Below are 288,358 nucleotides of genomic sequence, written 5' to 3' on the forward strand. Positions count from 1 at the left end.
CATTAGCATGAAACATGTTCAAAACCACAGGAGTATAAAAGTGTTTTGAATAGTTTGCTGCACCTGCTAAGTTGCTATCTTTGTCAACCTTGTGTTTGTCATGGTTATCGATAAAGTTTTTAGTGAAACATAAAGATGGATAAATTATTACATCCACGATGATTCAGCAGATCTTGTGAAGGTAAATCGTCATTATATCATCAATTCAAGCTTTAAAAAATATATATATATTTAACTGTTTATTTTTGCTCCATCTCACTTTTGAATACAACTTTATTGATCTCCTAAAGTAAGCATAACATACATTTTTGGTTAGAAACGTTAATTTCGAACTCCTTTTTTAATGTAGTAACACCAGCACAAACTGACTAAAGATACAAACAAAACGTTGATTTAAAAAAAGTGTTTTTGATGAGTGTGTTGCACCTGTTCCGCTGCCATTTTGCTGTCTTTGTCAACCTTTTGTTTTTAGATGAGTATTAATAAAGTTTTAAAAAGCGGAAGTTTACGTCCTCAACGATGCATCAGCTCTCGTGTGATGAAGGTAAATGATAAATAAAAAGCATTATATCTTAAAATCCAACGTCTCTTCATAAACATAAAGATAGAAAATATACTTTATTTTTGCTGTAGCTCACTTTTGAATAAAACTATTGACATATTAATACATAAAACTGGCTAAACATTCTCAAATATAGCATAAATATATGCTAAACAAAGTTAAAACAAACGTTGATTTCGATTCTAATTCAAATGTATTAACACCAGCACAACCTTATTGAATATATAAACAAAGCGTGTGAATATAAAAGTGTTTTTAGATGAGTCATCCTGTTAAGCTATTTTGTTATCTTTGTCCACTGTTTTTTTTGATAAAGTTTTATATAAAACATGAAAAGCGGAAGTTTACATCCTCAGTGATGCTCAGCTCTCGTGTGAAGAAGGTAAATGATGAATAAAAAGCATTATATCTTAAAATCCAGCGTCTCTTCTTAAACATAACCATAGAAAATATAGTTTATTTTTGCGGTATCTCACTTTTGAATAAAACTATTGACATATTAATACATATAACTGGCTAAACTTGCTCAAATATAGCATAAATTATTGGTAAACAACGTTAAAACAAACGTTGATTTCGATTCTAATTCAAATGTATTAACACCAGCACAAACTTATTGAATATACAAACAAAACGTGTGAATATAAAAGTGTTTTTAGATGAGTCATCCTGTTAAGCTATTTTGTTATCTTTGTCCACTGTTTGTTTTGATAAAGTTTTAAATAAAACATGAAAAGCGGAAGTTTACATCCTCAGTGATGCTCAGCTCTCGTGTGAAGAAGGTAAATGATGAATAAAAGCATTATATCTTAAAATCCAGCGTCTCTTCTTAAACATAACCATAGAAAATATAGTTTATTTTTGCTGTAGCTCACTTTTGAATAAAACTATTGACATCTTAATACATATAACTGGCTAAACTTGCTCAAATATAGCATAAATTATTGGTAAACAACGTTAAAACAAACGTTGATTTCGATTCTAATTCAAATGTATTAACACCAGCACAAACTTATTGAATATATAAACAAAGCGTGTGAATATAAAAGTGTTTTTAGATGAGTCATCCTGTTAAGCTATTTTGTTATCTTTGTCCACTGTTTGTTTTGATAAAGTTTTAAATAAAACATGAAAAGCGGAAGTTTACATCCTCAATGATGCGTCAGCTCTCGTGTGAAGAAGGTAAATGATGAATAAAAAGCATTATATCTTAAAATCCAGCGTCTCTTCTTAAACATAACCATAGAAAATATAGTTTATTTTTGCTGTAGCTCACTTTTGAATAAAACTATTGACATATTAATACATATAACTGGCTAAACTTGCTCAAATATAGCATAAATTATTGGTAAACAACGTTAAAACAAACGTTGATTTCGATTCTAATTCAAATGTATTAACACCAGCACAAACTTATTGAATATATAAACAAAGCGTGTTAATATAAAAGTGTTTTTAGATGAGTCATCCTGTTAAGCTATTTTGTTATCTTTGTCCACTGTTTGTTTTGATAAAGTTTTAAATAAAACATGAAAAGCGGAAGTTTACATCCTCAATGATGCATCAGCTCTCGTGTGAAGAAGGTAAATGATGAATAAAAGCATTATATCTTAAAATCCAGCGTCTCTTCTTAAACATAACCATAGAAAATATAGTTTATTTTTGCGGTATCTCACTTTTGAATAAAACTATTGACATCTTAATACATATAACTGGCTAAAGATGCTAAAGTATAGCATAAATATATGGTAAACAACGTTAAAACAAACTTTGATTTCGAACTTTAATTCAAATGTATTAACACCAGCACAAACTTGAATATACAAACAAAACTTGTGAGTATAAAAGTGTTTTTAGATGAGTCATCCTGTTAAGCTATTTTGTTATCTTTGTCCACTGTTTGTTTTGATAAAGTTTTAAATAAAACATGAAAAGCGGAAGTTTAGGTCCTCAATGATGCATCAGCTCTCGTGTGAAGAAGGTAAATGATGAATAAAAGCATTATATCTTAAAATCCTGTGTCTGGATTTAAACATAAAGATAGAAAATGAATGTCAATAAAACTATTGACATCTTAATACATATTACTGGCTAAACATGCTCAAATATAGCATAAATTATTGGTAAACAATGTTAAAACAAACGTTGATTTCGAACTTTAATTCAAATGTATTAACACCAGCACAAACTAATTCAATATACATACAAAAAATGTTATCCTGTTAAGCTATTTTGTTAATTTTGTTCACTTTCTTTTGTTTGTTTTGATAAAGTTTTGTTTAATATTACAGTAAAAATAAGTGGTTAATTGAAGATAATGGACCTAATTGCTGTCAAAAGTCCAACTTAATAAGGTAATGTTGAGGAAAAACATGTTGTTAAGAAGTAAATAACTTCAATCATTCAGAATATAAAGAGATGAAGAGGAAAGTGCAGTCATGGTGGAATGAAAAAAAAAGGTATGTTTTACAAACAGGAAGCAGAAGTCGATATCTGCGGTTGTCATGACAACCAGTCATGCCTCCCCTTCACATGTTGTTTACTTCCTTTATCTCCGCGAACGTTGATGGTTGTTTACACCTGAGGACAGGTGTGACTCTCTCTCTCTCTCTCTTCCTGCCCCGCGCACGCACAGGTGACGCGCGCACGCTTTTTTTTGCTCAAGAGCTCCTGGGAAAAGTTCCAGCTCTGGGGGTGAAGGCGGAGGGATCTGGTGTGCAGGCGCTGCGGTCCCAGCCAGGCTGACGCCGGCGAGGCTGCTGTTGTGTGACTGGAGGCTCCGAGGAACCTGCGTCAAGACCGTCTCCCAGGACCGGCGCCGGAACCAGAGCCGGACGCACCTCCACAATAAGAGGGTCGCGATCGATCCGTGTGGGTTTGTTACGAGTCTTACGAATGGTTAGGATTTACTTTTAAAGTAACACGTTTTTAAATGAACAACACGATAAGAAAATATTTTATTTGCGCGCGATAAATATAATGCAAAACAAGCCGAAAACAATGACGCCAGACTCGTATTGATTTTTATTTAATCTTATACGTTTTATCAAATCAAACATGATCATTAAATCAGTTTATAACCTCCTTGATCGATCGTTGTCTACGAAATACGATATCTTCCCCCCCCTCCGGGCTTTTATTTTGTAACTCAATTTCAGTCGCAGCCACCGGAAGTGATGCCGTACTGCCGCCGCCTTGACACCCGGGCCGACGGCACGCGTGGACACACACACACACTTGACACACACACACTTGACACACACCTCCAGCAACACACAGTTGACCTGTCGAACCTGCGACCCTCCACACACACACGCTTGTCAACACACAGGTGAGGAAAACACACTTTTTTATTAATACTTATGTTTATTTCTCGTGTTTTAAAAATAAGTGTTTTATTTTATTTACTTTCACGTTAAATAGCGTTTTTTTTTTAAATCCTGTTGTGACGTCACCGACGCAATAACATATAGATATATTTGTACTATTATTAAATATTCAGGGGGGTTTAATTTTGTGTTATTTTGATTTTATATTTGATAGTGTTGGTGTCGTCCAGGTGAGTGACAGGTGAGCCCTGTTTTGTTGTGAGTCCGTGCGTGCGTGCGTGTGCGCGTGAGTCCAAGAGGAGGCTGGTGTGTTTACGGTCTGTCGGGAAAGGGGCTGTCCTGGTGATAAAGCATTAGGTAATTAGCCTATCTGAGCCTGCAGACTGTGTGACGCCAGACTGGATGCTGCAGTGTGTGTGTGTGTGTGTGTGTGTGTGTGTCATTGTGGGTCATTGTGGGTCCCTCACTGTCACATGTGTAACCAAAAGTCATTCCTAATGAAATGTCAAGAGAGGATGAAACAGGGATTAGACTCACTTTCTGAGGTATAGATGGAGGTAGAGAACCGTCTCTCTCTCTCTCTCTCTCCCTCTCTCTCTCTCTCTCTCTCTCTCTCCCTCGCCCTCTCCCCCTCTCTCTCGCCCTCCCTCCCCGGCTCCCCCTCCTGTCCTGTGATGTGTTCTGGCCAGACAGTTCGGCTCCTGGGCGTCAGTGCAGCGATCCTAGGAACAGAGGACATTCCTTATTGTTGTGACTCCAGCATCTCATGTTTCCAGCAGCAGCAGCAGAATCTTCTCGTCTCATTCTTTCTTTTTTTTTTTTCCCTGACAGATGAACTGGACCTGAAGGTTCTGGACCACGTCCCCCCCGCCCCCCTGAACACGGGGATTTTTTTTCCAGGGGTTGGGAGGTCTCTTCCTTCCAGCCGTTGACCCCTCAAAAGTCCAGGATACTTATTATTTGACTTCCTGTTTCCTCCTGGGAGAAGTTTTTGAACCCCAGATTTCGTGAGCATCCCATCATGAACTCCTCCACCTCCATCACCTCCCTCTTCTCCTTCACCAGCCCGGCCGTGAAGCGCCTGCTGGGCTGGAAACAGGGGGATGAGGAGGAGAAGTGGGCGGAGAAGGCGGTGGACTCTCTGGTGAAGAAGTTGAAGAAGAAGAAGGGAGCGATGGAGGAGCTGGAGAGAGCGCTCAGCTGCCCGGGTCAGCCCAGTGAGTTCCTCTAGTGTGTGTGTGTGTGTGTGAGTGTGTGTGTGCGTGTGTGCCTGTGCTCGTGCATGTCTGTAAGTGTGTGTATGTGTGGGTGTGTGTGTGTGCGCTCACAGGTTTTTAGGCCAGAAGATTAAATATTTAATTAAATGTTACATTTGTGGCTCAACAACGAGTACACAATTACAACAGGTGTAAACATAATTCTAAAAATTGTACACACAATTACAACAGGTGTACACACAATTGAAAAAAAGTGTACACACATTTAAAAAAAAAGTGTACACACAATTTAAAAAAATGTACACACAATTACAACAGGTGTACACACAATTGAAAAAAAAAATGTATACACAATTACAACAGGTACACACACAATTTAAAAAAAAAGTGTACACACAATTTAAAAAAATTGTACACACAATTAAAAAAAAATGTACACACAATTACAACAGGTGTACACACAATTCTAAAATTATACACTTAAATTACAACAGCTGTACACAATTAAAAAATTGTACACATAATTACAAAAGGTGTACGAACAATTAAATCAATTGTACACACAATTAAAACAGGTGTATACATAATTCTAAAAATTGTACACACAATTACAGCATGTGTACACACATTTCTAAAATTGTACACATAATTACAACAGGTGTATACATAATTCAAAAAATTGTACACACAATTACAACAGTTGTAAACATAGTTCTTAAAATTGTAAAACAATTACAACAGGTGTGCACACAATTCTAAAAAGTGTACACACAATTACAACAGGTGTACACACAATTTTGAAAATGTTCACACAATAACAACAGGTGTACACACAATTTAAAACATGTTCACACAATTACAACAGGTGTACACACAATTTAAAACATGTTCACACAATTACAACAGGTGTACACACAATTTAAAACATGTTCACACAATTACAACAGGTGTACACACACTTCTAAAATTGTACACATATTACAACAGGTGTACACACAATTTAAAAAATGTTCACACAATTACAACAGGTGTACACACAATTTAAAAAATGTTCACACAATTTAAAAAATGTTCACACAATTACAACAGGTGTACACACAATTCTAAAATTGTTCACACAATTACAACAGGTGTATACACAATTCCAAGAATTGTACACACAATTACAGCAGGTGTATACACAATTAAATAAATTGTACACACAATTACAACAGGCGTACACAATTACAACAGGTGTATACACAATTCCAAAAAGTGTACACACAATTACAACAGGTGTACACACAATTACAACAGGTGTACACATAATTTTGAAAATGTTCACACAATAACAACATGTGTACACACAATTTAAAAAATGTTCACACAATTACAACAGGTGTACACACAATTAAAAAAAAATTCACACAATTACAACAGGTGTACACACAATTTAAAAAATATTCACATAATTACAACAGGTGTACACACAATTCTAAAATTGTTCACACAATTACAACAGGCGTACACAATTACAACAGGTGTATACACAATTCCAAGAATTGTACACACAATTACAGCAGGTGTATACACAATTAAATAAATTGTACACACAATTACAACAGGCGTACACAATAACAACAGGTGTACACACAATTCTAAAATTGTTCACACAGTTACAACAGGCGTACACAATTACAACAGGTGTACACACAATTCTAAAATTGTTCACACAATTACAACAGGCGTACACAATTACAACAGGTGTATACACAATTCCAAGAAGTGTAAACACAATTACAACAGGCGTACACAATTACAACAGGTGTATACACAATTCCAAAAAGTGTAAACACAATTACAGCAGGTGTAAACATTATTTAAAATATTGTACACATAATTACAACAGGATTAAATTAATGAAAAGCTCACAATAATTCAACATGATTTAAAATGGTGTAAAAACATGTCAATCAAAACCTTCAGTTTCTGCTGCTCGTGTCTTAAATCTCGCGTCGACGGTAACAGTTTGAAACTCGTCGCATCAAAGCCTCTGATCGGAAAAACCCTGCGTCGGGAAAATCCCGATCAAATCCCAGATGAAGACGAGTGTCGACGCTTCAGAGGTTTGAACTCGACGTGAACGTCTGAGACGCTCGTGTGACGGAAGTTTAACAAGTTTTCACAGCAGCAGCAGAAATAACATAGAAACCTTGTTTTTAATAGATTTATTTCATGAATGTTTCTACAAAATATTTACAATTCATTTGTTTTCTGTTTTATACTTTTAAATTAGTATAAAATATTCATTTTAAAACTATTATTATTAACTTCTACTATCTTTAACTTTGTATCAAAATGTTTATTTCAATTGTCTTATATACTTTTATTTTTCCATTATTGTTCCACATAATAACAACAGGTGTACGAACACTTAAATAAATTGTACACACAATTACAGCAGGTGTATACACAATTAAATAAATTGTACACACAATTACAACAGGTGTATACACAATTCCAAAAAGTGTAAACACAATTACAGCATGTGTAAACATTATTTAAAATATTGTACACACAATTACAGCAGGCGTACACAATTAAAACAGGTGTACACACAATTCTAAAAGTTGTACACACAATAACAGCATGTGTAAACATTATTTAAAATATTGTACACAAAATTACAACAGGTGTACACACAATACTAAAAAAATTAGACACAATTAAAACAGGTGTACACACAATTCTAAAAGTTGTACACACAATTACAGCATGTATAAACATTATTTAAAATATTGTACACACAATTACAACAGGTGTACACACACTACTAAAAAATGTTCACACAGTTACAACAGCTGTACACACAATTAAAAAAAATTGTACACACAATTACAACATGTGAACACACAATTACAACAGGCGTACACAATTAAAACAGGTGAATACACAATTCTAAAAGTTGTACACACAATTACAGCATGTGTAAACATTATTTAAAATATTGTACACACAATTACAACAGGTGTACACACAATACAAACAAATGTACACACAATTACAACAGGTGTACACACAATTAAACAAAATTGTACACACAAAAAAAACATGTGAACACACAATTAAAACAGGCGTACACAATTAAAACAGGTGTATACACAATTCTAAAAGTTGTACACACAATTACAGCATGTGTAAACAATATTTAGTATATTGTACACACAAAACAAACATGTGAACACACAATTAAAACAGGCGTACACAATTAAAACAGGTGTATACACAATTCTAAAAGTTGTACACACAATTACAGCATGTGTAAACAATATTTAGTATATTGTACACACAATTACAACATGTGAACACACAATTACAACAGGCGTACACAATTAAAACAGGTGTATACACAATTCTAAAAGTTGTACACACAATGACAGCATGTGTAAACATTATTAAAAATATTGTACACACAATTAAAACATGTGAACACACAATTACAACAGGCACACACAATTAAAACAGGTGTACACACAATTCTAAAAGTTGTACACACAATGACAGCATGTGTAAACATTATTAAAAATATTGTACACACAATTAAAACATGTGAACACACAATTACAACAGGCACACACAATTAAAACAGGTGTACACACAATTCTAAAAGTTGTACACACAATGACAGCATGTGTAAACATTATTAAAAATATTGTACACACAATTACAACAGGTGTACACACAATTAAAACAGGTGTACACACAACTCTAAAAGTTGTACAATTTTAATTATTTATCTTCTTCTCAATTCAATACATTTGTTCATGAATCCTTTAAATCTTCTGATATTTTCCAAGAATAGACAAAATAATCCTAATCTCGTCGTACCTAACAGCTGATCCCAGGTGTGTTCTCTCAGGTAAGTGCGTGACCATCCCTCGCTCCCTGGACGGGCGTCTGCAGGTGTCCCACAGGAAGGGTCTTCCTCACGTCATCTACTGCCGGGTCTGGCGCTGGCCGGACCTGCAGTCGCACCACGAGCTCAAGGCTCTGGAATGTTGCGAGTTTCCCTTCGGATCCAAACAGAAGGACATTTGCATCAATCCGTACCATTACAGACGCGTGGAGACCCCGGGTGAGTGTGACCCTGGCTCGGTTCTGACCCGTGTCTCAGGTCTGACCCGTTTCTTATTCTGACCCGTGACGTCGTGTCTCAGTTCTGACCCGTGTTGTTGTGTCTCACTTCTGACCCGTTTCTTAGTTCTGACCCGTGTCTCAGGTCTGACCCGTTTCTTATTCTGACCCGTGACGTTGTGTCTCAGTTCTGACCTGTGTTGTTGTGTCTCACTTCTGACCCGTTTCTTAGTTCTGACCCGTGTCTCAGGTCTGACCCGTTTCTTATTCTGACCCGTGACGTTGTGTCTCAGTTCTGACCCGTTTCTTAGTTCTGACCCGTGCCTCAGTTCTGACCCGTGTTGTTGTGTCTCAGTTCTGACCCGTTTCTTAGTTCTGACCCGTGTCTCAGTTCTGACCCGTTTCTTAGTTCTGACCCATGACCCAGTTCTGACCCGTTTCTTAGTTCTGACCTGTGTCTCAGTTCTGACCCGTGTCTCAGTTCTGACCCGTTTCTTAGTTCTGACCCGTTTCTTAGTTCTGACCCATGACCCAGTTCTGACCCGTTTCTTAGTTCTGACCTGTGTCTCAGTTCTGACCCGTTATTAGTTCTGACCCGTTTATTAGTTCTGACCCATGACCCAGTTCTGACCCGTTTCTTAGTTCTGACCCGTGTCTCAGTTCTGACCCGTTTCTTAGTTCTGACCCGTTTATTAGTTCTGACCCATGACCCAGTTCTGACCCGTTTCTTAGTTCTGACCCGTGTCTCAGTTCTGACCCGTTTCTTAGTTCTGACCCGTTTCTTAGTTCTGACCCATGACCCAGTTCTGACCCATTTCTCAGTTCTGACCCGTGTTGTTGTGTCTCAGTTCTGACCCGTGTCTCAGTTCTGACCCGTGTTGATGTGTCTCACTTCTGACCCGTGTCTCAGTTCTGACCCGTGTCTCAGTTCTGACCCGTGTCTCAGTTCTGACCCGTGTCTCAGTTCTGACCCGTGTTGTTGTGTCTCAGTTCTGACCCGTGTCTCAGTTCTGACCCGTGTTGATGTGTCTCAGTTCTGACCCGTGTCTCAGTTCTGACCCGTGTCTCAGTTCTGACCCGTGTTGATGTGTCTCACTTCTGACCCGTGTCTCAGTTCTGACCCGTGTCTCAGTTCTGACCCGTGTCTCAGTTCTGACCCGTGTTGTTGTGTCTCAGTTCTGACCCGTGTCTCAGTTCTGACCCGTGTCTCAGTTCTGACCCGTGTTGATGTGTCTCACTTCTGACCCGTGTCTCAGTTCTGACCCGTGTTGTTGTGTCTCAGTTCTGACCCGTGTCCCAGTTCTGACCCGTGTCTCAGTTCTGACCCGTGTCTCAGTTCTGACCCGTGTCCCAGTTCTGACCCGTGTCTCAGTTCTGACCCGTGTCTCAGTTCTGACCCGTGTCTCAGTTCTGACCCGTGTCGTCCTCCCTCAGTTCTGCCTCCGGTTCTGGTCCCGCGCCACAGTGAGTTCAACCCTCAGCACAGCCTCCTGGCTAAGTTCAGGAACACGTCTCTGCACAGCGAGCCTCTGATGCCACAGAACGCCACTTACCCAGAATCCTTTGCGGCGCTGCCCTGCGCCTCCTTCACCTCCTGCTCACCCGCCTCCTCCTCCCTCGCTCCCTCCCCCCCCTCCTCGCAGAGCTTTCCTGACTCCCCCAACAGCGCGGCCGAGCCCGGCAGCCCCTATCACATCACCGGTGAGTCCGAGCTTTTATTTTGAAAATCAAGGACCCTGAGGTCAAAGGTTGTGTTTTTTATTTCTATTAAATATAACTTTAGACTTTTATTTTGAAGATATTTGTCATGTTTACGATTCATTGACCTTCAGAAAGATTGAAGTGAAAAAATATATTTATATCTTATTACAAAAATATTTGAATATAATACAATTTGCATATTTTGTTTACATTTATTTTCACAAATTAGTTTTTTCTCTTTCTTATTTTTGCTTGATGATCTTATGCCTTAACCCTTGTGTTGTCTCTGGGTCAAGGTGACCCGAAAACAAATGTGTTTGTGGTATCCCATGTGTTGTCTCTGGGTCAGAGTGACCCGAAGGTCCGAAAACAAATGTGTCTGTGGTATCCCTTGTGTTGTCTCTGGGTCAAGGTGACCCGAAGGTCTGAAAACAAAGGTGTCTGTGGTATCCCTTGTGTTGCCTCTAGGTCAAGGTGACCCGAAGGTCTGAAAACAAATGTGTCTGTGGTATCCCTTGTGTTGCCTCTGGGTCAAGGTGACCCGAAGGTCTGAAAACAAAGGTGTCTGTGGTATCCCTTGTGTTGTCTCTGGGTCAAGGTGACCCGAAGGTCTGAAAACAAATGTGTTTGTGGTATCCCATGTGTTGTCTCTGGGTCAGAGTGACCCGAAGATCTGAAAACAAAGGTGTCTGTGGTATCCCTTGTGTTGCCTCTGGGTCAAGGTGACCCGAAAACAAATGTGTTTGTGGTATCCCTTGTGTTGTCTCTAGGTCAAGGTCAAACTCTTTTGTTTTCAAGCCTTCGGGTCAACTTGACCCATAATCCAAAGTTAATCTTAATACATTTTTTATTTTATTTTACGTTGGAATGTTTTTTCTATTTTGTAAGTTTTTATTTTTATGCATCAAAACCAACAAACAAATGTTTAGTTTAATGGTTTAATGATATTTATTATTGATAATTAATCAAGTAATATTATGGCTTAAGTAACAAAAATGAATGTAATCCATCAATTTATGATTTTTACTCAAAATATTTTGTTAATTTTTATTTTAACATAAATGTTTTATTCTGTAATTCTGCTTTTCTTGTTTATTGTTTATTTTTTCAACATTTATTTTCTCATATTTTAAGTTAACTAGATAAACAAAGTATTATCTATAGTTACTAATTCTATTTAATGTTAAGAACTATATATATTTATAGTTTTTCTTATATATTTTTGCCACAAACATATTATTAATGGAGTTAAATGTTTAAATAAATTAACTTAAACCTGTAAATCAAACACTTAATTATGGATTAATTGGACTTTTTTCATTCCATCATCACTTTTTTTGATGTTTTTTTTATGTTTTTATTATTTTAATTGCTGTCGTTTATGTTTCTTAAAAGACAGAAGTCAGAGTAACTTTAAAAAATACATTTAAAGAAATAACGTTAGCATTAGCATGTGATGCTACATGTTAAAAATATTTCAAACTGATCATTAAAAGTACATTTTAGAAAATAACCAAAATAAAACCCATAATAACTCTGATCGTTGGACGTGTGCAGCCGAGACTCCGCCTCCTCCCTACAGCATGATGGAGTCCAGTCCTCAAGACGACGTCAAGTCCAGAGAATCCACAGAAACTCCCAAACTCACCTTCTCAGCGCCGCACACAGGTACGTCGCGCTTTGATGATGTCACGCCGAGTTACCACAACAACTTCTGCGTCCAGACCTGCGGCCGGTGTGCTACGAGGAGCCCGAGTACTGGTGCTCCATCGCCTACTACGAGCTCAACAACCGGGTCGGCGAGACCTTCCACGCCTCGTCCCGCAGCGTCCTGGTGGACGGATTCACGGACCCGTCCAACAACAAGAACCGCTTCTGCCTCGGACTCTTGTCCAACGTCAACAGGAACTCCACCATCGAGCACACGAGACGACACATCGGCAAAGGTTCGCAGGGTTTCGGAATATTGAAGAACGTTTCAAATGTTAGTTATCGTGATATTACTTGGCGAGTCTCTGTAGTACTACTCCGCTAGTCTCTGTAGTAATACTCCGCTAGTCTCTGTAGTAATACTCCGCTAGTCTCTGTAGTAATATTCCGCCAGATATAGTAATATTACTTGGTGAGTCACCATAGTATTACTCTGCTGGTTACAGTAATGTTACTTGGTGAGTAACCATAGTATTACTCTGCTGGTTACAGTAATGTTACTTGGTGAGTCACCATAGTATTATTCCGCTAGTTATTGTAATATTACTTGGTGAGTCTCTGTTGTACTACTCCACTAGTCTCTGTAGTAATACTCCGCCATAAATAGTAATATTACTTGGTGAGTCACCATAGTATTACTCCGCTGGTTACAGTAATGTTACTTGGTGAGTCACCGTAGTATTACTATGCTAGTTATGGTAATATTTCTTGGTGAGTCTCTGTAGTACTACTCCGCTAGTCTTTGAAGTAATATTGCGCCAAATATAGTAATATCACCATAGTATTACTCCACTGGTTACAGTAATATTACTTGGTGAGTCACCATAGTATTACTCAGCTAGTTATCGTAATATTACTTGGTGAGTCACCGTAGTATTACTCCGCTAGTTATCGTAATATTACTTGGTGAGTCACCGTAGTATTACTCCGCTAGTAATCGTAATATTACTTGGTGAGTCACCATAGTATTACTCCGCTGGTTACAGTAATATTACTTGGTGAGTCACTGTAGTATTACTCCGCTAGTTATCATAATATTACTTGGTGAGTCACCATAGTATTAATCCGCTAGTTATCGTAATATTACTTGGTGAGTCACCGTAGTATTACTCCGCTAGTTATCGTAATATTACTTGGTGAGTCACCATAGTATTACTCCGCTGGTTACAGTAATATTACTTGGTGAGTCACTGTAGTATTACTCCGCTAGTTATCATAATATTACTTGGCGAGTCACCGTGGTATTACTCCGCAAGTTACAGTAATATTACTTGGTGAGTCACCATAGTATTACTCCGCCAGTTACAATAATATTACTTGGCGAGTCGCTATAGTATTACTCCCATGTTACCGTAGTATTACTTTGCTAGTCACCGTGGTATTACTCTGTAGTTACCGTAATATTACTGGTCAAGTCACTGTAATATTACTCTGTAGTTACTGTAGTATTACTCTGCGAGTCACTGTCTTATTTCTCTGCTAGTTAACATAATTTACTTGTCGAGTCACAGTAGTATTACTTGTTGAGTCACTGTAGTATTACTTCGCTAGTTACCGTAATATTACACGGAGGGTCACTATAATATTACTCCGCCGGCTACAGTAATTTTACTTGGCCAGTCACTGTAGTATTACTCCGCTAGTTAACATAATATATTTGTCGAGTCACTGTAGTATTACTTTTTGAGTCACTGTAATATTACTTTTTGAGTCATTGTAGTATTACTCCGCTAGTTAACATAATATATTTGTCGAGTCACTGTAGTATTACTTTTTGAGTCACTGTATTATTACCTGTTGAGTCTCTGTAGTATTACTTGTCGATTCACTGTAGTATTACTTTTTGAGTCACTGTAATATTACTTTTTGAGTCACTGTAATATTACTTTTTGAGTCACTGTAATATTACTTTTTGAGTCACTGTAGTATTACTTGTCGAGTCACTGTAGTATTACTTGTCGAGTCACTGTAGTATTACTTTTCGAGTCACTTTAGTATTACCTGTCGAGTCACTGTAGTATTACCTGTCGAGTCACTGTAGTATTACTTGTCGAGTCACTGTAGTATTACCTGTCGAGTCACTGTAGTATTACTTGTCGAGTCACTGTAGTATTACTTGTCGAGTCACTGTAGTATTACTTGTCGATTCACTGTAGTATTACTTTTTGAGTCACTGTAGTATTACTTGTCGAGTCACTGTAGTATTACTTGTCGATTCACTGTAGTATTACCTGTCGAGTCACTGTAGTATTACTTGTCGAGTCACTGTAGTATTACTTGTCGAGTCACTGTAGTATTACTTGTCGATTCACTGTAGTATTACTTTTTGAGTCACTGTAATATTACTTGTCGAGTCACTGTAGTATTACTTGTCGATTCACTGTAGTATTACCTGTCGAGTCACTGTAGTATTACTTGTCGATTCACTGTAGTATTACTTTTTGAGTCACTGTAATATTACTTTTTGAGTCACTGTAGTATTACTTGTCGATTCACTGTAGTATTACCTGTCGAGTCACTGTAGTATTACTTGTCGATTCACTGTAGTATTACTTTTTGAGTCACTGTAATATTACTTGTCGAGTCACTGTAGTATTACTTGTCGAGTCACTGTAGTATTACCTGTCGAGTCACTGTAGTATTACCTGTCGAGTCACTGTAGTATTACCTGTCGAGTCACTGTAGTATTACTTGTCGAGTCACTGTAGTATTACTTGTCGAGTCACTGTAGTATTACCTGTCGAGTCACTGTAGTATTACTTGTCGAGTCACTGTAGTATTACCTGTCGAGTCACTGTAGTATTACCTGTCGAGTCACTGTAGTATTACCTGTCGAGTCACTGTAGTATTACTTGTCGAGTCACTGTAGTATTACCTGTCGAGTCACTGTAGTATTACTTGTCGAGTCACTGTAGTATTACTTGTCGAGTCACTGTAGTATTACCTGTCGAGTCACTGTAGTATTACTTGCGTCCTCCCAGGCCTGCACCTGTACTACGTGGGCGGCGAGGTCTACGCCGAGTGCCTGAGCGACAGCAGCATCTTCGTTCAGAGCCGCAACTGTAACTTCCAGCACGGCTTCCACGCCACGACCGTCTGTAAGATCCCGTCCGGCTGCAGCCTGAAGATCTTCAACAACCAGCTGTTCGCGCAGCTGCTCGCGCAGTCCGTCAACCACGGCTTCGAGGTCGTGTACGAGCTCACCAAGATGTGCACCATACGCATGAGCTTCGTCAAGGTGCGACACACACCTGTCCTTTACCTGCACTGCTGTCTCTGACCACACACACCTGTCCTTTACCTGCACTCCTGTCTCTGACCACACACACCTGTCTCTGGTTTATACCTGCACTCCTGTCTCTGACCACACACACCTGTCCTTTACCTGCACTGCTGTCTCTGACCACACACACCTGTCCTTTACCTGCACTCCTGTCTCTGACCACACACACCTGTCTCTGGTTTATACCTGCACTCCTGTCTCTGACCACACACACCTGTCCTTTACCTGCACTCCTGTCTCTGACCACACACACCTGTCTCTGGTTTATACCTGCACTCCTGTCTCTGACCACACACACCTGTCCTTTACCTGCATAGTTTCTCTGACCACACACACCTGTCCTTTACCTGCACTCCTGTCTCTGACCACACACACCTGTCCTTTACCTTCACTCCTGTCTCTGACCACACACACCTGTCCTTTACCTGCACTCCTGTCTCTGACCACACACACCTGTCCTTTACCTGCACTCCTGTCTCTGACCACACACACCTGTCTTTATACCTGCACTCCTGTCTCTGACCACACACACCTGTCCTTCACCTGCACTCCTGTCTCTGACCACACACACCTGTCCTTTACCTGCACTCCTGTCTCTGACCACACACACCTGTCTCTGACCACACACACCTGTCCTTCACCTGCACTCCTGTCTCTGACCACACACACCTGTCCTTTACCTGCACTCCTGTCTCTGACCACACACACCTGTCCTTTACCTGCACTCCTGTCTCTGACCACACACACCTGTCCTTTACCTTCACTCCTGTCTCTGACCACACACACCTGTCCTTTACCTGCACTCCTGTCTCTGACCACACACACCTGTCCTTTACCTGCACTCCTGTCTCTGACCACACACACCTGTCCTTTACCTGCACTCCTGTCTCTGACCACACACACCTGTCCTTTACCTGCACTCCTGTCCCTGACCACACACACCTGTCCTTTACCTGCACTCCTGTCTCTGACCACACACACCTGTCCTTTACCTGCACTCCTGTCTCTGACCACACACACCTGTCCTTTACCTGCATAGTTTCTCTGACCACACACACCTGTCATTTACCTGCACTCGTGTCTCTGACCACACACACCTGTCCCTGCATCATTTATTATGATTCATAGAAAAAACTATTATTAACCACCTTTTATCCACTTAAATGATCTTATATTTACTTTATTCTTTAATCTGACCTTTTGTTTTATTCACTATATTTGTCATTGTATTTATATAAATTGTAAATGTATATTTAAATGTACAAATTTAAGCATTAAATGTATGATTTACACATAATTTATTTTATATTTATATGTCACATATTATTCTTATTTAGTTTACTCTACATTTTTTAATTTATTTATATATATTTATATAAATATACTTTAGAATGTAATTTTCGTGCCACTTATTTACATTTTTTCCTTTAAAAAAAGGATATTTTTCATTAAAAAGTCAAGAAAGTTATGGATTATTTTCATCCATCTTGGTTTAAACTAACCTTTTATATTTTTTTAATAATTTATATCTAGTTTAAAAATCCATTTCTTCCTCTCCCTCAGGGCTGGGGCGCAGAATACCACCGTCAGGACGTGACTAGCACCCCCTGCTGGATCGAGGTGCATCTACACGGGCCCCTGCAGTGGCTGGACAAGGTCCTCACCCAGATGGGCTCCCCGCACAACCCCATCTCCTCGGTGTCCTAACACCCGCCGCCACCTCCACTGGACTCGTTGTATTTTAAACCTTCTGTTCACCACCGACGCGAGTCAATCAAATGCCGCCCTCTAGTGGTCGTTTGTTCAGATGACGTCACCATCATCTCAGTTCAAATGTTCATTTGCATTAAAAATGTTTCCTGTTGGTTTGAACGTTTCAAACGAGTGTCTTTGTAGGTACGTGTGTGTTCAGTTGTGTAGAGTGTGTAACGTTTGCTTCCATTTGTGCGATTAAACTGGTTTTTGTTACGATCAATTGTCAACTTTTTTTATTTAAACCATTGAATGGACCAATCAGAGAAGAGCGTTGCTCGGGCGATCAAATAAATGATCCAATAGGAGAGCTTGTTTCAATCAGAAGATATTTGCTGATCATTTCATGTTTTATTGTTCTAAAAGTATTTTTACACACAACTTACTCACATCAGTGACATTAGAATAGTTAATGGTTTCATTTAAACATTTCAAATGTTGAATTATTTGATTTAAATGTTTCATGTTTTTTTGTTTGTTTTTTAATAATTGAATTCAATTAATTATGTATTGATGGATTAAATTTGTATTTATTGAATAAGTTACTTCAATAATTTGTTTTGATAAACTACCAGAGTAATTTTATGATAACTAGCGGAGTAATACTACGGTGACTACCGGAGTATTATTACAATAACTAGCAAAGTAATACTATGGAGACTACCAGAGTATTATTACGATAATTAGCAGAGTAATACTACAGTGACTACCGGAGTAATATTACAGTAACTAGCAGAGTAATTTTACAGTAACTAGCAGAGTAATACTACGGTGACTACCGGAGTATTATTATGATAACTAGCAAAGTAAAACTACGGAGACTACCAGAGTATTATTACGATAATTAGCGGAGTAATACTACGGTGACTACCGGAGTAATATTACAGTAATTATCGGAGTAATTTTACGGTAACTAGCGGAGTAATACTACGGTGACTACCGGAGTAATATTACAGTAACTAGCGGAGTAATACTACGGAGACTACCAGAGTATTATTACGATAATTAGCAGAGTAATACTACAGTGACTACCGGAGTAATATTACTGTAACTAGCGGAGTAATTTTACAGTAACTAGCAGAGTAATACTACGGTGACTACCGGAGTAATAGTACGGTAACTAGCGGAGTAATACTACGGTGACTACCGGAGTATTATTATGATAACTAGCAAAGTAAAACTACGGAGACTACCAGAGTATTATTACGATAATTAGCGGAGTAATACTACGGTGACTACCGGAGTAATATTACAGTAACTAGCGGAGTAATTTTACGGTAACTAGTGGAGTAATACTACAGTGACTACCGGAGTAATATTACAGTAACTAGCGGAGTAATACTACGGTGACTACAGGAGTAATATTACAGTAACTAGCAGAGTAATACTACGGTGACTACCGGAGTAATATTACAGTAACTAGCGGAGTAATTTATCAGTAACTAGGAGAGTAATACTACGGTGACTACCGGAGTAATAGTACGGTAACTAGCGGAGTAATACTACGGTGACTACCAGCGTAATAGTATAATACTATGGTGACTAGTAATTAAACTAATTCAAACAGTCAAACAGGAAGTCAAACAGTCAAACAGGAAGTCAAACAGTCAAACAGGAAGTCAAGAGTTTGTGCTTTTGTATTTAATAATGACGAGTAATAAACAAACATGTTGTAAACACAAATACATTCTCTGCTCTTGCAGCTCTGGCAGCTTCACTTCATGTCACAGTTGTTTTAGTGCAATGTTGAACAATAAATATAAAAACTTCAAATGCTACACGTTCTAGCGTCAAAAACACTTCACAACAATAATAATAAAAATCACATCAAGCGAATCAAATCTTTCTTCATAAGAAGATAAAGAGTCAACAGATGTCGTAACACGTCAGTAGCTCAAATGATTGACAGGTTCACTGGTTTCATGTGTTTGATGTCAGTGTCAGCAGAAGTTATTTAAATGGTTAAAGTTTACAATAAAAGTCAACATTTCAGTGAGAAATGTTTGCTTTGAATTACGTTGTTAAAAATAAATAAATGCCTAAAAACATATAAGATTTCAATTTAAAACATGTTTGAATGTAATATTCTGATGACACTGATATTTATTCCACATGTCAGAGACATTTTAAGGAGTTTTTCTTTCATCACGACCTGATGAAGCAACACTTCACTCAACATCCCTGGAACTGTTGCTGCGATAAACTGCGACTCTGACTCGCCAGCGCCTGTTGCTGTTGCTGCAGGAAACTGACGACCTCTGGACTCCTGAGCAGCGACTGAGGAAAACACAACATTTTACACAAGAAAAAAAATTAGAAATACTACAAATAGCAGAGTAATACTACGGTGACTTGGAGAGTAATATTACGGTAACTGGCGGAGTAATACTACGGTGACTACCAGTGTAATATTTCGGTAACTAGCAAAGTAATACTAAGATGACTAGCGTATTAATACTATGATGACTAGCGGAGTAATAGTACAGTAACTAGCAAAGTAATACTAAATTGACTAGCGGAGTAATACAACGTTGACTAGCAGAGTAATACTAAGGGGACTAGCGGAGTAATACTACGGAAACTAGCGGAGTAATATTACGGAAACTAGCGGAGTAATATTACGGAAACTAGCGGAGTAATACTCTGGTGACTACCAGAGTAACATCACAGTAACGAGCGGAGTAATACTATGGTGACTACCAGAGTAATATTACGGTAACTATCAAAGTAATACTATGATGACTAGCGGAGTAATACTACGATGACTAGCAGAGTAATACTACGATGACTAGCAGAGTAATAGTACAGTAACTAGCAAAGCAATACTTAAGTGACTACCGCAGTAATACTACGATGACCGGCGGAGTAATATTACGGTGACTAGCGGAGTAATAGTATGGTAACTAGCAAAGTAATACTACGGTGACTAGAGGAGTAATACTACGGTGATTTGCAGAGTAATATTACTGTGACTAGTGGAGTATTACTACGATAACTAGCGGATTAATAGTACAGTAACTAGCGGAGTATTACTACGATTACTAGCGTAGTAATAGTACAGTAACTAGCAAAGTAATACTGAGGTGACTAGCGGAGTAATACTGCGGTGACTCGCAGAGTAATATTACCGGGACTAGCGGAGTATTACTACGATTACTAGCAGAGTAATAGTATGTTAACTAGCAAAGTAATACTACGGTGACTAGAGAAGTAATACTACGGTGACAAGCGGAGTAATATTAAGGTGACTAGCGGAGTAATACTACAGTGACTCGCAGAGTAATTATACAGTGACTCGCAGAGTAAGTAAGTAAGTAAGTAATTTTTATTTGTATATCGCTTTTCCAGACCAGAGTAATACTACAATGACTCGCAGAGTAATACTACAATGACTTGCAGAGTAATATTGCAGAGTAATACTACAGTGACTCGCAGAGTAATATTACAGTTGATTCAGAACTCTGCCGCGAGAATTCTAACCCGCTCTAGTAGAAGAACTCACATTTCTCCGATCCTTAAAACCCTTCACTGGCTTCCAGTTTCTTTCAGGATCAACTTTAAAATTCTGGTTCTTACTTTCAGATCTATTCATGGTCAGACCTTCCATTAGTGATCTGATCCAGACTTACACCCCTGCTCGGGCTCTGAGGTCTGTGGATCAGAATCTACTGATGGATTTACCGACTCCTTTAAGAAACATCTTAAGACGTTTCTATTTGTTCAGGCTTTTCCTTGATTTTCTGGAACTCCTGTTGTGTTATCAGTTTTATCTTGATCTTTAAAGTATATACTTTATTGAGTATTGTTTTGATTGTTTAAGCGCTTTGTGACCCTGGTCTGGAAAAGCGCTATATAAATAAAAATTACTTACTTACTTACTTACATTGTCTCGCAGAGTAATACTGTGCACAGCAACGACGACGTCAACGACAACAATAATAATAATAATAATAATAATAATAATAATAATAATAATAATAATAATAATAATAATAATACTCTGGCCACACGTGTCACAATACTACTCACCAATCTCTTCTGGTTGAGAACTTGTTCTATGAGGGAGGGTCGAGCAGGTCGATCACCAACGGCTCCCAGACGCTGCTTGTTGACGGACACCGGCCTCTCCTCAGAGTTATCCTGACACGACCATCACAAACATCACATTATATAAATGTTTGACAACAAGTTTTCACTCCACAGAACTCCCTGCATTACATGGAAGGCGAGTCAAATGTAAAAACACGATATGTGATGAGAAAATCTACCAAAGTACAACCGTATTTATTATGAAAATGTACATTAAAAAAGCAGTAATAGAGGGATAGATAAAAACTTTATTGATGCCTCAGAAGATCTCCTTCGGGAAATTGTTTAATAGATGAAGGATTTCATTTTATTCTGTTGCTTGAAATTTCATCTTTAGAAAAATATTTATTGTCCTTGATCATTTTTGTTATCCTTATTTTTATCAATCGTTCCGTTTAATACTTTGGAACTTATTGATTAAAACCAACCATTTTTAAAAAAGAAAATGGGGTGTGCTTTCTCTTTATTTCTCTTTGTTCTTGTTCATATTTTATTTTGATTATTTATTATGAAAAATTGCTGTATTTGCTGTGGATAATTTGGAAAAAAAAACAATTTCCCGAAGGAGACCTGCTGAGGGTCAATAAAGTTCTAGCTCACCTAAATAGTAAACAAGTTTTGACATTTTAAAAGTCCATAACTTTCTTAATATGTGTCGCAGGGAAATGGTTCTTATATCCCTGTGATCGTATAAACATCATCTTCCTGATGACACTGGTGTCACAGGAATCGATCCCTCTTTAAAAGCGTCAAACACGGATCCACTCACGTCGAGCTTCCCGCTGGACATGGCCTGGTCGCTCTTCTTCTTCTTGTACTTGTCCTTGTACATCTTGTTGCGGTGCTTCTTGCACATCCACGGCTTCCTCTGCTTGGCCACCTGCGTGGTGGTCTCGGTGCAGCCGTCGTACGTGCACTGTTTGGGGGCGCTGTCGCCCTCCGAGGCCTCCTCGTCGTTCAGCTCCTCGGGGCTGGCGGCGCCGTCGCGGGGGTCGGACGCGTCCACCACATCGCTCTCCTCGTCCGCCTCGTCCGGGTCGTAGGAGGAGGCGATGGCGTCCGGGTCGTGCGGGGTCACCACGTTCCTGCTGTCCAGGACCCCGCTCTTGCTGACGTAGTACCGCTGGCCGTCTTTGGTGAGCAGCAGCGTGGACTCTCTGCCGGCGGAGGAAGAGTCTTCCTCGCTCATGATGGCGGATGCTAAGCTAGCTGACGGATGCTAGCCGCGGCTAACGCGAGCTCCTGCGGCCGCGGGACGAAAATAATGTGGACATTTTTAACGCACGTTCACTCCGTGGAACAAGATAAAAGTTTAGAACTGAAATAAAAATATATAATTCTATAAAATTACGTTATAAACATGAGCCGCTGTCGTACACTCCCCCCTTACCATTTCCGGCATACAAATGACGTCACATCCTACAATTTTATTTTTTTTATTTTTTATTAAATAACTTAAATTCAACAACACAATATGAGAAAACTTTGTACCCCCCTGTTAAATATTTATATATATATATTTTTTTTAAAGACAATCTTTGTCATTCGGATGATGTTTCAGGATTCTGTCACTTCCTGGTCTGACGACACACGTGACTTTCACCCCAAGTATTAAAAGCGTATTATTATCTGTTTTTTTTTGTATTATTCTATTATTACAAATCGTTTTTATATTTAAAAAAAAGAAGGCGGGGAACTGTTCTGTTGCTATGAATGTTATTATGAAAAGTTACGTATAATACGATCATGATTGGTGTTTTATCCTTTATTTATACACATCTACAAATATATAGAGAGGTGAATTGTATATTGCATGCATATCATATTGAGTTTCTTTAATTTAAAAAGCCCTTAAAAACATGAAGATCAAATGTGAAATAAATTTATTAAAGTTCTCTGGTGTTAATATTGTATTATATCTACAGTTTGATGCTTTTATTTTAGTTTTTCTGTATTAATGACTTGAATAAAAATAAAAAGACGTATCTTCGCCACTAGATGTCACTGTCCACACACTGTCCACACAAAGTTACTTATAATACGATCACCATTGTGTTCTATCATTTTCTTATTCACATCTACAAATATATAGTAGGGGTGAATTCTAGATTTCATGTCATAATGAGTTTATTTCATTTACAAAACCCTTAAAACCATGAAGATCAAATGTGAAATAAATTAATTAAAAATTCTCTGGTGTTGTTATTGTATTATATCTATATATATTTGATGCTTTTATTTTAGTTTTTATGTATTAAAGATTTGTGTTTGAGTAATAAAAAAAAAAACGTATCTTCGCCACTAGATGTCACTGTCCACACACATTAACCTGAGCTGTCTGACTCGCTTTATCGTTCCCACCTGTCTGACCCGCTCGATTAGTAATGCCTGCCGGTGAGTTCAGGAGCTCAGAAGAGTCACATTTCCAGGTGTGAGGTCGACATTGACATTAGTATTTAAAATCTTAAGACTATTTATTCGTTGCCCTTTTTAAAAAACACTTTTTTGGTCTGACACCATGTGGTGTGTCTATGTAGCCATGAGGCCTCCTGGAGTGAAGAGTACAGAGTATTTAAAAAGTATTATATATCCACGGTAATGAATGGCTGCTAACAACAGTCTAGATCTACCAAACATAATCGATAAGTGACTAAGAAAGATCGACATGCATTAATAATTTCTGTCTTGTTCGTCTGCTGGTGTTTTTTAAGATGTATCCTGGATCTAATAAAGTATTTCTTAAAAATAAATGTGTATTGCACTATTTGTTCTGTGTCTCAATTCTCTAAGTGCACTTACTTGTTCAGTGCACATATTTCAACATGTATTACTGTCTCAAATCAAACTCTGCTGCTACACACTAACAGGAAATGACTCGACAGCTTCTTCTTCTACTACTTTTTAACGATGATTGTAACCAGTCATTGAAACACAATCACTGACACTTGACAACACTTGTCTCCAATAGAAACAAGTGATTAAGTTGTGTTTCATTGTGTTATTATTGTTGTTTTGTGTTCAAATGAGTGTTTTCTCGAGACATTTACGTCGGTATCTGCTCAGAAGACATCAGTGACGTAGCTTCAGTTTAGCTTCAGTTTAGCTTCAGTTTAGCTTCAGTTTAGCTTCATCTACGTTAACAAGATGGAGGACGTTGATGGTAGAAAGTGCCCATCAATCCACACTCTAGTTTCTGACCAATAAGTGCTCATAGTGCACTACATTTTCGCACACTACTCATCAGGACGCACTTGTGCACTCAAAATATTAAGTGTAAGTGCAAAAGTGCGCGATTTTCGGAAACAACGCTACAGTTTTAAAGTGACATACAGTTACATTAAAACAAGTGCTGTGTCTCAAATCACATACTTCTCTTAGTGCACTGGTGGTTAGTATGCATCAGGATAGTGTACGTACTAACTAGTACACAAATTCTCAACAAAAATAAGTAAAGTTTGAGAAAGTTTGAACCTAAAAATGGCGCTAGCTTACCGCTACCTTGAATGACCAGGAAGTAGAAGTAGCACAACAAACATTAGGGAAATGCTAACGTGTATTTGCACAGTATCTGGCGAATATGTTCTACTAATATTTAACCATGATTTCAACCAGCTGTAGTGACGTAGCTTCAGTTTAGCTTCAGTTTAGCTTCATCTATGTCAACAAGATGGAGGACGTTGATGGTAGAAAGTGCCCATCGATCCACACTCTAGTTTCTGACCAATAAGTGCTCATAGTGCACTACATTTTCGCACACTACTCATCAGGACGCACTTGTGCACTCAAAATATTAAGTGTAAGTGCAAAAGTGCGCGATTTTCGGAAACAACGCTACAGTTTTAAAGTGACATACAGACATTAAAACAAGTGCTGTGTCTCAAATCACATACTTCTCTTAGTGCACTGGTGGTTAGTATGCATCAGGATAGTGTACGTACTAACTAGTAACTAATTCTCGACGAAAATAAGTCAAGTTTGAGAAAGTTTGAACCTAAAAATGGCGCTAGCTTACCGCTACCTTGAATGACCAGGAAGTAGAAGTAGCACAACAAACATTAGGGAAATGCTAACGTGTATTTGCATAGTATCTGGCGAATATGTTCTACTACTATTTAAGGATGATTTCAACCAGCTGTAGGAACACTATCGCCACCTGCTGGCAGCACGTTTGGATCAAGAAATATGAGAAACAAAATATTGGCGAGATATTTACGCCGGTATCAGCTGCAAAGATGTGTCGTCCTCGTACTGCTGATGAAAATACTCCTGTAAGTATATGAATATATATATATGTACATGTCGTAACTTCCGTTTACAACGTCAACGTCACTAAGATGGAGCAGTTTAATGTAGAAAGTGTCCATCGATCCATACTCAGTTTTGTGGACGTTTTAGTGACAATTTAGTGCGTATGCAGCACTACATTTCACATGCTAACAATTGAGACGCACTTATGCACTAAGAATACTAAGTTTAAGTACGCAAGTATGTGATTTGAGACACAGCTCAGGTAAAGACATTAAAAACAAGACACAAAGGCTTTAGTTTCCTATCTTGTTTCACTGCACTTACGTGAACAAATACACAAGTGTTATGTTTTTAAAACACATTTTAATACTCATTACCGACGATCGCTGAACAGAGGTACATGTATTTGTATTGCCACAGATCGTAGTGTGGAGCAGCTGAGTGTGATGGAGGAGCAGCACATCACTGTATTTGTACTACTGTCCACTCGAAGATGGCTCTAAATACAGAAGCTACTGACGTCTGTGATGGTTTTCAAAGCATTTTCTCTTCTTTTTTTTTTAATCTTCAGTCAGAATACGCTTTTGTTTTTTTGTTGTTTTTTTTGTATCTTGACCTTCGAAGAAGAAGTCGCATGAACAACGTCGCCTCAAACGTGTCTAATCTCTAGAAGCAGCCGGACCATAAAACAAACATGTGTGAAAGTGTTTTTTTGTTGTTTTCTTCTGTCCACTTGTGCACGTTTGGATAAAAGATCCGGATGAGAGTGAAATCGAGTAAAAAAAATGACCCAACTCTTGCTACACAAGCACCCAAGTATCTGCCGAGGAACCAAACAGAGTAAAAGGGGCACGAATGCACCATTTGTTGTATCTGCACGATGTAAACCGTAGTAAAACTGCAGTCCAACGATACAGGAAGGCAACACAGAATCCTTTTGTACAAGTGCGTTTGTTTTCTCTTTTTTTTCTGAACAATCTTTTTTTTAAACACATTTTCTAAGAAAAAAAAAACACGTCTTCAGACAGAGCGTTACTCGTGGAAAAGTTCCAGCTCTATTTCTACACACTTGTCCCCGTTATTTTTTTTAGTTTGTACCAGTTTAACAAAAACATGCCCTTGTTTCGAAGGGAAAAGACATATAAAAATGCGGTGACTAAACGATAAAAGGTTCAATAAAACATGAACGTTTTGGTCCATATTGCCTCGTTTGACTGCGGAAAAGGAAGCTTTTTTTTTCCATGTGGAGCCCGGATCATCACTGACGGGGCGTCTATTGCTGTCGCCCCGTTCTCGCTCCTTGAGCTCTGCAACATGATGAGTTAAAGTTCCCCCTCAACCCTGAACTTTCACCATCCCGACGTCACAGTTCGCCACCGAAATAAACGTTTTTTTTCCTCGACTGACTTCAGGGAAGAAGTCGGACCATCTTCCTTCTATGTCCCACTGGGGGGTGTGGAGGGGGGGCTGGGGGGGTGATGCTAGCGGAGCCGATGGAGGTCAGAGTCTGAGTGGGGGGGGGTCAGGGGTCAGCAGAGAGAGAGAGAGAGAGATGGTGAAAAGAGGGCAGGCTACAAGGAGGCTCCGCCCACACACGCGGGTTTTCGTGTCGAGATCAACGTCTGGCAGCGTTTTGCGAAGGCAGTGTCGTCACATCCGGGTGGCGTCCTCGTCTGAAAACCTGCCCCGTCGTATCAAGAGCGGAGGTCTGGAAGAAAGAGAGGATCCCATCAATGGATGGATGGATGGATGGATGGATGGATGGATGGATGGATGGATGGATGGATGGATGGATGGATGGATGGATGGATGGATGGATGGATGGATGGATGGATGGATGGATGGATGGATGGATGGATGGATGGATGGATGGATGGATGGATGGATGGACGGATGGAAAATAAAAATAAAAAGAACAAAGCACAAAAGATGACAAAGTGAAAATTAGAAAGAACAAATTGCAAAGGATGACAAAGTGCAAATTGAAAAGAACAAAGTGCAAAGGATGACAAAGTGCAAATTGAAAAGAACAAATATCAAAGGATGACAAAGTGCAAAGAATGACAAAGTGCAAATTAAAAAGGACAAATTGCAAAGGATGACAAAGTGCAAATTAAAAAGAACAAATAGCAAAGGATGACAAAGTGCAAAGAATGACAAAGTGCAAATTAAAAAGAACAAAGGGCAAAGGATGACAAAGTTCAAATGTAAAAGAACAAAGGGCAAAGGATGACAAAGTGCAAATTAAAAAGATCAAACATTACGATGTTAAGCTAGATGCTAACTATTAAGCTATATGCTAACTATTAAGCTAGATGCTAACTATTAAGCTAGGCGCTAATGATAATAATATTTAGAATTTTTGGGCTGTTTATTTTATCGTTGCTCGTAAGTCAACGTTTTTTAACCCGTTAATTGTTTTTGTTAATAGTTCAAGTATATATTTAGTAAATGAAAGTGTCTTAAACGTGTCGTACCGTATCCAGTACATGGCCGGGTGCTGGTAGAAATCCAAGGATCCAGATCTCTGCATAGAAAAGCTGTCGTCCAGCTGAGAGGAGGAACGAAGTCGTGAGAAAAGAAGAGAAAATAAAACATTTCTTTGGAAGATACTCACAGAGATGACTTCCTCGTTGTTGTCGCTGGTCTTGGTGTTGAAGTGCTTCTTTATCTTGCCTGCTACTGACAACTGGTGCTCGTTCTCGCTCAGACCCTCATCCTGTGAGCGACAGGTTTCATCGTAACACAAACGTAACACAAACGTAACACAAACGTAACACAAACGTAACAACGACGACATGTTTGACGACACACACCGTGACCCATGGATGCTCCAGAACCTGCAGAGCCGTGTGTCTCTGATCCACCTCCACCTCCAGCATGGACCGGATCAGCTCCTGCACCAGAGACAATGAAATTACTCTTTAAATACTGTTTAGAAAATACAAGCAAATACTTTCTAGTGCCAATTAAAAAATTACTTTTTCTAAATTCCAGATTTTTTTCAATTTGTATTCTTTGGTATTGACTGGTGGAACTATTGTACATTTTTAAATTGAATTTAAAAGATTACTAATTAAAATATATTCGGTTCAGGTCATTTATTTTTTAATTGTTGGAATTTGAATATAAAACTCTATGTAAAACAATATAAATCATTTTAAACAACTAAAAGTATTTCAATGATTATATTATATTCAATCAAATAAACTGTACTTTCCAATGAACACATTTTTGACTTCAATTGTTCAATAAAAACGAATTAATCTTTTCAATGTTCGAATTATTGAATTAAATTATTCATTAAAAACTAATTCAACCTTTATATATTCAAATTATTAATAAGAGAAGGGAAAGATAATTCTTCTGAGTTCAATGATTCAATAAAAACTAATTAAACTTTTGAATATTTCAATTATTGACTTCAATTATTATTCAGAAACTAATTCAAATTTTTAATATTCAAATTATTAAATTCAATTATTAAATAAAAACTAATTAAACTTTTATATATTTGAATTATTGACTTCAATTAGTAATCAGAAACTAATTCAAATTTTTAAAAATTCAATTATTCAATAAAAACGAATTCAGCCTTTAAATATTCCAATTATTGAATTTAATTACTGAATTAAAACCACTGTAACTTTTCAATACCCACATTTTTAATTTAACAATTCAATGAAAAACGAATTCATCTTTAAATGTTCAAATTATTGAATTGAATTACTCGTTAGAATAATTCTACCTTTAAATATTCAAATTATTGAATTCAATAAAAACGAATTTAACCTTTAAATATTCAAATTATTGAATTCAATTATTCAGAAAAACAAATTCAACCTTTAAATATTCAAATTATGAAATTCAATTATTCAATAAAAACGAATTCAACCTTTAAATATTCAAATTATTAATTTAAATTATTCAATAAAAGCGAATTCAACTTTTCAATATTCAAATTATTGAATTCAATACAAACTAATTTAACCTTTAAATATTCAAATTTATGAATTAAATTAATCAATAGAAACTAATTCAACTTTTCAATATTTAAATGATTAAAACCAGTTATTGAATAAAAATCTAAAATACAAGCAATACAATTTAATTCAACTTTTCAATATAAAAATGATTGAATTCAATTATTTAAAAAAAAAAATGTAATGGTAAAAAAAAACAAGATCCCAACAAAAAAATTAAAAGTCTCAACATGTGTTAATTAAATAAAGTGATGGTTTTACTGATAAACATACAAACCTTTGCTGTTTCCGACACGTTGTCCCAGTATGGGAGAGGAAACTCTAGCTGGCCCAGTAGAATCTGATCGAACAGTATTTCTTGATCTTCGATGCTCCTGCAAACGATCCACGCATAAGTACCTCCAAATGATCAACTTTAAATACTGTATATATGTATATATTCTCACCCCCTGAAGGGCGGGAAGCCACAGAGCAGGATGTAGGTGATGACTCCGGCCGCCCAGATGTCCACCTTAAGGCCGTACCTGTGCGAACGAGCAGCAGGTGTGAGACGAACGTGGAACGAAAGAAGGTGTCGTTCAGACTCTCACCCTGTTTCTGCGATGATCTCTGGTGCTACATATGTTGGGGTCCCGCACACCGTGTACAAGGGTCCGTCCACCACCGTGGCCAGACCGAAGTCTCCCAGTTTCAGGCTCTTGCTGCCGTCGGCGTGTTCGTGTACCTGAAGACACAGGTGTTCAAGTACTCAGGTGGGATTCAAGTGTTTGGGAAACTTGTTTGTTTACAAACAAAAACAAATTCTCAATTAGCTGTGATATCAAGAATACCACAAGGGGGCAGCAGAGACAAACATCTATATCTTAACACTATCGTCACTTCAGTTAGATTTGTTTATTTTATTCAATACAAATATTTTCTATTGAATAAAAGTTGGTTCAATCAAAATTATAAAAAAAAAAAAAAAAGCCTTAAAACACCCAAAAATATTTTCCACCAAAACAAGTTGCTTTAATCAAAACGTATTTTCAATCAAAAATAGTTGCTTAAATCAAACAAATATATTTTCAATCAAAATACGATTTAAAAATCACAGCAAAGGGAAGCAGAGAAAAAAACCTCTTTATATCTCGACACTATCTTCACTTCTTGGATTTGTTTCTTTGTTATTGAATAAAACATGTATTAAGAGAAATATTTTACAGAAAAAAAATCGCTTCAATCTAAAAAATGCATTTAATTTTTTTTGTTTTTAAGTTGCTTAAATCCCTCCAAAATATGTTCCATTATAAATACAATTAAAATAATAAAATCTAAAATAAAATATCTTCTATTGAAAAAAATGTACTTAAATATCCAAATGTATTTTCTTCCATGCAAAACATAGCTTCAATCAAATCGATCAAAAACAAATATTTTTAAGAATCTTTTTTTAACTTATTTGTATGTTTGAGATTAAACCTCAAACATAAGACACAGTTATTTTCCTTTATTAAGTTATTAGCATTTTTAATGATGTTATTTTTAATGTAAACACATCTTACGTAATTGTCTTTTAAACTCTCTTTAATCAGTTTTTAATTAGTCTTTTAATTGTACTTATTTATATAATATTAATTAATCTCATTTTATTTTATTAACATGTCTTTCATTCATTGTATTGTTAAGATTGTGATATTCAAATGAAGGTACTATTTCATATGATTATATGTTTATATGAGTCAAGTTTGACGGCTAATGCAGTTATTTAAAGTATGTACACATAGTACATATATTTTCTCTGCACTGATTAAATGCGACAGACGAGGGCGGAGACAAGAAGACAGCAGGAAGCACAGGAAGAAGGTCTGACAGCAGGAGGTCTGAGAACACGTATAAATATAGTGGTATAAATAAAGGGCGAGGGCCGCCGTGACTCATCGACTGCCGTGATGCGACTGTTGATGGAGTTGCAGCGACTCACCAGCAGGTTCTCTGGTTTGATGTCTCTGTGCACGATGTTGAGGCTGTGGAGGTATTTGATGGCACTGGCCAAGTTGTACAACATCCCGCTGGCGTCTCTCTCCGTGTACCTGTTGGCCGAGGTGATGGCGTCGAACAGATCGCCCCCCTGTGGACGCAGAAGAGTTTAGGCTGGAAGAAGTGTTAGCGTTAGCATCAGGCGCTAATTCTCTGGTCGAAACAATGACCAGTATTAACAATATTAAACTGTTGAAACTTTAATTTTGTTTATTGTTTTAATTTAATAAAATATTTTCTATATTGAAAGATTTAATTTGTTTTTCATTCAATAATTGAATTCAAAATGTTATTTTTTTTAATATATATATATATATTTAATAAATACATAGATTTATTTTTACTCATATAGTTTGACAATTTGATTCCAATTATCCGATAAAAACATTTTTACATTTAATATTTTAAGTTGTAGCCTTTTAAATTCAATATATAAATGTTGGCGTAATAGCGTCACCAAAAAATCATGTTACGACGTAGAAGTAACTCACTATTATAACATTTTGATAATGAATATAAAAGTCAGAGAAATTAAAATAAAAATGAATTTAGAAAATGTAATAAATTTATGAATATTTTTTTTCATACACATGTAGTTTGAGATTCTGATTCCAATGCCCCAAAAATAACATTTGTAAATGTAATATTTTATTTTAAATTGTAGCCTTTTAAATGAATAATAAATAAATAAATAAATGTTGGTATAATAGAGTCACCAGACATTACCAAACGAGCACCGAGCTACTTCATCAAAGTTTCAGCCAATCATGCGACGAGCAGATGATCATGTGACGACGTAGAAGCACATGATCAAATAACTCGATATTATACAATTTCTATATTCAATTTAAAAGGCTGAGAAATGAAAAAAATACAAAATTTAGATAATTTATTTTCTGAAATAATTTGTGTTAATACGTCAAACTCGGTGAAAAGTAAATTAAAAAAAAGCAACAATATTATTTATTTTTATTTATTTAAAAAGCACAACAAATGCAACATTTAAATATAGAAACCATTGAATTGAGATATTCAATAATAACTCTTCCACTAATATGGACAATTATATACAGTAATTCAATTAAAATGACATAATTAAAGGCTTTAAAACCACATTTCAGTCAAATAACTAAAGTTTCTTGATTTTAAATTAACTAATTCAATGTCCTCCTGTCTTTGATTCACCTCCACATCAGTGTCTCTCCTGGATGTTCCACTAAAGTGGAGCAGGAGCTGGAAATAGTCGTGAACTCTGACGGTTCACCTCCTGCTCGCACGGTCGGACTCGCATGTAAATATGTTTCCAGGTCAGTCTCCTGAATCATTCATGCCACGGTGCCACTGATACCTCCAGATAAAATATACATATATACAATCATGTTGCATTCCTCTCCTCCTCCTCCTCCTCTCCTCCTCTCTCCATTCATCCTCGCTCGTCCTCTCCTCCTCCTCCTCTCTCTCCATTCATCCTCGCTCGTCCTCTCCTCCTCCTCCTCCTCCTCCTCCTTTCCTCCTCCTCTCTCTCCATTCATCCTCGCTCGTCCTCTCCTCCTCCTCCTCCTCCCCTCCTCCTCTCTCTCCATTCATCCTCGCTCGTCCTCTCCTCCTCCTCCTCCTCCTTTCCTCCTCCTCTCTCTCCATTCATCCTCGCTTGTCCTCTCCTCCTCCTCCTCCTCCCCTCCTCCTCTCTCTCCATTCATCCTCGCTCGTCCTCTCCTCCTCTCCTCCTCTCTCTCCATTCATCTTCGCTCATCCTCTCCTCCTCCTCCTCCTCCTCTCCTCCTCCTCCTCTTTCTCCATTCATCCTCGCTCGTCCTCTCCTCCTCCTCCTCCTCTTCTCCTCCTCCTCTCTCTCCATTCATCCTCGCTCGTCCTCTCCTCCTCCTCCTCCTCCTCCCTCTCCATTCATCCTCGCTCGTCCTCTCCTCCTCCTCCTCCTCCTCTCCTCTTCCTCTCTCTCCATTCATCCTCGCTCATCCTCTCCTCCTCCTCCTCCTCTCCTCCTCCTCCTCTCTCTCCATTCATCCTCGCTCGTCCTCTCCTCCTCTCTCTCCATTCATCCTCGCTCGTCCTCTCCTCCTCTCCTCCTCCTCCTCTCTCTCCATTCATCCTCGCTCGTCCTCTCCTCCTCCTCCTCCTCTCCTCCTCCTCCTCTTTCTCCATTCATCCTCGCTCGTCCTCTCCTCCTCCTCCTCCTCTTCTCCTCCTCCTCTCTCTCCATTCATCCTCGCTCGTCCTCTCCTCCTCCTCCTCCTCCTCCCTCTCCATTCATCCTCGCTCGTCCTCTCCTCCTCCTCCTCCTCCTCCTCCTCCTTTCCTCCTCCTCTCTCTCCATTCATCCTCGCTCGTCCTCTCCTCCTCCTCCTCCTCCCCTCCTCCTCTCTCTCCATTCATCCTCGCTCGTCCTCTCCTCCTCTCCTCCTCCTCCTCTCTCTCCATTCATCCTCGCTCGTCCTCTCCTCCTCGTCCTCCTCTCCTCCTCCTCTTCTTTCTCCATTCATCCTCGTTCGTCCTCTCCTCCTCCTCCTCCTCTTCTCCTCCTCCTCTCTCTCCATTCATCCTCGCTCGTCCTCTCCTCCTCCTCCTCTCCTCCTCCTCCTCTCTCTCCATTCATCCTCGCTCGTCCTCTCCTCCTCCTCCTCCTCCTCCTCCTCCTCTCCTCCTCCTCCTCCCTCTCCATTCATCCTCGCTCGTCCTCTCCTCCTCCTCCTCCTCCTCCTCCTCCTCTCCTCCTCCTCTCTCTCCATTCATCCTCGCTCGTCCTCTCCTCCTCCTCCTCCTCTCCTCCTCCTCCTCTCTCTCCATTCATCCTCGCTCGTCCTCTCCTCTTCTCCTCCTCCTCCTCTCTCTCCATTCATCCTCGCTCGTCCTCTCCTCCTCCTCCTCCTCCTCTCTCTCCATTCATCCTCGCTCGTCCTCTCCTCCTCCTCCTCCTCCTCTCTCTCCATTCATCCTCACTCGTCCTCCGGTCACACGAACACGTCTCGCACAGATTGTGTCTCATTTATATTCTGTAGTACTCGACATCACAACTCCAACAGATGGATCGCATTTCTGGCTGTTGAATTATGCACCGAGCCGGAGAGAGAGAGCGAGAGAGAGAGAGAGAGAGAGAGAGGGATGGTTGCATCTTTCTCTCAGACGAGCAAAGACTCACCTTGACCAGCTCCATCACCAGGTAGAGCTCGTTGTACGTGTCGACCTCCTCGATCAGCAGCACGACGTTGGGATGTTTGACTCGACGCAGGATCGACACTTCGTTCTGGATCATGGACTCCTGGACACAGACAGTGATGGAGAACCTTCTTCCATCAGTGCAACACGCTTGATGGATGGATGGAAAGAAAGGAGGGGAAACAGAAAATATGGATGGGTAGATGAAAGAAAAAAGGATGGAAAGAAAAGAAGGAAGGAAGAGGGACTGCCGGACAAAGAAGTAAAGAAACGAATGTGAATGTCGGGAAAAGAAAGAATGAAAATAAAGACAGTAGACATAAAAAAGAAAGAAAGTGAACAGACAGAAAATAAAGGTGAATAGAAAAGAAAGACAAATGGCCAGATGAGAGAGAGGGACAGAAAGTGGGGAAAGACGGAAAGAAAGAAGGATGGAAAAGAATAGGAGAAAGTAACGACAGTTGGAAAGAAGAAATAATGACAAAAACTAAGAGACAGAATGAAAGAAAAGGAAGGAAGATCGATTGCCAGATGAAAGGGAAGAAAAGACAAAAACAAAGGAAACAAAGATAGGCTGTCGGACTGAAAAGAAATGAAGGAAAAGAAATGGAAAAAGAAAGACCGAAAGAAGGATGGTAAGAAAAGAACGATAGACAAACAGAAAGAAACATTGGGGGCCAGAAGAAGTGAAGAAAGAAAGTAAAGAAAATAAGTGATGGAGGGATGCAATTATGGTGGGATGCAGTGATGGAGGGATAAAGAAAAGGAGTGATGGAGGGATAAAGAAAAGGAGTGATGTAGGGATAAAGAAAATAAGTGATGGAGGGATAAAGAAAAGGAGTGATGTAGGGATAAAGAAAAGAAGTGATGGAGGGATAAAGAAAAGGAGTGATGTAGGGATAAAGAAAATAAGTGATGGAGGGATAAAGAAAAGGAGTGATGTAGGGATAAAGAAAAGAAGTGATGGAGGGATAAAGAAAAGGAGTGATGTAGGGATAAAGAAAAGAAGTGATGGAGGGATAAAGAAAAGGAGTGATGTCGGGATAAAGAAAAGGAGAGATGGAGGGATAAAGAAAAGGAGTGATGGCGGGATAAAGAAAAGGAGAGATGGAGGGATAAAGAAAAGGAGTGATGGATGGATAAAGAAAGTGAGTGATAGAGGGATAAAGACAAGGAGAGATGGAGGGATAAATAAAAGGAGTGATGGCGGGATAAAGAAAAGGAGAGATGGAGGGATAAAGAAAAGGAGTGATGGATGGATAAAGAAAGTGAGTGATAGAGGGATAAAGACAAGGAGAGATGGAGGGATAAAGACAAGGAGGGATGGTAGGATAAAGACAAGGAGTGATGGAGGGATAAAGAAAAGGAGTGATGGTGGGATAAAGACAAGGAGTGATGGAGGGATAAAGAAAATAAGTGATGGAGGGATAAAGGAGTGATGGAGGGATAAAGAAAGTGAGTGATAGAGGGATAAAGACAAGGAGTGATAGAGGGATAAAGACAAGGAGTGATGGTGGGATAAAGACAAGAAGTGATGGAGGGATAAAGAAAAGGAGTGATGGTGGGATAAAGTAAAGGAGTGATGGAGGGATATAGAAAAGGAGTGATGGTGGGATAAAGACAAGGAGTGACGGAGGGATAAAGAAAAGGAGTGATGGTGGGATAAAGTAAAGGAGTGATGGAGTGATATAGAAAAGGAGTGATGGTGGGATAAAGACAAGGAGTGATGGAGGGATAAAGAAAAGGAGTGATGGTGGGATAAAGTAAAGGAGTGATGGAGTGATATAGAAAAGGAGTGATGGTGGGATAAAGACAAGGAGTGACGGAGGGATAAAGACAAGGAGTGATGGAGTGATAAAGAAAATGAGTGATGATGGGATGAAGGAGAGATGGAGGGATAACGAAAATGAGTGATGGAGGGATGAAGTAGTGATGGAGGGATAAAGTAAAGGAGTGATAAAGGGGTTAAAGGAAAGGGGTGATGGAGGGATAAAGAAAAGAAAAGATGGAGTGATGGAGGGTTAAAAAAGGAGGGATGAAGGAGTAATGAGGGATAAAGAAAAGGAGGGATGGAGTGATGGAGGGATGAAATGATGGAGTGATGAGTGAAGGAGGGATGAAGGAGGGAGGAGTGATGAGACTGACCTTCCCTCGACACTTGCTCTTGTTGATGATCTTCAGAGCGTACTCTCGTCCGGTGCTCAGTTCCACACATTCTCTCACGACGGCGAAGTTTCCGTCTCCGAGCTCTCGTCCGACCGTGTATCGCTCGGAGATGTACGTCGGCACCGCAGGAGCCTCGTCCACCTGCACCTCTAAAGGGAGGAAACCAGAGTTTCAAGACTCCACACGTACCACCATCGGCAGGCGTGATAGTCGAGCCCAGAGTGAGTCACGGTGACAAGAACTCAGAGTCTTCTCACCTTCAGTCGCCGCTTCGTCGTCCACCATCGCTGCAGACGAGCCCTCGGAGCCCTGCACACACACACACACACACACACACACACACACACACACACACACACACACACACACACACACACACACGTTTATTTCAACCTTCTCGCCGCCAAAGCAGAGGTCACAGAGGTCATCCAGCAGGAAGTGAGGTGGAGCGACTCTCGTCCCTCCTGTCTGGTTGCCATGGCAGCAGCGAGGAGGGTGAGACAGGTTCTAGTCTAGTTAGTTTAACTCCTTGTCGTCCTGAAGATCATGTTTTCGTCGTTTCTCCGCCGACATGTGATCCTCGCGCCAGAGTGACGTGTTCTTCTCTACTCTTGAATCACCTCCTTTATGTGCGTTTGTTCCCCAAATACCACAAATAATTATATAGTAATAATCATCATTATCTATGTTTTTTTAATTTTATTATTTATTTTCACGCTTAATTTAAATCATTTGAACATTTTTAACCACAATTAAAACTGTCATTTTTAAAAAGTTGTTATTAAATCCTTTTTGTAAATGATTTAAAATTCAGTTAATTTGTGTTTTATCTGATTTACTGTTTAACCTCAAACCGTATTTATTTTTGGTTCCAAGTAAAAAATAAATGGCAAACTAACAATAATAAGTCAAAGTATAAAAGCTGGTTCTGCTCGAGGTTTCTGCCTGTTTTTTTGTTGAGATTTTCTCTTCTTTTATAAAGTTAATTTAAACAGTTATCTTGTTATCTGACACTTAACATAAAGTTTAATTGAAAAACATTATTATTATTATTTTTCCCACATTATTATTATTATTTTTCCCACATTATTATTATTATAATTTTCCCCATATAATTATTTTTACTCACATAATTATTATTATCATTTTCCCCACATTATTATTATTATTATTTTCCCCATATTATATTTATTATTTTCCCCATATTATTATTAATATTTCCCCCATATTATTATTATTATTTTCCCCACATTATTATTATTATTATTTTCCCCATATTATATTATTATTTTCCCCATATTATTATTAATATTTTCCCCATATTATTATTATTATTTTCCCCACATTATTATTATTATTATTTTCCCCATATTATATTATTATTTTCCCCACATTATTATTATTATTTTTCCCACATTATTATTATTATTATTTTCCCCATATAATTATTTTTCCCCACATTATTATTATTATTATTTTCCCCATATTATATTATTATTTTCCCCACATTAATATTATTATTATTTTCCCCATATTATATCATTATTTTCCCCACATTATTATAATTATTATTTTCCCCATATTATATTATTATTTTCCCCACATTATTATTATTATTTTCCCCATATTATTATTAATATTTTCCCCATATTATATTATTATTTTTCCCACATTATTATTATTATTATTTTCCCCATATAATTATTTTTCCCCACATTATTATTATTATTATTTTCCCCATATTATATTATTATTTTCCCCACATTATTATTATTATTATTTTCCCCATATTATATCATTATTTTCCCCACATTATTATAATTATTATTTTCCCCATATTATATTATTATTTTCCCCACATTATTATTATTATTTTCCCCATATTATTATTAATATTTTCCCTATATTATATTATTATTTTCCCCACATTATTCTTATTATTATTTTCCCCATATTATATTATTATTTACCCCATATTATTATTAATATTTTCCCCATATTATATTATTATTTTCCCCGCATTATTATTATTATTATTTTCCCCATATTATATTATTATTTTCCCCACATTATTATTATTATTTTCCCCATATTATTATTAATATTTTCCCCACATTATTTGTATTATATTTCCCCATATTATTATTATTATTATTATTATTATTATTATTATTATTATTATTTCCCCACATTTTTATTATTATTATTATTATTATTATTATTATTATTATTATTATTTCCCCACATTTTTATTATTATTATTATTATTATTATTATTATTATTATTATTATTTCCTCACATTATTATTCTTATTTTTTCCCATATTATTATTCTGACAATTCACCATATATTATTTTACAAACTCTGGTTTCCTCCAACTGTCAATAAACGTACAAGTGTTAGTTGAAGACACTTTTGTTTAAGAGATTTAAATCAATACGTTTGATTTAAGAAGATTTAAGGTAAGGTAAAGTAAGGTAAAACTTTATTGATCACATAGACTTGAAGAAATCAAACGAGTCAGAACGGCTCGTCTCGAGCGACTCCGACTCCATTTCACTTCATCGTTATTGTTGTTGTTTTAATTCCTGACTCAAAGGAGCTCGAACTGAACCGTCTTCATTCATCTGCGACTCTTATCTGAGTCCGACTCTTATCTGAGTCCGACTCTTATCTCGTCGACTCACGGCTTCAATCTCCTGTCAGAAACAAAATGCTGTTGCCATGGAAACTGCGAGGAGGAGAGCGAGGCAGGTTGCGAGGCCGGTGTCCAGGTCTATATATACGTTCACTTCCTGCTGCGAGTTCTTATCTCTGAAGATCAACTTTTGACAAAACACTGACTCGGCTCTTTAGGAACAGACCCTACGAGTCGATCCCAGAGTTGATTAAAGAATAGATTTAGTTTGTTCGTTCAAGAGGTCAGTCAGAGGTCGTTTCCTTTTTACACGTTTAAAGCTTATTATTCACAAAAGTGTGTTTAAATAAAAAATTGTTCACAAAGATTTGATTTTATTATTAAACGCATATAAAAGAAAGTAAATAATATTAGGTTTAAACTATTATTTAAGAGAAAGAAATGCATGAAAATAATAAATAAAAAATAATAAGTGGAGGAAAAGTTTAGATGAAAATAAAACGAGAAAAGATAATATTTATATTAAACATAACTAAGGAAAAATACTCATGGAAACTGGAAAAATTAATATTTATCTACAAAGTATAAATATAAACGAGGTTTTGAGAAAAATTAAAAACATGATGAGGTAAAAAAAAAAAACAGGTGGAAATAAATGCAAAAAAACAAATAAATACATTTAAAATAATTAGAAATAATCGATTATAAATTATAAAAAGGTGGAAATATTAAAATATAAAATAATATATATTAAAGATAAAAACATAGATGCTTTTTAAAACATATAGTAAAAAGTATACAGTATAATTTCTAAAAAACTAAAGTTTATCTACAAAGTATAAATGGAGAAAAAAAAGTAACTAGTTTGAAAAAAGTGAAATGAATACAAAATAAAAGGTTTGAAAATATAAAAATACAAATAAATGTATAAAAAAAATTAAACTAGATTTATTAATCATAGATATATAATAATATGTCTTTGAATACACCGAAAATGCTTCTTTTTTTTAAGAAATAAAAGTGTAAGAAAAGTTGGTAATATTCTTTAAAAACTTGATTTATATTTCAGTAAAGTATGTATAAAATAACATAATTCAGTTTTCTTTTAATTCAAAACTATAAAAATATTTACAGCGTTTGTTAATTTTTGTGTTTCAATTCAACTTCCGGCCACTAGATGGCAGCAGTGACATAAGTAGACCAGCTCGTAAAATGATTAAAAAACGATCAAGAAACTAATTAATAAAAATATTTTAAAATGGTTGAGTACAAAAAAAAAGACGAGGAATTAACTGTTTTAAATCTTAAACCTATAAAATATTTTTAAATAATATTAATTTTGTTGAGATTCATGGAATTCCGAGCACAGTTTTTGAATCAATAAAGTTTTTCCTTGGAGTCTAGACGGTTTAATCTGGTCGCAGCATCGGCTCGACACACGTTTTCTACTCACGTCTGGTTTAATCTGATTATTCTGGAATAATAAACCGGAACAAACCAGTTTCCTGTGGATAATGATGGATGGATGATGGAGTGAAAGAAACAACACACGGTGAAAACGAAATGAGGATGAATTTAATGATGAACAAATGAATACATGACACAAAAAAAAAGTCTAAGAAACACAAACACAAATGAAAACAAAAGTACACGCCAGAGACAATAGATTCACATGTTTACACAACGACACGATGAAGATGGAACATGCAACGACACACGCTAATAACACGTTAATAACATGCTAACAGCAGAAGCTTCTTATCAGAACTAACTTTTATCACATTTGCAACTAATCCTGTTTATTTTCCCGCCGAGAGTCAGTGATTCAAATTTGATGTTTTGTTGATTGTATATATAATAATATGAATTAATGGAAGTTTACTACAAATATTCACACAATAAAAAACGGTGTCATTTTTTATTTGTATACATTTCTTTTTTTTAATAAGTTTAATCTTAAGTACATTCTTTAGTGTCCAGAGAGTTCAAATATAAATATTATTATTAATATTAAATCGTGCAATAGATCGATTTTTTCATGTTCGTTCTTTTTTATTAAAAACGTACAAACTATTTATATTTTTTCACTCTCAGAAAAATACTTTCTACGCATCAAAATTACCCAGAAAATGTTATTTATTCTTCAAAATAATTATTATTTTTTATTTGTCAATAACATTTATTTTTATTTATTTCAGAGTTGTAATACAACCATCTGATAGTGACAAAGATGGAGTCCCTCTCAAATGGGCCGCGTACTCTCATCTCAGGGACCAGAAATGGCCCACGGGATGCAGGTTTTGAAGGTCGTCTTAATGTTTTCTCGCTATTATTGAGCGAGTGAGAGTATTATCCGCTGACAAAGTAATGAGAAATGTTTGGGAAGGAAAAGGCGCTTTGATGAATTTTGATATTTTAGATTTTAAAGGTCAGGGGACACCCTGGAAAGGTAGACGCGTTCAAATCTATACCCGACGATTTAAGACCAATCCGTTTCAAATCTCTCAAACGGGCTGAAATGTAAATCAGGGGGTCGTAATGACGCGTGTCATCTAAGGTGATTTCATTCTGAAGGATCCCTCAAGTCACGCGGGAGTCCAGATGGAAACATGTCGATTTCATGAACGTGGAGCCGTGCGGTTCAGCCTTTGTTCACGGAAGTGGGTCAGTAGCGTGCCGTGCATACATAAAACATGATGGTTTCTCGTCTTCCCGACACGAGACCGGCTCCGGAAAAGTACGTTCGGGTTTTGTCGTCCGTGTCGTGTCGATAAAGATGCAAACAAAAAGCCGAGTCCAAATATAGAGCCGAGAAGCTGGACCTCGCAGAGGAGATTACGCCCCGGTCTACGAGGGAAACGAGGACTTTTAAATTCCCTCCGTGGAGTTAATACCTGCTCACAGAAGAACCGGGTGTCGGAGGAGAAAAGAAAGTCTTTCAGGGATAAAAATAAAGACGCGAGAGAATTAAAAACCGCGACTGAAGCAAAAAAAACAGGATCAGTCTGCCTTCAGTTCTGCCTGCGATCTGTGCGGCTACGCCACGGTCATGAGAGGGCGGAGCTTAACTCATGTTGTATTTGGCGTCACGTCTGATGACCGCGACGCTTACGTACTTAGCTTGAACTTGAAACCAATAAAATGAAAAAAACGCTTTAACGATAGTTCCATTTGAAGACAAAAACGATCGTAACGTTCGTCAAAAGTTTAGCTCGGTGTTAGCGATCGTCAATAATAAGAAAGTACCTGTTGATGAATGTAAACGCTAACGGTACATTAGTTTTCCTTTACCTATATTTACATGAACCGTGTACTTTTTAACCTTAGAATTCTGTTTTTACTACTTTTTAATTGATTAATTGTATATAAAAACAAATACACATTGGATTTTTTCATGAAAATGGACTATTTATTTATTTTTAAATCAGAACTTTTATTGACAGTGTTGTAGACACAACACTTTTTGTTTTGTCGATACATTATTGTTAAATTTTTCATTAAAATTTATATATTTTTTTATTTTGCATCGTTCCATCTGGTCTCTGGAAGGTTCTGAAGGTTTTGTCACGCACTCGTGTGTCTTCTTACCGCTGACAACTACGTTAAGAACCAGCAAAACCTAAAAACGTATTTTTAAAAATCGAATAAATTCCATAAATCATCAAAACCGTGCGACTAATTTGAGAAAAAAAACAATTTTGCGTCGTCAAGAAGCAGCGCCAATAAATATTAGTTTGATCTCGGTCTATAAAGTGAAGGAATTGTCGATTCCATTGTACACTATGTTTTACAATGCTGAAATGTGCTCCTTGGCAGAGGTATGTAGTGTCTCGGTGCTTTTGAACGAAGTGTGTTGTCAAGGTCACATCTAAACAGTGATATTTAAGTAGAAAAATGGCTAAAATATCATTGAATTTTCGGACTCATATAAACAAGGGAAGTTTCGATGACTTCCTGCCTTCATCCCTTCATCCGCGGAGAAGAGTAAAGGGGAGTAAAAGAGGGGGTTTATAAATACGCGCCCCTCTTTCCCCCGCGCATCAGCCGTGACCCACTTCCATAACAAACGATCGCTCCAGCTCCGGCGAAAACTCCCCGAGAATATAGTCTCGACCCGAACGTTCTCTGGCTCGACGGCGCCGGTCGGACCAGCAGACGCCGGAGGCTCCGCAGAAGAAGCCGCTCGGGTCGAGACGATAAATCCTTCATGACGTGCCGGAGCGAGATTTAAGCTTCGCTCTCTTGTGGTGAATGAACATGGAACGCCGCCGGGACAGGAAGTCGTTTTTTCCACTTCCTGTTTGAGTTATAGGAGTTCAAGATCAAGGTCAAACTCACAACGAGAGGCCCAAATATTTAACAAAATAAGAGGGTACTTGATGTATATTTAGCAGTTTTCAACAGGAAGTCAGAGTATTTTTTTCGTAGGTTCAGTTTATCTTAATTATCTTCGTGTTTTTTTTGTCCTTTCCCGAACAACAATATTTATTTCTACATAAGTTTTCTTAACATCTGTCACACAGAACAATAAAATATCTGATATAGTTAAACTTCTATTGATTATTAACGTCTGAAAGGTGTTTTATTTTGAAAAAAAAGATGGTATTTCCTCTCATTTCAGTCAAGTTTACTCCAAGAATTAACCTGTAAACTACTGAAAAATGAGTGAAACACAAACTATATATGAGACTTGACAGTCCAGAGACCGAAAAAACCTTTTGCTGACTCAGCATTTTTGAGATGGAGCTTTTATTTTGTAGAGTCTTTTTCTGGGTTTCCTGTTTTTTTTTGTTGCTCTCTCGACGGTCGGTGAGAGCGGTGCTTGGCAAGATCCATCCACGGCTCTCGACCATCAGGCCGATCGGCGTTTCTGCGTAAACTAAAGGAAACCCAGGAAAGTACTCTACAAAATAAAAGCCTCATGAAGGGGGAACGTCACTTTTTCATGCACTTAACGTGTTGTTTTTTTGCTATTTTTTGTTATATGCCGACGACCGTCTCATCAAATTACTGTAAGTCGTTTCATGAAGTAACTTAAACGCGAGTTAAAAGCGGGAATTTTTCACGAATCACTGACGGATCCCAGAGAGCCAGGGTGACCCCGGCAGGACGAGCGACAACAGGAAGCAGTACTACTTCTGGTTAAAAACTACGACAATCGCTTCGAATCCCGCGAGCGTCTCCGCGATCTAAGACGTGGTCGGTCTAAGCTCGGTCTGGCTTCGGTCCTGGTCCTGAGGAAGAGAAGAGGTTAAGTCTGACCCCCCCCGGGCGAGGTCGCGGGGTCGCGGCGTCTCACCTGACGTGGAGTGTTGTTGGCGGGGCTGGCGGGGGAGGGGCTGGGAGACTTTCTCGAGTGAGGGGAGGAGGGTTGACTGGCTGGGGTCCCGTTCACTGCAGGAGGAAGAAGACTTGAGTGTCTTTTCGACATTTAGACTGAAAGTAAAACATCAACATATTCAGTGGTTGGAGAAGAAACGTTGACATTATTGCGCAACATAATGTCAATGAGTAAACTTTACAAGTACTCATATATATATATACTTTACAAGTACTCATATATATATATATACTTTACAAGTACTCATATATATATATACTTTACAAGTACTCATATATATATATACTTTACAAGTACTCATATATATATATACTTTACAAGTACTCATATATATATATACTTTACAAGTACTAGTGGATTCTCAACGACCTTTAAAAAGATTTATTTATTGATCTGAAGGAACGACGACATTTTTCATCGAATACACAACATGTGACTTTACAACATTTACAATTTGGTTTAATAAAGACACACACACACACACGCACACACACACACACACGCACACACACGCACACACGCGCACACACACACACACACACACACGCACACACACACACACACACACGCACACACACGCACACACGTGCACACACACACACACACGCATACACACACGCACACACACGCACACACACACACACACACACAAACACACGCATACACACGCACACACACCACATAGACACATGCACACACAAGCACACACACGCACACACACGCACACACACACAAACACACGCATACACACGCACACACACCACACAGACACATGCACACACATGCACACACAAGCACACACACGCACACACACGCACACACACACAAACACACGCATACACACGCACACACACCACATAGACACATGCACACACACGCACACACACGCACACACACGCACACAAACGCACACACACCACACAGACACATGCACACACAAGCACACACACGCACACACACGCACACACACGCACACACACGCACACACACCACACAGACACATGCACACACAAGCACACACACACACACACACACAGATCGACATATGCACAGTGACACACAACATATGCACAAACCAACATACTTTCACAAAAAAACACACAAACTGAACCGCACACCTACATGCACAAAACAACACACATACAAAGATGCAAAAATCCAAAAGAAACCAACACACATACGAAGACGCACAAACCCAAAACAAACCAACACACACACAAATGCGCAAAAAAACACACATACGAAGACACACAAACCCAAAACAAACCAACACATGCCCAAACCAACACACCTATGAAGACGCACAAAACCCAAGACAAACCAACACACACACAAATGCACAAACCAACACACGTACAAAGACGCACAAACCTAAGACAAACCAATGCACCTACACATGCAAAAATCAACACACATACGAAGACGCACAAACCTAAGACAAACCAACACAAAAACACAATAATTAACTACACGTCCACAAAGCAACACTGCAATGCAGGACTTTGATTCATAAACCAACACAACACATGTGTAAGGATACACACAAACCAAAAATGCACAAACAAACACACACATACGCCTACCAACAAACGCACTAACCAAAACACATGACTACAAACCAACACTTGCACGCAGACACACACACTTATGCATGAGGCGACACAACACATGCACACACGTACAAACCAATATGCACAAACAAACACACACATACACAAACAAATGCATGCAACATGCAAAAAACCAACACACACACTAATCATTGCAAAAACAAACATGCAAAAATAAAGATACACATACACAAACAAACACAAACATACACAAACCAACACACACAATAAGCATCACACACGCACATGAACCAACACACACACATACACAAACAAACACACACAAACCAACACACGCAATAAGCATCAAACACGCACATGAACCAACACACACACATACACAAACAAACACACACATACACAAACCAACACACACAATAAGCATCACACACGCACATGAACCAACACACACATACACAAACCAACACACACATACACAAACCAACACACACAATAAGCATCACACACGCACATGAACCAACACACACACTCGCACAAACCAACACACACACTAACCAACAAACTCTTGGACACACACACACACATCTATAGACACAGAGTTGTGTACAGCTCAAGCTTCAAAACACAACATTTCCATGAACACAAAAATGCAGTGTTATGAAACAAACACAAACACACACACAGACCTGGAAGCTTCATCCGTATCACCGTCTCGTAACAAACCCACACTTCCGCCCTCAGCTCGTATGAATGAGACACTTTGTACTCAAAATACACACCAGGGTTGCGTCACACACACGGCAACAACAGTTGTGTTACGCTTTCGTTCATGATGTGTACGAGAGATGTTTCTGCTTGTGTGTGTCTCCGGGGACGACACAAACTCATTCACCTCCGCAAGTGTGTGTTCACACACTCGAGACATATGTGTGTGTGTCTGCATGAGTCACCATTGGAAAAATTAAATTGTGTTCATAAAACACCTTTCAATGGTCACACAATGATTTTTAATATTTATTTTGAAATATCAGAGTAAAAAGTAACGACAACTAGTAAATAAAACAGTGTATTAGAAGTAAATGTGATACAATGAAAGAGTTTAAAGATGAAATCGCATTAAAAGTGTGTTTTTTCTTCTACATACATGTGTTACTTGTGGATTGTGTGACTCGATAAATGATGTAGTGTGTAATGGAAGGTTGTGCGTCCCTGAATGTCAAGAATCAATCGTGTATGAATCATGTTCTGGTCCGACAGAGACGACAGTGTCGTCGCCAGACCATGAATTTCAAGTGGTTTCAAGAGGATTGTGTGTTTGTTGGACACACACTTCTGTCTCTCCGTCAACACCGGAGAAGAGAAGGATGATCATGATTGATAATCACTGCACATCTGCTCATAGTTCAAAGAGAAGCTCCTGAATTATTCCTCAGTCCAACATCTGGGAGAAGAAGCAGCAGCAGCTCCTCAATTATGTAATGATTTCTTTCATCATCGCATTAAAAAATCAAGACGAGGATGTTTTTCTCCTCGACATGCTCTCAGTTACACAACACGGTATGGTCTGTGGAAGGATGAGGGTCCGGATCCTACCTTCTACCTCCAGCATGATGGACGGCACAGTGATAATCCAGAGCGGAGGAGAGGAGGAGAGGAGGAGAGGAGGAGGAGGAGAGAAGGAGCGAGGAAGTAAAGTGGTGAATGAGAGAAGACGGAGCTGGAGTACATGGACGCTCGGAGGCGGAGATAGAGCTGCGCAAACTATGACGCGCACCGGGATGGAGGGAGGGAGGGAGGGAGGGAGGGAGGAGGGAGGGAGGGAGGGAGGATGGAGGGGGGAAAGATGAAGGGAGGAAGGATAGAGGGGGGGGTGGAAGGAGGGAGGGAGGATGGAGGGATGATGGATGAAAGGAGGAAGGATGAAGGGAGGGAGGATGGAGAGAGGGAGGGAGGGATGAAGGGAGGGAGGGAGGGAGGGAGGAGAGCGAGGAAGGATGAAGGGAGGAAGGATGGAGGGAGGAAGGATGGAGGGAGGATGGAGGGGGGAAAGATGAAGGGAGGAAGGATAGAGGGGGGGAGGAAGGAGGGAGGGAGGATGGAGGGATGATGGATGAATGGAGGAAGGATGAAGGGAGGGAGGATGGAGAGAGGGAGGGAGGGTGGGAGGGATGAAGGGAGGGAGGAGAGCGAGGAAGGATGAAGGGAGGAAGGATGGAGGGAGGAAGGAAGGAGGGGGGAAGGATGGAGTGAGTGGGGAAGAAAGAGGGAGGGGGGGAAGGATGGAGGGAGGAAGGATGAAGGGGGGAAGGATGGAGGGAAGAAGGATGGAGGGAGGAAGGATTAAGTTAGGAAGGATGAGGGGGGAAGGATGGAGGGAGGAAGGATTAAGTTAGGAAGGATGGAGGGAGGGAGGAAGGATAGAGGGAGGAAGGATGGATGGAGGGAGGGAGGAAGGATGGATGGAGGAAGGATGGAGGGAGGAAGGATGGAGGGAGGAAGGATGGAGGGAGGAAGGATGGAGGAAGGGAGGAAGGATGGATGGAGGAAGGATGGAGGGAGGAAGGATGGAGGAAGGAAAGATGGAGGGAGGAAAGATGGAGGGAGGAAGGATGGAGGGAGGAAGGGTGGAGGGAGGAAGGATGGAGGGAGGGAGGAAGGATGGAGGGAGGGAGGATGGAGGGAGGAAGGATGGAGGGAGGAAGGATGGAGGGAGGGAGGAAGGATGGAGGGAGGAAGGATGGAGGGAGGGAGGAAGGATGGAGGGAGGAAAAGATGGATGAGGGAGGAGAAAATGTTTCTCTTTTTTCTTTATCTTAAAATGTAATTATCATAAGTAGAGAGAATATCAAAGGTTTTGTTTAAGAAAAAATGAAAACATTATTTCTATAAATCTATATAATATTAATATATTTTTAATTATTCAATAAAAAAAAATGACCATCAACATGGACATGATTTAAAACACAATTTAAATAAAAAAGCTAGAAAAAAAGCATAGGAATAAAAAACAATATTGAATTTAGATTAGATCTAGTTTTTTACTATTGAATAAACAAACAAAATGATGAAGGATTGAATTAATAAAAAGAACAAAAGTCTTCGTCACTGACCTTCACAGCACTTTTCTGATCTTTAATTAATCCTTTTTTATCTTTTAATCTATATTTTCAGATCATATCTCGACCATACATTAGAAAAACTGCTCAAACCGAGAATCAAATTTATATTTTTGACATCATTACATTATGACTATTATGTCAATCAAGTTGAAATCAAGACGGTTGTGTTTTCTCACTGAAGTATCTTCATGTAGTACTAGTTTAAATGAAGTTTCATCAGTAAAACGATGGTAAATATTCACTTTAATCGAACATGTATTACAGTTAGAAACAGAGAGAAACGATAGAAGCGAAGCCGACTGCAGACTGAAAGAAGAACGTCTCAGTAACGAGGGAGTATTTGTGGAAGAAGACGGAGGAGAGAAGAAGTCCTGCTCAGAGACCAGGACTGACCTATGAGTCACATGATGAGAAGAACACGCGTGACTCACGTGATCAGCAGGAGGACAAACTGCATTTAGAAACACTTTCAACCAATACTTCATTGACATATTCATGTATTCAACTATGAAAAACTTGCTCAATCAAAGTAGTATTTTGAGGAGGAAAACTGCCAACACTTGTTGAAACAACTGCATTAAATGTCGTCAGCGTTTTAAACTGTGTTCGTAGCAAAAAATGAGGTAATAGTAAGAAGTAATTCAGGTAATAAAATCAAGATGGAATTATAAATGTTTTTTTTAACTTTCTATAACTTTAAAACATTTAAAATTTGTGGAAAAAAAGCTCTTTTTTAAATATTATTGTTGAAGTTAGGGACCGTCAAGCAAAAAAGGTATGTAAAAGTAAAGAGAAAAAAAAGGAAATACAATCAAGTTAATACTAAATTTGTAAAAAATAAAAAAACTCGGGTAAGAAAATCAAGCTAAATTATAAATGTTTTTTTGTTTTTTTCTATAACTTCAAACATTTAAAATTTGTGGGGAAAAAAAGCTCTTTTTCAAATATTATTTTTGTAGTTAGGGACCGTCAAGCGAAAAAGGTATGTAAAAGTAAAGAAAAAAAAAGGAAATAAAATCAAGTTAATACTAAATTTGTAAAAAAAATATATATATATATAAAAAAAACATTACCTATCATTTTAACTATAAACATTTTTAAATCTTACATGAAAGCTCTTTTTGTCAAATATCATGGCTGTAGTTAGGGACCGTCAGGAAAAAAGGAGGTAATAGTAAAAAAGACAATGGGGTAATAAAATCAAGCTAAATTATGAATGTTTTTTTGTTTTTTCTATAACTTCAAACATTTAAAATTTGTGGAAAAAAACTCTTTTTCAAATATTATTGTTGTAGTTAGGGACCGTCAAGCGAAAAAGGTATGTAAAAGTAAAGAAAAAAAAAAGGAAATAAAATCAAGTTAATGCTAAATTTGTAAAAAATAAAATAAAAAAAACATTTCCTATCATTTTAACTATAAACATTTTTAAATCTTACATGAAAGCTCTTTTTGTCAAATATCATGGCTGTAGTTAGGGACCGTCAAGCAAAAAGGAGGTAATAGTAAAAAAGATAATGGGGTAATAAAATCTAGTTAAAATTATAAATGTTTTTGTTTTTTTCTATAACTTCAAACATTTTAAATTTTGGGAGAAGCAGAATAAAGGGATGTTAAAGTATTAAAAGCAGGTAATAAAATCAAGCTAAATATGCTAAAATTATTATTATATTTTATTTTATATACGTTTTATTTTTTATCTCACCTAAAGCGCTTTTCTTTTCCAATATTTTGGCTGTGGTGAGGGACCGTCAATCAAAAAATGGATGGTAAGAAATAAGCAGGCAACAAAATCAAGCTAAAATAATAAATGTTTTATTTTATTTTATACAACTTTTAACATTTTAAATTTGGGGGAAAAACGCTCTCTTTCAAATATTATTGTTGTAGTTAGGCACCGTCAAGAAAAAAAATGAGGTAATAGTAAAACAAAAAAAAAATGAGGGAATAAAATCAAGCTAAATGCAAAAGTTAAAATGTTTTTATTTTATTTTCTATAATAATCTATTTTTTTTGGGAGAAAAGCTCCTTTTCAATTATTGTTGAAGTGAGGGACCGTCAAGCAAAAAAAAGTGATCTAAAAAAAATTGGGTTATAAAATCAAGTTAATTCTAAATTTATAAATGTTTTTTTTTTAACTTTAAACATTTTAAATGTGGGGGAAAAAAGCTCTTTTTTTAAACATTATTGTTGTAGTAAGGGACCATCAAGCAAAAAAGGAGTTAATGGTAAAAAAAAAAAAAAAAATCATGTGATAAAATCAAGCTAAAATTATTTTTTAAAAAAAGAAAGATTTCATATAACTTTAAACATTTTACATTTGGGGGAAAAAAATCTCTTTTTCCAAAAAGTATTGTTATAGTGAGGGACCGTCAATCAAAAAAGGAGGTAATAGTAAACTAAAAAATCAGGTAATAAAATCAAGCTAAACGCTAACAAAGCTCAATGTTTATTTATTTTTTTAGTAATTAAATGCTTGAAAAAAGAAAGTTTTATCATATTAAATGTGTTTAATTTATATTAATATTCTGATAGCACTGATATCCTTCCATATATTTTCATTTCTTTACTGTTTAATCCCTTGTGGGGGTCGAGAGGCAGGGGACACCCTGGACAGGACCCGAGTCTGTCTCAGGACACACACACACACACTCATACCTACGGACAATTCAAAATATATTTTGTCTCTGAAAACTGTAATTTTACTGTTTTAAAAATGTGATTTAGTTCCAGTTCTTTGCTCCAGTAATGTCTGGAATTTTAAATAGAGGTTCTTTGGTGTGAAGGAGGTCGAGCAGGAGGCGTCAGAGCAGGCGTCGTCTTCTTCTTCGCTCCCTCGTCTCGCACCATCTTCACATCCTTCCCTCTTTTTTTCCTCGGAGGTGAGACCGAGGATTATTAACGCCCGCCAGGACCTCCAGGAAAAAAAAAACCTGATGGATTTCTCGACGGCGAGAAGGAGAAATAATAGAACCTCACCTCGGGTTTCTAAACACGGAGGCAGAACTTTGCTGGGACTCGTCGCTTCAGTCCGAGACGAGAAGGTTCTGAGGCCGTAGAAGAAGTTTTCCTCTAAAGTACCTTCACTTTTATGACTTTTTTAAGGGACGATTACACAGATGAAGCTTTTGTTTCGTCAGGATGAAGGTGGACAAGTGTTTCTGGAGGTTCAATCCTGATTGAGTCGAGATAATTCGTGGTTTTTAACAAAAAACAAACTCTTTGTGTGAGAATGTTCTCGGTGTGAGTCAGAGTTTTGTAGAGAAAGTGGGTCAAAATAACAACTTGTTTGCTGCTCATCTACCTCGTGATGTGCGGCTGGAAAACAACAAACCTGTTAAGAACTAAGTGGCTGAATTTACGCCAAAACAAAAACTCTTCTTCCGAGAAGTGAGGCTGTGACTCACGGTTCCGTGGAGTCAAAGCATCCAGACAGGAAGTCCATGTATGGATGTTACTCTGTGTACAAGCTACATGTTTCCATGGCAACAAAGATCATTCTCACTTCGTCCTGATTCCTTTTTACTTTGAATTTCATGGTCAGATTCACTGATTCTGGGGTTAAACTAAATGTATTTGTATAAAAAAAAATCATTTTGATAAATTTTAAAGTTTAATTTAATTTTAGGCAGATTTTTTTTTTTTTTTTTACTTAATCTCCACTTCTTCTCTCATCTTAGTCACTGATAAAAAAACAACATGTTTTTATCACATTGGACGTTTTTCATTTTTCACTTTTTTTTTTTTTTTTTCATTTAAAAACTTTTGACACTAGAGAAAAATACTTAATTTGTAGTACAATTATTGGCAAGGAAAAAATCATTGTAGCCAAAAAAGAATGTAATTGTATTTTCCTTCATCAACAAGTACTTATTCCAGAAGATTAGATTAGTTTGAGGCTAAAACACAACAACATTCTCGTGTAAAATTCTGAACTGAAACTAGAATTCAATTAAAATGAAAGCAAGTAGATTAGTATTAGAGTTTAGTGTTGTTAAGTTACCTTAATGCGCTTTTAAATAAAATCTGGTATATTATAAAAAAAACAACCACAACTACAGCTACAATGATAATAACACAAATAACAATAATAATAACAACAATAATAACAACTATAATTATAACAACAACTATAATTATAACAACAATAACAACAACTATAATTATAACAACAATAACAACAATAATAACAACAATAACAACAACTATAATTATAACAATAATAATAATAACAACAATAACAACAACTATAATTATGACAACAACAACAATAATAACAATCACAGCAATATAATTACAATAATAATAACAAAAAGAACAACAACAACAGTAATAAAAGAAACAATTTAACAAGCACAACAATAATAATAATAATAATAATAACAACTATAAAAACAACAACAACAGCAACAATATAACAACAACAAGTATAATAATAGGATAATAACAGCTATAACAACAACAACATCAACAATAATAAGAGCAACTATAACAACAACAACAGTAATAACAGCAACAATATTACAACAACAACCATAATAATAATGATAATAATAGCAACTATAACAACAATAATATTAATAATATCAACTATAATAACAACAACAACAAGTAAGTAAGTAATTCTTATTTATATAATGCTTTTCCAGACCAGGGTCACAAATACAATAATAATAGGAACTATAACAACAACAACAACAACAACAACAACAATAACAGCAAAAATACAACAACAACAGTAATAACAGCAAAAATACAACAACAACAGTAATAACAGCAAAAATATAACAACTACAGTAATAACAGCAAAAATATAACAACAACAATAATAACAGCAAAAATATAACAACAACAATAATAATAATAATATCAACTATAATAACAACAACAACAACAAGTAAGTAAGTAAGTAATTTGTATTTATATAATGCTTTTCCATACCAGGGTCACAAATACAATAATAATAGGAACTATAACAACAACAACAACAACAACAACAACAACAACAACAACAACAACAACAGTAATAACAGCAAAAAATACAACAACAACAGTAATAACAGCAAAAATATAACAACAACAATAATAACAGCAAAAATATAACAACAACAATAATAATAATAATATCAACTATAATAACAACAACAACAAGTAAGTAAGTAATTTGTATTTATATAATGCTTTTCCAGACCAGGGTCACAAATACAATAATAATAGGAACTATAACAACAACAACAACAATAACAACAACAACAACAACAACAACAACAACAGCAATAACAGCAAAAATATAACAACAACAGTAATAACAGCAAAAATACAACAACAACAGTAATAACAGCAAAAATATAACAACAACAATAATAATAATAATAATATTTTCTGCCGACAAACCGCTTCAGAAACCACTTCCTGAGTCACACGTTGAGATTGTTGTCAACAGTTTTAAACCTTTGTGTCTCAACACTGACTAACTAAGAAGTCGTCTGCGTAACAAGATGCTGCACAAACTCCTTCTCTGGAGAATCTAAACAATTCAATCGATCCAAACAATTACCAAAGTTCAAGAAAGACCGTTTATGTCTGTGATGCATTGTTGTCGTCTCTTTTAACGCACAAATCAACACAATCGTCAACACAATCATGTCTTCAGAAGCATCTACAACTGTTTTGTTGCGACACCAGACGGACCAGGAAGTACGACGACGCAAACATATGATGATTCTTGCAGAGATTCTGGAAAGATTGATTATTCCGGACTCACCAGATGCCGGGGATTTGCTGCGTCCGGTCTGGACCACGATCCTGGGGGAACCTCGGCTCCAGGACGCCGACATCTTCCCGTAGCTCACCGGCTTCATGACGCGACACTCTGTGGACGAGAAGAACCTGTTGAAGAAGCTCATCTGCACCTGAAGATCAACTGGATTCAACCTAATAGATAAACATCACGTAACCATGGCAACAGTGAACCCAGAAGAAAATGAGTGGCACTCACGCCTATGAAGTATTTGTCATATATTTTGATATTCTTTTTACAATACTTTTTTGGCTTTCAAATATTGACATTTTATTTGTAACATCTTTTTTTTTATCATTTGTATTTAAACAAAGTATGTGTGAAATAAAATGATCTGATTTTAAAATGTACAATTAACCTGCAAATATTCACTGTTCATTTTTGTGTTGCAACTGAACCTCCAGCCGCTAGGTGGCAGCAGTCTGAAGGAACAATGAAATCTGTGAAATCACGGCGATGACTGAGGACGAGAGGATACAGTGACTCCAGCAGCTTTTAAAGCTGTAAAACTACACTATCACAACACCAGAGTCAAGTACTGGAAAATACTACACATATATCCATGTTACTACACTATCACAACACCAGAGTCAAGTACTGGAAAATACTACACATATATACTTGTTACTACACTATCACAACACCAGAGTCAAGTACTGGATAATACTACACATATATACTTGTTACTACACTATCACAACAAGAGAGTTAAGTACTGGACAATACTACACATATATACTTGTTACTACACTATCACAACACCAGAGTCAAGTACTGGAAAATACTACACATATATACTTGTTACTACACTATCACAACACCAGAGTCAAGTACTGGACAATACTACACATATATACTTGTTACTACACTATCACAACACCAGAGTCAAGTACTCGACAATACTACACATATATACTTGTTAATACACTATCACAACACCAGAGTCAAGTACTGGACAATACTACACATATATCCTTGTTACTACATTATCACAACACCAGAGTCAAGTACTGGACAATACTACACATATATCCATGTTACTACACTATCACAACACCAGAGTCAAGTACTGGACAATACTACACATATATACTTGTTACTACACTATCACAACACCAGAGTCAAATACTGGACACTACTACACATATATCCTTGTTACTACACTATCACAACTCCAGAGTCAAGTACTGGACAATACTACACATATATACTTGTTACTACACTATCACAACACCAGAGTCAGGTACTGGACAGTACTACACATATATACTTGTTACTACACTATCACAACACCAGAGTCAAGTACTGGACATAATACACATATATACTTGTTACTACACTATCACAACACCAGAGTCAAGTACTGGACAGTACTACACATATATACTTGTTACTACACTATCACAACACCAGAGTCAAGTACTGGACAATACTACACATATATACTTGTTACTACACTATCACAACACCAGAGTCAAGTACTGGACAATACTACACATATATACTTGTTACTACACTATCACAACACCAGAGTCAAGTACTGGACAATACTACACATATATACTTGTTACTACACTATCACAACACCAGAGTCAAGTACTGGACAATACTACACATATATCCTTGTTACTATAGTATCACAACACCAGAGTCAAGTACTGGACAATACTACACATATATCCTTGTTACTACACTATCACAACACCAGAGTCAAGTACTGGACAATACTACACATATATACTTGTTACTACACTATCACAACACCAGAGTCAAGTACTGGACAATACTACACATATATATCCTTGTTACTACAGTATCACTATATCATCGTGATACATATTCTGGACACACACTCCTGGTACACGTTACACGTCCAGACTCACACACACACACACACACACACACACACACACACACACTATAATCCTCTCCTCCCTCTGGTCTCATAGTCATTACGAGACATAATGAGGCAGTTTTAATGAAGAGAAGGAGAACAAGTTTGGAGTAAAAGCCGGAGGAGGTTGAAGTATCTTCAGGCCGAGGAACCATCAGGACCTTCTGTGACTCACAGGTTTGTTTCCTGGAACACAGGAGTGAGTGGAGGTCGTACCTGAGGTCAGACCTGGAGGTGAAACCAGGTGAGGTCGATCACAGTGAAATATAATTGTTATTATTATCACTGCAGGCTTTACCATCAGAGGCTAATCTTGACCCTGAGATAATCGTAAAATGATTACATTTTAATTTGATGAATCCATGACTCAGTCCAGTCACGTGCACGCTCACACGCTGTCGCACGTTTTTTAATCTCAGTCGCCGACAGAAGAACGTGATGTGGTTTGTGTTTCTCACAGATTATCGCGTACGTTTCAATTTCCCGTCCGAACTCGAGCTGATACGCATCAGACTCTCCCGTGGATGCGTCTCCTCTCTGTGCCCGACCACCGGCGCGTCCTTGTACACCGGCGCATAAATCTCTACCTCGTAATCTCGTCCTCGTCGTTCTTCTTTCTTTTCTATTCAATATGAAAATGTTGCCGCCAGACATTATCAACAGAGCACCGAGCGACCTGATCATTAAATGATTAGTGTTCAGGTTATGAGTTTTGTTTTAAAATTTAAACCATTAGTTATAAAGTATATTTATATACAAAGTATATTTATTTAAAATGACTTAAAAAGGGATAAATATGTGGGTAGATATTGTAAAAATAGACATAGAAAAGGTAACTTATTAACATTTTATATTTTTCTTTTTACAAATGATTTGTTAAAACAATGAAATATTTAAAAAATATTGCATTACAAAAAAAACACAATTTAATTTAATTAAATTGTGTAAATAGATTTAATTTGTTTTAATTTAATCATTTTTATTTCTTATTTTTATTTATTTATTAATTATGTGTGGTGACACTATTTTCCATAGTGAATTCTTTAAAACAAATGTGTTTGTGGTATCCCTTGTCTTGTCTCTCGGTCAAAGTGACCCGCAGACCCGAAAACAAATGTGTTTGTGGTATCCCTTGTCTTGTCTCTCAGTCAAAGTCACCCGCAGACCCGAAAACGAATGTGTTTGAGGTATCCCTTGTCTTGTCTCTGGGTCAAAGTGACCCGCAGACCCGAAAACGAATGTGTTTGAGGTATCCCTTGTCTTGTCTCTGGGTCAAAGTGACCCGCAGACCCGAAATCAAATGTGTTTGAGGTATCCCTTGTCTTGTCTCTGGGTCAAAGTGACCCGCAGACCCGAAAACAAATGTGTTTGTGGTATCCCTTGTCTTGTCTCTGGGTCAAAGTGACCCGCAGACCCGAAAACGAATGTGTTTGAGGTATCCCTTGTCTTGTCTCTGGGTCAAAGTGACCCGCAGACCCGAAAACGAATGTGTTTGTGGTATCCCTTGTCTTGTCTCTCGGTCAAAGTGACCCGCAGACCCGAAAACGAATGTGTTTGAGGTATCCCTTGTCTCGTCTCTGGGTCACAGTTAAATGAAAATGTGTATAAAAAAAAAGGACATAGAAAGGTAACTTATGAACATAATATATTAACTTTTTTTTCTTTTGACAAATGATTTGTTAAAACAATAAAATGTATTTGTATTTCAAATATTGCTTTAAAAAAAACACAATTTAGTTGATTTATTTGTTTAATTAAATAATGTAAATAGATTTAATTTGTTTTAATTGAATCATTTTTATTTCTTATTTTTATTTTATTTTTTAATTCTGTGTGGTGACACTATTTTCTATATTGATTTTTTAATACAAATGTGTTTGTGGTATCCCTTGTCTTGTCTCTGGGTCACAGTTAAATGAAAATGTGTGCTTTTTCCGCCCTTGTAAACATATCAGTAATAGACGGAGATCAGGAAAAGCGATGAGGAGAGTGCAGGCGAGGTGGAAATGACACAAAGACGTTAAGCAGAGCTTTAGAGTCCGAGTTGAAGAGGCTCAGGTTTTCGTTGACGGTGAGTAGAAACATTAGTATCTTAAAAAGTTCAATATTTAGCTAAAATGTATTTGTTAAAACCAATAAATAAATAAAAAATCAAGTTTCCTTAAAACTAACTTTACTCATTATTAATCAACTCATTATATCAAAAAATATTAATTAAATGTGTACATTTTGTCATCTAAGTGGATTTTTAGACACGTTTTTGACGTCATACAGACTTTAATCAAACATTTACTAGTTATTCGTTGCTTCCCTGCAACAAAACGTTAACATTAATTTAATTTCTGATCAATAAAAGATGTTAAAAATAACATTTTGTAAAGATGGAAGTCGTTCCAGTGAATGACAGGAAGTCCTTCGTTAAATCTCAATATGTCTCAACATATATTCAACCAAACAGGAAGTGTTCATTTTAATATTGTCGTTTTATTCTTTGACGCTCAGTTGATCTTATATTTGAGTGACTTCACCAAAAACAAATGTAGTTTCACTTCTAATGGTTCTTTAAATTCATTTACTTTCTCCAACGATGACGGCGTCTCAGTGTCAGAGACAAAGATGGCGGCGGCGGCGACTCGGGTGGAAAGAACGTCTCGTCGGAGCGAATCCACCATGGATTTAATAAAACGGTGAACAAGCTCCGGTCGACCGTCTTCGGGGAGAATGAGGCGAGAATACAGACGAGGAACTGAACGAGACAGAAGCAGCAGACGAGGAGCGAGTCATACAAGGACGTCAGTGTGTCCTCGTCTGACCGCCAGCAGACAGAAGCAGTCGAGCAGGAGAAGTGGTAGAGGAGAGAGGAGAGGGAGGAGAGGAGGAGAGGGAGGAGAGGAGAGGAGAGGAGTGGAGGGGAGGGGAGAGGAGAGGAGAGGAGAGGAGAGGAGAGGAGAGGAGAGGAGAGGAGAGGAGAGGAGAGGAGAGGAGAGGAGAGGAGAGGAGAGGAGAGGAGAGGAGAGGAGAGGAGGGGAGAGAGAGAGAGGAGAGGAGAGGAGAGGAGAGGAGAGGAGAGGAGAGGAGAGGAGAGGAGAGGAGAGGAGAGGAGAGGAGAGGAGAGGAGAGGAGAGGAGAGGAGAGGAGAGGAGAGGAGAGGAGAGGAGGAGCAAGAGAGGAGGAGGAGGAAGAGGAGGAAGAAGAGGAGGAGGAGGAAGAGAGGAGGAGAATGAGGAGTAGGAGGAAGAGAGGAGGAGAATGAGGAGTAGGAGGAAGAGAGGAGGAGGAGAGAAGGAGGAAGAGAGGAGTAGAACGAAGAGAGGAGGAGAACAAAGAGAGGAGGGGGGAGGAGAACGAAGAGAGGAGAGGAGAGGAGAGGAGAGGAGAGGAGAGGAGAGGAGAGGAGAGGAGAGGAGAGGAGAGGAGAGGAGAGGAGAGGAGAGGAGAGGAGAGGAGAGGAGAGGAGAGGAGAGGAGAGGAGAGGAGAGGAGGATGAAAAGGAGGAGGAGGAAGAGGAAAAGGGAGAGGAGGAGAACAAGGAGGAAGAAAAGAGGAGAATGAAGAGGAGGAGGAGGAGGACGAGGAGGAAGAAAGAGGAGGATGAAGAGGAGGAGGAGGAGGAGGAGGAGAACGAAGGGTAGGAGGAAGAGAGGAGGAGGAGGAGGATGGGGAGGAGGATGGGGGAAGCGGGAGAGGGAAGAAGTTGAGGAGGAGGAAGAGAGGAGGAGGAGAAAGGGGAGGGAGAGGAGGAGAACAAGGAGGAGGAGGAAGAGGGGAGGAGAGGAGGAGAACGAGGAGGAAGTAAAGAGGAGGAGGAGGAGGAGGAGGAGAACGAAGGGTAGGAGGAAGAGAGGAGGAGGAGGAAGCGGAAGAGGGAAGAAGTTGAGGAGGAGGAAGAGAGGAGGAGGAGAAAGGGGAGGGAGAGGAGGAGAACAAGGAGGAGGAGGAAGAGGGGAGGAGAGGAGGAGGACGAGGAGAGGAGGAGGAGGAGTGAAGCGTACTGTGGTGACCCCGGATGACCATTAGAAAGTTTCAGGAAATATACTTTATACATAATATAATATATATATATATATTTATATATATCTCTATATATTATAAGATAAATATTTAAACATTAAAATTAAAACATTTAAAGAAGTGATAAAAATGTGATATTTAAAAAATAATGTTTTTTTAATCAAGATAATGTACATAATAATCAAGATATATATTTTAATTACAATAATATTTTGTGTAATTATGGAAGAATATAAATAGATATATACATAATTAAATAGATTTCAACATGTCATTAAGGTATTTAACATAAAAATCAAGCTGGTAATTAAATATTTAAAATAATATTAATACATGTTGTACATCTGAAATATATTTGAACATATTAATACATGTAAAAATAAATGATGATAGTTTTAAAAAGTGGTAAAAAAGCAAAGTAATAATGATGATCCTCATACATCAAAAGAGGATGATTGACAGCTCGAGACTCACCGCTCTCGTCCAGCATCAGGTCGTCTTGGTAACGGTACTTCTCCGGTCCACAGGCCACGAAGATGTCCTCGTCCCCGAAGAAGTCCTGCAGACACGTCACCTGGAGACACCAAAAACTCCACTCAATAACCAGAGAATCGTGTCGGGCTTTTATTTTGAAAAAACAGCAGCCACTGTGTTTGTTTGCAGTCGGGAATTATTACGCAACGTGAGGTTACGCAACAGTGGACTGAAAACAACACGTCGGGCGGAAAATCTCTTGGTTCAGGTGAAAAGAGTCCGGAGCCCTCGGGGGGTCTGTGTGTGTGGGGGGGGGGGGGGGGGGTCTCTTAACAGATGACTTCTGGGTAATGAGACGCGTCACTTTTGTCGGCTTCTTAAAAACAAACATTGGTTAAAAAAGTTTAAATCATCGCATCTGAAGCTAAAAGACGAGACTGTTGTGTTTGCACAAGAGGCGGAGAGGACACCCTGGAAAGGAAGCCTGTTTGTGTGTGGCTTAATTCAAGTTGAACATAATTATCTAGAAGTATAGCTTCAATGAATCCGATATATTTATAGTAGTAATAATACCTTTACTATATAAGAAAATATGGGTTTAAAGAGGGAGAGAGGACACCCTGGAAAGTTGGCCATACAGACACACACACACACACAATTCAGGGTCATCAATAGAACTATGGGAGGACCCAGAGGAAACCCAGGCAGGCAGAGGGAAGAAGATCAGAAGGTTTTTATTTAAGACTAGAACTTGTGCTAGTCGGCGATGACTGAGGACGAGAGGATACAGTGAGTCCAGCAGATTTTTAAAGCTGATATTTGGATATATTTTGGTTTTGAAAACAAATGAAAGTAGTTACGACTTTGTCAAGAGTCATGTGGTCTGTAAATACTACAACACCAGAGTCAAGTACTGGACAATACTACACATATATACTTGTTACTACACTATCGCAACACCAGAGTCAAGTACTGGACAATACTACACATATATACTTGTTACTACACTATCACAACACCAGAGTCAAGTATTGGGCAATACTACACATATATACTTGTTACTACACTATCACAACACCAGAGTCAAGTATTGGGCAATACTACACATATATACTTGTTACTACACTATCACAACACCAGAGTCAAGTACTGGACAATACTACACATATATACTTGTTACTACACTATCACAACACCAGAGTCAAGTACTGAACAATATTACACATATATACTTGTTACTACACTATCACAACACCAGAGTCAAGTACTGGGCAATACTACACATATATACTTGTTACTACACTATCACAACACCAGAGTCATGTACTGGACAATACTACACATATATACTTGTTACTACACTATCACAACACCAGAGTCAAGTACTGGGCAATACTACACATATATACTTGTTACTACACTATCACAACACCAGAGTCAAGTACTGGACAATATTACACATATATACTTGTTACTACACTATCACAACACCAGAGTCAAGTACTGGACAATACTACACATATATCCTTGTTACTACACTATCACAACACCAGAGTCAAGTACTGGACAATACTACACATATATCCTTGTTACTACACTATCACAACACCAGAGTCAAGTACTGGACAATACTACACATATATACTTGTTACTACACTATCACAACACCAGAGTCAAGTACTGGACAATACTACACATATATCCTTGTTACTACACTATCACAACACCAGAGTCAAGTACTGGACAATACTACACATATATACTTGTTACTACACTATCACAACACCAGAGTCAAGTACTGGGCAATACTACACATATATACTTGTTACTACACTATCACAACACCAGAGTCAAGTACTGGACAATACTACACATATATACTTGTTACTACACTATCACAACACCAGAGTCAAGTACTGGACAATACTACACATATATACTTGTTACTACACTATCACAACACCAGAGTCAAGTACTGGGCAATACTACACATATATACTTGTTTCTACACTATCACAACACCAGAGTCATGTACTGGACAATACTACACATATATACTTGTTACTACACTATCACAACACCAGAGTCAAGTACTGGACAATACTACACATATATACTTGTTACTACACTATCACAACACCAGAGTCAAGTACTGGACAATACTACACATATATACTTGTTACTACAATATCACAACACCAGCGTCAAGTACTGGACAATACTACACATATATACTTGTTACTACACTATCACAACACCAGAGTCAAGTACTGGACAATACTACACATGTATAGTTGTTACTACACTATCACAACACCAGAGTCAAGTACTGGACAATACTAAAAATATTTACTATACTTATTACATACATCACTATATATAGTATTGTTGATACGTATCTCCAGATTCTCAACTACACTCACTCCTCAAAACAACACCATCCATGCATTTTCCAAAGTACTCTGGAAGCAGAAAAACTCTGTAATCATCTGAGCAGCTTTATTAAAGCCTTCAGGGCGACCTTCACGTCTGAGACTCCATGAAGAAAAAACACGTCTTTAAAGCTGACGATGGAAACTCAGTCGCTCGTACTCATCGTCGTGACTGAAGTCGCTCTGAAAACACATGAAACATTATTACAGTCGACGCCCGCAGTTAGAGAAGCTGCTGCTGCTGCTGCTGCACAATTAACGTCTATTAGCTGAAGTCAGAGATGATTTAACAGAGTCGTCAAGAGATGAGTCATCGCCCCCCGGACCCTCCCGGACCCCCCGGACCCCCCCGGACCCCCCGGACCCCCCCGGACCCCCCCGGACCCCCCGGACCCCCCGGACCCCCCCGGACCCTCCCGGACCCCCCCGGACCCCCCCGGACCCCCCGGACCCCCCCGGACCCTCCCGGACCCCCCCGGACCCCCCGGACCCCCCCAGACCCCCCCGGATCCCCCAGACCCCCCAGACCCCTCAGGCCCCCCCGGACCCCACAGTCTCAATGAGCCGTCAGCTGGAAATGTAACTTAGTTACCAAAAATCTTTAAAGTTAGAACTTTTTTTTTTAAATGTTGGAAATTTCCTTTTTAAAATAATGGAAAATTCATTTTAAAATGTTGGAAAATCATTTTTTAAATGTTGGAAATTTTCTTTTTTGAAATGTTGGAAATTGATTTCTTTAAATGTTGGAAAATAATTTTTTAAATGTTGGAAAATTTCTTTTTTAAATGTTGGAAAATTCCTTTTTTAAATGTTGGAAAATCATTTTTAAAATGTTGGAAAATTCCTTTTTAAAATGTTGGAAAATATTTTTTTAAATGTTGGAAAATTCCTTTTTAAAATGTTGGAAAATTTCTTTTTTAAATGTTGGAAAATCATTTTTAAAATGTTGGAAAATTCCTTTTTTAAATGTTGGAAAATCATTTTTAAAATGTTGGAAAATTCCTTTTTAAAATGTTGGAAAATTCCTTTTTAAAATGTTGGAAAATCATTTTTTAAATGTTGGAAAATTCCTTTTTAAAATGTTGGAAAATCATTTTTTAAATGTTGGAAAATTCCTTTCGAAAATGTTGGAAAATTCATTTTTAAATGTTGGAAAATCATTTTTTAAAATGTTGGAAAATTCATTTTTAAAATGTTGGAAAATCATTTATTAAAATGTTGGAAAATTCATTTTTAAAATGTTGGAAAATCATTTTTAAAATGTTGGAAATTTCCTTTTTTAAATGTTAAAAAAATCCATTTTAAAATGTTCGAAAATTCCTTTTTTAAATGCTAGAAAATTCCATTTTAAAATGTTGAAAATCATTTTTTAAATGTTGGGAAATCATCTTGATTCAACATTGAAAATATTGATCATTATTACCATTTTTATACATGTTTTACTTCGAATATTACTTGGTTATTTTCAAATTAAATACATTTTTTCTCTGAGTATTTATCATATAGTCTTTTTTTTGTTTATTTTTTCTTTATTTTGTAAAATTCAAATGAAAATAAAGAGCAAGTATGATTATATATATATAAACTCATATATTTATTCTCTGTCAGACACGTCTAAAGTCTTAAGTCCCTCCAGAGTTTCTTAATAAAAGCAACTTATTCTCAGGGTCTGTAGTTCGAGTCTGTCGCCACATATTAAACAAAGATGTTTGACTTTCATAAGAGAGTTTTATTGCTTTTGCTGCTGAACGAGCGTGAAGATGATTTTCAACTTTCTGTGTTTATTACAAACATCAACTTCTCTCTGAGACTCACGTTACGCAACAATGTCACTGTGTCTCAGTCACGGAGAGAAGTTCACACTTTTCTGCATCAATGACGGCTCTGTTGACAGTTATTCTCGACCAGACTTTTTACTTCCACTGCTGGTTTTTAACACACAATCCACTTAGATTAAAGTAAACATTTAAGTTTTTCAGAAATATGGCAACAACTGTCGCAGGGGTAGGGAAATTAGAGTAGAGATGAGGATCTACAGGGGTAGGGAAATTAGAGTAGAAATGAGGATCTTCAGGGGTAGGATTGTGAGAGTAGAGATGATGATCTGCAGGGGTAGGGAAATTAGAGTAGAAATGAGGATCTTCAGGGGTAGGATTGTGAGAGTAGAGATGATGATCTGCAGGGGTAGGATTGTGGGAGTAGAGATGAGGATCTGCAGGGGTAGGATTGTGGGAGTAGAGATGAGGATCTACAGGGGTAGGGAAATTAGAGTAGAAATGAGGATCTTCAGGGGTAGGATTGTGAGAGTAGAGATGATGATCTGCAGGGGTAGGGAAATTAGAGTAGAAATGAGGATCTTCAGGGGTAGGATTGTGAGAGTAGAGATGATGATCTGCAGGGGTAGGATTGTGGGAGTAGAGATGAGGATCTGCAGGGGTAGGATTGTGGGAGTAGAGATGAGGATCTACAGGGGTAGGGAAATTAGAGTAGAAATGAGGATCTTCAGGGGTAGGATTGTGAGAGTAGAGATGATGATCTGCAGGGGTAGGGAAATTAGAGTAGAAATGAGGATCTTCAGGGGTAGGATTGTGAGAGTAGAGATGATGATCTGCAGGGGTAGGATTGTGGGAGTAGAGATGAGGATCTGCAGGGGTAGGATTGTGGGAGTAGAGATGAGGATCTACAGGGGTAGGGAAATTAGAGTAGAAATGAGGATCTTCAGGGGTAGGATTGTGAGAGTAGAGATGATGATCTGCAGGGGTAGGGAAATTAGAGTAGAAATGAGGATCTTCAGGGGTAGGATTGTGAGAGTAGAGATGATGATCTGCAGGGGTAGGATTGTGGGAGTAGAGATGAGGATCTGCAGGGGTAGGATTGTGGGAGTAGAGATGAGGATCTACAGGGGTAGGGAAATTAGAGTAGAAATGAGGATCTTCAGGGGTAGGATTGTGAGAGTAGAGATGATGATCTGCAGGGGTAGGGAAATTAGAGTAGAAATGAGGATCTTCAGGGGTAGGATTGTGAGAGTAGAGATGATGATCTGCAGGGGTAGGATTGTGGGAGTAGAGATGAGGATCTGCAGGGGTAGGATTGTGGGAGTAGAGATGAGGATCTACAGGGGTAGGGAAATTAGAGTAGAAATGAGGATCTTCAGGGGTAGGATTGTGAGAGTAGAGATGATGATCTGCAGGGGTAGGGAAATTAGAGTAGAAATGAGGATCTTCAGGGGTAGGATTGTGAGAGTAGAGATGATGATCTGCAGGGGTAGGATTGTGGGAGTAGAGATGAGGATCTGCAGGGGTAGGATTGTGGGAGTAGAGATGAGGATCTACAGGGGTAGGGAAATTAGAGTAGAAATGAGGATCTTCAGGGGTAGGATTGTGAGAGTAGAGATGATGATCTGTAGGGGTAGGGAAATTAGAGTAGAAATGAGGATCTTCAGGGGTAGGATTGTGAGAGTAGAGATGATGATCTGCAGGGGTAGGATTGTGGGAGTAGAGATGAGGATCTGCAGGGGTAGGATTGTGGGAGTAGAGATGAGGATCTACAGGGGTAGGGAAATTAGAGTAGAAATGAGGATCTTCAGGGGTAGGATTGTGAGAGTAGAGATGATGATCTGCAGGGGTAGGGAAATTAGAGTAGAAATGAGGATCTTCAGGGGTAGGATTGTGAGAGTAGAGATGATGATCTGCAGGGGTAGGATTGTGGGAGTAGAGATGAGGATCTGCAGGGGTAGGATTGTGGGGGTAGAGATGAGGATCTACAGGGGTAGGGAAATTAGAGTAGAAATGAGGATCTTCAGGGGTAGGATTGTGAGAGTAGAGATGATGATCTGCAGGGGTAGGGAAATTAGAGTAGAAATGAGGATCTTCAGGGGTAGGATTGTGAGAGTAGAGATGATGATCTGCAGGGGTAGGATTGTGGGAGTAGAGATGAGGATCTGCAGGGGTAGGATTGTGGGAGTAGAGATGAGGATCTGCAGGGGTAGGATTGTGAGAGTAGAGATGAGGATCTGCAGGGGTAGGATTGTGAGAGTAGAGATGAAGATCTACAGGAGTAGGATTGTGAGAGTAGAGATGAGGATCTGCAGGGGTAGAGATGAGGATCTACAGGAGTAGGATTGTGAGAGTAGAGATGAGGATCTACAGGAGTAGGATTGTGAGAGTAGAGATGAGGATCTGCAGGGGTAGGATTGTGAGAGTAGAGATGAAGATCTACAGGAGTAGGATTGTGAGAGTAGAGATGAGGATCTGCAGGGGTTGGGGCCTTGGAGTAGAGATGAGGATCTGCAGAAGTAGGATTGTGAGAGTAGAGATAAGGATCTGCAGGGGTAGGATTGTGAGAGTAGAGATGATGATCTGCAGGGGTAGGATTGTGAGAGTAGAGATGAGGATCTGCATCAGTAGGATTGTGAGAGTAGAGATGAGGATCTACAGGAGTAGGATTGTGAGAGTAGAGATGAGGATCTACAGGAGTAGGATTGTGAGAGTAGAGATGAGGATCTACAGGAGTAGGATTGTGAGAGTCGAGATGAGGATCTCCAGGAGTAGGATTGTGAGAGTAGAGATGAGGATCTACAGGAGTAGGATTGTGAGAGTAAAGATGAGGATCTACAGGAGTAGGATTGTGAGAGTAGAGATGAGGATCTACAGGAGTAGGATTGTGAGAGTAGAGATGAGGATCTACAGGAGTAGGATTGTGAGAGTAGAGATGAGGATCTACAGGAGTAGGATTGTGAGAGTAGAGATGAGGATCTACAGGAGTAGGATTGTGAGAGTAGAGATGAGGATCTACAGGAGTAGGATTGTGAGAGTAGAGATGAGGATCTACAGGAGTAGGATTGTGAGAGTAGAGATGAGGATCTACAGGAGTAGGATTGTGAGAGTAGAGATGAGGATCTACGGGAGTAGGATTGTGAGAGTAGAGATGAGGATCTACAGGAGTAGGATTGTCAGAGTAGAGATTAGGATCTGCAGGGGTAGGATTGTGAGAGTAGAGATGAGGATCTACAGGAGTAGGATTGTCAGAGTAGAGATTAGGATCTGCAGGGGTAGGATTGTGAGAGTAGAGATGAGGATCTACAGAAGTAGGATTGTGAGAGTAGAGATGAGGATCTACAGGAGTAGGATTGTGAGAGTAGAGATGAGGATCTACAGGAGTAGAGATGAGGATGGAGCAGAGAAGGGGTAGAAGATCTGGTCCCTGAAGGCATCATCTTAAAGCTGAGAGAAAGTATTAGCGAAGCAACACATGCTGAGTTCATGTGATGGGTGTGAAAAGTATCGTTACCATGGCGACGACGTCCCTCGGGCGTCAAAGCTCGCGGCTGGTTCTCGCCTCTCGTTTATACAAATCAATCTTTATTTATAACTCGGCCGATGACAAAAACGGATGTTTCACGCTTCACGTCTCCGGCGCTGCTGTTACACAACTGCAGCTCACACGAGGACGTGAAGGAAACGATGACAAACAGAGGGAATTAACAACATTTCATCTGGGTCACTCCTCAGAGGAGGGACGTACGGAGGGATGTTTTCAGGGAAGGTGTCTGGAACATTCGGAACCACAAAACTACGAGGAGATTATGTAACTTTTAGTCACGTTTGTTCGAGTAAAAGCTACAGAATATTGAATTATTATGAGGTATAAATGGTATTTCCACAGACAATCGCTAACGAGATGTGTCACCTTGTGTTTAACTTGTGTATGAAATACACACGAAAATATAAGTGTGTAGTTTAAGACCGTATTCAAGCCTTTTGTGTTGTTATCATGACACCTAGTGGTCGCTTTGTGTGGTGCTTCGACCGTTTCAACCACAAAATTAACCTTAAGTTCTTACGTTATTTTAATACTTGTTATTTTAAATAAACCATGAATAGATGCAGATTCTAGTTATTATATAATTAACCTAAATTAAAGAAGAATCATAAATACATTTAGTTTTTGTACCACACGGTGGCAGTGTTGAGCCATGTCTACGATCTTACTTCTCTTGACAACATAAAATAATGTTGTGAGAAAATTCTGATTCAAGAACGGTTCAAGAACTTTGTTATTTATTTTATTATATTATATTTTATTTATATAAATCATTCTTACAGGCAAAGTTTAATGTAATTTTGTTTAATTTTTATACTTTGTTTATATTGCTTTCTTTTTTTATTTAATATTATTTATTAAATATTTATTTTTACTCTATACTACCATCACCCCAAACTAAATCCTTCCATGTGTTTACAATACTGGTATTAATGTAGTAGATGTAGTAATATTACCTGTAGTAGTAGTTGTAGTAGTTATAGTACTGGTAGAAAATACGTAGTAATCGTAGAGGAAGTAGTACTAGTCATATTAGTAGTGCCTGAAGTAAAAGTCCAAGTAGTATTTGGAGCAATTGTGGTAGTAGTTGCATTAGTCAAATTTTAGTAGTAGTAGTAATAGGAGTAACAGTAGTAGACGTAATGATAGGAATAGACATCATACCCATAGTAATATTAATAGAAGTAGAAGTAGTAAAATAAGTAATAGTAGAAATATTAGTAGAATTGATAGTAGCAGAAGTAGTAAAATAAGTAATAGTATAAATACTAGTAGAATATGAAGTAGTAATAGTAGTAGAAGTACTAAAATAAGTAATAGTATACAAAGTAGTACAAGTAATAAATAAGCAACAATAAAACCAGTAGCAGTAGTAGTAATAACAATATATAGTAGTCAAAGTAGTAATACTATTACTATTAAAAAAGGTAGTTGTAGACATAGTAGAAGTAGAAGTAGTAGCAGCAGTTGTAGTACTAATATAATTAGTAGTAAGATAACTAGTAGTAGACATAGTAGTAGAACAAAGTATTCGATTGTTGTGTTTACAATACTAACATTAAACATGTTCTGGATCTGATTCTTATTCATCAAATACACTTTTTTTATTATTTGAAGTAAACTTAATAACAACTTGTTGAGAGTAACTTCTCCGAAAAATACATTCAAAATGGTGTTTATGTAGCTTTTTTATGCTATTTCTCTTGTATTTCTTGTGACATTAATATAAAAAATATTAGTGTTTTGACTCAAACACTAATGATATAATAAAATAATCATCATCAGCTAAGAATGTTTCTTCATCGTCAATAATATGATGTAAAAACAGCTTTAATAATAATAATAACAACAATAAAAGTGCTGTTGACTCTCAGCGAGTACGTTTGTCTGCACACTCTAAGTTGAGTCGAATCTAATCTCTCCGTGTCTGACTTCCATCCGAGCCGCTGACAAACCAGAAGCGACATGAACTCGCTCCGTTCGTTTCAAATCTCTATTTCTGTCTCGTTCCAGATGGACTCGTTACTTTCTCGCAGACTGACTTTTTAAAAATGCAGTCGTCCTCATCAGTCTCACTCTTCTGCCCCAGAAATGAACATTTTTACAGGGATTTTTATGGAAAAGACAAACGTGTTTTTCTCCTTCTGCGTTCAATAAGGCTCGGATCAGAGCCTCAGGGTTCACGGGAAGGTCACGTGACAATAATCTGGTCCTGATAAAAGAGCATATTTTGACGGATGAGCTTCTGCGTCTCTTTGCCACAGCAGATCAATTGGAGGAGGAGCTGTCCTTGGTGCTGAATCTCTAACCACGGCTTGAGATTTAAAGCCTGCGACACGTGAACGTAATGAAAGTTTGCTTCACATTCTAGAAGTGAACACAAACGAGAATGACTTTCACTGATTAGATATCAGGTTATGATCGATTTAAATCACAGAATAACTAGTTATTAACTTAATAATCATCTCTATACATTCAATACCACATAAATCATGTGTGATTCTTGCTCTGTTGTCACCATGATCTTTGATTTCTACAGTAGAACCAACATGTTTAAAGTGTATTTCTTCTATACATTTACACAAGTTAAGACGTAGAACTAGTTCCAGCATATGTAAGTAAGTAAGTAAGTAAGTAATATATATTTATATAGCGCTTTTCCAGACCAGGGTCACAAAGCGCTTTAACAATCAAAACAATACTCAAAACAGTACATACTTCAAAGATCAAGACAACACCGAGAACAACACAGGAGTTCGAGAAATTCAAGGAAAAGCCTGAACAAATAGAAACGTCTTAAGATGTTTCTTAAAGGAGTCAGTAGATCCATCAAGCGCAAAGAGAGAGGAAGATTGTTCCGTAATGTACCCGTAAGATACATTTGATCCGTTGTTGCAGAATTAGTAGTGTCCAAATAGATGTATTAGCAATAGCAGCAGTACTAGTTTAGTAATTTATAGTAATTTAGTTATTAAGAAATTAATAAAATAGAAGCAATCAGAGTACAGTACATGTAGTAATAGCAGTAGAAGTACATGTAGTTGTTGTATTGTAGTAGCTGGGGAAGTAGATTAATTAATAGTAGTAGTAGTTATACATGTAGTAACATTATAAGTCATAGAAGTAGTCCTAGTAGTCTTTGTGGCGGCAGCAGATGTAGTAGTAGTAGAAGTAAAAGTTGTAGTGGTAGAAGAAGAAGTAGTGATATTTTAGTTATTGTATTATTAAAGTAATAGTGGATCTAGTAGTATAACCAAAAGTAGAAGTATTATTAGTAGCTGTAGTAGTTATCGAGGTAGTATAATAAGTATTAGTAGTAGTATTACTAGTGGTAGTGGCAGCAGAAGTAGTTGTATTAGTTATAGTAGTATTATAATAAGTAGAAGTAGTATAACTAGTAGTAATAGAAGCAGTTGAAGCTGTAGTAGTTATATTATTAGTATACTAATAAGTAGTAGTAGTAGTATTACTAGTAGTAGTGGAAGTAGAAGTAGTTGTATTAGTTATAGTAGTACTATAAAAAGTACTAGTAGTACAACTAGTATTACTAGAAACAGGAGAAGTTGTAGTAGTTAAAGTAATATATAGAAGAGCTGGTTGTAGAAAGCTAACAGTTGTAGTAATAACAGTATAATAAGTAGCAATAACAGTAGTAATAATAACAGTAGTAGTAGTAGCAATAACAGTAGTAGTAATAACAGTAGTAGTAGTAGTAGCAATAACAGTAGTAGTAGTAAAAGTAGTAGTAGTAGCAATAACAGAAGTAGTAGTATTAGTAGTAATAACAGTAGTATAAGTAGCAATAACAGTAGTAGTAGTAATAATAGTAGTAGTAATAACAGTAGTAGTAATAACAGTAGTAGTAGTCATAACAGTAGCAGTAGTAGTCATAACAGTAGCAGTAATAACAGTAGTATAAGTAGCAATAACAGTAGTAGTATTCGTAGTAGTAATAACAGTAGTAATAGTAGTAATAACAGTAGTAGTAGTAGTCATAACAGTAGTATAAGTAGTAATAATAGTAATAGAAGTAATGAGAGTAGTAATAATAACACCAGTAGTAGTAATAACAGTAGTAATAATAACAGTAGTAGTATTAATAACAGTAGAAGTAGTATTAATAACAGTAGTAGTAATAACAGTAGTACTAATAACAGTAGTAGTAAGGTAATCAAAAAAACACAAGACATGAAGAACTTTGATGTCAATGACAAACATCAAGTCTCAGCATCACTGACATGTTCGAGGTCAAACACTCACTGACACAAGTGTGGCAGCAACAGGGACCAAATCAGAGTTGTTGCTACATTCACCTCCAACACCAGCTCAGAGCAGCAGCTGCTCCTCACTTACATAACCTCTTATATAACTGGACTGAAAACTTCTTCTTCTCTCTCGTGGTAACACAAGTGTGTGAGTCTCATGAATAATTCATACAAATAAATCATATTTATTGATGACGCGGCTCATCGACGCTGGAGCCAATCAGTGCCCACGATACTGAGCAGTGCTGTGACATCATCATACGTTTGTTTATTCTTATTCTAGTAAACAAAAAGATAACACGTGAACGCTGACTCAGCAGGAAGATTTTAGCTTAAGCTTCCATTTGTTTGTGTTGGTACTCACGACAACAACAACACACACTCGCACACACACACACACACACACACACACACAAACACTCGCACACACACACACACACACACACACACACACACACACACACACACGCACACACACACGCACACACACGCACACACACTCGCACACACACACACACACACGCACACACACTCGCACACACGCACACACACACACACACACACACACACACACACACACACACACACACACACAGTGACTGTGACTCAGCAAATTCAGCAGGATTCAGCAGGAGTGGATTACGAAAGTGAGACGATAAAAAAAAAAAAAGATTAATTGAAACTTCAACATTTAAACTCTGGTAATAAACAAGGTTTAAAATAATAAATAATAATACATTTTAAAAAATGGCTGCAGCTGCTGCAGAGCTGGACTCAGGCCAGAGAGAGAGAGTGAGAGAGAGAGAGAGAGAAAAGGAAGAGGAAAGAGATACGATCCAAAGGAAAAGAGAAAGTAACAATTGGAACGAGTGGTGACAAAAGGACGATGAGAAAACGAGGGATTGAACGTGAGATAATAAGAGAGAGATCTGCAGGTGAAGCAACATTTAAAAAAAAACAAAAAAAACAGGATAAACGGGAGGAAGAAGTGAAAGACAAAACAAAGGAGAGAAAAGAAGAGAGCGACTCGGTTGAAAAACTGCACTGCAGGAGGTTCATCATTATTTCATAACGACGCACAAACTCCTACAAACCTGCGACACCAGGATCAATAACTCATCGTCTTTACTCAGGAAAGTGTTGATGTCATCTGGATCTGATCGGATTCAGCGGAATATCTCGCTATTTCAACGTCATCCCTCCGAAAGATGCTGAACCGAAGATGATGCACAGTCACGAATCTAAAACAATCCTTCTATGAAAAATAACAAACTAAACACTAAGACATTTTTGAAATATTTATATAGTAAATCAACTAATGTACTATCATCATTGAGTAAAAATACTCTTATTTCCGGATTAAGTGGAAGTCCTAGTAGTAATTGTAGCAAATGTGGTTGTGGTTGCAGAAGTAGTTTCAGCAGTAATTGTAGGGGAATTAATATTAGTAACAGAAGTAACACTAGTTGTAGTAAAATAAGTAGTAGGAGTCATGGTTGTATGATTAATAGTAGTGATATCAATTATATTAGTAGTATTTTAATAAATAGTAGTATTCTTAGTCGAGAATTAATATGAGTAGAGAAATCAATAGTAGTACTAGGTGCAGTAGCAGTAGTTGTATAATTAAAAATTGGAATAGAAGTAATAGTAGTAGTAGTAAAATAACGAGTAGTAGTCATAGTAGTAGAATCAATTGTTGTAGTAGTAATACAGTAGAACATAGTAGTAAAATAAGTAGTAGTGATAAAGGTAGTAGAATTCATTGAAGTAGTAGTAAAATAAGTTGTCGTAGTCATGGTAGTAGAATCAGTTGTTTTAATAGATGTAATAGTAGTAGTAGTAAAATAACGAGTAGTAGTCATAGTAGTAGAATCAATTGTTGTAGTAGTAATACAGTAGAACATAGTAGTAAAATAAGTAGTAGTGATAAAGGTAGTAGAATTAATTGAAGTAGTAGTAAAATAAGTTGTAGTAGTCATGGTAGTAGAATCAGTTGTTTTAATAGAAGTAGTAGTAGTAGTAAAATGAGTAGAATTAATAGTAGTAGTAGAATAAATAGTAGTAGTAGTAGAATAAATAGAAATAGTAGAAAAATAAGTAGTAGGATCAGTAGCAGTAGTTGCAGACTTAATAGTTTTTTGTATGAGTAATATTAGTAGTAGTAATAGTAGTAGTATTGATAGGGGTATTAGTGGTAGTATTGATAGCTGTATTAGTGGTAGTAATAGTAATAGTAGTAAAATAAATAGACGTAGTAATATTAGTAGAATTAATAGTTGTGGTAGTAAAATAAGGTCCAGGATTCTTGCAGACTCAGCATTATGGTTTGTTTTAACTTAACTTTAGGTTAATTTTGACCGTCGTGTTATTATATTTAATAACATGAAGCTCAGTGGATATGAAGCCGACATGAAGCTGGTCTGTGGAAGTTAAACAGGTGAGACTCTTGTACCTGAACCTTCATTAACCAGTTAACCAGCGTCATGAACGACCATATGACATCCGAGCTGGTTGCCTAGCAACCACATCAAACAGGTCTGAGAGGCACTCATGGCGAGTGCAGAGAAACAGATCCCAGGTCAGCTGCAGGTGGAAGTGATATCTTCTCTGTTACTGTAAGTGGAGACACTCACTGATCAGAGGAAGATCTCAGATGTTCACCAGCTCATGAGACACAAACACCTCCTGCAACACTTCCTGCACCAGAACTGTCAAAATAAAACAACACTGCGGACAAAACAACAAAAATACGTCTTTGAATAAAACGCTGAGTCAACAGTTGTGTTTCTGCGACAACATTTTTACTATTTGTTTGAGTCAATTTGATTGAACTACTAATTCTTTCAAAATAAAACCTTTCAGACATTAATAATCAATTCACAGGAATTACATAAATATTGTTTTCTGTCTCTGAAGCCTAAAAACTACTATTTTTTTTCCTTGATTAGTTAAAAAAGTGTAAAATAATAATAATAATTATCTTATCTTTCTGATAAAACATGAATATTTGTAATTGTTTGTTTAAATAATAAAATAGGTGTTGATTATTACTGTCTGAAGGATGTTTTATTTTGAAAAAAAAAGATGCTCTTTTCTCTGAAGTTTACTCACAAAATAAACCGGTTAACTAGTGAAAAAAGAGTGAAACACTATATGGAACTATCCAGAGTTTGTGTTTAGTGAGATGTATTTTTCATTTTTAAGGTTATTTATATTTTTTTTGTTAAATAGTGACGACCGACAAATCAATTAAAAGCTATTAACTAAGTTTTTCAAAATAAAACACCTTTCAGACAGTAATAATCAATAGAAAGGAAATCACATAAATCTTTCTCTGTATTATATATAATTATGACCCCTTAATAGAAAATGTACAATTTTTAATGTTCAATAATAAAACATTTATTGATTGTCTGAAAGTTGTTTTATTTTGAAAAAATGTGACAAAACACGTAAACTAATGAAAACGAGTGAAACTCAAACTGTTGCATTAAATATTTATGTTGTTATGTTTTACTTTGACGACCAACAAATCAATTAAAGGCGATTAAATCCATTTAAAGGACAACTTAAGTCAAGCTATTTAATAAAAAATCTAAAGTTTTAATTGTGTTCTTTGATACTTGTGTACAAATGTAAACTGAAATATTCATCGTTATTTTATAGATTATTGTTGTTACTTTTCACTATTTAATGATGTTTTTACTGTTTATCTGATTGTAAACACTTAACTATACTAATATATAAATATTAATTTCTCCAGCAAACACAAACAAACACACAGTAAACACAAGTGTTGTGAAAGGACACAGAGTTCAGTCTCTGGCCTCATTACTCGGGTTAATGGAAGCAAAAGATCCTGAGCTGCTGTTTTTTAAAGACTCTACGGAGACTCGACGTCACTGAGGCCCAGAAACCTACTTCAACCACGGACCGCATGAATGACACGACTCTCACACACTCTCACACACTCACACACACACACACACACACACACACACACACCTGCTCTACTTCTTCTCTAACTATCATTATGGTCATTATTATGGTTCTTGTTCAGGTTGTTTCTGTGACGCGGATTAACACGTGGACTAATGAGATTAGAGAACGTTATTCAAGAACCTTGGACCGATCCAGAGAATTTGTGTGTGTGTGTGTGTGTGTGTGTGTGTGTGTGTGTGTGTGTGTGTGTGTGTGTGTGTGTGTGTGTGTAATCTAGTACTGGCCACTGCGACCCCCCGGAGAGCCAGACTCGGGGCCCATCGATAGTCCCCGTCCAGCTAACATGAGGTCAAGTAGAAATCAATTCAGTTTTCCCCGTTTGGACTCCAACGACGTGTTCTGATCCAATCATAAATATTTAGAACATGTATAAATATTGTAAAAATATTTTCGTTTTTTCTCCATGTTGATTAAAAAAAAATGTATACAATTTAAACATATGTCTTTCTTATCTCATCGACTAGTGTAAAAAGATATGATAAGTGAGATGTATTTTTCATTTTTAAGGTTATTTATATTTTTTGGTTAAATGTTGACGACCAACAAATCAATTAACGTCTATTAACTCCATTAGTTTTTCAAAATAAAACACCTTTCAGACAGTAATAATCAATAGAACAGAAGTTATATAAACCGTTCTCTGTATTATATATAATTACAACTTTAAATAATGACATTTTTATTTTGTTATATGTTGACAACCAACAAATCAATTCGAATCTATTAACTCCATTAGTTTTTCAAAATAAAACACATTTCAGACAGTTATAACCAATAGAAGAGAATTTATATAAATCATTATTTTCCTTTCTCTGTATTATATATAATTATAACTTTAAATAATAAAACATTTCTTTTGTAATATGTTGACGAACAAGAAGTCGATTAAAAGCTATTAGGTCCCTAGGTCTTCCTTTCAAAATAAAACACCTTTCAGACAGTATTAATAAGTAGATATTGTAAAAATATTTTCTTTTTTTCTCCGTGTTTATTTAAAAAAAATATTCAATTTTAATAAAATTTAAAACATTTGTCATTCTTATCTCATCGACTAGTGAAAAAAGATATGATAAGTGAGATGTATTTTTCATTTTTAAGGTTATTTATATTTTTTTGTTATATGTTGACGACCAAGAAATCAATTTGAATCTATTAACTCCATTAGTTTTTCAAAATAAAACACCTTTCAGACAATAATAATCAATAGAACAGAAGTTATATAAACCGTTCTCTGTATTATATATAATTACAACTTTAAATAATGAAATTTTTATTTTGTTATATGTTGACGACCAAGAAATCAATTTGAATCTATTAGCTCCATTAGTTTTTCAAAATAAAACACCTTTCAGGCAGTTATCAATAGAAGAGAATTTATATAAATCATTATTTTCCTTTCTCTGTATTATATATCATTATAACTTTAAATAATAAAACATTTCTTTTGTAATATGTTGACGAACAAGAAATCGATTAAAAGCTATTAGGTCCCTTGGTCTTCCTTTCAAAATAAAACACCTTTCAGACAGTATTAATAAGTAGATATTGTAAAAATATTTTCTTTTTTTCTCCGTGTTTATTTAAAAATAATATTCAATTTTAATAAAATTGAAAACATTTATCATTCTTATCTCATCGACTAGTGAAAAAAGATATGATAAGTGAGATGTATTTTTCATTTTTAAGGTTATTTGTATATTTTTGTTAAATGGTGACGACCAACAAATCAATTAACATCTATTAACTCCATTAGTTTTTCAAAATACAACACCTTTCAGACAATAATAATCAATGGAACAGAAGTTATATAAACCGTTCTCTGTATTATATATAATTATAACTTTAAATAATGAAATTTTTATTTTGTTATATGTTGACAACCAAGAAATCAATTTGAATCTATTAACTCCATTAGTTTTTCAAAATAAAACACATTTCAGACAGTTATAATCAATAGAAGAGAATTTATATAAATCATTATTTTCCTTTCTCTGTATTATATATAATTATAACTTTAAATAATAAAACATTTCTTTTGTAATATGTTGACGAACAAGAAGTCGATTAAAAGCTATTAGGTCCCTTGGTCTTCCTTTCAAAATAAAACACCTTTCAGACAGTATTAATAAGTAGATATTGTAAAAATATTTTCTTTTTTTCTCTGTGTTTATTTTAAAAAAATATTCAATTTTAATAAAATTTAAAACATTTGTCATTCTTATCTCATCGACTAGTGAAAAAAGATATGATAAGTGAGATGTATTTTTCATTTTTAAGGTTATTTGTATATTTTTGTTATATGTTGACGACCAAGAAGTCAATTAACATCTATTAACTCCATTAGTTTTTCAAAATAAAACACCTTTCAGACAATAATAATCAATAGAACAGAAGTTATATAAACCGTTCTCTGTATTATATATAATTACAACTTTAAATAATGACATTTTTATTTTGTTATATGTTGACAACCAACAAATCAATTCGAATCTATTAACTCCATTAGTTTTTCAAAATAAAACACATTTCAGACAGTTATAATCAATAAAAGAGAATTTATATAAATCATTATTTTCCTTTCTCTGTATTATATATAATTATAACTTTAAATCATAAAACATTTATTTTGTAATATGTTGACGAACAAGAAGTCGATTAAAAGCTATTAGGTCCCTTGGTCTTCCTTTCAAAATAAAACACCTTTCAGACAGTAATATATAAGTAGATATTGTACAAATATTTTCGTTTTTTCTCCGTGTTTATTTAAAAAAATATTCAATTTTAATAAAATTTAAAACGTTCTTATCTCATCGTCTTTCTATTCGTATAAAATTATTTCCCTAAATTAATCTCTCAAAACGAACCTATTATTATCATATTTCTTGTGCTTCTTTCAATAAAACTGTATTTCCGTTGTTGCCGTGACGACCGAGCGATCGACAGGAAGCTCTTCGGATCCATTAGTGGAAATAATAACGCCACGACGTGCGTTTCCTGCGGTCGAGCCGATCGATGGCGTTTCTAAAAATAGCCACGAGACTCTCTCTCTTCGCCGGACGGAGCGAGAGCAGAAAAAACTTGTTGTGTAATGTGTGCGAGATAATGGTAACCATGGCGACCCGTGAGTTCGGTGGGCAGACGTGAGAGTTTCGTCCTCGAAGGAAAATTATTTTTTAATTTTTTTACTGAGAATGTTCTGGAAGAGTCACGAAGAATCTTCACTTTAAGATATTCATTAAAAACTGATCTTTGGATCAAAGTATTGATTAAATGAAAGACCTTGAAACATAACAAGATAAATACAATAATATAACATTGAACAAAGTCTTTGTATGTTGACGTTCATTATCTCTGTTCCTTATCTTATCTTAAACACGTCTTCATAAGTCGCCAATGTGAACGTTCATCTACTTTCATTTTGAGTTAACATCCAGTGGGGCCACATTAAATGACTTGGCGGACCGGATTCGGCCCACGGGCCACCACCAAAAAGCTGTTTATAGACAAAAGTGAACGACATGAAAGACATAATAGTAAATAGATGATGTAAAAGAAAGGACGACGTAAAGACCAATAGAACTAAACGAAAATACGTTGTTTTTTTATTTGTTTGCGTCATTTCAGGTGAAAAAAACTAGGTTTCTTTGTGTTTTGTGTACTATTTAATGTCGGAAGTCTTTACCAAATTCCGTTATCGTTCATTTTGAAGGAGAGATTCCATCCTTTCATCCCGCTATAGTCAAACCGTTTAATAATTTGTTATTTCTATTTCAAATGCTGTTTTAATTGTGTTTATAACTCCCTTCCCCACGTATGTACCTGATGACGTGTACAAATATTTAGTTTGTTGATTGTTGTTTTATATTTTTTACTATCATTTCTTTCTTTGTTTTGATTTTTTATTAATATTATTTCTCTAAATTAAACAACATTAGGCTGTTATTTAAATATGTATTTACTTTTCTATTCAAATATTGTTTTTTTTGTTTTTTTCAAACAATATTATTATAAATACTGTTTTTTACTGCTGGTTGTTTGATCGTGGCTACACAAGAACTACACAAGAACTACACAAGAACTACACAAGAACTACACAGTAACTACACAGTAACTGATACTGTATTAACAAGTATATATTTGTAGTATTGTCCAGTACTTGACTCCGGTGTTGTGATAGTGTAGTAACAAGTATATATGTGTAGTATTGTGGAGTACTTGAATCTGGTGTTGTGATAGTGTAGTAACAAGTATATATGTGTAGTATTGTCCAGTACTTGACTATGGTGTTGTGATAGTGTAGTAACAAGTATATATGTGTAGTATTGTCCAGTACTTGACTCTGGTGTTGTGATAGTGTAGTAACAAATATATATGTGTAATATTGTCCAGTACTTGACTATGGTGTTGTGATAGTGTAGTAACAAGTATATATGTGTAATATTGTCCAGTACTTGACTATGGTGTTGTGATAGTGTAGTAACAAGTATATATGTGTAGTATTGTCCAGTACTTGACTATGGTGTTGTGATAGTGTAGTAACAAGTATATATGTGTAATATTGTCCAGTACTTGACTCTGGTGTTGTGATAGTGTAGAAACAAGTATATATGTGTAATATTGTCCAGTACTTGACTCTGGTGTTGTGATACTGTAGTAATAAGTATATATGTGTAGTATTGTCCAGTACTTGACTCTGGTGTTGTGATAGTGTAGTAACAAGTATATATGTGTAGTATTGTCGAGTACTTGACTCTGTTGTTGTGATAGTGTAGTAACAAGTATATATGTATAGTATTGTCCAGTACTTGACTCTGGTGTTGTAGTATTTACAGACCACATGACTCTTGACGAAGTCGTAACTGCTTTCATTTGTTTTTAAACCAAAAATATGTATCCTCTCGTCCTCAGTCAATACCTGGATCTTACTCAATGTTATTGTTCCTTTAGCTGCAGAGAATATACTGCATGTGGCCAGAAGTTATATGACAACAAAAAAAATGAACCAACACTGGAATATATGCATGTTAAAAATGTCATTGAAATATAAACTATAACAATACAACTTTTTAAAGCTCTACACGTGTGTTGACTACCATGAGTATTTCTACTAGTACGGCGTGTGTACTCTCAGTACTATCAAGAGGTTGGTGACTCAGATGTTTCAACGTGGGCAGATGTCAGACTCCATTGATAGACTTGTTTCGTCGCTACCTCACGCTGACCTCCTTCTTTTCCTCCTTCCTCTCGACTACACTGTGAGTCACCAGAGCTTCGACGGGAAAGAAAACAATTCATTCACGGAAACGTTGTCTTCTCACCAGTTTTCCCTCGAGCGTGTAGATCTTCTTGACGACCCCCGAGTCCAGCTTGATGGCGTCCGTGATGTCGGTCAGCACCTGCTCGTAGGAGTGCGCCGTCTTCTTGTTCAGCAGAACCCGGACGGCCTTCCGCGGCTTCACTCCGCTCCTCACCACCGTCACCAGCTTGGGTCGGATAAAGTCTTTGATCTCCCGGCTCTCCAGGGCCGCCGACTGGCTGCTGCCCAGCGAGGGGGGTCCCCGGGTCGTCCCCGCCGTGGCCTTGACGTTCACCGACCAGTTGGGGTTGACGTTCTTTGTGTAGTCCACTTTTTTGTAGGCCTCGATGGAGCTGCACACGTAGCTTTCACCTGATTGGATGAGAAAGGAAAATAAAGATCAGTTTTGTTGGTGATGTAGGTTGGCTAGCTAAGGCTAACTAGCATAGGCTATCTAGGAAGGTCTGTCTGTCTGTCTGTCTGTCTGTCCATCCGTCCATCCGTCCATCCGTCCATCCGTCCATCCGTCCATCTATCCATCTATCTATCTATCTATCCATCCATCCATCTACCCATCTATCATATATCTACAGTATCTATCCATCCATCCATCCATCCATCTATCATCTATTTATCCATCCATCCATCTATCATATATCTACAGTATCCATCCATCCATCCATCCATCCATCATCCATCCATCCATCTATCATCTATTGATCCATCCATCCATCTATCATATATCTACAGTATCCATCCATCCATCCATCCATTCATCATCCATCCATCCATCTATCATCTATTGATCCATCCATCCATCTATCATATATCTACAGTATCCAACCATCCATCCATCATCCATCCATCCATCTATCATCTATTTATCCATCCATCCATCTATCATATATCTACAGTATCCAACCATCCATCCATCATCCATCCATCCATCTATCATCTATTGATCCATCCATCCATCTATCATATATCTACAGTATCCAACCATCCATCCATCATCCATCCATCCATCCATCCATCTATCATCTATTTATCCATCCATCCATCCATCATCCATCCATCCATCTATCATCTATTGATCCATCCATCCATCTATCATATATCTACAGTATCCAACCATCCATCCATCATCCATCCATCCATCTATCATCTATTTATATATCCATCCATCTATCATCCATCCATCCATCTATCATCTATTGATCCATCCATCCATCTATCATATATCTACAGTATCCATCCATCCATCCATCATCCATCCATCCATCTATCATCTATTTATCCATCCATCTATCATCCATCCATCCATCTATCATCTATTGATCCATCCATCCATCTATCATATATCTACAGTATCCATCCATCCATCATCCATCCATCCATCTATCATCTATTGATCCATCCATCCATCTATCATATATCTACAGTATCCAACCATCCATCCATCATCCATCCATCCATCTATCATCTATTTATCCATCCATCCATCTATCATCCATCCATCCATCTATCATCTATTGATCCATCCATCCATCTATCATATATCTACAGTATCCATCCATCCATCCATCATCCATCCATCCATCTATCATCTATTTATCCATCCATCTATCATCCATCCATCCATCTATCATCTATTGATCCATCCATCCATCTATCATATATCTACAGTATCCATCCATCCATCATCCATCCATCCATCTATCATCTATTGATCCATCCATCCATCTATCATATATCTACAGTATCCAACCATCCATCCATCATCCATCCATCCATCTATCATCTATTTATCCATCCATCCATCTATCATCCATCCATCCATCTATCATCTATTGATCCATCCATCCATCTATCATATATCTACAGTATCCATCCATCCATCCATCATCCATCCATCCATCTATCATCTATTTATCCATTCATCTATCATCCATCCATCCATCTATCATCTATTTATCCATCCATCCATCCATCGCTATCTAGCTATGGCTGTGAAGTTAATGCTAACTAGCTATTGCTAGCTAACTTATGCTAACTAGCTATGGCTTACTAACTTATGCTAACTAGCTATGGCTAATTAATTCATGCTAATTAGCTATGGCTAACCTATTCTAACTAGCAATGGCTAATTCACTTATGCTAACTAGCTCATGCTATTCTCTTGGAGGTTCATTTCAGTAATTATAGTGTTTTTATTGTCAAAGAACTATTTGTTGCTACACCGGTAGTTTTTAAAGTAATACTGCAATCAAAAATACCAGATAAGAACATTAATTGACTAGTAAGTATCTAATAATTCTACAATAAAGTATTTTTTTAACCAGCACCTACATAACAATCGACTACTGTAGCGTCAGTTCGGCATCTTGTGGCTCATTAATAATAAACATCCAGTCGAGATGCAGATTTAGCTTCAGGCGGAAAGACACTTGTCGTCTGTTAACAGAGCGACAGCTTCGCTGTGAAACACAAGCCTGATGCTGTAGGACGTTTAGCAAACTAATATATGGAAAATGTCACAAAGAAAGCAGGAATAAGACCCAAAAAGGTGACTGTGAATCAACTCTTTTAAATAAAATAAAATAAAATAATTGACATGTTTTATTTCTTAATGTTAAATTCGTTTTTAAATATTAAATTATCTTTTCACTTCTTCTTGAGTTATAACAGAGTTAGGGATCGTTATAAATGTATAGATAATTTTTAATTTCATAGTAAATAAAATATTTACTAGTTTGAAATGGTAAATATAAGTAGAAATATAGACAAATTAAATCTCGTAATAGAAATTATATATACAATTAATTATTGTAATACCTTAAATTCTTAATAAATGTATATCGTAAACTTTTATCTCATAATAAATAAAATATAAACTAGCAGCTCATAAAAAAGTAAAATTGTAACACTTTTAATAAATATATCAACTTTTATCTCATGACAAATAAAATATATACCAGCTTGTATAAAGAAATACATACCAATTAAATCTCATGATAAAAGTAAAATATACGATTAATTATTGAAATAAATGTAATATATAAATCTCAATCAATGTATAAATACCTTTTATCTCATGATAAATAAAATATAAACTAGCTCATAAGAAAGCAATATATATATACAACTTAAATCTCATAATAAAATACATTTTAACTATTGATTATTTTAATAAATATTGTATATGCGTTAAAATCGTAATACATTTTATAAATCAACTTTATCTGGTAATAAATGAAATATATACTTTTTCTTGATAACATATATATGATTAATTCTTGTAATAAATATTGTATATGCGTTAAAATCGTAGTACATTTTATACATCAACTTTTATCTCGTAATAAGTGAAATATTTTTTTCTTGATAACATATATATGATTAATTCTTGTAATAAATATATTATATACCAATTTAATCTCATAATAATATATAATCTAAAAGTATATATACTAACTCGTAAAAAATATATAAACAACCAAAAGAATTTGTAACAAAAATAAAAGATTTGCCGTAACTTGTACTGAAAGTAAACTAGAGAATTATACAATTTTATAGTAAAACGGTTACATTAAAGGGTATATATTTTCACCTCTAAACTTATATTTAAGATATTCATAGGACAGATCACCAAGAGTAGAAGTTGTTCTAAGGAAGGTCTGAAATATTTTCTGTATAAACCGTAGTTGTGTATTCATTTGTGGTACAAGGATCGAGGTTCATTTATTGTTTGAAATCATCGTTATACGGAAATACTACGACGTCATAAATCACTATAGTACTGTGAACAGAAAACTACTGACGGCACCTTTACTTGATATTCACCTTCCATCAGCTGATCCATGGAGCTGATCCTCCTGGACCCGTCCAGGGTGTAGATGGTTCTGACCCCCTGAGGCAGGTTGACATTGTCGGACAAGGACCGGGTCAGGTCCGCCAGCAGAGCCTCGAAGGTCCGGAACCTGTCCGTGGAAATGGCGTACACGATCCCGTTAAAGTACCGGTCCCCGTTGCGATAGAAGCGCACCTTCTTGGCCCTCTTCTCGGCGCTCAGGGTCCGCAGGGTCCGGGCTCGGAACAGGCTGCAGTGGGCGCTGTGCGTGGGGCTCTGGAGCCCGTTCATCTTCGAGCTGGACCGGCTGCCCCGGTGACCTTTGTCCCGGTCGTCGAAGTGCTCCAAGATCTCCATCTCGGTACCGAGGCTGACCAGGACCGCGGTGCTGTCTGTCGGACCCGGAGAGAGAGAGAAGGTTCGTTTGTGTGAGGAGAAGGTTGAGCAGCAGGTCTGGAAATATCTCTCTAATGACAGATTAAGAAGATCTTAAGCTGAGCAGAACCAGAAGGTCCAGCACCGTCTGGGCTTTTATTGTGACGGTCACGAATCACTCGCACTTTACATTTAGTTTCAAACCTTTTATAAAAACGAGTCAACTTTATTTACAAGTTGATATTGACAATAACTTTTTTAATTTATTAATTTAAAATGATAAATAATTCGGATTAATTTAAATATATCAGACTCACCTACTCGGGTGACTAAGGCTTCTGTGACCTCCAGTCTGAATATTTACTTCTTCTCTCTCTTCCCCCCCTCAAAAAATAATAAAAAATAAAACAGATCGTGGTGAGTCAACAAAACCCGGTCCTGGTCCCTGGAACGAGATCCCTTTGAAAAGGTTCTGGTCCAGAAGCTGCTCCAGCAGAACCGTCGAGGCTCTAATGAGCTTAGAGGTGGAACTGGATCTGGACTGGGAAGCAGCAGCTTCTCCTCCCAGTCTCTCTCTCTCTCTCTCTCTCTCTCCCTCCCTCTCTCTCTCCCTCTCTCTCTCCCACCTCCTCCATCCACGTCATCCAGTCGTGATTTCATCCCCCTCTTCTCCTCAGGATGAAACCCACGTTTCTCGCGCGTGTCGAGGGCGTCTGGGGTTGACTGTCAGTCGGGGTTCAATCTTAAGAAACCTGTCACTCATGCGTTTTTGATGATTTTTTTCTGTAACGATAGAAGCTTTTATTTTATATCCAAGATCAGTTTCTATGATACAACATAAATATATTAATATTGAATATTTGGATTCATTCATTCAACGTTGAATCTTTCATTTTATTGCTACGTCGTTGTTTTAAGTGTCAATTATTGAAACGTTTATCTTGTTTTTATTTAATGATTTAATTCATTGAAAGGTTACATTTTTAAATGTTAAATTCATAATAATCGTTCCAACAGAAAACAACAAAAGAGACATTTTAGGGGGAAAAAAGTGAATGCTGTTCATTTTTGTGTCACTAGATGGCAGCATCCACGGCCAAAGGGAGAATGAAATCCCACAAGATCCTGGCGATGACTGGGGATGAGAGGATACAGTGAGTCCAGCTGCTTTTTAAAGCTGATGTTTGGACATATTTTGGTTTGAAAACAAATGAAAGCAGTTACGACTTCATCAAGAGTCATGTGGTCTGTAAATACTACAATACCAGAGTCAAGTACTGGACAATACTACACATATATACTTGTTACTACACTATCACAACACCAGAGTCAAGTACTGGACAATACTACACATATATACTTGTTACTACACTATCACAACACCAGAGTCAAGTACTGGACAATACTACACATATATACTTGTTACTACACTATCACAACACCAGAGTCAAGTACTGGACAATACTACACATATATACTTGTTACTACACTATCAAAACACCAGAGTCAAGTACTGGACAATACTACACATATATACTTGTAACTACACTATCAAAACACCAGAGTCAAGTACTGGACAATACTACACATATATACTTGTAACTACAGTATCAAAACACCAGAGTCAAGTACTCGACAATACTACACATATATACTTGTAACTACACTATCACAACACCAGAGTCAAGTACTGGACAATACTACACATATATACTTGTAACTACACTATCAAAACACCAGAGTCAAGTACTCGACAATACTACACATATATACTTGTAACTACACTATCAAAACACCAGAGTCAAGAACTCGACAATACTACACATATATCCTTGTTACTACACTATCACAACACCATAGTCAAGTACTGGACAATACTACACATATATACTTGTTACTACACTATCAAAACACCAGAGTCAAGAACTCGACAATACTACACATATATACTTGTTACTACACTATCAAAACACCAGAGTGAAGTACTCGACAATACTACACATATATCCTTGTTACTACACTATCAAAACACCAGAGTCAAGAACTCGACAATACTACACATATATACTTGTTACTACACTATCACAACACCAGAGTCAAGTACTGGAAAATACTACATATAATTCCTACAGTATCACAATATATCATTTCGTTGTCCCCTGTATCGTGATACGTATGGTATCGCTAGATTCGACTGAGGATGTCTGAGTACGAGAGGATACAGTCGACTCCAGCAGCTCATTATGAAACCCTTGAGTCAACTACATGACGATATATGATCCTACAGTATCACTATATATATCGCAATATACTGTATTGTTACTCCTGTATCATGATACAGATTCTTGGTAATACACACCTGTGGAATACTACAGAATACACTTTTATTCCCAGCGACGAACACCAAGGATATATTTATTGAAGATGTTACAACGAGGATGAAGATATAAAGTATTGTATATATTAATGTTGTTGGGTCATTTTTATGAATTCCAATAAATGTATCTTACATCATGTTTGTAATTAATAGTTTCTACACATGTGTGAACACGTCGGTGCTGCAGCTGTAGGAGTCGTGGAGGCGCTGCTGCTGGAGAGATGTTTACATAACAGAGACGTAGGAGGATCAACATGTTTAAGAGAAACGTCAACCTTCTTCCACTCATGAACCCAAACGCTCGTCTTTAAAACCTCTTAAGATCTTTGTTTCGGGTGTTTTTTAATCGTTGGCAACCTGCTGCTGCCCTGCTGTGACTTCTTCTTCCCCTGTCGTCCCTCCGTCATCCCTTCTTCTTCTTCTTCTTCTTCTCTCACGGAAGCTTTTCCTTTCTTTTCAGCGGCTTCTGGTCTGCGACTGGTTTGCTTGACCCTGAGGAGGACACATGATAACACGATACACTGTCAGTCGTGAACAGAACCAGATGGAACCGGAATGGGAGGATATATATTGTCTGACCTGGGATTACTCTCTATCGCCCTCTGTGGTTTGGTGGAGTACTGTCTTCGCTGGGTTTCGATTGTCGAGGACAACTACAGAAAAAAACAAAGTAAAGACGAAGTATTGTAAGAAAATGTCCAGACACTTAAATAATGCAATACTTTTTTCACTATATCATATCAATTCTCAACAGCTCTGTTTCCAATTCAAAACTTTTATCTTTGGCTTTTCAATTATATTTAGTTTTTATCAGAGTTAGTTATTTACGATTAACATGCAAATATTAACAGCGTAAATTGTTATGTGTGTGTTTATATATATATATATATATACACACACACACATAATTCAATAGAGTGTGTGTCAAAACTTAATAATTCATACTTTTGATTACAATAACATTCAATTATTCATGCAACTGAGGACGAGAGGATACAGTTTTAAGAAACTGTTTCTTAAATAAAAACAATTTGATATTTTTTAATCGAAAATAACATGCAATATTTATGCGTTTGTTCATTTTTGAGTTGCGATTGAACCTTCAGTCGTTATGTCCTTCGTAGCTGAAGGAACAGTGAAATCATGCGATGACTGAGGACGAGAGGATACAGTGACTCCAGCAGCTTTTAAAGATGATGTTTGGCCATATTTGTGGTTTGAAAACAAATGAAAGTAGTTACGACTTCGTCAAGAGTCATGTGGTCTGTAAATACTACAACACCAGAGTCAAGTACTGGACAATACTACACATATATACTTGTTACTACACTATCACAACACCAGATTCAATTACTTGACAATACTACAACTATATACTGGTTACTACACTATCACAACACCAGAGTCAAGTACTCGACAATACTACACATATATTCTTGTTACTACACTATCACAACACCAGAGTCAAGTACTGGACAATACTACACATATATTCTTGTTACTACACTATCACAAGACCAGAGTCAAGTACTCGACAATACTACACATATATACTTGTTACTACACTTTCACAACACTAGAGTCAAGTACTAGACAATACTACACATATATACTTGTTACTACACTTTCACAACACTAGAGTCAAGTACTAGACAATACTACACATATATACTTGTTACTACACTTTCACAACACTAGAGTCAAGTACTGGACAATACTACACATATATACTTGTTACTACACTTTCACAACACTAGAGTCAAGTACTAGACAATACTACACATATATACTTGTTACTACACTTTCACAACACTAGAGTCAAGTACTAGACAATACTACACATATATATTTGTTACTACACTATCACAACACCAGAGTGAAGTACTGGACAATACTACAAATATATTCTTGTGACTACAGTATCACTTTATATCATATTATATTTAACCTGTATCGTGATAGATTCTTGACAGTACACACTCCTCTAGTAAAGACACAAAGTTACATTTTTTTTATTGATTTTTGAAACTTGTGTTATTTAAATGATAAAAAATGTCTTTAACCATGTTGTTGTGTTTGTTGTTCTCCGCAGTAGAAAGTGAGGCAGTGAGTCCTTGACTCGCCTTCAGATCCAAGTGTTATATAACGAGTGAACTTTTATTTATTATCTCGGAGCATCATCTTCACGCACAGATGTCGTGTCGACCTCAGCGATGATGACGAGTCACGCTCACCTTGGCGATCTCTGACAGGTACGCTCGCCGCTCATCGTTGGTTTTATGAAACGCCTGACGGAGGAAAAAACAAAAGTGTTTTTAATTGAACATATTAACGTGTCAATAGTGACGTGTCGCTCCGTGGCGTGCGACGGCAGCATCTCCTCCACAGTCATTAGCAGCAGATTACAACAGGGATTATGGTCTGTGCTTACGTGTTCGGACTCTGTTCAGGAAATATCTTTCTGGGGGGAAATCAACAATGAACAAAGGAGGGAAGTGTGTAGAGAATATCACACAATGCAAGAACAACACAAATGTGTCGCACATCAAGTTATTCCGAGGTCGGTGACAGTTGACGTGAAGGTCGCTGACCTTTCCCTCCTGATCGATCCTGACACGACAGTCGGTCAGCTGACCCTGCAGGTCCGACTTCTCGTCGGTGAGGATCTTCAGACGCTGTCGAAGTGAGTCCTGTTGACCAACATGAATCTCACACTCAATTGTGGGGGTTTTTTTACATCACATTGACTGAATAAATATGAGTTTTTAATGTCATTTAAAGACTGTTCAGTTCAGTGACATGTTTTCAATCGTCCTCCATGATGAACCATGTGATCACAGAGCTGTGATTAAACTAGTCAACATGGATCAACTTGACTTCAGGGAGCAGATGCTCTAGGTTCAAGTTTCCATGAGGAATCGCGATCTTTAGCTCCCTCTAGTGGTCGGATACATAAAACGGGAGCATAGAACGTGCTGCATAATATTTGTTGTTTATTATTATTTATTTATTTAAATGGAAAAAGCGTCTTGACAGAACTTCAATGACGTGTAAACATGATGTATTTCCTAATCAAATTATTTAATATGAGTTAAACTTTTTTGTTTAACTCAAAAAAACACAAAACAACCAATTAGTTTACATAGATTATGGAAGTATATCAGTTTCATTTGAATATTAAATGGTTGAATTTTACATTTTAAAACTTCGAATTATGTATTTAAATGTTGTTATTTTAGGAATTTAATTATTTAGTTGAATTCAATCGTTTGTATATTGAAAGTTAGAATTTGTTTTTAATAAGTAATTGAATAGAAAAATGTTTTTGTACAAGTAGAGTTTGATATATTTATTTAAATAATTTACCAACACATTTTTTTAATTAAATATACTTTTTTAAATCAATATTGTCTGGTGGACTTATTATACAATATATTTGTATAATGAACTTTAAACATTTATTTAGAGCATTTATTTATAAATTAAAATATTTCAGTATACAATTTATTGAATTTGATCATGGAATAAAACCAAATTAAACTTTCAATATAGACATAACTAAATGTTTTTAAAAATAATTAAATTCCTTAATAACCACAACAACATTTAAATTTAAAAAAATTCAACCTTTCAAAATATGAAAATTTAAACTCCTCCATTGAATATTCGGATGTACTTTCATAATATCTACGCAACTAACATGTAATATTTGAAATGAAATACGTTTTACTCACTATTGTCATGTCGTCGTAGGAACGTATGGAAGCCAATCGATCTGTGGAAACACATAAAACATGAAATTAAAGCTATTTATTTGTAGAAGCAAAATAATGCTTACATGCTATTAATACTACACTGAAAGAAGTAAGTAAGTAAGTAATGGTTATTTCTAGAGCGCCATTCTAGACCAGGGTCCCAAAGCACTTTAACAATCACAAACAATACACAGTTAAAATATATACTCAAAAGTTTAAGACGATCAGATCACTGATGGAAGGTCTGACCATGAATAGATCTGAAAGTAAGAACCAGAATTTTAAAATGATCCTGAAAGAAACTGGCAGCCAGTGAAGAGTTTGAAGGAGAAATGTGAGTTCTTCTACTAGAGCGGCTCAGAGTAAAATACTAATGACAGAATTATTAGTTATGCTATGTTATATATTATACCACTCAGTATCAATTTATGTGAATTTAAGTAATACAACATGTTTCTGGTAAAGCATGTATAGTAAGAAATAAGAATAGATTAACATCTCATGATTTATTATAAATAGATAAATAGATAAAACTTTACCGACCCATTGGGTTTCCTCGCAGGTCGTCCAGTCTCTCGTGACTCATTGAAATCTGTTTTTCCAACTGTCCGTTCAGCTCAGTCTGGGTCTCGTATCTTGTCTTCCACTCGTTCCCTGGATGTAAAATACACAGTCAAATGTATATAAACATGTAAAATGTACAGGCTCTACAAATACACATTAAATAAACAAGTAAATACCTTCTCCATCGACACTGTGAAGTCTTTCTTGCAGCTCACACATCGTGGTTTGAAGGTCACTGACCGACTCTTGCAACATTTCTCTGCAATAAAAACACATTCATCAGAGGGTTTGCTCGAAATTTTTAATAAAATGTAATGACATTTTATGATTAAGTATATACTTTATTGAATATTGTTTTGATTGTTTAAGCGCTTTGTGACCCTGGTCTGGAAAAGCGCTAAATAAATACAAATTACTTACTTGCTTACTTATATTTTCTTTTTTTTTAAGCTTGAAAATAAAGAAGTTAAAATATGTCCAAGATAGAATATCAACACTTTGATAAACAGCGAAACCAATAAAATCAATTGACACAAAAAGTAGAATCACAGCAGGTTAACAAATATTTACGTTAAAACGCTTCGAATGACGTCACTGATGAGTTTTCACAGTAGTTATTAAAGTATAAATATTAAATACTTACTTGAGCTCTTTCTCTTGCTCCAGCTCGGCCCGAAGTCGAGATACATCGTATTTCGTGTAGTCGCTCATGTTTTCAAACCGTACGAAGTTTTTAGTCGCTAGGTCACCATGACAACACCTGCTTCCGGTTTACGAACATTTTTACACGGAAATGAGGTCACAACGTTTATTAAAACGCTCGACTCCGTATCAATATTACAAAATAAAAATAATTGTTTAAATATTCTGGAATTGTTAAAACAAAATTCCTCGTGGCTGTGGATGCCAGATAACAAACTCTATAATGATTTTAAAATTCATGATCAACGAAGCTAACATGCTAAAACCCTTTTTTTAATGCATAAAATAATTGATATCAAAGTATTAAATTGCATTAAAGATAATAGTAGCCTCGTGCGGATATTTTAACTCAATTTAAACCTGAATCAACTGACGCTAACAAAGAATTGGGTACATGTTATTACACTTTTTGTCCAGTAGATGGTAGTAGAGCCCTTTTGTTGACAGCGAAAGGAACCGTAAATTAATTAAATTTAACTTTTTCTATTATTTATATCGGTTCTTTGGTACTAGAGAATGCATGTAAAACGTGAAACAGTATTCTTTTACTAACCTCTGGATGAATATTGAGGAATTAGTAAGTAGGTCATTATTATTTTAATGCGCCTTTCTTATATATATACATATATTTTAATTTGTGTTAATGTTCTTTAGTAAAACCTCACCAACCTGAACAAGTGATATCGTTAACTTACATTTTTATTAATATTTTTAAATATATATGTTGCTTATGACGTGTAGTATAATCAAACCAAATTAACCGGAATAGTCACGTTTTTGAAAAATGTTTCTGGATCGTTTTGTTTTAAATATGATATTATTTTTATTGATTTAAATGTCATAAAGGTTAGTCACGATCATTAATTTCAATTTGTTTAACCTCTTAACCCTCTATCTGTTATCTCAGGGTCTAGGCCCAAAGAAAATATGTTTGAGGTATCCCTTGTCTTTTCTCTGGGTCCTTGCATGCTTTATGCTTGTGTTTTTGAAATAGCACAACTTAATGAATATTTACTTTAATTTTCCGCAGTAAAATCTCACCAAACTCATTGAAGTCAAGCGATTTAATAAGATTAAGAGTATTGTTTATTTTTTGCTTTAATGATGTTTAAATATATATGTTTCTACTGACATATTTTGATGGTACATTAAGAGGAATTGCTTCAATAGTCAACAATAGTCAAAAGTCAAAATCATAAAATAAAAGTGGATTATTACAATATGAACGTATTATCATGATATTACTTTTTAAAATAACCTCAACATTAAAGTACTAGATGTGTTCCATTGTAGCACTAATTATCTTAATGGTTTATTTATTTTAATATGTTTATTAAAATATTTAATGACTTACTCTAGCGGGATATAAGTCATGTTGGATTTTATTATAACTACATTGTTTATTATTACTACATTGTTTATTATTACTACATTGTTTATTATTAGTGCATTGTTTATTATTACTACATTGTATGACAAGAATAATTTTTAGACGCTTTCTGGCCGTTTTCACCGTCTTTACCGTAAACTCGAAATAGACGCGCGGGGTTATTTTTAAAAAGCGTGGGCATCCTCGACCAGATCGCGGGATCACGTGACCGCAGTGACGTGGGTGTCGTGGGCGGGCTCGCGCCGACGCGTCCAGAACCCGGGATTAACTTGTTATTATGTCGCCGCAGCGACACATCCGCGGATGAACGGCGAGCGAGTTTCAAGAAGATTCTCTCGAGTCCCTGAAGACTCCGAGGAGGATGGAGGAGCTGCAGTGGCCAGTGGCTCGAGTGGGTCACGTGACGTCCCGCTGAGGATCCACTGACACGACATATGGGGGCGGACGGCAGCAAACACGGCAAGGTAAGAACCCTGGACTGATGGAGGGGGGGGGGGGGGTCCCTGTTCCCATGGAGGTCTTCATGGACCAGGATGGTGATGCCTTCACGGACCTTTATTTCAACTTCATTCATAAACCCTTTGCTTTAGAACGTTAGTGAATTGATCTGCTCGTGAGACAGTAGACGTGACCTTTGACCCCTGGTTTGACCACGAAAGGTCAGGTCTTCTTCAGAGAGACGTCACAGGAATCTCGTGAAAGAATGTGTTTATCGGAATAAAAAACAACCGAATCATCGTTATTAAAATGATTATTATGTTTATGTTTATATGTTCTGGCTGTTACGTAGGCACTGTTTCTTTAATTGGCAACGCGAGGGCCAAACTTTTAAATGTTGAAACTTGAAAATCTTTATTGAAATGTTTTTTTGTTTTATTATGAATTTGCTATGTTTAAGTATTTAATTTCAATAATATTGAAAGGTTGAATTTGTTTTGTGTGTTTATATATATAATTGAATAATAATAATAATTATTATGTTGGTATTGTCTGGAGGCACTATTTTAAAACATTGAATTTAAGAAGGCTACAAATTTAAAAAAAAATATTGAATTAAGAATGTGTATTTTTTTAAATATTGAAATGAGAATATCAAACTCTATGTTTTAATCCTTATTTACATATATATATATATTATACAATTATTGTATTAAATAATGCTTAAAAAACAATATATCTTTATAGAAAACTTAAAATTGAATTAATAAATACAAAACAAATTGATATATTATATATTTTAATTTATTTATTGTTTAAATGATGCTTAAAAAACAATATTTCTATATAGAACATTATAAAAAATTAATTATTAAAAGAAAAGAAAATATATATTACATATTTTAATTCAATTATTGTATTAAATGATGCTTAAAAAACAGTATTTCCAAAAAGAAAATTAAAAATTAAATGATTATATAAAAAACAAATGTCTATATTATATATTTTAAGTCAATTATTGTATTAAATGATGCTTAAAAAACAATATTTCTTTATAGAAAATTAAATATTGAATTATTAAATAAAAAACAAATCGATATATTATATATTTTAATTCAATTATTGTGTTAAATGACGCTTAAAAAACAGTATTTCCAAAAAGAAAATTAAAAATTAAATGATTATATAAAAAACAAATGTATATATTATATATTTTAAGTCAATTATTGTATTAAATGACACTTAAAAAACTATATTTCTTTATAGAAAATTAAATATTGAATTATTAAATAAAAAACAAATCGATATATTATGTATTTTAATTAAATTATTGTATTAAATGACGCTTAAAAAACAGTATTTCCAAAAAGAAAATGAAAAATTAAATGATTATATAAAAAACAAATGTATATATTATATATTTTAAGTCAATTATTGTATTAAATGATGCTTAAAAAACAATATGTCTTTATAGAAAATTAAATATTGAATTATTAAATAAAAAACAAATCGATATATTATATATTTTAATTCAATTATTGTGTTAAATGATGCTTAAAAAACAATATTTCTTTATAGAAAATTAAATATTGAATTATTAAATAAAAAACAAATCGATATATTATATATTTTAATTCAATTATTGTGTTAAATGATGCTTAAAAACAACATTTCTATAAAGAAATGAAAGGATTCAACATGTTAAAATTGATAAATCAATATTCCAAGGGCACAGATACACCTCCATACATTTCTCAAAACCCCCCACCGGAGCCAAGGTCCCGAGCACGACTTCCACCGTGTGGGTCTTTCTCCCGCAGAGGTCCGTGGAGGAGCGGGAGGACGAGCGTTACCCGTCGGGATGGCGAGGCTTCCTGTCCAGCGTGGGTCTGTCCATCCCGGCCGGCATCTGTCGGCTCGCCTCGCCCGCCCTGCGTCTGGGGCGCCGTCGGATGCTGGAGGCCAAGCCGCCCGACATCCCCGAGCACGTGCTGAGGCTGGCGGGCGTCGGGCCCGGAAAGATGAGGTCAGAGTGGACGCTTCCCGGCTTCGTGTCCATGTTCCTGCCGGAGTTCCCCCACAGAACCGTCCCTGGACACGAGCACTTCCAGGTCCGAACATCATGTACTTTCATGACGTTGAAACTAATGCTACCACCATCTTTCTTATGAGGCACAATCTTGTAGATACCATTTGAAAAAAGGTGTTTATTTTCTCCTCTTTACTGTTTTTATCCCTGTAGGTGTTGGGTTACATCGCCAAAGGTTCTTTTGGGCCAATTCTTAAGGTCAAGGACACGACCAAACAGAAGACCTACGCTGTGAAAGTAAGTCACGCTGACATGAAACAATAAAAACACACTGAAAATGTTTTAAAAGTTCTGTTTAATTCAATAAATTAAGGTTATTTATTTTGCTGATAGTTGCATAAGGTTAGTTCAGTGTAAATATAATGCAATATTATGTAAATATTGTGTAATATTATATATTATTATGTCAATATTGTGTAATATTATGTAAATATAATATGAATTAATTGTATTTTAATTTGAATTATTTCTGTTAAACTCACTTAACCTAATACAAGTATTTGAGAAATAAATGTAGTGTGTAATAATCTAAACATGGGCATTAGCTAGTACATTAAAACATGAAAAAATAACAATTCTAAATGTTAAAATACTTTAAACTTGACTTCATGAAAGTCATTATTGTAAAATAAAGGTATTTATATTATACAACATTTATTAATCTCTATGGATTATCAAAAATATTAAAGCCGTACTCTCTGGCTAAAAATTAGTATAACGCTAGTATACTAATTTTATATTTTTAGTATATAAGTATTAGCGTTAGCATGCTAATGCTAGCATTTCGGTTGCTAACGATTAGCCTTCACAGAAAAAGAAAATGTGTTAGAAATAAAGAGAGTGTAAAAAAGAAGTGGTTGGTAAATATAAAATAACATTATTTACTTTCAGGGTTTTGAATATTTCTGGTTTATTTAATTTTTGACAGTTTAGGTAGTTAGCATTTTAAGCTATGCATGTGCAACACGACTGGGGAAACCAAAACGGTTATAAATTATCTTAATCTACTTAAATTTCAAAACAAGGATACATACATACAGGATAAAACTTAGAACTACTACTAAACTAGTACTAAAACTAAACAATAAAATGTAATAATAAAGTTTATCTATATATATATATATATATACTGTATATATATATATATATCTTTTATCCCAAGTTATTTTTTAAATGTTTATCTTGCCTTCTATTTGTCATCACAACTGAACGTGTTCTTTGTTCAAATGTAAATTTTGACTTAATCTATAAATTAAGTTTAAAAATATTTGAAATTATCTAACTTCATGTTTCGTCGACAGGTTATTCCCAAGTCGGAAATCCTGAGACTAGGAGTCCTGGAGCAGTCGAAGGAGGAGGTTATCGTGCAGGTAAGAGTGTCTCGCTACAAAAGTACTTAAAGATAAAAGCAAAATGTTATGTAATAAATACAATTATTTAATTTAAAATACAATTTAATTGACGTTTAAGTCCATAAATCATAATCTAATGGATTTATTTTGTAATTTAAGTGTAAAACATAACCTCTAAATTGTGTACAAATAATGTATACAGTTATTTTTATGTGAAATACTACAGCTGGTTGGAGGAGGAGTGAAGCTATTTTTACCTCATAATGGACTCTCGTAACCTCTCGTTCGCCCAGATTTCAGAGAAACTTTAAAAAGTATTACGTTTAAAACATGGTCATGATGAGGCATTGTGTATCTTGGAGAAGAAGAACATTTACTACATGTCAGGAGAGGTTGTTTTTTTTACATTAGTTGATCTATTAAAAGATTAATTGAAATTGATCCTGAAAGAAACTGGCAGCCAGTGAAGAGTTTTAAGGATCAGGAGAAATGTGAGTTCTTCTACTAGAGCGGCTCAGAATTCTGGCCGCAGAGTTTTGTATGAAGTGCAGGCGAGACACATCCTTCTGGTTTAGACATGAAAATAAATCGTTACAATAGTCTAAACGACACAAACACATGGATTATAAATCTCTAGATCATGTTGTGACATCATTTTCCTAAATTTAGAGATTTTTCTCAGTTGAAAAAGTTTGTGGTCAGTTGTTTAATGTTCTATTTACGAACCTTCCTTACGTAACTATGGTCAATACTAGCGCTCAGTTGTAACAACAACATAAAACTAATCCAATATTGTTCCTGCGTGTGATTCACACAGATTAAATTCATATTAAAAAGTACATTTTAATACTCAAAGTAAATCGTGGTGAAGGTGTCGAAGGCTGTTTTTTTTCGGAGCCCGTGGAGAACAAAGTTTATTTTCTCTCATCCATGGCTTTGGTAACCGGACTTGAACCTTCTCCCTGCAGCGTCAGATCCGCCACCCGTTTATCCATGACCTCCAGGACTGTTGGCAGACGCAGCGCCACGTCTACATTAGTGAGTCAGGCCTATAGACCCTGGTCCTGGACCCCCCACCCCCCCAAAAAAAATCAACCTGCACTTATTTCCCCCTTTAAATCCGCACCAGAAACTACTCTTTCACTGAACCTTGTTTGACTCGACTCCCCGTCTTCCCCGAGTGTGTTCGCTTCCCTTCTTTCCGCACTAATCAGGCACTGACTCAGAAAGTGTGACCCAGATTGTTGGCTTCAACCCCCCCACCCTCCCGGCCCCCCCGGCCCCCCCGGGGTCTCAGCTACACTGGATTGTTGTGTGGCTGTTTGCACGAACATTATGCTGCGACGATGGTTAGATTTGTTGCTTCAAGATCCTCGTTTCTCTAGTTTATAAAGAAAATAACTAGTTTACTTGAGGCTAGTTATCGTAGCTTCTTTGAACCCCAGCAGACGATGGTGTCGACCATCTTTTCACGACTGAATTTAACGCCTTAAGACACGGATGTCGTTGCTAATCCAGGCGATGTGTCGCCCTTCGCTCGCATGTGTGTTTCTTTCATGAAGTCACAGCGAAACTATCAAAACCAGATCCTGCAGAAATGTTTCTCGCTTCCATTCGAAACCATGTTGTTGATCATTTTGTAATTTATTTGTGACTTTATCTTTCCCAGATTTTCTTTAAGGATTTATATTTATATTTATATTTATATTTATATTTATATTTATATTTATATTTATATTTATATTTATATTTATATTTATATTTATATTTATATTTATATTTATATTTATATTTATATGTAAAAATAACTGATTTCAATATAGTAAAGTAACCCTTTTAACACATTTATTTTATGTATATTTACATAAAAGTAATTACCTAATAAATTTGATTATATATTCCTTGGTTTTATATACATTTATATTTTATTATTAATGTAAAAATAACTGATTTCAATATAGTAAAGTAAGCCTTTTAACAAATGTATTTTATGTATGTTTACATAAACTTAATAACCTAATAAATTTGATTATATATTCCTCGGTTTTTATATACATTTATATTTTATTATTAATGTAAAAATAACTGATTTCAATATAGTAAAGTAAACCTTTTAACAAATGTATTTTATGTATATTTACATAAAAGTAATAACCTAATAAATTAGATTATATATTCCTTGGTTTTATATACATTTATATTTTATTATTAATGTAAAAATAACTGATTTCAATATAGTAGAGTAAACCTTTTAACAAATGTATTTTATGTATATTTACATAAAAGTAATTACCTAATAAATTTGATTCTATATTCCTTGGTTTTTATATACATTTAAAGTAATAATGTTATTTTATATTCACCAACCACTTCTTTTTTAACCCTCTCTTTATCTCTAACACATTTTCTTTTCTGCGAAGGCTAATCGTTAGCAGCCGAAATGCTAGCTTTAGCATGCTAATGCTAATACATTAGACAGAAAGTACGCCTTTATTATTTTTGATAATCCACAGAGATTATTAAACGTTGTATTATATAGTATTATTTTACGATACTGACTTTGATTAAGTCAAGTTTAAAGTAAAAATAATAAAATGTCAATAAAGTTAGGTAAATGATCAAATAAACAATTTATTTGATGTATATTTACATAAATGTATTAACACTCATTAATAACCTAATACATTTTATTTTATATTTCTTGGTTTTATATACATTTATATTTTACTAATAATGTAAAAAATAACTGATTTCAACATAGTAAAGTAAACCTTTAAAACAAAAAACTATTTATTGTATATTACTTGGTTTTTATATAAATTTAGATGTTATTACCATTATACTTGAATTATGTATTTATTTATTTAAGTAGAATAAATCGTGGAACATGAAATTTTGATAGAAAAGATATTCATATTAAAAAATAAATATGAGTTATTTTGAAGGACAATATAGTTTAAAAAAGATGAGTTATTAAACTGAATGTAAAGAATCATAAAACAATAATACAAGTTTCTGATTCTGATATAAATGATACAAAACAACAGAACAACACAATCAAAAATGTGTCATATTTACATTTGTTTTTTAAACTCAACTCAATAGAAGACACAGGAAAAATAGCTGGTATTAGAAAATATATATAATACACAAAATGATAGTATACGTTGTTTCGTTGTTAATTACATCGGTTTAGTTTAATAATGTTTTGACGTTTCTTTGAAAACCTATTCAAAATAACTCTTTTTTTAAAATTATTATTGAATATAAATATCGATTCTAACATAATCTTTTTGAATAAATAGACACATATTTAATTTTTAAAGATTATTAAATCTAAATTCATATAAAACCAAGGAATATATAATCAAATGTATAATTCACGTTCATTCAGTATTATGTTACCTACTCCCATCTGTTCTCTAATAAAAAATAGAAGTATATAAAAGATAATTAAATCATAGAAAAATACCTACTGTTTCAAACAATGTTTCCACGCGATCCGTTACTATGATCTTCACAAAGATCCGTATCGTTCCTCACTTCCTTCACCTCCCGCTCTCGTCCTCTGCTGCCCTCTGACCTCCTGGTTCTTCATGTTCTTCTCGTTGTAAACGAACGTTCCTGCCCTCAGTGTGCGACTACTGCAGTACTGGAGACCTGTACACCTACTGGCAGATGATCGGTCACTTCTCGGAGGACACGGTGCGAGTGTTCGCCGCGGAGCTGGCTTGTGCGCTCGGTGAGTCCATCTTAAGATCTAAAGCAACTTTTATTAAACTTTGTATTTGTTGCAGGATTTCTTCACGACTTTGGAATCATTCACAGAGATGTGAAGGTGAGTTCAGTGCAAATCACTTGATCAAAGGTGAAACATTGTCACGTCTTCCCCCGAAAGGAACATGAAAGAAGTAAAAGTAAGATCTTGAGAAGTTAAAAAAAGATCTCCTGACGTTGGAATAGATCTCGAGATCTTCTAATCTCATCGATCCTTTAATCACCAGAGGTTACTGTGAGTCAAACCAGTGAAGTCCTTCCACGTCCAGTTCAATGCATTGACTGTTCGGAGCACTTGTTCCCCTAGATCTTTGTGAACCTCTCAAGATCTTTGTGAACTTCTCAAGATCTTTGTTAACTTCTCAACATCTTTGTTAACTTCTCAACATCTTTGTTAATTTCTCAACATCTTTGTTAACTTCCCAACATCTTTCTTATCTTCTCAACATCGTTGAGAAAGTTCTCATTTAACTTATCAAGATCATATTTAACTTATCAATATCTGTTTTAACCTTTGGAAATCTTTCTTAACTTTTCTAGATTCTTGTTAACTTCTCAAGATTGTTCTAAACTTCTCAAGATCTTTGTTAACTTCTCTAAATCTTTGTTAACTTCTCAACATCTTTGTTAACTTCTCAACATCTTTGTTAACTTCTCAAGATCTTTGTTAACTTCTCAACATCTTTGTTAACTTCTCAAGATCTTTGTTAACTTCTCAACATCTTTGTTAACTTCTCAAGATCTTTGTTAACTTCTCAACATCTTTGTTAACTTCTCAAGATCTTTGTTAACTTCTCAATATCTTTGTTAACTTCCCAACATCTTTCTTATCTTCTCAACATCGTTGAGAAAGTTCTCATTTAACTTATCAAGATCATATTTAACTTATCAATATCTGTTTTAACCTTTGGAAATCTTTCTTAACTTTTCTAGATTCTTGTTAACTTCTCAAGATTGTTCTAAACTTCTCAAGATCTTTGTTAACTTCTCTAAATCTTTGTTAACTTCTCAAGATCTTTGTTAACTTCTCAACATCTTTGTTAACTTCTCAAGATCTTTGTTAACTTCTCAACATCTTTGTTAACTTCTCAAGATCTTTGTTAACTTCTCAAGATCTTTGTTAACTTCTCAATATCTTTGTTAACTCCTCAACATCTTTATTTGCTTCTCAACATCTTTGTTAACTTCTCAAGATCTTTGCTAACTTCTCAATATCTTTGTTAACTTCTCAATATCTTTGTTAACTCCTCAACATCTTTATTTGCTTCTCAACATCTTTGTTAACTTCTCAAGATCTTTGCTAACTTCTCAATATCTTTGTTAACTTCTCAACACCTTTCTTAGCTTCTCAATATCTTTGTTAACTCCTCAACATCTTTATTTGCTTCTCAACATCTTTGTTAACTTCTCAAGATCTTTGTTAACTTCTCAATATCTTTGTTAACTTCTCAACACCTTTCTTAGCTTCTCAATATCTTTGTTAACTCCTCAACATCTTTATTTGCTTCTCAACATCTTTGTTAACTTCTCAAGATCTTTGTTAACTTCTCAAAATCTTTATTTGCTTCTCAACATCTTTGTTAACTTCTCAAGATCTTTGTTAACTTCTCAAAATCTTTGCTAACTTCTCAAAATCTTTGCTAACTTCTCTAGACCTTTCTTAGCTTCTCAACATCTTTGTTAACTACTTAAGATATTTGTTAACTTCTCAACATCTTTGTTAACTTCTCAACATCTTTGTTAACTTCTCAAGATATTTGTTATCTTCTCACGATCTTTGTTAACTTATTTAATCTAACCTGTCCCTCCCACAGATGGAGAACATCCTGCTTACTGACAACGGTGAGTGGACCAACCATCGTAATGCTAGCAGCATGTTCAGAGCATCTATTGTTCTAAACACACCTTTAATAAAACATGTTAAACCTGCGTTGTCCTTTAAAATAAACTGAAACTGAAACTGAAAACAGAAGCTCTTGGTGTTCATGAACGCCGTGATGTTTCAGGTCACCTCCGCCTCACGGACTTTGGTCTGTCTCGACGTCTGGAGCGAGGAGGAAGAGCCTTCACCATCTGTGGCACCATCCAGTACATGGGTGAGGAACATCACGTTTGCGACGGAGAATCAAGACCTAAGTGTGTTTTCTCTGAAGCCCCCGAGGTGTTGAGCGGTGGACCCTATAACCACGCGTCTGACTGGTGGTCCTTAGGGATCCTGCTCTTCTCTCTGGTCACTGGGAAGGTGAGTCTTTTCTGTACGGAACATTTAAAGTTTCAAATGTGTTCATCGCTGGGTTCAGTTCCCTCTGGCTCCGGAGCGGGACCACTGCAGCATGCTGAGGAAGGTCCGCTGTTACCCGTACGAGATGCCCCTGGACCTCAGCTCCGCCCTGGCCCTGTTGATCACCGAGGTCCTTTTTTTCTTCAAGTTTGATCCACTCTGACCGGTGTGGAAACATGTTCCTCCATGTCTATGTTCAGCTGCTGTGCAAGACCCCGGGCAGGCGACTCAGGACCCTGGAGCGATTCAAGCGCCAGACCTTCTTCCTCGGATCCTCCTTCGACCTGGATTTGTTGCAGCGAAGCCCAGTCGAGGTAACTTGTTATGTTGTGAGGATCCATGTTTGGTGAGAAAATGTTACATTTTAATCAGGTGCTATGGAAGATATCAGGATATTAATATGTTGAATTTAACATTTCAAATTAAAAGCATTACATTTTTATAGAAAAGTTGTTAATAAAGCATATTTTTAAATAAATTAATTTAGTGATTGCTGTATTTAGAGGTTACATTTTTCTTAAATTGATTGATTTAATTAAATTCTTCGTTTGTTTTGATTTTAACATCTAAATGTTGAATTTCTTTATTGAATAACATTGCATTTTATAAATATTTTTCATAATTGAGAGGTTGTTTTTTTTATTGCTAAAATTAAAAAATAAATAAATAATTAAATAACCATTTTTTACACAAAGTTTAATATTCTATTTCCACTAAATACAACCTAAATAAATAAATATTATACCCTTTTAAATTCAATATAAAAATGTTAGTGTAATAGAGCCCCAAGACAATATTGAATTTAAAAGACTATGAATGAAAAATAATTGATTTAGAAAATGTGTTTTTGAAATATTGGAATTAAAATGCTCCTCCCATGATGCAACACTAAAATCGACTCATTCATTCCTCATGTTATTAGACTATTTAAGAGTTTAAGGTCAGGAGTGAAAAGTTGATGATATTCTATGTTAATCTTTGTATCCTTTTATTTGCGTTGTTTCCTTTGATCCTTTTTCTTTATAGTTGCACTTTGTCTTCCCTTGTTCTTTGTTCTTTTGTTTGCTCTTTGTTCTTGTTTTTATGAAACTTGCTTTACCTTCTATCGTCTGCTTTGAACTGGAAACTTAATTTCCCAAAGAAGATCTGCAGAGGGATTAATAAAGTCCATCTAATCTAATGTATATCAGTGCTGCCAGGATTTTGTTATATAAATTTAATATTTCAAATGTTAAAACTTTTTTTAATAAAAAGTATTGTTTTTTTTAAGCATTTAATTTTTGTTTAAATAATTGCTATAATGAAAGGTTAAATGTGTTTGTTTTAATATTTTAATTCAATGGTTTTTATATTGAAAGGTTGTATTTGTTTTTTGTTCAATAACTGAAGTAAAATTTTCGAATATTTTCAAAATGATTGTTCTTTTTTTTATACAAAGAGTTTGATATTCTAATTCCAATAGTTCAATCTTTTTTCATTCTTGGCCTTTTAAATACAATATTGTCTTAAGATTATTCTTAAACATTTTTATTTTGAAATTAAAAAGCTACGAATGAAAAAATATCAAATTTAGAAAATGTATTTTTTGAAGCATTTTGCAAATATTCATTATTTATTGAACTTTAAGCTATAAACGAATTAAACCTCTTGATATACAATAAATTGAATGCAGTTATTCAATAAAAACACATTGAGTCTTTCAATATACATTAAAAAAAAAAAAAAACTTTTCAACAAACAAATTATTGAATTCAATGATTTAATGCAACGATTCAACCTTTTACTTTACAAATAATTTAATTAAATTATTCAATAAAAACAAATTGATCCTTTAAATATAAAAGATATTTAATTAAATTGCTGCAAAAATAGTTCAATGCTTAACAAAACACTCAACATTTGAAACGTTAAAGCGTCAACACTTTGATACTAATAAAGCTCTGTACGATTCTCTTCTTCAGGTGATCCTGCAGCTGCGAGAGCGACCGGATCGTGCGGCCAAAGCTCGCCGAGGTCTCACTCTGTCGCTGCAGCCGCTCAAAGGCTTCGACTACGACTCGCTGCTGAGCCCGACCAACACCCCGGAGCCGCACGTGGACCCGGACCCGCGAGCGCCTCCTCTGCCGGGCCCCGGGTTCCAGCTGCAGCCCGGCGGAGGGAAGGGCCCCCAGAGGGAGGTCTTCGTGTGACCCGGACGCCTTCAAAGATGGTGGATCCAGATGATGTCGTGACCTTCTGCGCAGCCTTAACCTCCGTCCGGTCGACGGGTCAGAACTAACTTTTGGATCCACGGCGTACGTTTCCTCACTGTGTCCCCAGTGCCTGGTCCCGTCACACACCTGTTTTTAATACCTTTTAACAAAAGTCTGGTCAAATATAAGAGACATCAATTCCCAACAATATTTTCAAACACAACAGGAATGTTTTCCACCTACAGAAACACAATCCCACCTCTGACGCCACTCAAAACTGGACCTCGACACCAAAGAGCAATATTTGAGTATATATTTAATGGAAGTATATCGATTAGAATAAAGTTGAATCTAACATTTAAACTGTTTTTTAAGCGTTTAATGTTATTTAAATAATTATATTTAATCATTTTCTATATTAAAAGGGTTTAATTGTTTTTTTATTCAATAATTAAATTCAATAGTTTGTTAATTAAATAGTGGATTTTTTTTAATTAAATGAAATGAAAAAAAGGGAAGATTTCAAAATACACATAGAGGTAAATATTATAATTCCAATAATTCTTATATAATCTTTTTTATTATTATTATTATTTGGAGCCTTTTAAATTCAATATACAAATATTAAATTTCATAATAATTCCTATATCCAAAATCTAACCTTTCAATGTAGAAAATTATAGAATTAAATTATTTCTTCAGATGCTGTCAATGCTGACAATAAAAAATAATTGAAATTAACTGAATGAAATGTTAAATTCAATATTCTGGCACTGATATACTTCCATAGAATATACTCATTAATATGGCCAACATGTTTTTACAAACCATTTAAATCGAGGAAATCCTCAAAGAAAAATCTATAAAACCTTCACATTAGTGCTTTTTTATTCCACATTTAAAGCCATTTTCTTTCATATAAAAACGTCTCCATCATAGGATTCACAAACTTTTACTTTACAAATATGCAAATCCTTTTCACAGAGTTCACATCCTGTTGCGCGTCCATCGTGTTGATCAAACAAACGTATGGATGCTGGTGATTTTGGCAGCAACATCCTAGCGCTGATACCATGAGTAGATCTGAAAGTAAGAACCAGAATTTAAAAAAATAGATCCTGAAAGAAACTGGCAGCCAGTGAAGAGTTTTAAGGATCAGGAGAAATGTGAGTTCTTCTACTAGAGCGGCTCAGAATTCTGGCTGCAGAGTTTTGTATGAACTGCAGGCGAGACACATCCTTCTTGTTTAGACATGAAGATTAAGATAATAATATGGATTATCTTTGAGTAAAACTGGAATCTGATTCGTACGATACTACCATAGATTCAACCTCCAAAATCACACTTTTAACTTCCTGTTTAGTAAACACACATTTCATCGACTGCAACAACATTTAAAGCCTCTGGTGTGATTGACATCCCGGATCTAAGAAGACGTTTAATATTTACATGATGTCCCTGAACTTCTCACCTCAATAGAAAGACGTACATTTGCAGACCGAAATAAAGACAATGTCACTGATTTTAACGTTGAAAGTTACATTGTTTTTTCCTATTTCATGCCTTTATTTCCACTCAACACCTTTTTTTTTTTTTTTTGTTCAAACCCCATGTCTGCGCCGGCCTTGTGCAAGAAAGATAAGACTATTGTCTCGCGGTCACGAACCTGATATCAATTTCACCACACGCTGAAACTTAAACTCAAATACGGGTCAGATATTGTTCAACACACTGTGATTTCTGTCGACTGTGTATCTTTAACTGTAAAGAATGTTCCTCATTCGTGAAGTTTAACCACTTTTTTTAGCATGTTTGTTGAACTTCCTGCACGGTGATGATTTTTAAACCTGTCGATCTCACTTTAGTGCACTTTCCTGTAATATTTCGTACGCTTCCTGATGTTCCCTGAACGCCTCACGAAGAGTGTTTTTCACGTCACCAAATCCTTATTTATAAAAAATCCTATTTCTAATATTTGTACGACGATTTTGGACGCCGCTTTTGATGTCGCTTGTTTTTTTGTTTGTATTTTTGTACATTTATGTCGCACAAATGCAATAAAATGAGCAACTATGATGATGTTTTTGATTTTAAACGATGGTACTGATCCTTGTCTTTTCATGTGGCGTCGGTTCTATAAAAAGGTCTGAATCCTGGCTGGAGATTTTCATCAAGCATTAGCGACGTCGCTTCGCTGGCTGAGCTTCATATTACTCTGATTAAAAATTTACAAAGGCTTCACTTCGGTCCTAAAAAAAGAAACCTGTAGCTATTCTAGAAAGAACCTCTGGTGTCGTTTCCTTCTGTGTTGAAATACATCAGTTTAAAAAAACCTCTTTGAGGTCAGAAGTGTTGACAGAAGTCTATTGTGTTGGAAAAACCTCTTCCTCCTCCTCGGTTTCAACATATATATTACCTTGAAAACCAGGTTTCTCAGTAAAAAAATACGCTTTTCTTCATTTTGTATCGTGGTTAAAACTCTATCTTGTTAAATATGTATTAGAAATTAATTCTAGTTATGTAGAAAAACATTGAGGGATTAACTGATTATTTTCTGATATGGTCTATTTTATTTAAATGTATATATTTAAGGTGATCATTAATATTGATTGATTGATTTAGAGATTTAATAAATAAATGCTAATAATGCATTTTATTTTAAAGCAGCTTTTCAGAGCTTTAGATTTAATAGATATTAATATGGTATATATATAAATATATACAATTTAACTAAAAGTTCACTAAAATAAATGATCATACATACACATTATATTATGACACATATTAAATATAATTTTAATAATAAAACATACACAATAATCAAATACACAATAATTTAAATAAAAATAATAATAAATGAAAATGAACTTAAGTGAACATAATTTGGTTCCATCGTTGATCCGCTCGTCTCCATCGCTATGGTAACGGAGAGACTGAATGAGGTACGAGTGTCTATGGATGATGATGTTTGCGGACAGCATAGCGATAGTCAGTGTTAGTTGGGGAGTAAGAAGTAAGAAGAAAGTAAAGAGAAGAAGTTAAGTCAAGGCCAGACAGAACATGAGCAAAAATATACATTATATCTATAGTTAAACGCAGTAATGACTGTAAATAATACATATATTTAAATTGAAGATTCAAGAGCAGCTACATATTGGTTTACTGTACATGTGGAATTTTCTTTGGTTGTGGACGACTCCGGAATTGATAACAAAAACTAGAATCGGGATAAACAATATTTACCGAATATACAAAAGAAATAATAATAATATTAATAAACACAAACATGTAAAAACATCAACTGTGCATTGAATGAGTATAGATGGCATGGTTGGGGATTAACTGTTTAACGATTGAGATTTATGGAGGGAAATAAATAAAGATGCAATCTTATATAAATAATAAATATAACAAAATTAAACATTAAATTAAAAACATTAAATTCATCAAGTATGGAGTGAAAACTTGATGAGAAAAAAGACGAGAATAAAATCAAATAAAAAGTGAAATATTTATTATTATATTATCTTATTTATTCGTAGATGATATAAAAGAAGAGTTTCAAGACTAAATTGTTTAAAACTTTCCTCACAAAAAAGATGCAAACTCATGCTGCATCCCCGCTTTCCACACGGATGGCACGGAACACGCATGCGCAGACCTCAGCCTCGCATCGTCACGTGACGCGGCGACGTTGGAGCCCCGCCCTCTCGCGCGAGCCTTTTTCTACAGGGGTCACGTTGCTCTGCAGCAGAGACGCAGCAGAGACTCGCAGCCTCGCATCCTTCCGCCTCTTCTTCCTGCTCCAGCCGCCAGAAACCTCCACCAGCCGGTAAGAAACATTCATGTATTTATTATTAAAGTACGTCACTAAGTACGTAACTGTTTTATTCGTGGTTTCACGGGTTTATCCGAGCGTTATGACGCGTCAAAAGCGAATATGAGCAACAGGAAGAGGAAAAAGGAAAAAGGAAATGACCTTCAGGGATGATGCGGAAGAAGGATTTTTTTTTTTCGAGGAATTCTTCTTGTAAAAGAGTTTTTAATGTTTTTTAATAGTGTTGGATGGAGTCGTGATGTTATGGCAGCAGAGGTACGTGACGAGAGAAGAAGGTGTGGATGTGTTTCTCTGCACGTACACAGTGGCGGGAGGCGGGGCGGACATGACAGGACTTTTATCTACATTTAATTCATAAATAACACGAGTCACGATTTCTTTTAGAACCACATTTATCTCAAACATCAAGTGTTATTCGAACCTATTTTTCATCTTCTAAAGGTGATGGAACGACTTTTTATTCGTCGACCGGGAACAGATTGTACTACTCAGTTTTACACAGAAACATAAATAAATAATGTTGTCAAAAATGAGAGAATACGTTTTTTTATTAACTATTTTATTCAAATACTCACTTTGAATCAAGGAATCAATTGATTTTGGTCTTAAGATATTTTCGTTCAGTTTAGTGTAAAATGGTATCAATGCCCTTGAATTTTCAATGTCGTCACGTTTTAAACAACAACTATCATTTATAAATGAAATTATTCAATAAATAAGAATGTACATAGTATTATTCTATCTAAATGAAGCTACAAAATGATCAACCACTTTACATTAACATGTTTTGATTCTATACTGTGTTTTTTTCATGACACTGTACCAGAAATATATGTAAGAATAAATAACCAACACTTAAAACATAAACCTGCGTCAGTATCACAGCCATCGGTTTTTCCTGGTGACAAAATGCAGGCAGGTTTTTTTTCTTCCCTGTGGCTGTTATCATGCGAGAAAACCAAAGATGTAATCTGTCAGATTAGCTAACAGCTGCCACTTGTTGATTCACTGTTTTTTTTTAAATTTTCTAATCAACATTATGTTCACTCGTTCTTTTTCGTTCAGGGGTAAAAAAAAGATGTTGATCTGGAGTCACCGGGGGACGGACAGACATGTTGAAAAGTTGGTTCACGTGACGTCAGAAATCTGAAAGTGTTGGTGCCGCAGTGCAGGAATGTTTGTTCTGGTGACACTGACCTTGAAGCAACAGGCCGAGTTACAAAAGTAACGTAGAAATGGGACGAATATACTAAGAAGCTCTGTCGGGTCAACTTGTATTTGTTACTAATACACTTTTAATTTATATAATCAACACTAAAACGACTAAATTAATGTATATGCAAAAGTACATATTGGGATCCAGTAGGATCTGGAATCCTGCTACTGAACTGGGTTTGATTAGGAATTTCTCCTAATATAATTGGAAATTGTCCTGGTAGAATTCCAATTTGTACTAGTACAGATTGGAATTCCAATATTCAAATCCGAGTTTAGTAGTAGTAGTAGTAGTAGTAGGATTTTCTCCTATTAGAATTTGACATTGTCCTGGTAGAATTCCAATGTACTAGTACAGATTGGAATTCCAATATTCAGATCCCAGTTTAGTAGTAGTAGTAGTAGTAGTAGTAGTAGTATTTCCTCCTATTAGAATTGGAGATTGTCCTGGTAGAATTCCAATTTGTACTAGTACAGATTGGAATTCCAATATTCAAATCCGAGTTTAGTAGTAGTAGGATTTTCTCCTATTAGAATTTGACATTGTCCTGGTAGAATTCCATTGACTAGTACAGATTGGAATTCCAATATTCAGATCCCAGTTCAGTAGTAGTAGTAGTAGTTCCTCCTATTAGAATTGGAGATTGTCCTGGTAGAATTCCAATTTGTACTAGTACAGATTGGAATTCCAATATTCAAATCCGAGTTTAGTAGTAGTAGTAGGATTTTCTCCTATTAGAATTTGACATTGTCCTGGTAGAATTCCAATGTACTAGTACAGATTGGAATTCCAATATTCAGATCCCAGTTCAGTAGTAGTAGTAGGATTTTCTCCTATTAGAATTTGAGATTGTCCTGGTAGAATTCCAATTTGTTCTAGTACAGATTGGAATTCCAATATTCAAATCCCAGTTCAGTAGTAGTAGTAGGATTTTCTCCTATTAGAATTGGAGATTGTCCTGGTAGAATTAGAATATGTAATAGTACAGATTGGAATTCCAATATTCAGATCCCAGTTCAGTAGTAGTAGTAGTAGTAGGATTTTCCCCTATTAGAATTTGAGATTGTCCTGGTAGAATTCCAATCTGTACTTTTACAGATTCTCTACTAGTAGGATTCCAGATCCTACTGAATTCCAATCTGTACTTTGACATATATATTGACCCTTTTTTGAACAAAAAAAAGTCTCACTTCTTTAAATATTAATGATTCGCAAACATATACACACTTGCTTGTTGTTTAAGGCAAAAGTATACGATGGAGAATGAATCTGCTATTTTAAAAGGCGCTTCAAGGCAGAAACCTTACCATAACCTGACTATAAACCTTCTTGGTCCTCATGAAGACTTAAACGTGGAGTTGAAAACCATGTTTACCATATTAGGTCAAACCCCGGGAGAGAGTTTTTGTTTAGCAACAGGACGTTTGATGAAATGTCCCAACGGCTCGACCCAGACGAGTGATTTGCTTCCTCGCGAGTGAACCTGTGGAATCTCATCGTGAACGAAGCCAAACTCATTGTTTCCGTGTTTGAAAAGACTATTACATCATATAGAAACTCACCAGAATACATGTATTTCCTTCAAACAAGCACCAAAGTACAATGAAGTACAAAAAATTAAATCAGAATTTTAGTTAATTCTGATAACATCATGTTTGTACTCTCGATGCCTATTAGGAGGGAATTGATGTAATATACTGTGATAGTGTAGTAACAAGTATATATGTGTAGTATTGTGGAGTACTTGACTCTGGTGTTGTAGTATTTACAGACCACATGACTCTTGACGAAGTCGTAACTGCTTCAATTTGTTTTCAAACCAAAATATGTCCAAACATCAGCTTTCAAAGCTGCTGGACTCACTGTATCCTCTTGTCCTCAGTTATCATCAGGATCTCGCAGGATTTCATTCTTCGCGATTGAACTTTTCGTTTAGCACGTAATAATATAATAGCTAGTTATTAGCTTTATAAGACAACAGGGGGCAGTAGCATTCTAGCGCTTTCTGGCGAAACATACCAGCAAAAAACTACAACTAATTTGTGGATCCAGATGGTTATTCTAAAAATCGCCCAAACTAGGGGTGTGTGCGGTCAAGGATGTGGCGATATGCATCACGATACGACAGTTTGTGATATATAGTGATACTGTAGTAACAAGGATGTATTTGTACTATTGTCCAGTACTTGACTCTGGTGTTGTGATAGTGTAGTAACAAGTATATATGTGTAGTATTGTCGAGTACTTGACTCTGGTGTTTACAGACCACATGACTCTTGACGAAGTCGTAACTGCTTTCATTTGTTTTCAAACCAAAATATGTCCAAACATCAGCTTTCAAAGCGGCTGGACTCACTGTATCCTCTCGTCCTCAGTCATCATCACCATCCAATGTGATGGAAGTAATGACTGCTGCCATCTAGCGGCTGGAGGTTTAATTGCAACACATGAATGAATGAACAAACGCTGTGAATATATGTAAATTGTAAATAAAAATAAAATAAAGTCATACACACTTTGTTGAAATGCTACAAAAGTAGTATGATTTAAATAAAATATCCTTTTAAAGATAAAACAAAATGAACCGGTTCTGGTACGTATTGCACCAGTGGATTACATGTGTGTTTAAAAAGTTCTGATTACGTTCCTACACAAGATTTCACCACATATTATGTGATACAGACGTGTCCAAACCAGTGTCTCGGGAGCGTTTGACGTACGCAGGTGGAAAACAAAAGGAAGCAGGTATTTGCTGAGCGTGCGTTTGTGAAGCGGCCTGTGTACACAGGAAACATCACGCCTAACATCACGCCTGTACACTGTTATCAAGATCACGCGTGTACCAGCATCACTGCTCTGTCCTCACTACAGTACTCGAATGTATGGAAGTATATCTGTGCCAAAATATTATTGATGGGTTGAATTAAACATTTAAATGGTGAATCTTTGATTTTTAATTTAAATGTTTTCATTTATTAAATACAATTTAATTCAATAATAAGTGTATTGAAAGATTAAATTACTTTTTGTATTTTGAAGTAATAGAATAAAAAATCTGGAATAGTTTAAAAATGAATTTAAAATGTTTTTACAATTAGTTTAAATGTTTCAATATCTTTATTTGATGCCTTTTAAATTCAATAAAAAAGATACTGAATGAAAAGAAATCGAATTGAAAAAACATTTGATTAAGAAATTGTATTTTTAAAGTTTTGGAGTAAAAAATATCAAACTGTGTTGAAATAAAACCTTTTAATTTTGAAAATATTGAATTAAATGATAAAAAAAAAAAAAAAAGATTCATTTTTTTTTTGTCAATTGAATTTTTGTTTTACAAATTATTGAATTAAATTTTTAAAAAATCAACTTTCAATGTATAAAATATATGATTCATTTTTTTATTTTTTAAAGAATCAATCAATCAATGACTTATGTGTCACTAAAAAAGTCAACATTTGAAATGTTAAATCGAACCAGTTAACATTGCGATGTCACTGATTTCCTTCCATAAAACAGTCAGATTCTCACGAGGCACGAGCTCCCAAAGTCGTCTAACCGCCTTAATCCAGGGATTAACACGGATCCTGTTTGTTCAGTCAGCAGCCAATTCTAATCTTAGTTCTTCTCTATTTTCATCAACCCTTCAATCAAGATTCTATTTATTATCCACTCGTTAACATACTATCATCGATGGTTGTCAGAGAACTTGAATTTCTTTTAATAATCTGCATAATCTGGTTTGTGAGCGGCTCAGACTGAAGGTGGGCGTGGTTTGGCAGTCGTTGAACCGACAGAGGAGTCACAGCTTGTTCCCTGGAAACGCATCCATGGAGGCAACGATGTGTGTCGGAGGAATAACAAGTCTTCTTATGAGACAGATCAATGGAGTTGATCTATCGATCCATGTTGAAGGTCAAAAGGAAGGAGGGTGACCTTGTTGTGTTGCCGAGGCAGAGTCACGTAGCTTCGTCCCGGGTGGTCGTGATGGAGTTCAGACTCTCTGTTACATCATCTGTCTTTCATGGAGCCGCTTATGTAACTGATGATTCAGAGAGGAGACCATAATCTGGGATGCATGTCAACACGTACTGGCAACATGGCCGCCACCACTCGTTTCAGTGGGATGTACTGGAATAGATCTCGGAATATATATCTATATATATTTAAATTAAGGAACATTAGGTCTCACTTGTCTACCTTATCTTGTCTTTTGTTGGATTTTATTTTTAGTTTCTTCTTAAATAAGTTATTGTTCTGTATTATTGTCAGTTTTTGTTGACATTTGTGTTGTGGTGTCATTACAGAATAAAATAATTAAATAATATTACAGACAAAAACAGAAGCATTTCGTTGCAAAATATGTGAAAAAACAATAGATCTCATGTAAAAAAACATGTTTAACACTTTGTGGATTATTATTGGTAAATATGTTTTTTAAGTTTTTCATTTATACTTTAGTTTTAAATACTACCTTTTTCCTTTAAATTCTCTTTGTTTTGTGCTTTTTTATTTTATGATGAAATATTTCATTACATAATAAATTTAAAACTTGAAAACTTTAAAAAATAAAGTGCATTAAAGTAGTATTTCATGATGAAATAACTGCTTCCTGCAGCAGTTCACACAAAAATATTTAACTTACACACACATTATATTATAACCTACAGTTATACACACACATATTAAAAAACACAAATTAATACAAATAATAATAATATTTGAATAGTCATAATTAAAATTAAAAGACAATAATAATAAAAAAAAATCATCGTAAAATAAATACAAATTACAATATAAAATAAACACATTCATAATTATAAACAATAATAATTAAAGAAACACAACAAAAATAATTATGCATATATTAACAAAAATAAAGAGTACAAGTATTGTTTATATAAATACCCCTTTGTAAGTTCTTTAATATCAGAAAGTAACACACTTGTTTTTGCCAAACATTTTAAGAACTATTTAACATTTTCTATCATAATTCACCACATTTTCTTCATCATTTCTGGTTTGATGGCTCCTCGTATTTGTTCTGTGACGTGTGTTTTGTTTGGTGACTAAAACATCTGGATTTGAAAATGTATTTCCTGTCATTCCAGCCACCATGACTCATCAGTATCCAGCACTGAGTGCTGAACAGAAGAAGGAGCTGCAGGAGATCGCAGAGAGGATCACCGCTCCAGGGAAGGGAATCCTCGCCGCCGATGAATCCACCGGTGAGTCTAGTGTTGTAAGTAAGTTAGTAGGTCATGAAGGAGTCAGTAGATCATCAAACACAGATGTTTCTTGAAGGAGTCAGTAGATCATCAAACACAGATGTTTCTTGAAGGAGTCAGTAGATCATCAAACACAGATGTTTCTTGAAGGAGTCAGTAGATCATCAAACACAGATGTTTCTTGAAGGAGTCAGTAGATCATCAAACACAGATGTTTCTTGAAGGAGTCAGTAGATCATCAAACACAGATGTTGCTTGAAGGAGTCAGTAGATCATCAAACACAGATGTTCCTTGAAGGAGTCAGTAGATCATCAAACACAGATGTTGCTTGAAGGAGTCAGTAGATCATCAAACACAGATGTTTCTTGAAGGAGTCAGTAGATCATCAAACACAGATGTTTCTTGAAGGAGTCAGTAGATCATCAAACACAGATGTTTCTTGAAGGAGTCAGTAGATCATCAAACACAGATGTTTCTTGAAGGAGTCAGTAGATCATCAAACACAGATGTTTCTTGAAGGAGTCAGTAGATCATCAAACACAGATGTTCCTTGAAGGAGTCAGTAGATCATCAAACACAGATGTTTCTTGAAGGAGTCAGTAGATCATCAAACACAGATGTTTCTTGAAGGAGTCAGTAGATCATCAAACACAGATGTTTCTTGAAGGAGTCAGTAGATCATCAAACACAGATGTTTCTTGAAGGAGTCAGTAGATCATCAAACACAGAGATGTTTCTTGAAGGAGTCAGTAGATCATCAAACACAGAGATGGTTCCAAAGCTTAGGATCAACAGTCTGGAAGGATTTCTCTCCTCTGGTCCTGAAGTTCAGGAACCATCAGTAGATTCTGATCCACAGAACTCAGAGCCCGAGCTGGGGTGTAAGTCTGGATCAGATCACTGATGGAAGGTCTGACCATGAGTAGATCTGAAAGTAAGAACCAGAATTTTAAAGTTGATCCTGAAAGAAACTGGCAGCCAGTGAAGAGTTTTAAGGATCAGAGAAATGTGAGTTCTTCTACTAGAGCGGCTCAGAATTCTGGCTTCAGAGTTTTGTCTGAACTGCAGGCGAGACACATCCTTCTTGTTTAGACACGAAAACACATGGATTATAAGACCCAGATCATGTTGTGACATCATTTTCTCAGTTGAAACAGTTTGTGGTCAGTTTTCTACAGTGTTGAACTAGAGACATGTCTTTGTCAAATACAACACCCAGGTCTCTCAGGCTCAGTTTGACAGACTGACCTAAGTCACCCAAGTACTGACTCAACCCTGGAACCTTATCATCAGGAGCAATAACCAGAGTTTCAGTTTTGTCCACATTTAGCTTCAAAGTGTTTTCACTCGGCCATGATGAATGTCGTCCTGTGTTTACTTCTGCTCATATGTCATTTCCTGTCCGAAACAGGAAGCATGGCGAAACGCTTCACCCCCATCGGGGTCGACAACACGGAGGAGAACCGTCGCCGCTACCGTCAGCTGCTCTTCACGGCCGACGAGCGCATCGACCAGTGCATCGGCGGAGTCATCTTCTTCCACGAGACCCTCTACCAGAACACCGACGACGGCACCAACTTCTCCAAGCTCATCAAAGACCGCGGCATCGTCGTGGGAATCAAGGTACAGTCCTGCAGACCACTGAAGACTGACTTCATCCTCAGATGTAGACGTGAGGAAAATACCTCAATTGAAGCGGCAGTGATTCAATGTCGTCACCTGATCGTTTATGCGTCGCACGATTGGCTGAAAGAACGATCTAGTAGCTCGGTGCTCGTTTGGTTTTGTCTGGTGTCACTGTTAGACCCGCATTTATATTGAATTTGATGGGCTTAAAATGTTTTAATATAAAATTTAAGTGGCTACAAATTTTAAAAAATTGAATCTAGAATTTGTTTTAATTATTTAAATGAAACTATCAAACTGATTGCGGGAAAATGTAATTTATTTAGATAATATTTGAATTGTTTTAATCAATTATAAAATACGAAAATGCAACCTATTTATACTCAAATACTTTTATTAAATAAAACAATTTCATATACATTCATATATATTTCATATACAAATTATTATATTCAATTATTCAAAAAACTAATTCAACGTTACAATATATAAATAATAATAATAATAATAATTTTTAATTCATATAGCCCTTTTTAAACCATAGTTACAAAGTGCTTTACATAAAAGAAAACAACTAAAGTTAAAAATGACACAATCCTTTAAAACAGCACAGTAATCCAACAAGATAAAACAACACCCGTTCCATTTAGGAAAATATTATTAAATAAAAGGATAAAAGACTGAAAATAAAGGATAGTAAAAGTCCATTGATGAACCCAGTTAAGGGTTAAAAGGCGACATCAAACAAAAGGCAGATGGTAAATTCGTTGTCATGTTATCGTCTACCTGTTGCATTATTGATAATTTGATCAAGTAGCTCTGTGCTCTTTTGGTAATGTCTGGTTTCACTTTTGCGCCAACATTTTTATGATGAATTTAAAAGGCTATAAATTAAATTATATTGAATTTGGAATGTTATTTTTGAATTACTGGAATTAAAATATCAAACTCTTATGTGTGTGTGTATATATATATGTGAAATTATTGTATATATATTTTTATTAAGTTCATATAATTAAAACTTTATATATACAAATTATTTAATTCAATTATTATAATATATTTCTAATTAAATGCTTAAAAAAACAATTCAATTGGGGAAAAAAAATCAACATTTTAAACCACACTGATAAACTACAATAAAGGTGTAATTAAAGGAGGTTTCTGACCTTCGCGTCACTGAACGACTCACATCAAATCTCACGTACATTCAACTCGGCTGATTTATTTAAATTCATCACATGACTCGAAGAAAAAGTCTTTCATTTTCCCTCAGCAGGTCGAACTAGAAAAGTCCTCTTGACTTGTTGTGACGCACACTTGTGACATTTACCGTCAACAACAGACGGCGTTATGAGGACAAACTTAAGCAATCGTGTGTTTGTTCTTTCAATGCTCGACGTTTATTTTGTGTTTCTCTCCGTAAAGGTCGACAAAGGTGTGGTTCCCCTCGCAGGCACCAACGGCGAGACCACCACTCAGGGTGAGACGCGACAAAAACACACGCTTGTGTTGATGTTTTTTAAATTTTTTTTTGCTCCGGCAGGTCTGGACGGACTCTCGGAGCGTTGTGCGCAGTACAAGAAGGACGGAGCCGACTTCGCCAAGTGGCGTTGTGTTCTGAAGATCAGCGAGACGACGCCGTCTGAGCTCGCCATCTATGAGAACGCTAACGTCCTGGCAAGATATGCTAGCATCTGCCAGCAGGTCGGTGTGATATTCAACGTATTAAACATAATTATAATTTATAGCAACAACAAAAACATGGATGTGTGTAGTAAGTAGGTTAAAGTGGTAAATATCGCAAGATATATATATGCAAGATTTAATTGGTATACATTACGATTAGTATTTGATTAAAGTTTTCTATATTACATTTATTTAATTAATTTCTATTCCTACTTTATTTATTTATTGTTTTGATTTCTTATTTATTGAATCTATACATTTTATATATTTTTAATTTTTATTTATTTACTTTGCTTTTATTCTGAATTATAAAAAAGAATTCTTGTATCGTTTCCTGCCAGGGTTTTATAGAAGCTAAACATATTTATTGCAAAAACAAATTTCCAAAAAATTATGTACTTTGACAATAAGGAGAATCAGTTCTACTTTATGAGATTAAAGTAGTATTAATTACTTTTATTAGAAGATTAAAGTCGTATTTATTACTTTTAATAGGAGATTAAGGTAAGGTAAGGTAAAACTTTATTGATCCCTCAGGAGGTCTCCTTCGGGAAATTGTCATATACATTATATTTATTTCAGGATATAGTTAGTAAGTAATTTATAGTTGTTTATATTACATTTATTACGTGATTAAATTTGTTAATATTACATTTATTAGATATTTAAGTCGTATATGTTATGTTTATCACAAGATTAAAGTCATATTTATTACATTTACTACGAGATTAAGGTCATATATATTATTCTTATTTCAGGATTTAGTTGTTTATATTATGTTTATTACAAGATTAAAGTTGTGTACATTCATTACAGGATTACAGTCGTATATATTACATTTATTACGTGATTAAATTTGTTAATATTACATTTATTAGATATTTAAGTCGTATATGTTATGTTTATCACAAGATTAAAGTCATATTTATTACATTTACTACGAGGTTAAGGTCATATATATTATTCTTATTTCAGGATTTAGTTGTTTATATTATGTTTATTACAAGATTAAAGTTGTGTACATTCATTACAGGATTACAGTCGTATATATTACATTTATTTTGAGATTAGAGTCATATTGGAACTCCTGTTGTGTTATCAGTTTTATCTTGATCTTTAAAGTATATACTTTATTGAATATTGTTTTGATTGTTTAAGCGCTTTGTGACCCTGGTCTGGAAAAGCGCTATACAAATAAAAATGACTTACTTACTTACTTACTTATATATTGCATTAATTAGAGATCAAAGTTTGAATATAACATTTATTACAGGATTAAAGTCGTGTGTGTATATATATATATATTTTTTTTTTTATTGTCATAGAAGACGTTTTCTACAAGATTCAAGTTGTATATAATTTATTAAATATATGTTGTATATTCATTTCCTTATTGTAATTATTATTCTCATGATAAACTCATTATTTGTATTAATACATCTGATTATTTATTCTTTGAATGGTCCTAATACTGATGTAGCATTAAACAGTAATTCTCATTTTTAATATTAAATCCAGGATGATATTAACTAACAAACTCTCTCCTCTCACACAGAATGGAATCGTTCCTATTGTGGAGCCTGAGATCCTCCCTGACGGAGAACACGACCTCAAGCGTTGCCAGTACGTCTCCGAGAAGGTATTTTTTCTTTCATTCCTTCCCATCCACGGCTTCTTTGGTCCTTCAAGACTTGTTCAGATGGTTTTACTTGTTCCATGTCCAGGTTCTGGCCGCCGTGTACAAGGCTCTGTCGGACCACCACGTGTACCTGGAGGGAACTCTGCTGAAGCCCAACATGGTGACGCCCGGACACTCCTGCCCCACCAAGTACAGCAACGAGCAGATCGCCATGGCAACCGTCACTGCTCTCCGCCGCACCGTGCCCCCTGCAGTCACCGGTGAGTACAGCTGAAAGAATCTTTTTTTTTTAGTTTAACTTTATTTAAACCAATTAAAAATGGCGACGTCTGTCTCCCAGGGGTGACCTTCTTGTCCGGAGGTCAGTCCGAGGAAGAGGCCACCATCAACCTCAACGCCATCAACACCTGCCAACTGGCCAAGCCTTGGGCTCTGACCTTCTCCTACGGCCGCGCCCTGCAGGCCTCCGCCCTCAACGCCTGGAGAGGATCCCTGAACAACGAGAAGGCTGCCACCGAGGAGTTCATCAAGCGTGCCGAGGTGCCACAGGATTTAAGTTTATTATTATAATGATTTCACGTCGTAATGAACGTGATTCATACGACTTTTATCGTATAATCAATGTTATATAAACTGTTTTCTTCTCAAAATCAACATTATATATGAGTTTAATTTCATAATAAACTAATCTATGACTTTATTATGGTATTAAACATAAAATATACGACTATAATCATATAATATTATGTAAAATATACTACTTTTAATTGGAATAAACATTATATATACAATTTACAATAAATAAAACACTTGTGATCAACTAAATATGTATGACTTTTATGAAGTAACAATGATAATAATAATAATAATAATTCATAACAAACATAACATATATGACCTAAACCTCTGTAATAAAATACATGTATATAATGTATAATCTTTTAATATTAATAGTAACATGCGCTTGATATCTTATAATAAAAGAAATATTTACAACTTTAATCTTGTACTAAACATAATATATATGAATGAAATAGTAGTAGTAAAAACAGCTTTAATCTAGTAACAAACGTGATAAATAATTCATAATAAACATAATATATATAATAATAATAATAATCTCTATTTATATAGCGCCTTTCTAGACCATATATGACCTTAACCCCTGTAATAAAATAAATGTATATGTGACTTTGATCTTGTAATAATAAGGAATATATATAGATGATATCTTGTAATAAAAGTAATATAAATTACTTTATTATTGTAATTTTACATTATATATCCGTCTTTAACCTTAACTGTAATAAATTCACCTTTAATCTAGTAACAAACATGATAAATAATTCATAATAAACATAATATATATGACCTAAACCTCTGTAATAAATTAAATGTATATAATGTATAATCATTTAATATTAACTAATATATACAGTTGATATCTTGTAATAAATGTAATATAAATGACTTTTATATTGTAATTTTACTTAATATATTCTTCTTTAACCTTAACTGTAATATTCTGTAATAAGTTCACCTTTAATCTAGTAACAAACTTGATAAATAATTCATAATAAACATAATATATATACAGGTATATGACCTAAACCTCTGTAATAAAATAAATGTATATATGACTTTGATCTTGTAATAATAAGGAATATATAAAGATGGTATCCTTTGATAAAAGTAATATAAATGACTTAAATCTCTTAACAACCTTGTATATAAATGTAATCTTGTAGTATTCTGTAATAAATACACCATTAATCTCGTAATAAATCTATGTACGACTTTAATCCCATGATAATAACCAATATATACAACTTTAATTTTGTAATAAACATAATGTTTACAATTATAATCTGGTAATAATACATAATATCCATGTGATATATATATAAAATGTTGTGTTTTCTTCACCAGGCTAACGGTCTGGCCGCCCAGGGCAAGTACGAGTCTTCTGGCTCCGGCACCGCGTCCGGACAGTCCCTCTACGTGGCCAACCACGCCTATTAAACACCTGCACCTCCACATTCCACTGTGGCCTAGTTCTCTAGTCTTATATCTGCTCTGCTGCCCCCCCACCACCCCTGCCCCCCCTCCGTGGATCACAGGCCTGCGCTGTCTACTGTACTTTAGTCAGTCGTTGAAAAAAGTACATAATTAGTTTCGTGTTCATAACAAAGAGTATATAATTGACGATGCTAAAGGGAACAGGCGTATTTTTGTGATCCAAGCCACTCTTGAAGCTGTGGAGTGAGTGTGTTTCAGCTGCGTCGTCTCCACAAGATGTGAGAACAGCATGTGTGTTGTTGTCAGTGTTTGGCTCGTGTGGGAATGAAACGTCAACGGCCTCTCCTTCCCCTCGAACACATCATGAATCAAGAGGACGATCGTGTGATTGTTCCGTCGTCACGATGCACCGAAGAAGAAACGATTCCTCGTTCGGTTCACACACTTCTAACCATCACTAATCCCATATTAAAGTCCACATTATGTGTTACATTAGCTTCTATTTAAACAAGGTCAATGTATTCAGTTGTGTCGATGTTTTATGATGTGTCATTCCCCTGCTGATCCCCAACCTCCACCCCGACCTCCGACCCCGGCCCCCGCAGGAGTGAGAACATCTGGTGTTTGATTCTTGGTGGCGTGGACCAGTGGGTCGGGTCGGCGGCGGGGAAACGGTCACCGCTGTGTTGGACTTCTGTGACGTGTCTGATGTTAATATTGTTCTTTGAGCACTTTGTGTGTCTAATAGTGGAGAAAAAGAAGATAAATTAAACAATAAAAAGAAAAAATAGCAGAGATTTCTTTGTTGTCTTTGTGGATTTGTTTTTTTAGAACCTCATGAGCTCATAAAAGAATGGAATCACAGAGATGAGCATTATTTATTTATTAATTATATGTCATACACAGGAAAATAATATCAAAACAACAAAGATAATGTACAACTGAACAGAAGAGGGTACAAGAGGTTTCCGTTAAATATATATATATATATATATATATATATATTTGGTAACTGATGGCACAAGTACGATTTTGTAATAATAAATTAGCATTTAAAACACAATATTTCTCGAGTATTTCTGTGCTTATGATCACAACGAGCAACACTTCTTCACCATCTGGATCTTATAATCAATAACAGTTTATTTTGGTGTCGTAACAAGAAGGATGTGTCTCGCCTGCAGTTCATACAAAACTCTGCAGCCATAATTCTGAGCCGCTCTAGTAGAAGAACTCACATTTCTCCTGATCCTTCAATCTCTTCACTGGCTGCCAGTTTCTTTCAGGATCAACTTTAAAATTCTGGTTCTTACTTTCAGATCTATTCATGGTCAGGCTCCTCCTTACATCACTGATCTGATCCAGCCTTACACCCCAGCTCGGGCTCTGAGGTCTTTGGATCAGAATCTACTTATGGTTCCACGCACACGGCTCAGGACCAGAGGAGAGAAATCTTTTCAGGCTGTTGCCCCTAAGCTTTGGAACGATCTTCTCTCTCTTTGCGCTTGATGGAGTCTACTGACTCCTTTAAGAAACATCTTAAGACGTTTTTATTTGTTCAGGCTTTTCCTTGATTTTCTGGAACTCCTGTGTTGTTCTCAGTATTATCTTAAATCTTTAAAGTATGTACATTTGAGTATTGTTTTGATTGTTTAAGCGCTTTGTGACCCTGGTCTCGAAAAGCGCTATATAAATAAATATTACTTACTTACTTACACTTATGGATGACGATATAAATGACATAAGTATAAATAAATGTAAAAATACACAATAAATGGATATTGGATAAATAAATGTCGGAATATTTTTTGGTTGAAAAAACAAGCTTTTCCGTGTATATATATTTATACATTTTCGTCTTTTATTTAGTCATGTATTTATACGTTTATCATCCTTCATAAAAAAACTGACCAAGACTCACAGAATAAAGAAGAGACAGAATTAATCAATTATAATTATAACATGCAGTAGTTTCATTAAGCTACCAGAGGGGGCGCATGGTTTAAACTACGTCTAACTGCTTTTTTTTTGCATTTTGTGAGTTGTTTGCTATGATTTATGTTATGTTTCAAACAATAATTTATAATATAATATATGAAAGAAAATAGTAGAATTTTGAGTTTTATCTTTAGCCACACTATAGAGTAGTTGTTTACGGGGTGTGTCGATCACTTCGTCCGGCCGGTTTCGACGCAGTATTTCCGCTTCCGGTGAAAAATGGCGACCACGGAAGTGGGTGAGTTTCCAGATTTTTTTTCTAACAATACTGACGTTTTCTTGGTGAATAAACATTCGTTTATGTCCATGGCAGCTTAGTTTAAATATTAAGAATCTTTCTGTTGAACGCAAATGAAATTTATTGTGGAGTTTAATGTGAAAGACGAGCTAAGATGCTACAATGTTAGCATCATCTCTGCTGCACATAATGACATCTATGTTCCTGCAGTTAAAACATATTATTAACAATATTATTAACCTAGAACTGGTAGAAAACTACCGCACGTAAAACATATTTAACGGAACAAAATCTAAAATCACCAAATATGAAAATGTAAACATTCTTATCATTTATTAGAATTAAATTGTTTACAATGAATATGTCCTAAATGTTGTCGGCATTAAAATAGGTATGTGTCTAACATTTTAAGTAATTAATAAATATTTTTTATGAAACTAGTATCATATACAATGTCCTGTAAAGACGATTCCAGTGATACAAGTATATTTTTTCTGCGATAAATATTAAGAAAGTTATTGACTATAATAACCCCTAAAAATGCACTGATTTGTGGTCAAACTCCTCATACTGATCAATGGAGGTCAATATTTTAGGCGTGAGCCTTTGTTAATCTGACTTTAAAAATGCTGTAACTTGCTCAATATTTGTTCAATTTTCAAAGGGTTGGTATCATTGGAAAGCTTGCTCAACAACAGAATAAATATGTTAATTATGTTGATCATTTTTAAGTTGTTTAAATGTAAAATAGTGGATACATAAAGAAAATTGACGTTGTATTGAATTGATGAACTTCATGAAATAAGTCGGACATTCGGGTGACCTTAGACCCCTGGAATTAGAGCCCCAAAGGCTGAACAGCTTAGTCAATTGTTTGCTAGAAATCAAACAATGAGTGAAAACACTTTACAGCTTAATGTGGACAAAACTGAAACACTGGTGATTGTTCCTGATGATAAGATTCCAGGGTTGAGTCAGTACTTGGGTGACTTAGGTCAGTCTGTCAAACTGAGCCTGAGAAACCTGGGTGTTGTATTTGATAAAGACATGTCTCTTGTTCAACACTGAAGAAAACTGACCAGAAACTGTTTCCTTCAACTGAGAAAAATCTCTAATATCTAAATTTAGGAAAATGTTGTCGGAACATGATTTGGAGCTTGTAATCCATGCGTTTGTTTCTTCTCGTCTGGACTATTGTAACAGTTTGTTTTCATGTCTTAACAAGAAGGATCTGTCTCGTCTGCAGTTGATTCAGAACTCTGCAGCGAGAATTCTGAGCCGCTCTAGTAGAAGAACTCACATTTCTCCGATCCTTAAAACTCTTCACTGGCTTCCAGTTTCTTTCAGGATCAACTTTAAAATTCTGGTTCTTACTTTCAGATCTATTCATGGTCAGGCTCCTCCTTACATCACTGATCTGATCCAGCCTTACACCCCAGCTCGGGCTCTGAGGTCTGTGGATCAGAATCTACTTATGGTTCCACGCACACGGCTCAGGACCAGAGGAGAGAAATCTTTTCAGGCTGTTGCTCCTAAGCTTTGGAACAATCTTCCTCGATCTTTGCGCTTGATGGATCTACTGACTCCTTTAAGAAACACCTTAAGACGTTTCTATTTGTTCAGGCTTTTCCTTGATTTTCTCGAACTCCTGTGTTGTTCTCAGTATTATCTTGATCTTTAAAGTATGTACTTTTTTGAGTATTGTTTTGATTGTCTAAGCGCTTTGTGACCCTGGTCTCGAAAAGCGCTATATAAATAAATATTACTTACTTACTTACTTACTATATTGGTGCCACGAGGATATTGAGTCGTTTAATTTAACAATTCAAATGTTAAATCCTGGAAGTTTAAATTTAAATATTGTTTGTTTTAAGAGTTTATTTTTTTTCTAATAAATTAATTAAATGATTTCTATATTAAAAGGTTAAAATATGCAAATATTTTCAAGATTATTTTAGAAAAAAAATTTTTTTTACACTTGATTAGTCACATGATCGTATGTTAATTATGTTGATAATTTTTAAGTTGTTTAAATATAAAATAATGGACACATAAAGCAAATTGACTGTCAATAAACATCGATTCGCACATCGATCAATTTAGAAGATATTTGGCAGACTTACAAGTAAATATATACTTAATATATAATATACTTGTATAATATAAAAGTGGTTCAAAAGAATATTTTACTCACCTAAGAGGTTTTGCGAGGGAGTTTTGTCGAGTGAAAAATTGTCAAAAGTTGTCGGCGATTTGTGGCGCATATACTGGACCAATCTGAGAAATATCAATATATTCTACAGAAACTATGACGTGTGTCTTCTACGTCATCAGTATTAATAAATGTTGGTGCTGTGAACAGAGAAAACGCATTTTGACGGCGAATACATCGATCCTGCAGCTCATCAGATTGTGCAATCAATAGAGACACCAGGAAGAGGAAAATACACACATACCTATAATTTATAGTAAGTAAGTAAGTAATATTTATTTATATAGCGCTTTTCCAGACCAGGGTCACAAAGCGCTTAAACAATCAAAACAATACTCAAAAAAGTACATACTTTAAAGATCAAGATAATACTGAGAACAACACAGGAATTCCAGAAAATCAAGGAAAAGCCTGAACACATAGAAACGTCTTAAGATGTTTCTTAAAGGAGTCAGTAGATCCATCAAGAGCAAAGAGAGAGAAGATCGTTCCAAAGCTTAGGAGCAACAGCCTGAAAAGATTTCTCTCCTCTGGTCCTGAGCCGTGTGCGTGGAACCATAAGTAGATTCTGATCCACAGACCTCAGAGCCCGAGCTGGGGTGTAAGGCTGGATCAGATCAGTGATGTAAGGAGGAGCCTGACCATGAATAGATCTGAAAGTAAGAACCAGAATTTTAAAGTTGATCCTGAAAGAAACTGGAAGCCAGTAAAGAGTTTTAAGGATCGGAGAAATGTGAGTTCTTCTACTAGAGCGGGTCAGAATTCTCGCTGCAGAGTTCTGAATCAACAGATCCTTCTTGTTAAGACATGAAAACAAACTGTTACAATAGTCCAGACGAGAAGAAACAAACGCATGCTTATAGATGCAATACTATCAACGTCTCAGAGCACAAGAACACAGTGTATGATTAATGAAAGAATAATGTTTATTTTCAGAGCGCAGACGAGGACAACTCGCTGCTCTGTCTATCGCAGCGGTCGTGGTTCTGGTCGGCGTCCCCCTGTGGTGGCGGACGACAGAAACCTATCGTGCCTGGCTGCCCTTCAGTCAGATCAACGAGCTGGCCGACCTCCAGGTGTGTGTTCTTTGAACCACCACCACACACACGTGTGTGTTAACCTTCATGTATTTAACATGAGTTAATAATAACTGGCGCAGCTTCAGCTGAGCGCGGACGTGGAGGTGGTCTTCGCTCGAGGAACCGTGAGCCCGGAGCAGCAGAAGAAGTTTCCACTGACGCAGACGAAGGACGACGAATATGTTATTGATGGTTAGTGTGCGAGATTCAAAGTGTTCACGATGACAATGTATTCCAAAGAGTGTGTATTTTTTGTCCTAAGAAAACACGGCTTTGAGGTACAGATATGAGACGCGCTTCCGAACGGCGACGATCATGGAGGAAGATGCTCTGGACCAGCCGTCTGCTGCCGGTGAGGAACTCGTTTCTGCTTCTCTTTCAGCTGCAAACTTGTATTTATCGTTTAAATCAACGCTTTAGAGGCAGATCTGTCGCTGCACCTGCTCAGTGAGAGTCCATGTGGCTCTTTGGTGGTTTACGTCATCCCAGAGTCCTCAGCTCTGCTTCCCAAGGTACAGTACATTTTCCCTCTTTTCTGTCACAAAAATACAACATTTCCTTTGATTTTTGTTTTGTCAAAATGACACTTTTACACGATAACATAATGGATTATACGTTTAGATTTTATCTATACATATGTTTTTATTTTCTATAGAATTTAAACTGTCACAAATACATACGTTTTTACTGTCTTTTCATATACTTTTCATTTTTTCTAAAAGTTACACTGTCACAAATATATCAATGTGTATCTTATGTTTACATATGATTTTAATTTTCTAAAAATGACACTGTCACAAATACACTTTTTCTTTCATCTTTTTGAAAAAATACACAGTCACAAATACACTTTTTCTTTCAACTTTTTGAAAAAATACACAGTCACAAATACACTTTTTCTTTCATCTTTTTGAAAAAATACACAGTCACAAATACACTTTTTCTTTCAACTTTTTGAAAAAATACACAGTCACAAATACACTTTTTCTTTCATCTTTTTGAAAAAATACACAGTCACAAATACACTTTTTCTTTCAACTTTTTGAAAAAATGACACTGTCACAAATACACTTTTTCTTTCATCTTATTAAAAAATACACAGTCACAATTACACTTTTTCTTTCAACTTTTTGAAAAAATGACACGGTCACAATACACTTTTTCTTTCATCTTATTAAAAAATACACAGTCACAAATACACTTTTTCTTTCATCTTTTTGAAAAAATGACACGGTCACAATACACTTTTTCTTTCATCTTTTTGAAAAAATACACAGTCACAAATACACTTTTTCTTTCATCTTTTTGAAAAAATACAGTCACAAATACACTTTTTCTTTCATCTTTTTGAAAAAATACACAGTCACAAATACACCTTTTCTTTCATCTTTTTGAAAAAATACACAGTCACAAATACACCTTTTCTTTCATCTTTTTGAAAAAATACACAGTCACAAATACACATTTTCTTTCATCTTTTTGAAAAAATACACAGTCACAAATACACTTTTTCTTTCATCTTTTTGAAAAAATACACAGTCACAAATACACATTTTCTTTCATCTTATTAAAAAATACACTTTTTCTTTCGTCTTATTTAAAAAAATGACACTGTCACAAATACATACATTTTTCCTTTTATCTTTATCTAGAAATGACTCTGGCATGTTCCTCTCTCAGGACGTGGAAGTCTACGTGGGAAGGCGGCGGACGGCCCTGCTGAGGGTGGGAGCCCCGGGTCAGGTCGGGAAGTCTCTGGACACGCTGCTGTCTCACCTGGAGCCCAGGATCACTCAGATCCTGCAGGTGATGTCCTTCAGCCACTCCGACATCACGGCTGCCCTCGGCGACCGAGAGCGACTCAGTCCCACCAATAGGAGGAGCAAAGCCGACAGCATGAGGGCCTTCAAGTCCAGTCCAGGTCTGGAGATGAAAACAAAATGGCTGATCTTGTCGACTGACCTTCTCGTTTTTGTTAAAGGTTATGAAATAACATTCAGTTTGTTGAACCCCGACCCAAAGTCGCACCGGCTTCACTGGGACATCGAGGGCGCAGTGAGGACCTACATCCAGCCCATGCTCACCAAACTGTCTCCTGTGGCCAACTTCAGCATCGACTCTCAGGTGACCTTTGACCCCTGTGATCAGAGCTACATCGGTGCCACGAGGATATTGAGTCGTTTAATTGAACAGTTAAAATGATAAAACCTGGAAGTTTAAATTGAAATATTGTTTGTTTTGAGTGTTTATTTTTTTTCTAATTAATGAATTAAATGATTTCTATATTAAAAGGTTAAAATATGCAAATATTTTCAAAATTAAAAAAAAAAAAAGAAGAATTTACGCTTGATTAGTCACATGATCGTTTGCGCTTCGCCTGATTGGCTGAAATCGAGTAGCTTGTTACTAATGTCTATTATAGCAACATTTTTATATTGAATTTAAAAGTTCTACGAATAAAAATTAAGAAAATTCATTCTTGAATTATCCAAATTAAAATGTCATACTCGATGTGTTAAAAAAAAAAAAAAGAAATTTAAAGATTTAATAATATAAAAAAAAAATGATCCTTTTTTTTTCAAGTTTAAAATCAATCTTTCACTATAGAAATTATATAATTAATTTATATCCAATAATTAATTAAATATTAATATTAAGTTCCTTATGTAAAAATAATTAAATTCTAAAATGGAATTTCTCAGTGATAGTAGTTACACTCCCGCACACTAGGTGGCGATATTTAAACTCGGTGGCGCTTAAGCTTAGCGAATAAAGTGATGTGTTGCTCTTCCAGTTGTGTGTAAACAATTCAATTTTCAGATTCTCTACTACGCCATGCTGGGCGTCAACCCTCGCTTCGACAGCAGCTACGGCGCCTACACGCTCAGCTCCGACAGCCTCGCCCACGTCATCAACCCGGTGGAGGCCAGACTGGGTACGAGGGGCGACGACAGCATCATTTCCAAACTGATCACATGTCTAATTGTGTTTTCTTTTTTTTTATTCAGGGTCTAATGCTGCGTCTTCCAACCCGGTGCTGAACTTCCTGCTGTACGTGCCGGACGCTCAACATTCGCCGCTTCATATCCGTGACCACAGGAAACAGGAAGTGCCTTCAAACGCGTTTCACTCGCCTCGATGGGGAGGAATCTTGGTACTGATGACTGATCACACAACTATATATGTATATTTATATATATGTAGATACTTTATCTGCAAAGTACTCACGTCAAACTTCTGTTTAGGTTTATAACGTCAACGACCAGCACGTACCGGGGGCGGAGCTTCCAGTGGATGTCAATATAAACATGTCTAAGGTCATGGGGGTCTTCCTGGCCCAGCTGAGGTAGGAGACCTTCTAGAACACAAGAGTCATAAACCAGTCAGTTTATGTTGCCAGATGGTTTTATCAAAATCCAGTGTCTATTGTTGATTTGATGACGTAGGCGAAGTACAATATATTATATTACTGTAGTAACAAGTATATATGTGTAGTATTGTCCAGTACTTGACTCTGGTGTTGTGATACTGTCGTAACAAGTATATATGTGTAGTATTGTCCAGTACTTGACTCTGGTGTTGTGATAGTGTAGTAACAAGTATATATGTGTAGTATTGTCCAGTACTTGACTCTGGTGTTGTGATAGTGTAGTAACAAGTATACATGTGTAGTATTGTCCAGTACTTGACTCTGGTGTTGTGATAGTGTAGTAACAAGTATATATGTGTAGTATTGTCCAGTACTTGACTCTGGTGTTGTGATAGTGTAGAAACAAGTATATATGTGTAGTATTTTCCAGTACTTGACTCTGGTGTTGTGATAGTGTAGTAACAAGTATACATGTGTAGTATTGTCCAGTACTTGACTCTGGTGTTGTAGTATTTACAGACCACATGACTCTTGACGAAGTCGTAACTGCTTTCATTTGTTTTCAAACAAAATGTCCATCAGCTTTAAAAGCTGCTGGAGTCACTGTATCCTCTTGTCCTCAGTCAATGTCAGGGTATCGCAGAATCTCACTGTTATTTTAACTAATTGCAACAAAAAAATGCAAAAAACGTGAATATTTTCATGTTAATCGTCAAATATTATAAAATATATTTTATACACACTTTATTCAAATATATACCGTAAGAGAACTAGCCTTAAACTTAACGTTATATATTAAATAATTAATTTTTTTAATCGTTAAAGTTGAATATCATTACTGTGTCATGAAAATAAGTCCCTAATTGCCACAGGGATGCAGGAGGAACACAAAAATGAACGAACGCTGTGAATATTTACATGTTGATTGTAATTAAAACAAAAATAAAATCAAATTATTTTATTTCAAACTCACTTATATACACTTTTTATACACAATTGATTGAAATATAAAGCATTAACAGCTGCAGAATGTCAATATGGTTTAAAGAAAAGAAATGAACATTCATGTCAATAGTTAGCGATAATGAAGACGAGTTAAGCCTCAAAGAAAGACGTTGACTCTCTAACCAGAGGTTTTCTCCTCCATGTCTGATCCTTCCTTCCCTTCCAAGGCTGCTGCTGGGCGTGCAGCCGTCCACGCCTCCTCCGGGCTTCCTGGTGGAGTCGTGCGGCAGCGAGGGTCTCGCCGACTGGGAGCTGGACCGCCTCATGTGGACCCGGAGCGTGGAGAACATCGCCACGGCGACCATGACCGTCACGTCGCTGGCGCAGCTGCTGGACCAGATCGGAAACATCGTCATCAACGACAACATTGCGGAGCAGGTGAGTCGTTTCGCTCTGACTTTTAATCGTGTGCGATATTGGGGTCTTGCGATATCGATATTAATGCGATATTTTTTTCTTTAACCTCAAAATGTAAGGCGCAACTACTGTAGGGGAGGTCGGGGGTTAGATAAGTAAAAAGATACGATATTTCCCTTTCATTCGGTGCCGACATGATCGCAGATAAATATCACTTATAACGCCGGCGGCTCCTCTCTGATGTCGCTCAGTTTCACGGGAAACCCATGCAAGTCCTGCGAAACTGAGCGAAGTGAAGTAACAAGTATATATGTGTAGTATTTCGAGTACTTGACTCTGGTGTTGTGATAGTGTAGTAACAAGTATATATGTGTAGTATTGTCGAGTACTTGACTCTGGTGTTGTGATACTGTAGTAACAAGTATATATGTGTAGTATTGTCGAAAACTTGACTCTGGTGTTGTGATAGTGTAGTAACAAGTATATATGTGTAGTATTGTCGAGTACTTGACTCTGGTGTTGTGATAGTGTAGTAACAAGTATATATGTGTAGTATTGTCGAAAACTAGACTCTGGTGTTGTAGAATTTACAGACCGAATTTTATAACGCCGGCGGCTCCTCTCTGATGTCGCTCAGTTTCGCGGGAAACCGATGCCCCGAAGTCCCGCGAAACTGAGCGACATCAGAGAGGAGCCGCCGGCGCGTCGCGATGTCACCAAACCGATAATAAATCCACCTCCTTGTACACGCACACATAACACTTTATAAATGACGCTAACAACTTAGCTCGTTAGCATACGGTGAAGACGGACAGGTTTGTTTGGAAGTTCACGATCTTATAAGAAAACAACTGAGACGAGATGAAAAGTTCTTACAATATGTTGCTTTAACAAAGGAGGTTGAAAGAGACGAGTGACTGGATCACTAGTGTTTGACTAGATCATAAGTTAGTATTACTTCTGTAGATATACTGAGTCGTGTCGCCATAGCAACCGAGGCTAACAAGCTGCGCCGCACAGTTCGCAGACAGACGGAGACGTAAACAACAACGAGACATAGAAGTACAAATTGACAACTTTACAGAACGTGACACCGATTGTTCGAAGTTCGCATTTAAGAAATGCTTGATTTAAACAATAAAAAAAATGATACATGATCACATGTTTTCGATGCAAATATCGATATTTTTCCGATGTATCTGTCGTTGAGCGGGTTTTCGTTTTCATTGGCTCAGGTGTCCAGCGCCGTGGCGTCGCTGCAGCTGGCTGTGGCCGAGCTGGAGTCGGCCAACGTGGGCTTCGCTCTGCAGTACAGCAAGGAGGCCATGCTGGCGTCGGAGCGAGCGTTCTTCGACCCGTCGCTGCTCCACCTCCTCTACTTTCCCGACGACCAGAAGTTCGCCATCTACATCCCGCTCTTCCTGCCCATGTGCGTCCCCATCCTGCTGTCGCTGCTCAAGATCCTGTCCGAGGTTCGAAGGAGACGCCGGGAGCGACAGGCCAAGAAGGATTGAAGTTGAATCGTCCACGACTTTCGATGATTCACGGAGACTCGTCGTGTTTGAATGAAGGGCTGCTGTCGTCTCGCACTGTTCGCTTCACCATTTGAATGTTGGGAAAATATTATGTTTTTTTTAAGTTATTGAGAAATAAAGAGGTTTTAAGAATATTTCGCTGTGTGTTGCGTGTCTGGAAACGACACAAATACACTTTTCCTTTCATCATTTAAAAAAATAACTCACAAATATATACACTTTTCCTTTTATCTTTTTAAAAAAAAGCTCACAAATATACACTACCGATTACAAGTATACGTTTTTTTATTCTATATCCGACTATTCTTAACTTATTCATATTTGTATTAATACTTTTTTAAACACATTAATTCTATGCAATATTTAAAACATTTATTTATTATATTTATACTTTATTGCACTATTTTTAACTTATTCATATTTATACTTTTTTATATACATTCATTCTACACAATATTTAAAATATTATTTATTTATTATATGTATACTATATGCCACTATTTTTAACTTATTCATAGTTAATACTTTTTTTTATATACATTCATTCTATGCAATATTTAAAACATTTATTATTTTTATACTTTATTGCACTATTTTTAACTTGTTCATATTTATACATTTTTTAAATACACTCATTTATTAATACTGTTATACTATATTGCACTATTTTTAAGCTTATTCATATTTATACTTTTTTATATACATTAATTCTAGGCAATATTTAGAACATTATTTATTTATTACATTTATACTATATTTTTACTATTTTTAACTTATTCATATTTATACTTTTTTATATACATCCATTCTATGCAATATTTAAAACATTATTTATTTATTATATTTATACTTTTCCTTGATTTTCTGGAACTCCTGTTGTGTTATCAGTTTTATCTTGATCTTTAAAGTATATACTTTATTGAATATTGTTTTGATTGTTTAAGCGCTTTGTGACCGTGGTGTGGAAAAGCGCTATATAAATACAAATTACTTACTTACTATATTGCACTATTTTTCACTTATTCATATTTATACTTTTTTAAACACGTTAATTCTATGCAATATTTAAAACATTATTTATGTATTTATTATATTCATACTATATTGCACTATTTTTTAACTTTTTTCATATTTATACTTTTTTATAAACATTCATTCTATGCAATATTTAAAACATTATTTATTTATTATATTTATACTATATTGGACTATTTTTAACTTATTCATATTTATACTTTTTTTTATATACATTCATTCTTTGCAATATTTAAAACATAATTTATTCATTTATTATATTCATATTATATTGCACAGTTTTTAACTTATTCCTATTATACTTTTTTAAACACATTCATTCTATGCAATAATAAAAACATTATTTATTTATTTATTATATTAATACTATATTGCACTATTTTTAACTAATTCATATTTATACTTTTTTAAACACATTCATTCTAGGCAATATTTAAAACATTATTTATTTATTATATTTATACTATATTTATACTATTTTTTAACTAATTCATATTTATACTTTTTTAAACACATTCATTCTATGCAATATTTAAAACATTATTTATTTAATATATTTATACTATATTGCACTATTTTTAACTAATTCATATTTATACTTTTTTAAACACATTCATTCTATGCAATAATAAAAACATTATTTATTTATTTATTATATTCATACTATATTGCACTATGTTTAACTAATTCATATTTATACTTTTCTAAACACATTCATTCTATGCAATATTTAAAACATTATTTATTTAATATATTTATACTATATTGCACTATTTTTAACTTATTCATATTTAAACTTTTTTATATACATTCATTCTATTCTGGGTTTTTTAACGGTTGCCAAGCAACGACATTTTTCATTGCGGTGTTTTTTTCTATGCAATGACAGTAAATGATGTCTCAAGACTAATAAATCCAATAAATATTAAAATTAAATTCATGAAGTTAAAATAACTACAATTTTAAAATGGAATTCCGCAGCAGTTACACTCCCGCACTGTAGGTGGCGCCGCGCGCCTCTTCAACACCGAGTGGCGCTTAAAGCTTAGCGAATAAAGGGATGTGTCGCTTGGCGGAAAGTAGCACAGCTACCAAGTGTTAGCTTTGAGAGCGCCATTATTTTAAATCCTCTGCGGCTCCTGCGAAGATTCGGCGACATCTTACCTCCCGCTGCACGATCTTCACCTTTGACCGAAAACCGCGGTGTAATATCGTCTTTGTAACTCGCGAGCTTTTCCCGCTATTTACGCTGCTAGCCTCGAAGCTAAGCGAGCCTTGTGTGCATCATGTCTGCGGGTGTTGTTAGAGGACCCGCGGGGAGCAACGACTGTCGGATCTACGTGGGGAACCTGCCTCCGGACATACGGTCCAAGGACGTGGAGGATCTGTTCTACAAGTACGGCATGATCCGAGACATCGACCTGAAGAACCGACGAGGAGGACCGCCGTTTGCCTTTGTGCAGTTCGAGGATCCGAGGTGAAGAAAAAAAGCTGCTCTTTTGAGATGTTTCTCGCGAAAGTTGCGTTAAAACTCGTGCAAATGTTTTATAAAGTGTTTTTATTCTTGCTTTTTATTTGTTGTTGTTGCTGGTTTACTGTGGTTTTGTTGTAGGATTGTTTGTGTGAACCTCGTGGTCAGAACTCACCTAAACCTTTAGCAGTTTTACTATGTTTAGTTAGTTTCCTTTTATATTTACACTTAAAACACACTAAAATATAGTGAATTAAAGTTTGTTGTTGGAGATCAAGTGTGGATTTAAGTTAAAAAATCAATGTATTTTAAGTTTTTCTCTGGTATGTTAACAGGTAAGTTTTGGGCCGGTATTCAATCAGAAGTTTTAACTTAAATTCAAAACTCTCTTACGATACTATAGTAACAAGTATATATTTGCAGTATTGAGTATACACTCTGGTGTTGTAGTATATACAGACCACATGACTCTTGACAAAGTCGTAACTGCTTTCATTTTGTTTTTCAAACCGAAACCTTTTTAAAAGCTGCTGGAGTCGCTGTATCCTCTCGTCCTCAGCAATCATTCTTTTAGCTGCGGAGGAGATATTGAACGCTGCCATCTAGCGACCGGAAGTTTAATTGCAACAGAAAAAAGGATCAAATGCTGTGAATATTGACATGTTAATTGAAAATAATTAAAAAATATATATATATTTATTTATGTATAATATAAACCACAATTGAACTACAGTACAAATAAGATATGACTTTAATGCCACAAAAAAGATACAGTGTTGTGTAATATTGGTACTGTACTGTGAACTAAAGCACAAAAAGCTTAAACTCTTGATGGAAGTCGTAACGTTAAAAGCAACTGGGGAAGCCCGTATCCTCTTGTCCTCAGTTTTTGCCAGATTGTGTTCTTCCTTTAGCGTTGGAGAACATAAATACTGCTTCCATTTATTGGTTGGGAGTTAAATTGCAACAGAAAAATGAACAAATCTGTAAATATTTGCTCAACATTGACCATAGAAGGGACATTAAAACTATATTTGAAAGATAAACAAATGTATATCAATAATCGTGGGGGTGAACCCCGGATATTTAAGTGTTTTACCATTTTCTCACAGGGACGCAGAGGACGCCGTCTACGGCAGAGATGGTTACGACTACGACGGCTACAGACTGCGGGTGGAGTTTCCTCGCAGCGGGAGAGGAGGAGGAGGAGGCGGCGGAGGAGGAGGGGGTGGTGGAGGAGGAGGAGGAGGCGGCGGTGGAGGAGGCGTCGGATCGGCCGGACCCCCGAGAGGACGTTACGGACCCCCCTCGAGACGCTCGGAGCACAGGGTCGTCGTGTCCGGTGAGTTTAGAAGCGTGGGCGGTTCTTCTTCTTCTTGAGTTGTTGTGGTCTGATGTGTCCTGAAATTGTCGCCAGGTCTGCCACCTAGTGGAAGCTGGCAGGACTTGAAGGATCACATGCGGGAGGCGGGCGACGTTTGTTACGCCGACGTCAACCGTGACGGCAGTGGAGTCGTGGAGTTCGTTCGCAAAGAGGACATGACGTACGCCGTCAGGAAACTGGACAACACCAAGTTTCGCTCCCATGAGGTATTTACCCTACTTTTAAAAAATGTATATTTAAGACTGGATATTGTAGAAATTGCTGATAAATATTGCTTTATTTGTCCTGCAGTGGGTAAGTAAGTGGTTGTAGGATTAAACGGGAAATCCAAGTGTTTTTTTTAAGTTGTAATGAAGTGGATTTTGACGACCCCCGACCCCCGTCTGTCCAGGGCGAGACCTCCTACATCCGCGTGAAGACGGACGGGCCCCGCAGCCCGAGCTACGGTCGCTCCAGGAGCCGGAGCAGGAGTCGCAGCCGGAGCAAGAGCCGCTCACGCAGCTACTCGCCGCACCGCAGCCGAGGGTCTCCACGCTACTCCCCTCGCCGCTCTCGGTCCCGCTCCCGCTCTCGGTCCCGTTCTCGCACCTAGATCCAGCACCCGACCCCCCCCCCACCCCCCATGACCCCCCAAGAGTGATGCCGGTCCCTTCAGGAGCCACAGATGAAATTCCACAACGTCATCTGACAACAAAAAAAAATGCTACACCACACATCACTTGTTGCTCATCACCCTTTGTTTTTTTTCTTTGGTTGCAAGCTTTCATTTGCCATCCTTTTTTTCCCCCCTCTCTCTCTCTCTCTCTCCCTCCCTCCCCCTCTCTCTCCCCCGCCCCCCCATCACCATGTCTGCTGTACTGACTGTGCTTTAGCTGCTTTACTCTGTTTTTGTCCAAGAGACGTTTAGCTTTTTTTCCAAGGATACACAAATGTGCTCTGACTTTCTTTTGTGTCTCTCTGTAGAGATCAAAGAAACATGATAGGATGGGATCAGACGAGTCAGTTCAAATTAGGATTAACAGATGGAGGAGGAAGAGAAGGAGGATAATGGCACCCAATGGTATGATAGTTGTGCCTTGTCGATTGTAAAATCTGCTTCTGAAGGCTGTTGACTATTTCTTACATTGACAATGACGTGGTTTAAAAAAAAGTCTCCCAGTGGTGATGTCTGTGTGATTCTATGGAGAGCCAAAGGTTGCCCTCCATCGTCATACCCCAGCTTTACACCGTGAATGTTTTCTTTTGTCCTTGATTTGATATATAGATGTTTCTCTTTCTTTTTCTTTTTTTTTTTTTGTTATTAACATCTTTGTTAGATGAAGATATTTTTTAAACATGTGAAGGTGTGATTCTAACTCGCCTCCTTCTCTTTGGTTCTGCTGGTATTCTGAAGGTTTGGACTGGGCTCAGAGTCTACCCATTCCGGAGCCGGATCAGATTATGATTAGGCGTCAGGATGGATACATGGAGCAGGAATTCGGGATTTTCTTTTTTTTTTTTTTTACCAGGAGAGGATCTCAATTCAGGCCCCTGCCAACTTTAAAAAAAACGTCCAACTGGAAACAAAAGTTAGGAAGCGAATTGGCCCTTCAAAATGCAACCGCATGCAAGTTTTAAAAAGATTTTTTTTTTTTTTTAACCTAATAAAAAATGGCTGCGATCAAATCCAGGAGGAAGGCTGGGAGGTGCAGGACGGAGCCACACCAGTAAGGAGGGGTAAAAGGCGGGGGGGAGGAGGGGAAATGACTGATGTGGTATGTATCTTTTTTCTTAGGTCTCTTTTCATCAGTATGATCTTGTATCGTTAAGCTTTGTTCTCTTTTAATAAAAATATAACGTGAGTTAAACCTTTGTGTTTTATTGTTTCGCACGAGTACAGACTTGAATGTTCAATCTACTTTTATTAATGTCAAATATTAAGTTTATATTTTTTTTAATTGTTTTGCACATCACAAAATACAGACTTAAAGAATGTTCAATCTACTTGATTTATTTATGTAAAATATTTGGTTTATGTTTAAACTGTTCTGTTGTTTCTCACAACACAAAGTACAGATTTAAAGAATCTACTTGTTTTATTTAGTTTATACTTTTGTTAAACTGTTCTGTTCATTGTTCACACACAACACAGTGCAGACTTAAAGAATGTTCAATCTGCTTTTATATATGTGAAATATTAAGTTTAAATATTTTTTTATTTGTTAAACTGTTCTGTTTTTTCAGACACAAAGTACAGATTTAAAGAATCTACTTGTTTTATTTATGGAAAATATTAAGTTTATATATTTTTTAAACTGTTCTGTTTATTGTATACACACAACACAAAGTACAGACTTAAAGAATGTTCAATCTACTTGTTTTATTTATGCAAAATATTTGGTTTATGTTTTTAAAAAAACTTGTTAAACTTCTGTTGTTTCACACAACCCAAAGTAGAGTAGAATCTACTTATTTATTCAGAATATTTAGTTTATATTAAATAAATAAAAATCCAGTTAAATAAATGTTGCTTTCCCAAATCAAAACGTTTCAGTAATCTTTATTTTATGGTAATGACTCTTCTATTTTAATTTATTGTTTTTATTTATTTTCCGTAATGTCACCACCAAAAAGTTGTATTGGCAATAAAAGAAAAAACATTATATTATATATATTATAAGTCGCATAAAGAGGACGCCATCAACTCTGAATCTATAATTGAATATAAAATTTCTCTGATTAAAAGGTAAATATTAAAGAAGGAACAAACGCCACCATTTTAAACCTCCGGAAATACCTCAACGTAGAATAATTGTTCATATTTTTGCAAATCTTCAAGAATAAATTTAAGATAAACCCGCGACTCTCGTTATTCTGCACATGTTCAGAACAATTTAAAAAATATACATAAATACAATAAATACGTGAACGCAACCGCCCTTGGACGATGACGTCACCAGATTTATTTTTTTTTCTATCACGAGAATACTGATGGCCCAATCAATAACCGCGTTGCATTCTGGGCGGAAACAAGATGCGGTCGCCGTCCGCGAGTGGAAGACGCTCATCAGTGCGCGCGGCAGCCAATCAGATCGCAGCTGCGCGGTGAAGGAGGGGCGGGAGCCACAGCCGCGTGCTTCCATTAAAACAAGAACAATCGAGCGCAGAGATTCTCCCGCGAAGATCGTTCAACACTCGCACGTCAAGGTGAGTTTCTTCCATTTATCGTGCGATTCTTCACCGCCTAGTGATGCGTGTGCGCGCGATGTCAACAGGTGTTTATTTACCTGAGGTTTGGCGTCAACGTTGACATGATGGCGACCATGTTTCTGTCAAACTAACGTCAGATTTTCACCGTTTATTTCCCACTAAACGCAGTTGACTAGTCGCTCAACTCATCCTTGATGTAATACAACCTAGTGAGCGTTAACTAGCGAGGGTTAAATGAAGAAATGACGTGATTTGGATTTGAGTAAAAATAACGTTAAGAGATGATTAACTTTCGCGCCAACCTCTGTATCGACACTTGCGTTTTTTACCGCCGTTTTCAACGCGAGGTTCTTTAAGTCCTTCAGTTGTTCGTGGATGTCAAGTGCAGCCATGACGGGCTCAAATCTTGACCCAGCCCAGTGTTTGGAACCGACACTGCCACCTGCTGTTCCATCGAGCGCATTGCTATCAACGATTTTTTTTTCAAATGCTAAAAAAAGGCATACTTTTTCTTCTTTTTTTTTGTATAGATTAACTAGATCAAGGTCAGCAAGACGACTGAACGATTTGGCGATTTTTTATTTATTTAACTCTAATGGAGTTTGTATGTTCTCCCCGTGTTACGTGGGTTTACTCCGGACACTCCGGTTTCCTCCCACAGTCCAAAAACATACAGAAGTTAATCGAGAATTTGGGGAAATTGTCCGTAGGTATGAGTGTGTGTGTGAATGGTTGTCTGTCATTGTGTGCCCTGAGATGGACTGGTGTCCTGTCCAGGGTGTCCCCTGCCTCTCGCCCTATGATACTGGGATCCCCGGGATAAAGCGGTAGAAAATGAATGAAAATGTTTTTTTTTTTTTTGTAACGCTAGAAGTCGTTTACCAACACAAAATTTGATCAAATCAACATGTATATTAATTTAAAGAAAATATCTTTAATGTTTGACCTGTTAAAAATAAAAATAAAATGCTGTACAACTTGTGGAAATTACGATAATAAAGACTATACAAGTATCGCACAATGTTGAGTACAACACTTTAAAATAAAACTTGCTACACTAATGCTATATTTTTGTAAACACAGCAATTTTTAATACAAGCAAATTAATGTATTTAGATTTGTTTGTTTCTGGCGCCACCTAGTGTAGAGTCGGGGTACTTAGCATTAAAACTCCGGCGTTGATCTTCCAGTCGACCGCTCAAGATGTCTGACAAGAAAGCCGTGATCAAGAACGCCGACATGTCGGAGGAGATGCAGCAGGACGCGGTGGACTGCGCCTTGCAAGCCATGGAGAAGTACAACATCGAGAAGGACATCGCCGCGTACGTGAAGAAGGTACGTCTCCGCTCGTCCGTCCTTGACCTTCGACCCCCTTGAACCAGGTGTTTTTTCCCCCGCAGGAGTTCGACAAGAAGTACAACCCCACGTGGCACTGCATCGTGGGGAGGAACTTCGGCAGCTACGTGACGCACGAAACCAAACACTTCATCTACTTCTACCTCGGCCAGGTGGCCATCTTGCTCTTCAAGTCGGGCTGAGCCGCCGCCGCTGGGAACCTTTTTTTATTCGGCCTTTAACTTCTGTGTGTCGCTGTACTTTTTTGCTCTCTGACCTCCGCAGACATTCCTACCTCCTTGTGTTCTCTCTCTCCAAGACCTCCCCCCCGTTCATAGAAAGAAAAATCTCACTTGACTCTATTGATATTATTTTGAGTTTGTTGTATAACTTATTTTTTTCATGTCGTTCAGAAGAAAGATTAAAAAAAAAAAAAAAGCAACAGAAAAGTTTTTTGTTGAAATGCCTTAATTTTCAATTGTTCCAGCAGGAATGAAGCTGCTGACTGTTGCTCCTTAATAAACATGTATTTCAAAGTTGATTCCAAACTGCTTCGTGTTTTTTCTCAGTCGAGTCGTCGCTCGATTCTACGGTTGACAATCGTCCACTAGGTGGCAGTAAAGCGCACGTTTACAATTTGACCTCTGTGACTTTAAGATATTCCTTCATTGTTGAAAGTAAACGTTTGCACATCTAGAAAAAAAAGTGACTGATATAAAAAGGAGAGATTCAGGAAGAGAATGTTAGATTCAAACCTGTTTCTAAAAGTGTCTCAACAACAATCCAGGATGATTTTGTGCAGTGGATTCATGTTTTTACTTCTCACAGGAGTTGTGGCGTCAAATATTCATTTATTTAAGGTAAAAAAAAACTTTATTGATATGAAATTGTTTTTTTCCAATAGCCAGCAATTTTTCATAAATAATAATTTAAAAAAAATGAATGAAAAATAAAATAAGAACATAAAGGGAAAGAACAAGAGGACACAAATATTCTGCTGCAATTTTACATTTTCCTTTTGGTCTTGTAGCTGCTAATTTAAAAAAATTCGAAATCTGACTAAAACATGACTTAAATTACAGAAATATTTTTATTTTTATTCCCGATACGTTCCTTGTGTCGACAAAATGTAGCTTCAGGGTCAGAAACTAGTTTCTATCTGGAACTTTAAAAAAAATCCAAATTAAATTGGAATAAGACTTTGCAAAAGGTTGAGTTTGGGGAAAACAATTCAAAAGTAGAGTTAAATTTAGATTTTAACCATACATTCAATTACAAGTTTTATTTTATTGACGTTTCTACCTGTGAAGAGAGTTTTTGTAAAGATCACCAACTTGACCAACGAGATGACGAACGACGCCATTGACTTTGCTGTGGATGCGATGAATATGTTTGACGACAATGAAGACATCGCTGCGTACGTGAAGACGGTACGAAGATATATTAACATTTTCCACAAAATTCTGCGATCATAATCTTTTTTAATTCATGGCAGAAATTCCAGCGGAAGTACAACTCCAAGTGGGAGTGCATCGTCGGACGGGATTATGGCTCTGGCTTGTTATACAGAAGAGAATTTATTTACTTCTTCGTAGACGATTTACCATTTCGTCTGTTTAAATCATATTAAATCTTCCAGTCGAGACGAGAGGTGACGTCAGCCAGCATGTGGCGCAAAGATGTGATGTTTTAAGAAAAGAAAAATGGAGTAAAAATAAAGATGCATCAGTTAAAAACCATCATGGTGTTATATGTGTGATATTCATTAAGAATTACAAGATAAAAACAGTTATTAATAGCATACGTCGTATTTCTGGAAGTGAATCAATGCCACCAGAATATTGAAAGGTTGAATTCATTTCTATTATTTAATATTTGTTATATTTTAATTTCGATTATTCAGTATTTGTTATAGTTTAATTTTAATTATTCAGTATTTGTTATAGTTTAATTTTAATTATTCAGTATTTTTTTTAATTTGAAGCGTTTTAAATTCAATATAAATTTTAAAAAAATACGAAGCCTTTTAAGTTCAGCGTAACAGAGTCACCAGACCGAACCAAACGAGTACAGAGTTACTGGATCGTCATCACTGCTGCATCAGTTTAGATATTTACATGACAAAGTATTTAAACTTTGTTTTAACGTCTGGAGTTTAAACATGTTTGGATCCGTGAGTTTATGTCAGGCTTTGTATTTTTTAATATTGAATTTAATAGTTTAAAGTTTGAAATTCAAATATAACAAATATAGAATAATTGAAATTAAAATACAACAAATATTGAATAATTGAAATTAAAATACAACAAATATTGAATAATTGAAATTAAAATATAACAAATATTGAATATTTGAAATTAATTCAACCTTTCAATATTTGAAAAAATTAATTCAACCATTCAATATTCTGATGGCATTGATGTGCTTTCATACATATTGAGATTGTATTTAATATATATATATATATATATATATATATATATATATATATTTTTCATGCACAATGAAAGGTAAACAGCATCTATGGAACGATGGAGGTAGATTTTGTTCTTAATTATTCCATAAAAAGGTTGCCTAAATAAAAAAAAAAGAATAAAAAGTCTTGAATAATAATTAAAAAAAAAAAGTTTTTCACATCTATAGAAAAACAAAGACTTCAATTGATTTTTATTCAATGTTTAAGAGACGAAAATCAAACCCATAATATCAGAATCAGAAACTTTCATTGTCAGTAAACATAACATAGGATTATTTTTTGTTGTGGTGGCATTAAATAATACAATAATTAAATAAGATAGCACACAAAACAAACTTATTACATAATAATAATAATAATAATAATAATAATAATAATTACAAAACAATCTAATCTTAACTAATCTAATCTAAAAATATAACTTCAATTAAAGAAACTGTTTGAATTATAAACCCTTTTTAAAATGGACACATACTTTTATCTTTATTAAACCCACGTTGTTCTTTGGTTTTAGTTTTTGGGCTCCTTTTTTTATATATATATAATAATAATCAAACACATTTATCTAAATATAGAACTGCAGTTTAAGTTTAAAAAAAACTAAAACGGAATTCAACTGAGTCTCTAGCTTCACTAGTATCGTCCACTAGGTGGCAGTAAAGCGCACGTTGACAATAATGGCTGAATTCCACTTTGACCTCTGGGAGTTTAAGAAGATATTCCTTCATTGTTGAAAGTAAACGTTTGCGCATCTAGAAAAAAAGTGACTGATATAAAAGGAGAGATAGATTCAGGAAGAGAATGTTAGATTCAAACCTGTTTCTAAAAGTGTCTCAACAACAGGATGATTCTGTGCTCGTGCAGTGGATTCATGTTTTTACTTCTCACAGATGTCGTGTCGTCTGAAGCGGTAAATATTGTTTTATTTCTGCTGCAATTTTATTTTCCTTTGGTCCTGTGGCTGTTGATTTAAAATTATTTCATTAAAAATTCGAGAAATCTGTCTAAAACGTGACTTAAATCGCAGAAATATTTTTATTTTTATTCTAGAAACGTTCCTTGTGTCAACATGTAGCTTCAGGGTCAGAAACTAGTTTCTATCTGGAACTTTAAAAAAAATCCAAATTAAATTGGAATAAGACTTTGCAAAAGGTTGAGTTTGGGGGAAACACTTCAAAAGTAGAGTTAAATTTACATTTGAGTATCAACCATACATTAAATTACAAGTTATATTTTATTCTTGACGTCTGAAGAGAGTTGTGATGAAGACCTCGACCATGACTGACGAGATGACGAACGATGCCATTGATTGCTGTGGATGCGATGAATATGTTTGACGACAACGAAGACATCGCTGGACACGTGAAGACGGTACGACTTTTTTCGTTCACATTTTTTCCACTAAATTCTGCGATCATAATGTTTTTTATTCATGGCAGGAATTCCAACGGAAGTACAACTCCAAGTGGCAGTGCTTCATCGGACGGGTTTATAGCCATGTCTTCCCTCAGCATTTGTTTAATGTTTACTAGCACTCAGACGAAATGCGACGAGAGGTGACGTCAGCAAGCATGTGGCGCAAAGATGTGAAATTTTAAGAACATAAAAAATGGAGTAAAAATAAAGATGCATCAGTTAAAAACTATCATGGTGTTATATGTGTGATATTCATTAAGACGTACAAGATAAAAACAGTTATTTTCATGTCTTAGCAAGAAGGATCTGTCTCGTTCATACAAAACCCTGCAGTCAGAATTCTGAGCCGCTCTAGTAGAAGAACTCACATTTCTCCTTCAAACTCTTCACTGGCTGCCAGTTTCTTTCAGGATCATTTTAATATTCTGGTTCTTACTTTCAGATCTATTCATGGTCTGACCTTCCATCAGTGATCTGATCCAGACTTACACCCCAGCTCGGGCTCTGAGGTCTGTGGATCAGAATCTACTTATGGTTCCACGCACACGGCTCAGGACCAGAGGAGAGAAATCTTTTCAGGCTGTTGCTCCTAAGCTTTGGAACGATCTTCTCTCTCTTTGCTCTTGATGGATCTACTGACTCCTTTAAGAAACATCTGTGTTTGATGATCTACTGACTCCTTTAAGAAACATCTTAAGACGTTTCTATTTGTTCAGGCTTTTCCTTGATTTTCTGGAACTCCTGTTGTGTTCTCAGTATTATCTTGATCTTTAAAGTATATACTTTATTGAATATTGTTTTGATTGTTTAAGTGCTTTGTGACCCTGGTCTGGAAAAGCGCTATACAAATAAAAATTACTTACTTACTTACTTATTATTGGCATACGTCATATTGAGATTGTATTGAATACATGTGGTTAATTTAAAAAAAAGTTTTATGTTTTATTAGACTTTAGATTTTCTCTTATTGTCATTGCACAGAAAACACTGCAGTGAAACTGGCAACCAAATGTCGTTGCTTGGCAACTGTTAAAAACTCAGCAGAGTGATGTATATAAAAAAAAGGATATATATAAATATAAATAAGTTCAAAATATTGCATAAATAACGTTTAAATATTGCATAAAATAATTAATGTATATAAAAGTATAAATATAAATAAGTTAAAAAATAGTGCTAATATGTTATAAATAGAGTAAATACATACAATTTAAATAGTGAATAGCTCAAGTTATATTATTATTAATGTTATGTTACTTCAATAGAAAAAAACGACTTCAATTAATTGTTATTCAATGATTAAGAGACGAAAATCAAACCCATAATATCAGAATCAGAAACTCTTGGAAACGTTGTTCTTTGGGTTTATTTTTTTCGCTTCTTTTTTTTCCCTTTAATATAATTATAATTAAACACACGTATCTCTATATAGAACCGCAGTTTAAAAAAAAAAAAAATCTAAAACTAAAACAGATTATAAAGCGAGTCTCTAGCGTCACTGGTATCGTCCACTAGGTGGTAGTAAAGCGCACGTACAATTACGTTGAAAGAAGAAGAAGAAGCCAGTGACGTCACGAGAATCACTTCCGGGGTCCCGTGTACATCATGTCGTCTGACGCCGGGCTGATGCCGCCACCGGCTCCCGGTCGACGCGGTGATGGACCAGCCTTCCCTGCGGTGCCTCTGTCGGCGGAGGCGGCTCCGTTCACCCCGCTGGAGCCTCGCGGCGGCGGCGGCGGGTGGCGGAGCTCGGCTCCCTCCAGCGCCGAGCGCCAGTTCTCCCGGTGCGGGGCCAAACTCAGGGGCCTCCGGGCGGACCAGGAGCAGCTGAAGGAGGAACTCAACTCGCTCTTCGACCAGATCATCTCCGAGAACTTCAACACGAGCGCAGACCCGAGCATCAGCATCCGGCCGGAGGTGACCTTTGACATCTAACTTGACTCACCTGTAAACAGAGGCTCAGCTGACTCAGGAACGTCTCGGGGCTCCTCGTGAAGAGATGATGTAGAAAAATTAGGTCCTGCGAGACATTTAAACAATAATCCAAGAGTTTAATCTGTTTTAATCCATAATCCACTTGTTGCAGCCCAGTACCACACGATGATGAAAAAAGATGTAAACAATTGCATTGATTTTCTGACGTCATTTCCTCCTGGTGACTTTTTACTTTTTGTTTGTTTATCTAAAATAGGGCTGATTTCGAAAAATGTATTTATTTGTTTTAACATTGCGATTTAGTAAGTTAGTAAATTATATTTATAGAGCGCTTTTCAAGACCAGGGTCACAAAGCGCTTAAACAATCAAAACAATACTCACTAAAATATATACTTTAAAGGTCAAGATAACAACACAGGAGTTCCAGAAAATCAAGCTTCGAGTTTATTTCAGCATCAACTTTAAAATTATTTGGTTCTTACGTTCAGATGTACACTTTGAGCTTATACAAATATATTGTTCTGTAATAGTATACAAGTCATTGTAAGTAAGTAATTTGTATTTGTATAGCGCTTTTCCAGACCAGGGTCACAAAGAGCTTAAACAATCAAAACAATATTTATTAAAGTATACAGTATACTTTAAAGGTCAAGATAATACTGAGATTTGTATAGTATTATTAACGCAACATTCGAGATAATCTACATATTATACTTGGGTGTGTGTATTGACAAGAATCTGGCGATACTATACAGGGACAACAATACAATATATTGTAATATACTGTGGTACTGTAGGAACAACGAAGATATTTGTAGTATTGTCGAGTACTTGACTCTGATAACGACAAAGTCGGAACTGCTTTCATTTGTTTTCAAACCAAAATATATCCGAACATCGGCTTTAAAAGCTGCTGCAGTCACTGTATCCTCTCGTCCTCAGTCATCACCAGGATCTCGTGGGATTTCTTTTTTTTCTGTAACATGCTGCCATCTAGCGGCCAGAACTGTCGTTGTCAACACAAGATTCAACAAAAGGAATATTTGCATGTTTATTTAAAAAAAAAAAGAATTGTTTCATTTTACTCACACTTTAATGTTAGAATAATTGTTAATAAATAAATGATGAATTTAAACCTAAAAATGTAAATCAAATTGAAACATTAGTTGACTGATGCATACAATGATTTGAATAAAATATCTTTATTAAACCGTTGAACTTAACAATGCATTTTTTGTAAAAAAAAACAAACTTATATAACACAATACAATACAAACCAATGGATATTTAAACCTATTTGTGCAACTTTTAAATACAAGCAAATAATAAGGGGAACAAAAAAGTGGGTGTTTCGACTCTTTCTGCTCTTGTTTTTGCCGCCACCTACTGCATATTCGGTGTAAGCGTTTGTATTTTCTTATTTTTTTTAAAAACTTTTAAATAGAATTCTGTTAAATCTGTTGATTTGAACATAAAAATCAATATTTCTGTCTTCAATCATGACGCAGGAGGTCTGCCTGCTGCTCAAACATGCCAGTCGACTCGTGCCGCTGACCCAGGAGCACCTGCTGGTCAAACTGTGTCGTCTCATTCATAACCTGCTGAACCAACTCAAGGTAACGACCGCGTCGGTGACTGTTTTTTTTTAAAGATGATTTTCCTAAATCCTTCTGGTCCTCATCAAGGTCATCATGGACGAGCAGACTCTGGAGGTGCTCCTCAACTACATCATGAGCGCCCTGAGAGTGTGCAGCACGTGGACGCACGCCGGCGTCCTCCTGGCGCTCTCCACCGTCGTCTACGGGAACGGACCTCAGTGCCACCGGGTGAGTCCGGCGTGAACCCCGTTCTAAATACTAGTGGCTGAAATTCCACGTTTTTTTTTCCTCGCTAGTACCTCAGCGGGTTGCTCGGCGACGACGGGGTCCTGCTGCAGTACGGCGCCCCCTCTCAGCCGGACATGGAGCTAAAACACGTCGCTATCAAGTGTTTGGCTAACATTTGTCTCAGGTAAACATTTATGCAGAAGCTACTGTTGACTTTCTTTGCATCCTTGTTGCAAAAATATGTTTGTAACGTTAGGAATCTGACAAAAAAAAGAATAGAAATCAGTTATTTTACTTGTATACAAGTGAGAATAACACAGAGTTTACATGTCTGTCTCAGACATTTATGAATATATATCTTCGTCTCCGTTTCACAAGTCTTTAATTATCTTACTCCAAAGATTTGAACCAAACAAAAACTTGGATGAGTTATTATCCTCAAGGTTAAAGGTGGTTTTTACTCCTTCAGAGTCCGGTTCGAAGACATTTCTAATCCTCATTTTGAAAACACCAGCACTGGTACAATTGCACTAATAATGCCATTTGTGTTTAAGTAAATTTGATTAAAAAATGTAACCTCAGAAGTTTCCCTTCAATCTTAAGTTGTATTATATTGTATATGTCCATTTTATTTAAATTAAAGTATAAAAAAATGACGCATTCATTTGGTTTTACAATACTCCATTTTATTTAAGTTAAAGTATAAAAAATAATGCATTCATTTGACTTTAAAATACTCCATTTGATTAAAAAATGTAACCTCAGAAGTTTCCCTTCAATCTTAAGTTGTAACTTAATTTATCTGTAGACTTATTATCCATTAATCAACAAATAACTTCCTTATTTACACATTTAAAGAAGGAGTTTAAACTCACACAGCAACTAAAATCTTTTAGCAGTTAAGCTATAAACACAACTTTCTTTAACAGGAAGTTGAATTTGCGATATTTTCACGGGATAAACGTTAAAATTCTTCTTCTTGCGACAACCATCCGATCGGAACCTAAACCCGGACCTTAAATCTGACGCGTGTGTTTTTGAATTAAAAAAGACAAAATCTAAACATGTTGTCGTCACATTTTTCAGAATCCCTGGTCAGCCTCCTCTGGAGGACCAGTACAGAAGTGTCTGTTTCAAGGTCTTCCTGAAGACCCTGCAGACCCCGAAGACTCCCGACACCGACGAGCTCTTCTACTGTATGGTACGTTTATTTATACCACGGCGTCCACGTGTTGTAATGTATATTAAAGTGTGAGAATAATGGAAGTTTAGTATCATAGGAATATTCAATGATTACATTTAACATTCTAACTTTATTAATTTACTTAAATTATTTGAATATTGAAAGGAAGAATGTGTTCATTTATAATTAAACGTAAAAATTAAATGATAAAAAATAATATATAATATTCACATTACAATAATTAAAAAAATACATTTTATAAATCAAATATTGTTCCATTTGTAGTTTAGTTTAGTTTGTGGTTCAAAACTCGTTATAGAAATGTTGGTATAATAGTGTCACCAGACAAAAACAAATCGAAAATGCTTGATCTAAAATTTCAGCCAATCACATGATGTGCAGGCAATCACATGATGCTTCTTTTGGCATCATTTTAATCAAAATGTCAAACTTCATGTGTAAAAAAAAAAGCATTTATTTGGTTTTACACTACTCAATTTTATTTAAATTTAAGTATAAAAAATAATGGATTCATTTGGTTTTAAAATACTCCATTTTATTTAATTTAAAGTATAAAAAATAATGGATTCATTTGGTTTTAAAATACTCCATTTTATTTAAATTAAAGTATAAAAAATAATGGATTCATTTGGTTTTAAAATACTCAATTTTATTTAAATTAAAGTATAAAAAATAATGGATTCATTTGGTTTTAAAATACTCCATTTTATTTAAATTAAAGTATAAAAATAATGCATTAATTTGGTTTTAAAAGACTCAATTTTATTTCAATTTAAGTATAAAAAAAATAATGCATTCTTTTGGTTTTAAAATACTCCATTTTATTTAAATTAAAGTATAAAAAAATAATGCATTCATTTGGTTTTAAAATACTCAATTTTATTTAAATTAAAGTATAAAAAAAGAATGCATTCATTTGGTTTTAAAATACTACATTGTATTTAAATTAAAGTATAAAAAATAATGCATTCTTTTGGTTTTAAAATACTCAATTTTATTTAAATTAAAGTATAAAAAAAGAATGCATTAATTTGGTTTTAAAATACTACATTTTATTTAAATTAAAGTATAAAAAAATAATGCATTCATTTGGTTTTAAAATACTACATTTTATTTAAATTAAAGTATAAAAAATACATTGTTCAATATACAAAGTATTGAATTCAATTATTCAAGAAAATTATTGAAATAAAGATTAAAAGAAAAGTTTCAACATTTGAAATGTTAAATTGAATATTGTCACTGATTGACCACAAACACGTGTTCAGAATCCTCTCACCTGTGCAGGTGATCCAAGCTGCTCTGAAGGGTCTGCAATACTGTCTCTCCGGAGGAAAATGGAAGTTCGTGGCGGCGGATGAACTGGGTTTTCTTCTGGCCGCTCTGAAGGTACGTCACCGAACGTCACCGAAGCGGCTCCTTCACTTGCAAACCGTGGTGTTCTTCTTGCAGAGGCTCATGTTCCAGGGAGCTCCGGGCGTGAACGTGGACTGGGCGGACGTTCTTCACCCGGTTCCTCTCCCGCCGTACGAGGCTCGCTCCACCAACAAGACTGTGGAGGCACCAAAACAACCCGACGTGTCCAAAGCTTCTGCTGGACCTGCTAAACCTGTGAGAGGACGTTTTAAATCCATTTATTCACCTCATTTAATGGATGATTTTGTTCAGAACAAGAAGAGAAAGTCCAAAGGAAAGGCCAAGAAGACGAGTGAGGAGAGCACCAGGGAGGACGAGGACGACGGAGAAGGAACGTCCGAACCTCCTTTACGTTGTCCTCCTCTCACCCTGTCGCAGCCCTCCTTCTACCCCTCCTGGAAACTCAACACATCCGATTCTGAGTTCTCCGACCCAGAAGGGGGCGCTCAGGGCAAGTTGAGGTAGTCCTGGAGTCGCTGGACCCACGACTGATGGACACACTTCTTGACGTCTTACTGCCTTCTTCTCTAGACTGTACTACACCGGGATGAGGCAGGGGGCGCTGCACTGCCTCCTCGCCGTGGTCAAAGGTGTGGAGAAGAGGACTCTGTACGGATACTGGTCCTCCTTCATCCCGGACGCCCCCATAGTGGGTGGAACTCCTGCGCTCACTCTGCTCACAGTCGTCCTGAAGGATCCGTCACCGAAGGTACGACCGTGGAAGTGAACGAGTGAATTAATTTTAATAACTTTATTGTTTTTTTTAATTTATTTTAGTCATTTTAGTCATTACATTTTTAAAGATTTTTTTTGTGAACAATTGAATTAAATCATTTTTATTTTAAAAGGTTGAATCTTTTTATTTATTTATTTAAGGTTGAAATGATGCATTTTATTTTTACACATAATCTATTAAAATACATTTTAATTTAAATGTAATAGAAAAAATTCAGGGATAAAAATATTCAAGTCAATAATTTAAAATGAAAAGTTGACGTTAGTAAATCAAACATCTGCGATTGGTTGACATTATTATTATTATTATTATTATTATTTTTCAGCAGTAGCTCGGTACTCGTTTGGTAATGTCTGGTCATTTTTATACTGATTTTATAAAAGAAAAAGTATTCAATTTAGAAAATGTATTTTTAGATATTTGGAATAAGAATAACAAACTTTCTAAATTCAATATTTTTTTCATTTATAAAATCAATAGGAAAATATTGGTATAAGTGTGTCATAAGACATTAACAAACGAGCACAGAGCTACTTGATCAATCAAAGTTTCAACCTATAGAAAAATGTTTTAAATTTAATTTAATTTCAAAATTCAGAGATAAAAATATTCAAGTCAATCATTTAAAATGAAAAGTTGAGGTTAATAAATCAAACATCTGCGATTGGATGACATTTTTTAATGAAGTAGCTCGGTACTCGTTTGGTAATGTCTGGTCATTTTGATAGTGATTTTATAAATTAAAAAATATTGAATTTAGAACATTTATTTTTATATATTTGGAATAAAAATAACAAACTTTATAAATTCAATATTTTATTATTTATTTATCTGTAAAAATCAATATAAAAATGACCAGACATTATCAAACGAGCACCGAGCTACTTGATCAAAGTTGCAACCAATCGCAGATCTTTGATTTATTAACGTCAACTTTTCATTTAAAGTTATTGAATTACATTTTTTTTATCCCTGAATTTTGACACATTAAATATTTTCAAAATGAATAATTATTTGTTTTTAGAAATGGAGATTATTGGAAAAGAAATAGAAATTAATTCAATTATTTAAAAAGAAAATCAACTTAAGCTTTCAATATAGAAACGATAGAATAACATTTTTCATAAAACAAATGATCGTTTCATTGTACAAATAATTAGAGCTTTAAAAGTAGAGAAGAAAGACACTCATGAAATGTTAAATTCAACGCTAACTCTCTCCAGGTGCGCACCAGCGCTCTCCAGGTGTTGTCGTCGATCCTCGAGGGCTCCCGGCAGTTTCTGGGCGTCGCCGAAGACACGACGTCTCCACGGACGTCCTTCACGCCGTTCTCCTTCACGCTGGCGGCCACCATCCGAGAGCTGCATCGATCCCTCAACCTGGCTCTGTTGTCGGAAACTTCCCCGCAGACCCTCACTCAGGTCATAAAGGTACGTGGTGTAGGAAAGTATCAAGAGTGGAATATTACAATATTTATTTGTATGGACTCACTGGTGACAGTTGCTGAGAGGAGATCACTGGACAAACTACTGTCCATCATGATCATCGTCCTCTGAACACTGTCATCGGTGAGCAGAGAAGCATCCTCCCATGATGCAACACTAATAGACTCAGGGACTCATTCATTCCTCGGGCTATTAAATTGTACAATTCTGAGTTCGGGGGCAGGAGTGGAGTGAGAGTATCTGGATGTTCTGTTCTATGTTAGTCTTTGTATCCTTTGTTATTTTTCTTTGATCTATGTTCTTTATCTTTATCTTTAGACTTAGATTGTATCATCTTGTTCTTTCTCTTTGTTTCTCTTTGTTCTTGTTCTTATTTTATTTTATTTATTTTTTATGAAGAATTGCTGCATTTGCTGTGGCTATTGGAAAAAAACAAGAGACCTCCTGAGGGATCAATAAAGTTCTACCTAATCTAACCTATTTCACTATACTGAGCCCCGTAGCTGTTATTAATTAAAAATCTAATATTAACTTAATTGTGAAATGCAAATGAAGATTTATTGGCTACAGTTTTTCTTTAAAAGAAACTTTATATTTATAGTTTTTCTCACAATATTTCACGATATATCCTATTGTTGACCCTGTATCGTGATTTTTAACCAGGGCTGTTAACTGTCAAGAATGTGTTGATGCGTATCACGATAGTATTTACAGACCACATGACTCTTGACGAAGTTGTAACTGCTTTCATTTGTTTTCAAACCAAAATATGTCCAAACATCAGCTTTAAAAGCTGCTGGACTCACTGTATCCTCTCGTCCTCAGTCATCGCTGGGACCTCACAGGATTTCCATCTTCATGTTTGAAGCTAACTTATTTTGATACATTCTTTTAGCAGGTAAAATGACATTGCTAGCTACTACACCTAATGAACAGCAGGGGGCAGAAGCATTCTAGAGCTTTCTGGAGAAATATACAAGCAAAAACCGAGACAAATCTTTAACTAATTTGTGGATCCAGATGGTTATAAACCTAAAACCAACCCAAACTAGGGGTGTATTATCAAGAATTCGTTGATTACAGGGTCAACAATATGATATATTGTGACATATTACAAGGATATATGTGTAGTATTGTCTAGTACTTGACTCTGGTGTTGTGATAGTGTAGTAACAAGGATATGTGTGTAGTATTGTCCAGTACTTGACTCTGTTGTTGTGATAGTGTAGTAACAAGTATATATATGTAGTATTGTCCAGTACTTGACTCTGGTGTTGTGATAGTGTAGTAACAAGTATATATGTGTAGTATTGTCTAGTACTTGACTCTGGTGTTGTGATAGTGTAGTAACAAGTATATATGTGTAGTATTGTCTAGTACTTGACTCTGGTGTTGTGATAGTGTAGTAACAAGTATATATGTGTAGTATTGTCCAGTACTTGACTCTGGTGTTGTGATGGTGTAGTAACAAGTATATATGTGTAGTATTGTCCAGTACTTGACTCTGGTGTTGTGATAGTGTAGTAACAAGGATATATGTGTAGTATTGTTCAGTACTTGACTCTGGTGTTGTGATAGTGTAGTAACAAGTATATATGTGTAGTATTGTCCAGTACTTGACTCTGGTGTTGTGATAGTGTAGTAACAAGTATATATGTGTAGTATTGTCCAGTACTTGACTCTGGTGTTGTGATAGTGTAGTAACAAGTATATATGTGTAGTATTGTCTAGTACTTGACTCTGGTGTTGTGATAGTGTAGTAACAAGGATATATGTGTAGTATTGTCGAGTACTTGACTCTGGTGTTGTGATAGTGTAGTAACAAGGATATATGTGTAGTATTGTCGAGTACTTGACTCTGGTGTTGTTATAGTGTTTTAACAAGGATATATGTGTAGTATTGTCGAGTACTTGACTCTGGTGTTGTGATAGTGTAGTAACAAGTATATATGTGTAGTATTGTCCAGTACTTGACTCTGGTGTTGTGATAGTGTAGTAACAAGGATATATGTGTAGTATTGTCGAGTACTTGACTCTGGTGTTGTGATAGTGTAGTAACAAGGATATATGTGTAGTATTGTCGAGTACTTGACTCTGGTGTTGTGATAGTGTAGTAACAAGGATATATGTGTAGTATTGTCCAGTACTTGACTCTGGTGTTGTGATAGTGTAGTAACAAGTATATATGTGTAGTATTGTCGAGTACTTGACTCTGGTGTTGTGATAGTGTAGTAACAAGTATATATGTGTAGTATTGTCCAGTACTTGACTCTGGTGTTGTGATAGTGTAGTAACAAGGATATATGTGTAGTATTGTCCAGTACTTGACTCTGGTGTTGTGATAGTGTAGTAACAAGGATATATGTGTAGTATTGTCCAGTACTTGACTCTGGTGTTGTGATAGTGTAGTAACAAGTATATATGTGTAGTATTGTCTAGTACTTGACTCTGGTGTTGTGATAGTGTAGTAACAAGTATATATGTGTAGTATTGTCTAGTACTTGACTCTGGTGTTGTGATAGTGTAGTAACAAGTATATATGTGTAGTATTGTCTAGTACTTGACTCTGGTGTTGTGATAGTGTAGTAACAAGGATATATGTGTAGTATTGTCCAGTACTTGACTCTGGTGTTGTGATAGTGTAGTAACAAGTATATATGTGTAGTATTGTCTAGTACTTGACTCTGGTGTTGTGATAGTGTAGTAACAAGGATATATGTGTAGTATTGTCCAGTACTTGACTCTGGTGTTGTAGTATTTACAGACCACATGACTCTTGACGAAGTCGTAACTACTTTCATTTGTTTTCAAACCAAAATATGTCCAAACATCAGCTTTAAAAGCTGCCGGACTCACTGTATCCTCTCGTCCTCAGTGATCGTTCTTCCTTTAGCTGCGGAAGACATTCTACTGCTGCCATCTAGTGGGCGGAAGTTTAATTACAACACAAGCATAAACAAACCCTTTAAAATGAAAAATAATTTAGATGAACAATTAACATGCAATGAAAGTTAAATAAAATTCAAGCCATAAAATGGAAAAGATAAAAATTAAATCTGATTAGATTTAGGTAGAACTTTATGGATCCCTCAGGAGGTCTCTTTCAGGAAATTGTTTTTCCAATTAGAGAAAGCAATACAGACGATGATTCATAAAAATAAGAACAAGAACAAAGAGAAGAAAAAAAATGATACAATCTAAATCTAAAGATAAAGAACATGGATCAAAGAAAAATAATAAGACAAAGGATACAAAGACTAACATAGAATAGAATGTCAAGATACTTTCGCTCCAAAGTTTACGGTTAATTACAGTTAAAATGGTTGATTACGGTGAAGAAAAAAAAAGAACTGTTGTGATATTTAATTGTATTGATATTTTCTTACAACCCCATTCTCCACCGATCAAAATATCCACAGAATAATTAGTAATTAGTAAATGAGTTGAAGTGCTTCATGAAGTATTTATCAAACAAATCCTTTGATTGTCTCAACAAGTCAAACGTTGCTGTGTTTCAGTGTCTCGCTAACCTGGTGTCCAACGCTCCGTACCAGCGCCTCAGACCGGGTCTCCTGAGTCCACTCTGGAGGCAGATCTGCCCGTTCGTTCGCCACCGAGGTCAGTTCCGTCTCACACCACGAGTCTTAACCCGTCTTTATAACGTCTTCTCTCCAGACGTCAACGTGCGGGTGTCGGCGCTGACGCTGTACGGCGCCCTGGTGTCCACCCAAGCTCCTCTCCCCGAGGTGCAGCTCCTCCTCCAGCAGCCGGAGGGCGCCGGAGGGTCCCTGCCCCCCCAGGACTGCGCCCTCAGCTGGCGACAACGAGGCGCCGCATCGCCGTCCAAGCGCACGCCGAGCGCACGATCTCCCGCCGCGTCGCACACGCCCACCGGCGAGGGCGGCGGCGGCGTCTCGTCGCCGTGGCTGCTGCAGCTCTGCGTCGCCCTGGTGTCGCACCCCCGCGAGGAACACTCCGACAGCGAGGGAGCAGGAGGGGGCGCTCTAGAGCCGTCTCCTGTGCGCCTGGAGGCCCTGCAGGTGTGAGCTGTCAATCATGTGTGGAAGCGTGTCATGTTGTTGTTGTTTTTTATTTGGATGCAGGTTCTGTGTCTGCTGGTGAAAGGATACGTGTCTCTGGTGCCGTCGGGTCTCTCTGAGATCGGTCAGATGTGTGCCGGGTGTCTGGAGGAGAGCGACCCGTCCATACAGCATCACGGAGCCAAGGTCACCAGTTACCTTCAGTTCAAGTTACTTCAGACTAGTCATATTGATACTCTTTATTCATAGTTATGATATAACGACAACATTGGTCTCTAAATTGTTATGTGTTACAGCATGCAGCTAACAAGGTGAATAATATAGCATGTAGCTAATAAGGTTGATAATATAGCCGGTAGCTAATAAAGTTGCTAATATAGCATGTAGCTAATAAGGTTGATAATATATTATGTAGCTAACAGGGTTGATAATATAGCATGCATCTTGCAAGGTTGCTTATATATCATGCAGCCAAAAAAGTTGCTAATATAGCATGCATTTTACAAGGTTGCTAATATATCCTGCAGCCAAAAAGGTTGCTAAAATACCATGTCGCTAACAGGGTTGATAATATAGCATGCATCTTACAAGGTTGCTAATATAACATGCAGCTAATAAGGTTGCTAATATAACATGTAGCTTACATTGTTGATAGTGTAGCATGCAGCTAACAAGGTTGCTAATGTAGAATCATTGGTTGGCTAACAAGGTTGGTACTGTAGCATGCAGCTAACAAGGTTGCTAATATAGCATGTAGCTAACAGGGTTGCTATTATAGCATCCAGATAACAGTGTAGATAATATGGCATGTAGCTTACAAGGTTGATAATTTAGCATGTAGCTTACATAATATAGCAACCAGCTAACAAGGTTGCTAATATAGAATATAGCTAACAGGGTTGATAATGATGCATGCAGCTAACAAGGTTGATAATATACCATGCAGCTTACAATGTTGCTAATGTAGCATGCTTGGTTAGCTAACCAGCGTCATAATGTAGCATGCTAACCTAACAAGGTTGCCAAGGTAGCATGTTTAAGCTAACAAGGTTACTAATTTAGCATGTAGCTAACAAGGTTAATGATGTAGCATGATTGGTTATCCAACAAGTTTGCTAATAAAGCATACAGCTAACAATGTTGCTAATGTAGAATTTTCTAAATCTATAACACGAGAAGTAACTTGTCGAGGATCATATCCAGAGAAAATATCCTCAGTCTTACTTGCAGCAAATCTATGACGAGCCGTGAGTGTTTTAACAGGTTCTGAAGGAAGTAAAACATCTAATCGTTACTCTGATGATGATCTTCAGCTGCTGGAAGAACTGGGCACAGGGATCATCCAACAGTACCGGGCCGAGAGCGACATGCCCGAGAGCGCCCGGATCCCCGTCCCTCAGGTGAAGACCCCTCAGAGGAGACTCACCCGCCGTTCTGACCCGCGTCCGTCTCCAGGTGTCTCAGTTCTGGGCCGAGGTCCTGCGCGGTCCACTGAACCGGGCCCTGCAGAACGAGCAGCACCACATGCTGCAGAAGAGCGCCTGCGACGCCCTGTCCTCCATCCTGCCGCAGGCCTTCGCCCTCCTCCCCGTGAGTCGCCCCCCTGGCCCCTCAGGACCGGTCTTGGTTAGACCACATGTGTCTCCGTCTCCCTTCAGGACAAGACGCAGCTCATGTGCGTCACCATGGTGATGGGCCTGACCTACAGCGAGGACACGCTGGTGAAGAGGGCGGCGGTGCGGACGCTGGGCGTCTACATCCTGTTCCCTTGTCTCCGAGAGGTGAGAGGTCACGAGTTGAAGGGGCAAAGGTGAGGGTTTTTTTGGTCTCGCTTCAGCGTGTTCTTCTCGCGTCAGGACGTGATGTTCGTGGCCGACACGGCGAACACCATCTTGGCGGCGCTGGAGGATAAATCTCCAAACGTGCGCAGCAAGGCGGCGTGGTCGCTCGGGAACCTCACCGACTCGCTCATCATCAACAAGTGAGAGTCGTTTGATCGGGATTTGATTCTGCTGCGGCCAGAACATTATGACCGGCAGTGACCGTCGAGATAAATGACTTCATGAAAGGAGGTCAAACATTTACCCTTTTTATTCTTGATTGTTTTGCACAAATATATCAAGTAAAGTTTCTTCTAGTTTATTTAAAACATGTCGATGTTGAGCAAGTTCAACCCTTGTTATCTCAGGGTCAAGGTGACCCGAAAGCAAATGTGTTTGTGGTATCCCTTGTGTTATCTCAGGGTCAAGGTAACCCAAAAGCAAATGTGTTTGTCTCTCTTGGTGAACAAGGTCGTTCACCTTGACACAGAGACGACACAAGGGGATACCACAAACACATTTGTTTTAAGGTCAACTTGACCCAGAGACAACACAAGGGATACTACAAACTCATTTGTTTTCGGGTCACCTTGACCCAGAGACAACGCAAGGGATACTACAAACATTTGTTTTTGGGTCACCTTGACCCAGAGACAACACAAGGGATACCACAAACACATTTTCTTTCGGGTCACCTTGACCCGGAAAAAAACATCTCATGCATAATCATTTGTTTTTATTTAACGTTTCCATTGAACAACACATTTATTTATGTTTTATTTATTTTTTCTATAACGGATGAAGTAGAATCATTTGTCTCGAAGGAATTCAACTCATATTAATATTATTTTTCATATAGTCTTTAGTTTCATGTTATTTATTTATATAAAACGACCTTTAAAAAAATGTTTAATAAACATCTCACGCAAACTTTAATAAAAATTAGTTTTATTTAACATTTCCATGTTTGTTTTTTTTAATTATAATTTTCCTAAAATAAAACTAAATTCCAACATGAATTACACTGAAATACTTTTATTTGTAATGTTGAGCAACTTCTATAATTCATCATTTAGAAAATATTAATTTCTAAATGTTTTACACATAAATGAAAGTATGACCCTGGTCTAGATAACCATCACTGACCCTCATGTCTCAGGGAGAGCGTGGGCGCAGAGTTCCAGCAGGAGCTGTCGGACATGTTGCTGCTGAAGATGCTTCAAGCTGCTACCAGAGCCGCCGCCGACAAGGAGAAGGTTCTTCACCTGGAATTGTTTCTTTTAAGGTGAATAAAAGTAGCGGATTCTTACTTCTATTCTGACTTCCGTAGATTAAAAGTAACGCCATGCGAGCCCTGGGGAGTCTCCTCCACTTCCTGCGGGAGAGTCAGCTGACCAGGTCCGCCTTCCTGCGGCCGATAGAGGACGCCGTGAAGGCGCTCGTCCAGAACGTGCAGTCGGCGGCCATCATGAAGACGCGCTGGAACGCCTGCTACGCTCTCGGGAACGCCTTTCGGAACCCAGACCTGCCCCTGAGTGAGTTCATCGTACGGAAGTGAATCGGTGTCAGGTTTGCTACTATAGCATGCCGCTAACAAGGTTGCTACTATAGCATGCAGCTAACAAGGTTGCTACTATAGCATGCATCTAACAAGGTTGCTACTATAGCATGCAGCTAACAAGTTTGCTACTATAGCATGCAGCTAATAAGGTTGCTACTATAGCATGCAGCTAATAAGGTTGCTACTATAGCATGCAGCTAATAAGGTTGCTACTATAGCATGCAGCTAACAAGGTTGCTACTATAGCATGCAGCTAACAAGGTTGCTACTATAGCATGCAGCTAACAAGGTTGCTACTATAGCATGCAGCTAACAAGGTTGCTACTATAGCATGCAGCTAATAAGGTTGCTACTATAGCATGCAGCTAACAAGGTTGCTACTATAGCATGCAGCTAACAAGGTTGCTACTATAGCATCCATCTAACGAGGTTGCTACTGTAGCATGCAGCTAACAAGGTTGCTACTATAGCATGCAGCTAATAAGGTTGCTACTATAGCATGCAGCTAACAAGGTTGCTACTATAGCATGCAGCTAACAAGGTTGCTACTATAGCATCCATCTAATGAGGTTGCTACTATAGCAAGCAGCTAACAAGGTTGCTAATATAGCATGCAGCTAACAGGTTTGTTTATATAGCATTCAGCTAACGAGGTTGCTACTATAGCATCCATCTAACGAGGTTGCTACTATAGCAAGCAGCTAACAAGGTTGCTAATATAGCATGCAGCTAACAGGTTTGTTTATATAGCATTCAGCTAACAAGGTTGCTACTATAGCATGCATCTAACAAGATTGCTAATATAGCATGCAGCCAAAAAGGTTGCAAATATAGCATCCATCTAACGAGGTGGCTACTATATCATGCAGCTAACAAGGTTGCTAAGTTAGCATCCATCTGAACAAGGTTGCTAATATAGCATGCAGCTAACAAGGTTGCTAATATAGCATGCAGTTAACAAGGTTGCTACTATAGCATGCAGCTAACAGGGTTGCTACTATGGCATGCAGCTAACAAGGTTGCTAATATAGCATGCAGCTTACAAGGTTGCTAATATAGCATTCAGCTAACAAGCTTGCTAATGTAGTATGATTGATTAGCTAACCAGGTTGCAACTCGCTTAGAAAATCGAACTCTAAAAAATAACAATAAATAAATGAAAATATTTATTGTAAAAATATTTTTAAAAATTTAATTCAATTATTAAAAAAAAAAAAAAAAGAATTCAACCTTTTAATATACAAAATATTAAACGAATAATTCAATTCTACCAAAAATTGAATTGAAGTTTATTCCTTCAATATTTACTTTCACTGTGATTCTAAACGTCAACAAAAACGACATCACTTCCTGTCCCTCTCAGACTCGGCTCCCTGGGCCGACGACGCCTTCTCGGCGCTGTGCCACGTGGTCACCTCCTGCACCAACTTCAAGGTGAGGATCAAGTCGGCGGCGGCCCTCGCCGCGCCCACGCGCCGCCAGAGCTACGGGGACGGCGAGCGCTTCAGCCGCATCTGGCGTTCCTTAGCCAGAGCGTACGAGAACAGCAGGGACACCAACGACTTCCTGGAGTACTGCTACAGTGACAGCCTGAGGCACACCATCTCGCACGCCCTCCTGCACCTGCTGAGCGTCAGCCTCGCGCAGGACTTCGCCGTCCTGGCCCGGCTGCTGGACACGGAGGAGGGGCGGGGCATCAGGGAGCACCTGGTCAAGTACCTGAGGGCCGAGGGAGGAGGAGACGCCGAGAAGTACAACGGAGGAGACACCTTCAGTCCTCAGCAGAGGGTCACGGACGTGAGGCAGACCCTGGTCCGGCTGGAGGGTCTCGAGGCGGAGGGAGGAGCCGCGAACAAAGACCTGGTCGTCGGGTTCTTACGGGAGCTGCTGAAGTCGTGTGACGAGCTGTGAAGAGAAAGAAAACTCACTCAAGTCGCCGTGAACGCCTTTTTTTTATATATATAATCTTGAAATAATGGCACGATTAAAAGTCAAATTTTTGACCAACAGGACTATTTTTAGAAGAAATATTAATTTATTTTGTCTTCATAATAATTGATAATTAGAGTTGAGTGCAAATGATGAATTGATCGACACAGAATATTATTTACAACTATGTCAATAAAACATTTCTTTGGATTTACAAGATTATTTTTTAAAATATTGGTCCTAATGAAGATGTTCGTACTATCTTAGAAATCTGTTTTAATACTAATATTTAGTGACGTGTCGATGAAGCGTCATGAAACGGTGTCATTATCTTCAGAGTCCACTAGATGGTAGGGATGTGTCGATGAAGCTTCATGAAACGGTGTCATTATCTTCAGAGTCCACTAGATGGTAGTGATGTGTCGATGAAGCTTCATGAAACGGTGTCATTATCTTCAGAGTCCACTAGATGGTAGTGATGTGTCGATGAAGCTTCATGAAACGGTGTCATTATCTTCAGAGTCCACTAGATGGTAGTGATGTGTTGATGAAGCTTCATGAAACGGTGTCATTATCTTCAGAGTCCACTAGATGGTAGTGATGTGTCGATGAAGCTTCATGAAACCGTGTCATTATCTTCAAAGTCCACTAGATGGTAGTGATGTGTTGATGAAGCTTCATGAAACGGTGTCATTATCTTCGGAGTCCACTAGATGGTAGTAATGTGTCGATGAAGCTTCATGAAACGGTGTCATTATCTTCACAGTCCACTAGATGGTAGTGATGTGTCGATGAAGCTTCATGAAACCGTGTCATTATCTTAAAAGTCCACTAGATGGTAGTGATGTGTTGATGAAGCTTCATGAAATGGTGTCATTATCTTCGGAGTCCACTAGATGGTAGTGATGTGTTGATGAAGCTTCATGAAACAGTGTCATTATCTTCAGAGTCCACTAGATGGTAGTGATGTGTTGATGAAGCTTCATGAAACAGTGTCATTATCTTCAGAGTCCACTAGATGGTAGTGATGTGTCGATGAAGCTTCATGAAACCAAGTCATTATCTTCAAAGTCCACTAGATGGTAGTGATGTGTTGATGAAGCTTCATGAAACACTGTCATTATCTTCAGAGTCCACTAGATGGTAGTGATGTGTTGATGAAGCTTCATGAAACAGTGTCATTATCTTCAGAGTCCACTAGATGGTAGTGATGTGTTGATAAAGCTTCATGAAACGGTGTCATTATCTTCAGAGTCCACTAGATGGTAGTGATGTGTTGATGAAGCTTCATGAAACCGTGTCATTATCTTCAGAGTCCACTAGATGGTAGTGATGTGTTGATGAAGCTTCATGAAACAGTGTCATTATCTTCAGAGTCCACTAGAAGGCGTCTCTTGCTTTGAACTGTTCTAATGACACTTTTTTTTTTTTTAAAGATGGCGCCACCTACTGACCTCTAAACAACTTGACACTGTTTCATGAAGCTTCATCAGACCATCACTACAAATGTAAAAAAAAAACATGGTCCATGTGAAACAATATTTAGATACATTGATTACAGAATAACAGCTGCACATTAAGAACATGTTTATTCTCAGTATTGAACAAAATAAACGGGTGTAGAGGCATTCTAAAATAGAATAAAATAAATAAATACTACAATATTAGATAAGACAAGTGACTCCTATGATATATACATGCATATCAAAGATAAATAATTACATTAAAATGAATAATAAACACTTATTAAACAACTGAAGTGCTGGTCCTCGGATCTTTTAATCTCTCCTGCCTATATTGAAATAAGTCTTTAAAACCTAATAGAAAATATTCTTTAATGTAACGAAATTAAAATACATAAAAATTAAGATCATAATTCAACGCACTCTTAGGACGTTTTTTTATAAGATGGTTTATTAATGGTTTCAACAAGCAAGGTATTAATTCAACGTTATACTTATTATTATTACGAATTTTGTCACTACAAGTCATCCTTCACTTCTTCTTGTCTTTATTTATAATAATCATAAAATGAATAATTATTATTAATAATTTATAAACCTTATACTTATCCATCCAAAACAAACAAAACTGTAGTATATACATAAATAAACGTTTAATACTTTCTTAAATCGATTTAGCTTACAAAAAAAACACTTTCTCACGGTGACGCTGGGAGGCGGTAGTGAGCTCTGAGCCGGGTGACCCGGATGTTGATTGCTCATGTCTGGACGCGGTCGGAACACGCTGGTGCTGGAATGGACGCGTTCGAACTCTTCAGAAAGATCGGATCTGGAGCCAAGTTCGATTTGAAGAGGTTCGGACACGATGCGGCTCGATTTAAGGTAAACTGTAACCTTCTCTGGGACTCAAGACGCGTCCAGTGTCGACCGGAAGGGTACAAATAAAGTTAGCTACAAAGGAATCGATTGCTTTTCCTGAAACGTGTTTCGTAAGTTTTAATATTACGTGTTTTGTTTTGTTTTTCGTAGACGGTGAAGTGTCATGAAGCAGACCCCAATGTTTCTGTGTCTGCGATCGATTATTTTGGAACAAGGCAAACTAATGGAGCCCAGATAACGACGGAGAAGGATCTTCAGACAGGAAGTGACGACGAAGAAGATGAAGATGATGATGATGAAGATGATGAAGATGGAGGAGACAAGAGGAAGAAAGTGAATGATGGAGGCAAGAAAAGCAAACGACAAAAGACTAAACACGAGGACGGAGGAGGTAAAACTTCTACTTCTACTAAGTATTCTTAAATACATACAAATATACTTTGTATTTCCCCAGAGAGACCAAAGGGAAGCGGCATCACCTGGACGTCGTCTTCAGAGAAAAAGCTTCCAGAGACGGCGGACGAGGGGAAGGAGAAGACGTCGCTGAAGAGGCTCAAACATCTGCACCAGCAGAAGGTTGGTTCTGGAAGAAACATTCCCGGTCCCGGCGTCCCCGGCGGTGCTGACCCGTGTCGTCCGTGCGCTCGCAGGTCAACCGCGTCCGCGCTCAGAACCGCATCAACGTGCACGGAACCGACATGCCGGACCCCGTGTGCACGTTCCAGGAGCTGCAGACGGAGTACCGGCTGAACTCGCGGGTCCTTCAGAACCTGAAGGAGGCGGGTCTGGAGGCGCCGACGCCGATCCAGATGCAGGCGATACCGCTGATGATGCACGTGAGTCGTTGACGCGTCTCTAGGAGAAGATCCATGATATTGCAATATATTTAAATACTTATTTATTATATAATTACAATTAACATGGAAGTATTTACGGAATTTGGTCGTTTTCATGTTGCAATTAAACTTCTGGTCGCTAGATGGCAGCAAAAGGGAAAATAATAAAAATCCACAAGATCCCGGCGATGACTGGGGATGAGAGGATACAGTGAGTCCAGCAGCTTTTAAAGCTGATGTTTGGACATATTTTGGTTTGAAAACAAATGAAAGCAGTTACGACTTCGTCAAGAGTCATGTGGTCTGTAAATACTACAACACCAGAGTCAAGTACTGGACAATACTACACATACTGTATATCCTTGTTACTACACTATCACAACACCAGAGTCAAGTACTGGACAATTCTACACGTATATCCTTGTTACTACACTATCACAACACCAAAGTCAAGTACTGGACAATACTACACATATATACTTTTTACTACACTATCACAACACCAGAGTCAAGTACTGGGCAATACTACACATATATACTTGTTACTACACTATCACAACACCAGAGTCAAGTACTGGACAATACTGCACATATATACTTTTTACTACACTATCACAACACCAGAGTCAAGTACTGGGCAATACTACACATATATACTTGTTACTACACTATCACAACACCAGAGTCAAGTACTGGGCAATACTACACATATATACTTGTTACTACACTATCACAACACCAGAGTCAAGTACTGGGCAATACTACACATATATACTTGTTACTACACTATCACAACACCAGAGTCAAGTACTGGGCAATACTACACATATATACTTGTTACTACACTATCACAACACCAGAGTCAAGTACTGGGCAATACTACACATATATACTTGTTACTACACTATCACAACACCAGAGTCAAGTACTGGACAATACTGCACATATATACTTGTTACTACACTATCACAACACCAGAGTCAAGTACTGGACAATACTACACATATATACTTGTTACTACACTATCACAACACCAGAGTCAAGTACTGGATAATACTGCACATATATACTTGTTACTACACTATCACAACACCAGAGTCAAGTACTGGACAATACTACACATATATACTTGTTACTACACTATCACAACACCAGAGTCAAGTACTGGATAATACTGCACATATATACTTGTTACTACACTATCACAACACCAGAGTCAAGTACTGGACAATACTACACATATATACTTTTTACTACACTATCACAACACCAGAGTCAAGTACTGGACACTACTGCACATATATACTTGTTACTACACTATCACAACACCAGAGTCAAGTACTGGACAATACTACACATATATACTTGTTAGTACACTATCACAACACCAGAGTCAAGTACTCGACAATACTACACATATATACTTTTTACTACACTATCACAACACCAGAGTCAAGTACTGGGCAATACTACACATATATACTTGTTACTACACTATCACAACACCAGAGTCAAGTACTCGACAATACTACACATATATACTTTTTACTACACTATCACAACACCAGAGTCAAGTACTGGACAATACTACACATATATACTTGTTACTACACTATCACAACACCAGAGTCAAGTACTCCACAATACTACACATATAAACTTGTTACTACACTATATCAATATGTCGTATCGTTGACAGTGTATCATGATGCGTATCGTAAATTCAACTACTGTAGTGTATTATGAGCCAAACATAACAAGACGTTGTGCGACTATAGTTGTGCGTTTGTGTGCGTCAGGGACGGGAGCTGCTGGCTTGTGCGCCCACGGGATCAGGGAAGACTCTGGCGTTCTGTCTCCCCCTGCTGGCTCACCTGCAGCAGCCGGCCAACCTGGGCTTCCGGGCCCTGGTCATCTCACCGACCCGGGAGCTGGCCAATCAGGTGAGACCTCCTCCTCCTGGACTTCCTGTCGCGGACGCTAACGCCGCCAACATCCAGACCTACAGGGAGCTGCTGCGTTTGTCCGAGGGCGTCGGGTTTCGGGTCCACATCCTGGACAAGGTGTCGCTGGCCGTGAAGAAGTTCGGACCTCAGTCCAGCAAGAGATACGGTTCGAGTCCCGGGGTGTTTTTTTCGTTGATCCTTTCCTAACGTGGTCCTCCTGCAGATATTCTCATCAGTACTCCGAACAGACTCGTCTTCCTTCTCAAGGACGACCCTCCGGCCGTCGACCTCAGCAGGTACTGCACTCGTTTGTCACGGAAAATAGTATTTTGTGAATAATATTCCAATAAAATAACATTTATTATAACTTGTTTGTGGATCACCGGAGCCGTATAAGGAGCCGTCTTCTTAACCAACCCTCTCAGTAACGGTGACCTGGACTGCTCCCGTAATGCTTTGCCGCCCAGCCAACCTATCGTGGCTGCCGATGACCTTTTGACCTATAAGTAGAGTTTAAATAAAGTTAAGTAGCGACCGGTCAGCCGTCACTTAATAAAGCGGTGCGTAGCAAAGCATCATGGGAGTTCGCCGGTTTGTTGACACCATAAATAAGGTTTAAGTTCTGAAGTTTTTCAACCGTTGGACACAGAACGAGTACATCTTAAGAAGTTTTTATTTGTTCAGGCTCTTCCTTGATTTTCTGGAACTCCTGTTGTGTTATCAGTTTAATCTTGATCTTTAAAGTATATACTTTATTGAGTATTGTTTTGATTGTTTAAGCGCTTTGTGACCCTGGTCTGGAAAAGCGCTCTACAAATAAAAATGACTTACTTACTTACAAGAAGCTTTAATGTTCTTGACTCGATACGATGTACTTCAACACGTAGTACTGTGTGTGTTTATTTCCGGCTCAGCGTGGAGTGGCTGGTGGTGGACGAGTCCGACAAGCTCTTCGAAGACGGCAAGTCCGGCTTCCGGGAGCAGCTGGCGACCGTCTTCCTGTCCTGCTCCAGTCCGAGGGTGCGGCGAGCTTTCTTCAGCGCCACCTGCAGCACGGAGGTGGAACAATGGTGTCGCCTGAACCTGGACAACCTGGTGTCCGTCAACATCGGCCACAGGTGCGACTGAGAATATCTGTCATCAGAGAATTGTTGATTACTATTGATTATTATACTTTACTAATTTACTGATTCAATACTTGCTTTAATGAAAGGTTTTTTTTCTGAATAATTTTAATTAAAAAAGAATTTAGAAAATGTATTTTGGAATTATTAGAAAATCAAAAAGTCATTCATTTAGAAAATATTTAGAATTCTACAATTCAATTATTTCAAAATAAGAAAATATCAATTTAATCTAAAATAATTAAATTTAGAAACTTGAAAAAATATTTAAAATAAAATATCAAACACTACATGTAAAAAAAAAAAATCATTCATTTGAAAATATATAATTTTTGGCTTTTTATATGCAATTAAAAAAATGGTGGTATATTGGTGCCAAAATACCTGATTTTATTTTTACACATGTATTCTTATATTTTAATTTGACTAAATAAACAAACAAAAAATTCAATCACTTTAAATTCTTATAAAGTCACTATAAATATATTGGATCTATAAAACCAACAGTTTTATATTGAATTTTTAGTCTAGAAATGTTAATATTTTAAAATCAGAATATTAAATTCTGTGTGAAAAAAATATATATATATTTTTGAAAATATAACATGTATAATTCATTAAGCTGTCAATATAAAAAAAAGTGAATTTAATTATTCCAAAAATAATTAAATGCTAAAAATACATTTACTAAAAAAAAAAAAAAAGCATCATCATTTGAAATATTAAATTCACTCATTATTCTGACACTGATGTACTTCCAGGTACGACGACTAACTTGACTTGACTAGCTTGACCCGGCTAACTTGACCCAGCTAACTTGACCCGGCTAACTTGACCCGGCTGACCATGTGACTCGTTGCAGGAACGCGGCGGTGGAGACGGTGGACCAGGAGCTGCTGTTTGTCGGAAGTGAGAACGGGAAGCTGGTGGCCATGAGAGACCTGATCAAGAAGGTCTGGAGGAGACCAGGACCAGGACCACAACCGAACACACCTGGAGTCCAACTCTTTCTTCTGCTCTGCAGGGTTTCTTGCCTCCCATGCTGGTGTTCGTCCAGTCCATCGAGCGAGCGCGAGAACTCTTCCACGAGCTGGTCTACGAAGGCATCAACGTGGACGTGATCCACGCCGACCGCACGCAGCAGCAGGTTCGACACGAACATCTCTCAACTCGACGGCGCCTCAACTTCTTCTCTGGCTCTTCCAGCGCGACAACGTGGTCAACAGCTTCCGCTCGGGGAAGATCTGGGTTCTGATCTGCACGGCTCTGCTGGCGCGAGGCATCGACTTCAAGGGCGTCAACCTGGTGCTCAACTACGACTTCCCCACCAGCGCCGTGGAGTACGTCCACCGGATCGGTGAGTGAGGAATAATGATCGTACGTTATTAAATACATCGTAAATCGTACTTTTATGCAAAAATACCAGGACAGAGATGACACAGAATTTCGTTAGGAGATAAAAAAAAATCCTCTGGATCATGAATATTATTTAATGAAATCTCATTTTAAATCCTTTAATCTAGTTATTTATTTTATTTTTATTTTATTCATCCCATTTAATTTAATTTTCTGTTTTATTTCATTCAATTTTATTGACATTTTAAACTGTAATCGACACAAATACGTCCTGTGTGTGACAATAAACGTGTTCACATGTTTAGCCTCGAGACAAATGGACAAAAAGTAAACAAAAATGTATTTTTTTTAATTATATTTATTGTTTATATATATAATTAAATGGATTTTAACGCAAAACTGGATAAAATAACAATTAGAAGAGGATTTAAAAGGCTTATTTATACAGAGCGTCATGCTAAGCTAACGTTAGCATCCATAGTGTGGATTTATTAAATTAAAGTAAGTAAGTAATTTTTATTTGTATAGCGCTTTTCTAGACCAGGGTCACAAAGCGCTCAAACAATCAAAACAAACTCAGTCCAAATGAAAATGAACCTCTTTTGTACGACAAAAAGTGTTTTTTTATTTTAGAATCAGAATCAAAAACTTTTATTGCCAGCTTTGTAAACACGACTCGATTTAAAAATGAAATAAAAAGAGATTATTAAATAAAATGCAATACATTTAAATAAAAATAAGTTAAATGACCAAAAATAATGACTAATAATACAATTATTTTTGTTTTAAATTTAAGTTTTTGTAATCATTTTAACTCCATTAATGTTTGTCATGTATTAACATTTTGACACATTTCATTATAATTTATTTCATTCTATTTTATTAACAAAAAAAAAACTCCTGTGTTGCTTTTAAAAAAACGTTGCGATCAAAGGTTCTAATCCGTGTCTGACGTGTCGTTTGCTTCAGGGAGAACCGGGCGAGCCGGACATCAGGGTAAAGCCGTCACGTTCTTCACGGAGAACGACAAACCGCTGCTGAGAAGGTGACGTCGATGAAGAACTTAATCTGGTGAATCTATATTTATTTATTTTCCTTCACAGCATCGCTAACGTCATCAAGCAGGCGGGCTGTCCGGTGCCAGAGTACATGACGGGCTTCAAGAAGATCCACAGGTGAGTCTGGATCAGATCACTGATGGAAGGTCTGACCATGAATAGATCTGAAAGTAAGAACCAGAATTTTAAAATGATCCTGAAAGAAACTGGCAGCCTGCTAAAAGCAAAACTGGATAAAATAACAATCAAAAGAGGATTTAAAAGGGTTATTTATACAGAGCGTAATGCTAAGCTAACGTTAGCATCCGTACTGTGGATTTATTAAATGTATAAATATATAAGATATTCAACTCAGTCCTACAATACAACTTTGATGGCAGGTTTTGTAAACACGACTCGATTTAAAAATGAAATAAAAAGAGATTATTAAATAAAATGCAATACATTTAAATAAAAATAAGTTAAATGACCATAAATAATGAATAAAAATAAAATCATTTTGTTTTAAATTAAGTTTTTGTGATCTTTTTAACTCCATTAATGTTTGTCATGTATTAACATTTTCACACATTTCATTATAATTCATTTCATTCTATTTTATTACGACAAAGCGAAGCAGTTTTAAGGATAAGAGAAATGTGAGTTCTTCTACTAGAGCGGCTCAGAATTCTGGCTGCAGAGTTTTGTATGAACTGCAGGCGAGACACATCCTTCTTGTTTAGACATGAAATAAACTGTTACAATAGTATAAACGACACAAACGCGTGGATTATAAGATCCAGATCATGTTGTCGCATCATTTTTCCCGAGTTTAGAGATTTTCCTCAGTTGAAGGAAACTGTTTTTTCTTCGGTGTTGAACTACGTTTTCTGTTCAGCAAAGCCAAGCGGAGGCTGGAGAAGAAGCCGCCGAAGAGGAGCACCATCTCCACGACGCCGCACGTGGTGGTGAAGAAAGGTGGATGGAAGCTGCTGACGGAGAAGGACACGCAAGCTAAAGCGCCGAAGAGAGTGAGGAGGGAGAAGAAGAAGAACAAAGAGAAAGTGGAAGGAAAAAGTGCGAAGAAACCTCACGCGCCGGAAGCCAAGACGAAAAAGTAATTGTTACGATTATCTTGTATAGTATATAATAATTAACGTTGGTTCTTGTTCAAACAGGATGAAGAGGAAGAAGACAAAGAAAACGAAAGATGCATAAAGAACTTTTTTTCTGATCCCGTTGTTGACGTTCTAAATAAAAGTTTTATATATATATAAACAAACAAATGGTTGTTTTGTTATTGTACCTGCTTTTTATTGTATTGTGATTTTACTGTGAAGCAAACTTGAGTCTCTTGAAAGGCACTTTTAGGTAATTAAGTAATTTATATTTATAGAGCACTTTTCCAGACCAGGGTCACGAAGCGCTTAAACAATCAAAATAATACTCAATGAAATATATACTTTAAAGGTCAAGATAAGACCGAGAATAACGCAGGAAAATGTGTTATTGTTATTAAAACAAACTGGAAAACGAAGTTTAATATTGGAATATAAGATAGTTTCCGACTCCACTGATGCAAGTTTAATTTATTAAATTGCATGATTCTACTGCGAATAAAAGATTTGACACATTTTTCCATATTGGTCAATATGTCGTTTGTTTATCAAAAAAAAAATAAACCGCAACACAAACTATATAAAATAAAATGAACTGAAATATAAATAACTTAAATTAATTCTAAATTAAAATGGGTTCATACAAACAAGTATTTGTAAGTAAATTAGATTTAGAAAAAAAAGATCGTAAACGCATGAGAAGGAACACGCATGTGGCGTATGACGTTATGCGTGACGTTGTTCTCGCGAGAACCCGCCAAGATCTCGCCCCTGCGTTATACTGCGGAAAACCCCGTCAGGACTTCCTTTCCCCAACATGGCACCGAAGGTGAAGAAGGAAGGTACGACAAGCTCACAAATATCCACGAATAATGGCGTTAAATACGCCGTTAAAACATCACGAGTTCACTCAGTAGGAGCTTCTTGTTGGCGTGACTGAGAATCTCGACTTTATTACTCGTCAATGTTGGCGTTTATGGCTTAAAAGTGAGGCTCAGCGAGGGACGCTTTCCCCGGCATGTTGGCTAGAGCGTAATGCTAAGCTATCGTTAGCATCCGTAGTGTGGTTTTATTAAATGATTAAAAAAAATGTATATTTTTTTCGCGAGTTCGTGCGTTTATTGTTATAAGATATTTGTGGTTTAAATCTGTCGTGTTTCCAATGTATTCGTGTGTTTCAATGTATACAAAATACATAGGCGTCAAACGTGGTGGTTTGAGGGGAAAACGTGAGAAATATTTATTGAAAGTTTAAGTTTTTTAATTATGTCTCGATAATAAGTTAAGTTTGCATTATATACTTCAATTTACCTTTTTAGAATGTTGGTAACTGAACCGAACACACGTCATGTCACTAACAAATACTGTCGATGCAAAACTGGGTCAATAAAGTAACTATTAACGTGTTTTTAAACCTGATCTTGACAAGTTAATATGGTTTAATTCTGGATTAATACTCATTTACTGTTTGTTTCTGTCCCAGCTGTCCCGGCCAAGACCCAGGCCAAGTCAAAGGCTCTGAAGGCCAAGAAGGCTGTGTTGAAGGGTGTCCACAGCCAGAGGAAGAAGAAGATCAGGACTTCTCCGACCTTCCGTCGCCCCAAGACCCAGAGTCTCCGCAGACAGCCCAAGTACCCTCGCAAGAGTGCTCCTCGCAGGAACAAGTACGTGGACTTGACGCTTGTGTACTCTATGAACGTGTTTCCAGAGTATTACTTCATGACGTTCCTGACTATTGAGGGATACTTCTCCTGGGGTGGCTTTGTAGTTCAGCAACATAGTACTCAAACTTATGTTGTACAAAAACCTCAAATGGGTTTAAGAGAAGTAAATATAACCAGGATGACTGTAAGGAAGATGCACCGTTTATTTATTTTATCCAAGGGTTGTTGGTGCACTTTGATTTAAAAATAAAATACTTCTTGAACTGTGATTTATCGTTTACACCTGACAAATGTTCTGTGAAAATATATAATTACTAAACGACTAGATGTTCTTAAAAGTTGTAGCAACATGAAGAAACAAACAAAAAGTAAATTATTTGTACATGCAAAATAAAAAACCACAAACTATACAAAAAGAAAGCAGAATAAAAAACAACAAACCCTGTATTTTGGATTGGAGTTCAGGATTCAGTTCAGCCACATGTATACACAGGTATACATGCATTACATGTATACATGTAATGCATGTATAATATCTAAATGCTATAACATGAACATGATATAGTGTAATATACAAGCATATGCTAAATAAGTGTGAATACACATGATAAACATTATTACTATCATCACTGGTTCTCGCATGTCTTACTTGTACTACTTATACTAACAATTGTACCTATATTTAAACAGATTTATATTTGTACTTTGTTCCCTGCACACTTTATTTTGTAGATGTAACTGTATTGACCCCTGAAGGAAGTATTCTATCCCCAGGGGAATCGATAAAGTATCCATCTAGTTTTGGATTATTGGGGGGGTTTCAGTCATTTTGTGTTTTTCATTCGTTTATGTACAAATAAACACCTAAAAATCCGATGTTGTGTTTACGACACGAGCAAAAAAAAGTTTCTTATCCTGATCACACAGTTGCCGACAAAGTGAACACGAATCAATAATTGCATCAATGAACAAGAATGTACACAAGAATAAACTTGTTATTATGGTTTGATAAACCTAGTAAATTAATTAAAAATGGCTAAACATCAACTAATATGATTTAATAATGAACCAATATTAATATCATGTGCTGCAGATCAATGTTTTGAACCATTTTTGGTTGGTTTTGTGTTGTAATGTATATTAAAGTGTTTTAACATGAATGTGTAGCAAATATTCTGGTGCAAATGATGTTTTATGCGATCAAAGTATGAAATAATGTGATTCGACTCTTAACGACTGATGCACCAGAACTAGATCTTGATTAAAAATCCATCAGTGCTTTGAACGAGGACCTGAACCTTTCCGTCTCCTCCTCCCTCCAGGCTGGACCACTACGCCATCATCAAGTTCCCCTTGACGACGGAGTCGGCGATGAAGAAGATCGAGGACAACAACACTCTGGTGTTCATCGTGGACGTCAAGGCCAACAAGCATCAGATCAAGCACGCGGTGAAGAAACTGTACGACATCGACGTGGCCAAGGTCAACACGCTCATCAGGTGAGACCTCCTTAAAACGACCCCCCGACCCTGAACCCAAAGTCACGTTTCCTCTCGGTCCTCCAGGCCCGACGGCGAGAAGAAGGCGTACGTTCGCCTGGCGCCGGATTACGACGCGCTGGACGTCGCCAACAAGGTGAGTCGAGCGTCCTTGAGACTTGCAGGTTCAAAGGAACCTCTGATGCCTGTAAGAGATTCTCGCGCTCGAACCCTGGTGTCGTCTAACTTCCGCCTCTTGTTCGCAGATCGGCATCATCTAAGCCTGGCTTGAAGAGACGTGGAAAAATAAATATTTGTACAAACAAATACTCTTGTCTCGTAGTTTTTCTTCCACGCGTCGTTTATTGGGAATTAAAATCTTAGAGGTTGAATCACTAATGTACCGTATTTTCCGGACTATAGGTCCCAGTTTGTTTTTTTTCATAGTTTTGCCGGGGGTGCGGGTGGTCTGTGGATCAGAATTTCGATTCAATTTTATTTAAAGTGTCTTATCATAACAAAGTTATCTCAAGACACTATACAGTTGAAATAAGACTACAGTTGATTAAGGAAAAATAGATCCAGCAATTCAACAAAGGGCAAGAAACAAAACACTGTACAGTGAGCTGTCCAAGAATCTACTGATGGTTCCTGAACTTCAGGACCAGAGGAGTGAAATCCTTCCAGACTGTTGCTGCTAAGCTTTGGAACCATCTTCTCTCTCTTTGCTCTTAAAGATCTACTGACTCCTTCAAGAAACATCTCTGTGTTTGATGATCTACTGACTCCTTCAAGAAACATCTGTGTTTGATGATCTACTGACTCCTTCAAGAAACATCTCTGTGTTTGATGATCTACTGACTCCTTCAAGAAACATCTGTGTTTGATGATCTACTGACTCCTTCAAGAAACATCTCTGTGTTTGATGATCTACTGACTCCTTCAAGAAACATCTCTGTGTTTGATGATCTACTGACTCCTTCAAGAAACATCTGTGTTTGATGATCTACTGACTCCTTCAAGAAACATCTCTGTGTTTGATCTACTGACTCCTTCAAGAAACATCTCTGTTTGATCTACTGACTCCTTCAAGAAACATCTCTGTGTTTGATGATCTACTGACTCCTTCAAGAAACATCTGTGTTTGATGATCTACTGACTCCTTCAAGAAACATCTCTGTGTTTGATCTACTGACTCCTTCAAGAAACATCTTTGTTTGATGATCTACTGACTCCTTCAAGAAACATCTGTGTTTGATGATCTACTGACTCCTTCAAGAAACATCTCTGTGTTTGATCTACTGACTCCTTCAAGAAACATCTGTGTTTGATGATCTACTGACTCCTTCAAGAAACATCTGTGTTTGATGATCTACTGACTCCTTCAAGAAACATCTGTGTTTGATGATCTACTGACTCCTTCAAGAAACATCTGTGTTTGATGATCTACTGACTCCTTCAAGAAACATCTGTGTTTGATGATCTACTGACTCCTTCAAGAAACATCTGTGTTTGATGATCTACTGACTCCTTCAAGAAACATCTGTGTTTGATCTACTGACTCCTTCAAGAAACATCTGTGTTTGATGATCTACTGACTCCTTCAAAAAACATCTTAAGACGTTTCTATTTGTTCAGGCTTTTCCTTGATTTTCTGGAACTCCTGTTGTGTTATCAGTTTTATCTTGACCTTTAAAGTATATACTTTATTGAATATTGTTTTGATTGTTTAAGCGCTTTGTGACCCTGGTCTGGAAAAGCTCTTTATAAATAAAAATTACTTGCTTACTTACTAGTAAAGTCAGGAACCAACAGACCCAACTTTAATGATATGATACTCCTGGGTCTGTAATTGACTAGTTAAGTAAAAGGGGCGTGTTCAAAAAAATAGTGTGGAGTTCAATCAGTGACATTATGTGAAAGAAACAAGTTTCAATCAGGTGTTATTTAAGGATGAATCACATGTTGTCCATGCAATTCTCTGTGAAAACTGATGAAAGATGGGTCGTGACAAACATTGTTCAGAAGAAATGCTTTGATTAAGAAAGTTGACTGGAGGGGAAAATGTATAAAGTGCAGGAAATGATCGGCTGCTAAAATGATCTCCAATGCTTTAAAATGAAAAGACAAACCAGAGAGACGTGGAAGGAAACGTAAGACTACCATTGGAATGGACCGAAGGATGGTCAGGATGGCAAAGACTAAGCGAAGTGTCTGCTCCAGGGAGATCAGGTCTGAAGGTACCTGTGAGTGCTGTGACCATTAGAAGATCTTATGTGAGGATCATCTACAGCAAGAAGCCCCACTGTTGCAAAAAAAGACATGTGCTGAAGAGGATTGCATTTGCCAAACATCATGTCGACTGTTCTCTGGAGAAATGGAGAAACATTTTGTGGAAGAAAGTAAGATTGTTCTTTTGTCAGACGAGCCCCAAACACTGAAGCCAGAGCTCACTCTGAAGACCAGGACGCATCATATGTTTCTCTTACCTTGGTGTCGGGCCTTTATATCGCATACCAGGGATGATGGATCCATTTGGATCACAATACTTGAGGAGGTCATGCTGCCTGATGCCGAATGGGAAAATGAAATGGCCCCTGAAATGGGTGTTTCAACAGGACAATGACCCCAAACATACCAGTCAGGAGCCAAACCTTGGTTCCAGACCAACAACATTGAGGTCATGGAGTGGCCAGTCCAATCCTCAGACCTTAATCCAACTGAGCACTTGTGGTGTGACATAAAATTTGCTGTTTCTGAGGCAAAACCCAAAAAATGCAGAGGAATTGTGGGACCTGACCGCCTGACCGTGGAGGAGCAGCTCCTTCAGTGGCTCAGGCACCCCCAGTGTAGGACGGAGCGTTATAGAAGGTCCTTCATCCCAACTGGTGTCAGGATATTTAACTCTCTACTTTAAATATCCTGATGCTAATCCGTAGTGTGTTTTATTTTATTTTATTTTATTTTATTTTGTTAATAGTGTTAAATTTCTAATTTTTTAAGATCGTTTTTATTTTATTTTGTATTATCTCTTCTATTATTCTTTTTTCCCTGCACTTTATTTTTTTTTCTTCTCAACTATGCTGTTGTGAAAGTGTGTTTCCCCTCTGGGGATAAAGAGTTTCTATTCTATTCTAAGGTTGTCCTCCTGGGCTGGCTCACCTGTCCACAGGTGCCAGAGGTTGGTTGACTCCATGCAGCAGTTATCAAAAACAGGGGTTATTATCAACAAATATTAGTTAACTCATTGTCAGGATTGCTAAATGTTAATATTAGTTTATTTAGTAAATATTTGAGTTTGGAATGAGAAATGCTGACACTTGCTATTTTTTTGAACATAGAAATATCACATTTTCCTTCATATTCTGTAAAGTAATTAAATATTGATACTTTTTTCTTTATGATTTGTTGTGAAATACCATGTGCAGCGTTCCTAATGAAAGAAAATAAATAAGGATTTTCAGCTTTATTCACTTTTTTAAAAACACTATTATTTTGAACATAGCTGTACCAGGTTCTCAGTCGTGTAACGTAACGTACAATCATTCAGCCTGTTGTTGCCTATTTTTATTTTAAATTCTCTTTCAAGATGACACGTCTGTTCTTGGATCAAATCAATTTCCCCCAAAAATGCGACTTATGTTTTTTTTTCCTTTATTATGCATTTTATGTCTGGTGCGACCTGGAACATACAGCAGATAATAAAACGTTGGTCAACATCAAGCAGGACTAGTCCATGTCAGGTTGAAGATCTTCGTCCTAAAGCGCCAGCGGTTACGACAGGAAGGTTCGCACGGTGCCCTTGACCAGACCCCTGCAGATGGGACACTTGCGCAGCGAGGGCGCGCACTCCTTACACACCACCAGGTGTCCGCAGGGGATGAAGACGATGTTGACCTCCTTGTCCATGCACACCTTGCAGGTGCGCTCCTCCTGCAGCCTCCTCAGCTGCTCCTCCATGGGAAGATCTGCAGAGAGAGAGACGCACGTCCAGATGATCCCACTTTCTCACCGGGCGACGGATCAAAGACACGACAGGCAGAAAGAAAATAAAAATAGGTGTCAGGACAGAAAAGGAGTCTAAAGTGGAGCTGAAATGACTTGTACTTCTTGTCAAATTCCCCCCACAAATGTTTTGCAGCCACTTCCTGACCCGGTGGTCCTGACATTAAAGTCCCGGCAACATGATTCCCGGGCGTCTCTGGCTTCAGCTCGACTTTAAACGCGTCACAGTAGGAACGACGAGTCGCGACCCTTCATACCTGAGAGATCTTGGCTCGGTGACGCGGCTTCATTTGACTGGGCTGAGAATTCCAAACACAATGAGCAACAATTAGCTTCTTTTTTTTCTGTGCGTTTCCTCCACCATCACAACCACTCGTCTACAGTTTGACGGACTCAGCGATGAAGCGTTAGGTTTGAGGCCCAAAGATCTCAAGTATGGTTTAACTTATAACAAAAAAAACCACACAAACTGGTGACAAGTGCAGACGTAGACGTGTGGACAGTGAGGGGGGGGGGGGCGGGGGGGGTGACATAGGTACCCATGAGGTCTCGGAGCAGATGGACGTCGTTCTTCTGGATCCAGTTGCGGAAAACCTCGGCGGCGGCGTTTCCTTTGTTGAGGACGAGTTTGATCAGTCGAGCGGTTTGTTGCTGCGGAGACATCTGAGCCTGGAGGCCACTGTGTTCCTCTGCAGCTGTGAACCCACACGGGTAGTACTTCAGAGTATAGGAGCGACAAACGTGTAGTACTGAAGTATGCAAGAGTATAGGAGCGACAAACGTGTAGTACCAAAGTGTGTGAGAGTATAGAAGCGACAAGCGTTTAGTACTGAAGTATTTCAGAGTATAGAAGCGACAAGCGTTTAGTACTGAAGTATTTCAGAGTATAGAAGCGACAAGCGTTTAGTACTGAAGTATTTCAGAGTATAGGAGCGACAAACGTGTAGTACTGAAGTATGCGAGAGTAGAGGAGCGACAAACGTGTAGTACTGAAGTATTTCAGAGTATAGGAGCGACAAGCGTTTAGTACTGAAGTATTTCAGAGTACAGGAGCGGCAAACGTGTAGTACTGAAGTATTTCAGAGTATAGGAGCGACAAATGTGTAGTACCGAAGTGTGTGAGAGTATAGAAGCGACAAGCGTTTAGTACTGAAGTATTTCAGAGTATAGGAGCGACAAACGTGTAGTACCGAAGTGTGTGAGAGTATAGAAGCGACAAGCGTTTAGTACTGAAGTATTTCAGAATATAGAAGCGACAAGCGTTTAGTAATGAAGTATTTCAGAGTATAGGAGCGACAAACGTGTAGTACTGAAGTATTTCAGAGTATAGAAGCGACAAGCGTTTAGTACTGAAGTATTTCAGAGTATAGGAGCGACAAACGTGTAGTACTGAAGTATTTCAGAGTATAGAAGCGACAAGCATTTAGTACTGAAGTATTTCAGAATATAGAAGCGACAAGCGTTTAGTAATGAAGTATTTCAGAGTATAGGAGCGACAAACGTGTAGTACTGAAGTATTACAGAGTATAGAAGCGACAAGCGTTTAGTACTGAAGTATTTCAGAGTATAGGAGCGACAAACGTGTAGTACCGAAGTGTGTGAGAGTATAGAAGCGACAAGCGTTTAGTACTGAAGTATTTCAGAATATAGAAGCGACAAGCGTTTAGTAATGAAGTATTTCAGAGTATAGGAGCGACAAACGTGTAGTACTGAAGTATTTCAGAGTATAGAAGCGACAAGCGTTTAGTACTGAAGTATTTCAGAGTATAGGAGCGACAAACGTGTAGTACTGAAGTATTTCAGAGTATAGAAGCGACAAGCATTTAGTACTGAAGTATTTCAGAGTATAGAAGCGACAAGGGTTTAGTAATGAAGTATTTCAGAGTATAGCAGCGACAAACATGTAGTACTAAAGTATGCAAGAGTATAGAAGCGACAAGCGTTTAGTACTGAAGTATTTCAGAGTATAGGAGCGACAAACGTGTAGTACTGAAGTATGCGAGAGTAGAGGAGCGACAAACGTGTAGTACTGAAGTATGCAAGAGTACAGGAGCGACAAACGTGTAGTACTGAAGTATTTCAGAGTATAGGAGCGACAAGCGTTTAGTACTGAAGTATTTCAGAGTATAGGAGCGACAAACGTGTAGTACTGAAGTATTTCAGAGTACAGGAGCGACAAACGTGTAGTACTGAAGTATTTCAGAGTATAGGAGCGACAAGCGTTTAGTACTGAAGTATTTCAGAGTATAGGAGTGACAAGTGTTTAGTACTGAAGTATTTCAGAGTATAGGAGCGACAAACGCTTAGTACTGAAGTATGCGAGAGTATAGGAGCGACAAACGCTTAGTACTGAAGTATGCGAGAGTATAGGAGCGACAAACGTTTAGTACTGAAGTATGCGATAGTATAGGAGCGACAAACGCTTAGTACTGAAGTATGCGAGAGTATAGGAGCGACAAACGTGTAGTACTGAAGTATTTCAGAGTACAGGAGCGACAAACGTTTAGTACTGAAGTATGCGAGAGTATAGAAGCGACAAGCGTTTAGTACTGAAGTATGCGAGAGTATAGAAGCGACAAACGTGTAGTACTAAAGTATGTCAGAGTATAGGAGCAACAAACGTGTAGTACGTGAGAGTATAGAAGCGACAAGCGTTTAGTACTGAAGTATGCGAGAGTATAGGAGCGACAAACGTTTAGTACTGAAGTATGCGAGAGTATAGGAGCGACAAGCATTTAGTACTGAAGTATGCGAGAGTATAGGAACGACAAACGCTTAGTACTGAAGTATGCGAGAGTATAGGAGCGACAAACGCTTAGTACTGAAGTATGTGAGAGTATAGGAGCGACAAACGCTTAGTACTGAAGTATGCGAGAGTATAGAAGCGACATAGTATATGAAGAGTGGTTTTGTCTTGTGACAATATTACACAACATTTTTTATATTGAATTTAAACGAGTAGGAATTTGAAAATATTGAATTTTGAACATTTATTTTTGAAAATATTCAATTCTATGTTTTTTTTTTCTTTTTTTTAAACCAATTCAACCTCAAAAGTATTAAAATAATTGAATTTAATGCTTAAAAACACCTAAAGTTTAAAGTTCAATATTTGGACGGCACTGATCTACTTCCATAAAGAAGTCCTCCTCAAGGAAGCCCCGGCGTCTCCACACTCACACAAGACGCTCTGCTCCAGCAGGTGGTCCAGGACCGGCTCCACGCTCTTCAGCCTCTGGGTCAGAGCCGCCTGGTGCCTCTTGACGAACGTGAATCCATCTGAGTCACAACAAACCCGGCGTCAAACCAACAACCCGGCGAGTGCGTCCGGAGTCTCAGGTGTCACACCTGAGGCCATGGCTTCTGCCAGCATCTCTCGCTCCTCCTCCCTCTTCTGGTCCTCGGCGCTCAGCAGGTCCGAGACCAGCTCCTGCACCGTCCTGTAGTTCTCCCCGCTGGTCAGGATCTTGCCCTGGACCGTCTGCTTCACCAGGCTGCGGTCGAAGCCCATCTCCAGAGCCGACTTGATGACCGGGGTGTTCATCATGACGGCGTCCTCGGAGCGCTCGTCTCCCGGGCCCAGGTGGACCACTGTGGGGGGGTCGGGAGGAGGGGGGATCATCAAGACCACGAGGATGAGTCGTATGACACATTTTCACGAAAGCCACTCACCGGGCGGATCCACAAACTCCCTGGCGGTGTTTTCTCCGGTGGTCAGAAGCTGCAGGGGAGCCAGAGTTAGACGTGGAACCTGAAGGTTCTGCGGAAAACTCACCTGCTCGAACAGTCGAGGGAAGCGAGCCTGGATCTGTTGCACGAACTCTTGACCCTTTTCCTGCAGCAAATACTCACATCTGCACACGAGACACTTCTTTAGGTTCAAGAATTACATCTGAAGTGAACACTTTTATTTTCGTCATCATTGTTTTTACAGTTTGTATTTCAGTCAAGTGTGTGGAAAAATAAAATGTTTTTTAATTTTAATTAACCTTCAATTATTTAAAGCGTTTGAGGATTTTTGTGTTGCAATTAAATTTCCAGCCTCTAGATGGCAGTAGCCATTACGTCAGCTTAAGGAACAATGAAATCCTGTGTACTGGCGATAACTGAGGACGAGAGGATACAGCGACTCAAGCAAAAGCTGATGTTTGGACATATTTTGGTTTGAAAACAAATGAAAGCAGTTACGACTTCATCAAGAGTCATGTGGTCTGTAAATACTACAACACCAGAGTCAAGTACTGGACAATACTACACATGTATACTTGTTACTACACTATCACAACACCAGAGTCAAGTACTGGACAATACTACACATATATACTTGTTACTACACTATCACAACACCAGAGTCAAGTACTGGACAATACTACACATATATACTTGTTACTACACTATCACAACACCAGAGTCAAGTACTGGACAATACTACACATATATACTTGTTACTACACTATCACAACACCAGAGTCAAGTACTGGACAATACTACACATGTATACTGTTACTACACTATCACAACACCAGAGTCAAGTACTGGACAATACTACACATATATACTTGTTACTACACTATCACAACACCAGAGTCAAGTACTGGACAATACTACACATATATACTTGTTACTACACTATCACAACACCAGAGTCAAGTACTGGACAATACTACACATATATACTTGTTACTACACTATCACAACACCAGAGTCAAGTACTGGACAATACTACACATATATACTTGTTACTACACTATCACAACACCAGAGTCAAGTACTGGACAATACTACACATATATACTTGTTACTACATTTTCACAACACCAGAGTCAAGTACTGGACAATACTACACATATATACTTGTTACTACACTATCACAACACCAGAGTCAAGTACTGGACAATACTACACATATATACTTGTTACTACACTATCACAACACCAGAGTCAAGTACTGGATAATACTACACATATATACTTGTTACTACACTATCACTGTACATCGTTTTGTTGACCCTGTAAAGTGATTCATCAGTTTTTTTAAACAAATAGTTAAATCTCGACAAAAAATCTGCGTCATCTTGTCTTTATCTCTGAAAAAGCGGGGCCAGGGGGCCACATGAGGCCCTTCAAAGTATTCATATACCAGACACTTAAACACTCCTCAAAACTAGTTCTGCTTCGGTGGTTCTGACTGTTCTTACCGCGGGAACCACTTGGCGTGTTCGACCCACGGGTCGTCTCCAGACTCCCAACACCGCAGACCTCCGTCGCAGCAGAAACACTTGACGTCGTCATTGCGACCTTTGAGGTGAACAAAGTACAGTTCGATGAATCACATTAAGTGCGGGAAAAATTTAAACATTTTAAACCTTTTTTTTTTTAAACACAGAACAATCAAAACAATCTTTGGGCAAAACCTCAATAACCTTTGTGCTACATGTTAAGCTAGCTACTCTTAATTAAGCTAATTGTTTTCATCATTAATTCTCTATAACCATGGTTCTACGAATGCGTACGACGCCCTCTGCTGGCCGTCACCATCGGTTACTTTGCGTGGTGACCCATGGCGACGGCTAGTAGAGGGCGAAGCACCCATGAGGTAGAATCCGTTTTGTTTTATGGTACCTGTGGAACGACAGGTTCGAGGACAGTTTGACGATGACCTCATTGAGAACGACCGTACGGCCCCGGGGCCACACTTCTGCGCTCGCTAGTGAGTAATGACGCTTTGGGCCACTAGATGGCACCGTCTGCTCTGCAATATCGAGCCTTTAAACAACCATTTAAACGATGCTTCGCTACATTAACGCATCACTAGTGCTTCAATAATTCCGCAACAAAACATCACGAGCTCCTGGGTTCTCACCGACGTAGTAGAACCCGGCTTTGGCGAGCTGGTCGGGCCGGACCGGGATGCGAGTGGGCCAGTTGACGAAGGTGAGCAGCCGCTCGTCGCTCTGCTGCATGGCCGGGTTGGAGACGTTGCTGAGAGCGAGGGCGGCTGCAGACAGTTGTGAGGAAGTCGTCGTCGTCGTCGTCGTCGCCGCCGCTGCTGAGGATGATGAAGATGAAGATGAAGATGCTCCGGTGGCTCCTGCCAGTGGAACGTTTTCGGCTCGATCGCCTCGAACGAAGCGACAGTTTGGATAATGTCTCTGATGCTCCGACACGGCTCTGTCGCCGGGCTCCCAGTTACACAACTGCAACAAACACACATATATACACAATTTAATATTTCAAGCTTTTGACATTTTGATTTTTTTTTTTTAAGCATTGAATAATATTTTTTTAAATAATTTGTATTTTGAAAGGTTGAATCTTTTTTTAATTTAAAAAAAATACAAATATAACTATTTTAATATTTTCAGAAATTCCATTTTCACCATGTCAGATTTAACTTAACTTTTAACAATAATTAAAAAATAAAAATGTCTAAATTCAATACTTTTTAATTGCTAGCCTTTTAAATTCAACATAGAATTATAAAAATTAATAGTTCCATCGTTTTGTATTGAATTGTTTTAAAAAAAATAAATAATTGAATTTAAAAATCTATTTATTTAACTATATATATATATATATATATATATATATATATATTCTTTTTACACATAGTTTGACTTCATATTTCCAAGAGTTCAAAAATGAAATTTCTAAATTCTCAATATAACTCAATACTATATATAACTCAATATAAAAAACTATAATATTGTAACCAGAGAATACAAAATGAGTCCAGAGCCACATGTGTTTCGACGTGGTCACGTGATCGTCCGCACGTCACCTGATTGGTTCCATCAGGACTCGTTTGGTAATGTCTGTTGACACGATTACACACTACCAGCATTTTTATATTGAATTTAAAACACTATCAATTTAAATAATATTGAATTGATTGTTTGAATTATGGGAAAATAAAACTATGAATGAAGTTTTGAGAACATTTACATTTTTTTTAAACTAAAATGTATACATTTTTAAACTAATTCATTAATTAAAAATAGAAATGATTTAATTAAATTATCTCAAATAATTAAAGGCCTTAAAAAAAACTCAAAGTTTCAACATTTTAAATGTTAAATTCAACCATTCAATATTAAAATGACTGATTTAGGTCCGTAGGAACCTTCTGGTCGACCCGGGACTCCCTCACCTGTCCGCCGCAGCTGAAACACGCCACCCGGTCTCCCTGGCCCAGGTAGTAGAAGCCGGCCCTGGAGAGCTCGGCAGGAGTGATGATGGAGAGGCTCCACGTCTGAAAGGAGTCCAGGCGGTCCTGCTCTCGGCGCATGGCCGGGTTGTGACACGTGGGCCTCTGGTGGGAGACGTCCTCCACCCCGCGGGAGGACAGTGGGCTGGACGGCGGCGGTGGGTTGAAGGCCATGTTCAAATACCCGACCGGCTCCTCGCCCGGACCTGCTGACGGGTTTGAAGGAGCGGCTGCTGGACCGGGGAGCTGGATTTGAAACAAGACGCTCACGTTTATAGGCGCGTGTACCGGTCCGAGAACCTGCCGATACGATCAGGGTTGTAAGAAAATATTGTCACACTTGAATATCAATAAACTATCAACAGTTCTTTTTCACGATAATAGTGCTGTTGAATATATATATATATATATATACACATATAACCTTTTTTACAATTATTTGTGTTGCAATTAAACTTCCGACCACTAGATAGCAGCAGTCGTTACGTCCTCTGCAACTCAAGAGGAGAAAGGAAATCCTGGCACCGACTGAGGACGAGAGGATACAGGAACTCCAGCAGCTTTTAAAGCTGATGTTTGGACATATTGTAGTTTCAAAACGGTACATCGTATCGAGGCATGTATGGTATCATCAGATTCTTGCCCATACACACCCCTAGATACAGGGTCAATATACGATATATCGTGATACAGTACTAACAAGTATATATGTTTAGTGAAGTTGACTCTTGACGAAGTCGTAACAGCTTTAATTTTTTTTCCAAACCAAAAATATGTCCAAACATCAGGTTTAAAAGCTGCTGGACTCACTGCATCCTCTTGTCCTCAGTCATCATTCTTCCTGTAGCTGCGGAGGACGTAATGACTGCTGCCATCTAGTGGTCAGGAGTTTAATTGCAACACAAAACTGTGTGAATATTTGAACGTTAACTGTAAATTTAAAAAACATATATTGTTTTTATCTGATAAAAAATTGCTAAGAAATGATATTATGATATTCTAACTATATTTTCTCAAACCCCTGACACCGTGTCGTTGCCGTGGCGAGCTCTTACTGGGATGGCGGGGGCGATGCGGAGCGGAGAGAAGGCCGAGTGAGAGGAGGAGAGCAGGTTCGCCGTGGACGGCAGACTTTGGATGAAGGAGCAGGAAGGAGAGAGTTGACGGTGTTTCTCTGAAGGACAGTCTCCAGACTGCCAACCGTCCGCCGTCACGTTGCACCTGAAGCACTGAACCCGGTCCCCGACGCCGGTGTAGAACCAGCCGGCCTTCGCCAGACTGCGCTCGCTGACGGCGGACGCCGGGAAGCGTGCGAAGGTGGAGATGCGGAAGAGCTCTGCAGAGAACCGGGGGGTCAAAGGTGAGACTGGAACCAAAAAGTGAAGTGATCGACTCGTTTACCTGAAGAGTTGTCGTACTGAAGGTCCGCCGGGGGCCCGTTACGACACAGACCCATCAGAAAAGAATTGTTCTTGAGCTGAACGAGAGTTTCCATTTTTTTTTTTTGGCTTTGTTTGTTTTGAGGTGAAAAGGGAAGATTGTCAAAGACAAACAAGATGTCTCTGAGGGGAGGAGAGGTTTGAGAAAACCCGACACACTTTCTCACACGGTGAAACTAAAACTAGCCAAACAACCTTCAAAAGTGACGACCTTTAAACCCTCAACTATGAACTTAAATATCTCTGGACCCCAGGAGTGAGGTCTCATCCTGGATCGACAGGCTTCACGTCCTCCTGCGAGTCCAACGCACAGACGGACGGAAACGCACTCGTTCTCTGACTCAACATATTGAAACTAAAACCACTTTCTTCACACATTCACTCGTCCACGGGGGTGTTTCATCTCAAACCCCTCCCCCCATCAGAGACATCTCATTCGGAGGCGTTTAAGGGGCCATTATCGTTTGGGAGGAAACCCGGCGGGAAATCTTGTTTCCTTTGGGAGGAAAAAACAAAAATCTTGCCGGAGCGAGTCGTCAGCAGATCCTGAAGAAAACAAAATATCAATTAATTCATTGAATATAGAAACATGTGTCGTTGGATCAACAGAATCTCCGTCTTACGCAGCATCTTAGTAGAAATATACTATCTTGCGTTATTTCAAATCTTTTACGGGACTTTCCAAGACCTTCATTTATTTGCTCATAACACAAGTAGTCATCTCCTGAAGTGTGGACACAGTCGAGCGGAGAAAGATCAATAAAAAATAAAGTTAATCTATAAACTTTAGTGTTTACTTGGGGGACAAAACACGTTTTTAATCCATTACAACACGATGAACCACACATTTTAAGCATCATTATCTTTCTTTTTACCTAATAAGCCTTTCCTATTTTTAAGATATATAATTATATACATGATTTTAAGGTTCATCGTTATTCTTAAAGTGTTGCTATTGTTTATAAATGGGATTAAACTTTGAATAAAATGTAAACAATAATAATAATAAAAATAATGTGTTTTCGACGGAAAGTTCCAAAAATATTAATTTCCAGTCGGGTTTTAACATAAAATAGAAGATTGAAATCTTTAATTTTATACTACACAAACAAAAGACCAGATGTTAAAGATTTTATTTCGCGTTAAATATCTTTATTTTTATTTTATTTACGTTAGTCTCGCCCTTTTTATCCACTCGTCGATATCCATTGGTTACGATTAAAAACATCTTATTTCACTCAAACATAATAACAACAGTTTGTAATCTTTGTACTAAAATGCAAACAAAGCTGTGGATAAATGTTAAATAAATAAAAAACAATAGCGACGCCTGTCAGTGAAAATGCTAACCGATGCTACAGCTAACGTGACAAACGACGACATAGTTTCGGGAACAGTTGTGATACGAGACATTTGGGAAAAATGCCCAAAGATTATTTTAAAAAAAAAGAAGAAACGAGACGATCATGAGTCATTTCCTTTCATAAACCACTCACTGAAAAATTCCGTGTGTCACTCGGAAAGTCCCTTAGCTTAGCGTTAGCCTGCGATCGTCCATCACTTCCGGTTTCCGTTTTACCATTTTACGATCTAAAGTAAAAAATGTGAATTTAGTTTAATTTTCTCCTCAAACGACCTTTAATATCTAACTTCAGCATGTTCGGTTTGACCTTTACACATGGTTGTGTGATCGCTTATCTACCGGGTTAAATAACAGCATCACAATAAGTTGTATTCGCGTAAAACGCGCAGGTAACGTCATAATAATATATATAATATATATAATAATTATACTTACAAAGCAGCGGGTGAAGCAGGATATTGGGTGTAAGACTGGGCTGCGTTTATATACTCTCCAGTAACGCCCACTTACACAATGACTTGTCATTACAAAAATGTGTAACATTTGCTTTAGTTAAAAAAAAAAAACCCAAACTCAATACTTTTCCTACATCCTTGTTAAAAATCCATCAGTCGTTCTTGTATTACTTGTATTATTCTTGTATTACTGAACATCCTAAAGTCGTCCATGAAGATATATATATATATATATATATATATATATATATATATATATATATATATACATATATATATATATATATATATATATATATATATATGTATATATATATATACACACGTTATTATACACTCAAATAAATTCGGTTTTCATTTCACTTTGCAAAGATCTGTTTTAATTGACAACACTAAAAACACGTGTCAGAAAGGTAATAAATAATAGATAATAATAATAATAATAATAAAGTAGAGACCCTTTAAGGAACGTTGTAGAATGACTTGTCTAAAAAAACAAAAACACAGGATCAGCTCCTCTGCATCTGAGACCATGGTTCCCAAACAGAAAAGGATGAAATTTTCTCTCCAAGTTTCGTTTTCTTCTAAGAATGTTCAAGTGCCTTGATTCGAAACGAGGGATGAATGGAAAGTGAAATCAGTCATGGTGACTGGATTCCCACTTAGACATGTTTTTGGATTGTTGAAATGTTCTTTTTATTATTATTATTATTATTATTATTATTATTATTATTATTATTATTATTATTATTATTATTATTATTATACTATTAGTATTTTTTAAAAATAATTAAATAAATAATGTCTCAATCTAAAGGTTTAATTTGTTTGTATTTAATCATTTCATTCTATACTTTCTATTTTGAAATGTTGAATAATTTTCTTTTAAATAGTTTATTTAATCATTTCTATTTTGAAAGGTTGTAATTTTTTTTTTAATACTTAAATTCAATAAATTCTATATTAAATAAGTTGTAATTCGTTTTATTTATACTTAAATTCAATAAATTCAATTTTAAATAAGTCGTAATTCGTTTTTTTATACTTAAATTCAATAAATTCAATATTAAATAAGTTGTAATTCGTTTTATTAAAACTTAAATTCAATAAATTCCATATTAAATGGGTTGAAATTAAAAAATAACAAATATTGAATAATTGAAATGAATTCAACCTTTCAATATTCTGATGGAATTGATTTACTTCCATACTGTTTTTATTTAAGTAAGTAAGTAAGTAATATATATTTATATAGCGCTTTTCGAGACCAGGGTCACAAAGCGCTTTAACAATCAAAACAATACTCAAAACAGTACATACTTCAAAGATCAAGACAACACCGAGAACAACACAGGAGTTCGAGAAATTCAAGGAAAAGCCTGAACAAATAGAAACGTCTTAAGATGTTTCTTAAAGGAGTCAGTAGACTCCATCAAGCGCAAAGAGAGAGGAAGATTGTTCCAAAGCTTAGGAGCAACAGCCTGAAAAGATTTCTCTCCTCTGGTCCTGAGCCGTGTGCGTGGAACCATAAGTAGATTCTGATCCACAGACCTCAGAGCCCGAGCTGGGGTGTAAGGCTGGATCAGATCAGTGATGTAAGGAGGAGCCTGACCATGAATAGCTCTGAAAGTAAGAACCAGAATTTTAAAGTTGATCCTGAAAGAAACTGGAAGCCAGTGAAGAGTTTTAAGGACCGGAGAAATGTGAGTTCTTCTACTAGAGCGGGTCAGAATTCTCGCTGCAGAGTTCTGAATCAACTGCAGGCGAGACACATCCTTCTTGTTAAGACATGAAAACAAACTGTTACAATAGTCCAGACGAGAAGAAACAAACGCATGGATTACAAGCTCCAGATCATGTTGTGACAGCATTTTCCTAAGTTTAGAGATTTTTCTCAGTTGAAGGAAACAGTTTCTGGTCAGTTTTCTACAGTGTTGAACAAGAGACATGTCTTTATCAAATACAACACCCAGGTTTCTCAGGCTCAGTTTGACAGACTGACCTAAGTCACCCAAGTACTGACTCAACCCTGGAATCGTATCATCAGGAGCAATCACCAGAGTTTCAGTTTTGTCCACATTAAGCTGTAAAGTGTTTTCACTCAGCCATTGTTTGATTTCTAGCAAACAATTGACTAAGCTGTTCAGCCTTTGGGGCTCAGTTGGGTCAAAAGAGCAGTAGAGCTGGATGTCATCAGCAAAAATGTGATAAGAAACATCTGGAAATCTCTGAATGATTTTACCAAGGGGAATCAAGTACAGCAAAAACAATAAAGGACCCAGAACAGAACCTTGAGGGACTCCACACAACAGATCTGCCGATTCAGACCTCATTTGATTGGCAGATACACTAAAACTGCGCCCAGAAAGGTAAGATGAGAACCATTCTAACACAGACCCAGACAGTCCCACTTCATCCCTTAGTCTTCTCAGCAGGATCTGGTGATCAACTGTGTCAAAGGCTGACGACAGATCCAACAGAACCAGAACAGTGAATTTACCAGAGTCAGCCGACATCATGATGTCACTGGACACTTTCAGTAAAGCTGTCTCCGTAGAGTGATGTTTACGGAAGCCAGACTGAAACTTCTCATGGATGTCGCTCTGATCCAAGAACAAAGACAGCTGCTCAGACACCACCTTCTCCAAGATCTTGGACAAGAAAGGGAGCTTAGAAATAGGCCTGAAATTACTGAGGTCAGTTGGGTCTAAGCCTGGTTTTTTGAGCAGAGGCTCCACAATGGCATGTTTAAATGCATTGGGAAAAACCCCTGTGGAAAGGGAGAGGTTCACCATATTGGTAACCCAGGGGCCAATTACATCAAATACTTTGATAAAAAGCCTACAAGGAAGGACGTCATCTGAGCAAGAGGAGGGTTTCATCTTGTTCACTAGTGCTGAAATATCACCCAAAGATACAGCAGAGAAGGATGACCAAGAGGAGGAGATGGGCTCAGAGACAGTAGGGGTTCCCAACAAAGGGGGAGAGATTTTCTCTTTAATCAATTTAATTTTGTCAATGAAAAATCTCAACAATGCATTGCTGTCAGCTTCACAGAAGACCGGCGTGATTTGAGGAGCAGGAGACACGAGAGAATTAATCGTGTCAAACAAAACTTTGGGGTTTTTCCTATTTGCTGCTACCAGTTTTCTGATGTAATCAGATCTAGCAGTTTCTACCATCTCATTGTAAGAAGTCAACAGATCCCTGAGGTGAAGTCTGTGCACCTCAAGTTTAGTAGACTTCCAGAGACGCTCAGTCTTTCGACAAAGTCTCTTCAGACTCAGGAGATCTTCATTTGTCCAAGGGCACCGTTTTTTCTGAATTTTCAAGTTCGATTTAACAGGTGCCACTTGATCTAGTATTTCAACACAATGATCAGTAAAACAGTGAATCAAACTGTCCACATCTGGACAGTCATCAAAGGAAAGACGGTCAAACATAGCAGAAAAACTGTCTGCAGTATCGGCTGAGATGACACGCCTCTGAGACCTAACTTTCAAAGGCTTAGGTTCAGGGATGAAGTCCAGGTTGAACAAGACAAGAGAATGATCACTCAGATGGACATCATGTACAGATACATTAGAAATGTTCAGGCCAAGAGTAAAAACTAAGTCTAAAATGTGGCCTTTTTGATGAGTGGGTTCAGAAACATGTTGCTCAAAATTAAAGGCTTCAGTTAAAGTTAAAAGTTCTTTAGCAGAACAAGATGTGACGTCATCAACATGAAGATTAAAGTCTCCAAGAATAAGAACAGATTCCATCTGAATAATGGAAGATAAGAAGTCACTAAAGTCTTTCAAGAACATCGCCGCAGGACCAGGCGGACGGTAGATTGACACACAATAGAAAGGTCTTGTAGAACCAACCAAGATCATCTGAGACTCAAAAGAAGTGAATTCCTGTGTCTGAATCACTTTGCAAGAACAACTCTCCCTAAAAACAGTAGCAAGACCTCCTCCACGACCAGAGAGGCGAGGCTTCCCCAGGACAGCGCTCCCTACTGGACAGAGTTCGTTCAGATGAATAAACTCTTCCTCTCTCTGCCAAGTCTCAGAAAGACATAATAAATCCAAATTAACTCTTGTGAAAAGATCATTAAGAATAAAGGATTTATTAGTAATGGAGCGAACATTAAGAAGTCCCACATTCAGCACCGATGACGTCACTGACGACGCCGCGTCACTGACAGGCGCGCAGAGCGGGATCTTTTGAAGCGAACAGCGGTCACGTGGGTACCAGCTGTCACTGAAGTTCAACTCGGTTGTAAAAGTCGAATTAAAGAGAGGAAATGAAAAAATCTTACCACCTTTCGTTGAGGTCTGGACAGACGGCAGCGCTGATGTGTCGTCACACACAGTGAGAGGGATGTCGATCAAACACCGGTGACGTTCGATGACGTCAGAGTTGTTCCGAGCGATCGCAACTGCACGTCTCATCCTGACCTGTACTCCAGCCCGACTCGATCCCTTGTGGAAATCGCCCGGTACTCGAGAGATCAAACGATATTCCACAGAGTCCGAGTCGATGAGAAGCGGAGCCGGAAACACGTTCACCGGACGTTGGTAACGGTCGCGAGTGAAGTCCTCCATCGACTCTCTGATGTTGAAAAGAGCATCACGATCATAGATCCGAGATGCTTGAGACATATCTTAAGTGATATGAGCATAATATCCGGACAAGTAGTCGTTAAAACGACTGTTTTTGGCAATTATTGCAGGAGCTCACGTTTCAAGCAGCCGATCAAAGGCTCACCGGAAGCGCGAAGTGAGCCTTGATGGTGATCAACCTCTGGCTCTCGGAACATTACAAGGGTCTTAGATGTGAACATTACAAGGGTCTTAGATGTGAACATTACAAGGGTCTTAGATGTGAAAACACAACGATAGTCTTTCCCAACCACACACCAGAACTCTCCGCTGTGTTCCAGAGAGATGTTAGTGATCACCAGGCTCGTGTCGGAGAGAAAGATTCTGTCTTCTTGTTCTTCATATACAAGTGATGTTCTTCCTTCAGTTCTCTTTGTCTTCATGAACCAGAAGATCTCATCAGGCTGTTTCCATTTGCCACCGATTTAACGCACTTGGCATTTTTTACTGACAAAACTTCATTTTGAAGAGAATAAACAACATTATCAACAAAGTTAAAGATGTTACAAATACATTAAAGAACCTCTTTGTTCTCCTTATCAAGCGTCGACACTGGATTCTCTGGAACATCTTTGTCTCTCATGTTACCAAGAGTTTCTGCTCGTAAATGTCAACTTTTCTGCCTTTTAACACTCGCGCTGAAAGGTCAACTTCCGGTTAAAGGTTTTCAAAATAATAGAACATGTAACAAAGTAAAAGCTTTCAAAATCCTTGTATTTTCAAGTGTAGAAATGTCAGAAAGATGAGAGACATTTAGAAACACTGTGTTCTCGTGTCAAACACATCATTATTGAAGCAGTCGGTTATGAGATCAGAAGGAGATTAAAAAGATTATTGACCTTGTTTTCTGGAGAAAATATTTGAAAAGAGAAGAGACATCAGTGAGAAACAGAACCAGACTGAGGAGCAGAAAGAAGGAAAACAGGAAGAAAGAAGTCAGAATAATATGTGACGTAAACTCATCGACTTCATCTCTACACAAAGAAAACTGGAGTCTTTTATTGGAGGTCAATGGTTGAACTTTATTGACACTGAAGAGGAAACAAGAGTCACAATGATTACAAACAAACAGTCAAAGAAAGATTCATCCAAACACTCGTGGATCATGTTGACGCCTCAGAGAGTCTCTGGCTGAACATCTGCTGACGCTGGAGACACTTCCAACATCTCCACTTCCTCCACAGATGCTGGGAGCTGCTCTCTCCTCCTGCTCCTCTGGACCACAACAACAACAACAACACACATCATGAAGATCACGACACTGAGCAGCACAGACCGCACTAGATGGTGATCAACCTCTGGCTCTCGGAACATTACAAGGGTCTTAGATGTGAACATTACAAGGGTCTTAGATGTGAACATTACAAGGGTCTTAGATGTGAAAACACAACGATAGTCTTTCCCAACCACACACCAGAACTCTCCGCTGTGTTCCAGAGAGATGTTAGTGATCACCAGGCTCGTGTCGGAGAGAAAGATTCTGTCTTCTTGTTCTTCATATACAAGTGATGTTCTTCCTTCAGTTCTCTTTGTCTTCATGAACCAGAAGATCTCATCAGGCTGTTTCCAGTCACACTGTAGAGTCACGTTCTCTCCTCCAGTGAAGAACACATCAGCAGGCGGGTCAGACTCAGGACACACAATCAGAAGGTAATAATCATACTGACCACTGCGATCACAGAGGTATTCACCTGTGTGGTTCAAGGTCAGTGATGGAAACATCAGAGTGTAGTTGTGACTCTCTTCATATTTCATCAATGAATTAATAATCCACCACACGTGTGGTTTGTTTCCACTGAAGTCAGAGCAGTTCAGCTCCAGACTCTCTCCCACCCACCTGTGAATGTAATTATGTTGTATAAAAACATCAAACTCCTTCAGTAGTTCACAGCTCTGATGGTTCTTCTCCAGACAGTAATAATAGACTGAATCAGAACTTATGTCAAACGTTACCAGAAGAGATGGTTTGTTCTTCACTTGCTGTAGTTTGTACATTGAAGATGTTTCATCATCGATTAAAGCTAATTCATAATTTCCTGTTATGTGGTTTAAATTACGTAAAGCCCACTGGACACTCTGGTTTGGTCCCACACCGTCACAGTTCAGCTCCAGTGTCTGTCCAACATAAGGGTAAAAGTCCTGACGTCTCATCTTTCTTCTGCCACAAACCAGGAGAGTGAAGTTCTTCTCGTGCATCACGTTGTTCTGGGTCCAGCACTGTTCTTGGTACTGACCCGAGTCTGAAACCTTCAGAGGGTCTGTTTTATAAGAAGCTTCTCTCTGAAGACTGGAGTCATGATGCTGTGAAGAGCTCCACAGAAGTTCCTTCTCCTCACCGATCCATCTTGAGATCAAGCAGACGTCATCAGCTGGTTTGTTCAGGAAGAAGTCATGAGGGTCTCCTTCCATCTTGAGGATCTCAGCGAGGATGTTGTTGGAGAAGAACGCCACCAGCAGCAGGATCAGTGCAGCCATGTCTTCGTCTGTGAGTGAGAGTCGACTCTGCTGCGACTTTATGATGTCAATCTCTTCACCACCAGCAGCTTCTCGTCTACGATTCTTGGAACTAGACCAGAACATCGAGAGGATGTTCTGCGGTCAACTTCCTGTCGGTTTCATCAGGTGTGAAGCTTCAACAGAAACTGTTGTGAAATCACATGATTCAAACTATTTTAATTCAATAAAACCATAATTATTGCTTCATTCCATTTACTTTTTCACTTTTATCAGTTAATTTTCTCAAAACCTGACATTTTTAAAAATATTAACATCATATTGTCATAGTTTAAAGCAGGGGTGGGCAGTTAAATTTCCTCTGGGGAAAATGAAACTGATGGGAAAATAACTTATTTCTCTTAATATGTTTTTTAATACATTAATTCAATAATTTATACATTGAAAGGTTTTAATTTGTTTTTTTTAATACTTTAATTGAATAATTTATTAATTGAAAGGTTTTAATTCGTTTTTTTTAATACTTTAATTGAATAATTTCTACATTGAAAGGTTTTAATTAGTTTTTTTAAATAATTGAAATGAATAATTTCTACATTGAAAGGTTTTAATTAGGTTTTTTTAATACTTTAATTCAATAATTTCTACATTGAAAGGTTTTAATTAGTTTTTTTAAATAATTGAATTGAATAATTTCTACATTGAAAGGTTTTAATTCGTTTTTTTAAATAATTGAATTGAATAATTTCTACATTGAAAGGTTTTAATTAGTTTTTTTTTAATACTTTAATTGAATAATTTCTACATTGAAAGGTTTTAATTAGTTTTTTTAAATAATTGAATTGAATAATTTCTACATTGAAAGGTTTTAATTAGTTTTTTAAATAATTGAATTGAATAATTTCTACATTGAAAGGTTTTAATTAGTTTTTTTTAATACTTTAATTGAATAATTTCTACATTGAAAGGTTTTAATTCGTTTTTTTTAATAATTGAATTGAATAATTTCTACATTGAAAGGTTTTAATTAGTTTTTTAAATAATTGAATTGAATAATTTCTACATTGAAAGGTTTTAATTAGTTTTTTTAAATAATTGAATTGAATAATTTCTACATTGAAAGGTTTTAATTAGTTTTTTAAATAATTGAATTGAATAATTTCTACATTGAAAGGTTTTAATTAGTTTTTTTTAATACTTTAATTGAATAATTTCTACATTGAAAGGTTTTAATTAGTTTTTTTTTAAAATACTTCAATTCAATAATTTCTACATTGAAAGGTTTTAATTAGTTTTTTTAATACTTAAATTGAATAATTTCTACATTGAAAGGTTTTAATTAGTTTTTTTTTTAAATACTTCAATTCAATAATTTCTACATTGAAAGGTTTTAGTTCGTTTTTTTAATACTTTAATTGAATAATTTCTACATTGAAAGGTTTTAATTAATTGTGTTTAATACTTTAATTGAATAATTTCTACATTGAAAGGTTTTAATTAGTTTTTTTTAATACTTTAATTGAATAATTTCTACATTGAAAGGTTTTAATTAGTTTTTTTTTAAAATACTTCAATTCAATAATTTCTACATTGAAAGGTTTTAATTAGTTTTTTTAATACTTAAATTGAATAATTTCTACATTGAAAGGTTTTAATTAGTTTTTTTTTTAAATACTTCAATTCAATAATTTCTACATTGAAAGGTTTTAGTTCGTTTTTTTAATACTTTAATTGAATAATTTCTACATTGAAAGGTTTTAATTAATTGTGTTTAATACTTTAATTGAATAATTTCTACATTGAAAGGTTGAATTGTTTTTTATAGAATAAATTAATATGAATTCGTTTTTTTTTTTTTTTATATAAAATGACTGAATTCTGCAATTTGAATGTTGTGGGAAAAAAAACAAATACTTTCCAATTTAATGTTTGTTTGTTTTTTACACATAGAGTTTGATATTCTGATTCCAATAATTGAAAAATAACGTTTCTAAAATTCAACATTTTTGAATTAAATTCCTAGCCTTTTTAAAATTCAATATAAAAACGTTGGTATAATAGAGTCACCAGACAAAACCAACAGAGCACCGAGCAACAAAATATCCACATCTTAAGAAAAAGTCAGAGGTTTGCGTATTTAAAAGTTTATTGACACAGAAACGTTTTTATAAAATGATAAAAGTGGGAGTAAAATGTAAAAATCTTATATAAAGCTCATGCTGATTGCCTTCAAACTCTGGTAATAACATAGTAACATATGGAGTGTCATGCATGCGGCGATAAATAACAACCCGACTAGGTAGTGTGTTGCGTTCGTGCAGGAGCGAGAAAAAAACAAAACAACCCTTCGTCGCACGCGTCACTCGGATATCATTAAAAAACTGGATCTAATTTCAATAGATGAGATAATTGACCTTGTTTTTTCTTTTTTAATGATTCACAAACCGTTTGTTAAAAAAAAGATTCAAACTCAGGTAGAAAAATAAAATCACAGCACAAACAATCCAGGAGTAAAAACAGAGTTAATACAGAAAAAAAAGTACTGATGTTGGCGGGAAGAAGTAAATGTTAGGCGGGAAAATGAACATCACGGCATCTGCTATTAGTACAAACAAGTGTTTGGTTTTTCTCGGGAAGATCCACTAGTTTGACTTTCTGTCGACACCCGTCGGTGTTGAGTCAGTATCGTAGCGTTGTCAGTGTGAGCGAGTCCTTCTCTTCCCAGCATTCACCCTCCATCTCCAACGACGTCGTCAGATATCGTCGGCTTCGGATCCATCGAGTCCATCTGCCGTCGCACTCCTGGGAAATATTGACTCACGAACGCTCGTAGAGAAGAAGCTAAAAACTTGATCTTTGCCCTAAAAAAAAACAACTAAAACCTTCTTTAAAAAAAAAAAAAAAACGTCTATTTATCTGTTTGAACTCCTGAAGAAAAAGCTCCTTAAATTGACGATAAAACGCTGATGTTTAGTGTTTTTAATTCATCATTATAAGTCAAAAGTAACAATAGTGAGGCTTAAAGCTTTTCTTCTAATACTGCTGCAGCTTTTTTTGTTGTTTTCGTTTTTTGGTCCGAGCGACGACACTAGTATCGTTGTTTCCTCTTCGTCTTCTATTTCTACAAGGCACTGCTGGTTTTTTTCTTCCACACAGAAGTTTTAATACTGCATAATATAATGGTCTGTAAAAGTCTGGGACTAAATAAGCATCTTTAGAAGAGGATTAGAAGTGGTGAGTGTCGTCGTAGAGTTTGATTGTAACCCTTGATTTTAAGAGTAGATTTGAAAAATAGATATAAATGCTCCGTCGTTAGTGTTTTGGATTACTTGGCTCGTTCAGTGTCAGGAGTCCATCACCGTCCGTCTATAGCCAAGTGAGCAGGCTGTCTCTGTCCATGTGAGACCCGGACAGCACCGTCTCCATGTCCATCAGGAGGTCCGAGCTCAGGCCTTCGGGGATGCAGGGCATCAGTTCGTCGCCCTCGGACATGGGCAGCACCGGCATGGAGTCCTGCAGGGCCATGGACGACTCGTTGGTGTCGCCTGGAGAGAAAACAAATGATCAAAAAGAAGCAGAAAATATTCTTTTTTTTTAGATGAAAGTCCACCATGATGTTCGTTGTTATTGATTTCTTAATGGATCGCTTGTGTTTCGGTTGCTCTACTGCGACATCTGGTGGTCAGTCAGAAGAACTCTTCAGACAAATATTTGTTATGGTAGTAACAACTATTTATTGAATTATTGATATGAATAATTGAGTTAAATCGTTTCTATATCGAAAGATTTTATTTATTTATAATATTTGAAAAAATATTTAAAAAAATCTAAATTAATTCTTAATTCGACATTATTATACCATTTATAAATATATCTGTAAACATTTAAACTTAACATTTTTCCATTCTTGGCCTTACTTAAGTTGAACCTCGGAACAGGCCTCAAAACTACATCTCCCAGAGATCTCTAGTAAAAACTAAAATGGCCGCCTGTCATGTTTCTGCTAAAGCAAAAGTTAATATTTGAGTTTGTGAAATGTAAAAGTAAAAGCACTCAAGTGTTAGTTTAATGTCGTCAATGAGTCTTTAATTAGTGTTTAATTCCAATGTGTAACCTTTGTTTATATCTTTAAAGGTTTTACGACCTGATTTACTGACGGAAAATACGAGAGGAAAATACATAAAAGCATTAATACTTTAAAAAACTATTTTAATCATTTAAATCTTGAAATCTTAATTTGTTTTTATTTAATTTAATATTTGTTTTGTTTAAGTTTTATTGTAAGATTGAATCAACATTTCTAAATCGTAAAATAAACTGAATTTAAAAGGCTAAGAATGAAAAAGATATTCGAATTATTGGAATTTGATTAATAATATAATAATAATAATAATAATTATACATTTTGTTTGTAGTGCACCATATATTTGAAGATCATCAGACTGTCTGCACAAATCGAATTTAATTAAAAAATAAACGAATATTCTAATAACATTATTGAAAGAAAATACATATTTAAGCTTTCAATATATCAATTATTCAAAATAAATATTAAAAGCTTAAAAAGCACCTTTAATTAAAAAATATATCAAAGTTTCAACATTTAAAATGTTAAATTCAATCATTAATTATTCCGATGATATTCTTTTATATGAATGAATCAACGGTTCAGTCTAGTTGCGCTGCAGCTACAGCGACATCTAGTGGCCACACAGCAGATCTCTACCAAATCGTCGCTTCTACTGCAAAACCCTTTGTTTTGATGTCACGAGCCTCCATTGAGGATCTGCAGGAGTCAGTGGTCATTACCGGTGTCCATGTGCTCCACGGAGCTCAGCATGTGGTCGGACGTGCGCGGCAAACTGCTGACGCTCAGACCGCTGTCGGTGCTCTCGTTACGAGAGTGAGCTCTGGACACACAACAACCGTCAACTCTGTTACGTCTCGTGACCCGGGTCCCGGGGCTCACCCGTTCAGCGTGGGTTCGTGGTTCTGGCTCCGGATTCTGACGTCCAGAGAGGGAACGTGAGCCTGCGTGTTCCTGTCGTGATCCATCCCACCGGGAATCTGGTTCCTCACCCCTGAGTCCTGCAGACCCGTGGAATCAAATCCTTTAAGAGTCTTAGACCATCTTGTCCAGGAGAGGACGTGATAGTTTGTGTCTTAAAATCACTCAAGAATAGATTGAAATTCTTCTTTTAGTTGATAATGAAACTAGAAACAGGTCAATGTCCATCTGGGTCCACAAATAACTTGAAGAATACTCTTTATTAAGGAGTTTTAGCTTCTCCTACCTGAACACATGTTTTTTTACGCTTAAACATTATTATAAAATGTGTAAATTATTCAATTGAACATTCATTTAATTGCTAAGAATAAATAATCAAATACATTCAAATCATTTAAATTGAATGAAATGGAATTAATTAAATTAAGTAAAGATTGAATACATTAAGAAATAATAATTATAATGAATAAAATGTGGTTTAAGGGGACGTTTTTAAATTAAATGAAATTCAATGAAATTCAATTTTAAACACAAGGTTGAAGAGTCAATTTGTCACGTTGACCTCTGACCTGTGGAGGAATAAAATAAAATAAATTAAAATTTTAAACAAGAGTTGGAAGAGTCTAAAGGTCAAGTTGACCTCTGACCTATGTAGGAATAAAATAAAATAAAAAACACAAGTTGGAATATTCTAAAGGTCACACTGACCTCTGACTTGTGGTGGAGTAAAATAAAATAAAATAACATTTTAAACACAAGTTTTAAGAGTGTATTTGTCACGATAACCTCTGACCTGTGAAAGATTAAAATAAAATAAAAAAAATGAATACAATTTAATTTAATTTAATTTAAAAACTCAAGTTTGAAGAGTCTGAAGGTCACATTGACCTCTGACCTGTGGTGGAAGCTGCATCTGTTGTTTGCACCTCAGCCGCTCCTTGTCTTGTCGCTGCTGCATGGCCATGTTGAGCAGCCCCGGGTTCAACTTCTGGGCTACAACACAAACACACAAACAAAATGCCAACATTATAAAACACACAAAGAAAACAACAACACAAAAACCTCCACAAAATAACAACAACAGTAGAACAACATTTGAGATCTGCGTTGTTCTAGCGATGGCTGAGCAACGTGTGATTGTCAAGTCTGTAGACACAAATTTGATGCTACCTAGACGCGGGTCGACCCATGAGGTGTTCTTATTTATGTGATCGATGTAGAACACCTCTCCGTCCGCGGACACCGCCTGCTCCCAGCCTTCAGGCAGAGGACCTGAGTGTCAGTGAAAGTACACAGTGAGGAAGCCATGAAAGAACTGGACGTTTGAGTTCAAGATCAAGAAGCTAGCGCGCCTTTCTTTAGCGTTTCCGCGCGATGCTAGCTGAGAGGACGCGTTAACGTGCTCGATGTTGACGTATTTAGAGATGGACAATTCACCGCTTTGTCATTTCAATTGATATTTTACACTTTAGCTACAAGGCTAATATTTGCTAATGTTTGCTAATGTTTAATAATATTTGCTAATGTTTACAATTTTTTTCTAATGTTCACTTATGTTTATTAATGTTTGCTAATGTTTGCTAATGTTCACTAATGTCGCTTAAGTTTACTAATGTTTACTTATGTTGCCAAAGTTTGCTAATGTCAGTAATGTTTACTTATGTTTGCTAATTTTCACTAATGTTTGCTAAGATTTGCTAATGTTTGCTAATTTTTGCTAATTTTTGCTAATGTTTACTAATGTTTACTAATGTTTGCTAATGTTTACTTATGTTTGCTAATGTTTGTTAATTTTTAATAATGTTTGCTAATGTTTGCTAATGTTTGCTAATGTTTGCTAATGTTTGCTAATGTTTGCTTATGTTTAATAATGTTTGCTAATGTTTGCTAATGTTTACTAATGTTTACTAATGTTTGCTTATGTTTAATAATGTTTGCTAATGTTTGCTAATGTTTGCTAATGTTTACTAATGTTTACTAATGTTTGCTAATGTTTACTAATGTTTACTAATGTTTGCTAATGTTTGCTAATGTTTGCTAATGTTTACTAATGTTTGTCAATGTTTGCTAATGTTTGCTAATGTTTAATCATTTTTGCTAATGTTCACTTATGTTTAATAATATTTGCTAATGTTTACAATTTTTTTCTAATGTTCACTCATGTTTATTAATGTTTGCTAATGTTTGCTAATATTTGCCAATGTTCACTAATGTTTACTAATGTTTGCTAATGTTTACTAATGTTTGTCAATGTTTGCTAATGTTTGCTAATGTTTGCTAATGTTTACTAATGTTTGTCAATGTTTGCTAATGTTTGCTAATGTTTGCTAATGTTTGCTAATGTTCGCTTATGTTTAATCATTTTTGCTAATGTTCACTTATGTTTAATAATATTTGCTAATGTTTACAATTTTTTTCTAATGTTCACTTATGTTTATTAATGTTTGCTAATGTTTGCTAATGTTCACTAATGTCGCTTAAGTTTACTAATGTTTACTTATGTTGCCAAAGTTTGCTAATGTCAGTAATGTTTACTTATGTTTGCTAATTTTCACTAATGTTTGCTAAGATTTGCTAATGTTTGCTAATTTTTGCTAATTTTTGCTAATGTTTACTAATGTTTGCTAATGTTTACTTATGTTTGCTAATGTTTGTTAATTTTTGATAATGTTTGCTAATGTTTGCTAATGTTTGCTAATGTTTGCTAATGTTTGCTAATGTTTACTAATGTTTGCTAATGTTTACTTATGTTTGCTAATGTTTGTTAATTTTTAATAATGTTTGCTAATGTTTACTTATGTTTGCTAATGTTTGTTAATTTTTAATAATGTTTGCTAATGTTTGCTAATGTTTGCTAATGTTTGCTAATGTTTGCTAATGTTTACTAATGTTTGCTATTGTTTGCTTATGTTTACTAATGTTTGATAATGTTTGCTAATGTTTCCTAATGTTTGCTAATGTTTGATAATGTTTGCTAATGTTTGCTAATGTTTGCTAATGTTTGATAATGTTTGATAATGTTTGCTAATGTTTACTAATGTTACTAATGTTACTAATGTTACTAATGTTACTAAGTTTCCTTTTTCTACCTCTGATGAACCAAAAAAAAATCTTGCAAAGAAACAAGTCGCTCTTTTGATCACAGTCATGAGAAATGAGCAGGAAGTTAGTTGTGGTTTCAAGCTAAGATTCTACAGATAAGCATAGCAGGGGAAACTTATGAGTCATTATTTATCTCTTTATTCAAAACTAAAGATGGTAAACAGAATTAAATCTAGTTTTCTGGAATTTTACTCTGGTTCTGTATAGAAAAAGACTGATTTCAATTCTATTTTCTTTGCATTTCTGAAAGTTTTTCACTACTTTACTCGAATTTCTTTAATAGTAGAAATAGCTCCTGATTTCTCAAAATACACTTAAAGAAATAAAACAGTGATTTTAAGTAAATATTTATTAGGTTTTTCAAAGTTTATGATGTAAAATTAAAATTGATAAAGATATAATTGTCATTAATATTGCTACACTTAACTAACCTAATGCCATTAGTTGCAAAAAAATGATCATAATCCTTTTTATTTAAAAAAAAGAGAACTCATAGACAATCATTTTTTTATTTTTTTTACACAAAATAAAACACATTAAATGCAGTAATAATCAATACAGCACAAATAAAAAAGTTTATTTTTACTTTCTTTGCTGCAAATCATCAATATATTCATTTATTCTCATTGTTTTTTTGCATTTGTTTTAAGTTTTGAGAGCAATTTTACACCATTTAATGTAAACACATTGGGTTTAATACGTGAAAAATGACTGTTTACAAAAATACATTAGTCGTTATAATAATAACATATTTTAATCTGTGTTTTAGATCTTTTAAAATCCTTTTTAAGAACCTGATTATGACGACAAATGGCACGATCTGGTCGCAAACATGAACTTGACTCTTGTCTGCGGTGACATTTTTGTGGTCCTGATGGTGAGGCTGCTGAACTAACAACTGAACAAGGTTCTCTATGCTCTCTGACACTTCTGTCCCTCGTGTTGCTCTTGCTGTGGTTGCTGGTGGAGAAGCTAGGTTCTATATATTATATATATATATATTATATAGATATTATAACAGGGCCCTGAGACACATGACTATGAAAGGCAAAGTTGTTTGCGATTTGACGAAAAAAGCAGACAAATCTAGCCTGTTAGAGACATGATATCTTCCTGAGTCTAAGATGTTACAGTAAACAGTTAATCCCAGAATAACATACTCTGATTGCTCCACTCAGAGCTATGATGAAAGCAGCCATAAGTAAGTAAGTGAGTAATATTTATTAAACAATAACTTGTGTGGTCGACTGATGCAGAATTTTATTTGAACTAATTAAAAGTTAATTATCAAGCGTCGACACTGGATTCTCTGGAACATCTTTGTCTCTCATGTTACCAAGAGTTTCTGCTCGTAAATGTCAACTTTTCTGCCTTTTAACACTCGCGCTGAAAGGTCAACTTCCGGTTAAAGGTTTTCAAAATAATAGAACATGTAACAAAGTAAAAGCTTTCAAAATCCTTGTATTTTCAAGTGTAGAAATGTCAGAAAGATGAGAGACATTTAGAAACACTGTGTTCTCGTGTCAAACACATCATTATTGAAGCAGTCGGTGATGAGATCAGAAGGAGATTAAAAAGATTATTGACCTTGTTTTCTGGAGAAAATGTTTGAAAAGAGAAGAGACATCAGTGAGAAAAAGACTGAGGAGCAGAAAGAAGGAAAACAGGAAGAAAGAAGTCAGAATAATATGTGACGTAAACTCATCGACTTCATCTCTACACAAAGAAAACTGGAGTCTTTTATTGGAGGTCAATGGTTGAACTTTATTGACACTGAAGAGGAAACAAGAGTCACAATGATTACAAACAAACAGTCAAAGAAAGATTCATCCAAACACTCGTGGATCATGTTGACGCCTCAGAGAGTCTCTGGCTGAACATCTGCTGACGCTGGAGACACTTCCAACATCTCCACTTCCTCCACAGGTGCTGGGAGCTGCTCTCTCCTCCTGCTCCTCTGGACCACAACAACAACAACAACAACAACAACACACATCATGAAGATCACGACACTGAGCAGCACAGACCGCACTAAATGGTGATCAACCTCTGGCTCTCGGAACATTACAAGGGTCTTAGATGTGAACATTACAAGGGTCTTAGATGTGAAAACACAACGATCATCTTTCCTAACCACACACCAGAACTCTCCGCTGTGTTCCAGAGAGATGTTAGTGATCACCAGGCTCGTGTCGGAACGAGAGATTCTGTCTTCTTGTTCTTCATATACAAGTGATGTTCTTCCTTCAGTTCTGTTTGTCTTCATGAACCAGAGAATCTCATCAGGCTGTTTCCAGTCACACTGTAGAGTCACGTTCTCTCCTCCAGTGAAGAACACATCAGCAGGCGGGTCAGACTCAGGACACACAAACAGAAGGTAATAATCATACTGACCACTGCGATCACAGGTGTAATCACCTGTGTGGTTCAAGGTCAGTGATGGAAACATCAGAGTGTAGTTGTCAATCTTTTCATATTTCATCAATGAATTAATCCTCCACACGTGTGGTTTGTTTCCACTGAAGTCAGAGCAGTTCAGCTCCAGACTCTCTCCCACCCACCTGTGAATGTAATTATATTGTATAAAAACATAAAACTCCTTCAGTATTTCACAGCTCTGATGGTTCTTCTCCAGACAGTAATAATAGACTGAATAAGAACTTATGTCAAACGTTACCAGAAGAGATGGTTTGTTCTTCACTTGCTGTAGTTTGTACATTGAAGATGTTTCATCATCGATTAAAGCTAATTCATAATTTCCTGTTATATGATTTAAATGAGGTAAAGCCCACTGGACACTCTGGTTTGGTCCCACACCGTCACAGTTCAGCTCCAGTGTCTGTCCAACATAAGGGTAAAAGTCCTGACGTCTCATCTTTCGTGTGCCACAAACCAGGAGAGTGAAGTTCTTCTCGTGCGTCACGTTGTTCTGGGTCCAGCACTGTTCTTGGTACTGACCCGAGTCTGAAACCTTCAGAGGGTCTGTTTCATAAGAAGCTTCTCTCTGAAGACTGGAGTCATGATGCTGTGAAGAGTTCCACAGAAGTTCCTTCTCCTCACCGATCCATCTTGAGATCAAGCAGACGTCATCAGCTGTTTTGTTCAGAATGAAGTGATGAGAGTCTCCTTCCATCTTGAGGATCTCAGCGAGGATGTTGTTGGAGAAGAACGTCACCAGCAGCAGGATCAGTGCAGCCATGTCTTCGTCTGTGAGTGAGAGTCGACTCTGCTGCGACTTTATGATGTCAATCTCTTCACAGCAGCTTCTCGTCTACGATTCCTGGAACTAGACCAGAACATCGAGAGGATGTTCTGCGGTCAACTTCCTGTCGGTTTCATCAGGTGTGAAGCTTCAACAGAAACTGTTGTGAAATCACATGATTCAAACTATTTTAATTCAATAAAACCATAATTATTGCTTCATTCCATTTACTTTTTCACTTTTATCAGTTAATTTTCTCAAAACCTGACATTTTTAAAAATATTAACATCATATTGTCATAGTTTAAAGCAGGGGTGGGCAATTAAATTTCCTCTGGGGAAAATGAAACTGATGGGAAAATAACTTATTTCTCTTAATATGTTTTTTAATACATTAATTCAATAATTTATACATTGAAAGGTTTTAATTTGTTTTTTTTAATACTTTAATTGAATAATTTATTAATTGAAAGGTTTTAATTCGTTTTTTTTAATACTTTAATTGAATAATTTCTACATTGAAAGGTTTTAATTAGTTTTTTTAAATAATTGAAATGAATAATTTCTACATTGAAAGGTTTTAATTAGGTTTTTTTAATACTTTAATTCAATAATTTCTACATTGAAAGGTTTTAATTAGTTTTTTTAAATAATTGAATTGAATAATTTCTACATTGAAAGGTTTTAATTCGTTTTTTTAAATAATTGAATTGAATAATTTCTACATTGAAAGGTTTTAATTAGTTTTTTTTTAATACTTTAATTGAATAATTTCTACATTGAAAGGTTTTAATTCGTTTTTTTAAATAATTGAATTGAATAATTTCTACATTGAAAGGTTTTAATTAGTTTTTTAAATAATTGAATTGAATAATTTCTACATTGAAAGGTTTTAATTAGTTTTTTTTAATACTTTAATTGAATAATTTCTACATTGAAAGGTTTTAATTCGTTTTTTTTAATAATTGAATTGAATAATTTCTACATTGAAAGGTTTTAATTAGTTTTTTAAATAATTGAATTGAATAATTTCTACATTGAAAGGTTTTAATTAGTTTTTTTAAATAATTGAATTGAATAATTTCTACATTGAAAGGTTTTAATTAGTTTTTTAAATAATTGAATTGAATAATTTCTACATTGAAAGGTTTTAATTAGTTTTTTTTAATACTTTAATTGAATAATTTCTACATTGAAAGGTTTTAATTAGTTTTTTTTTAAATACTTCAATTCAATAATTTCTACATTGAAAGGTTTTAATTAGTTTTTTTAATACTTAAATTGAATAATTTCTACATTGAAAGGTTTTAATTAGTTTTTTTTTTAAATACTTCAATTCAATAATTTCTACATTGAAAGGTTTTAGTTCGTTTTTTTAATACTTTAATTGAATAATTTCTACATTGAAAGGTTTTAATTAGTTTTTTTAAATACTCTAATTCAATAATTTCTACATTGAAAGGTTTTAGTTAGTTTTTTTAATACTTTAATTGAATAATTTCTACATTGAAAGGTTTTAATTAATTTTGTTTAATACTTTAATTGAATAATTTCTACATTGAAAGGTTGAATTGTTTTTTATAGAATAAATTAATATGAATTCGTTTTTTTTTTTTTTTAATATAAAACGACTGAATTCTGCAATTTGAATGTTGTGGGAAAAAAAACAAATACTTTCCAATTTAATGTTTGTTTGTTTTTTACACATAGAGTTTGATATTCTGATTCCAATAATTGAAAAATAACGTTTCTAAAATTCAACATTTTTTAATTCCTAGCCTTTTTAAAATTCAAAATAAAACGCTGGTATAATAGAGTCACCAGACAAAACCAACAGAGCACCGAGCAACAAAATATCCACATCTTAAGAAAAAGTCAGAGGTTTGCGTATTTAAAAGTTTATTGACACAGAAACGTTTTTATAAAATGATAAAAGTGGGAGTAAAATGTAAAAATCTTATATAAAGCTCATGCTGATTGCCTTCAAACTCTGGTAATAACATAGTAACATATGGAGTGTCATGCATGCGGCGATAAATAACAACCCGACTAGGTAGTGTGTTGCGTTCGTGCAGGAGCGAGAAAAAAACAAAACAACCCTTCGTCGCACGCGTCACTCGGATATCATTAAAAAACTGGATCTAATTTCAATAGATGAGATAATTGACCTTGTTTTTTCTTTTTTAATGATTCACAAACCGTTTGTTAAAAAAAAGATTCAAACTCAGGTAGAAAAATAAAATCACAGCACAAACAATCCAGGAGTAAAAACAGAGTTAATACAGAAAAAAAAGTACTGATGTTGGCGGGAAGAAGTAAATGTTAGGCGGGAAAATGAACATCACGGCATCTGCTATTAGTACAAACAAGTGTTTGGTTTTTCTCGGGAAGATCCACTAGTTTGACTTTCTGTCGACACCCGTCGGTGTTGAGTCAGTATCGTAGCGTTGTCAGTGTGAGCGAGTCCTTCTCTTCCCAGCATTCACCCTCCATCTCCAACGACGTCGTCAGATATCGTCGGCTTCGGATCCATCGAGTCCATCTGCTGTCGCACTCCTGCTCGTAGAGAAGAAGCTAAAAACTTGATCTTTGCCCTAAAAAAAAACAACTAAAACCTTCTTTTAAAAAAAAAAAAAAAACGTCTATTTATCTGTTTGAACTCCTGAAGAAAAAGCTCCTTAAATTGACGATAAAACGCTGATGTTTAGTGTTTTTAATTCATCATTATAAGTCAAAAGTAACAATAGTGAGGCTTAAAGCTTTTCTTCTAATACTGCTGCAGCTTTTTTTGTTGTTTTCGTTTTTTGGTCCGAGCGACGACACTAGTATCGTTGTTTCCTCTTCGTCTTCTATTTCTACAAGGCACTGCTGGTTTTTTTCTTCCACACAGAAGTTTTAATACTGCATAATATAATGGTCTGTAAAAGTCTGGGACTAAATAAGCATCTTTAGAAGAGGATTAGAAGTGGTGAGTGTCGTCGTAGAGTTTGATTGTAACCCTTGATTTTAAGAGTAGATTTGAAAAATAGATATAAATGCTCCGTCGTTAGTGTTTTGGATTACTTGGCTCGTTCAGTGTCAGGAGTCCATCACCGTCCGTCTATAGCCAAGTGAGCAGGCTGTCTCTGTCCATGTGAGACCCGGACAGCACCGTCTCCATGTCCATCAGGAGGTCCGAGCTCAGGCCTTCGGGGATGCAGGGCATCAGTTCGTCGCCCTCGGACATGGGCAGCACCGGCATGGAGTCCTGCAGGGCCATGGACGACTCGTTGGTGTCGCCTGGAGAGAAAACAAATGATCAAAAAGAAGCAGAAAATATTCTTTTTTTTTAGATGAAAGTCCACCATGATGTTCGTTGTTATTGATTTCTTAATGGATCGCTTGTGTTTCGGTTGCTCTACTGCGACATCTGGTGGTCAGTCAGAAGAACTCTTCAGACAAATATTTTTTATGGTAGTAACAACTATTTATTGAATTATTGATATGAATAATTGAGTTAAATCGTTTCTATATCGAAAGGTTTTATTTATTTATAATATTTGAAAAAATGTATCGAAATTAATTCTTAATTCGACATTATTATACCATTTATAAATATATCTATAAACATTTAAACTTAACATTTTTCCATTCTTGGCCTTACTTAAGTTGAACCTCGGAACAGGCCTCAAAACTACATCTCCCAGAATTCTCTAGTAAAAACCAAAATGGCCGCCTGTCATGTTTCTGCTAAAGCAAAAGTTAATATTTGAGTTTGTGAAATGTAAAAGTAAAAGCTCTCAAGTGTTAGTTTAATGTCGTCAATGAGTCTTTAATTAGTGTTTAATTCCAATGTGTAACCTTTGTTTATATCTTTAAAGTTTTTACGACCTGATTTACTGACGGAAAATACGAGAGGAAAATACATAAAAGCATTAATACTTTAAAAAACAATTTTAATCATTTAAATCTTGAAATCTTAATTTGTTTTTATTTAATTTAATATTTGTTTTGTTTAAGTTTTATTGTAAGATTGAATCAACATTTCTAAATCGTAAAATAAACTGAATTTAAAAGGCTAAGAATGAAAAAGATATTCGAATTATTGGAATTTGATTAATAATATAATAATAATAATAATAATTATACATTTTGTTTGTAGTGCACCATATATTTGAAGATCATCAGACTGTCTGCACAAATCGAATTTAATTAAAAAATAAACGAATATTCTAATAACATTATTGAAAGAAAATACATATTTAAGCTTTCAATATATCAATTATTCAAAATAAATATTAAAAGCTTAAAAAGCACCTTTAATTAAAAAATATATCAAAGTTTCAACATTTAAAATGTTAAATTCAATCATTAAATATTCCGATGATATTCTTTTATTTTAATGAATCAACGGTTCAGTCTAGTTGCGCTGCAGCTACAGCGACATCTAGTGGCCACACAGCAGATCTCTACCAAATCGTCGCTTCTACTGCAAAACCCTTTGTTTTGATGTCACGAGCCTCCATTGAGGATCTGCAGGAGTCAGTGGTCATTACCGGTGTCCATGTGCTCCACGGAGCTCAGCATGTGGTCGGACGTGCGCGGCAAACTGCTGACGCTCAGACCGCTGTCGGTGCTCTCGTTACGAGAGTGAGCTCTGGACACACAACAACCGTCAACTCTGTTACGTCTCGTGACCCGGGTCCCGGGGCTCACCCGTTCAGCGTGGGTTCGTGGTTCTGGCTCCGGATTCTGACGTCCAGAGAGGGAACGTGAGCCTGCGTGTTCCTGTCGTGATCCATCCCACCGGGAATCTGGTTCCTCACCCCTGAGTCCTGCAGACCCGTGGAATCAAATCCTTTAAGAGTCTTAGACCATCTTGTCCAGGAGAGGACGTGATAGTTTGTGTCTTAAAATCACTCAAGAATAGATTGAAATTCTTCTTTTAGTTGATAATGAAACTAGAAACAGGTCGATGTCCATCTGGGTCCACAAATAACTTGAAGAATACTGTGTTTTATTAAGGAGTTTTAGCTTCTCCTACCTGAACACATGTTTTTTATGTTTAAACACAAATCAAATGTGTAAATTATTCACTTGAAGATTGATTAAATTGCTTAGAATAAATAATCAAATACATTCAAATCATTTAAATTGAATGACATGGAAGTAAATAAATGAAGTAAAGATTGAATACATTAAGAAATAATAATTATAATGAATAAAATGTGGTTTAAGGGGACGTTTTTAAATTAAATGAAATTAAATGAAATTCAATTTTAAACACAAGTTTGAAGAGTCAATTTGTCACGTTGACCTCTGACCTGTGGAGGAATAAAATAAAATAAATTAAAATTTTAAACACAAGTTGGAATATTCTAAAGGTCACACTGACCTCTGACCTGTGGTGGAGTAAAATAAAATAAAATAACATTTTAAACACAAGTTTTAAGAGTCTATTTGTCACGTTAACCTCTGACCTGTGAAAGATTAAAATAAAATAAAAAAATGAATACAATTTAATTTAATTTAATTTAATTTAATTTAATTTAAAAACTCAAGTTTGAAGAGTCTGAAGGTCACATTGACCTCTGACCTGTGGTGGAAGCTGCATCTGTTGTTTGCACCTCAGCCGCTCCTTGTCTTGTCGCTGCTGCATGGCCATGTTGAGCAGCCCCGGGTTCAACTTCTGGGCTACAACACAAACACACAAACAAAATGCCAACATTATAAAACACACAAAGAAAACAACAACACAAAAACCTCCACAAAAAAATAACAACAACAGAAGAACAACATTTGAGATCTGCGTTGTTCTAGCGATGGCTGAGCAACGTGTGATTGTCAAGTCTGTAGACACAAATTTGATGCTACCTAGACGCGGGTCGACCCATGAGGTGTTCTTATTTATGTGATCGATGTAGAACACCTCTCCGTCCGCGGACACCGCCTGCTCCCAGCCTTCAGGCAGAGGACCTGAGTGTCAGTGAAAGTACACAGTGAGGAAGCCATGAAAGAACTGGACGTTTGAGTTCAAGATCAAGAAGCTAGCGCGCCTTTCTTTAGCGTTTCTGCGCGATGCTAGCTGAGAGGACGTGTTAACGTGCTCGATGTTGACGTATTTAGAGATGGACAATTCACCGCTTTGTCATTAAAATTGATATTTTACACCTTAGCTACAAAGCTAATATTTGCTAATGTTGGCTAATGTCGCTAAAGTTTGCTAATGTTCAATAATGTTTGCTAATGTTTACTAATGTTTGCTAATGTTCACTTATGTTTGCTAATGTTTGCTAATTTTCACTAATGTTTGCTAATGTTCACTTATGTTTGCTAATGTTTGCTTATGTTTAATAATGTTTGCTAATGTTTGCTTGTGTTTAATAAAGTTTGCTAATGTTTTTTATGTTTAATAAAGATTGCTATTGTTTGCTAATATTTGCTTATGTTTGCTAATGTTTGCTAATTTTCACTAATGTTTGCTAATGTTTGCTAATTCTTGCTAATGTTCACTAATGTTAGCTAATGTTTGCTTATGTTTACTAATGTTGACTAATGTTTGCTTATGTTTAATAATGTTTGCTAATGTTTTTTATGTTTAATAAAGATTGTTATTGTTTGCTAATATTTGCTTATGTTTGCTAATGTTTGCTTATTTTCACTAATGTTTGCTAATGTTTGCTAATGTTTGCTAATTTTTGCTAATGTTCACTAATGTTAGCTAATGTTTGCTTATGTTTAATAATGTTTGCTAATGTTTGCTTATGTTTAATAATGTTTGCTAATGTTTTTTATGTTTAATAAAGATTGCTATTGTTTGCTAATATTTGCTTATGTTTGCTAATGTTTGCTAATTTTCACTAATGTTTGCTAATGTTTGCTAATTTTTGCTAATGTTCACTAATGTTTGCTAATGTTTACTTGTGTTTGCTAATGTTTGTTAATGTTTAATAATGTTTGCTAACGTTTACTAATGTTTGCTAATGTTTACTAATGTTTACTAATGTTTACTAATGTTTGCTAATGTTTACTAATGTTTGCTAATGTTTGCTAATGTTTGCTAATGTTTGCCTATGTTTGCTAATGTTTGCTAATGTTAACTAACAAAAAACAAACATGTCGCTCTTTTGATCACAGTCATGAGAAATGAGCAGGAAGTTAGTTGTGGTTTCAAGCTAAGATGCTAAAGATTAGCATAGCAGGGGAAACTTATGAGTCATTATTTATCTCTTTATTCAAAACTAAAGATGGTAAACAGAATTAAATCTAGTTTTCTGGAGTTTTACTCTGGTTCTGTATAGAAAAAGACTGATTTCAATTCTATTTTCTTTGCATTTTTCTGAAAGTTTTTCACTACTTTACTCTAATTTCTTTAATAGTAGAAATAGCTCCTGATTTTTCAAAATACACTGAAAGAAAGTAAATATTTAAAGTTAGTTTGTTTCAACGTTTATGATTTAAAATGGATTAAGATATAATTGTAATTAATATTGCTACACTTAACTAACCTAATGCCATCAGTTGCAAAAAAAATTATCGTAATACTTTTCATAAAAAAAAAAAGAATTTAGAGACAATCTCTTTTTTTTTTTTTTTTTACACAAAATAAAACACATTACATGCAGTAATAATCAATACAGCACAAATAAAATAGTTTATTTTTACTTTCTTTGCTGCAAATCATCAATATATTAATTTATTCTCATTGTTTTTTGCATTTGTTTTAAGTTTTGAGAGCAATTTTACACAATTTAATGTAAACACATTGGGTTTAATACGTGAAAAATGACTCTGTTTACAAAAATACATTAGTCGTTATAATAATAATATATTTTAATCTGTGTTTTAGATCTTTTAAAATCATCGATTTCATGTTTGTATCTTAATAATGAACATTAATCGTCGTGAACTTGTCCATCAATGAAAACCATCAACATCTGAATCATAGTTTGTCTTTAAAGGTTAAAATAATTCTCTTAACAACAACATGTTATCGACAAAAGTGCATCTAAAGATCCGACATCTTGGTTTTAACTTGTAGTGACTAGAAACCACCACAAGTCTAACAGGTTCGAGGTTCAAGAGCCGGTCGAGCTGCTGACTCGGAAGTGAAGCATCATGGGAGGACGGAGTGGGTTTGACGGGTACCTGTCTCCGGGTTGATGCTCTGTGGGGAGGTGGGGGCGGCCGGGTTGCTGAGGGAGTGTGAGTGGACGGGGGTCCCGGGATGCTGGGCCGCAGACTGGAGCTGAGCCAGACGAGGGTCGTGCCAGGTTGTTGTTTTCTCCACGTGACTGCAAATAAAACATGTCTGAACAAACGTAAACTCAAGTGACCTCAGGTTTCTCGGCTGGATCTACCTGTACGACCTGATACACCCACACACACACACACACACGCACACACACACTCTAACACCCACACACGCACACACACGAACACAAATTCACCACAACTTGGTGCCGTGACCCTTGGCGTGGTCTGCTGGTCTGGTGGTTTGAAGGCCTGTTCGATTCCGAGACGAACTCTGAGCTGATAGTTAAAGCTCACATATAATTTTTAGTTTAGGTTGCCTGGAAGAATAAACGTAAGTCTCTGGTTCTGTCACAAATTTAGATTATATTCCTCAATAGTGCTTTCTCAAGCTGATGCTCGGTTTTTGGGGTATTGTATGGTCAGTTGTTGTTTGTTGTTGTTTTAAGTGTAGACAACATTATCGTGTCCCGGGTTGAAGTTTTGAAGAAAACGTTTGATTAGAATTTAAGTTGAATTGATTGGCTGAGGAGATGGTAACCCCTGGGATTCACAGTAGGGGTGGAAGTATAACCGGCTCCCTCTACGGGGCATCTGACGTTTTTACAGATTTCTAAACTAGTTAGGATACTTGATTGATTATGGTAGATGTACTTTTTCGGTAAGCCAAGTAGCCATCATAAATTTGGGGATATTTGGGATTTTAAGGGTCTCTCCCAATATCCTGCTCTGCCAGCCGGTGTGTAGGCCAGTGAGATCTCATTGTGTTTCTGTGTCGAGGGGCTCCACAGGTATTTGGCAGTATAGTCAGGGCTAGTTAATTTTTCCGAACAATCACGGTGATGGATAAAGTCTCATTGGTGATCAGTTTAGAGTTGGACGGGGGTTGAAATAGATGTAATAGTTGAGGGGTCTCCTATCCAGGGTGTTTGGAAGCTAACTGAGCGATCGAGAGGCTCTCGCGATAAAGACTTCGAAACTTTAGACACGACAGGCTGGTTAGAGTCTCGTTCCATGTAGCATAGTGTGTCTCTCTCCTGTTTTAGTAAAATACTGTTGTCGTCGTATTGTCAGTCTTTTTGTTTAAATTGTCTTTGTCTGTATTTTATCTTTGGAGAATTTTCTCGCTGTGGTACTTTTAAAAATTGTTATTCATTTGTGATATTCTTTGTGTGAGATCTCTTGACTTTGTGTGACTCAGCTGAGAGTCCATGTTCGTGTGTCTTTGAACACTATCTCTTGCTGATAAGAACTGCTTCTTGGCAGACGTTTTCTTTTCAGCTGCTGCAAGGCCGACTGAGCTCCGAAAGAGAGTTTCCTTGTTGGTGGGAGTGGTTTCACTTGGAGGTTGGACTTTTAAGACTTCGCTCTTTTCCTCACCGACCCTCCCATTGTATTCATGTCTTCTCTAAACGCACACATTCTTACGTCATCTTGAATTATATTCTCTATACTGTCTGTTTATGAAAGAATATAACAATATTTAAATTTAATGTGTAATTTAATTGTTAACTTATTACGTTTTCTCGTACCTTTATCAATTGTTGTCATTTCTATTTTTATTGATTTCTATTATTTCTTGTTATCAGTATTATTGTTTTCAATTTTCCTTAAATTTTTTTCCCTTTATTTTTTTTCTTTTAAGTATTTGGATTGGGTTTGCTATAGTTATCTTTTCTCTTTATTAGGTAACATTCTTTGTTGACAATAGTTATTTAACTAGTATTCCTGTTTCTTAATTAAGGTATATATGTATACATACAGTTAATTAGTGGTATAATTGGTTTAAGAAAAAAAAAACTAAAAAACTCAACTTTCAATTTTCTCCTTCTTCTGCAGTGTTCAATAACAATAACACAATTAACATTGATTGTTGGCTCACTGCTGTATGTAGTAATGATCTTGACCATCCTCTCTTCCTATTTCACATTTTCAATTGATCAACTCACAATTGGTCACATTGCATTTAACTTTTGGTGTTTTCTCTAATTCTGCTTATCTGAAACAAGTGTGTCATTGACTGCTTGCACGTGTGTACGTTTGTTGATATCTAGTTCCTGTTTTTGTCTCTTCTTCTACTCTCAATTTCTGATCTTTGGTGTTGTGTTTGCTGTGCTGCCCCCTGCTGGTCTTTCTCTTTCTTTACTTCTTAATTAACTTTTGTTCTGACTCAATTGGTGTAATTATTTAATTATTAATTAATTGAATCAATTAAATTTAATCAATTAAATGTATCTAGTTAGATCAGTATTCATGTTTATTTTGTTATCTTAAATGTTCAATTATTACATTGAAATTACATAAAATAGAATTACATTTTATTATTTTAACAATAAGTCATAAATGTACTATTGTTTTATTATTTTTAGTAAATTAGGGATTGGATTCTTATTTTTTTTAATTATTGTAAATTAGAATATTAAGTTATATGTTGTATTTGGTCTTTAGACAGTCACTCTTATTCCTCTGTCAATTGTCAATTGTGCTATATATATATATATATGCAACTAATTAGGAAGTTAATTAAATAATAATAAATAAATAATAAGTTGTTAATTGACTATTGTTTTGACTTGAAAATGTTTAATTAATTAGTTTATATTAGTATTATTATTTTATTAGATCTAATTGCATTTATTATTTTCCAATTATTCCATTTGATTTTAATTTTATTGTTTTTATTATTAATATCTAAACTTACTATTTGTTTTATTGATCTCGGATTTTATAATATTTTAATAAGTTAATAAAAGTTCTGGTTCTTAATTTAGATTTTTAGATTCTTCCTCTTTCATATTTTCATTTAATTATTTATTTTGCTAATTGCTTCTTTACCTTTTATTTTTAGCATTATTATTAATATTATCAATATTATTATTCATTTATTGACCTCCTCTTTTTAAGAGAAAAGTAACTATTACTACTGGTGACTAGTTAAAGCTCCTGACAGGGAAGAAAAATAAGAAACGTTACTCTGTTTTTAACTTAATGGTAAATCTTATTATGAGTGGTTTACTCACATCAATGATTTCTAAGAATTCATAACAAATAAAATAGTTTAACAAAGTTCTCTCATTGAGCTCCAGATACAGCTAATTAAGATCAACTTAAAGACTTGAAAGAGCTTCTCTAAAAATAGAGAGATGATGATAGTTCTAGGGTCCTATCATAGCTCCCTATTGGCCACTGGCTGGAGTGCATGGGTGTGAGAATTTGTTTGTGATTTGACGAAAAAAGCAGACAAATCTAGCCTGTTAGAGACATGATATCTTTCTGAGTCTAAGATGTAACAGTAAACAGTTAATCCCAGAATAACATACTCTGATTGCTCCACTCAGAGCTATGATTATAGAGACTATACTATAGAGACTAGACTATATAGACTATACTCAACCATTCCATCTTGATGTGAGTGAAATTGCGCTATATAAATAGAGATTATTATTATTATTATTATTATATATTGTTCTTTGGCCAATTAGACTTAAATAGTGAAAATAGTAAAACTAGAGACTAAAATAATGTAAGAGGGAAGGTCAAAGAAAAAAATAATAGATTAAGAGATAAATTAAAAGAAACTTAAGAGAACAATAAATATTCTTCTCTCTAGTTGAATAAACCAAACAACTATAGACCAAGAGGAAATCTCTTTGAGGTGAATATTAATTAAAACTGCTACAACCTGCTCCCTGTGTGTGTGAGAGAATGAAAGAATTCCCTCGAACCCCAACCTCTGTTTCTCTCTCTTCTCCATGAAGTCAAAACATGCTAATAATTTGAACTCTCTGCTAACTTCAAGGTTTATTCATATAAAACACATGACAAACATTAACAGACATCCACAGATCTACCAAGTTTGGAATACACATGTTGGTTTAGAAAACAGCTTGAGAATAAATTACGACTGTGTTTGACTATCTCTGTGACTTAGGTAGTAAATAGGAAGGGGTTAATTTTGTCTACATGAAGTAGTATGAGTAAATTATGAACATCAAGTATGATTTAAAGATGTATTGTTTCTGTTTTGTCCAAAGAACGCGATGCTGTTCATCTCTGTTGACGGGGGAGTACGTCAACAACACCTCACATGAAGAGCCGACATCGATGGTCGCCGAAAACGGGGCTGCTACTTCCTTTGTACCTCACTAAAGAGGTTTTTTTAAGAAGTGGATACTGGATCTATATCAATATCTATTTTAACAAAATTTGGAATATTTTTTTTTTTTTTTGATTAAAGAGAAATGCTCATAATGTATAACTGTATTCATTAAATGAATCTGTTGCTCTGTTGCTTTCTCACAAATATAAGGAAATGACAACTTTACTGTAATCAATCATCTAGATTTAACACACATTTCAAATAGTCACTTGATTAACTGATAATCTTTCATATTTAATTCATATTAAATAATCATTGCATTGCATCCATTCACTGCAACAACTCAGGTTCACAGGCACAGTTCAAATTAAGCCTTCAGACACTGAGAAAGATTTAACAATCCCAGATTCCCAGCAAGTCTGTGGACACCTGTTTGAGAACTCACACTGAAAGACACAACAGGCCAGCGAGTCGCTAACAGATTCTCTCTAGAAGACCTTTGGTAAATTTCAACGATGACCACGTGCGGCGGCAATCTTAGAAAGAAAGTGTTTACAGTTACTGACCAATCCTACATGTACAATTGACTAGAGGCGTTAACCTGAATATTCTACTATAAAAGATCCACCATTTTGTGGGATCTTTGCGTTCTGACATTCGAAGACGTCTGCGATAGATCTCTCTGTTGATAGATCTCTCTGTTGTTAGATCTCTCTGTTGATAGATCTCTCTGTTGATAGATCTCTCTGTTGATAGATCTCTCTGTTGATAGATCTCTCTGTTGCTAGCGCCGTGTTCAAGTAAGTTTGTCTCTGTCTTCTGCATAATTCACTAAACGAGAATTTTTCTTAAACTCATCCATGTGTCTGTCCTTCATTTTCCACCTCCACATACGAGACTGGGTAGGGTTCGGTTCATCGGAACACAAAATCCCCACAGTACACTTAAACATTAATATCAAATGTGTCAATTATTCAATTGAAATCACTCAAAAAAGATCAAATTTCCATCTGGATCCACCCATTAATTTGAAGAATAAACGGTGTTTTGTGTTGACATTTTATTGAAATTAAATATTACAAATATTAAATAATTTAAATTAAAATATAACAAATAATAATGGAAATGGAAAGGTAAAGATGTTACAAATACATTAAAGAACCACTTTGTTCTCCTTATCAAGTGTCGACACTGGATTCTCTGGAACATCTTTGTCTCTCATGTTACCAAGAGTTTCTGCTCGTAAATGTCAACTTTTCTGCCTTTTGACACTCGAGGAAAGTTCAACTTCCGGTTAAAGTTTTTCAAAATAACAGAACACGTAACAAAATTAAAGCATACAAAATCCTTGAATTTTCAAGAGTAGAAATTTCAGAAAGATGAGAGACATTTAGAAACACTGTGTTCTCGTGTCAAACACATCATTATTGAAGCAGTCGGTGATGAGATCAGGAAGGAGATTAAAAATAGATTATTGACCTTGTTTTCTGGAGAAAATATTTGAAAAGAGAAGAGACATCAGTGAGAAAAAGACTGAGGAGCAGAAAGAAGGAAAAAAGGAAGAAAAAAGTCAGAATAATATGTGACGTAAACTCATCCACTTCATCTCTACACAAAGAAAACTGGAGTCTTTTATTGGAGGTCAATAGTTGAACTTTATTGACACTGAAGAGGAAACAAGAGTCACAATGATTACAAACAAACAGTCAAAGAAAGATTCATCCAAACACTCGTGGATCATGTTGACGCCTCAGAGAGTCTCTGGCTGAACATCTGCTGATGCTGGAGACACTTCCAACATCTCCACTTCCTCCACAGGTGCTGGGAGCTGCTCTCTCCTCCTGCTCCTCTGGACCACAACAACAACAACAACAACAACAACAACAACAACAAACATCATGAAGATCACGACACTGAGCATCACAGACCGCACTAGATGGTGATCAACCTCTGGCTCTCCGAACATTACAAGGGTCTTAGATCTGAACACACACCGTTTGTCTTTCTTAACCACACACCAGAACTCTCCGCTGTATTCCAGAGAGATGTTAGTGATCACCAGGCTCGTGTCGGAGAGAAAGATTCCGTCTTCTTGTCCTTGATATAAACGTAATTGTCTTCCTTCAGTTCTGTTTGTCTTCATGAACCAGCGGATCTTATCAGGCTGTTTCCAGTCACACTGTAGAGTCACGTTCTCTCCTCCAGTGAAGAACACATCAGCAGGCGGGTCAGACTCAGGACACACATACAGGTAGTAATTATCATACTGACCACTGCGATCACAGAGGTATTGACCTGTGTGGTTCAAGGTCAGTGATGGAAACATCAGAGTGTAGTTGTCAATCACTTCACGTTTCATCACTGAACTAATCCTCCACACGTGTGGTTCGTTTCCACTGAAGTCAGAGCAGTTCAGCTCCAGACTCTCTCCCACCAAGCTTTGAATGTAATTATGTTGTAAATAAAGATAAAACTCCTTCAGTAGTTCACAGCTCTGATGGTTCTTCTCCAGACAGTAATAATAGACCGGACCAGATCTTCTGTTAAACGTTACCAGAAGAGATGGTTTGTTCTTCACTTGCTGTAGTTTGTACATTGAAGAAGATGATAAAGCTGATTTAAAATGTCTTGTTTTGTGGTTGAAATGACGTGAAAACCACTGGACGCTCTGGTTTGGTCCCACACCGTCACAGTTCAGCTCCAGTGTCTGTCCAACATAAGGTCTCAAGGACTGACGTCTCATCTTTCTTCTGCCACAAACCAGGAGAGTGAAGTTCTTCTCGTGCGTCACGTTGTTCTGGGTCCAGCACTGTTCTTGGTACTGACCCGAGTCTGAAACCTTCAGAGGCTTTATTTTATAAGAAGCTCTTCTCTGAAGACTGGAGTTATGATGCTGTGAAGAGTTCCACAGAAGTTCCTTCTCGTCACCGATCCATCTTGAGATCAAGCAGACGTCATCAGCTGGTTTGTTCAGGAAGAAGTGATGAGACTTTCCTTCTCTCTTGAGGATCTCAGCGAGGATGTTGTTGGAGAAGAACGCCACCAGCAGCAGGATCAGTGCAGCCATGTCTTCGTCTGTGAGTGAGAGTCGACTCTGCTGCGACTTCATGATGTCAATCTCTTCACCATCAGCAGCTTCTCGCCTACGATTCCTGGAACTAGACGATAACATCGAGAGGATGTTCTGCGTCAACTTCCTGTCGGCTTCATCAGGTGTGGAGCTTCTACGGAAACTGTTTAAAAACATTAACATCATATTGTCCTAGTTTAAAGCAGGGGTGGGCAATTAAATTTCCTCTGGGGCCACATGATATACTGTGACTGTTGTGAGGGGCCGTCAATCCAGAGGAGAGGAACGAAGAGCTAAAATATGACAGAAAAACTTTGAAAAAACAAAGCAAGTAAGAATAGTAAAGAAAGAAATGTCAGCATAAAATAAACCTGGCTATGTGAAACACTTTTATAAACCTTTCATGTAAATGAAACTGATGGGAAAACAATTTATTTCTCTAAATATGATGTCAATCATTTCGATGGGCAAGAAATTTTCATAAAAGTAAAACCAAAAAAATCAGAAATGAAAAACAAATATACATATATTTAGAGTTAATACAATAAAAAACACAATATTAAATTGTAAGCTGACGGAAATAATGTCTATGTTCTACTCTGACCTCTTGAGGGCCGCATAAATACAGTCAAAGGGCCACATGGGGCCCCCAGGCCAGGTGTGGTTTTAAGTCATATAATAGCATAAAAGTCCTGTTTTTAATTTGAATTCAAAATGACAAGTCGTCTTCGAAACTAACCAAAGTGAATGAAGACGAGTACATGAGTCTGATACGTGACTTTGTGGACTGGAGTGAGAGGAACCACTTGCAGCTGAACACCTCCCAGACCAAGGAGCTGGTAGATGGATCTATCTACAGTGGTATGAAACAGTTTGGGCTCCTCTGTACATTTTCATGATTTTCCTTTATAAATCATTGTTTGTTTGGATTACAAATTCCAGTTAAATATATCTAATAGGAGACAAACACAGTGATATTTGAGAAGTGAAATAAAGTTTATATGATTTACAGAAAATGTGCAAGAATTATTTAAACAAAATGAGGCATGTGCATAAATTTAGGCACCACAAAAGAAAAATAAGTAAACGTCCAAGTAGGTTTGAAGGTGATTTGCCGTTTTGTTTTTGTTCAACTTCCTCTCAAGAGTTTTCAAACAAGATCGTCTCTGTTAATAAAGTATTTGTGTTAATGTAAGTCAAATATAAACTTTTACACTCGTCTGAACTACTTCACAACAGTGTGATGTCAAAACATATTTTTAAAAAGAACGATTATAAACTGTTAATACAGTCTCAGTTGATGTTTTCGTTGTTTTCTGATCACGAAAAAGAGAAATCATTGGGATTTATTCAGAAGAAATTGCATTTTTTTCACAGAACAAACGTTATAAAGAGAGTCAGTATCACACGATGTGAGATAATTGTAAAACATGACAAAAGTTCTAGAGCAGGTTTCGAACCCGCGACTCCAAAAGACGAGACATTAACTCACTGAGCTAAACAGAGGTTGTGGGCGGAGCTTCAACACAATACCTTCTAGTGAAGGACGAGACCATCAGAGCGAACTATCATTTCTGTTGAAATCTTTTGACGTCAGAATCTACTGATGGATCGTGAGATGTAGTTGAACATGTTTAAACTCCACACGTTAAAACAAAGTTGATACTTTGTCATGAAACTATATCTAAACTGATGCAGCAGTGATGACGTCACCTGATCGTTTATGCAAGTATGATCCAGTGACTCGGTACTCGTTTGCTTTTGTCTGGTGGCACAATTATGATGGATTTAAAAGGCTTCGAATTGTTTTATATTGAATTTTAAATGCTACGAATTAAAAAAATATTGAATAATTGAAATTAAAATAAAACAAATGTTGAATTATTGAAATTAAAATATAACAAATATTGAATAATTGAAATTAAAATATAACGAATATTGAATAAATGAAATTAAAATATAAGAAATATTGAATAATTGAAATGAATTCAACCTTTCAATATTCTGATGGCATTGACGTACTTCCATAATAGTTGTAATTTGTTTGTTTTTAATACTTTCATTCAATAATTTCTTCATTTAAAGTTTTTTGTAAGTTTTTTAATAATTTAATTGAATAATTTCTGCATTGAAAGGTTTTAATTTGTTTTTTTAATACTTTAATTCTATAATTTCTACATTGAAAGGTTTTAATTTGTTTTTTTAAATACTTTAATTCAATACTTTCTACATTGAAAGGTTTTAATTAGTTTTTTAAATAATTTAATTCAACACTTTCTACATTGAAAGGTTGACTTTGTTTTTATAGAATATATGAATTCAATAATTTCTTGATTAAAAAGGTTTTTTTTTAATATAAAATGACTGAATTCTTCAATTTGAATGTTGTGGGAAAAAAACCAAATCTTTTCCAAATTAATGTTTGTTTTTTACACATAGAGTTTGATATTCTGATTCCAAAAATTGAAAAATAACGTTTCTAAAATTCAACATTTTTGAATTAAATTCCTAGCCTTTTTAAAATTCAAAATAAAACGCTGGTATAATAGAGTCACCAGACAAAACCAACAGAGCACCGAGCAACAAAATATCCACATCTTAAGAAAAAGTCAGAGGTTTGCGTATTTAAAAGTTTATTGACACAGAAACGTTTTTATAAAATGATAAAAGTGGGAGTAAAATGTAAAAATCTTATATAAAGCTCATGCTGATTGCCTTCAAACTCTGGTAATAACATAGTAACATATGGAGTGTCATGCATGCGGCGATAAATAACAACCCGACTAGGTAGTGTGTTGCGTTCGTGCAGGAGCGAGAAAAAAACAAAACAACCCTTCGTCGCACGCGTCACTCGGATATCATTAAAAAACTGGATCTAATTTCAATAGATGAGATAATTGACCTTGTTTTTTCTTTTTTAATGATTCACAAACCGTTTGTTAAAAAAAAGATTCAAACTCAGGTAGAAAAATAAAATCACAGCACAAACAATCCAGGAGTAAAAACAGAGTTAATACAGAAAAAAAAGTACTGATGTTGGCGGGAAGAAGTAAATGTTAGGCGGGAAAATGAACATGACGGCATCTGCTATTAGTACAAACAAGTGTTTGGTTTTTCTCGGGAAGATCCACTAGTTTGACTTTCTGTCGACACCCGTCGGTGTTGAGTCAGTATCGTAGCGTTGTCAGTGTGAGCGAGTCCTTCTCTTCCCAGCATTCACCCTCCATCTCCAACGACGTCGTCAGATATCGTCGGCTTCGGATCCATCGAGTCCATCTGCTGTCGCACTCCTGGGAAATATTGACTCACGAACGCTCGTAGAGAAGAAGCTAAAAACTTGATCTTTGCCCTAAAAAAAAACAACTAAAACCTTCTTTTAAAAAAAAACAAAAAACGTCTATTTATCTGTTTGAACTCCTGAAGAAAAAGCTCCTTAAATTGACGATAAAACGCTGATGTTTAGTGTTTTTAATTCATCATTATAAGTCAAAAGTAACAATAGTGAGGCTTAAAGCTTTTCTTCTAATACTGCTGCAGCTTTTTTTGTTGTTTTCGTTTTTTGGTCCGAGCGACGACACTAGTATCGTTGTTTCCTCTTCGTCTTCTATTTCTACAAGGCACTGCTGGTTTTTTTCTTCCACACAGAAGTTTTAATACTGCATAATATAATGGTCTGTAAAAGTCTGGGACTAAATAAGCATCTTTAGAAGAGGATTAGAAGTGGTGAGTGTCGTCGTAGAGTTTGATTGTAACCCTTGATTTTAAGAGTAGATTTGAAAAATAGATATAAATGCTCCGTCGTTAGTGTTTTGGATTACTTGGCTCGTTCAGTGTCAGGAGTCCATCACCGTCCGTCTATAGCCAAGTGAGCAGGCTGTCTCTGTCCATGTGAGACCCGGACAGCACCGTCTCCATGTCCATCAGGAGGTCCGAGCTCAGGCCTTCGGGGATGCAGGGCATCAGTTCGTCGCCCTCGGACATGGGCAGCACCGGCATGGAGTCCTGCAGGGCCATGGACGACTCGTTGGTGTCGCCTGGAGAGAAAACAAATGATCAAAAAGAAGCAGAAAATATTCTTTTTTTTTAGATGAAAGTCCACCATGATGTTCGTTGTTATTGATTTCTTAATGGATCGCTTGTGTTTCGGTTGCTCTACTGCGACATCTGGTGGTCAGTCAGAAGAACTCTTCAGACAAATATTTGTTATGGTAGTAACAACTATTTATTGAATTATTGATATGAATAATTGAGTTAAATCGTTTCTATATCGAAAGATTTTATTTATTTATAATATTTGAAAAAATATTTAAAAAAATCTAAATTAATTCTTAATTCGACATTATTATACCATTTATAAATATATCTGTAAACATTTAAACTTAACATTTTTCCATTCTTGGCCTTACTTAAGTTGAACCTCGGAACAGGCCTCAAAACTACATCTCCCAGAATTCTCTAGCAAAAACTAAAATGGCCGCCTGTCATGTTTCTGCTAAAGCAAAAGTTAATATTTGAGTTTGTGAAATGTAAAAGTAAAAGCACTCAAGTGTTAGTTTAATGTCTTAAATGAGTCTTTAATTAGTGTTTAATTCCAATGTGTAACCTTTGTTTATATCTTTAAAGGTTTTACGACCTGATTTACTGACGGAAAATACGAGAGGAAAATACATAAAAGCATTAATACTTTAAAAAACTATTTTAATCATTTAAATCTTGAAATCTTAATTTGTTTTTATTTAATTTAATATTTGTTTTGTTTAAGTTTTATTGTAAGATTGAATCAACATTTCTAAATCGTAAAATAAACTGAATTTAAAAGGCTAAGAATGAAAAAGATATTCGAATTATTGGAATTTGATTAATAATATAATAATAATAATAATAATTATACATTTTGTTTGTAGTGCACCATATATTTGAAGATCATCAGACTGTCTGCACAAATCGAATTTAATTAAAAAATAAACGAATATTCTAATAACATTATTGAAAGAAAATACATATTTAAGCTTTCAATATATCAATTATTCAAAATAAATATTAAAAGCTTAAAAAGCACCTTTAATTAAAAAATATATCAAAGTTTCAACATTTAAAATGTTAAATTCAATCATTAAATATTCCGATGATATTCTTTTATATGAATGAATCAACGGTTCAGTCTAGTTGCGCTGCAGCTACAGCGACATCTAGTGGCCACACAGCAGATCTCTACCAAATCGTCGCTTCTACTGCAAAACCCTTTGTTTTGATGTCACGAGCCTCCATTGAGGATCTGCAGGAGTCAGTGGTCATTACCGGTGTCCATGTGCTCCACGGAGCTCAGCATGTGGTCGGACGTGCGCGGCAAACTGCTGACGCTCAGACCGCTGTCGGTGCTCTCGTTACGAGAGTGAGCTCTGGACACACAACAACCGTCAACTCTGTTACGTCTCGTGACCCGGGTCCCGGGGCTCACCCGTTCAGCGTGGGTTCGTGGTTCTGGCTCCGGATTCTGACGTCCAGAGAGGGAACGTGAGCCTGCGTGTTCCTGTCGTGATCCATCCCACCGGGAATCTGGTTCCTCACCCCTGAGTCCTGCAGACCCGTGGAATCAAATCCTTTAAGAGTCTTAGACCATCTTGTCCAGGAGAGGACGTGATAGTTTGTGTCTTAAAATCACTCAAGAATAGATTGAAATTCTTCTTTTAGTTGATAATGAAACTAGAAACAGGTCAATGTCCATCTGGGTCCACAAATAACTTGAAGAATACTCTTTATTAAGGAGTTTTAGCTTCTCCTACCTGAACACATGTTTTTTTACGCTTAAACATTATTATAAAATGTGTAAATTATTCAATTGAACATTCATTTAATTGCTAAGAATAAATAATCAAATACATTCAAATCATTTAAATTGAATGAAATGGAATTAATTAAATGAAGTAAAGATTGAATACATTAAGAAATAATAATTATAATGAATAAAATGTGGTTTAAGGGGACGTTTTTAAATTAAATGAAATTCAATGAAATTCAATTTTAAACACAAGGTTGAAGAGTCAATTTGTCACGTTGACCTCTGACCTGTGGAGGAATAAAATAAAATAAATTAAAATTTTAAACAAGAGTTGGAAGAGTCTAAAGGTCAAGTTGACCTCTGACCTATGTAGGAATAAAATAAAATAAAAAACACAAGTTGGAATATTCTAAAGGTCACACTGACCTCTGACTTGTGGTGGAGTAAAATAAAATAAAATAACATTTTAAACACAAGTTTTAAGAGTGTATTTGTCACGATAACCTCTGACCTGTGAAAGATTAAAATAAAATAAAAAAAATGAATACAATTTAATTTAATTTAATTTAAAAACTCAAGTTTGAAGAGTCTGAAGGTCACATTGACCTCTGACCTGTGGTGGAAGCTGCATCTGTTGTTTGCACCTCAGCCGCTCCTTGTCTTGTCGCTGCTGCATGGCCATGTTGAGCAGCCCCGGGTTCAACTTCTGGGCTACAACACAAACACACAAACAAAATGCCAACATTATAAAACACACAAAGAAAACAACAACACAAAAACCTCCACAAAAAAATAACAACAACAGAAGAACAACATTTGAGATCTGCGTTGTTCTAGCGATGGCTGAGCAACGTGTGATTGTCAAGTCTGTAGACACAAATTTGATGCTACCTAGACGCGGGTCGACCCATGAGGTGTTCTTATTTATGTGATCGATGTAGAACACCTCTCCGTCCGCGGACACCGCCTGCTCCCAGCCTTCAGGCAGAGGACCTGAGTGTCAGTGAAAGTACACAGTGAGGAAGCCATGAAAGAACTGGACGTTTGAGTTCAAGATCAAGAAGCTAGCGCGCCTTTCTTTAGCGTTTCTGCGCGATGCTAGCTGAGAGGACGCGTTAACGTGCTCGATGTTGACGTATTTAGAGATGGACAATTCACCGCTTTGTCATTTCAATTGATATTTTACACTTTAGCTACAAAGCTAATGTTTGCTGCTAATGTTTGCCAACGTTTACTAATGTTTGCTAATGTTTACTAATGTTTACTAATGTTTGCTAATGTTTACTAATGTTTGCTAATGTTTGCTAATGTTTACTAATGTTTACTAATGTTTGCTAATGTTTGCTAATGTTTGCCTATGTTTGCTAATGTTTGCTAATGTTTGCTAATGTTAACTAACAAAAAACAAACATGTCGCTCTTTTGGTCACAGTCATGAGAAATGAGCAGGAAGTTAGTTGTGGTTTCAAGCTAAGATGCTAAAGATTAGCATAGCAGGGGAAACTTATGAGTCATTATTTATCTCTTTATTCAAAACTAAAGATGGTAAACAGAATTAAATCGAGTTTTCTGGAGTTTTACTCTGGTTCTGTATAGAAAAAGACTGATTTCAATTCTATTTTCTTTGCATTTCTGAAAGTTTTTCACTACTTTACTCGAATTTCTTTAATAGTAGAAATAGCTCCTGATTTTTCAAAATACACTGAAAGAAAGTAAATATTTAAAGTTAGTTTGTTTCAACGTTTATGATTTAAAATTGATAAAGATATAATTGTCATTAATATTGCTACACTTAACTAACCTAATGCCATTAGTTGCAAAAAAAATGATCATAATACTTTTTATTTAAAAAAAAAAGAATTTAGAGACAATCTCTTTTTTTTTTTTTTTACACAAAATAAAACACATTACATGCAGTAATAATCAATACAGCACAAATAAAATAGTTTATTTTTACTTTCTTTGCTGCAAATCATCAATATATTAATTTATTCTCATTGTTTTTTGCATTTGTTTTAAGTTTTGAGAGCAATTTTACACAATTTAATGTAAACACATTGGGTTTAATACGTGAAAAATGACTCTGTTTACAAAAATACATTAGTCGTTATAATAATAATATATTTTAATCTGTGTTTTAGATCTTTTAAAATCCTCGATTTCATGTTTGTATCTTAATAATGAACATTAATCGTCGTGAACTTGTCCATCAATGAAAACCATCAACATCTGAATCATAGTTTGTCTTTAAAGGTTAAAATAATTCTCTTAACAACAACATGTTATCGACAAAAGTGCATCTAAAGATCCGACATCTTGGTTTTAACTTGTAGTGACTAGAAACCACCACAAGTCTAACAGGTTCGAGGTTCGAGAGCCGGTCGAGCTGCTGACTCGGAAGTGAAGCATCATGGGAGGACGGAGTGGGTTTGACGGGTACCTGTCTCCGGGTTGATGCTCTGTGGGGAGGTGGGGGCGGCCGGGTTGCTGAGGGAGTGTGAGTGGACGGGGGTCCCGGGATGCTGGGCCGCAGACTGGAGCTGAGCCAGACGAGGGTCGTGCCAGGTTGTTGTTTTCTCCACGTGACTGCAAATAAAACATGTCTGAACAAACATAAACTCAAGTGACCTCAGGTGTCTCGGCTGGATCTACCTGTACAACCAACACACACACACACACACACGCACACACACACTCTAACACCCACACACACACACACACACATGCGCACGCACACGAACACAAATTCACCACAACTTGGTGCCGTGACCCTTGGCGTGGTCTGCTGGTCTGGTGGTTTGAAGGCCTGTTCGATTCCGAGACGAACTCTGAGCTGATAGTTAAAGCTTACATATAATTTTTAGTTTAGGTTGCCTGGAAGAATAAAGGTAAGTCTCTGGTTCTGTCACAAATTTAGATTATATTCCTCAATAGTGCTTTCTCAAGCTGATGCTCGGTTTTTGGGGTATTGTATGGTCAGTTGTTGTTTGTTGTTGTTTCAAGTGTAGACGACATTATCGTGTCCCGGGTTGAAGTTTTGAAGAAAACGTTTGATTAGAATTTAAGTTGAATTGATTGGCTGAGGAGATGGGGTTACATGACCTGGTAACCCCTGGGATTCAGAGTAGGGGTGGAAATATAACCGGCTTCCTCTACGGGGCATCTGACGTTTTTACACATTCCTATACTAGTTAGGATACTTGATTGATTATGGTAGACGTACTTTTTCGGTAAGCCAAGTAGCCATCATAAATTTGGGGATATTTGGGATTTTAAGGGTCTCTCCCAATATCCTGCTCTGCCAGCCGGTGTGTAGGCCAGTGAGATCTCATTGTGTTTCTGTGTCGAGGGGCTCCACAGGTATTTGGCAGTATAGTCAGGGCTAGTTAATTTTTCCGAACAATCACGGTGATGGATAAAGTCTCATTGGTGATCAGTTTAGAGTTGGACGGGGGTTGAAATAGATGTAATAGTTGAGGGGTCTCCTATCCAGGGTGTTTGGAAGCTAACTGAGCGATCGAGAGGCTCTCGCCATTATGACTTCAACACTTTAGACACGACAGGCTGGTTAGAGTCTCGTTCCATGTAGCATAGTGTGTCTCTCTCCTGTTTTAGTAAAATACTGTTGTCGTCGTATTGTCAGTCTTTTTGTTTAAATTGTCTGTGTCTGTATTTTATCTTTGGAGAATTTTCTCCCTGCGGTACTTTTAAAAATTGTCATTCATTTGTGATATTCTTTGTGTGAGATCTCTTGACTTTGTGTGACTCAGCTGAGAGTCCATGTTCGTGTGTCTTTGGACACTATCTCTTGCTGATAAGAACTGCTTCTTGGCAGACGTTTTCTCTTCAGCTGCTGCAAGGCCGACTGAGCTCCGAAAGAGAGTTTCCTTGTTGGTGGGAGTGGTTTCACTTGGAGGTTGGACTTTTAAGACTTCGCTCTTTTCCTCACCGACCCTCCCATTGTATTCATGTCTTCTCTAAACGCACACATTCTTACGTCATCTTGAATTATATTCTCTAGACTGTTTGGTTATGAAAGAATATAACAATATTTAAATTTAATGTGTAATTTAATTGTTAACTTATTACGTTTTCTCGTACCTTTATCAATTGTTGTCATTTCTATTTTTATTGATTTCTATTATTTCTTGTTATCAGTATTATTGTTTTCAATTTTCCTTAAATTTTTTTCCCTTTATTTTTTTTCTTTTAAGTATTTGGATTGGGTTTGCTATAGTTATCTTTTCTCTTTATTAGGTAACATTCTTTGTTGACAATAGTTATTTAACTAGTATTCCTGTTTCTTAATTAAGGTATATATGTATACATACAGTTAATTAGTGGTATAATTGGTTTAAGAAAAAAAAAACTAAAAAACTCAACTTTCAATTTTCTCCTTCTTCTGCAGTGTTCAATAACAATAACACAATTAACATTGATTGTTGGCTCACTGCTGTATGTAGTAATGATCTTGACCATCCTCTCTTCCTATTTCACATTTTCAATTGATCAACTCACAATTGGTCACATTGCATTTAACTTTTGGTGTTTTCTCTAATTCTGCTTATCTGAAACAAGTGTGTCATTGACTGCTTGCACGTGTGTACGTTTGTTGATATCTAGTTCCTGTTTTTGTCTCTTCTTCTACTCTCAATTTCTGATCTTTGGTGTTGTGTTTGCTGTGCTGCCCCCTGCTGGTCTTTCTCTTTCTTTACTTCTTAATTAACTTTTGTTCTGACTCAATTGGTGTAATTATTTAATTATTAATTAATTGAATCAATTAAATGTAATCAATTAAATGTATCTAGTTAGATCAGTATTCATGTTTATTTTGTTATCTTAAATGTTCAATTATTACATTGAAATTACATAAAATAGAATTACATTTTATTATTTTAACAATAAGTCATAAATGTACTATTGTTTTATTATTTTTAGTAAATTAGGGATTGGATTCTTATTTTTTTTAATTATTGTAAATTAGAATATTAAGTTATATGTTGTATTTGGTCTTTAGACAGTCACTCTTATTCCTCTGTCGATTGTCAATTGTGCTATATATATATATATATATATGCAACTAATTAGGAAGTTAATTAAATAATAATAAATAAATAATAAGTTGTTAATTGACTATTGTTTTGACTTGAAAATGTTTAATTAATTAGTTTATATTAGTATTATTATTTTATTAGATCTAATTGCATTTATTATTTTCCAATTATTCCATTTGATTTTAATTTTATTGTTTTTATTATTAATATCTAAACTTACTATTTGTTTTATTGATCTCGGATTTTATAATATTTTAATAAGTTAATAAAAGTTCTGGTTCTTAATTTAGATTTTTAGATTCTTCCTCTTTCATATTTTCATTTAATTATTTATTTTGCTAATTGCTTCTTTACCTTTTATTTTTAGCATTATTATTAATATTATCAATATTATTATTCATTTATTGACCTCCTCTTTTTAAGAGAAAAGTAACTATTACTACTGGTGACAAGTTAAAGCTCCTGACAGGGAAGAAAAATAAGAAACGTTACTCTGTTTTTAACTTAATGGTAAATCTTATTATGAGTGGTTTACTCACATCAATGATTTCTGAGAATTCATAACAAATAAAATAGTTTAACAAAGTTCTCTTATTGAGCTCCAGATACAGCTAATTCTTCTTCTCTAAAAATAGAGAGATGATGATAGTTCTAGGGTCCTATCATAGCTCCCTATTGGCCACTGGCTGGAGTGCATGGGTGTGAGAATTTGTTTGTGATTTGACGAAAAAAGCAGACAAATCTAGCCAAATCTAGACCAGACTATATAGACTATACTCAACCATTCCATCTTGATGTGAGTGAAATTGCGCTATATAAATAGAGATTATTATTATTATTATTATTATATATTGTTCTTTGGCCAATTAGACTTAAATAGTGAAAATAGTAAAACTAGAGACTAAAATAATGTAAGAGGGAAGGTCAAAGAAAAAATAATAGATTAAGAGATAAATTAAAAGAAACTTAAGAGAACAATAAATATTCTTCTCTCTAGTTGAATAAACCAAACAACTATAGACCAAGAGGAAATCTCTTTGAGGTGAATATTAATTAAAACTGCTACAACCTGCTCCCTGTGTGTGTGAGAGAATGAAAGAATTCCCTCGAACCCCAACCTCTGTTTCTCTCTCTTCTCCATGAAGTCAAAACATGCTAATAATTTGAACTCTCTGCTAACTTCAAGGTTTATTCATATAAAACACATGACAAACTTTAACAGACATCCACAGATCTACCAAGTTTGGAATACACATGTTGGTTTAGAAAACAGCTTGAGGATAAATTACGACTGTGTTTGACTATCTCTGTGACTTAGGTAGTAAATAGGAAGGGGTTAATTTTGTCTACATGAAGTAGTATGAGTAAATTATGAACATCAAGTATGATTTAAAGATGTAATGTTTCTGTTTTGTCCAAAGAACGCGATGCTGTTCATCTCTGTTGACGGGGGAGTACGTCAACAACACCTCACATGAAGAGCCGACATCGATGGTCGCCGAAAACGGGGCTGCTACTTCCTTTGTACCTCACTAAAGAGGTTTTTTAAAGAAGTGGATACTGGATCTATATCAATATCTATTTCAACAAAATTTGGAATATGTTTTTTTTTTTAAATTTTATTTAAGAGAAATGCTCATAATGTATAACTGTATTCATTAAATGAATCTGTTGCTCTGTTGCTTTCTCACAAATGTAATCTTTGTGTGGCACTATACGGATGATAGTTTAACATGTTTAGTTTGTGATCAGATTCACGATTATTATTTTGTAATCAGACTTGTCTTTGTTTTATTGCATCATTATTTCATGATGCAATCAGGGGGAATGTAAGGAAATGACAACTTTACTGTAATCAATCATCTAGATTTAACACACATTTCAAATAGTCACTTGATTAACTGATAATCTTGCATATTTAATTCATATTAAATAATCATTGCATTGCATCCATTCACTGCAACAACTCAGGTTCACAGGCACAGTTCAAAATAAGCCTTCAGACACTGAGAAAGATTTAACAATCCCAGATTCCCAGCAAGTCTGTGGACACCTGTTTGAGAACTCACACTGAAAGACACAACAGGCCAGCGAGTCGCTAACAGATTCTCTCTAGAAGACCTTTGGTAAATTTCAACGATGACCACGTGCGGCGGCAATCTTAGAAAGAAAGTGTTTACAGTTACTGACCAATCCTACATGTACAATTGACTAGAGGCGTTAACCTGAATATTCTACTATAAAAGATCCACCATTTTGTGGGATCTTTGCGTTCTGACATTCGAAGACGTCTGCGATAGATCTCTCTGTTGATAGATCTCTCTGTTGCTAGCGCCGTGTTCAAGTAAGTTTGTCTCTGTCTTCTGCATAATTCACTAAACGAGAATTTTTCTTAAACTCATCCATGTGTCTGTCCTTCATTTTCCACCTCCACATACGAGACTGGGTAGGGTTCGGTTCATCGGAACACAAAATCCCCACAGTACACTTAAACATTAATATCAAATAAATATTCAATTATTCAATTGAAATCACTCAAAAAAGATCATTAGTTGTTAATGAGACGTGAAACTTTCAAATTTCCATCTGGATCCACACAGTAATTTGAAGAATAAACGGTGTTTTGTGTTGACATTTTATTGAAATTAAATATTACAAATATTAAATAATTTAAATTAAAATATAACAAATAATAATGGAAATGGAAAGGTAAAGATGTTACAAATACATTAAAGAACCACTTTGTTCTCCTTATCAAGCGTCGACACTGGATTCTCTGGAACATCTTTGTCTCTCATGTTACCAAGAGTTTCTGCTCGTAAATTTCAACTTTTCTGCCTTTTGACACTCGAGGAAAGTTCAACTTCCGGTTAAAGTTTTTCAAAATAACAGAACATGTAACAAAATTAAAGCATACAAAATCCTTGAATTTTTTAAGTGCAGAAATGTCAGAAAGATGAGAGACATTTAGAAACACTGTGTTCTCGTGTCAAACACATCATTATTGAAGCAGTCGGTGATGAGATCAGGAAGGAGATTAAAAAGATTATTGACCTTGTTTTCTGGAGAAAATATTTGAAAAGAGAAGAGACATCAGTGAGAAACAGAACCAGACTGAGGAGCAGAAAGAAGGAAAACAGGAAGAAAGAAGTCAGAATAATATGTGACGTAAACTCATCGACTTCATCTCTACACAAAGAAAACTGGAGTCTTTTATTGGAGGTCAATGGTTGAACTTTATTGACACTGAAGAGGAAACAAGAGTCACAATGATTACAAACAAACAGTCAAAGAAAGATTCATCCAAACACTCGTGGATCATGTTGACGCCTCAGAGAGTCTCTGGCTGAACATCTGCTGACGCTGGAGACACTTCCAACATCTCCACTTCCTCCACAGGTGCTGGGAGCTGCTCTCTCCTCCTGCTCCTCTGGACCACAACAACAACAACAACAACAACAACAACAACAACAACAACAACAACAACAAAAACAACAACAACACACATCATGAAGATCACGACACTGAGCATCACAGACCGCACTAGATGGTGATCAACCTCTGGCTCTCTGAACATTACAAGGGTCTTAGATGTGAACACACAATACAAGTCTTTCTCAACCACACACCAGAACTCTCCGCTGTGTTCCAGAGAGATGTTAGTGATCACCAGGCTCGTGTCGGATCGAAAGATTCCGTCTTCTTGTCCTTGATTTAATACACGTATTTGTCTTCCTTCAGTTCTGTTTGTCTTCATGAACCAGAAGATCTTATCAGGCTGTTTCCAGTCACATCGTAGAGTCACGTTCTCTCCTCCAGTGAAGAACACATCAGCAGGCGGGTCAGACTCAGGACACACAAACAGGTAGTAATTATCATACTGACCACCGCGATCACAGAGGTATTGACCTGTGTGGTTCAAGGTCAGTGATGGAAACATCAGAGTGTAGTTGTTAATCACTTCATCTTTCATCACTGAACTAATCCTCCACACATGTGGTTTGTTTCCACTGATGTCAGAGCAGTTCAGCTCCAGACTCTCTCCCACCCACCTGTGAATTTGATTTGATTGTAAATTGACATTAAACTCCTTCAGTAGTTCACAGCTCTGATGGTTCTTCTTCAGACAGTAATAATAGACCGGACCAGATCTTCTGTTAAACGTTACCAGAAGAGATGGTTTGTTCTTCACTTGCTGTAGTTTGTACATTGAAGATGATGATAAAGCTGATTTAAAATTTCTTGTTCTGTGGTTCAAATGACGTGAAAACCACTGGACACTCTGGTTTGGTCCCACACCGTCACAGTTCAGCTTCAGTGTCTGTCCAACATAAGTTCTCAAGGACTGACGTCTCATCTTTCTTTTGCCACAAACCAGGAGAGTGAAGTTCTTCTCGTGCGTCACGTTGTTCTGGGTCCAGCACTGTTCTTGGTACTGACCCGAGTCTGAAACCTTCAGAGGCTTTATTTTATAAGAAGCTCTTCTCTGAAGACTGGAGTCATGATGCTGTGAAGAGTTCCACAGAAGTTCCTTCTCCTCACCGATCCATCTTGAGATCAAGCAGACGTCATCAGCTGGTTTGTTCAGGATGAAGCGATGAGATGTTCCTTCCATCTTGAGGATCTCAGCGAGGATGTTGTTGGAGAAGAACGCCACCAGCAGCAGGATCAGTGCAGCCATGTCTTCGTCTGTGAGTGAGAGTCGACTCTGCTGCGACTTCAAGATGTCAATCTCTTCACCACCAGCAGCTTCTCGTGTACGATTCCTGGAACTAGACGATAACATCGAGAGGATGTTCTGCGTCAACTTCCTGTCGGCTTCATCAGGTGTGGAGCTTCTACGGAAACTGTTTAAAAACATTAACATCATATTGTCCTAGTTTAAAGCAGGGGTGGGCAATTAAATTTCCTCTGGGGCCACATGATATACTGTGACTGTTGTGAGGGGCCGTCAATCCAGAGGAGAGGAACGAAGAGCTAAAATATGACAGTTTGAATATATGAATATGAATATGAAACACTTTTATAAACCTTTCATGTAAATGAAACTGATGGGAAAATAACTTATTTCTCTAAATATGTTTTTTAATACTTTAATTCAATAATTTATACATTGAAAGGTTTTAATTCGTTTTTTTTAATACTTTAATTGAATAATTTCTACATTGGAAGGTTTTAATTAGTTTTTTTAATAATTGAATTGAATAATTTCTACATTGAAAGGTTTTAATTAGTTTTTTTTAATACTTTAATTGAATAATTTCTACATTGAAAGGTTTTAATTAGGTTTTTTTTAATACTTTAATTGAATAATTTATTAATTGAAAGGTTTTAATTAAGTTTTTTTTAATAATTTAATTGAATAATTTCTACATTGAAAGGTTTTAATTAGTTTTTTAATACTTTAATTGAATAATTTCTACATTGAAAGGTTTTAATTAGTTTTTTTTAAATACTTTAATTGAATAATTTCTACATTGAAAGGTTTTAATTCGTTTTTTTAATACTTTTATTGAATAATTTCTACATTGAAAGGTTTTAATTAGTTTTTTTTAAATACTTTAATTGAATAATTTCTACATTGAAAGGTTTTAATTAGTTTTTTTTAATACTTTAATTGAATAATTTATACATTGAAAGGTTTTAATTAGTTTTTTTTAATACTTTAATTGAATAATTTATACATTTAAAGGTTTTAATTAGTTTTTTTAATAATTGAATTGAATAATTTCTACATTGAAAGGTTTTAATTAGGTTTTTTTAATACTTTAATTGAATAATTTCTACATTGAAAGGTTTTAATTCGATTTTTAATACTTTAATTCAATAACTTCTACATTGAAACGTTTTATTTAGTTTTTTTAAATACTTTAATTGAATAATTTCTACATTGAAAGGTTTTAATTCGTTTTTTTTAATAATTTAATTGAATAATTTCTACATTGAAAGGTTTTAATTAGTTTTTTTAATACTTTAATTGAATAATTTCTACATTGAAAGGTTTTAATTAGTTTTTTAAAATACTTTAATTCAATACTTTCTACATTGAAAGGTTGAATTTGTTTTTATAGAATATATGAATTCAATAATTTCTTGATTAAAAAGGTTTTTTTTTTAATATAAAATGACTGAATTCTTCAATTTGAATGTTGTGGGAAAAAAAACTAATCTTTTCCAAATTAATGTTTGTTTTTTACACATAGAGTTTGATATTCTGATTCCAATAATTGAAAAATAACGTTTCTAAAATTCAACATTTTTGAATTAAATTCCTAGCCTTTTTAAAATTCAATATAAAAACGTTGGTATAATAGAGTCACCAGACAAAACCAACAGAGCACCGAGCAACAAAATATCCACATCTTAAGAAAAAGTCAGAGGTTTGCGTATTTAAAAGTTTATTGACACAGAAACGTTTTTATAAAATGATAAAAGTGGGAGTAAAATGTAAAAATCTTATATAAAGCTCATGCTGATTGCCTTCAAACTCTGGTAATAACATAGTAACATATGGAGTGTCATGCATGCGGCGATAAATAACAACCCGACTAGGTAGTGTGTTGCGTTCGTGCAGGAGCGAGAAAAAAACAAAACAACCCTTCGTCGCACGCGTCACTCGGATATCATTAAAAAACTGGATCTAATTTCAATAGATGAGATAATTGACCTTGTTTTTTCTTTTTTAATGATTCACAAACCGTTTGTTAAAAAAAAGATTCAAACTCAGGTAGAAAAATAAAATCACAGCACAAACAATCCAGGAGTAAAAACAGAGTTAATACAGAAAAAAAAGTACTGATGTTGGCGGGAAGAAGTAAATGTTAGGCGGGAAAATGAACATCACGGCATCTGCTATTAGTACAAACAAGTGTTTGGTTTTTCTCGGGAAGATCCACTAGTTTGACTTTCTGTCGACACCCGTCGGTGTTGAGTCAGTATCGTAGCGTTGTCAGTGTGAGCGAGTCCTTCTCTTCCCAGCATTCACCCTCCATCTCCAACGACGTCGTCAGATATCGTCGGCTTCGGATCCATCGAGTCCATCTGCCGTCGCACTCCTGGGAAATATTGACTCACGAACGCTCGTAGAGAAGAAGCTAAAAACTTGATCTTTGCCCTAAAAAAAAACAACTAAAACCTTCTTTTAAAAAAAACCAAAAAACGTCTATTTATCTGTTTGAACTCCTGAAGAAAAAGCTCCTTAAATTGACGATAAAACGCTGATGTTTAGTGTTTTTAATTCATCATTATAAGTCAAAAGTAACAATAGTGAGGCTTAAAGCTTTTCTTCTAATACTGCTGCAGCTTTTTTTGTTGTTTTCATTTTTTGGTCCGAGCGACGACACTAGTATCGTTGTTTCCTCTTCGTCTTCTATTTCTACAAGGCACTGCTGGTTTTTTTCTTCCACACAGAAGTTTTAATACTGCATAATATAATGGTCTGTAAAAGTCTGGGACTAAATAAGCATCTTTAGAAGAGGATTAGAAGTGGTGAGTGTCGTCGTAGAGTTTGATTGTAACCCTTGATTTTAAGAGTAGATTTGAAAAATAGATATAAATGCTCCGTCGTTAGTGTTTTGGATTACTTGGCTCGTTCAGTGTCAGGAGTCCATCACCGTCCGTCTATAGCCAAGTGAGCAGGCTGTCTCTGTCCATGTGAGACCCGGACAGCACCGTCTCCATGTCCATCAGGAGGTCCGAGCTCAGGCCTTCGGGGATGCAGGGCATCAGTTCGTCGCCCTCGGACATGGGCAGCACCGGCATGGAGTCCTGCAGGGCCATGGACGACTCGTTGGTGTCGCCTGGAGAGAAAACAAATGATCAAAAAGAAGCAGAAAATATTCTTTTTTTTTAGATGAAAGTCCACCATGATGTTCGTTGTTATTGATTTCTTAATGGATCGCTTGTGTTTCGGTTGCTCTACTGTGACATCTGGTGGTCAGTCAGAAGAACTCTTCAGACAAATATTTTTATGTTAGTAACAACTATTTATTGAATTATTTATATGAATAATTGAGTTAAATCGTTTCTATATCGAAAAGTTTTATTTATTTATAATATTTGAAAAAATGTATCGAAATTAATTCTTAATTCGACATTATTATGCCATTTATAAATATATCTATAAACATTTAAACTTAACATTTTTCCATTCTTGGCCTTACTTAAGTTGAACCTCGGAACAGGCCTCAAAACTACATCTCCCAGAATTCTCTAGCAAAAACTAAAATGGCCGCCTGTCATGTTTCTGCTAAAGCAAAAGTTAATATTTGAGTTTGTGAAATGTAAAAGTAAAAGCTCTCAAGTGTTAGTTTAATGTCTTAAATGAGTCTTTAATGAGTCTTTACTGACGGAACATACGAGAGGAAAATACATAAAAGCATTTAATACTTTAAAAAACATTTTTTAATCATTTAAATCTTGAAATCTTAATTTGTTTTTATTTAATTTAATTATTTGTTTTGTTTAAGTTTCATTTCCCGATTGAATCAACATTTCATTCATTTCCAATCGTATCATAAATTACTATTATTAAAAAATATCAGAATTATTGTAATTAGATTAATAATATAATAATAATAATTCACCATTTTGTTTGTAGTGCACTTTATATTTGAATATCATCAAACTGTCTGTACAAATCGAATTTCATTTTAAAATAAACGAATATTCTAATAACATTATTGAAAAAAAAATACATATTTAATCTTTCAATATATCAATTATTCAATTAAATTATTCAAAATAAATATTAAAAGCTTAAAAAGCACCTTTAAATAAAAAAGTATATCAAAGTTTCAACATTTAAAATGTTAAATTCAATCATTAAATATTCCGATGATATTCTTTTATTTTAATGAATCAACGGTTCAGTCTAGTTGCGCTGCAGCTACAGCGACATCTAGTGGCCACACAGCAGATCTCTACCAAATCGTCGCTTCTACTGCAAAACCCTTTGTTTTGATGTCACGAGCCTCCATTGAGGATCTGCAGGAGTCAGTGGTCATTACCGGTGTCCATGTGCTCCACGGAGCTCAGCATGTGGTCGGACGTGCGCGGCAAACTGCTGACGCTCAGACCGCTGTCGGTGCTCTCGTTACGAGAGTGAGCTCTGGACACACAACAACCGTCAACTCTGTTACGTCTCGTGACCCGGGTCCCGGGGCTCACCCGTTCAGCGTGGGTTCGTGGTTCTGGCTCCGGATTCTGACGTCCAGAGAGGGAACGTGAGCCTGCGTGTTCCTGTCGTGATCCATCCCACCGGGAATCTGGTTCCTCACCCCTGAGTCCTGCAGACCCGTGGAATCAAATCCTTTAAGAGTCTTAGACCATCTTGTCCAGGAGAGGACGTGATAGTTTGTGTCTTAAAATCACTCAAGAATAGATTGAAATTCTTCTTTTAGTTGATAATGAAACTAGAAACAGGTCAATGTCCATCTGGGTCCACAAATAACTTGAAGAATGTTCTGTGTTTTGTTAAGGAGTTTTAGCTTCTCCTACCTGAACACATGTTTTTTATGTTTAAACACAAATCAAATGTGTAAATTATTCACTTGAAGATTGATTAAATTGCTTAGAATAAATAATCAAATACATTCAAATCATTTAAATTGAATGACATGGAAGTAAATAAATGAAGTAAAGATTGAATACATTAAGAAATAATAATTATAATGAATAAAATGTGGTTTAAGGGGACGTTTTTAAATTAAATGAAATTCAATGAAATTCAATTTTAAACACAAGGTTGAAGAGTCAATTTGTCACGTTGACCTCTGACCTGTGGAGGAATAAAATAAAATAAATTAAAATTTTAAACAAGAGTTGGAAGAGTCTAAAGGTCACACTGACCTCTGACTTGTGGTGGAGTAAAATAAAATAAAATAACATTTTAAACACAAGTTTTAAGAGTCTATTTGTCACGATAACCTCTGACCTGTGAAAGATTAAAATAAAATAAAAAAAATGAATACAATTTAATTTAATTTAATTTAAAAACTCAAGTTTGAAGAGTCTGAAGGTCACATTGACCTCTGACCTGTGGTGGAAGCTGCATCTGTTGTTTGCACCTCAGCCGCTCCTTGTCTTGTCGCTGCTGCATGGCCATGTTGAGCAGCCCCGGGTTCAACTTCTGGGCTACAACACAAACACACAAACAAAATGCCAACATTATAAAACACACAAAAAAACAACAACACAAAAACACAACAACAGAAGAACAACATTTGAGATCTGCGTTGTTCTAGCGATGGCTGAGCAACGTGTGATTGTCAAGTCTGTAGACACAAATTTGATGCTACCTAGACGCGGGTCGACCCATGAGGTGTTCTTATTTATGTGATCGATGTAGAACACCTCTCCGTCCGCGGACACCGCCTGCTCCCAGCCTTCAGGCAGAGGACCTGAGTGTCAGTGAAAGTACACAGTGAGGAAGCCATGAAAGAACTGGACGTTTGAGTTCAAGATCAAGAAGCTAGCGCGCCTTTCTTTAGCGTTTCTGCGCGATGCTAGCTGAGAGGACGTGTTAACGTGCTCGATGTTGACGTATTTAGAGATGGACAATTCACCGCTTTGTCATTTCAATTGATATTTTACACTTTAGCTACAAAGCTAATATTTGCTAATGTTGGCTAATGTCGCTAAAGTTTGCTAATGTTCAATAATGTTTGCTAATGTTTACTAATGTTTGCTAATGTTCACTTATGTTTGCTAATGTTTTCTTATGTTTAATAATGTTTGCTAATGTTTTCTTATGTTTAATAAAGATTGCTATTGTTTGCTAATGTTTGCTAATATTCACTAATGTTTGCTAATGTTTGCTAATGTTTGCTAATTTTTGCTAATGTTTACTAATGTTAGCTAATGTTTGCTTATGTTTACTAATGTTTGCTTATGTTTACTAATGTTGACAAATGTTTGCTAATGTTTGCTAATGTTTGTTAATGTTTAATAATGTTTGCTAACGTTTACTAATGTTTGCTAATGTTTACTAATGTTTGCTAATGTTTACTAATGTTTGATAATGTTTGCTAATGTTTGCCTATGTTTGCTAATGTTTGCTAATGTTAACTAACAAAAAACAAACAAGTCGCTCTTTTGGTCACAGTCATGAGAAATGAGCAGGAAGTTAGTTGTGGTTTCAAGCTAAGATGCTAAAGATTAGCATAGCAGGGGAAACTTATGAGTCATTATTTATCTCTTTATTCAAAACTAAAGATGGTAAACAGAATTAAATCTAGTTTTCTGGAGTTTTACTCTGGTTCTGTATAGAAAAAGACTGATTTCAATTCTATTTTCTTTGCATTTCTGAAAGTTTTTCTGAAAATTTTTCACTACTTTACTCTAATTTCTTTAATAGTAGAAATAGCTCCTGATTTTTCAAAATACACTGAAAGAAAGTAAATATTTAAAGTTGGTTTGTTATAACGTTTATGATTTAAAATGGATTAAGATATAATTGTAATTAATATTGCTACACTTAACTAACCCTACTGCCATCAGTTGCAAAAAAATCGATTATCAATACAGCACAAATAAAATAGTTTATTTTTACTTTCTTTGCTGCAAATCATCAATATATTAATTTATTCTCATTGTTTTTTGCATTTGTTTTAAGTTTTGAGAGCAATTTTACACAATTTAATGTAAACACATTGGGTTTAATACGTGAAAAATGACTCTGTTTACAAAAATACATTAGTCGTTATAATAATAATATATTTTAATCTGTGTTTTAGATCTTTTAAAATCCTCGATTTCATGTTTGTATCTTAATAATGAACATTAATCGTCGTGAACTTGTCCATCAATGAAAACCATCAACATCTGAATCATAATTTGTCTTTAAAGGTTAAAATAATTCTCTTAACAACAACATGTTATCGACAAAAGTGCATCTAAAGATCCGACATCTTGGTTTGAACTTGTAATGACTAGAAACCACCACAAGTCTAACAGGTTCAAGGTTTGAGAGCCGGTCGAGCTGCTGACTCGGAAGTGAAGCATCATGGGAGGACGGAGTGGGTTTGACGGGTACCTGTCTCCGGGTTGATGCTCTGTGGGGAGGTGGGGGCGGCCGGGTTGCTGAGGGAGTGTGAGTGGACGGGGGTCCCGGGATGCTGGGCCGCAGACTGGAGCTGAGCCAGACGAGGGTCGTGCCAGGTTGTTGTTTTCTCCACGTGACTGCAAATAAAACATGTCTGAACAAACATAAACTCAAGTGACCTCAGGTGTCTCGGCTGGATCTACCTGTACAACCCACACACACACACTCACACACACGCACACACACACTCTAACACCCACACACACACACACACACACGCACACACACACTCTAACACCCACACACACACACATGCGCACGCACACGAACACAAATTCACCACAACTTGGTGCCGTGACCCTTGGCGTGGTCTGCTGGTCTGGTGGTTTGAAGGCCTGTTCGATTCCGAGACGAACTCTGAGCTGATAGTTAAAGCTTACATATAATTTTTAGTTTAGGTTGCCTGGAAGAATAAACGTAAGTCTCTGGTTCTGTCACAAATTTAGATTATATTCCTCAATAGTGCTTTCTCAAGCTGATGCTCGGTTTTTGGGGTATTGTATGGTCAGTTGTTGTTTGTTGTTGTTTTAAGTGTAGACAACATTATCGTGTCCCGGGTTGAAGTTTTGAAGAAAACGTTTGATTAGAATTTAAGTTGAATTGATTGGCTGAGGAGATGGTAACCCCTGGGATTCACAGTAGGGGTGGAAGTATAACCGGCTCCCTCTACGGGGCATCTGACGTTTTTACAGATTTCTAAACTAGTTAGGATACTTGATTGATTATGGTAGATGTACTTTTTCGGTAAGCCAAGTAGCCATCATAAATTTGGGGATATTTGGGATTTTAAGGGTCTCTCCCAATATCCTGCTCTGCCAGCCGGTGTGTAGGCCAGTGAGATCTCATTGTGCTTCTGTGTTGAGGGGCTCCACAGGTATTTGGCAGTATAGTCAGGGCTAGTTAATTTTTCCGAACAATCACGGTGATGGATAAAGTCTCATTGGTGATCAGTTTAGAGTTGGACGGGGGTTGAAATAGATGTAATAGTTGAGGGGTCTCCTATCCAGGGTGTTTGGAAGCTAACTGAGCGATCGAGAGGCTCTCGCGATAAAGACTTCGAAACTTTAGACACGACAGGCTGGTTAGAGTCTCGTTCCATGTAGCATAGTGTGTCTCTCTCCTGTTTTAGTAAAATACTGTTGTCGTCGTATTGTCAGTCTTTTTGTTTAAATTGTCTGTGTCTGTATTTTATCTTTGGAGAATTTTCTCGCTGTGGTACTTTTAAAAATTGTTATTCATTTGTGATATTCTTTGTGTGAGATCTCTTGACTTTGTGTGACTCAGCTGAGAGTCCATGTTCGTGTATCTTTGGACACTATCTCTTGCTGATAAGAACTGCTTCTTGGCAGACGTTTTCTTTTCAGCTGCTGCAAGGCCGACTGAGCTCCGAAAGAGAGTTTCCTTGTTGGTGGGAGTGGTTTCACTTGGAGGTTGGACTTTTAAGACTTCGCTCTTTTCCTCACCGACCCTCCCATTGTATTCATGTCTTCTCTAAACGCACACATTCTTACGTCATCTTGAATTATATTCTCTAGACTGTTTGTTTATGAAAGAAAATAACAATAATTAAAGTTAATGTTTAATTGAATTGTTAACTTATTACGTTTTCTCTTACCTTTATCAATTGTTGTCATTTCTATTTTTATTGATTTCTATTATTTCTTGTTATCAGTATTATTATTTTCAATTTTCCTCATTTTTTTTTCCCTTTATTGTTTTTCTTTTAAGTATTTGGATTGGGTTTGGTATAATTATCTTTTCTCTTTATTAAGTAAGATTCTTTGTTGACAATAGTTATTTGACTAGTATTCCTGTTTCTTAATTAAGGTATATATGTGTACATACAGTTAATTAGTGGTATAATTTGGTTAAGAAGAAAAAACTTTTAATTTTCTTCTGCAGTGTTCAATACAAATAACACAATTAACATTCATTGTTGGCACACTGCTGTATGTAAGGTAAGGTAAGGTAAGGTAAAACTTTATTGATCCCTCAGGAGGTCTCCTTCGGGAAATAGTTTTTTTCAAATAGCCAGCAATTTTTCATAAACAATAAAAAATAATAAATAAAAAATAAAATAAGAAGAAGAACATAAAGAGGAAGAACAAGATGACACAATCTAAGTCTAAAGATAAAGACAAAGAACATAGGTCAAAGAAAAACAACAAAGACAAAGGATACAAAGACTAACATAGAACAGAACATCCAGATACTCTCACTCCACTCCTGCCCCCGAACTCAGAATTGTACAATTTAATAGCCCGAGGGATGAATGAGTCCCTGAGTCTATTTGTCTTGCACCTGGGTAGGAGCATTCGTGCACTCATTCTGCTTCTCTGCTCACTGATGACAGTGTTGAGAGGATGACTGTCATCATTCATGATGGACAGTAGTTTGTTCAATGATCTCCTCTCAGCAACTGTCACCAGTGAGTCCAGCTTCATTCCAACCAATGTATTAATGATCTTGACCATCCTCTCTTCCTATTTCACATTTTCAATTGATTCAACTCACAATTGGTCACATTGCGTGTAACTTTTGGTGTTTTGTCTAATTCTGCTTATCTGAAACAAGTGCGTCATTGACTGTGTGTACGTTTGTTGATATCTAGTTCCTGTATTTGTCTCTTCTTCTACTCTCAATTTCTGATCTTTGGTGTTGTGTTTGCTGTGCTGCCCCCTGCTGGTTTTCTCTTTTCTCACTTCTTAACTGACTATTGTTCTGACTCAATTGGTGTAATTATTTAATTATTAATTAATTGAATCAATTAAATGTATCTAGTTAGATCAGTATTCATGTTTATTTTGTTTTCTTAAATGTTCAATTATTACATTGAAATTAAAAAAAATGGAATTACATTTTATTATTATAACAATTAGTCATACATTTACTATTGTTTTATTATTTTTAGTAAATTAGGGATTGGATTCTTATTTTTTGAATTATTGGACATTAGAACATTAAGTTATATGTTGTATTTGGTCTTTAGACAGTCACTCTTATTCCTCTTTGTCAATTGTGCTATATATATATATATATATATATATATATATATATATATATGCAACTAATTAGGAAGTTAAATAAATAATAATGAATAAATACTAAGTTGTTAATTGACTATTTTTTTGACTTTAATAATTTGAATTAATTAGTTTATATTAGTATTATTATTTGATTAGATCTAATTGCATTTATTATTTTCCAATTATTCCATTTGATTTTAATTTTATTGTTCTTATTATTAATATCTAAATTTACTATTTGTTTTATTGATCTCGGATTTTATAATATTTTAATAAGCGTATAATAACAATAATGCTTCTTTACCTTTTATTTTTAGCATTATTATTAATATTATCAATATTATTATTCATTTGTTCTATTCATTTATTGACCTCCTCTTTTTAAGAGAAAAGTAACTATTACTACTGGTGACAAGTTAAAGCTCCTGACAGGGAAGAAAAATAAGAAACGTTACTCTGTTTTTAACTTAATGGTAAATCTTATTATGAGTGGTTTACTCACATCAATGATTTCTGAGAATTCATAACAAATAAAATAGTTTAACAAAGTTCTCTTATTGAGCTCCAGATACAGCTAATTAAGATCAACTTAAAGACTTGAAAGAGCTTCTCTAAAAATAGAGAGATGATGATAGTTCTAGGGTCCTATCATAGCTCCCTATTGGCCACTGGCTGGAGTGCATGGGTGTGAAGTTGTTTGTGATTTGACGAAAAAAGCAGACAAATCTAGCCTGTTAGAGACATGATATCTTTCTGAGTCTAAGATGTAACAGTAAACAGTTAATCCCAGAATAACATACTCTGATTGCTCCACTCAGAGCTATGATGAAAGCAGCCATAAGTAAGTAAGTAAGTAATATTTATTAAACAATAACTTGTGTGGTCGACTGATGCAGAATTTTATTTGAACTAATTAAAAGTTAATTATCAAGCGTCGACACTGGATTCTCTGGAACATCTTTGTCTCTCATGTTACCAAGAGTTTCTGCTCGTAAATGTCAACTTTTCTGCCTTTTAACACTCGCGCTGAAAGGTCAACTTCCGGTTAAAGGTTTTCAAAATAATAGAACATGTAACAAAGTAAAAGCTTTCAAAATCCTTGTATTTTCAAGTGTAGAAATGTCAGAAAGATGAGAGACATTTAGAAACACTGTGTTCTCGTGTCAAACACATCATTATTGAAGCAGTCGGTGATGAGATCAGGAAGGAGATTAAAAAGATTATTGACCTTGTTTTCTGGAGAAAATGTTTGAAAAGAGAAGAGACATCAGTGAGAAACAGAACCAGACAGTCAGAATAATATGTGACGTAAACTCATCGACTTCATCTCTACACAAAGAAAACTGGAGTCTTTTATTGGAGGTCAATGGTTGAACTTTATTGACACTGAAGAGGAAACAAGAGTCACAATGATTACAAACAAACAGTCAAAGAAAGATTCATCCAAACACTCGTGGATCATGTTGACGCCTCAGAGAGTCTCTGGCTGAACATCTGCTGACGCTGGAGACACTTCCAACATCTCCACTTCCTCCACAGGTGCTGGGAGCTGCTCTCTCCTCCTGCTCCTCTGGACCACAACAACAACAACAACAACAACAACAACAACAACAACAACAACAACAACAACAACAACACACATCATGAAGATCACGACACTGAGCAGCACAGACCGCACTAGATGGTGATCAACCTCTGGCTCTCGGAACATTACAAGGGTCTTAGATGTGAACACACAACGTCTGTCTTTCCTAACCACACACCAGAACTCTCCGCTGTGTTCCAGAGAGATGTTAGTGATCACCAGGCTCGTGTCGGAACGAGAGATTCTGTCTTCTTGTTCTTCATATACTTGTGATGTTCTTCCTTCAGTTCTCTTTGTCTTCATGAACCAGAAGATCTTATCAGGTTGTTTCCAGTCACACTGTAGAGTCACGTTCTCTCCTCCAGTGAAGAACACATCAGCAGGCGGGTCAGACTCAGGACACACAAACAGAAGGTAATCATCATACTGACCACTGCGATCACAGGTGTAATAACCTGTGTGGTTCAAGGTCAGTGATGGAAATATCAGAGTGTAGTTGTTAATCACTTCATATTTCATCACTGAACTAATCCTCCACACATGTGGTTTGTTTCCATTGAAGTCAGAGCAGTTCAGCTCCAGACTCTCTCCCACCGAGCTGTGAATGTGATTTGATTGTAAATCAACATAAAACTCCTTCAGTAGTTCACAGCTCTGATGGTTCTTCTCCAGACAGTAATAATAGACTGAATAAGAACTTCTGTCAAACGTTACCAGAAGAGATGGTTTGTTCTTCACTTGCTGTAGTTTGTACATTGAAGATGTTTCATCATCGATTAAAGATAAATCATAATTTCCTGTTATGAGGTGACCATGACGTAAAGCCCACAGGACACTCTGGTTTGGTCCCACACCGTCACAGTTCAGCTCCAGTGTCTGTCCAACATAAGGTCTCAAGGACTGACGTCTCATCTTTCTTCTGCCACAAACCAGGAGAGTGAAGTTCTTCTCGTGCATCACGTTGTTCTGGGTCCAGCACTGTTCTTGGTACTGACCCGAGTCTGAAACCTTCAGAGGGTCTGTTGTATAAGAAGCTTCTCTCTGAAGACTGGAGTTATGATGCTGTGAAGAGTTCCACAGAAGTTCCTTCTCCTCACCGATCCATCTGGAGATCAAGCAGACGTCATCAGCTGGTTTGTTCAGGAAGAAGTGATGAGAGTCTCCTTCTCTCTTGAGGATCTCAGCGAGGATGTTGTTGGAGAAGAACGCCACCAGCAGCAGGATCAGTGCGGCCATGTCTTCGTCTGTGAGTGAGAGTCGACTCTGCTGCGACTTCATGATGTCAATCTCTTCACCACCAGCAGCTTCTCGTGTACGATTCCTGGAACTAGACGAGAACATCGAGAGGATGTTCTGCGGTCAACTTCCTGTCGGTTTCATCAGGTCTGAAGCTTCTACGGAAACTGTTGTGAAATCACATGATTCAAACTATTTTAATTCAATAAAACCATAATTATTGCTTCATTCCATTTACTTTTTCACTTTTATCAGTTAATTTTCTCAAAACCTGACATTTTTAAAAATATTTACATCATATTGTCATAGTTTAAAGCAGGGGTGGGCAATTAAATTTCCTCTGGGGAAAATGAAACTGATGGGAAAATAACTTATTTCTCTTAATATGTTTTTTAATACATTAATTCAATAATTTATACATTGAAAGGTTTTAATTTGTTTTTTTTAATACTTTAATTGAATAATTTATTAATTGAAAGGTTTTAATTCGTTTTTTTTAATACTTTAATTGAATAATTTCTACATTGAAAGGTTTTAATTAGTTTTTTTAAATAATTGAAATGAATAATTTCTACATTGAAAGGTTTTAATTAGGTTTTTTTAATACTTTAATTCAATAATTTCTACATTGAAAGGTTTTAATTAGTTTTTTTAAATAATTGAATTGAATAATTTCTACATTGAAAGGTTTTAATTCGTTTTTTTAAATAATTGAATTGAATAATTTCTACATTGAAAGGTTTTAATTAGTTTTTTTTTAATACTTTGATTGAATAATTTCTACATTGAAAGGTTTTAATTAGTTTTTTTAAATAATTGAATTGAATAATTTCTACATTGAAAGGTTTTAATTAGTTTTTTAAATAATTGAATTGAATAATTTCTACATTGAAAGGTTTTAATTAGTTTTTTTTAATACTTTAATTGAATAATTTCTACATTGAAAGGTTTTAATTAGTTTTTTTTAATAATTGAATTGAATAATTTCTACATTGAAAGGTTTTAATTAGTTTTTTAAATAATTGAATTGAATAATTTCTACATTGAAAGGTTTTAATTAGTTTTTTTAAATAATTGAATTGAATAATTTCTACATTGAAAGGTTTTAATTAGTTTTTTAAATAATTGAATTGAATAATTTCTACATTGAAAGGTTTTAATTAGTTTTTTTTAATACTTTAATTGAATAATTTCTACATTGAAAGGTTTTAATAAGTTTTTTTTAAAATACTTCAATTCAATAATTTCTACATTGAAAGGTTTTAATTAGTTTTTTTAATACTTAAATTGAATAATTTCTACATTGAAAGGTTTTAATTAGTTTTTTTTTTAAATACTTCAATTCAATAATTTCTACATTGAAAGGTTTTAGTTCGTTTTTTTAATACTTTAATTGAATAATTTCTACATTGAAAGGTTTTAATTAGTTTTTTTAAATACTCTAATTCAATCATTTCTACATTGAAAGGTTTTAGTTAGTTTTTTTAATACTTTAATTGAATAATTTCTACATTGAAAGGTTTTAATTAATTTTGTTTAATACTTTAATTGAATAATTTCTACATTGAAAGGTTGAATTGTTTTTTATAGAATAAATTAATATGAATTCGTTTTTTTTTTTTTTAATATAAAATGACTGAATTCTGCAATTTGAATGTTGTGGGAAAAAAAACAAATACTTTCCAATTTAATGTTTGTTTGTTTTTTACACATAGAGTTTGATATTCTGATTCCAATAATTGAAAAATAACGTTTCTAAAATTCAACATTTTTTAATTCCTAGCCTTTTTAAAATTCAATATAAAAACGTTGGTATAATAGAGTCACCAGACAAAACCAACAGAGCACCGAGCAACAAAATATCCACATCTTAAGAAAAAGTCAGAGGTTTGCGTATTTAAAAGTTTATTGACACAGAAACGTTTTTATAAAATGATAAAAGTGGGAGTAAAATGTAAAAATCTTATATAAAGCTCATGCTGATTGCCTTCAAACTCTGGTAATAACATAGTAACATATGGAGTGTCATGCATGCGGCGATAAATAACAACCCGACTAGGTAGTGTGTTGCGTTCGTGCAGGAGCGAGAAAAAAACAAAACAACCCTTCGTCGCACGCGTCACTCGGATATCATTAAAAAACTGGATCTAATTTCAATAGATGAGATAATTGACCTTGTTTTTTCTTTTTTAATGATTCACAAACCGTTTGTTAAAAAAAAGATTCAAACTCAGGTAGAAAAATAAAATCACATAAAAAAAAAGTACTGATGTTGGCGGGAAGAAGTAAATGTTAGGCGGGAAAATGAACATCACGGCATCTGCTATTAGTACAAACAAGTGTTTGGTTTTTCTCGGGAAGATCCACTAGTTTGACTTTCTGTCGACACCCGTCGGTGTTGAGTCAGTATCGTAGCGTTGTCAGTGTGAGCGAGTCCTTCTCTTCCCAGCATTCACCCTCCATCTCCAACGACGCCGTCAGATATCGTCGGCTTCGGATCCATCGAGTCCATCTGCTGTCGCACTCCTGGGAAATATTGACTCACGAACGCTCGTAGAGAAGAAGCTAAAAACTTGATCTTTGCCCTAAAAAAAAACAACTAAAACCTTCTATTAAAAAAAAACAAAAAACGTCTATTTATCTGTTTGAACTCCTGAAGAAAAAGCTCCTTAAATTGACGATAAAATGCTGATGTTTAGTGTTTTTAATTCATCATTATGACTCAAAAGTAACAATAGTGAGGCTTAAAGCTTTTCTTCTAATACTGCTGCAGCTTTTTTTGTTGTTTTCGTTTTTTGGTCCGAGCGACGACACTAGTATCGTTGTTTCCTCTTCGTCTTCTATTTCTACAAGGCACTGCTGGTTTTTTTCTTCCACACAGAAGTTTTAATACTGCATAATATAATGGTCTGTAAAAGTCTGGGACTAAATAAGCATCTTTAGAAGAGGATTAGAAGTGGTGAGTGTCGTCGTAGAGTTTGATTGTAACCCTTGATTTTAAGAGTAGATTTGAAAAATAGATATAAATGCTCCGTCGTTAGTGTTTTGGATTACTTGGCTCGTTCAGTGTCAGGAGTCCATCACCGTCCGTCTATAGCCAAGTGAGCAGGCTGTCTCTGTCCATGTGAGACCCGGACAGCACCGTCTCCATGTCCATCAGGAGGTCCGAGCTCAGGCCTTCGGGGATGCAGGGCATCAGTTCGTCGCCCTCGGACATGGGCAGCACCGGCATGGAGTCCTGCAGGGCCATGGACGACTCGTTGGTGTCGCCTGGAGAGAAAACAAATGATCAAAAAGAAGCAGAAAACATGGTTAAGTTAAGTTAATGGATCATCTGAGTTTAGTCACACGATCGCTTGTGTTTCGGTTGCTCTACTGCGACATCTGGTGGTCAGTCAGAAGAACTCTTCAGACAAATATTTGTTATGGTAGTAACAACTATTTATTTAATTATTTATATGAATAATTTAGTTAAATCGTTTCTATATCGAAAGGTTGTATTTATTTATAATATTTGAAAAAATGTATCGAAATTAATTCTTAATTCGACATTATTATACCATTTATAAATATATCTATAAATAATATTTAAACTCAACATTTTTCCATTCTTGGCCTTACTTAAGTTGAACCTCGGAACAGGCCTCAAAACTACATCTCCCAGAGATCTCTAGCAAAAACTAAAATGGCCGCCTGTCATGTTTCTGCTAAAGCAAAAGTTAATATTTGAGTTTGTGAAATGTAAAAGTAAAAGCACTCAAGTGTTAGTTTAATGTCGTCAATGAATCTTTAATTAGTGTTTAATTCCAATGTGTAACCTTTGTTTATATCTTTAAAGGTTTTACGACCTGATTTACTGACGGAAAATACGAGAGGAAAATACATAAAAGCATTAATACTTTAAAAAACAATTTTAATCATTTAAATCTTGAAATCTTAATTTGTTTTTATTTAATTTAATATTTGTTTTGTTTAAGTTTTATTGTAAGATTGAATCAACATTTCTAAATCGTAAAATAAACTGAATTTAAAAGGCTAAGAATGAAAAAGATATTCGAATTATTGGAATTTGATTAATAATATAATAATAATAATAATAATTATACATTTTGTTTGTAGTGCACCATATATTTGAAGATCATCAGACTGTCTGCACAAATTGAATTTAATTAAAAAATAAACGAATATTCTAATAACATTATTGAAAGAAAATACATATTTAAGCTTTCAATATATCAATTATTCAAAATAAATATTAAAAGCTTAAAAAGCACCTTTAATTAAAAAATATATCAAAGTTTCAACATTTAAAATGTTAAATTCAATCATTAAATATTCCGATGATATTCTTTTATTTGAATGAATCAACGGTTCAGTCTAGTTGCGCTGCAGCTACAGCGACATCTAGTGGCCACACAGCAGATCTCTACCAAATCGTCGCTTCTACTGCAAAACCCTTTGTTTTGATGTCACGAGCCTCCATTGAGGATCTGCAGGAGTCAGTGGTCATTACCGGTGTCCATGTGCTCCACGGAGCTCAGCATGTGGTCGGACGTGCGCGGCAAACTGCTGACGCTCAGACCGCTGTCGGTGCTCTCGTTACGAGAGTGAGCTCTGGACACACAACAACCGTCAACTCTGTTACGTCTCGTGACCCGGGTCCCGGGGCTCACCCGTTCAGCGTGGGTTCGTGGTTCTGGCTCCGGATTCTGACGTCCAGAGAGGGAACGTGAGCCTGCGTGTTCCTGTCGTGATCCATCCCACCGGGAATCTGGTTCCTCACCCCTGAGTCCTGCAGACCCGTGGAATCAAATCCTTTAAGAGTCTTAGACCATCTTGTCCAGGAGAGGACGTGATAGTTTGTGTCTTAAAATCACTCAAGAATAGATTGAAATTCTTCTTTTAGTTGATAATGAAACTAGAAACAGGTCAATGTCCATCTGGGTCCACAAATAATTTGAAGAATACTCTTTATTAAGGAGTTTTAGCTTCTCCTACCTGAACACATGTTTTTTACGCTTAAACATTATTATAAAATGTGTAAATCATTCAATTGAACATTCATTTAATTGCTTAGAATAAATAATCAAATACATTCAAATCATTTAAATTGAATGAAATGGAATTAATTAAATGAAGTAAAGATTGAATACATTAAGAAATAATAATTATAATGAATAAAATGTGGTTTAAGGGGACGTTTTTAAATTAAATGAAATTCAATGAAATTCAATTTTAAACACAAGGTTGAAGAGTCAATTTGTCACGTTGACCTCTGACCTGTGGAGGAATAAAATAAAATAAATTAAAATTTTAAACAAGAGTTGGAAGAGTCTAAAGGTCAAGTTGACCTCTGACCTATGTAGGAATAAAATAAAATAAAAAACACAAGTTGGAATATTCTAAAGGTCACACTGACCTCTGACTTGTGGTGGAGTAAAATAAAATAAAATAACATTTTAAACACAAGTTTTAAGAGTGTATTTGTCACGATAACCTCTGACCTGTGAAAGATTAAAATAAAATAAAAAAAATGAATACAATTTAATTTAATTTAATTTAAAAACTCAAGTTTGAAGAGTCTGAAGGTCACATTGACCTCTGACCTGTGGTGGAAGCTGCATCTGTTGTTTGCACCTCAGCCGCTCCTTGTCTTGTCGCTGCTGCATGGCCATGTTGAGCAGCCCCGGGTTCAACTTCTGGGCTACAACACAAACACACAAACAAAATGCCAACATTATAAAACACACAAAGAAAACAACAACACAAAAACCTCCACAAAAAAAAAACAACAACAGAAGAACAACATTTGAGATCTGCGTTGTTCTAGCGATGGCTGAGCAACGTGTGATTGTCAAGTCTGTAGACACAAATTTGATGCTACCTAGACGCGGGTCGACCCATGAGGTGTTCTTATTTATGTGATCGATGTAGAACACCTCTCCGTCCGCGGACACCGCCTGCTCCCAGCCTTCAGGCAGAGGACCTGAGTGTCAGTGAAAGTACACAGTGAGGAAGCCATGAAAGAACTGGACGTTTGAGTTCAAGATCAAGAAGCTAGCGCGCCTTTCTTTAGCGTTTCTGCGCGATGCTAGCTGAGAGGACGTGTTAACGTGCTCGATGTTGACGTATTTAGAGATGGACAATTCACCGCTTTGTCATTTCAACTGATATTTGACACTTTAGCTACAAAGCTAATGTTTGCTAATGTTTGCTAATGTCGCTAAAGTTTTCTAATGTCAGTAATGTTTACTTATGTTTGATAATGTTCACTAATGTTTGCTAATGTTTACTAATGTTTGCTTTTGTTTAATAATGTTTGCTAATGTTTGCTTATGTTTAATAATGTTTGCTAATGTCGCTAAAGTTTGCTAATGTCAGTAATGTTTACTTATGTTTGCTAATGTTCACTAATGTTTGCTAATGTTTGCTAATGTTTAATAATGTTTGCTAATGTTCACTTATGTTTAATAATGTTTGCTAATGTTTACTAATTTTTGCTAATGTTCGCTTATGTTTAATAATGTTTGCTAATGTTTGCTAATGTTCACTTATGTTTAATAATGTTTGCTAAAGTTTGCTAATGTTTACAAATTTTTGCTAATGTTCACTTATGTTTAATCATTTTTGCTTATGTTTGCTAATGTTTGCTAAGATTTGCTAATATTTGCTAATTTTTGCTAATGTTTACTAATGTTTGCTAATGTTTGCTAATGTTTGCTAATGTTTGTTAATGTTTAATAATGTTGCTAATGTTTGCTAATGTTTGCTAATGTTTGCTAATGTTAGCCTATGTTTAATAATGTTTGCTAATGTTTGATAATGTTACTAATGTTTGCTAAGATTTGCTAATGTTTGCTAATGTTTGCTAATGTTTACTAATGTTTGCTTATGTTTAATACATTTTGCTAATGTTTGCTAATGTTTGCTAAAATTTGCTAATTTTTGCTAATGTTTACTAATGTTCGCTAATGTTTGCTTGTGTTTGCTAATGTTTGTTAATGTTTAATAATGTTTGCTAATGTTTGCTAATGTTTACTAATGTTTGCTAATGTTTGCCTATGTTTAATAATGTTACTAATGTTACTAATGTTACTAATGTTACTAATGTTACTAATGTTACTAATGTTACTAATGTTACTAAGTTTCCTTTTTCTACCTCTGATGACACAAAAAAATCTTGAAAAGAAACAAGTCGCTCTTTTGGTCACAGTCATGAGAAATGAGCAGGAAGTTAGTTGTGGTTTCAAGCTAAGATGCTAAAGATTAGCATAGCAGGGGAAACTTATGAGTCATTATTTATCTCTTTATTCAAAACTAAAGATGGTAAACAGAATTAAATCTAGTTTTCTGGAGTTTTACTCTGGTTCTGTATAGAAAAAGACTGATTTCAATTCTATTTTTTTGCATTTCTGAAAGTTTTTCACTACTTTACTCTAATTTCTTTAATAGTAGAAATAGCTCCTGATTTCTCAAAATACACTTAAAGAAATAAAACAGTGATTTTAAGTAAATATTTATTAGTTTTTTCAAAGTTTATGATGTAAAATTGATTAAGATATAATCGTAATTATTATTGCTGCACTTAACTAACCTAATGCCATTAGTTGCAAAAAAATGATCACAATACTTTTTGTTAAAAATAAATTAATTTAGAGATTATTTGTTTTTATTTTTTTTACACAAAATAAAACACATTAAATGCAGTAATAATCAATACAGCAGAAATAAAAAAGTTTATTTTCACTTTCTTTGCTGCAAATCATCAATATATCAATTTATTCTCATTGTTTTTTTGCATTTGTTTTGAGTTTTGAGAGCAATTTTACACAATTTAATGTAAACACATTGGGTTTAATACGTGAAAAATGACTCTGTTTACAAAAATACATTAGTCGTTATAATAATAATATATTTTAATCTGTGTTTTAGATCTTTTAAAATCCTCGATTTCATGTTTGTATCTTAATAATGAACATTAATCGTCGTGAACTTGTCCATCAATGAAAACCATCAACATCTGAATCATAATTTGTCTGAACAAACATAAACTCAAGTGACCTCAGGTGTCTCGGCTGGATCTACCTGTACAACCCACACACACACACACACACACACACACACGCTCACACACACTCTAACACCCACACACGCACGCACACGAACACAAATTCACCACAACTTGGTGCCGTGACCCTTGGCGTGGTCTGCTGGTCTGGTGGTTTGAAGGCCTGTTCGATTCCGAGACGAACTCTGAGCTGATAGTTAAAGCTTACATATAATTTTTAGTTTAGGTTGCCTGGAAGAATAAATGTAAGTCTCTGGTTCTGTCACAAATTTAGATTATATTCCTCAATAGTGCTTTCTCAAGCTGATGCTCGGTTTTTGGGGTATTGTATGGTCAGTTGTTGTTTGTTGTTGTTTTAAGTGTAGACAACATTATCGTGTCCCGGGTTGAAGTTTTGAAGAAAACGTTTGATTAGAATTTAAGTTGAATTGATTGGCTGAGGAGATGGTAACCCCTGGAATTCAGAGTAGGGGTGGAAGTATAACCGGCTCCCTCTACGGGGCATCTGACGTTTTTACAGATTTCTAAACTAGTTAGGATACTTGATTGATTATGGTAGACGTACTTTTTCGGTAAGCCAAGTAGCCATCATAAATTTGGGGATATTTGGGATTTTAAGGGTCTCTCCCAATATCCTGCTCTGCCAGCCGGTGTGTAGGCCAGTTAGATCTCATTGTGTTTCTGTGTCGAGGGGCTCCACAGGTATTTGGCAGTATAGTCAGGGCTAGTTAATTTTTCCGAACAATCACGGTGATGGATAAAGTCTCATTGGTGATCAGTTTAGAGTTGGACGGGGGTTGAAATAGATGTAATAGTTGAGGGGTCTCCTATCCAGGGTGTTTGGAAGCTAACTGAGCGATCGAGAGGCTCTCGCCATTATGACTTCAACACTTTAGACACGACAGGCTGGTTAGAGTCTCGTTCCATGTAGCATAGTGTGTCTCTCTCCTGTTTTAGTAAAATACTGTTGTCGTCGTATTGTCAGTCTTTTTGTTTAAATTGTCTGTGTCTGTATTTTATCTTTGGAGAATTTTCTCGCTGTGGTACTTTTAAAAATTGTTATTCATTTGTGATATTCTTTGTGTGAGATCTCTTGACTTTGTGTGACTCAGCTGAGAGTCCATGTTCGTGTGTCTTTGGACACTATCTCTTGCTGATAAGAACTGCTTCTTGGCAGACGTTTTCTTTTCAGCTGCTGCAAGGCCGACTGAGCTCCGAAAGAGAGTTTCCTTGTTGGTGGGAGTGGTTTCACTTGGAGGTTGGACTTTTAAGACTTCGCTCTTTTCCTCACCGACCCTCCCATTGTATTCATGTCTTCTCTAAACACACACATTCTTACGTCATCTTGAATTATATTCTCTAGACTGTCTGTTTATGAAAGAATATAACAATATTTAAATTTAATGTGTAATTTAATTGTTAACTTATTACGTTTTCTCGTACCTTTATCAATTGTTGTCATTTCTATTTTTATTGATTTCTATTATTTCTTGTTATCAGTATTATTGTTTTCAATTTTCCTTAAATTTTTTTCCCTTTATTTTTTTTCTTTTAAGTATTTGGATTGGGTTTGGTATAGTTATCTTTTCTCTTTATTAGGTAACATTCTTTGTTGACAATAGTTATTTAACTAGTATTCCTGTTTCTTAATTAAGGTATATATGTATACATACAGTTAATTAGTGGTATAATTGGTTTAACAAAAAAAAAACTAAAAAACTCAACTTTCAATTTTCTCCTTCTTCTGCAGTGTTCAATAACAATAACACAATTAACATTGATTGTTGGCTCACTGCTGTATGTAGTAATGATCTTGACCATCCTCTCTTCCTATTTCACATTTTCAATTGATCAACTCACAATTGGTCACATTGCATTTAACTTTTGGTGTTTTCTCTAATTCTGCTTATCTGAAACAAGTGTGTCATTGACTGCTTGCACGTGTGTACGTTTGTTGATATCTAGTTCCTGTTTTTGTCTCTTCTTCTACTCTCAATTTCTGATCTTTGGTGTTGTGTTTGCTGTGCTGCCCCCTGCTGGTCTTTCTCTTTCTTTACTTCTTAATTAACTTTTGTTCTGACTCAATTGGTGTAATTATTTAATTATTAATTAATTGAATCAATTAAATGTAATCAATTAAATGTATCTAGTTAGATCAGTATTCATGTTTATTTTGTTATCTTAAATGTTCAATTATTACATTGAAATTACATAAAATAGAATTACATTTTATTATTTTAACAATAAGTCATAAATGTACTATTGTTTTATTATTTTTAGTAAATTAGGGATTGGATTCTTATTTTTTTTAATTATTGTAAATTAGAATATTAAGTTATTTGTTGTATTTGGTCTTTAGACAGTCACTCTTATTCCTCTGTCAATTGTCAATTGTGCTATATATATATATATATGCAACTAATTAGGAAGTTAAATAAATAATAATAAATAAATAATAAGTTGTTAATTGACTATTGTTTTGACTTGAAAATGTTTAATTAATTAGTTTATATTAGTATTATTATTTTATTAGATCTAATTGCATTTATTATTTTCCAATTATTCCATTTGATTTTAATTTTATTGTTTTTATTATTAATATCTAAACTTACTATTTGTTTTATTGATCTCGGATTTTATAATATTTTAATAAGTTAATAAAAGTTCTGGTTCTTAATTTAGATTTTTAGATTCTTCCTCTTTCATATTTTCATTTAATTATTTATTTTGCTAATTGCTTCTTTACCTTTTATTTTTAGCATTATTATTAATATTATCAATATTATTATTCATTTATTGACCTCCTCTTTTTAAGAGAAAAGTAACTATTACTACTGGTGACAAGTTAAAGCTCCTGACAGGGAAGAAAAATAAGAAACGTTACTCTGTTTTTAACTTAATGGTAAATCTTATTATGAGTGGTTTACTCACATCAATGATTTCTAAGAATTCATAACAAATAAAATAGTTTAACAAAGTTCTCTTATTGAGCTCCAGATACAGCTAATTAAGATCAACTTAAAGACTTGAAAGAGCTTCTCTAAAAATAGAGAGATGATGATAGTTCTAGGGTCCTATCATAGCTCCCTATTGGCCACTGGCTGGAGTGCATGGGTGTGAGAATTTGTTTGTGATTTGACGAAAAAAGCAGACAAATCTAGCCTGTTAGAGACATGATATCTTTCTGAGTCTAAGATGTAACAGTAAACAGTTAATCCCAGAATAACATACTCTGATTGCTCCACTCAGAGCTATGATTATAGAGACTATACTATAGAGACTAGACTATATAGACTATACTATAGAGACTAGACTATATAGACTATACTCAACCATTCCATCTTGATGTGAGTGAAATTGCGCTATATAAATAGAGATTATTATTATTATTATTATTATATATTGTTCTTTGGCCAATTAGACTTAAATAGTGAAAATAGTAAAACTAGAGACTAAAATAATGTAAGAGGGAAGGTCAAAGAAAAAATAATAGATTAAGAGATAAATTAAAAGAAACTTAAGAGAACAATAAATATTCTTCTCTCTAGTTGAATAAACCAAACAACTATAGACCAAGAGGAAATCTCTTTGAGGTGAATATTAATTAAAACTGCTACAACCTGCTCCCTGTGTGTGTGAGAGAATGAAAGAATTCCCTCGAACCCCAACCTCTGTTTCTCTCTCTTCTCCATGAAGTCAAAACATGCTAATAATTTGAACTCTCTGCTAACTTCAAGGTTTATTCATATAAAACACATGACAAACATTAACAGACATCCACAGATCTACCAAGTTTGGAATACACATGTTGGTTTAGAAAACAGCTTGAGAATAAATTACGACTGTGTTTGACTATCTCTGTGACTTAGGTAGTAAATAGGAAGGGGTTAATTTTGTCTACATGAAGTAGTATGAGTAAATTATGAACATCAAGTATGATTTAAAGATGTATTGTTTCTGTTTTGTCCAAAGAACGCGATGCTGTTCATCTCTGTTGACGGGGGAGTACGTCAACAACACCTCACATGAAGAGCCGACATCGATGGTCGCCGAAAACGGGGCTGCTACTTCCTTTGTACCTCACTAAAGAGGTTTTTTAAAGAAGTGGATACTGGCTCTATATCAATATCTATTTTAACAAAATTTGGAATAATTTTTTTTTCTTTTTTTGATTTAAGAGAAATGCTCATAATGTATAACTGTATTCATTAAATGAATCTGTTGCTCTGTTGCTTTCTCACAAATATAAGGAAATGACAACTTTACTGTAATCAATCATCTAGATTTAACACACATTTCAAATAGTCACTTGATTAACTGATAATCTTGCATATTTAATTCATATTAAATAATCATTGCATTGCATCCATTCACTGCAACAACTCAGGTTCACAGGCACAGTTCAAATTAAGCCTTCAGACACTGAGAAAGATTTAACAATCCCAGATTCCCAGCAAGTCTGTGGACACCTGTTTGAGAACTCACACTGAAAGACACAACAGGCCAGCGAGTCGCTAACAGATTCTCTCTAGAAGACCTTTGGTAAATTTCAACGACGACCACGTGCGGCGGCAATCTTAGAAAGAAAGTGTTTACAGTTATTGACCAATCCTACATGTACAATTGACTAGAGGCGTTAACCTGAATATTCTACTATAAAAGATCCACCATTTTGTGGGATCTTTGCGTTCTGACATTCGAAGACGTCTGCGATAGATCTCTCTGTTGATAGATCTCTCTGTTGATAGATCTCTCTGTTGATAGATCTCTCTGTTGATAGATCTCTCTGTTGATAGATCTCTCTGTTGATAGATCTCTCTGTTGATAGATCTCTCTGTTGATAGATCTCTCTGTTGATAGATCTCTCTGTTGATAGATCTCTCTGTTGCTAGCGCCGTGTTCAAGTAAGTTTGTCTCTGTCTTCTGCATAATTCACTAAACGAGAATTTTTCTTAAACTCATCCATGTGTCTGTCCTTCATTTTCCACCTCCACATACGAGACTGGGTAGGGTTCGGTTCATCGGAACACAAAATCCCCACAGTACACTTAAACATTAATATCAAATAAATATTCAATTATTCAATTGAAATCACTCAAAAAAGATCATTAGTTGTTAATGAGACGTGAAACTTTCAAATTTCCATCTGGATCCACACATTAATTTGAAGAATAAACGGTGTTTTGTGTTGACATTTTATTGAAATTAAATATTACAAATATTAAATAATTTAAATTAAAATATAACAAATAATAATGGAAATGGAAAGGTAAAGATGTTACAAATACATTAAAGAACCACTTTATTCTCCTTATCAAGCGTCGACACTGGATTCTCTGGAACATCTTTGTCTCTCATGTTACCAAGAGTTTCTGCTCGTAAATGTCAACTTTTCTGCCTTTTGACACTCGAGGAAAGTTCAACTTCCGGTTAAAGTTTTTCAAAATAACAGAACATGTAACAAAATTAAAGCATACAAAATCCTTGAATTTTTTAAGTGCAGAAATGTCAGAAAGTTGAGAGACATTTAGAAACACTGTGTTCTCGTGTCAAACACATCATTATTGAAGCAGTCGGTGATGGGATCAGGAAGGAGATTAAAAAGAGATTATTGACCTTGTTTTCTGGAGAAAATATTTGAAAAGAGAAGAGACATCAGTGAGAAAAAGACTGAGGAGCAGAAAGAAGGAAAACAGGAAGAAAGAAGTCAGAATAATATGTGACGTAAACTCATCGACTTCATCTCTACACAAAGAAAACTGGAGTCTTTTATTGGAGGTCAATGGTTGAACTTTATTGACACTGAAGAGGAAACAAGAGTCACAATGATTACAAACAAACAGTCAAAGAAAGATTCATCCAAACACTCGTGGATCATGTTGACGCCTCAGAGAGTCTCTGGCTGAACATCTGCTGACGCTGGAGACACTTCCAACATCTCCACTTCCTCCACAGGTGCTGGGAGCTGCTCTCTCCTCCTGCTCCTCTGGACCACAACAACAACAACAACAACAACAACAACAACAACAACAACAACAACAACAACAACAACAACAACAACAACAACAACAACAACAACAACAACAACAACAACAACAACAAACATCATGAAGATCACGACACTGAGCATCACAGACCGCACTAGATGGTGATCAACCTCTGGCTCTCCGAACATTACAAGGGTCTTAGATGTGAACACACACCGTTTGTCTTTCTTAACCACACACCAGAACTCTCCGCTGTATTCCAGAGAGATGTTAGTGATCACCAGGCTCGTGTCGGAGAGAAAGATTCCGTCTTCTTGTCCTTGATATAAACGTAATTGTCTTCCTTCAGTTCTGTTTGTCTTCATGAACCAGCGGATCTTATCAGGCTGTTTCCAGTCACACTGTAGAGTCACGTTCTCTCCTCCAGTGAAGAACACATCAGCAGGCGGGTCAGACTCAGGACACACATACAGGTAGTAATTATCATACTGACCACTGCGATCACAGAGGTATTGACCTGTGTGGTTCAAGGTCAGTGATGGAAACATCAGAGTGTAGTTGTGACTCTTTTTATCTTCCGTCACTGAACTAATCCTCCACACGTGTGGTTCGTTTCCACTGAAGTCAGAGCAGTTCAGCTCCAGACTCTCTCCCACCAAGCTTTGAATGTAATTATCTTGTAAATAAAGATAAAACTCCTTCAGTAGTTTACAGCTCTGATGGTTCTTCTCCAGACAGTAATAATAGACCGGACCAGATCTTCTGTTAAACGTTACCAGAAGAGATGGTTTGTTCTTCACTTGCTGTAGTTTGTACATTGAAGAAGATGATAAAGCTGATTTAAAATGTCTTGTTTTGTGGTTAAAATGACGTGAAAACCACTGGACACTCTGGTTTGGTCCCACACCGTCACAGTTCAGCTCCAGTGTCTGTCCAACATAAGGTGTCAAGGACTGACGTCTCATCTTTCTTCTGCCACAAACCAGGAGAGTGAAGTTCTTCTCGTGCGTCACGTTGTTCTGGGTCCAGCACTGTTCTTGGTACTGACCCGAGTCTGAAACCTTCAGAGGCTTTATTTTATAAGAAGCTCTTCTCTGAAGACTGGAGTTCTGATGCTGTGAAGAGTTCCACAGAAGTTCCTTCTCCTCACCGATCCATCTTGAGATCAAGCAGACGTCATCAGCTGGTTTGTTCAGGAAGAAGTGATGAGACTTTCCTTCTCTCTTGAGGATCTCAGCGAGGATGTTGTTGGAGAAGAACGCCACCAGCAGCAGGATCAGTGCAGCCATGTCTTCGTCTGTGAGTGAGAGTCGACTCTGCTGCGACTTCATGATGTCAATCTCTTCACCATCAGCAGCTTCTCGCCTACGATTCCTGGAACTAGACCAGAACATCGAGAGGATGTTCTGCGTCAACTTCCTGTCGGCTTCATCAGGTGTGGAGCTTCTACGGAAACTGTTTAAAAACATTAACATCATATTGTCATAGTTTAAAGCAGGGGTGGGCAATTAAATTTCCTCTGGGGCCACATGATATACTGTGACTGTTGTGAGGGGCCGTCAATCCAGAGGAGAGGAGCGAAGAGCTAAAATATGACAGAAAAACTTTGAAAAAACAAAGCAAGTAAGAATAGTAAAGAAAGAAATGTCAGCATAAAATAAACCTGGCTATGTGAAACACTTTTATAAACCTTTCATGTAAATGAAACTGATGGGAAAATAACTTATTTCTCTCAATATGATGTCAATCATTTCGATGGGCAAGACATTTTCATAAAAGTAAAACCAAAAAAATCAGAAATGAAAAACAAATATACATATATTTAGAGTTAATACAATAAAAAACACAATATTAAATTGTAAGCTGACGGAAATAATGTCTATGTTCTACTCTGACCTCTTGAGGGCCGCATGAATACAGTCAAAGGGCCACATGGGGCCCCCAGGCCAGGTGTGGTTTTAAGTCATATAATAGCATAAAAGTCCTGTTTTTAATTTGAATTCAAAATGACAAGTCGTCTTCGAAACTAACCAAAGTGAATGAAGACGAGTACATGAGTCTGATACGTGACTTTGTGGACTGGAGTGAGAGGAACCACTTGCAGCTGAACACCTCCCAGACCAAGGAGCTGGTAGATGGATCTATCTACAGTGGTATGAAACAGTTTGGGCTCCTCTGTACATTTTCATGATTTTCCTTTATAAATCATTGTTTGTTTGGATTACAAATTCCAGTTAAATATATCTAATAGGAGACAAACACAGTGATATTTGAGAAGTGAAATAAAGTTTATATGATTTACAGAAAATGTGCAAGAATTATTTAAACAAAATGAGGCATGTGCATAAATTTAGGCACCACAAAAGAAAAATAAGTAAACGTCCAAGTAGGTTTGAAGGTGATTTGCCGTTTTGTTTTTGTTCAACTTCCTCTCAAGAGTTTTCAAACAAGATCGTCTCTGTTAATAAAGTATTTGTGTTAATGTAAGTCAAATATAAACTTTTACACTCGTCTGAACTACTTCACAACAGTGTGATGTCAAAACATATTTTTAAAAAGAACGATTATAAACTGTTAATACAGTCTCAGTTGATGTTTTCATTGTTTTCTGATCACGAAAAAGAGAAATCATTGGGATTTATTCAGAAGAAATTGCATTTTTTTCACAGAACAAACGTTATAAAGAGAGTCAGTATCACACGATGTGAGATAATTGTAAAACATGACAAAAGTTCTAGAGCAGGTTTCGAACCCGCGACTCCAAAAGACGAGACATTAACTCACTGAGCTAAACAGAGGTTGTGGGCGGAGCTTCAACACAATACCTTCTAGTGAAGGACGAGACCATCAGAGCGAACTATCATTTCTGTTGAAATCTTTTGACGTCAGAATCTACTGATGGATCGTGAGATGTAGTTGAACATGTTTAAACTCCACACGTTAAAACAAAGTTGATACTTTGTCATGAAACTATATCTAAACTGATGCAGCAGTGATGACGTCACCTGATCGTTTATGCAAGTATGATCCAGTGACTCGGTACTCGTTTGCTTTTGTCTGGTGGCACAATTATGATGGATTTAAAAGGCTTCGAATTGTTTTATATTGAATTTTAAATGCTACGAATTAAAAAAATATTGAATAATTGAAATTAAAATAAAACAAATGTTGAATTATTGAAATTAAAATATAACAAATATTGAATAATTGAAATTAAAATATAACGAATATTGAATAAATGAAATTAAAATATAAGAAATATTGAATAATTGAAATGAATTCAACCTTTCAATATTCTGATGGCATTGACGTACTTCCATAATAGTTGTAATTTGTTTGTTTTTAATACTTTCATTCAATAATTTCTTCATTTAAAGTTTTTTGTAAGTTTTTTAATAATTTAATTGAATAATTTCTGCATTGAAAGGTTTTAATTTGTTTTTTTAATACTTTAATTCTATAATTTCTACATTGAAAGGTTTTAATTTGTTTTTTTAAATACTTTAATTCAATACTTTCTACATTGAAAGGTTTTAATTAGTTTTTTAAATAATTTAATTCAACACTTTCTACATTGAAAGGTTGACTTTGTTTTTATAGAATATATGAATTCAATAATTTCTTGATTAAAAAGGTTTTTTTTTAATATAAAATGACTGAATTCTTCAATTTGAATGTTGTGGGAAAAAAACCAAATCTTTTCCAAATTAATGTTTGTTTTTTACACATAGAGTTTGATATTCTGATTCCAAAAATTGAAAAATAACGTTTCTAAAATTCAACATTTTTGAATTAAATTCCTAGCCTTTTTAAAATTCAAAATAAAACGCTGGTATAATAGAGTCACCAGACAAAACCAACAGAGCACCGAGCAACAAAATATCCACATCTTAAGAAAAAGTCAGAGGTTTGCGTATTTAAAAGTTTATTGACACAGAAACGTTTTTATAAAATGATAAAAGTGGGAGTAAAATGTAAAAATCTTATATAAAGCTCATGCTGATTGCCTTCAAACTCTGGTAATAACATAGTAACATATGGAGTGTCATGCATGCGGCGATAAATAACAACCCGACTAGGTAGTGTGTTGCGTTCGTGCAGGAGCGAGAAAAAAACAAAACAACCCTTCGTCGCACGCGTCACTCGGATATCATTAAAAAACTGGATCTAATTTCAATAGATGAGATAATTGACCTTGTTTTTTCTTTTTTAATGATTCACAAACCGTTTGTTAAAAAAAAGATTCAAACTCAGGTAGAAAAATAAAATCACAGCACAAACAATCCAGGAGTAAAAACAGAGTTAATACAGAAAAAAAAGTACTGATGTTGGCGGGAAGAAGTAAATGTTAGGCGGGAAAATGAACATCACGGCATCTGCTATTAGTACAAACAAGTGTTTGGTTTTTCTCGGGAAGATCCACTAGTTTGACTTTCTGTCGACACCCGTCGGTGTTGAGTCAGTATCGTAGCGTTGTCAGTGTGAGCGAGTCCTTCTCTTCCCAGCATTCACCCTCCATCTCCAACGACGTCGTCAGATATCGTCGGCTTCGGATCCATCGAGTCCATCTGCTGTCGCACTCCTGGGAAATATTGACTCACGAACGCTCGTGGAGAAGAAGCTAAAAACTTGATCTTTGCCCTAAAAAAAATCAACTAAAACCTTCTTTTAAAAAAAAACAAAAAACGTCTATTTATCTGTTTGAACTCCTGAAGAAAAAGCTCCTTAAATTGACGATAAAACGCTGATGTTTAGTGTTTTTAATTCATCATTATAAGTCAAAAGTAACAATAGTGAGGCTTAAAGCTTTTCTTCTAATACTGCTGCAGCTTTTTTTGTTGTTTTCGTTTTTTGGTCCGAGCGACGACACTAGTATCGTTGTTTCCTCTTCGTCTTCTATTTCTACAAGGCACTGCTGGTTTTTTTCTTCCACACAGAAGTTTTAATACTGCATAATATAATGGTCTGTAAAAGTCTGGGACTAAATAAGCATCTTTAGAAGAGGATTAGAAGTGGTGAGTGTCGTCGTAGAGTTTGATTGTAACCCTTGATTTTAAGAGTAGATTTGAAAAATAGATATAAATGCTCCGTCGTTAGTGTTTTGGATTACTTGGCTCGTTCAGTGTCAGGAGTCCATCACCGTCCGTCTATAGCCAAGTGAGCAGGCTGTCTCTGTCCATGTGAGACCCGGACAGCACCGTCTCCATGTCCATCAGGAGGTCCGAGCTCAGGCCTTCGGGGATGCAGGGCATCAGTTCGTCGCCCTCGGACATGGGCAGCACCGGCATGGAGTCCTGCAGGGCCATGGACGACTCGTTGGTGTCGCCTGGAGAGAAAACAAATGATCAAAAAGAAGCAGAAAATATTCTTTTTTTTTAGATGAAAGTCCACCATGATGTTCGTTGTTATTGATTTCTTAATGGATCGCTTGTGTTTCGGTTGCTCTACTGCGACATCTGGTGGTCAGTCAGAAGAACTCTTCAGACAAATATTTTTTATGGTAGTAACAACTATTTATTGAATTATTGATATGAATAATTGAGTTAAATCGTTTCTATATCGAAAGGTTTTATTTATTTATAATATTTGAAAAATATATAAAAACAATCTAAATTAATTCTTAATTCGACATTATTATACCATTTATAAATATATCTATAAACATTTAAACTTAACATTTTTCCATTCTTGGCCTTACTTAAGTTGAACCTCGGAACAGGCCTCAAAACTACATCTCCCAGAATTCTCTAGCAAAAACTAAAATGACCGCCTGTCATGTTTCTGCTAAAGCAAAAGTTAATATTTGAGTTTGTGAAATGTAAAAGTAAAAGCACTCAAGTGTTAGTTTAATGTCTTAAATGAGTCTTTAATGAGTCTTTACTGACGGAACATACGAGAGGAAAATACATAAAAGCATTTAATACTTTAAAAAACATTTTTTAATCATTTAAATCTTGAAATCTTAATTTGTTTTTATTTAATTTAATAATTTTTTTTGTTTAAGTTTCATTTCACGATTGAATCAACATTTCATTCATTTCCAATCGTAAAATAAATTACTATTATTAAAAAATATCAGAATTATTGTAATTAGATTAATAATATAATAATAATGATTCAACATTTTGTTTGTCATGCACTTTATATTTGAAGATCATCAAACTGTACAAATCGAATTTAATTTAAAAATAAACGAATATTCTAATAACATTATTGAAAGAAAATACATATTTAAGCTTTCAATATATCAATTATTCAATTCAATTATTCAAAATAAATATTAAAAGCTTAAAAAGCACCTTTAATTAAAAAATATATCAAAGTTTCAACATTTAAAATGTTAAATTCAATCATTAAATATTCCGATGATATTATTTTATATGAATGAATCAACGGTTCAGTCTAGTTGCGCTGCAGCTACAGCGACATCTAGTGGCCACACAGCAGATCTCTACCAAATCGTCGCTTCTACTGCAAAACCCTTTGTTTTGATGTCACGAGCCTCCATTGAGGATCTGCAGGAGTCAGTGGTCATTACCGGTGTCCATGTGCTCCACGGAGCTCAGCATGTGGTCGGACGTGCGCGGCAAACTGCTGACGCTCAGACCGCTGTCGGTGCTCTCGTTACGAGAGTGAGCTCTGGACACACAACAACCGTCAACTCTGTTACGTCTCGTGACCCGGGTCCCGGGGCTCACCCGTTCAGCGTGGGTTCGTGGTTCTGGCTCCGGATTCTGACGTCCAGAGAGGGAACGTGAGCCTGCGTGTTCCTGTCGTGATCCATCCCACCGGGAATCTGGTTCCTCACCCCTGAGTCCTGCAGACCCGTGGAATCAAATCCTTTAAGAGTCTTAGACCATCTTGTCCAGGAGAGGACGTGATAGTTTGTGTCTTAAAATCACTCAAGAATAGATTGAAATTCTTCTTTTAGTTGATCATGAAACTAGAAACAGGTCAATGTCCATCTGGGTCCACAAATAACTTGAAGAATACTCTTTATTAAGGAGTTTTAGCTTCTCCTACCTGAACACATGTTTTTTACGCTTAAACATTATTATAAAATGTGTAAATTATTCAATTGAACATTCATTTAATTGCTAAGAATAAATAATCAAATACATTCAAATCATTTAAATTGAATGAAATGGAATTAATTAAATGAAGTAAAGATTGAATACATTAAGAAATAATAATTATAATGAATAAAATGTGGTTTAAGGGGACGTTTTTAAATTAAATGAAATTCAATGAAATTCAATTTTAAACACAAGGTTGAAGAGTCAATTTGTCACGTTGACCTCTGACCTGTGGAGGAATAAAATAAAATAAATTAAAATTTTAAACAAGAGTTGGAAGAGTCTAAAGTTCAAGTTGACCTCTGACTTATGTAGGAATAAAATAAAATAAATAAAATAAATAAAATAAATAAAATAAATAAAATAAATAAAATAAATAAAATAAATAAAATAAAATAAAAAACACAAGTTGAAATAGTCTAAAGGTCACACTGACCTCTGACCTGTGGTGGAGTAAAATAAAATAAAATAACATTTTAAACACAAGTTTCAAGAGTCTATTTGTCACGTTAACCTCTGACCTGTGAAAGATTAAAATAAAATAAAAAAAATGAATACAATTTAATTTAATTTAATTTAATTTAATTTAATTTAATTAATTAATTTAATTTAATTTATTTTATTTTATTTTATTTTATTTAAAAACTCAAGTTTGAAGAGTCTGAAGGTCACACTGACCTCTGACCTGTGGTGGAGTAAAATAAAATAAAATAACATTTTAAACACAAGTTTCAAGAGTCTATTTGTCACGTTAACCTCTGACCTGTGAAAGATTAAAATAAAATTAAAAAAAATGAATACAATTTAATTTAATTTAATTTAATTTAATTTAATTTAATTTAATTTAATTTAATTTAATTTAATTTAATTTATTTATTTAATTTAATTTTATTTTATTTTATTTAAAAACTCAAGTTTGAAGAGTCTGAAGGTCACATTGACCTCTGACCTGTGGTGGAAGCTGCATCTGTTGTTTGCACCTCAGCCGCTCCTTGTCTTGTCGCTGCTGCATGGCCATGTTGAGCAGCCCCGGGTTCAACTTCTGGGCTACAACACAAACACACAAACAAAATGCCAACATTATAAAACACACAAAGAAAACAACAACACAAAAACCTCCACAAAATAACAACAACAGAAGAACAACATTTGAGATCTGCGTTGTTCTAGCGATGGCTGAGCAACGTGTGATTGTCAAGTCTGTAGACACAAATTTGATGCTACCTAGACGCGGGTCGACCCATGAGGTGTTCTTATTTATGTGATCGATGTAGAACACCTCTCCGTCCGCGGACACCGCCTGCTCCCAGCCTTCAGGCAGAGGACCTGAGTGTCAGTGAAAGTACACAGTGAGGAAGCCATGAAAGAACTGGACGTTTGAGTTCAAGATCAAGAAGCTAGCGCGCCTTTCTTTAGCGTTTCTGCGCGATGCTAGCTGAGAGGACGTGTTAACGTGCTCGATGTTGACGTATTTAGAGATGGACAATTCACCGCTTTGTCATTTCAATTGATATTTTACACTTTAGCTACAAGGCTAATATTTGCTAATGTTTGCTAATGTTTGCTAATGTTTAATAATGTTTGCTAATGTTTGCTAATGTTTGCTAATGTTTACTAATATTTGCTAATGTTTGCTAATGTTTGCTTATGTTTAATAATGTTTGCTAATGTTTACTAATGTTTACTAATGTTTGCTTATGTTTAATAATGCTTGCTAATGTTTGCTAATGTTTGCTAATGTTTACTAATGTTTACTAATGTTTACTAATGTTTGCTAATGTTTACTAATGTTTGCTAATGTTTACTAATGTTTGCCAATGTTCGCTTATGTTTAATAATATTTGCTAATGTTTACTAATTTTTGCTAATGTTCACTTATGTTTATTAATGTTTGCTAATGTTTGCTAATGTTTGCTAATTTGTGCTAATGTTTACTAATGTTTGCTAATGTTTGCTTATGTTTAATACATTTAGCTTATGTTTGCTAATGTTTGCTAAGATTTGCTAATGTTTGCTAATTTTTGCTAATGTTTAATAATGTTTGCTAATGTTTACTAATGTTTGTTAATGTTTACTAATGTTTACTAATGTTTACTAATGTTTGCTTATGTTTAATAATGCTTGCTAATGTTTGCTAATGTTTGCTAATGTTTACTAATGTTTACTAATGTTTGCTAATGTTTACTAATGTTTGCCAATGTAAGTAAGTAAGTAAGTAAGTAATATTTATTTATATATGTTCGCTTATGTTTAATAATTTTTGCTAATGTTCACTTATGTTTAATAATATTTGCTAATGTTTGCTAATGTTTGCTAATGTTTGCTAATGTTTGCTAATGTTCACTAATGTCGCTTAAGTTTACTAATGTTTACTTATGTTGCCAAAGTTTGCTAATGTCAGTAATGTTTACTTATGTTTACTTATGTTTGCTAATTTTCACTAATGTTTGCTAATGTTTTCTTATGTTTAATACATTTTGCTTATGTTTGCTAATGTTTGCTAAGATTTGCTAATGTTTGCTAATTTTTGCTAATGTTTACTAATGTTCGCTAATGTTTGCTTATGTTTAATAATGTTTGCTTATGTTTACTAATGTTTGCTAATGTTTGCTAATGTTTGCTTATGTTTGTTAATGTGTGTTAATTTTTAATAATGTTTGCTAATGTTTGCTAATGTTTACTAATGTTTGCTAATGTTTACTAATGTTTGCTTATGTTTAATAATGTTTGCTAATGTTTGCTAATGTTTACTAATGTTTGCTAATGTTTGCTAATGTTTGCAAATGTTTGCTAATGTTTACTAATGTTTGCTAATGTTTGCTAATGTTTGCTAATGTTTGCTAATGTTTCCTTATGTTTACAAATGTTACTAATGTTACTAAGTTTCCTTTTTCTACCTCTGATGAACCAAAAAAAAATCTTGCAAAGAAACAAGTCGCTCTTTTGATCACAGTCATGAGAAATGAGCAGGAAGTTAGCTGTGGTTTCAAGCTAAGATGCTAAAGATAAGCATAGCAGGGGAAACTTATGAGTCATTATTTATCTCTTTATTCAAAACTAAAGATGGTAAACAGAATTAAATCTAGTTTTCTGGAGTTTTACTCTGGTTCTGTATAGAAAAAGACTGATTTCAATTCTATTTTCTTTGCATTTCTGAAAGTTTTTCACTACTTTACTCTAATTTCTTTAATAGTAGAAATAGCTCCTGATTTCTCAAAATACACTTAATGAAATAAAACAGTGATTTTAAGCAAATATTTATTAGTTTTTTCAAAGTTTATGATGTAAAATTAAAATTGATAAAGATATAATTGTCATTAATATTGATACACTTAACTAACCCTAATGCCATTAGTTGCAAAAAAATGATCATAATACTTTTTATTTAAAAAAAAGAGAATTTAGAGACAATCTTTTTTTTTTTTTACACAAAATAAAACACATTAAATGCAGTAATAATCAATACAGCAAAAATAAAAAAGTTTATTTTTACTTTCTTTGCTGCAAATCATCAATATATTAATTTATTCTCATTGTTTTTTTGCATTTGTTTTAAGTTTTGAGAGCAATTTTACACCATTTAATGTAAAGATATTGGGTTTAATACGATAAAAATGACTCTGTTTACAAAAATACATTAGTCGTTATAATAATAACATATTTTAATCTGTGTTTTAGATCTTTTAAAATCCTTTTTAAGAACCTGATTATGACGACAAATGGCACGATCTGGTCGCAAACATGAACTTGACTCTTGTCTGCGGTGACATTTTTGTGGTCCTGATGGTGAGGCTGCTGAACTAACAACTGAACAAGGTTCTCTATGCTCTCTGACACTTCTGTCCCTCGTGTTGCTCTTGCTGTGGTTGCTGGTGGAGAAGCTAGGTTCTATATATTATATATATATATATTATATAGATATTATAACAGGGCCCTGAGACACATGACTATGAAATGCAAAGTTGTTTGCGATTTGACGAAAAAAGCAGACAAATCTAGCCTGTTAGAGACATGATATCTTCCTGAGTCTAAGATGTTACAGTAAACAGTTAATCCCAGAATAACATACTCTGATTGCTCCACTCAGAGCTATGATGAAAGCAGCCATAAGTAAGTAAGTAAGTAATATTTATTAAACAATAACTTGTGTGGTCGACTGATGCAGAATTTTATTTGAACTAATTAAAAGTTAATTATCAAGCGTCGACACTGGATTTTCTGGAACATCTTTGTCTCTCATGTTACCAAGAGTTTCTGCTCGTAAATGTCAACTTTTCTGCCTTTTAACACTCGCGCTGAAAGGTCAACTTCCGGTTAAAGGTTTTCAAAATAATAGAACATGTAACAAAGTAAAAGCTTTCAAAATCCTTGTATTTTCAAGTGTAGAAATGTCAGAAAGATGAGAGACATTTAGAAACACTGTGTTCTCGTGTCAAACACATCATTATTGAAGCAGTCGGTGATGAGATCAGGAAGGAGATTAAAAAGATTATTGACCTTGTTTTCTGGAGAAAATGTTTGAAAAGAGAAGAGACATCAGTGAGAAACAGAACCAGACTGAGGAGCAGAAAGAAGGAAAACAGGAAGAAAGAAGTCAGAATAATATGTGACGTAAACTCATCGACTTCATCTCTACACAAAGAAAACTGGAGTCTTTTATTGGAGGTCAATGGTTGAACTTTATTGACACTGAAGAGGAAACAAGAGTCACAATGATTACAAACAAACAGTCAAAGAAAGATTCATCCAAACACTCGTGGATCATGTTGACGCCTCAGAGAGTCTCTGGCTGAACATCTGCTGACGCTGGAGACACTTCCAACATCTCCACTTCCTCCACAGGTGCTGGGAGCGTCTCTCTCCTCCTGCTCCTCTGGACCACAACAACAACAACAACAACAACAACAACACACATCATGAAGATCACGACACTGAGCAGCACAGACCGCACTAGATGGTGATCAACCTCTGGCTCTCCAAACATTACAAGGGTCTTAGATGTGAACACACAACGTCTGTCTTTCCTAACCACACACCAGAACTCTCCGCTGTGTTCCAGAGAGATGTTAGTGATCACCAGGCTCTTGTCGGAGAGAAAGATTCCGTCTTCTTGTCCTTCATATACTTCTGATGTTCTTCCTTCAGTTCTGTTTGTCTTCATGAACCAGAGAATCTCATCAGGCTGTTTCCAGTCACACTGTAGAGTCACGTTCTCTCCTCCAGTGAAGAACACATCAGCAGGCGGGTCAGACTCAGGACACACAAACAGAAGGTAATCATCATACTGACCACTGCGATCACAGAGGTATTGACCTGTGTGGTTCAAGGTCAGTGATGGAAACATCAGAGTGTAGTTGTCAATCACTTCATATTTCATCACTGAACTAATCCTCCACACGTGTGGTTTGTTTCCATTGAAGTCAGAGCAGTTCAGCTCCAGACTCTCTCCCACCGAGCTGTGAATGTGATTTGATTGTAAATAAACATAAAACTCCTTCAGTAGTTCACAGCTCTGATGGTTCTTCTCCAGACAGTAATAATAGACTGAATAAGAACTTCTGTCAAACGTTACCAGAAGAGATGGTTTGTTCTTCACTTGCTGTAGTTTGTACATTGAAGATGTTTCATCATCGATTAAAGATAATTCCAAATTTCCTGTTATGAGGTGACCATGACGTGAAAACCACTGGACACTCTGGTTTGGTCCCACACCGTCACAGTTCAGCTCCAGTGTCTGTCCAACATAAGGTCTCAAGGACTGACGTCTCATCTTTCTTCTGCCACAAACCAGGAGAGTGAAGTTCTTCTCGTGCGTCACGTTGTTCTGGGTCCAGCACTGTTCTTGGTACTGACCCGAGTCTGAAACCTTCAGAGGGTCTGTTGTATAATAAGCTTCTCTCTGAAGACTGGAGTCATGATGCTGTGAAGAGTTCCACAGAAGTTCCTTCTCCTCACTGATCCATCTTGAGATCAAGCAGACGTCATCAGCTGTTTTGTTCAGGATGAAGTGATGATAGTCTCCTTCTCTCTTGAGGATCTCAGCGAGGATGTTGTTGGAGAAGAACGCCACCAGCAGCAGGATCAGTGCAGCCATGTCTTCGTCTGTGAGTGAGAGTCGACTCTGCTGCGACTTCATGATGTCAATCTCTTCACCATCAGCAGCTTCTCGTCTACGATTCCTGGAACTAGACGATAACATCGAGAGGATGTTCTGCGTCAACTTCCTGTCGGCTTCATCAGGTGTGAAGCTTCTACGGAAACTGTTTAAAAACATTAACATCATATTGTCATAGTTTAAAGCAGGGGTGGGCAATTAAATTTCCTCTGGGGCCACATGATATACTGTGACTGTTGTGAGGGGCCGTCAATCCAGAGGAGAGGAGCGAAGAGCTAAAATATGACAGAAAAACTTTGAAAAAACAAAGCAAGTAAGAATAGTAAAGAAAGAAATGTCAGCATAAAATAAACCTGGCTATGTAAAACACTTTTATAAACCTTTCATGTAAATGAAACTGATGGGAAAATAACTTATTTCTCTAAATATGATGTCAATCATTTCGATGGGCAAGAAATTTTCATAAAAGTAAAACCAAAAAAATCAGAAATGAAAAACAAATATACATATATTTAGAGTTAATACAATAAAAAACACAATATTAAATTGTGACGGAAATAATGTCTATGTTCTACTCTGACCTCTTGAGGGCCGCATGAATACAGTCAAAGGGCCACATGGGGCCCCCGGGCCGCACTTTGCCAAGGTGTGGTTTTAAGTCATATAATAGCATAAAAGTCCTGTTTTTAATTTGAATTCAAAATGACAAGTCGTCTTCGAAACTAACCAAAGTGAATGAAGACGAGTACATGAGTCTGATACGTGACTTTGTGGACTGGAGTGAGAGGAACCACTTGCATTTTTGTTCAACTTCCTCTCAAGAGGTTTCAAACAAGATCGTCTCTGTTAATAAAGTATTTGTGTTAATGTAAGTCAAATATAAACTTTTACACTCGTCTGAACTACTTCACAACAGTGTGATGTCAAAACATATTTTTAAAAAGAACGATTATAAACTGTTAATACAGTCTCAGTTGATGTTTTCGTTGTTTTCTGATCACGAAAAAGAGAAATCATTGGGATTTATTCAGAAGAAATTGCATTTTTTTCACAGAACAAACGTTATAAAGAGAGTCAGTATCACCCGATGTGAGATAATTGTAAAACATGACAAAAGTTCTAGAGCAGGTTTCGAACCCGCGACTCCAAAAGACGAGACATTAACTCACTGAGCTAAACAGAGGTTGTGGGCGGAGCTTCAACACAATACCTTCTAGTGAAGGACGAGACCATCAGAGCGAACTATCATTTCTGTTGAAATCTTTTGACGTCAGAATCTACTGATGGATCGTGAGATGTAGTTGAACATGTTTAAACTCCACACGTTAAAACAAAGTTGATACTTTGTCATGAAACTATATCTAAACTGATGCAGCAGTGATGACGTCACCTGATCGTTTATGCAAGTATGATCCAGTGACTCGGTACTCGTTTGCTTTTGTCTGGTGGCACAATTATGATGGATTTAAAAGGCTTCAAATTTTTTTATTCTGAATTTAAAATGCTACGAATTAAAAAAATATTGAATAATTGAAATTAAAATAAAACAAATGTTGAATTATTGAAATTAAAATATAACAAATATTGAATAATTGAAATTAAAATATAACGAATATTGAATAAATGAAATTAAAATATAACAAATATTGAATAATTGAAATGAATTCAACCTTTCAATATTCTGATGGCATTGACGTACTTCCATAATAGTTGTAATTTGTTTGTTTTTAATACTTTCATTCAATAATTTCTTCATTTAAAGGTTTTAGTAAGTTTTTTAATAATTTAATTGAATAATTTCTGCATTGAAAGGTTTTAATTTGTTTTTTTAATACTTTAATTCTATAATTTCTACATTGAAAGGTTTTAATTTGTTTTTTTAAATACTTTAATTCAATACTTTCTACATTGAAAGGTTTTAATTAGTTTTTTAAATAATTTAATTCAACACTTTCTACATTGAAAGGTTGACTTTATTTTTATAGAATATATGAATTCAATAATTTCTTGATTAAAAAGGTTTTTTTTTAATATAAAATGACTGAATTCTTCAATTTGAATGTTGTGGGAAAAAAAACAAATCTTTTCCAAATTAATGTTTGTTTTTTACACATAGAGTTTGATATTCTGATTCCAAAAATTGAAAAATAACGTTTCTAAAATTCAACATTTTTTAATTCCTAGCCTTTTTAAAATTCAATATAAAAACGTTGGTATAATAGAGTCACCAGACAAAACCAACAGAGCACCGAGCAACAAAATATCCACATCTTAAGAAAAAGTCAGAGGTTTGCGTATTTAAAAGTTTATTGACACAGAAACGTTTTTATAAAATGATAAAAGTGGGAGTAAAATGTAAAAATCTTATATAAAGCTCATGCTGATTGCCTTCAAACTCTGGTAATAACATAGTAACATATGGAGTGTCATGCATGCGGCGATAAATAACAACCCGACTAGGTAGTGTGTTGCGTTCGTGCAGGAGCGAGAAAAAAACAAAACAACCCTTCGTCGCACGCGTCACTCGGATATCATTAAAAAACTGGATCTAATTTCAATAGATGAGATAATTGACCTTGTTTTTTCTTTTTTAATGATTCACAAACCGTTTGTTAAAAAAAAGATTCAAACTCAGGTAGAAAAATAAAATCACAGCACAAACAATCCAGGAGTAAAAACAGAGTTAATACAGAAAAAAAAGTACTGATGTTGGCGGGAAGAAGTAAATGTTAGGCGGGAAAATGAACATCACGGCATCTGCTATTAGTACAAACAAGTGTTTGGTTTTTCTCGGGAAGATCCACTAGTTTGACTTTCTGTCGACACCCGTCGGTGTTGAGTCAGTATCGTAGCGTTGTCAGTGTGAGCGAGTCCTTCTCTTCCCAGCATTCACCCTCCATCTCCAACGACGTCGTCAGATATCGTCGGCTTCGGATCCATCGAGTCCATCTGCTGTCGCACTCCTGGGAAATATTGACTCACGAACGCTCGTAGAGAAGAAGCTAAAAACTTGATCTTTGCCCTAAAAAAAAACAACTAAAACCTTCTTTTAAAAAAAAAACAAAAAACGTCTATTTTTCTGTTTGAACTCCTGAAGAAAAAGCTCCTTAAATTGACGATAAAACGCTGATGTTTAGTGTTTTTAATTCATCATTATAAGTCAAAAGTAACAATAGTGAGGCTTAAAGCTTTTCTTCTAATACTGCTGCAGCTTTTTTTGTTGTT

General features: G+C 36.0%; 19 protein-coding genes, 1 long non-coding RNA gene and 1 other non-coding gene across 25 annotated transcripts; 11 read left to right on the forward strand and 10 right to left on the reverse strand.

The window, feature by feature from the left end:
• Nucleotides 1-3,696: 3,696 nt before the first annotated feature.
• On the forward strand, nucleotides 3,697-17,891 carry smad9 (SMAD family member 9). Its single transcript, XM_087807078.1, has 8 exons — nucleotides 3,697-3,893; nucleotides 4,723-5,108; nucleotides 9,007-9,222; nucleotides 10,656-10,922; nucleotides 12,480-12,590; nucleotides 12,647-12,868; nucleotides 15,614-15,870; nucleotides 17,479-17,891. Exons 2-8 carry the CDS (start codon nucleotides 4,913-4,915, stop codon nucleotides 17,620-17,622), a joined length of 1,413 nt encoding a protein of 470 aa, XP_087663204.1. The 5' UTR covers nucleotides 3,697-3,893; nucleotides 4,723-4,912; the 3' UTR covers nucleotides 17,623-17,891.
• A 1,402-nt stretch (nucleotides 17,892-19,293) lies between these two features.
• rfxap (regulatory factor X-associated protein) lies at nucleotides 19,294-23,136 on the reverse strand. The gene is made up of 3 exons (XM_087807239.1): nucleotides 22,526-23,136; nucleotides 21,697-21,807; nucleotides 19,294-19,944 (listed from the first exon to the last, which is right to left on the reverse strand). The coding sequence occupies exons 1-3, from the start codon at nucleotides 22,943-22,945 to the stop codon at nucleotides 19,840-19,842; spliced, it is 636 nt and encodes a 211-aa protein (XP_087663365.1). The 5' UTR covers nucleotides 22,946-23,136; the 3' UTR covers nucleotides 19,294-19,839.
• Nucleotides 23,137-26,347: 3,211 nt separating this feature from the next.
• Nucleotides 26,348-88,258, reverse strand: dclk1a (doublecortin-like kinase 1a). Of its 2 annotated transcripts, none has more exons than XM_087807017.1 (17): nucleotides 88,059-88,258; nucleotides 87,356-87,754; nucleotides 83,535-83,884; nucleotides 62,193-62,292; nucleotides 55,778-55,885; nucleotides 45,285-45,379; nucleotides 37,604-37,655; nucleotides 37,326-37,495; nucleotides 35,164-35,283; nucleotides 31,951-32,097; nucleotides 30,578-30,711; nucleotides 30,434-30,511; nucleotides 30,265-30,361; nucleotides 28,821-28,901; nucleotides 28,622-28,723; nucleotides 28,482-28,555; nucleotides 26,348-27,712 (listed from the first exon to the last, which is right to left on the reverse strand). In XM_087807017.1, the coding sequence occupies exons 2-17, from the start codon at nucleotides 87,717-87,719 to the stop codon at nucleotides 27,655-27,657; spliced, it is 2,130 nt and encodes a 709-aa protein (XP_087663143.1). In that variant the 5' UTR covers nucleotides 87,720-87,754; nucleotides 88,059-88,258; the 3' UTR covers nucleotides 26,348-27,654. The 2 variants fall into 2 exon arrangements, with proteins under 2 accessions (XP_087663143.1, XP_087663142.1); XM_087807016.1 differs by having other exon boundaries at nucleotides 88,055-88,258.
• Nucleotides 88,259-90,135: 1,877 nt separating this feature from the next.
• Nucleotides 90,136-95,157, reverse strand: ccdc169 (coiled-coil domain containing 169). The gene is made up of 8 exons (XM_087807018.1): nucleotides 95,077-95,157; nucleotides 94,610-94,692; nucleotides 94,413-94,523; nucleotides 93,849-93,889; nucleotides 92,706-92,804; nucleotides 92,349-92,402; nucleotides 90,694-90,767; nucleotides 90,136-90,606 (listed from the first exon to the last, which is right to left on the reverse strand). Exons 1-8 carry the CDS (start codon nucleotides 95,142-95,144, stop codon nucleotides 90,432-90,434), a joined length of 705 nt encoding a protein of 234 aa, XP_087663144.1. The 5' UTR covers nucleotides 95,145-95,157; the 3' UTR covers nucleotides 90,136-90,431.
• Nucleotides 95,158-96,832: 1,675 nt separating this feature from the next.
• Nucleotides 96,833-110,651, forward strand: rskrb (ribosomal protein S6 kinase related b). The gene is made up of 13 exons (XM_087807169.1): nucleotides 96,833-96,989; nucleotides 98,784-99,074; nucleotides 99,206-99,289; nucleotides 100,354-100,422; nucleotides 101,373-101,442; nucleotides 104,039-104,146; nucleotides 104,202-104,242; nucleotides 105,996-106,023; nucleotides 106,188-106,277; nucleotides 106,335-106,423; nucleotides 106,482-106,592; nucleotides 106,663-106,776; nucleotides 108,424-110,651. The coding sequence occupies exons 1-13, from the start codon at nucleotides 96,960-96,962 to the stop codon at nucleotides 108,649-108,651; spliced, it is 1,353 nt and encodes a 450-aa protein (XP_087663295.1). The 5' UTR covers nucleotides 96,833-96,959; the 3' UTR covers nucleotides 108,652-110,651.
• Nucleotides 110,652-112,362: 1,711 nt separating this feature from the next.
• Nucleotides 112,363-126,704, forward strand: aldocb (aldolase, fructose-bisphosphate C, b). The gene is made up of 9 exons (XM_087806807.1): nucleotides 112,363-112,486; nucleotides 118,817-118,933; nucleotides 120,346-120,557; nucleotides 121,989-122,043; nucleotides 122,107-122,267; nucleotides 123,805-123,888; nucleotides 123,974-124,148; nucleotides 124,229-124,428; nucleotides 125,818-126,704. Exons 2-9 carry the CDS (start codon nucleotides 118,822-118,824, stop codon nucleotides 125,908-125,910), a joined length of 1,092 nt encoding a protein of 363 aa, XP_087662933.1. The 5' UTR covers nucleotides 112,363-112,486; nucleotides 118,817-118,821; the 3' UTR covers nucleotides 125,911-126,704.
• A 1,419-nt stretch (nucleotides 126,705-128,123) lies between these two features.
• On the forward strand, nucleotides 128,124-137,835 carry pigs (phosphatidylinositol glycan anchor biosynthesis, class S). Its single transcript, XM_087807963.1, has 12 exons — nucleotides 128,124-128,143; nucleotides 131,292-131,431; nucleotides 131,515-131,626; nucleotides 131,697-131,786; nucleotides 131,855-131,946; nucleotides 133,115-133,355; nucleotides 133,416-133,558; nucleotides 134,255-134,369; nucleotides 134,443-134,588; nucleotides 134,680-134,780; nucleotides 135,977-136,187; nucleotides 137,402-137,835. Exons 1-12 carry the CDS (start codon nucleotides 128,125-128,127, stop codon nucleotides 137,678-137,680), a joined length of 1,689 nt encoding a protein of 562 aa, XP_087664089.1. The 5' UTR covers nucleotide 128,124; the 3' UTR covers nucleotides 137,681-137,835.
• Nucleotides 137,836-139,797: 1,962 nt separating this feature from the next.
• LOC148065834 (serine/arginine-rich splicing factor 1A-like) lies at nucleotides 139,798-143,438 on the forward strand. Its single transcript, XM_087807724.1, has 5 exons — nucleotides 139,798-140,213; nucleotides 141,320-141,549; nucleotides 141,625-141,797; nucleotides 141,983-142,651; nucleotides 142,985-143,438. The coding sequence occupies exons 1-4, from the start codon at nucleotides 140,023-140,025 to the stop codon at nucleotides 142,181-142,183; spliced, it is 795 nt and encodes a 264-aa protein (XP_087663850.1). The 5' UTR covers nucleotides 139,798-140,022; the 3' UTR covers nucleotides 142,184-142,651; nucleotides 142,985-143,438.
• Nucleotides 143,439-144,689: 1,251 nt separating this feature from the next.
• On the forward strand, nucleotides 144,690-146,656 carry LOC148065835 (dynein light chain 2, cytoplasmic-like). The gene is made up of 3 exons (XM_087807064.1): nucleotides 144,690-144,777; nucleotides 145,971-146,115; nucleotides 146,181-146,656. The coding sequence occupies exons 2-3, from the start codon at nucleotides 145,984-145,986 to the stop codon at nucleotides 146,316-146,318; spliced, it is 270 nt and encodes an 89-aa protein (XP_087663190.1). The 5' UTR covers nucleotides 144,690-144,777; nucleotides 145,971-145,983; the 3' UTR covers nucleotides 146,319-146,656.
• Nucleotides 146,657-149,333: 2,677 nt separating this feature from the next.
• LOC148065836 (uncharacterized) lies at nucleotides 149,334-150,236 on the forward strand. Its single transcript, XR_015713342.1, has 3 exons — nucleotides 149,334-149,501; nucleotides 149,845-149,962; nucleotides 150,031-150,236. It is a non-coding gene; the product is annotated as an uncharacterized LOC148065836 (long non-coding RNA).
• Nucleotides 150,237-151,587: 1,351 nt separating this feature from the next.
• On the forward strand, nucleotides 151,588-168,131 carry heatr6 (HEAT repeat containing 6). Its single transcript, XM_087807720.1, has 20 exons — nucleotides 151,588-151,924; nucleotides 153,452-153,559; nucleotides 153,629-153,769; nucleotides 153,838-153,953; nucleotides 154,856-154,970; nucleotides 156,261-156,362; nucleotides 156,426-156,584; nucleotides 156,642-156,850; nucleotides 156,921-157,098; nucleotides 158,349-158,555; nucleotides 162,089-162,188; nucleotides 162,246-162,610; nucleotides 162,674-162,796; nucleotides 163,924-164,010; nucleotides 164,066-164,200; nucleotides 164,269-164,391; nucleotides 164,467-164,591; nucleotides 165,590-165,686; nucleotides 165,761-165,965; nucleotides 167,355-168,131. Exons 1-20 carry the CDS (start codon nucleotides 151,613-151,615, stop codon nucleotides 167,900-167,902), a joined length of 3,555 nt encoding a protein of 1,184 aa, XP_087663846.1. The 5' UTR covers nucleotides 151,588-151,612; the 3' UTR covers nucleotides 167,903-168,131.
• Nucleotides 168,132-170,125: 1,994 nt separating this feature from the next.
• On the forward strand, nucleotides 170,126-177,847 carry ddx52 (DEAD (Asp-Glu-Ala-Asp) box polypeptide 52). The gene is made up of 15 exons (XM_087807138.1): nucleotides 170,126-170,265; nucleotides 170,413-170,653; nucleotides 170,717-170,838; nucleotides 170,913-171,098; nucleotides 172,898-173,041; nucleotides 173,099-173,210; nucleotides 173,268-173,340; nucleotides 173,959-174,162; nucleotides 175,031-175,121; nucleotides 175,193-175,315; nucleotides 175,375-175,525; nucleotides 176,494-176,569; nucleotides 176,628-176,699; nucleotides 177,460-177,678; nucleotides 177,740-177,847. Exons 1-15 carry the CDS (start codon nucleotides 170,131-170,133, stop codon nucleotides 177,777-177,779), a joined length of 1,989 nt encoding a protein of 662 aa, XP_087663264.1. The 5' UTR covers nucleotides 170,126-170,130; the 3' UTR covers nucleotides 177,780-177,847.
• A 602-nt stretch (nucleotides 177,848-178,449) lies between these two features.
• rpl23a (ribosomal protein L23a) lies at nucleotides 178,450-181,148 on the forward strand. The gene is made up of 5 exons (XM_087807882.1): nucleotides 178,450-178,521; nucleotides 179,163-179,343; nucleotides 180,666-180,842; nucleotides 180,909-180,978; nucleotides 181,088-181,148. The coding sequence occupies exons 1-5, from the start codon at nucleotides 178,497-178,499 to the stop codon at nucleotides 181,100-181,102; spliced, it is 468 nt and encodes a 155-aa protein (XP_087664008.1). The 5' UTR covers nucleotides 178,450-178,496; the 3' UTR covers nucleotides 181,103-181,148.
• On the forward strand, nucleotides 180,521-180,589 carry LOC148065840 (small nucleolar RNA Z17). Its single transcript, XR_015713352.1, has one exon. It is a non-coding gene; the product is annotated as a small nucleolar RNA Z17 (small nucleolar RNA).
• A 3,310-nt stretch (nucleotides 181,149-184,458) lies between the features above and the next one.
• Nucleotides 184,459-195,289, reverse strand: birc2 (baculoviral IAP repeat containing 2). Of its 4 annotated transcripts, none has more exons than XM_087807089.1 (13): nucleotides 195,271-195,289; nucleotides 193,435-194,018; nucleotides 193,089-193,369; nucleotides 191,977-192,333; nucleotides 190,690-191,023; nucleotides 190,025-190,124; nucleotides 188,602-188,680; nucleotides 188,499-188,547; nucleotides 188,175-188,417; nucleotides 188,007-188,105; nucleotides 185,366-185,521; nucleotides 185,084-185,125; nucleotides 184,459-184,789 (listed from the first exon to the last, which is right to left on the reverse strand). In XM_087807089.1, the coding sequence occupies exons 2-13, from the start codon at nucleotides 193,526-193,528 to the stop codon at nucleotides 184,596-184,598; spliced, it is 2,028 nt and encodes a 675-aa protein (XP_087663215.1). In that variant the 5' UTR covers nucleotides 193,529-194,018; nucleotides 195,271-195,289; the 3' UTR covers nucleotides 184,459-184,595. The 4 variants fall into 4 exon arrangements, with proteins under 4 accessions (XP_087663215.1, XP_087663217.1, XP_087663214.1 ...); XM_087807091.1 differs by lacking the exon at nucleotides 195,271-195,289 and adding an exon at nucleotides 194,969-195,062 and having other exon boundaries at nucleotides 191,977-192,279; XM_087807088.1 differs by lacking the exon at nucleotides 195,271-195,289 and adding an exon at nucleotides 194,969-195,062.
• A 9,232-nt stretch (nucleotides 195,290-204,521) lies between these two features.
• On the reverse strand, nucleotides 204,522-216,197 carry LOC148065842 (transcriptional coactivator YAP1-like). The gene is made up of 6 exons (XM_087808084.1): nucleotides 216,191-216,197; nucleotides 208,572-208,673; nucleotides 208,297-208,394; nucleotides 207,363-207,481; nucleotides 207,203-207,303; nucleotides 204,522-205,938 (listed from the first exon to the last, which is right to left on the reverse strand). Exons 1-6 carry the CDS (start codon nucleotides 216,195-216,197, stop codon nucleotides 205,760-205,762), a joined length of 606 nt encoding a protein of 201 aa, XP_087664210.1. The 3' UTR covers nucleotides 204,522-205,759.
• Nucleotides 216,198-216,319: 122 nt separating this feature from the next.
• On the reverse strand, nucleotides 216,320-223,487 carry LOC148065843 (transcriptional coactivator YAP1-like). Its single transcript, XM_087808085.1, has 8 exons — nucleotides 223,469-223,487; nucleotides 222,134-222,188; nucleotides 221,832-222,019; nucleotides 219,558-219,659; nucleotides 219,280-219,377; nucleotides 218,400-218,518; nucleotides 218,240-218,340; nucleotides 216,320-216,983 (listed from the first exon to the last, which is right to left on the reverse strand). The coding sequence occupies exons 1-8, from the start codon at nucleotides 223,485-223,487 to the stop codon at nucleotides 216,805-216,807; spliced, it is 861 nt and encodes a 286-aa protein (XP_087664211.1). The 3' UTR covers nucleotides 216,320-216,804.
• Nucleotides 223,488-232,190: 8,703 nt separating this feature from the next.
• On the reverse strand, nucleotides 232,191-239,003 carry LOC148065844 (transcriptional coactivator YAP1-like). Its single transcript, XM_087808087.1, has 8 exons — nucleotides 238,985-239,003; nucleotides 237,635-237,689; nucleotides 237,324-237,469; nucleotides 235,776-235,877; nucleotides 235,498-235,595; nucleotides 234,564-234,682; nucleotides 234,404-234,504; nucleotides 232,191-233,139 (listed from the first exon to the last, which is right to left on the reverse strand). The coding sequence occupies exons 1-8, from the start codon at nucleotides 239,001-239,003 to the stop codon at nucleotides 232,961-232,963; spliced, it is 819 nt and encodes a 272-aa protein (XP_087664213.1). The 3' UTR covers nucleotides 232,191-232,960.
• An 8,267-nt stretch (nucleotides 239,004-247,270) lies between these two features.
• Nucleotides 247,271-253,556, reverse strand: LOC148065845 (transcriptional coactivator YAP1-like). Its single transcript, XM_087808088.1, has 7 exons — nucleotides 253,552-253,556; nucleotides 251,972-252,117; nucleotides 250,236-250,337; nucleotides 249,974-250,071; nucleotides 249,106-249,224; nucleotides 248,946-249,046; nucleotides 247,271-247,736 (listed from the first exon to the last, which is right to left on the reverse strand). The coding sequence occupies exons 1-7, from the start codon at nucleotides 253,554-253,556 to the stop codon at nucleotides 247,558-247,560; spliced, it is 750 nt and encodes a 249-aa protein (XP_087664214.1). The 3' UTR covers nucleotides 247,271-247,557.
• A 7,074-nt stretch (nucleotides 253,557-260,630) lies between these two features.
• LOC148065846 (transcriptional coactivator YAP1-like) lies at nucleotides 260,631-267,417 on the reverse strand. The gene is made up of 6 exons (XM_087808089.1): nucleotides 267,399-267,417; nucleotides 263,772-263,873; nucleotides 263,494-263,591; nucleotides 262,561-262,679; nucleotides 262,401-262,501; nucleotides 260,631-261,157 (listed from the first exon to the last, which is right to left on the reverse strand). Exons 1-6 carry the CDS (start codon nucleotides 267,415-267,417, stop codon nucleotides 260,979-260,981), a joined length of 618 nt encoding a protein of 205 aa, XP_087664215.1. The 3' UTR covers nucleotides 260,631-260,978.
• Nucleotides 267,418-276,603: 9,186 nt separating this feature from the next.
• LOC148065847 (transcriptional coactivator YAP1-B-like) lies at nucleotides 276,604-278,816 on the reverse strand. Its single transcript, XM_087807652.1, has 3 exons — nucleotides 278,641-278,816; nucleotides 278,481-278,581; nucleotides 276,604-277,268 (listed from the first exon to the last, which is right to left on the reverse strand). The coding sequence occupies exons 1-3, from the start codon at nucleotides 278,724-278,726 to the stop codon at nucleotides 277,090-277,092; spliced, it is 366 nt and encodes a 121-aa protein (XP_087663778.1). The 5' UTR covers nucleotides 278,727-278,816; the 3' UTR covers nucleotides 276,604-277,089.
• Between the last annotated feature and the right edge of the window lie 9,542 nt (nucleotides 278,817-288,358).

Source organism: Callionymus lyra, chromosome 14 (assembly GCF_982586985.1).
Source record: "Callionymus lyra chromosome 14, fCalLyr1.hap1.1, whole genome shotgun sequence".
Classification (NCBI taxonomy): domain Eukaryota; kingdom Metazoa; phylum Chordata; class Actinopteri; order Syngnathiformes; family Callionymidae; genus Callionymus; species Callionymus lyra.

Excerpts from the sequence above, each read along its gene's own strand:
- smad9 (XM_087807078.1), top strand. The coding sequence starts at position 4,913 with ATGAACTCCTCCACCTCCATCACCTCCCTCTTCTCCTTCACCAGCCCG. Across the intron at positions 12,869-15,613 it reads GAGACGACACATCGGCAAAG|GCCTGCACCTGTACTACGTG; the intron begins GTTCGCAGGGTT and ends GCGTCCTCCCAG. Across the intron at positions 15,871-17,478 it reads TACGCATGAGCTTCGTCAAG|GGCTGGGGCGCAGAATACCA; the intron begins GTGCGACACACA and ends CCTCTCCCTCAG.
- rfxap (XM_087807239.1), bottom strand. The coding sequence starts at position 22,945 with ATGAGCGAGGAAGACTCTTCCTCCGCCGGCAGAGAGTCCACGCTGCTG. Across the intron at positions 21,808-22,525 it reads TGTCCAGCGGGAAGCTCGAC|GATAACTCTGAGGAGAGGCC; the intron begins GTGAGTGGATCC and ends TGGTCGTGTCAG. Across the intron at positions 19,945-21,696 it reads TTCTCAACCAGAAGAGATTG|TCGCTGCTCAGGAGTCCAGA; the intron begins GTGAGTAGTATT and ends TGTTTTCCTCAG.
- dclk1a (XM_087807017.1), bottom strand. The coding sequence starts at position 87,719 with ATGGAGATCTTGGAGCACTTCGACGACCGGGACAAAGGTCACCGGGGC. Across the intron at positions 35,284-37,325 it reads AGAGCAAGTGTCGAGGGAAG|GAGTCCATGATCCAGAACGA; the intron begins GTCAGTCTCATC and ends GTCTGTGTCCAG. Across the intron at positions 30,362-30,433 it reads GGCTTCCCGCCCTTCAGGGG|GAGCATCGAAGATCAAGAAA; the intron begins GTGAGAATATAT and ends GATCGTTTGCAG.
- ccdc169 (XM_087807018.1), bottom strand. The coding sequence starts at position 95,144 with ATGAGCGACTACACGAAATACGATGTATCTCGACTTCGGGCCGAGCTG. Across the intron at positions 94,524-94,609 it reads TCACAGTGTCGATGGAGAAG|GGAACGAGTGGAAGACAAGA; the intron begins GTATTTACTTGT and ends TTTTACATCCAG. Across the intron at positions 93,890-94,412 it reads CCTGCGAGGAAACCCAATGG|ATCGATTGGCTTCCATACGT; the intron begins GTCGGTAAAGTT and ends GTGTTTCCACAG.
- rskrb (XM_087807169.1), top strand. The coding sequence starts at position 96,960 with ATGGGGGCGGACGGCAGCAAACACGGCAAG. Across the intron at positions 101,443-104,038 it reads GCAGCGCCACGTCTACATTA|TGTGCGACTACTGCAGTACT; the intron begins GTGAGTCAGGCC and ends TCCTGCCCTCAG. Across the intron at positions 106,424-106,481 it reads TCTCTCTGGTCACTGGGAAG|TTCCCTCTGGCTCCGGAGCG; the intron begins GTGAGTCTTTTC and ends CGCTGGGTTCAG.
- aldocb (XM_087806807.1), top strand. The coding sequence starts at position 118,822 with ATGACTCATCAGTATCCAGCACTGAGTGCTGAACAGAAGAAGGAGCTG. Across the intron at positions 118,934-120,345 it reads CGCCGCCGATGAATCCACCG|GAAGCATGGCGAAACGCTTC; the intron begins GTGAGTCTAGTG and ends TGTCCGAAACAG. Across the intron at positions 123,889-123,973 it reads GCCAGTACGTCTCCGAGAAG|GTTCTGGCCGCCGTGTACAA; the intron begins GTATTTTTTCTT and ends TTCCATGTCCAG.
- pigs (XM_087807963.1), top strand. Across the intron at positions 131,432-131,514 it reads ACGAGCTGGCCGACCTCCAG|CTTCAGCTGAGCGCGGACGT; the intron begins GTGTGTGTTCTT and ends TAACTGGCGCAG. Across the intron at positions 133,356-133,415 it reads GGCCTTCAAGTCCAGTCCAG|GTTATGAAATAACATTCAGT; the intron begins GTCTGGAGATGA and ends TTTTTGTTAAAG.
- LOC148065834 (XM_087807724.1), top strand. The coding sequence starts at position 140,023 with ATGTCTGCGGGTGTTGTTAGAGGACCCGCGGGGAGCAACGACTGTCGG. Across the intron at positions 141,550-141,624 it reads GCACAGGGTCGTCGTGTCCG|GTCTGCCACCTAGTGGAAGC; the intron begins GTGAGTTTAGAA and ends AATTGTCGCCAG. Across the intron at positions 141,798-141,982 it reads CCAAGTTTCGCTCCCATGAG|GGCGAGACCTCCTACATCCG; the intron begins GTATTTACCCTA and ends CCGTCTGTCCAG.
- LOC148065835 (XM_087807064.1), top strand. The coding sequence starts at position 145,984 with ATGTCTGACAAGAAAGCCGTGATCAAGAACGCCGACATGTCGGAGGAG. Across the intron at positions 146,116-146,180 it reads TCGCCGCGTACGTGAAGAAG|GAGTTCGACAAGAAGTACAA; the intron begins GTACGTCTCCGC and ends TTTCCCCCGCAG.
- heatr6 (XM_087807720.1), top strand. The coding sequence starts at position 151,613 with ATGTCGTCTGACGCCGGGCTGATGCCGCCACCGGCTCCCGGTCGACGC. Across the intron at positions 156,585-156,641 it reads CTGCTGGACCTGCTAAACCT|AACAAGAAGAGAAAGTCCAA; the intron begins GTGAGAGGACGT and ends GATTTTGTTCAG. Across the intron at positions 164,392-164,466 it reads TGTTCCCTTGTCTCCGAGAG|GACGTGATGTTCGTGGCCGA; the intron begins GTGAGAGGTCAC and ends TTCTCGCGTCAG.
- ddx52 (XM_087807138.1), top strand. The coding sequence starts at position 170,131 with ATGTTGATTGCTCATGTCTGGACGCGGTCGGAACACGCTGGTGCTGGA. Across the intron at positions 171,099-172,897 it reads CGATACCGCTGATGATGCAC|GGACGGGAGCTGCTGGCTTG; the intron begins GTGAGTCGTTGA and ends TGTGTGCGTCAG. Across the intron at positions 173,042-173,098 it reads CCCGGGAGCTGGCCAATCAG|ACCTACAGGGAGCTGCTGCG; the intron begins GTGAGACCTCCT and ends GCCAACATCCAG.
- rpl23a (XM_087807882.1), top strand. The coding sequence starts at position 178,497 with ATGGCACCGAAGGTGAAGAAGGAAG. Across the intron at positions 178,522-179,162 it reads ACCGAAGGTGAAGAAGGAAG|CTGTCCCGGCCAAGACCCAG; the intron begins GTACGACAAGCT and ends TTTCTGTCCCAG. Across the intron at positions 179,344-180,665 it reads AGTGCTCCTCGCAGGAACAA|GCTGGACCACTACGCCATCA; the intron begins GTACGTGGACTT and ends TCCTCCCTCCAG.
- birc2 (XM_087807089.1), bottom strand. The coding sequence starts at position 193,528 with ATGGAAACTCTCGTTCAGCTCAAGAACAATTCTTTTCTGATGGGTCTG. Across the intron at positions 191,024-191,976 it reads GTTTCAGCTGCGGCGGACAG|TTGTGTAACTGGGAGCCCGG; the intron begins GTGAGGGAGTCC and ends TGTTTGTTGCAG. Across the intron at positions 190,125-190,689 it reads AGCCGGGTTCTACTACGTCG|GTCGCAATGACGACGTCAAG; the intron begins GTGAGAACCCAG and ends TTCACCTCAAAG.
- LOC148065842 (XM_087808084.1), bottom strand. Across the intron at positions 208,395-208,571 it reads ATGGGTCGACCCGCGTCTAG|CCCAGAAGTTGAACCCGGGG; the intron begins GTAGCATCAAAT and ends TTTGTGTTGTAG. Across the intron at positions 205,939-207,202 it reads CGTGGAGCACATGGACACCG|GCGACACCAACGAGTCGTCC; the intron begins GTAATGACCACT and ends TTTTCTCTCCAG.
- LOC148065843 (XM_087808085.1), bottom strand. Across the intron at positions 219,660-221,831 it reads GAGCATCAACCCGGAGACAG|GTCCTCTGCCTGAAGGCTGG; the intron begins GTACCCGTCAAA and ends ACTGACACTCAG. Across the intron at positions 218,519-219,279 it reads AGATGCAGCTTCCACCACAG|GACTCAGGGGTGAGGAACCA; the intron begins GTCAGAGGTCAA and ends ACGGGTCTGCAG.
- LOC148065844 (XM_087808087.1), bottom strand. Across the intron at positions 235,878-237,323 it reads GAGCATCAACCCGGAGACAG|GTCCTCTGCCTGAAGGCTGG; the intron begins GTACCCGTCAAA and ends ACTGACACTCAG. Across the intron at positions 234,683-235,497 it reads AGATGCAGCTTCCACCACAG|GACTCAGGGGTGAGGAACCA; the intron begins GTCAGAGGTCAA and ends ACGGGTCTGCAG.
- LOC148065845 (XM_087808088.1), bottom strand. Across the intron at positions 250,338-251,971 it reads GAGCATCAACCCGGAGACAG|GTCCTCTGCCTGAAGGCTGG; the intron begins GTACCCGTCAAA and ends ACTGACACTCAG. Across the intron at positions 247,737-248,945 it reads CGTGGAGCACATGGACACCG|GCGACACCAACGAGTCGTCC; the intron begins GTAATGACCACT and ends TTTTCTCTCCAG.
- LOC148065846 (XM_087808089.1), bottom strand. Across the intron at positions 263,592-263,771 it reads ATGGGTCGACCCGCGTCTAG|CCCAGAAGTTGAACCCGGGG; the intron begins GTAGCATCAAAT and ends TTTGTGTTGTAG. Across the intron at positions 262,502-262,560 it reads CACGAACCCACGCTGAACGG|AGCTCACTCTCGTAACGAGA; the intron begins GTGAGCCCCGGG and ends TTGTGTGTCCAG.
- LOC148065847 (XM_087807652.1), bottom strand. The coding sequence starts at position 278,726 with ATGGATCACGACAGGAACACGCAGGCTCACGTTCCCTCTCTGGACGTC. Across the intron at positions 278,582-278,640 it reads CACGAACCCACGCTGAACGG|AGCTCACTCTCGTAACGAGA; the intron begins GTGAGCCCCGGG and ends TTGTGTGTCCAG. Across the intron at positions 277,269-278,480 it reads CGTGGAGCACATGGACACCG|GCGACACCAACGAGTCGTCC; the intron begins GTAATGACCACT and ends TTTTCTCTCCAG.